The sequence below is a fragment of the Lissotriton helveticus genome, chromosome 1_2 (genome assembly GCF_964261635.1).
Source record: "Lissotriton helveticus chromosome 1_2, aLisHel1.1, whole genome shotgun sequence".
NCBI classification, from domain to species: Eukaryota; Metazoa; Chordata; class Amphibia; order Caudata; family Salamandridae; genus Lissotriton; species Lissotriton helveticus.
In genome coordinates this window covers 364,167,335-364,455,692 of record NC_136058.1, presented here as the reverse complement: position 1 = coordinate 364,455,692, position 288,358 = coordinate 364,167,335, and the positions used below count along the sequence as shown (strand labels likewise).

The 288,358-nt window shown below is 45.0% G+C and overlaps 1 protein-coding gene across 4 annotated transcripts; it reads left to right on the top strand.

Moving 5' to 3' along the window:
- The first annotated feature begins 72,333 nt into the window (after positions 1–72,333).
- On the top strand, positions 72,334–229,497 carry LOC144807928 (dromaiocalcin-2-like). 4 transcript variants are annotated; one of them, XM_078673528.1, is made up of 7 exons: positions 72,377–72,412; positions 82,829–82,978; positions 166,858–166,946; positions 172,386–172,579; positions 187,751–187,915; positions 228,294–228,369; positions 229,317–229,497. In XM_078673528.1, exons 3-7 carry the CDS (start codon positions 166,886–166,888, stop codon positions 229,397–229,399), a joined length of 579 nt encoding a protein of 192 aa, XP_078529654.1. In that variant the 5' UTR covers positions 72,377–72,412; positions 82,829–82,978; positions 166,858–166,885; the 3' UTR covers positions 229,400–229,497. The 4 variants fall into 4 exon arrangements, with proteins under 4 accessions (XP_078529652.1, XP_078529654.1, XP_078529653.1 ...); XM_078673527.1 differs by having other exon boundaries at positions 166,845–166,946; XM_078673526.1 differs by lacking the exon at positions 82,829–82,978 and having other exon boundaries at positions 72,334–72,412; positions 166,845–166,946.
- Positions 229,498–288,358: the final 58,861 nt, after the last annotated feature.

Genomic DNA, 288,358 nt, shown 5'->3' with positions numbered 1-288,358 from the left:
CAACAAAAAAATTTCATCTAAAAACTCAATGACCTGAATAGAACCAAATTTTTCCACAACTTTCAACTCCGGCCATTTTGAGAAATAATCAATTAGAACCAACGCATATACCTCTTTATTGGGACACAAATTGTGAGGACCAATAATATCAATACCTAGTTTCTTCCAGGGATTGGAAACATACTCAATAGGAGAAACTAAAGTAGAAAGAGCTTTGACAGATTTGTCACTATTAGAACAAGGAGAACACAAATGAACCCATTTGTCAACCATGGCATCAACACCTGGCCACCAATAAAACTCTCTGATGCGTCTTTTCGTACTGGACATACCCATATGTCCTTCGTGAGCCATTGAAATCATTTTTTTTCTCATGTCAAGTGGAGGAACAACTTTGTCACCTCTAGTAACAAAACCCTGTGAAAACATAAGTTCATCCTTTATCTTACAGAAGGACAACAAATCCCCAGTTAACTTCCTTTCCTCAGGCCATCCAATTTGAATACATTTAACAACATTAGACAAAGAAACATCCTTGCACATTGCCGCCTTCCACTTAGATTCAGAAATAGCATCAGAAGAAACATTAGAATCTCCATTGTTAACATCATCAATAGTGTACGCAACATCTAGATCAATACCCTCAAAAGAATTATGTGTATCGAGTAACGGCAAACGAGACATACAGTCTGCATGTACATCTAAACAACCTGGAACATACTCAACTACACATTGAAACTCTTGTAACTTAGCAGCTAGACGTGCTAACCGAGCAGTAAGCGCTCTTCCACCACCAGCAGCTAACATGTTGATTAAAGGCTTATGATCCATCCATAAGCGAAATGTTGTGCCCCACAAAAATTGCCAAAAATGCTGTGCAGCCCACGTACATGCTAACAATTCTTTTTCCATGGTAGAATAATTATATTCAGGTCCCGCAAAGTTCTGGACGCATATGAAACCACATACTCCTCACCTTTGTTACTTAGCATCAAAACTGAACCCAACCCAACATTGCTTGCATCTACAGCAACAATGCATTCTTTCCCAACTTCAAAAGGTCTTAGAAAAGGAGCATTTACTATTTCTTTTTTAAGTAATTCAAAAGCACCTTGATGTTCGTCTTTCCATGCAAATTTTACATTTTTCTTTAACATAGACCTTAACACATGAACTTTAGACGAATAATCCTGTACAAATTTGCTATAAAACTCCGTGAGACCAAGAAATGATACAAGTTGTTCTCTGGTTGACGGAGAAGGAGCATTGGAAATACTTTGGATATGGTTAAATTTTGGCTTTATACCATTGCTGGAGATTTCATGTCCCAAGTACTCTACTTTGTTTTGTCTAAATTTACATTTAGCACATTTTAAAGTTAAACCTTTGTCCTGTACACGTTTCAATACTAAGTCTAAATTTTTATCATGGTCTTTAACATATTTTCCAAAAATCAAGATATCATCTTGAAACGCCACCGCACCCTCACAGCCTTCCAACACTTCCTTCATGAGTCTTTGAAAGACTGACGCTGCACTAGCCAAACCGAATGGCATGCGGCAAAATTGAAACATACCTTCAGGTGTGATAAAAGTTGTTAAAAATTTCGAATCCTTATGCAGTAGTACTTGGTGGTAAGCGCTAGCAAAATCAATAGTAGAAAAAATGCAGGCACCAGACAAAGTTGAAATGAGCTCATGTATGTGAGGTAAAAGATGTCTATCTATCCAGATCTCCTTGTTTAAACTGCGGAGATCTACACATAGACGAAGTTCGCCATTGCTTTTAAGAGATAAAACCACCGGAGAAACCCATGGAGAAGATTCCACCGGCTCAATAATCTTTTTTGCTACTAAAGCAGACAGAATGATCTTTAATTTGTCTCAACACGCTAAAGGTACATTTCTTACCCTGTGCCTAATGGGAATAGCATCTTGTTTGAGAACAATTTTATGCAAAAAAAAAATGGAATTCCCCAAGGGTGTCTGAAAAGATCGCAGAAAATGTATCCTTTAGAATATTAGTGAATTCTTCAGTATCAGAAGGCACAATGTACACAGGCGAAGAAGCATTAGGATCTAATTTGATGCCCATTTCCTGTTGATGAGGCCAACCAAGAATCGACACACCTTTAGTGGCAATGTAGACTTTGCCTCTAGTTCTTCTGTTTTTAAACATTAAATCAACCCACATAAAACCCTCCAGATCAATTTTATGTCCAGTATAACCCCCTGGTTGAACATCAGACGGGAATAACTTTTTGTTTTTCCAAAATTTGTCAAATACGTCCCTTCCAATAATACTATACCAAGCACAAGAATCAATAAACAAAGAAATTTCCCTACCATCAATTGATATTATATCTTTAGGAAAACGTTTATACTCGCTATCATTAGCGCACAAAATACTGTTGATTTCTGGAATCTGGTTCTGATATTCATCCCCATCATAAGTAACAAAGTTTACTTTCTGGACAGACTTGCAAACTTTGCTAAAATGGCCAGGTCTTTTGCATTTAATGCACATTTTATTCCAGGCAGGACAACCTCTATAACTTCCTACATGGTCTAAACCACCACATCTGTAACAAACTACTTGAAATTCTTTTCCAAACGAGTTTTTGTCTCTAACCATAGTATCTTTCTTTGAAGGAAAATAAGAATTCTTTTTAGGATTGGTATGATCCTTCACTACAGATACTTCAGGGATTACCTCTTTAGGTTTAACCACTTGACCTCTGATTTCACTTACAAACTTCTCAGATTGTTCAATCCCTTTAGCAATATTTAGTTCAGCAGTAAGAGAAGACTCAGTACCCATCCATAAACGTTCTTGGATTTTCTTACTTTTGGTATTCATCATGATTTGGTCCCTTAAAACATGCTCAAAATTAATGGTCTCAAAAGCACAAGAGCTGCTACGTAATCCTCAATGGATTCCTCGTCCCTTTGAGCTCGTGAATAGAATTTAAACCTTTCCATGACGGTATTAAATTTTCTACCAAATCTAATTTTCATCTGTTGAACAGTAGATTCAAAAACATTAGTGTCGCCTGAACTTTCTATGGCAGGTATATTTGCTAATTCCTTTAAACCTGCCCCTCCCAAACAATTCCTTAAAAGAGCTAATTTTCTTTTAGTGGAACAACCATCTTCTTCTAATACATCAACATAGGCTAAGAACATAGGATAGAAAACAAAATGTGAAGGAGGGTCTAAGGGGAGAATCTTTAAAGACCAGCTTGCATCCTATCCCCCAATCTACCTAGCAAAAACACACAAGGGATGCTAAGGGTCTAGAAGGGACTACGAATATCTGTACCCTCAAAAGTAGTGTGAAGGGGTAGCCAAAGTGAGGAGAGATAAGGACAGCAAAAATTGTGTGAAAAAGTATGAGAAAGATGAGAAAAATACCCATCAGAAAAGGTGGGCTGATGGGTATTTTTCTCATCTTTCTCATACTTTTTCACACAATTTTTGCTGTCCTTATCTCTCCTCACTTTGGTTACCCCTTCACACTACTTTTGAGTGTACAGATATTCGTAGTCCCTTCTAGACCCTTAGCATCCCTTGTAAGAACATAGGATACCAAAGATCCCATTCCATTTTAGGTTCACCTGCAGCTGGTTGAAAATGTGGAGGTGCGACAATATTAGACATATTACTGCAAATAAAATAAGACGCAAAACACAATAGCACAATGTCCAATTCAGACCTGCAATGAAAGAAATGATTACAAAATAATGAACTAATATAAGAAAAGTAGTCACCGAGGTTCAAGATCAGATGTTTCTTTTTTTTTTAAATGTCTGTTTGATGTTTTCTTTCTTGAAATACTGAATCTGTAATCTATAATATTAATCCTTGCAAGTAAACGAGGCAACAAAAAAAAGTATTAAGTCAGCATAAGCAAAGCGTCTTACTTGTGATTCCACTCAGTTCACTGTAAAACGACAGCTGAAACGAAAGAAGCTTAGAACAAATCCCCAACTAATACTTCCTAGCGTTATAAAACGAGGACCGATCCTGTAGAAAGACTATGTTCCTGTGGTAATAGAGATGTAAACAAAAGAGCCTCTAAAATGGCCGCCGTATGTCTGACATCATCGCGTAAAACAACGTGGTTGAACGTCCTCCTCAGAAGATGGAATCCAGCGTCAAGCTCTGCGTGGATGCCTCCGTCATTAAAAGAATATCGGAACGATTAGGTAAGGTGACTTCGCGCTCCTGTTAAACCAGTGGTTGACTTTTAAATAATGCCAAAGCTTTCCACTGTAACTCTTCGCTTGCCAATAACACCATAAGGTGTTAAAATAAACCACGGCGGCGGTAACAAAACCGGTCGCTTGCTGGCTAGTGCCTTGAAGTCCAAGACCCAACGCTCCAAGATCACTGGCCTGGTAGACGATACTGGCGCGGTTCTCACGGAGGACGCCCAGATCGCCGAGTCGTTCCGAGCTTACTATGCCTCGTTATACGGGGCATGAGGAGACATCCCCCGAGGATATAGAAGCATACCTGGATACAGCAGCGGTAACCGAAGTCTCCCGGGCGAACAAAGATGCCTTGGAAGCCCCTATTCGCCAGGATGAGGTATTAGCGGCCATATCCCGGCTACGTCCGCTTAAATCCCCAGGGCCCGACGGCTTCTCAGCGGGTTTCTATAAGACCTATGGCTCACAGGTGGCTCCGGTGCTTACCCGCCTCTTTAACTCTTTTGAGGGCCCGGGCTCCATACCCCCGGATATGTTGGCTGCTGAGGTGATATTTCTGCCCAAACTGGGTAAGAAACCCACGCATTGCTCTGCCTTCCGCCCGATCTCATTACTGAACCTCGATCTGAAGCTTTTCACTGGTATTCTCGCCGCGCGTCTGGGCCCTTGCTTACCGGGGATTTTGGAACCGGACCAGTCAGGCTTTGTGTCTAATCGACAATGCAGTGACAACACCAAAAGGTTGCTGCACCTGATTGACAAGACTCACTTCCAATCCTCAGACTCCGCGTTACTTAGTATTGACGCTGAAAAAGCGTTTGACCTCGTGGAATGGCCTTATTTACAACGGGTCCTGCAGCGCTTCGGGATGGGGGATAGATTTCAAGCTTGGATCGCTAGTTGTTACTGCAATCCCCAAGCCAGGGTCCGGCTAGGCAGCTTCCGCTCTGACCCATTTGAAATCCAGCGAGGTACCAGACAGGGGTGCCCTCTTTCCCCCCTTCTGTTTGCCCTATACATAGAACCTCTGGCACAGAAGGTCCGGGATAATCCTGACATTCACGGCATCACCTTTGGCCACGAGCCCCACACGATCAGCCTCTACGCTGATGACGTCATAGTGGCCCTCGGCCATCCCGCCCGCTCTATACCAGCCTTTACGGAGGAACTCGACAAATTTGGTTCCGTTTCGGGTTTGCGCGTCAACAGAGGGAAATCCCTGATTTTGCCGCTGGGGAAAAATACGCAGTCCAGTGACTCCGCCGTCGCCGGGGGAAGCGGTCTCCAGCTTTCCACACTGGTTCCGTACCTGGGAATCACTCTCACCTCCTCAACGGATTCCACAATCCATACTAATTACAACTCCTTGACAACCCAGATTCGGGCGGATCTCGCACGCTGGTCGAAACAACCTCTCTCTCTTTTAGGGAGGGTCGCGGCGGTGAAGATTTCCGTCCTGCCTAGAATCCTCTATCTTTTTCAGACCCTCCCGGTCATGCCACCGGCGGGCGCCCTAAAGGACCTACAGGCCGATCTCCACAACTTCATCTGGAAAGGTCAGCGAGCACGTATCAGCAAACAGCTAGCATTTAGGAGTGTGGACGAGGGGGGCCTTGGTGTCCCGAACCTGCTTCGGTACTTTCAAGCCTCTCAGCTCCGCTACCTGGTGGAGTGGTACAGGCCGGAATCGGAGAAAAGATGGCTCTTCCAGGATAGGGCCATGGCTCAATCCCCGCTTTGGAGGATCCCTTTCCTTACCAAACAGCATCGGCCGCGTTACCTGTTACAATCCCCTATCACCCGCACGCCTTTGAAGGTCTGGGATAGTGTTGCCATCAAGAGGGGTCTGACAACCTTCCCGTGCCCATTCACTCCCTTATTAGACAACCCGGAATTTCCTCCGGGCAATGATCCACGAGCATTCTCACAATGGCGCGGTACTGAGTGTCGCCGCGCCGGAGATCTTTTTGACACACAGGGCTTTCTGCCCCTTTCTGATATTAAACAAGGATATGGAATAGAAGACCCACACTTTTTCCAATACTTTCAACTTCGACACTGGCTCAACACCCCTCCGACTGCTACACTGGTAGGGCGCCCAATGACAACCTTCGAGAAGTGGCTTCTTACTAAAGACACGGACAAACATCTCATCTCCGAAATTTACAAGATGCTCGCACTACCACCTAGTCCGGATAAAGCACCAGCTCAGATACGTTGGGAGGCTGAGCTGGGGAGGACGCTAACTCCTAAAGAATGGAGGGATGTGTATTATAGGGCCTCACACACCACTCGCAATACAACAGCCAGGGAAGCGGCGGTGAAGCTAGCAATGTATTGGCACCTCACCCCAGTCCGCTTACACAAAGATAATCCGGCGCGTAGCGCGCTGTGTTGGAGGGGTTGCGGAGCACAGGGCACACTGACCCATCTTCTCTGGGACTGCCCGGAACTTTGGAGTTATTGGGAGGCAATACTAGATGACATTGACTCCACCTTTGATACGGATATCCCACGGTTCCCGGCCTATACCATCCTTGGCCTACCCAATGCACTCACCTTCCCACTAAAATCAATGAGGGGTCGTCAAATGGGGATCGCAATGCAAGCAGCCACACAGCATGTCTTGTCCTTGTGGGGTTCCACCACTAGGCCCACACGTACGGGGTGGCTACATAAACTATGGTTCACCCTGGTAATGGAACGCATACAAAGCCACGGTCACGAATTCGGCCACCACTTTCCGTAAAACATGGCTTCCACTACTGTCTCTTCTGTCTGGAGAATTCAATGAAGTCACTTGCCCTAGGTATCTCCGAGTCCTACGCCTCACTGATGTTCCACGAGACCCTCATTGAACACTCGGTTCTTCCCTCAGATCAACATTGGTCCACTGGCGAAATATATGCCGGCACTTGGCACACTGGAGGGAGTGGGGGAGGGGGGACTGGTTTGCGGGGGGGGATGGGTTTGGTTGTTGATTTTCAAATGCATTGTCTCACGGCGGTCACTAGTCGCTTTTCTGACATCTATATTCCCTTTGGGCATTTAAACCTCAATCGTCATTACGTCCTGAGGGAAGACATGCTTGTCTGTCCCGCCAGCTGTGTATGCCTGATGCCTTTATATTGCTCTATGATGTCTATTGATGCTTTGGTTGGTGAAATTAATAAAACACATTTAAAATTAAAATAAACCACGGAAAAAGCAAGAAACAGAAGCTAATAAAAATGCAGAAAGTGCCACGCTATTTTACGCTATTAAAAACAACAGCGTGTCAATTAAAAGCACATTTTCTTTTCTTGAATACATAGAAAAAAAAAATCTGAATATGCAATGAAGCAGGCGCTGATGCAATCAAAGCCCATTATATATATCCGCCGCTGGTGCAATCACATCACATAGCAAAACAATACCTTAAATACAAGTGAACGCTGTCTGTTCTTTTTCCTTTAGAAGACTTCTTTTTCTTCTTAAAATTTCCTTAATTCTTCTTTTGAAATCCCAATCGTCGCCAATTTATGAAGTAATGAAGAGCAGGGTTCATGAAGAAGATGATGTTTATTGGTAACAAACAGCTTATACATCCACAATCCATGAAGAAGATATTCTTACTCCCAACTCCCCACTCTTCGAATGTTAACCCAAGAGAGAACAATAACATTCAAATGTGGATTATTATTATTATTATTATTATTATTATTATTATTATTATTATTATTATACCAGCATGTGCCAGACATTCTACAAGGAAGTGCAGTACTTACAGACTAATAGGAATACTACACGTGTGATGGCCTTTCTTCCCTCCTCCCATTGTTAGGTCTTGGCCTGCGTAGGCTGCGCTTGCGCAGTCTCGCTGGCGAGAAATTTGTTTACAGTATGGGGGCTTGAACCCACCCCTCTTCTCCATTGGCTGGCTTCCTAAACGGAGGCCAGCCATTGGACGAGAGGGGCGTCTGTCCGTTCAAGCCCCGTCTTTTTGGGATTCAGGGGTGTGTTTTTTCGCTTCTTTCTGTTTTCTATCTCTCCTGTTTCCATTGGTCGGAATTTTACATTTCAGCCGATGGGAAGAGGAGAGAAAGAAAACACGCCCCTCAATCCCAAAAAAGACGCTGGTTTCTCCGAGGCATTTCTGTCTCGCCTCGGAGAAACATGGTGGTGTTCGACTGCCCTCCTGTTTTTGGAGCTAACTGTATTTTTATCCCCCCACTTCTAGAACTACTTGCTGTGAGCTGTGGAACAGACCCTGGGGACTGGCGAGATTACCGGAAGACCGGGAGAGTGAGGCGACCCTGCGTCTCTCTCAAGCTGCCTGCAGCAGCCAGGTCGGCCAATGGATAGTGGCACCCATGCACAATGGTCGGTGACGAGCGGAGGTGAGAGCGCCAGCAATGAGAACGCCGGCCTGGTTCCCGCAGGACGATCGGCACAGAGGGTAGTGCGGAACGCCTGTGCTCAGAAGCGGCCTGCGGATAGTGAGGTAGGCCTACCCTGCTCAGTGAAGGCAGCGAGGCCACAAACTCCTGGGCAATGTGGTGGGAGATCAGAAGCGACTGAAGAGCGGGGCCCAGATGCAAATAAATTACCAGCGAAGGTATATACCGCGCTAAACAGCAGGGGGCAGCGAACTGCTACGGCGTGATCTGGACACTGACGGGCCTACACCAGGGCCAGACCCCAGAAGGCAGGAGAAAGCGCCATATTCAACTACCCTATTAGTGAGGCCTCGCACCCTACCCCCATCTCGGAAGCGAGCCCATAGCGGAAGAGGCCGACGGCCCAAGGCAAGCTCAGAGTGCGGGCGTAACCCAGCAAAGCATCAGCACGTCAGAACTAAAAGAGGAGAGCAAAGTCCAAGAACGGGGGGTGGGCTGGAGAGGGGACAACGTCTGAATGATGACCCCCTTGCAGAGTCCGAATAAGGGAGATAGCGGGGCCGCCTCTGGGGCTGAGCAGCCGCCGGAGGAACCGGGGCGGCCGCCGGAGAGGAGCCGCTGCCGCCGTCCTGCCACCCCTGGAATACCTGCAGCAGCCGAGCTCCTGCGATGCGGAGTTCGCCCTTGAGCAGATCTACAGGGTGCGTCCTCGGTGCACATGTGTGTGTGTGTGTGTAGTTGGGCCTGCTTGTGCTTGTGATCTGTTTTTCCGGCCCTCTGTTCCCCTGTTTTTCCGGCCCTTTGTTCCCCTGTTTTTCAGGCCCTCTGTTCCCCTGTTTTTCCGGCCCTCTGTTCCCCTGTTTTTGCGGCCCTCTGTTCTCTCGTTTTTCCTGCCCTCTGTTCTCTCGTTTTTCCTGCCCTCTGTTCTCTCGTTTTTCTGCCCTCTGTTCTCTCGTTTTTTTGCCCTCTGTTCCCCCGTTTTTTCTGCCCTCTGTTCCCTCATTGCGATCTGTTTTTCTTGCCCTCTGTTCCCTCGTTGTGATCTCTTTTTCCTGCCCTCTGTTCCCTAGTTTTTCTTGCCCTCTGTTCCCCTGTTTTTCCGGCCCTCTGTTCCCCTGTTTTTCCGGCCCTCTGTTCCCTCGTTGTGATAGTTTTTTCTGGCCTCTGTTCCCTGTGTGTGGGTCTCTGTGTGTGTGTGGGGGGGGGGCTCTGTGTGTGTGTTTGTGTGTGTGTGTGTGTTTAGAGGGCTCTGTGTGTGTGTGATCGTTTTTTCTGGCCTCTGTTCCCTGTGTGGGGGGCTCTATGTGTGTGGGGGGCTCTGTGTGTGGGGGGGCTCTGTGTGTGGGGGGCTCTGTGTGTATGGGGGGGCTCTGTGTGTGGGGGGCTCTGTGTGTGTGGGGGGGCTCTGTATGTGTGGGGGGCTCTGTGTGTGTGGGGGGCTCTGTGTGTGTGGGGGGCTCTGTGTCTATGTGTAGGGCTCTGTGTGTGTGGGGGGGCTCTGTGTATGTGTGGGGCTCTGTGTGTGTGGGGCTCTGTGTGTGTGGGGGGCTCTGTGTGTATGTGAGGCTCTGTGTGTATGTGGGGCTCTGTGTGTGTGTGAGAGGCTCTGTGTGTGTGGGGGGCTCTGTGTGTGTGTGGAGCACTCTATGTGTGTGTCTGGGGCTCTGTGTGTATATGGGGGGGCTCTGTGTGTGTGTGGGGGGCTCTTTGTGTGTGGGGGGGCTATGTGTGTGTGGCTTTCTGTGTGTGTGTGGCTCTGTGTGTGTGTGGCTCTGTGTGTGTGTGGCTCTGTGTGTGTGTGGCTCTGTGTGTGTGGCTGTGTGTGTGTGTGTGGCTCTGTGTGTGTGTGTGGCTCTCTGTGTGTGTGTGGCTCTCTGTGTGTGTGTGGCTCTTTCTGTGTGTGTGTGGCTCTCTGTGTGTGTGTGTGGGGCTCTGTGTGGGGGGGCTCTGTGTGTGTGGGGGGGCTCTGTGTGTGTGTGGGGGCTCTGTGTGTGTGGGGGGCTCTGTGTGTGTGGCTCTGTGTGTGTAACTCTGTGTGTGTGTGGCTCTGTGTGTGTGTGGCTCTGTGTGTGTGTGTGGCTCTGTGTGTGTGTGTGGCTCTCTGTGTGTGTGTGGGGCTCTCTCTGTGTGTGTGGGGCTCTCTTTGTGTGTGTAGTGCTTTGTGTGTGTGTGGGGGGGCTGTGTGTGTGTGTGGGGGGGGCTCTGTGTGTTTGTGTGTGTGGGGCTCTCTGTGTGTGTGTAGGACTATCTGTGTGTGTGGGGCTCTCTCTGTGTGTGGGGGGGCTCTCGGTGTGTGTGTGGCTCTTTCTCTGTGTGTGTGGCTCTGTGTGTTTGTGTGTGGCTCTCTCTGTGTGTGCGTGGCTCTCTCTCTGTGTGTGGGGCTCTGTGTGTGTGTGTGTGGGGCACTCTGTGTGTGTGTGTGGGGCTCTGTGTGTGAGGGGCTGTGTGTGTGTGTGTGTGGGGGGCTCTGTGTGTGTGTGTGGGGGGTATGTGTGTGTGGCTTTGTGTGTGTGTGGCTCTGTGTGTGTGTGTGGCTCTGTGTGTGTGTGTGGCTCTCTGTGTGTGTGTGTGGCTCTCTGTGTGTCTGTGTGTGTGTGTCTCTCTGTGTGTGTGTGTGTGTCTCTGTGTGTGTGTGTGTGTGTCTCTCTGTGTGTGTGTGGTGCTCTGTGTGTGTGTGGGGGGTGGGGGGCTCTGTGTGTGTGTGTGGGGGGGGGCTCTGTGTGTGGGGCTCTCTGTGTATGTGTGTGTGTGTGTGGGACTCTGTGTGTGTGTGTGTGTGGGGCACTCTGTGTGTGTGTGTGTGGGGCTCTCGGTGTGTGTGTGGCTCTGGGTGTGTGTGGGGGGCTCTATGTGGGGCTCTGTGGGTAGCTTTTTTTGTAGGTGGCTCTATGTGTGGGTGGCTCTGTGTGTGAGCCGACTGGACTACGGAAACACCCTTTACGCTGGAACCACAGCCAAAATACAGAAAAAATTCCAACGCATCCAAAACGCATCAGCCAGACTCATCCTAGACATCCCCCGCCAAGCTCACATTTCCGGCCACCTGAAAGATCTCCACTGGCTCCCCGTCAACAAGAGAATAACGTTCCGTCTCCTCACCCACGCACACAAAGCCCTCTACGACCTAGGACCCGAATACCTCAACACGCGACTGTCCTTTTACACCCCCACCCGCCAACTACGATCGTCCAATCAAGCCCTCGCCGCAATTCCTCGCATCCAAAGATCCAGCATGGGGGGAAGATCCTTCTCCTACTTAGCGGCCAAGACCTGGAATTCTCTCCCCATCCACCTCCGCCTTACACAGAACCACCTCTCCTTCAGAAAACAACTAAAAACTTGGATATTCGATAAGTAAAGTACCTCCCCTCCCTCAATCGCCTTGAGACCCTCTGGGTGAGTAGTGCGCTATACAAATTCTAAACTTGACTGGTGTGTGGGTGGCTCTATGTGAATGACTGTGTGTGTGGATCTGTATTTGTTCATGGGTGGCTTTGTGTGTGTGGCTCTGTGTGTGGGTGCAAATGCAATAGGTCTCGCATTTGCGAGAGATTAAGCTATTGGCATTGTAAATGACAATGCCATTTATTTATATGTTTTAAAAACAAAAACATAAATAAAAATAATATCATGAGCAATGCCAATAGCTCTAAATTTAACAATGCCGAGACCATTGCATTGTAAATGCTTGTTTTTTTTATAGACGCCCTGCCCTGCTAGTTATCAGGGGCCCATGCTTTGCCTACACAAGGGCCGGGTGAATACCGCTCTATGAACCCGCTGCCCGGTAAAAGACCTGTCAGTTGTTTGCATTTATTTATGCTTTTTTTATACAGTGTCAACTTGTTCTGTAGGTATTAGAGCGCTTTACCTAGAAGCCATATACGTTACAGACGGACACATACGTTTTTGGTAGGTGTACAGGGATTAATTTATTCATGACGAAAGAGTGGACGGAGTCAAGGCTGCTCTTTGGTTGCCGCTCCTGACCAGGCGCCCCCTGCAAATAGAAGCGGGCGCCTCTTAGTCGCTCCAGGGGCAGGCGCGAGCCAAGGCAGGGGTCCTTCATCGGTTTCACCATGAAGACGGGCGGCACTGGTGACGTCATATGAAGGCGCCTCAGTGCTGCATGGTGCTAATGGCCAGCGCGGCCTATAATGGAACCAGGAACCAGGTTCGATACCAACATGGGCGCAACATTATACCGGCAGGAGATGATACAATGTGACCATGGTAATGGAGGGGCGCGAGGAAGGGGACTACCAGGAACGTTGCCGTGAATGCTTTATGCAAACACTTACTGCGCAACTTTTTCTCTTCTTATTATGTCGGTGCATCGAGGCTTAGTGGAACAGAGAGAACTTGCCTGAAACACAGAAATGCTAGAATCTGTGTTTACTCACCCTCATGAAATATATTTCGGCACATCGGGAGGGTTGACCAGCCTGCGACAGCTGCATGATGCAGATGGTGGCAGAATCCCATCAAGAACTTCCAAATCATCTCCCTGCTCCACCAGACTGGTTAGTATGCAGTTTGGCTGTAGTTTAGCAGGAGGCTTATGCAGTCAGAATCTCATTAGCCGGTCTACATCCCCTTACTGAGACGTTGTTCTACACGTTGCCTTGATTTCCCCATCATCTCACGAGCATCCTTAAGGAAGCGTGCCCCTCTTTTGTCTGATGTGAGTGTGATGTCGTCTCTTTTTCAAACTTTCAAGACAATGAGTCAGCGAACTGTGAGTCTTCAGCCGAAGTCATTCATTAAGCACTCAAATCCAGTATTTTCTCGTTAACATCACTGGTTGCAAAGGGGTTGCCTTGCTCTAAAAAGTGAAATGGTTTCTTAAGCACTATATCTGACTTGCAGACCTTCAATTCACTCATTCCTCGCTCCAGGTGGTGATTCTTTGCCTCATTGTAGCACCCTCTGTTTTATTACCTTAAACAATAGGTGCAGATGTAAGTTTGGGATCCATGTGCCACATTATGCCTGTTGCATTTAAGGCATTGTTATGTTTTATACAGGTACTACGATATAGACTTAGATATTAACCAAACCTTTCACCTATATCTCCCCAGCCATTACACTACTTAACGGTTCTTGGTACTGACCTTTTACCTAGCTACGGTACTGCTTAACCCGTTGACCGCAGCTCGAATTCTGCCGCGGTGCGGGTGAATTAATGAGTGGGCGTGTTTCGGACGACCCCTGGCCGTCCTCCGCAGACGCCCACTGGGCCATCCGACACACCGAACGGGTTAAATTACGTGTTTTATTTTCTGAAAACTAGACACATTCATTATGCATGAAGATTCTTGGAATCTCAGCAGGACATCCATCTCCTGCATAATAACTATGTATAAGGGTCATTCCTTGCGTCATTCTAGTCCGACATGACACAGCAAGGTAGAACCCCCAAGGGTACCACTTTGGTATATAAACACCATATCTTTGCTGAGGCAGACAGAGGAGAAAAAGGACTTCCATTGCTGACATACTGACGCAAGACACGGAGGTTCCTGCACGCAGACACTCCAGCTCGCAGTGGTCTTACATCCCTTGCGGGATGTCCATCTCGAGACCAAGATGGAGTTCCACAGTCTCTCACTTCAGTTAATGGGGTTGGCTTTATCCTAAGGTGATTTTTGGCTCTACACTTACATACATGCTAGGTACACTTAGCTACTTCTGGTTAGGGACGCATCATAGGAGTACGCATTATCACTGTCATGTGTTTTTATACCTGCCTTTATTCATTGTTCTATAGAACAGGTTTCCCTAATCTCGCTTCAATGAAGCAAACCAGAGTTTTCTATGGCAGGGGGAGACGCACGTCTCCCACCCTGCCATAGCAAACAGCAGTGTCCCAGGGCTGGGCACCCTGGGACACTGCAGGAGCCAGCCCTGAGGGATGGCGGTCCCCAGGGCAATCAAGGGCTCCAGGAGGGGGGACACATGGCCCCCCTCCCAACATTTAAAGCCCCATGGAGGTGGTGGTCCCTGGAGCAGTGTGGGGTCTTGAGCCCCCCCTCCACTAATTAATTTTGACAGCCCCTGGTAGGTGGCAGCCCCCGGGGCTTGGGGGGCCGTGAGGCCGCCCACCCTTATTTAATGAAGCCCTGGGGAGGTGGCGGTAACCGGGGCAGCGTGAGGTGGTGGGACCCCCCACACATTATGTTAGAATTGGGGTCTCTGCTTGGCACAGGTATGCACTTGTGACAAACAGGGACCCTCTCCTCTAGTCAGGGCAAGAGAACTACCCCTTAAGAATAACCCCAGCTCACCCTTTACGTTGCGTGGCGCGAGCAGTCAAGGCTAATCCTCAGGGCGCTAAGTCAGTTAAGCATTTATGACCACATACAGCCAATACAATGACCCACCACAAATGGGCACCAGGCATAAGATTTTGTATCAAAAATACGTAGGCTTTATATAAAAATACTTAGTTTATGCAGGGTTATCACACGACCATATAACATTTATCAATGAGGCCACAGGATGTGAAAGCGGCAAGTGTTCTTTTAAAGTTCTTAAATAGTACTGATTTAGTCAATTTCAAGGTTAAAACACGATCCCCCCACCTTGCTCAAGCGGGCCCTGACCTTGTGGCACAGTTCGTGGATGACTGTGCGCCGCGCCACGTGCTAGCGTATTCTGTGCGGGACGAGGCAGGCAGGCCGATTGAAGCTCACGCGTCTTGTGGGGCGGAGCGTACGGTGCGATCGGCTTAAGGGTGGAGTACGCGTCGTAGGGCGACCGTACGACTCATTCGTGCCAAAACAATGATGCGGGGAAATCAGAATGTTGCGGACCCCAAGTCCGTGGCGAACTCCTGTCGAGTTCAGTGGTGCTGTTCTTGGGTGTTCGCGGCGTCACTGGTGCGGTGCAGACTCCATTGAGGGGAGTACAGGGTGAAGCAGCGCACGTCAGGGGTACGCGTCGTACTCCTTCAGTGCGTTTCGGCGAACCAGCGTACCTTCGGATCTTCAGTTAGCGGGTGGCTTCCGGCAGGCAGGTGCGGCCCAGGGCCTCCAGTACGGACCGTGGTGGCCGGGTACGTGCAATCTTACGGGTGGCCGTCCGGGGCGTAGATCGCGCTCCAGCAGGATTCCGGCGGGAGGGGTGAGGGAGCACACAACACGCTCCAAATAGCAGGCGAGGTGACAGGGGAGCAGGAGGCCCAGCCCGATGGGGAGAGAGTGACTCTGCACGAGCAGGTCTCTCAGCGGGCAAGGGCGGCCAGGCTCCTGGGTGTCACGGCCCTAGGAGGGATGAAGGTGCACAGGACTCGGCTCCGGCGGGGAAGGAAACACATGGCTCAATTGAAGACGAGCGAAGGCACAATGAACCCACTGGTCCTGGGGTTCAGTTCAGGGGGCAAGCTCAATCAAGCCCTTGGAGATAGTTTAAAGCACAATAAAACAAAGTCCTTTCTGGTCTTTTCCTCACCTTCCTCAGCAAGGCACCACTGCAGGCCAGTCCTTCAGCTTCTTCTTGGTCCTTCTAGTTGGGCATAGGTTCGTTGTGGTAAAACAGGATCTGATTTGGTAGGAGCAGAGCTCCTCTTTTTATACACCATTTCTTTTGTCTTTTCAGGCCAGGGGGGCCTTTGCATAGTCCAATTCAGCTCTGGAGCACTTTGTTTTGCAGACTCTGGCTTCTTCTTTCAGAGAGCAGGTCAGGGACATCAGACGCTCTCCAGGGGATGGAGCCAGCATTGTGGTGGCAGAGCACAGCCCTATTCAGAGTCAAGGGGCACTCCTCCCACCTATCCTGGAGGTAATCCCTCTATTCACCCCTGGCAGCCCAGACTGTCCCCTGGAATCCCCCAGCCCTGTCACTCACAGAAACCAGACAGCAGATACACATCCTAGCAGAGGCGGGCTGAAATGGTCAGGTAAGCAAATACTAACTTTCTAAAAGTAGTATTTGCAAACACAGGATATTAAAATAAACGTTACTAAAAGATGTATTTTATTATTCTGAGTTTAGGCGTACTAAACTTGACTTTATATCATGTTCCCTGAGCCTGCTGGGATTATAGAGTGTAATAATTCCAGCAGCCCATTCTGGCCTATGAGAACAGGTAGCCTTACAATAGTGAAAAACGAAAATGGCTGTAATTCACTATTAGGACAAGCCATACACATCAGGGCTTGTCCTACCTTATGCTTATAATGCACCCTGCTCTTGGGCCTACCATAGGGGTGACTAATATGAAGTTAAGGGAAGGTTTAGGGACTGGCAAGTAGGTGTACTTGCGCAGTCAGCATGACAGTACCAGACTGCGCGCAGGTTTTGAAATGGCAGACCTTAGACATATTTTAAAAGGCTGCTTCTGTGGGTGGCACAACCAGTGCTGCAAGCCCACCAGCAGCATTTGTATTTACAAGCCCTGGCACTCCTGGTGCACTTTCCTGGGGACTGACAGTAAACCAAATAAGCCAATCATGGAAACCAATCAATGTACACATTTTACAGTAGGGAGAGCATATGCACTTTAGCACTGGACAGCAGTGGTAAAGTGCCCAGAGGCATTAAACCAACAGAAACAGGTCAGAGAGAATATTGGAGGAAGGCAAAAAGTTCAGGGATGACCCTGCAGAGAGGGCCAAGTCCAACACATTACATTTTCAAATAAGCCCTGGGGAGGTGGCGGTCCCCGGGCCCACACATAATGAGCATAGCCACAGGGAGGTGGCGGTCCCTGGGGCTGCGGGGGTTCCCGCGGGTCCCCGTCATTTATTCACAATGCCCCAGGCACCTAGCCCACCCGGGGGCCTCATTAAAATGAAGCACGGGAGCATGTGCTTAATTTTTTTTATAATTTCAGCGGGATTCGCGACCTCAGCATGAAAATTATTAAAAGAAAATGCTTTTATTGGCTCTGGGGGTCCTTGTGGGACCACCTGAGCAGGCCCAGGGGGTCAGGGTATTCATACCCTGCTCCCTTTTCTTGTTTTTTATATTTGTCCAATTATTCACTAAATAATACATTTATTAGCAGTGGGTTTTATATGCCCTAATAAATATATTTTCTGATACATGGCTGGGTACAGGTGCTTTTAGTTTGTGAGATGTCTGTCGTATTTCATCAAGAATTTTTACATGAACAGACAAAAAAGCACACACCCTCCCTCTTCGTTTTGAAAGACCTAAAAAATTTTTGTTATTTTTTTCTCTTTAAGCACCCCTGTCACTCCGCATTCCTCCCCCTTCCCACTGCTCCTTAGGCCGCTCACATTATTATTATTACTATTACTATTATAGGGACTTGCAAAGCGCATGGCTACCCAGAGGCTTCCCAACGCTAGCGGTCGGATACTAAGTAAGGACAGGCCATGCCTTAAAGATATTGCTTGAACAGCCAGGTCTTAATCTCTTTACGGAACTGAAGTACCCTGTCTATCCGTCTGAATTCCACTGGGAGCAGGTTCCACAATTTTGGAGCTAAGTGGGAGAAAGATCGTCCTCCCCATTTCTCCCTCCTAACCTTTGACTGAATTAAGCGTTCTTCCGTGCTAGGCCGCAGCTGCCTCTTGGGGGTGTAGGGCGAGACTAGGTTCTTGATTTTTTTGGGCCTTCCTTCATTATGCTGTATTCTGTGAGTAATGACAAGTGTCTTGAATTTTATTCTGGCCTCTACCGGGAGCCAGTGGAGTGTAAGCAGATGAATTTTCACGGATTCACTTTTTCACTTTTTCACGTGCACCCCGCATGTCCAATAATGTATTTTAACATTATGCGCCAGCCTGACTGTCGGTAAATCTTAAACTCTCCCCTCCCCCCCACCATTCTTACTGACCAACCTATGCCCCTGTTCATTAGGGCGGTGTACAAGCCCCCTGAAGCTGTGCCCCTGCATTTGTGGTTATTCGCCCCAGATCCCAGACTGTGCCGCTGGGCGAGTGCAGCCGATGGCAAGCACTTGGAAGGCTGGCCTCGGGTAACAGGTTCTAACCCGCACAGTGAGACAGCTTTCCACGTCTGCCCTCCATCACAACCAGGGTTGTCTACCAGCTCTGCCCACGAGGTGCTGAGGTGGGTCCAACCACAGCTGCCAAGTCAGGAAGGTAGTGGTGGCACCTAAAGTAACGCACAGTACGTAAAACAAGCAATCACACACCCTCTTCCCTTCTGCGTTTGTTCACATACGTAATGTAGAGGCCCCCAGGAGCAGAACCAGTGCACACAGAGGTGCTGAAGGGAGAAGCGGAAATGGCCACACAGGACATCGGCCCAATCCGCAGAGGTGTGTAGATGGTGCACATGGACACACTTACAAGTGGCACCATGCCCCCCACCCCAAAAGGGCAGATGTACATTGTAGACCACCTCGAGACAGAGGTGTTCACAGACAGGCGTAGGAGTGGCACCATACCAGCCCGCCGAAGGGCAGATATACGCTCTAGGCTGGGGCAGAGACAGTGACTGAAGGTAAGAATGAGAAACAGCAGCCCTCTGTGCCCTCAAGCTACAACGTTGGTTTATGCGGGTCATAAAAAGAAGTTTCTTTATCGTATCTTTTTCCTGGAGGGGGGAGGCACTTCCGGAAACGCTGCTGCCTGTTGTAGGGGCACATGCTGGCGAAAGGATACGGTGGAAGCCCGGGCTCCGGGCACCTCTGGCTGTGAATGTGTCCAGCACAGTAGGTAGAAACATTCCGAAACAGAAACTGAGGTAGTGGGGTTGGAAACAAGCCCGCGAGTGGTGCATGCACATGCGCGCGCTACAACGAGCAATCTGTTTTCAATTATCGCGCACGCATATGTGCACACTAATTGAATACAGATGTGGCCTGTGCGGGTAACTGCAAGCAAGAGGCCGTGGGCAGAGCAAAGGCGGGACATGCACCCGCCTTTGTCCATTTGTGTGCTGTCTTTCTCAGAAAAACACACGCAAAGGCGAATAGCCTCTCAACGAAAACAAACTACACACACAAGCGTGTGGTGAGCTTTCAAAAGCCCTTTTACTGTTTACATATAGTCTCGCCAGAGCAGCGCATGCACGCTGCTACTGGCTCGACCTAAAAACGATCTCTTGTTAGAGGGCCTAACAAGGATCCTGACTTCGATACCCTTGGTTTGCCAGATGGGGAAACCAGAACCAAAATCCTTGCCATCTAGGGTAATCTGCGAGGTTCCGTTCAACAAAACACCTATGTGTAGGATTTACTACAGGTAATAGAAATCCACTCTGAAATGCCTGTTGACTTTAACATATGCTTTCACAAAGTCTCGCCTACTAGCTTTATTGTTTCTTTTGATTATAAACAATCAGGTCTATAGCTTTAATCACTGGTTTGTCACCATAACAAACTCAGACCAACTATGTTGGTTATGAGCCCTCCTACCAGGTAACTATCCGGTATACCGCAGGAAAATTACAAATATGTACAAACTTACAGTGGTTAAAACAATATAAAATCACAACTAATATGGCCAATGAAGTGTTAGCCTAGTAGATATCTTCTATCACCGTTGTTTGTTTGGGTGGTCCAGTGCTTTATTTGAGCCAGTGGTTCCAGCTGGGGCCCACCGTCACTAGTTTGTTGGGGACAGACAGTTATATTCGTTCTTTCAACAGACTTTGAGGCAGAGTAAGAGAGAAAAAAAACATAAAAGGAAGAAAAAAGGAGGAAGGGAAAGACACAAAACAGTAACAAAGGGAGAAAGCAGAGATAAAAAGGAACCTGCAAGTTTTGTAAAGGGGCAGGGATTGTTTGGTGGTGGATTAAGGAAGCATGAAGTCTGCCCAACCATGGCATGCATAGGCACCCAACCGACGACATCACCGGCCAATGGCTTCTGAGCAAAACCTTAGGCGCTAACAAATTAGGCACCGGATGAGCCACCAACACAAAGACACTTGGGCCCTCATTTATGAAAAGTGACGCATCGCTACGAGAAAACAGCAATGTGTCACTTTTCATTGCGTCCTCCTTGCGACACCAATGATGCATCATATTTACAGTATGATGCATCATGTCGCAGGGAGTTATAGATAAGTCAGTATTTCTGACGTATCTGTAGAGCAAAATGGACGCATTGCTGGAGTGTGTCACAAAAGTGACGCAACTCCAGCAATGTGCGATTCACAAATGGGCAAGTCCCATGGTGAATGTGCCTTCGTCAGTCTTACGCTTACCATGAGGCAGGCATAAGATATTGACGCATTTGCGTCCTAGAAGTGGCGCAGTGTCACTTCTACGACCCTTTCCTGCGTCGGAACCCCCCCCTGCATACATTATACCTGGCACAGGTATAATGTGGCGCAGGGGTTTACAAAGTGACACATCTACCTAGATGCGTCACTCTGTAAATATGGAGCAACATAGCTCATTTTTTACACCGCTGGTGCGTCACAAAAACTGACGCACCAGTGGTGCAAAAATGATTCAAGGGCACATAAATAAACCTCTTGATTACTACGGTAACATGTCCGATTCTCTGCCACAAAATACGTGCCTACAGGCTAAAGCACAGTGTAATAATCCACCCTTCAAAGCCTATTGTCTTTAACACATGCTTTTCACTGTATGTAAGTAAGGCCTACTTGCTTTGCTAAAACTTTCATTATACATTGATCACACCTAAGGAATCTGACGCAGCCCTGCCAAGTGTCACGTGTCACCCGTGACCCTGACGCCTTTCAATGCACTCTGCCAAATACCAGGGCAAAATAACACATATTTGACAAGTGTTAGGGCGTGAGCAATGAATGTCTTAAAGTTCTTTATTGCTCATATTTAAGACATGCTGTGCCTGTAGCCTGCATTGTCTGGCTCACAATCCTTCACAGCCTGTCTGTAGCCGGTGCTTGACCTCCCTGCGGTGCCTTCTATCTCCTCTCCTCATCCTGATCTGGTTGAGGCTGCTCAAGCTCTCCACTCCAGAGCCAGGCCGAGCAATGCATCTTTACTGCTGCTCATCCCAGAGCCGGCTCCAGGGCAGTACGACCCTGCTGACTGTGTGTGGGGGCGTCGTGTTTGAAGTATATTATGGTTCTTAAAGCCCCTGCTGCTGACTTCCTGGCCTCCAGCAATTTTCAGGCAACAATAAAAAGGCCAATGTGATTATTGTGCTCAGTGGGTTACTGCTTTTGTCTGAGAGATCCTTTTGTTACATGCAGTTTATAAATTATAATCCTAACATAGAACAGTGAGCTATTAACTGTCATCAAAGAGCTGCATGCAAACTACAAGTTATAGATTAGATGTTATGATTTATGCCCCAATCTTTCAATATCCTAATGCTGGAAGAAGAGTTTATTTGGATAGAAATAAATTCTGATTATTAAAGAGAACCTCTAACCATGGTGTTACATTTTAAATTCTTAGGGCCCGACTACGATCTCACTGTGAAAGCCCTACTTCCGACTTGGGCCCGTAGAGCTATCCGAATGACTCGGGCTGTGGGGCTCTGAGCGACCGAGTACGATGCAATTGGGCGCTGTTGGACCTGAGTCGCTCGGAGTCCCATTGAAGTCTATGGGAGCCTGTTGTACATCGCGTCCATAGAGAAAAAAAAGGTAGTTCACAGAAAAGGGTGCCCCCTGTCGTGGCAATGCCTCGGTGCCCCCCGCAACATGCATGCATGTGTAGAGGGACCCTTGGGTCTCCCCCAGGGACCGATTTGTAGGGCTATGGGTGAAGGGGGGCCCGCTACAAACCCCCAAAGTACGTCTCCGGCAAACGCGATGTCTTAACAGGAGCGAGTGTATCTAACTGACAGACGCGCTCATCGTACTTGCTCGCTCAGAAATCGGCCCCATTGCGCAGTGCGAGTCAGCCATGTCAGAGTCGTCCAGAAGGCATCAATGACAGGTACGAGTCGTTCGGAGCACAAGGCTATATACGCATCGTACTTGCTTGCTCGTACAGTGGTACGAGTCGTTCGGAAAACAGGGCAATGTGTCGGGCTCGCTGTTGACGGATGCGGTCCATAGTCCTTCTAAGCGAGATCGTAATCGGGCCCTTAGTGTGTGCTTCTCCAGACCAAGTGCTCTTTAACCATACTGCCTATCAGGATGGATTACATGTGACTCCTACCCCTTGTAGTCCTCTATCTTATGTAACATTTCCTATACACTGATGTGTAATGTTTGTGTGATGTAAAGTGCTCTGACACCCTTCACTTTTATGAGTGACGGTATAAAATGAATTAAATGCATCTGAGAGAGGGTGGTTATGGAGACTTGAGGGGCACTGTTAAAGGGTGATAGTGAGGGAGGTGGAGGTGGTCATTGGGGGGCACCAACTAACATCCTCACACTGTGCGCCACCAGCGCTAATGCCGACCCTGGCTCAGCCAGTCAGCAAGCATGTGACTCCTGAGCCTCAGATATGAAGAAAAGAGAGCACAGAGGATTGGAGGAAAAAAGCAAATGGTGGGGGATGCGGGGCAGTAGGGAATGGAGGAACAGCTCGCTTGAGAGATGAGGAAGAGGAGAGACTTCTAGGAGATTGACAAAGCCAAATATTTTGGAGGGAAGGATGCAAGAGACAATGAAGAGCTGAAGAGAGCAGGGTGACTGGAGAACTGTGGAGCCAGACATCAACTGAGAGACAGGAAAGAGTGGGGCAGAGTTTAGAGAGAGGTGGGATGGAGGGAGATTGCAAGGAAGACACCATATACAGCTTCAGCTTTATATAGTGCATCTTTTAGCAAGATTCTAGAGTAATCAACCAATCAATCAATCAAGAAATATGTATAGCGCGCTACTCACCCGGAGGGTCTCAAGGCGCTAGGGGGAGGGGGGTCTGCTACTGCTTAAACAGCCAGGTCGTGAGTTGCTTCCTGAAGGAGAGGTGGTCTTGGGTCAGACGGAGGTGGATGGGGAGGGAGTTCCAAGTCTTGGCTGCCAGGTAGGAGAAGGATCTTCCTCCCATTGTGGCTCTTCGAATGCGTGGAACGGCGGCGAGGGCATGGCTGGTCGATCGCAGCTGTCGGGTGGGAGTGTAGACGGTCAGGCGGTTGTTGAGGTACCTGGGGCCCAGGTTGTGGAGGGCCTTGTGTGCGTGGGTGAGGAGTCGGAACGTGATTCTCTTGTTGACGGGGAGCCAGTGCAGGTCTCTCAGGTGTCCGGAGATGTGGCTGTGTCGGGGGATGTCTAGGATGAGTCGTGCAGAGGCGTTCTGGATGCGTTGGAGTCTCTTCTGAAGTTTGGCTGTGGTTCCGGTGTAGAGGGTGTTCCCGTAGTCCAGTCGGCTGGTGACGAGTGCCTGTGTGACCGTCTTTCTGGTTTCTAAGGATGGAGGGGAGGATTAGAGAGGCGCTAGAGATGATTGGAGAGAAGACTGTAGAAGGGAAGGTAAGTAACAACAGAGAAGGGTACAAACCACAAAAGACACCAGAGAGAGGAAAATTGAGAAGATGGAGAAAAAGAAAGACTGCAGAAAGGAGCACAAATAGATTTGTGAACAGAGAGACACTGGAATAATAAGGAGAAATGTACCCTGGAGAAAGAAGAACGAAAGTGAAGTATTATGAAAGGAGAAGAATAAAGAGAAAAAAGCTGTATACCCTGGGGCATATTATCAAGAACGGAGTTGAGAGTATCGCTGCTTTAGCGGCATTTATATCGCTGCTTTAGCGGCAGGAAAATGCCGCTAAAGCAGCGATAATGGGCTTGATAATATGCTGTAGAGAATTCCAATAGAAGCCCATGTTCACACCAGAACATGGGCTTCTATGGAATTCACAAGGGCGTATTATCAAGCCCATTATCGCCGCTTTAGCAGCAGTTTCCCGCCACTAAAGCAGCGATAATTTTAACGCTGTTTCTTGGTAATATGCCCCCCTCTGTGGGAGAGGAGGAAAGAAGAGAGATTCTAGACACAGGGGAAGACAAAGGAGAGCAATGTATTTGCACAGGTAAGGAGGTTCTGAAATAACCTGAAATATTGAAACATTTTTGTATTGGTAGAATGCTTAGTCCATTATATTGCAATAACAGGGGTAACTTAAAAATAAGCAGTATTGCATGGTCATTGGCAATTGCATTATTTTGTTAGAAGTGTCAATCATAGAGTCACACATATTGCATGAAAATGTCCCACCTAGGCACACTGAAACTGTGGAAATGTCACACATAAGTGAAGAGACAAATTGGCAGCTCTGGCATGGTCTGTTGAGGTCTGTAGCATGCCCTGTCGAGCCAGACCTAAAAATTGCCCTAGCTGCAGCTATACTGCTACAGAGGAGCCAGGTTGCATACCACTGATGGGCACTCACCGCATGAGGGCACTGAAAAGGGTTCTCCTGTGTCACTAATCTGAACAAACAACCTGCTAAGTGTGGTTTATTTGCTTTTGCATCTCAAAGCCCTTCCCTCCTCATCACCTTAATGAGGTGGCTTTGACCTTAAGCACAGTGCAACAACTGATCAAATAAAATATCTGTGGTTAACCTTCGCCCAACACAAACACACCAAGGAGCAGCCTAGGTGTAGAAAGAACTTGCTGCTCTGTAGGCAGCAGGACAACAGGAAGTGACGCACATTACCCAGCAGCCAGTGAAAACATGCACCCTCCCTGAAGGAAAGTGGGGAGGTGGCAGTGCGGCGAAGCTACTACAAAGCCAGGCTTCTGCACTGACTGAATACTGAAACCCAGCCAGTTCTCTGGGAGTCAACAATTTATAAGGAGCCTTGTAGCCAAGGGGGGATGTTTTGTGGTCCTTGGCCCCAAGGAATAGGTGCAGCATAAAACAGGTCTGGATGCTGAGCATTATAACATTTTCTAGCTATTGCGTCAAAGAATTTTCAATTCTATTAAGGACACGGAGGCAAGGATTAAGCTTCTGTTTCTTTTACTACGTAAAACACAGCAACCAATCACATTTTAATAAAGTAAAAAACTACATTTCACATAAGCCCCACCAGTCCTGTATCCACCAATCATTGTAGCAAGGTACATATATATAAACTGATATAACCATCTCACTTCATCTTTCTTTAATATCAGTCCTCAACAGTCATTTTCAACAGTTCTTGTGACCAAATCAACATGAATCCTCTCGAAATCCAGATTCGTATCTCTAACTTGGAACTAGAACAACTGTGAATGTTCAATCCTTCCTTCGATAATATTTCGTACTGCACCAAAGATCTCTCTGGTCTTCAGGACACCTTAGTTTCTGTACCTGAAACAAAAGGTAAAGCAGTAATACTTCCTTCCTCAAACCACTACATAATAATGAGAGTGGGAGAATATATATGCATTTAAACAACATAGATTCAACATCATCAAAACATCTTCAGTCCTGATCAGTAAAGAAAACCTTTCTACTGAGCCACTATCGGGCAGGATAATTCTCACTTCTGTGTCCTTAAAAGAATTGAAAATTCTTTGACGCGATAGCTAGACAATGTGATATTCTATGTCAGGAGACGGAGGCTTCGGATTATGCTAGTTTAAAGCTGTGCCACAATATTAGACGCTTCATCCACCACTGGTTTGTGATAAAACATTTTAAATTTTGATTCAGAAGACCAATAGGCTGGGGCCATTCATACTCTGAAATACTTGAGGGTGCGATTTCCATGCGCTGAAATCCCGAAGGAGGCGGGAATTCCAGTCTGCTCTGACATTGGTCGAGCCCGGAATGTATTCTGACATCACCGAGATTTGATTCTGGAGGCAAAAGTGCCAAATATCTTTGGCTATTTCCACTAGTAAACGGATATGGTTACTCCTAAGTGGTTGATATAACGGACCGCTGACACATTGTCCATCCGTAAGAGGATGCAACAACTTGTCCTGTGTGGGGCTAAGGTCTGGATTGCAAAGGATCCTGCTAACAATTCCAGACAGTTGATGGGAATTTCTAGTTCCTCGGATTACCACCGACCTCACGTCTCCATTGAGCCACAACGAGCACGCCAGCCCAACCGGCTGGCATCCGATTCTATCACAACTTCCGGTACTGAAGGAAAAAATTGCTCTGCCGTTCCAGGTGTCCATGTGCTCCAGCCACCAATTCATTTCTGTCCTGACCTCCTCCATCAACAGAATCTTTTCCGAATAAGATAAGCCCTTGTGCAGGTGTAATATTTTTGAGCACTGTATGGCCCGATAATGTAACAAGCTTGGAAATATCACCTGAATGGAACTCGCTAATCGGCCCACAAGTCGAGCAAGGGTCCTCAAGGATATTGTCGAAGAGGCATGCGCTCTCCTCAATTCCTTCTTGATTGACACACTTGCGCAATGGGAGGAGAAGTTGGGCTCTGATAGAGTCCACTTAGAAGCCCAGAAAATCCTATATTTGAGATGGGGTCATGAGAGACTTTTCTCTGTTTAGAACAAAACCCAGGTCTTGTAGCAGATGACCTGTCCAGGCAAGGTGCGTCAGGAACGTGTCTTAGTCCTGAGCCATGATGAAAATATCGTTCAGATATAGAATCAAAGGAACCCCTCGTTGTCTTAAGTATTGAACTACGGGTCGAAGAAGCTTGGTGAAACACCAAGGGGCTGTTGAAAGGCCAAATGGCATGGCGATGAATTCGTACCTTCGATGACGCCATTGGAACTGCAGAAATCTGCGATGCGGGGCAAAGATGGAAACTGCTAGGTATGCATCCTTTTATATCTAACTGGACCAGCCAGTCACCTTCTAGGAGAAGGTCTAGAAAGTGTATGCCCCCAGTGAACATTGTCGTCTATGAAAGACATTTCTGCATGGGAAAAATGAATAGGAAACAGTTGGGTGTTCTGGGTTGGTGTTGAATAAAATTCCAGGCGGAGCCCTTGATCTGTTTGCAAAACCCAAGGATCTTGAGATATCGTTACCCAATTGTGCAAAAACAATTGAATTCACCCCCCTACCTTGTCCTCTGAATGAGGAAGGAGGCTCACCTGAGTAATCAGTATCTGTGTTGTTGTCTCCGCCTCTATAGCCTCCTCTACGGCTAAGACCTCTGCCACCACGGTTTTGTGTTGGGTAAAAGTTTGATTGCCGTTGTGGGCCGCCTCCTCCTCTAGGAGCATATCCACTTGCGGCCTGATGAAATCTACGGCCTGCTACTCGCCGACAATAGCATCCAGCTCTGACAAAACGCCCCAAGGGACCTTTTTTGAGTGATGTCTGTGCTTTATCTACGGCTGCGAAGGTCGATACGTATTTTCCAAGTTCTTTGACACACTTATCGCCAGATAATAGACAGTTCGCTAAAGTGTCTGCTTTGTTGGAAGCCTGGTCTGCCAATTGAGGATCGATGTGCATCAATACTGATTTGCAGTGCTCCGTGCATAAATCGCAATTAGCATTGCTTAGAAGGCACAGGGCTCTTTAGGCCCATTCTAGAATTTCCCCCGGGTCCAGTTGGGCATCATTGTCTTTGGTCTGAACCGACAAATCTATGATCTTCGTGATGGGGCCAGAGGTATCTAGTACTGGCAGTTTCTCCATGCTCTGTCGAGACCTTTCTTGGGGCCCTTAAGAAACTTTTTTTAAAAGTGGACATATTCGGATCGAGTTCTGGTGTGTCAGCCACTTTCCCCATGAAGGTTGTGGGCCTTCGCAACGTAACGTGTTGCGCAATTCTTTTTCAAACCCTTGGCACAAGTTAGCCTGGACATAGTGCGCCAGCTCCATACATGGGAACCACTCTGTAGATCTGAGATGAATGATCTGCTTCGGATCGAAAAAAAGGTTACTGCTAGGTGGAAAATCTGACTGAGTATGGCACACCTTGCGTTTATGTTTGGTGGCCTGTCCAGAGCATCCTGGAAGTTCCTTGTGATCCAAGGAAGACTCCGATAAGGAGGTGGAGGGTTCGAAGGTGAAGGTGGAACTTCTAGGGAACCTGAAGGATCCCGAATCTTCAGTACTTTCATATTTGAGCTCTTGTAGGACTGATTGTGCCAGTTGTGGAAGGACCTCAGCCGAGGACCCCTTGCAAGTACTGTGGGCAAAGCCCACCTCATGCAAAGTAAAGTCATGCTTAGACCATGCCCAGTATTTCACACCGGCTATATGTTTGAAGTGGTTGTGTAAAGGGGTGCAAGGCTTTGATTAATGCCTGATTCACCGAACATTGCACTTGGGAATCAAGTGCCTCAACAAGGCGCTCCTCCATATCTTGTTCGAAGGGGACTTCTGAATACTCCAGATAGCCGTTCCCAATATTTTTTGATAAGCCATGCTTTCTTTTTAATCAAGTTCCTGTTTTAACAGGTTCAGAGGAGGTTCAAAGGGGGAGAGTTAGCCCCAATAAGGTGCAAGCTCACTGTAATGCAGGACAAGTAGGGTCCAAAAGTCCTCCAGTCAAGTTGCCAGGATATTCTGTGGAGGGAGGCACCTGCTATCCTAGGGTGCGGCCCTCTTCAACGTTAATTTGCCCCACCGGGTGCTCAAAGGGACAGATGCTGTACGGTGGTGCTCTTGAGGGGCGCACTGTGAGCCGAATGGAAAAAAACAACAATTACGGCCTTACTAGGCATGTGCTGAGACCTGGCAATGCGAGAGGTCAGGGAGCGATAAGCGCATGTACCCCGCGTCCCTCTCCCGCTCCATGGTAACACTTGAGCGTGATGTAGAGCTCCCGCATAGCGTGTGCAACGCAGTCAGCGTTGCCAATCACCAACATTAAGCATTAACCATTAAATCACAATAATGAAATAAAATGACTTAACTGCGGCCACTGCAGCAGCAAAGAGAGAGTATGTGAGATGGTTATTGCACAGTAGTCTTGATGTTGCATTCTGGACCACTTGCAGTCCTTGGGTTACATATTTTGGTGCCCCCAGGAATAGTGCGTTTCCATAATCCAACCGTAAAGTGACCAGAGAGTGGACTTCCGTCTTCCTATGCTGCATAAGGATTCGATCTAGGATCTTTTGGCGACTTCTTAGAAGTCCAAAGTTGGTTGATGCGACTTTCTTGGCTTGTATTGCCATAGAGAGAATCTTGTCTAGCCAGAAACACAGATTTTTTAATAGTTTCTATAGGTACAGGAGGGCTACCTAGACATTCTGGCCAGCTTATGCAAGGCCTGGGGATTTGCTTCTTCCCAAGGACCATTAGCTTGGTGTTGTCCCTGTTTAGTTTTAATCAGCTTTTTGTCATCCATTCCTTGACTCTTTCCATACAGGGTGATAATCTCTTGGAGTCCCTACTGTTTTTTGGGTCCAGGGAAATCACCAGTTGAGTGTCGTCCGCATAAGATGTCATGAAGATGTTGAATTCTTGGACAATCTCTGCTAGTGGCTCCATATACACATTGAAAATTGTTGGGCATAGCGAGGAGCCCTGTGGTACCCCACAACACATTGACATCGTCTTAGAGTAGGTAGTATACTCTAAAACTTGAAATGTTCATCCCTCCAGGAACGATGCTGACCACTTGAGCGTAGTTCCCTCTATCCCGATGGCCGAGACTCTCCTTCGTAAAATGTGGTGGTCTACCGTATCGAAGGCAGCACTCAGGTCCAAGAGGAGTAAGGCAGCTGATTTCCCCTGATCTAATGATACCCTAATTTCCTCCACTAACACCACCAGGGCAGATTCCATGCTGTGTTGTGCTCGGAATACCATCTGGGTTGGGTGGGGGCATTGGTTAGTTTCTAGAAATTCTACCAATGATCTATTAACATGTTTTTCCACCAGCTTATTCACAAGGCAGCAATGGGGCGGTAATTAGCTAGTTGTGATGGGTCTGCGTTAGCTTTTTTTAACAGGGGTTTAATAATGGTATGTTTCCATGTAACTTGTAAATAAACCCCTCTGCTTAGTTGGGACCATACACTTGTTCTTATGTCCTTGATCACCAGGTCTGTCTCCCTTGCATAGACTTTGTGACATGCATTAGTGCCATTGTGTGCTCTTTTCCCAGTGTCAGGGACCTTGTGTAAGTTTCAGCGCCAGTGTAAGTGTCCCCTGGCTCTCTGTCCCCATGTCCCATTGTCAATTGAAGTTCAGTCTCCCACTGTTAGTCACAATGTCTGTCCCTTAGTGCCTACAGACCGGTGCCCAAAGGTCAATGTCCCAGTGTCAGTGTTCGCGCCCTTGTTTCCATGCGTGTACAGTTGCAGGTTTCAGTGTCGCAGTGTCAGCATCACAGGACAACTATCCCCACCTCAGTGTCTGTGTCTTTGTCACTGTTTTGATGTCAGTGTCCCCACACAAGAGTAACCACACCAGTGTCAGGGTCTGATTGTATTTGTGGCTGTGTCTCAGTGGCAGCAGTGGACTCCCCAATGTCTGTGCCTGCATGTCAATGCCAGTATTGATATCCCTGCGTTTCCCTGTCAATGTGTATTGTGTTACGTGTATTTGTAAAGCGTACTGTCAGTGGCGAGGGCATCCTGGCACGGAGCAAGTGTATCCTATCAGTACAATTGTGTTAGTGTCCTTGTGTCCCAGTATCTCCCCAACCACAATCTGCATCCTTTGCAAGTCTTGTTGCTGCATTGTCTGTGTCTCCCCTGGCAACTTCATTTTGTCAGTGTTGGTGATTTTGTGCCAGTGCCCCAGTGGCAATGAATCCACGCTTATGTCCTTGAACGTGCCACTTCCTGGTGTAAGTGTCACTATCCATGTGTCATAGCATCTTTGTGTCACTGACCCTGTGCCAACAATAGTGTTTTGGGCTTGTCAGTGTTCCCGATTCAGCGCCTCGGTGTCATATCAGTGTCGGTGCACATGTGTCATGTCCCTCTGTTTGTTTTTTCCTGTCAGTGTGACTGTATCAGTATCACTATGAGATTCACAATGTCAGTGAGCGCTCCCTGCATCTGTGTACTTGCTTTAGTGCCCCCACAGGATGTCATGGTTTGCTTGTAAACTACTTATACCATTGTTGGTTCGCTTTGAAATACTAAGGCTATGCATGAAACTGGAAAGAAAGGTGGGAAATTACCTTTTTGTTAGACATAGAGACTGAGTTCAAACAAGCATTGGCAAAGCCAATAGGTCTTGTCTATGAGAGCTATTGGCTTTGGCAATGTTTTGTACCCATGCTGTACATCAGCACAGATGATTTGCAGTGTGGCTAAAACGAACTAAAAATGCAATTAAAAAAAAGTACATTAGTGCTGGACGTATCATAATTCTTTTTTTATTATTATTATTTTTTGCCATAGTTTATTTATTTATTATTTATTTATTGTACTTATAGAGCGCGCTATCACCTCAACAGGCATCCTGGCGCTGGCAGTCACAAAAGCAAAGAGAAAAGGCAGTTGGAGGCGGCTGGAAATTAAGGCACGCGTGGAAAAAGCCAAGTTTTTAGCTGCCTTCTAAAAGCAGGCAGGTGATCAATCTGCCTGAGTTCCATAGGCAGAGAATTCCACAGCTTAGCCACAGCAGTCACGCTCATATAAAGCATGGGTATAAATCAATCAAAAGTCGACAATGCCCATGCTGTACAGCGTGAGCAGAAGGCAATAGCAAAAGTCTCAAAGACGAGACCTATTGGCTTTGCCAATGCTTGTTAGGTCTTGGCACAACACCCTTCCGATTCAGAGCACATCAGTTAACATCTCCAAGCATGTAAAAATAAAGTATTTATTTATCCATTTATAAAGCGCTTGGTTACACCACTGTGTGTACTGTGCTAGCTAGCAGACTCAGTGAGGTGGCGTGGAGACACAAATCTAGGGGCATGTGACAGTGGTTCTCATGGAACTGCTCTGGATTGATAGTGGGAACAGCCATGTTTTTAGATTTTTGAGAAAGGTGGTTTCGCGGGGTTCTGCTCTTACGTCTGCAGGCAGTGTATTCCAGGTTTTTGCTGCCAGATATCTGATGGACCAAGCATCCATTCTTGCTTTCTGTCTTCTTGGCACCATCCCCAATGCCCTGCTTTTGGATCGAAGGTTTCGGCTTGGTGTATAGGATGTAATCAGTTGTTGCACCTTTCTTTGACAGGATTCGGTGTCAGTAACACATTGCTTTAAACACAATTCTCTTCTCCACCTGTAGCCAGTGTAGGTTTGCCAGAGCTTTTGTTGTGGATGTTCTTTTTGGGAGGTTCAACACTAGGCGGGTTGCCGCATTTTTGTTTCGATTGGTGTTTAGTCAGCCCTTTTTTGGATGCAGTCAGATATAGAACATTGCCATAATCCATCTGGGAGGTGACCAAGGCATGAACTATCATTTTCCTTGCATTGATGGGTAACAGGCAATGACTTTTCTCAGGACTTTCAGCGTCCCAAAGCATTTCCCTGTCACTTTATGGATTTGGCTCTCAAATGTCAGTTTGGAGTCGAACCACACTCCGAGGTTTTTTATTTCTTCATTCCGAGTTGGTAGTTGGCCTAATGTCTCAGGCCACCAAGCAAATGTCCAAATGGATGGGGCCTTTCCCACGATCAACACTTCTGTTTTGTTTCCATTGAGCTTCAAACAATAGTTGGACATCCAAGCTGCTACCTCCTCCAGACATTTGGAGAATTGGTGTATGGAGAACTTCCTCTATTTTCTCGGCCAAAGATGACAGCTCATTCATGCTAAGTTGTGCATATTTATTTCTACGATAGTTTCTTTGGTCTCAGAGGGCACTTGCTGCTATGGCTGTTGATTCTTAACTCTTGCTATTCCTCATCTACATTTATTACTTTTTATATTATTCTCTTAATCAGTGTTATCTTTGGCCTAAGCCTCTATGCTTCCTCAATTTTTTAAGGGACCTGCAACCTGAGCACCACTGTATGAGATTGCACGTTTGGTCTAATGTGAAGGGTTGCTCTGTTGTCAAGAGGCTGAGATACTGGAAGATAACTAGCTTTTGAGTTTCCTATCCTGTCCATTCTTGGTAGAATCTTAATTGAACTGGGTGATTATAAATGGGGAAATTAATGAAAATTAGAGGGAGGATTCAAATCAGGATATTGTATACAAAATACTTTCTGATATAAACATTGTTTCCTAAAAACCCTGTACAAAAACCTTGTTCTGTTGGGTGTAGATTTTTAGGTCGAGCATGCAAGACCTCTTGTATATACATTAGTATATACTTAAATGTGTATGTACTTTATAGGCTCTGGAGATCAGCCCTAGGACTTGTCTGCGTCCACTTAGGGACTTTTTTTTCTGTTCAACTGCCTCTATTTAACTGTCTTGATAGGAAATGACCAGTAGAGGTCAGTAAAATACCAGAATTGATTTCTGCTTGTTCAACTGCCTCTATTTAACTGCCTTGATAGAAAACGACCAGCAGAGGCCAATAAAATACCAGAATCACTTTAGCATTCTCTAGATTCCAGTCCGTAGAAATTTTGTTCCACAAGCACCCGTAGACAACAATACTTTTTTCAAATTTTTTATTTTCGGGAATATGACCACCGAAGGCCCTGATTTTATATTAAAAACAGAGTTTTGATACCATTACCAGCCGAAAGGCAATATTTCTCTCCATGTGTTCCCATATCTGGTATGTCACACGGTTTGGTGCTTACTTTCCCTCCATGTTAAAGAACAATAGATGTTACAGCACCCAGTCTAATGTGCTGCATAGCTAAATACATATAAGGTCCCAAAGGCGAGACAGATTGCATTGCAACTGCTTGTTTATAATTAACTCCAATGGTGCAAAATGTCAATAGATTACGTTTTGTTCTCCTTTTTGATAGACAGAACCTGCTTATGACATAGTATTTGTGCCAGATGATATTCTGATTTAGATATTCTGGTTGAGTACTTAGGAAGAACACTGTGTGCATCTGACACACCTTACAAGTACTGGTTTATCCCTGAGAGCCCTTTCAAAACTGCCTGAAACATATATTCAGCCAAAGTCTTCACAACTGATGCCACAAAATGCTCTTTTAATTTTAATATTTCAAAATGTTCAGGTGGAAGAAAGAACCTTCCTTCTCTCAGAACCTGCCTGGGAACTGACATATTCTCTCACTAGCTCAGCTCAGTATGCACCAGGGAATTCACCGACCCTCCCCCACCCGCCACCTGCCCCCCACATTGAAAACTCAGTCACTAGCCACCTCTGTTTTAGTCCTCAAGCAATGGTTGCATGAGCTGACCCCAGAAGAAGGACAGGGCTCTCCTGCCTCACCACCATTAATATTTACATTTAAATATCTACATCCCTCCTTCCTGTCTGTCCAAATGTGATGACTTGAACCTTCAGCACACTGCAGTCAGCACTGCCATCAGAATAAAATAATCCTGCCTATCCTTCGCCTAGCACAAATAGACTGAGACGGCCCTGGGCCAAGATAGGACGCGCTGCCCTGTAAAGGTAGGGAAGGTGACACCAGCAGGTGACAAACTTTGACCAGCATCCAAGCGACACACGCCCTTTGTACCTTGGGTGACAGCACAGTGGAGTCGCTTAAGATACAACAGGACAGGGCTGCGCTTGTCGTCCCACCACCAGTGGGTCAGTGAAGTTTGCAGGCACTCTACTATGAAAATGTATGAGGTGAATCTGCATACAGTTCCCTTCAGTGAGGATTATGTAAATATTTGTTGGTCACACTAAACATTTGTCTGTACTTTACTCATAATCACATTTATAGGTGCATAGGGTTTCAATAAATTCCCATCACTACCAATATACAACTTAAAATTGATTAAGTCACAGGCGCAACTATTAAATTTAACAAAAAGAGGAAAAGCTTAATGAAAAAAAGAATGATTCAAGTTGAGCATAAGCGCTATGGAAATTCTTGATGACATATGGTCAAAGAGTCAATGGGACATCATGCATGGTCCAAGATATGACATGCAAGAATTCTTCCAAGGAATAGCCCAGAGCCCTCCACAGACACTGTGTGGCCAAGATTTGTTTACACCACTTCAAAATAAGCCATACCACAACATGGGCAACTTTACTTGTACTAGTTTCTTCTCTTTGTCTTACCACCGCTTTTGCCACAAGGGAGGAGCCCACAAGCACCATCATGGACTAACCAACAGGGATGTTTTGTTGGTTTCTGGAATAGTGGTAGTTTGTACTAGGTTAAAGGCGCCACTGGGAGATGTGCACTTTCCTTATATATACTTGAGCAATAATTGATAACGGTGCTAAAAGGAGAAGAGAACCACTTTCCCTCTTCCAGTCAGGCGATGCCACAAAAGCTTGTTACTCCCTAGCACACGTTTAGTATTGTAAATAGTTGTTAAATACAAGTGTTTTCACAGTTCAATTCATACAACATAAAATAAATTTCTAAATCCTTTTGTTCAGGGTTTTGTTGTTCTTTATTGATGGAGATGTCACAGCCGGCACGTGTTTCGTCGTTCTGGGGAATGTAACCCCCGACTTTTTCAAGGCTGTTTAAAGAAAATGGTAATGTTGTAGCACATTACTGTAGAATACGACAATTGTTCACGTTTCATAAACAACATTAAATACTTGTTAGGATAAGGCGGTGGTGCAAATCCAGTTACTTCTTCATAAGCATGCTACTATTCAATCTAGAGGATTGCCACATTTCGTGCCTGCTTAATGATATTGTTAAGGATTTGTGTACAATATGGTGTTTCTTAACATCATCTAAGAATATGAGCCCATTGAGAGGAATGGAGAGACCGGTGAGGGTGTAATTATCATTTATCCAGGGCGTGACATGCAAGCTCTTATCGGTGTGATTTATCGTGGGTTCATGCTTAATTAAGAACCATCCTATTTGATACCTATTCTCCGTTGTTGAAGTTCGTTCTGTCAGAAGAAATATTGAAGCAAAGTATAAGTCTGAAGTCGTCCTGGTTGGGACCACTTATTTACACAAAGGTAATATTTTTTAGAGTAACCCTACTTACGTAGATTGAGGTGATACTTCCAACCCTCAATGGGGTTCTGATATTGATGTCGTTTTTCTTATTATTCCAGTTTCATTGATGTGAACTTCAAATCATGGTTCACTCTCTGCAAGCTGTAATTAATATCAAACATTACTTGATAGCAATTATAGATTTTACTGTGTACACAGAATCTCTATTTCTGTCAAATAGAATACACTGTCTAGCCTTCCAAGCGTTTTTATTAGGTCTTTAGTATGTGAAAAACTCTGTTTGTATATCCCTATATGGTGCTCTTACTGGTGCTCTACCGTTATATGGCGGGGTGGGAGGTTTAACTCCCGTGTGAAATGTTCACACGTTTATTGCGCCAGCTGTGCTTCTTAACGTGTGATATTAATGCGTCTAATTAATACATTGTGCTCCCCTCCTGTCTGTCCCCATATTGGTCGCTAGTTAGGAAGGTGTTAATTCTGTTTGAATTCCTCCGCGTTTCTTACCCCATTGTGCTTATTATAGAGTGATCTCGAAACGCCCGATTATTTCGAAGTGCTCCTCTCATGTCCGTCCCCTCGTATCTAAACATGTACATTGCTGCCCCCTCCGTTACGCATAGGCGCGTGTGTATCTCTATTCCCTCGGTCGTTAACAGACCTAAGCATTCTCTCGTCTTACCTTTTAGTTGTTTTCTTAGCGGGATTGAAATTCGTCCCTTCTGCTTCGTGTAAGAGGCAGCGTTAATTTCAAAGTACTGGCGCCATATATTTTCAGAGGAAGTATGACCCGGTAGCTAACCGGCTTCACTTCCTGTTTGCCTCGCACACTAGCCTTATTTTTGATAGCAAATCCGGCCGCCATTTTAGAGTGTCTATTTGGCGGTGCAAAACGGTACCGGTTTGTGAATTGGTCCATTATTGCCACATTATTTATATATTTTCTTATTATTTTTTACCTCTGTATTAAGAACGGTTACGTTTTATAGTTATTGGATACACCTATTCAGGCAAATCCCGCCACATATATGTGTATCACAACTTCCTATTCGAGTTCTGTTAATTAGTTAGTATATTTTATTTTATTTTATTTTTCCTTGGGAAGCTAATTATCCCAACTTAATAGGGTGTAAAAGTCGATTTGATGTATTTCACTTCAGTTTATATTCGGCTCATTTTTGAAATACCCCGTGATACATGCGTGAGGGCTTCGAATTATTGGTGGTTGTGGACCCATCCTCCTGTGTTTCCCTTCGTGCTTGTGTGCTGTGTGATTATCACACTTATTTAATGAGTTTTATGTTGGGCCAGTCACTACTGCTATCGAATTCTCCATCTCGCATGGGCTCAGAACATTTGTTGTGCCATTAAGTGGCCTAATGTTATGTTCAGTGATACAGATATACCATCTACTTATGTTCTGTTACTTTAACACAGAATTTTCTTAACAGAAATGCATTATTTTTCATTAGTACTAATTCATCCACACTTCATACATTCCTTATTCCATGCAACTTCCTTCCTCAGTGATTCTTTAGTTTTCGCTGGTATTGTGTACGGTTGTGTTGTGTTCATGTACCCAAAAAATAATGTAGCTCCTGGTCAATGTTAAGACCCATCTCTACACTTTTCAGAGTCATTATCCAGATGGCCTCTCTTCTTCGCAGGGCTAATTCCCTATTACCCCCTCTTGGATGGATTGGTACATGTTCTATCCCAAAGTACTGGAACGAGTGACTCGATGTTTGTGCAGGACATATTGACATGTGGGCTGCCACTGGGTAGCGCATATCACCTTGTTTGACCGCCCTGATATGTTAGTTTATTCTGTCTCTTAGCATTCTTTTAGTGCTCCCTACATATCTTTTGCCGCATTTGCAGTCTAGGGCATAAACCACAAATTTGCTGCAACAATTGATAGTCGTCAATATTCGGTATTCTTCATTGTGTGGTCCTTTGAATCCCTTTATCTTTTTGTAGGCCCATTTACTTCTACGTAAGACATGAATTTGAAACACAAAAACAAGGAACAATCAAAAGATTCAGGAACAGAGGGTATAGTCAGAAGGTACTACAAAAAGCTGAAAGTAGAATAAACAAACTATCCAGAACAGACACACTAACAGAAAAGCCCAAACAGGTAAACAAACAAGGAACCGTGAGAATGGTGACATGTTATAATAACTGGGCTCATGTCTTACGTAGAAGTCTAAACAAACACTGGCACCTACTTAGCAAAGATACGATTTAAAAAAAACACATAACAGAAAGGCCAACACTAACATATAGAAAAGGCACAACACTGAGGAACATACTGAGCCCAAGTTACCCGGGGAAGAGAACCAAAAACTGCTGGCTGACAGACCCAGGGTTCTATGGCTGTGGAATGTGCGCAGCATGTAAATGGGCCTACAAAAAGATAAAGGGATTCAAAGGACCACACAATGAAGAATACCGAATATTGACGACTATCAATTGTTGCAGCAAATTTGTGGTTTATGCCCTAGACTGCAAATGCGGCAAAAGATATGTAGGGAGCACTAAAAGAATGCTAAGAGACAGAATAAACGAACATATCAGGGCGGTCAAACAAGGTGATATGCGCTACCCAGTGGCAGCCCACATGTCAATATGTCCTGCACAAACATCGAGTCACTCGTTCCAGTACTTTGGGATAGAACATGTACCAATCCATCCAAGAGGGGGTAATAGGGAATTAGCCCTGCGAAGAAGAGAGGCCATCTGGATAATGACTCTGAAAAGTGTAGAGATGGGTCTTAACATTGACCAGGAGCTACATTATTTTTTGGGTACATGAACACAACACAACCGTACACAATACCAGCGAAAACTAAAGAATCACTGAGGAAGGAAGTTGCATGGAATAAGGAATGTATGAAGTGTGGATGAATTAGTACTAATGAAAAATAATGCATTTCTGTTAAGAAAATTCTGTGTTAAAGTAACAGAACATAAGTAGATGGTATATCTGTATCACTGAACATAACATTAGGCCACTTAATGGCACAACAAATGTTCTGAGCCCATGCGAGATGGAGAATTCGATAGCAGTAGTGACTGGCCCAACATAAAACTCATTAAATAAGTGTGATAATCACACAGCACACAAGCACGAAGGGAAACACAGGAGGATGGGTCCACAACCACCAATAATTCGAAGCCCTCACACATGTATCACGGGGTATTTCAAAAATGAGCCGAATATAAACTGAAGTGAAATACATCAAATCGACTTTTACACCCTATTAAGTTGGGATAATTAGCTTCCCAAGGAAAAATAAAATAAAATAAAATAAAATATACTAACTAATTAACAGAACTCGAATAGGAAGTTGTGATACACATATATGTGGCGGGATTTGCCTGAATAGGTGTATCCAATAACTATAAAACGTAACCGTTCTTAATACAGAGGTAAAAAATAATAAGAAAATATATAAATAATGTGGCAATAATGGACCAATTCACAAACCGGTACCGTTTTGCACCGCCAAATAGACACTCTAAAATGGCGGCCGGATTTGCTATCAAAAATAAGGCTAGTGTGCGAGGCAAACAGGAAGTGAAGCCGGTTAACTACCGGGTCATACTTCCTCTGAAAATATATGGCGCCAGTACTTTGAAATTAACGCTGCCTCTTACACGAAGCAGAAGGGACGAATTTCAATCCCGCTAAGAAAACAACTAAAAGGTAAGACGAGAGAATGCTTAGGTCTGTTAACGACCGAGGGAATAGAGATACACACGCGCCTATGCGTAACGGAGGGGGCAGCAATGTACATGTTTAGATACGAGGGGACGGACATGAGAGGAGCACTTCGAAATAATCGGGCGTTTCGAGATCACTCTATAATAAGCACAATGGGGTAAGAAACGCGGAGGAATTCAAACAGAATTAACACCTTCCTAACTAGCGACCAATATGGGGACAGACAGGAGGGGAGCACAATGTATTAATTAGACGCATTAATATCACACGTTAAGAAGCACAGCTGGCGCAATAAACGTGTGAACATTTCACACGGGAGTTAAACCTCCCACCCCGCCATATAACGGTAGAGCACCAGTAAGAGCACCATATAGGGATATACAAACAGAGTTTTTCACATACTAAAGACCTAATAAAAACGCTTGGAAGGCTAGACAGTGTATTCTATTTGACAGAAATAGAGATTCTGTGTACACAGTAAAATCTATAATTGCTATCAAGTAATGTTTGATATTAATTACAGCTTGCAGAGAGTGAACCATGATTTGAAGTTCACATCAATGAAACTGGAATAATAAGAAAAACGACATCAATATCAGAACCCCATTGAGGGTTGGAAGTATCACCTCAATCTACGTAAGTAGGGTTACTCTAAAAAATATTACCTTTGTGTAAATAAGTGGTCCCAACCAGGACGACTTCAGACTTATACTTTGCTTCAATATTTCTTCTGACAGAACGAACTTCAACAACGGAGAATAGGTATCAAATAGCATGGTTCTTAATTAAGCATGAACCCACGATAAATCACACCGATAAGAGCTTGCATGTCACGCCCTGGATAAATGATAATTACACCCTCACCGGTCTCTCCATTCCTCTCAATGGGCTCATATTCTTAGATGATGTTAAGAAACACCATATTGTACACAAATCCTTAACAATATCATTAAGCAGGCACGAAATGTGGCAATCCTCTAGATTGAATAGTAGCATGCTTATGAAGAAGTAACTGGATTTGCACCACCGCCTTATCCTAACAAGTATTTAATGTTGTTTATGAAACGTGAACAATTGTCGTATTCTACAGTAATGTGCTACAACATTACCATTTTCTTTAAACAGCCTTGAAAAAGTCGGGGGTTACATTCCCCAGAACGACGAAACACGTGTCGGCTGTGACATCTCCATCAATAAAGAACAACAAAACCCTGAACAAAAGGATTTAGAAATTTATTTTATGTTGTATGAATTGAACTGTGAAAACACTTGTATTTAACAACTATTTACAATACTAAACGTGTGCTAGGGAGTAACAAACTAAAGGGATGTTTTGTTGCTCACCATGCCATACCAGGGAGGACCTGGCCTGGCAGGTCGGACTGGACTGTTCCCATTGGGCGCAGGCTCAAGACTGATTTGCATATGGCTTGGTTCAAACTGAAATAGCATGGTGAGCAGAAAAACGATGGATTTAGGCCCAGATCTCTGTACTGGGGTGATTGTATGACATTGTTCTGCATTCTGTCCATCAATTGTTGTTTTTGCAAAGTTCCCAACCTAAGAAGAATATAGAGCACATCCAGCCACCAAATTCCACTTCATATAATGCCACAGCCTCCAAGCAAAGCTGAAATCCCGTGATTGCCCCGGAGAAAGAGGTCAGGCTCTCAAGCCAGTATCCTCTACCTGAGTATATTCTACTGTTATAAATTGGATCTCTAATTGGCAAAGGTTTGCACCCTGTCTGTTAGAATTGGGGGTCTCTGGTTGGCGCAAGTATTCACTTGTGACAAGCAGGGACCCTCTGCTCTAAGTCAGGGCGAAGGATGACCCCTTAGAATTACCCTTGCTCACCCTCTAGGTGCGTGGGGTGAGCAGCCAAGGCTATTCTCCAGGCGTTTCTGAGTTAAGCAAATGGACACCAGGCTGTAGTTATATAAAAATAAGTTCTCTTCATGTAAAAATATATATGCAGGCAAGTATTTATCACAAGACCATTAATAACGTTTTTCAAAGCCACAAGGTTGGAAATAGGCCAGTGTTCTCTTTGCTTACAGTTCAAATATTGCTTCTTAGTCTCTTTTACTTCAAAAAAGGTTCTCTTAGTTTTTTTAGACTGTTCTTAGTCCCTGAGGCCTATTTAGGACTCCCTGGCCGCTTCTTAGCGCTTCTGTGCGCTTATCCCGGTGAAAATGAGCGAGACCCTACCGCGACTCACGCATCTCGCGGTGGAGGTTGAATGGAGACCAGAGAGGGGCCTTAAGAAACCCTGGGCCTTTTCCGGAGGTGGGGGCTCTCAGCTGCAGTGAGGAGCAGGGAGGCGATGAGAGGAGCCTCGAGGAGAAACCCAGGGCCTAACCCAGGGCCTTTTCCAGAGGTGGGGGCTCTCAGCCTCGAAGAAACCAAGGGCCTAACCCAGGGCCTTCTCAGAGGTAGGCAGGTACCTTTGTGATCAGCGTATGGGGAAATAAAACGTTGCAGGCCCCGAGCCCGGTGAAGATCCTTGCTTGGGAGGAGGCGTCTGGAATTCGGGGGATCTGTTCTCTGGGTCTTTGGGGTCCGGTGGGGGCTTCAGGCGGGAGCCTGGGGGGCTCACCAGCGAGCCTCCAAGGCGATGTGACACGGCGATTTCCCACAGCGGGGGAAGGGCGGCTCAGCGGAGCAGGGCTCTCCCTCGGTGGGGACGGGGAAACACAGTTGGTCCCGGCCTCGAGTAGGGGCTGGGGGCACCAGGGTCACCGCTCCGGCGGGGGCAGAAATCCTCACAGATACCGGCAGACGGGCAGAGAGCAGGTTGAGCCAGATGATCCTGTGGCTCAGGTCAGGGGGCAAGCTCAGTCAAGCCCTTGGAGAAAGTTTCAAGCACAAGTCAGCAAAGTCTTGTCAATAAGTCTTCTCCTCTCCTTCCTCAGCAAGGCAAGCAGCAGGCCACTCCTTCCAGCGTCTTCTTCTCCGTCTAGTCGGGCAGAGGGTCTTTGTGGGAAACAGGATTCTGATTTACAAGGAGTAGGGCTCCTACTTTTATACAGCATTTTCTTTGTTCTCACAGGCCAGGGGGGCCTTTGCATAACTCCTTTCAGTCTCTAAGTACTTTGTTGGGTGTACTCTGGCTTCTGCTTTCAGTGTGAGGGGCAGGCACATCAGACGCTCCACAGGAGGTGGAGCCAGCATTGTGTGGACAGGGGCAGCCAGGAGTACCTTGATGACAGTGCTATGCCCTTCCTGGGCCAGGTGCCGGCTGAGTCATCAGTCGCTCCCCAGGGGGCGGACCCAGCATTGTGGTAGCAGAGCACAGCCCTATTCAGAGTCCAGGGGCACTCCCACCTCCCACTAAGGTGTAATCCTTGCATTCACCACCTGTCATCCCCCAGCCCTGTCACTCACATATCCCAGACAGTCAGATGCACATCCAAGCAGAGGCGGGTTGAAATGGTTAGGCAAGCAAATGCTAACTTTCTAAAAGTAGCATTTGCAAACACAGGATATTAAAATAAACTTTACTAAAAGAAGTATTTTATTATTCCGAGTTCAGGCATACTAAACTTTATTTTCTACCATGTTCCCTGAGCCTGCTGGGATTATAGAGTGTAATAATTCCAGCAGCCCATCTGGCCTAAGAGAACATGTAGCCTTACGATAGTGAATAACGAATTTGGCTGTAATTCACTATTAGGACATGCCCCACACATCAGAGCATGTCCTACCTTACACTTACAATGCACCCTGCCCTTGGGCCTACCAGAGGGGTGACTAATATGAAGCAAAGGGAAGGTTTAGGGTCTGGCAAGTGTGTGCTCTTGCCCAGCCAGCATGACAGTACCAGACTGCACGCAGGTTCTGCAATGGCAGGCCCTAGACACATTTTAAAAGGCTGCTTCTGTGGGTGGCACAACCAGCGCTGCAGGCAGTATTGGCATTTACAAGCCCTGGCACTCCTGGTGCACTTTACTGGGGACGGACAGTAAATCCAATGTACCAATCAGGAACATCAATCACAGTTACACTTTACATTGGGAGCACTTGCACTGCGGCACGGATTGGCCGTGGCGCAGTGCCCTGAGCAGCGGACACCAGCAAAAACATCTGAGGCACATCAGCAAAAAGTGGAAGGGAAACTCACGCCAAGGTGCCAGGTCTAACACGTGTCCCCTCCAGCTGAAATGTGGGGGGAACTACCCTTCCCCAGGGAGTTCCTCATCACTAAGGCGGAAAATCCTGGACAGACCATCAGCATTGGCGTGATCTGTGCCAGGGCGATGTTCCACTGTGAAGTCCATACCCTGTAGGGAGATAGACCACCTCAACAGCTTTGGGTTTTCACCCCTCATTTGCATCAACCATCTGAGGGGCCTGTGGTCTGTCTGAACCCGGAAGTGAGAACCAAACAAGTAGGGTCTTAGCTTCTTCAGCGCCCAGACCACAGCAAATGCTTCTCGCTCTATTGCACTCCACCTACGTTCCCGGGGAAGTAACCTCCTACTGATAAAGGCTACAGGTTGGTCCAAGCCCTCCTCTGTCATCTGTGAGAGAACAGCCCCTACACCATGCTCTGAAGCGTCTGTTTGCACTAGAAATTCCTTGGATAAATCAGGAGCCAAGAGCACGGGCGCCGTGCACATGGCAGTTTTCAGGGTGTCAAAAGCCTTCTGACAGGTGTCAGTCCAGATCACATTCTTGGGCTGCTTCTTGGAAGTCAGCTCTGTCAAGGGGGTCACAATAGTGCCATAGACCTTGACAAACCTCCTGTAGTACCCAGTGAGCCCCAGGAAGGCTCTTACTGCAGTGTGGGTCTTGGGGGGTTTCCAAGCCAGGATGGTCTCAATTTTGGGTTGCAAGGGTGCTACCTCGCCACTCCCCACTTGGTGTACCAAGTACACCACTGAACCCTGCCCAATCTGGCACTTGCTTGCCTTGATTGTGAGGCCTGCTTTGCGCAGTGCCATCAACACTTCCCAGAGGTGTCGCAGGTGTTCTGGCCAGGTGACACTGAACACTGCGATGTCATCCAGGTAGGCGGCACTGAACTCATCCAGCCCAACCAACACCTGGTTGACCAACCTCTGAAAGGTGGCTGGGGCATTCTTCATTCCAAATGGCATAACCCGGAACTGGAAATGCCCATCTGGTGTAGAGAATGCTGACCTCTCTTTGGCCCCATCGGTCAAGGCGATCTGCCAGTACCCAGACGTTAAATCAAACGTGCTGAGGAACCGGGCAGCCCCTAGCCGATCAATGAGCTCATCAGCTCTGGGGATAGGGTGCGCGTCAGTCTTCGTGACTGAATTGAGCCCTCTGTAGTCCACACAGAGTTCAGGTGTGGCTCCCGGCGCAGCAGCCTTTGGGACCAAGACCACGGGGCTGGACCAAGGACTGCTGGAGGACTCAACCACCCTAAGAGCAAGCATTTTGGAGACCTCCTCCTTGATGCTGGCTCTGACCCTGTCAGTTACTCTGTAGGCCTTATGCCTCACAGGTAAGCTGTCTCCTGTGTCCACGTCATGGACGCACCAATCTGTGACACCAGGAACCAGGGAGAACAGATCTGGAAACTGCCCCAGCAATTGGCGGCAGTCTTCCTGTTGCTCAGGCGTCAGGGTGGGTGAGAGGTTAACTCCATCCACTGACCCATCTTTCTCAGAGGCTACCAAGAGGTCAGGAAGAGGCTCATACTCCTCCTCCATTCCATCATCAGTTGCCAACAACATGCCCACTTTGGACCTCTCCAAGTGGGGCTTAAGGCGGTTAAAATGTAGGACCCTCAAAGGGTTCCTGGGAGACTGCATGTCCACCAAGTAGGTTACAGGACTCTTGCGCTCCACAACCTCAAATGGACCTGTCCACTTATCCTGAAGTGCGCAAGGCTCCACTGGGGCCAAGACCCACACCTTTTGCCCAGATTGAAGCTCTACCAGAATGGCATTCTGGTCGTACCACCGCTTCATCTCTTCCTGGCTGGCTTCCAGATTTGTCTCAGCAAGTTGTCTGAATCACCTGGTCTGGTTTCTGAAGGCCAGCATGTAACTGTATACATTCAGGGGAGGCTTCCTGGGAGATTGCTCCCAGCCTTCCTTTACCAAACTCAGAGGTCCTCTCACTGGTTGACCATACAGCAGTTCAAAGGGGCTGAACCCTAGGTACTTCTGTGGCACCTCACGGTATGCAAAGAGAAGGCATGGCAAGCGGACGTCCCACTTACGCCTCATTGGACCTTCCAGGCCCATGATCATGCCCTTCAGGGTTCGGTTGAACCTCTCAACCAATCTATTTCCTTGGGGATGGTAAGAGATGGTGAACTTGTATGTTACACCACACTCTTGCCACAGGGATTTCATATACTTGGATATGAAATTGGTGCCCCTGTCGCTCACCACTTCTAGAGGGAATCCTACTCGTGAGAAAATTCCCATCAGTGCCCGTCCCACCACGGGGGCCGTCACTGTCCTCAGAGGGATGGCTTCAGGGTACCGGGTGGCATGGTCCACCAAGACCAGGATGAACCTGTTGCCCATGGCTGTCTTGGGGTCCAGAGGCCCAACAATGTCAATACCCACTCGCTGGAATGGAGTACTGACCACGGGGAAGGGTTGCAGAGGAGCCTTGTGCCTCCCTCCGCTCTTACCACTTGCCTGGTAAGTCTGACAAGATCTACAGTGAGCATCTGAGCTCTTGTGCATTTGGGGCCAATAAAAGTGGGTGACAAGCCTGGCTTAGGTCTTGTCCATCCCCAAATTTCCTGCTAACGGCACAACATGAGTCAGCCCCAGTAGGAAGGCTATGAACTGCTGGGGTATCACCAGCACACAGGCTGACCCAGGTTCAGCAGCCTTAGGCTCTGAATACAGGAGGTCATTCTCCCAGTACACATAATGTGTCTTGGCCTGAACACCATTGGCCTGGTCTGCAGCCTGCTGCCGCATACCCACGAGAGAAGGGCATTCTTTCTGCTCCCTGCAGAATTCCTCCCTGGAGGGACCTCCTTCTTGCTGCCAATGGGTCAGCTCAGGCAGGTCCCCCAGTTCAGCAATCTGTTCCCCTGTAGGCTCCAGGGCATCCCCCTCAAGGTCTGATTCCTCCTAGACCGTGGGAACTTCAGGGGCCGGTTTCCCGCGCCCCCTGCGCCTTCTCCCTAAGGCCGGTTCCTGGGCCTCTCCTTCAGGCCCCAGGATCTCTTGAGCACTCCTACTGGCGGCCATTGACCGGGTGGTCACGCACGCCCAGTCAGGCAGACCCACCATCCTCAGGTGAGTCATCTTCTCCACCTTTTCCCAAGGGGAGTCTTCCAAGTCATTCCCTAGCAAACAGTCTACAGGCATGGCTTTCCTCACACAGACCTGCAGAGTACCAGAGACCCCCCCACTCGAAGGGAACTTGAGCCATCGGACACTGACTCTCTGAATTATCAGCATTGATAACCCTACAGTAGGCATGGGGTACAACCTGCTCTTGAGACACCAGGTGCTGCCTCACTGCAGTCACACTGGCTCCTGTATCTCTAAGAGCCTCAGCTTTCTTACCATTGATGGTCACCACCTGCCCATATTTTTTAGTGTTAGAGGGCAGATAGTTCTTAGGGACCATCTCACTGTCTCCTAGAGAGACTAGGGTCATCTGGACAGGACCTCCACCCCCGGGGACTACTACTTCTTCCCCCAAATTAACACTAGCTACTTGCCGGGGTGGAGCACCAGTGGGTGCTTGTTTACCAAACAGGCGACACTTGGGGTCACTGGCAATGTGACCCGGGTCACCACACCTGAAACAATTGAAGAGCCCCTTTGGAACAGGCCTACCTGTCGGGGGCCCCGGTCTGCTTTGGGGGTGGGGGAGGCTGAGAACCTCTCTGCTGGTTCCCTTGGGGATTACTTTGGGGGCCTCATTGGAACCCTCTTTGTTTAGCCCTGTCCCCCCCACTCTTCTGCTGGGGACCCTGCCCACCCTTGGCGGAGTCTCCCGGGGGACCCTTGTGGACCCTGGTGCTGAGCCAGCGGTCCGCCTCCTCCTCAAGCTTCCTCAGGTTGGACAGCTTGCTACCAATCAGTTGCTGGCGTAGCTCAGAAAAACAATGTTGTGACAAGTGCTCCCATGCAATAAAATCAAGAAGGCCTTGAAAATGACTTACGTTGCTTCCCGTCACCCAACCATCCAGTGCTCTGCAAAAACCAGTCACATACTCCACATACGTACTCCCAGGACGCTTTACACTCTCCCTGAACTTCTGTCTGTGCATCTCAGGGGTAAGCCCATACCTGGTCATTAAAGCCTCTTTCATGCGGGGATAGGAACTTTGTTCTTCAGTGGGCAAATCTAGTAGGGTGTCCCGCCCTTCGCTACGGAACCTCCCCCACAACCCCGCTCCCCAATCCTTGTCAGGGACCCGGTGGGAGGACATGGCTACCTCATATGCCCTAAACCACTGTCCTATGTCATCCCCCTTAAAGAACTCCTTAACTACATCTTTGGGTATGTACACCCTGGACTCTACCTGCACCGGTGTTGTGCTGCCACCAGAAGGAGTTGTTCCCAAACCTCTCAGCTCCAACTCCTTCAATCTTAGGTCATGGTCCAGCTGGTGTTGCTGCGCCTCCATGGCCAATCTTTGCTTGTCCATTTCCAATTTTTGCTTCTCCATTTCTAGTTGCCTAGCTAATTTTGCCATCTCCATTGCATGTGCCCTGTCTGCTGCCCTGTCTGCCAGCTCCTCTGGTGACAGGCCTCTGCTGGGCTCCACAATGCCATCTGGTGGTATCACATCCACCGCATTCTGTGGTTCCCTCGACTCCTTCCAGGCTCTCTGCGCCTTAACAAGCAGGGTTTTGTTTTTGCATCCTGTTTGGGGAATTCTGAACTTTCCGCAGAGCTCTTTCAGATGATCATTTGTTAAGCTCCTCAGTGCTTCTTCTCTCCAATCTACTTCATCTTCTCCAGAGAAGACAGAGGGTGTTCTTCCAGCAGGGAGTGAGCCAGGCATGGCTTCAGTAATGGCAGATGTCTCACAAAATTAAAAAATGGAAATCTGTGGCTGCGTTATAGGTCTGCTCTCACTATGTGGTGATCAGCAATTCACTGTATGTCAACTACAAATTCAAATTCGCAAATCCTCACCGCTGCGTCTAATGTTAGAATTGGGGGTCTCTGGTTGGCGCAAGTATTCACTTGTGACAAGCAGGGACCCTCTCCTCTAAGTCAGGGCGAAGGATGACCCCTTAGAATTACCCTTGCTCACCCTCTAGGTGCGTGGCATGAGCAGCCAAGGCTATTCTCCAGGCGTTTCTGAGTTAAGCATTTGTAATAACACACACAGTAAATTTACCAATCCCCCCACAAATGGACACCAGGCTGTAGTTATATAAAAATACGTTCTCTTTATGTAAAAATATATATGCAGGCAAGTATTTATCACAAGACCATTAATAACGTTTTTCTAAGCCACAAGGTTGTAAATAGGCCAGTGTTCTCTTTGCTTACAGTTCAAATATTGCTTCTTAGTCTCTTTTACTTCAAAAACGGTTCTCTTAGTTCTTTTAGACTGTTCTTAGTCCCTGAGGCCTCTTTAGGACTCCCTGGCCGCTTCTTAGCACTTCTGTGCGCTTTCCCCGGTGAAAATGAGCGAGACCCTACCGCGACTCACGCATCTTGCGGTGCGGGTTGAATGGAGACCAGAGAGGGGCCTTGAGAAACCCTGGGCCTTTTCCGGAGGTGGGGGCTCTCAGCTGCAGTGAGGAGCAGGAAGGCGATGAGAGGGGACTCGAGGAGAAACCCAGGGCCTAACCCAGGGCCTTCTCAGAGGTAGGCAGGTACCTTTGTGATCAGCGTATGGGGAAATAAAACATTGCGGGCCCCGAGCCCGGTGAAGATCCATGGGAGGAGGCGTCCGGACTTCGGGGGATCTGTTCTCTGGGTCTTTGGGGTCCGGTGGGGGCTTCAGGCGGGAGCCTGGGGGGCACACCAGCGAGCCTCCAAGGTGAGGTGACATGGCAATTTCCCACAGCGGGGGAAGAGCGGCTCGGCGGAGCGGGGATCTCCCTCGGTGGGGACGGGGAAACATAGTTGGTCATGGCCTCGAGGAGGGGCTGGGGGCACCAGGGTCACGGCTCCGGCGGGGACAGAAATCCTCACAGATACCGGCAGACGGGCAGAGAGCAGATTGAGCCAGATGATCCTGTGGCTCAGGTCAGGGGGCAAGCTCAGTCAATCCCTTGGAGAAAGTTTCAAGCACAAGTCAGCAAAGTCTTTTCAATAAGTCTTCTCCTCTCCTTCCTCAGCAAGGCAAGCAGCAGGCCAGTCCTTCCAGCGTCTTCTTCTCCTTCTAGTCGGGCAGAGGTTCTTTGTGGGAAACAGGATTCTGATTTACAAGGAGCAGGGCTCCTACTTTTATACAGCATTTTCTTTGTTCTCACAGGCCAGGGGGGCCTTTGCATAACTCCTTTCAGTCTCTGAGTACTTTGTTGGGTGTACTCTGGCTTCTGCTTTCAGTGTGAGGGGCAGGCACATCAGACGCTCCACAGGAGGTGGAGCCAGCATTGTGTGGATAGGGGCAGCCAGGAGTACCTTGATGACAGTGCTTCGCCCTTCCCGGGCCAGGTGACGGCTGAGTCATCAGTCGCTCCCCAGGGGGCAGAGCCAGCATTGTGGTAGCAGAGCACAGCCCTATTCAGAGTCCAGGGACACTCCTACCTCCCACTAAGGTGTAATCCTTGCATTCACCACCTGTCATCCCCCAGCCCTGTCCCTCACATATCCCAGACAGTCAGATAAACATCCAAGCAGAGGCGGGCTGAAATGGTTAGGCAAGCAAATGCTAACTTTCTAAAAGTAGCATTTGCAAACACAGGATATTAAAATAAACTTTACTAAAAGAAGTATTTTATTATTCTGAGTTCAGGCATACCATGTTCCCTGAGCCTGCTGGGATTATAGAGTGTAATAATTCCAGCAGCCATCTGGCCTAAGAGAACAGGTAGCCTTACAATAGTGAAAAACGAATTTGGCTGTAATTCACTATTAGGACATGCCCCACACATCAGAGCATGTCCTACCTTACACTTACAATGCACCCTGCCCTTGGGCCTACCAAAGGGGTGACTAATATGAAACAAAGGGAAGGTTTAGGGGCTAGCAAGTGTGTGCACTTGCCCAGCCAGCTTGACAGTACCAGACTGCACGCAGGTTCTGCAATGGCAGACCCTAGACACATTTTAAAAGGCTGCTTCCGTGGGTGGCGCAACCAGCGCTGCAGGCCCACTCGCAGTATTGGCATTTACAAGCCCTGGCACTCCTGGTGCACTTTACTGGGGACTGACAGTAAATCCAATGTACCAATCAGGAACATCAATCACAGTTACACTTTACATTGGGAGCACTTGCACTGCGGCACGGATTGGCCGTGGCGCAGTGCCCTGAGCAGCGGACACCAGCAAAAACATCTGAGGCACATCAGCAAAAAGTGGAAGGGAAACTCACGCCAAGGTGCCAGGTCTAACACTGTCCAAGAAGGGACCAAAAACTTAGTCAGGGTAGGGCAGATACACAACCTAAATTAACCCTGTGTTCACCTTCTGGTAGCTTGGCACAGATTTGATCTGATTTGATTAAATTTGCATATTTGTAGAGCGCAGCGAATGCCTGAGGGCGTCTTGGCCTTAGAAACTGAAGATCCGAGCAGTGCTGGCGGTATATACAAGATGGATCAGTTGTTAAAGAGCCAGGTTTTTAGCACCTTTCTGAAGGATAAGAGTGAAGAGCTGCTCTTTATGGAAATGGGCAGCTGGTTCCAGATATAGGTAGATCTTAAACTTCTGGCCGACGTTTACAGAGCAGTCAGGCTTAACTTAAGAGGCAATGTGTAAAGTATTTGTGCTACACTTACATTACAATAATACTATAAAAACACCACAAAAGACTCCACACCAGCTTAGAAACATAAAGAATATTTTATGAGTAAAACAAGACCAAAATGACAATAATCCAATAAGTAGAACTTGAGCTATGACGTTTTAAAGAAAAAACTGCACTATAGTGCTTAAAAGCCAATAGTGCTTAGGGATGACTCGAGGTTGCACTAAACTGGGGTAAATCCAAAGTTCAGGCTGACCATGATGTAGGGCAGGCCAGCTACAGGACCCACACAAGGCCTGCTGAAAAAGTACCTTGAATGGACCAAGCATCTGTGTTGCAGACTCATTGCATCAGTTATGATCCATGCAGTTGGGTAGATGTGTCGTCGAGCCTCACAGTCGGGTCCCACGTCATTGTTGAACCCCTTACAATGCAAGCACTGTATTACTGTCAAGCCTCGCAGTCGGGTCCTGCAAAGTTGTTGAACCGTGCAGGGATGTCATTGAATCACTGTTACGTCAGCATTAAAGGGCATTGCGTCTGTTCTGATCAGCACAAAGTCGTCACTGCAATTTTGTTTTCCAGAAACACATCTGCAGAATTCCACTTTCAAGTCCCAGGACTGGATTGGTAGCTCTTGGCAGGGCAGGATTCACAGTTGGCAGATTCCAGCAGCTGAAGCTGAGTTGAAGAAAGTCTTTGATGGCCCGAAGACATCAAAACAGGAGGCAATCCAGCAAGCCTGTGGAATCACTTAAGTTCTCAGAGGATGTAGAGCTGCAGCTCCAGTCCTTCTCACTCCCAGGCAAGAGACAGAGGTGCAGGCCTACACAGCAAAGCAGTTCAGCAGTGTGGCAGACCCTCCTGCCAGCACAACAGTCCTTCTTCCTGTCAGAATGTTCTCAGATCCAGAAGTGTACTGAAGTGGTGGAGTCAGGGGTTCAGTATATATACCCTGTTGTGTCTTTGAAGTGGGGGAGACTTTAAAGAGGCCTTTTGAAGTACACAAGGTCCCTGTCTTCCCTGCCTCCAGACTTACTACAGGAGGGTATGCAGCTCTTTGCGTGGGGACAGGCACAGCTCTATTTAGGCGCACGTGTCAGCTCCACTCTCCCAATCCGCCTGGTGATTCGCCAACAGGAAGTGAATGGCACACATCAGATCCATTTTTTGTTTGACTGTCTAGAGGGTATGCACAATGCCCAGCAGTCTCCCACCCCAGATGTATATTCAGAGGCAGGCAGAGGCACATAATGTTTAAAGTAAGAAAATGCCGACTTAATAAATGTGGCCTTTTCAGACTTACAATATGAAATCTGACTTCACCATAAGTTGTGATTTTAAATTGTTAGTACAGAGACACCAAACTCAAAAATTCCATCTTGTCCCAATTGTAAATTACACTTATAAGATAGAATAAGGTAATCCCAATGTTAACCTAAGGGCAAGATAGGGCTTGCAGTCGTAAAAAACAAATGTTAGAGTTTTTCACTACCTGGACATGTAATAAGTACATATCCATCTTTTTAAATACACTACACCCTGCCAAGGGGGCTGTCTAAGGCATACCTTAGGGGTGGCTTCTATGTATTAAAAAGGAAGGTTATGGCCTGGCAAGAGTATTAGCTTGCCAGGTCGACATGGCCATTTAAAACTGCACATACAGGCTCTACAATGGCAGACCTGAGTCATGTTTAAATAGCTACTTAAGTGGGTTGCACATTCAGTGTTGCAGGCCCCTAGTAGCATTTAATTTACATGCCCTGGACACATGTGGCATACTTTACTAGGGACTTATGTAAATCAAATACGTCAATTGTGGACAAGCCAAGGTTACCATGTTTTCTGTACAGAGCATATGCGCTTTAGCACTGGTTAGCAACGGTAAAGTGGCCAGTGTAGTAAAGCCAACAGAAACTAATTCAGCAAAAAGGGGAGGAAGAAGGCAAAAAGTTTGGGGGTGACCCAGGATAAAGGGCCAGGTCCAACATCTACACACTGAATCAAAATGGGAAACAGTTTCCAAAGAAGGCCTACAAATTCCATATTCTTGAAATACCACTAACGTTTTCTTGCTGTAATAATTAGCAAATGACTTAACCCCTTCCATGCTCATGACGGAACGGTTCCGTCATCAGCGTCGGTGCTCCGGTGCTGATTACGGAACATTTCTGTAATGAGCCAATACGATTTTAAACCCTTCAGCACTGCAGCGAAATTTGCGCAGCACTGAAGAGGTTAAGCAGAGTGTGATCCACATTCTCAGTATGTGCAAGCAAAATTGCATCTTTTACTAAGAGATGTATGGGATATACTAACCCACCAGCCTGAGGATGGGGGAGGGGGTCAATTTTCACCTTTACCTGCTGTACATCATTAGCCACAGAAAAGGGGCTATATACTTCATTCCTTAGACTAAAGTGTATCTGAGCAAAGTTTTCAAAGTGCAGACTTTTTGCTTGTGCTGATTGTATGCAGCATTGCTACTCCATTTCAGACCAGAGATTCATGCAAATTCATTTTAGCATTTCCACTCCATTACAGACCACAAGTTCACGCAGATTAAATTTAGCATTGCCACTCCATTACATACCAGAGATTCGCACAGATTGATGTTAGTATTACCTCTCTATTAATGACCACAAATTTGCACTGGTTGGTTTTAGCATTGTCCCTTCATTACAGATTAGAGATTTCCGCAGATTGAAATTAGCATTGCCACTCCATTCCAACCCAGAGATTCATGCAAAATGATTTCAGCCTTGTAACTTCATTACAAACCAGAGAATCAAGCAGATTGGTTTTAACATTTCCACTCTATTACAAACCAGGGATTCACGCAGATTGAAATTAGCATTGCCACTCCATTCCAACCCAGAGATTCAAGCAATTTGATTTCAGCATTGCCACTTCATACAAAGAGAATGATGCAGATTGGTTTAACATTTCCACTCCATTAAAAACCAGGGATTTAAGCAGATTGATTTTAGCATTGCCTCTCGATTGCAAACCAGAGCATCACGCAGATTGATTTTGGCATTGCCTCTACTTCACAAACCAGAGATTCACGCACATTAGTTTTAACATTTCCGCTCCATTACAAACCAGAGCTTCACACAGATTGATTTTAGCATTGCCACTCCATTACAAATCAAAGATTCACGCAGATTGAGTTTAGCATTGCCACTCCATTACAAACCAGAGATTTATGCAGATTGATTTTAGCATTGCCACTCCATTACAAACTAGGGATTCAGGCAGATTGATTTTGGCATTGCCACTCCATTACAAACCAGAGATTGAGGCAGATTGATTTTTTGCATTGCTACTCAATTACAAACCAGAGATTCACGCAGATTGATTTTAGCATTGCCACTCCATTACAAACCTAGAGATTCTAAGCAGATTGATTTTAGCATTGCCACTCGATTACAAACCAGAGATTCACGAAGACTGATTTTGGCATTGCCACTCTATTACAAACCAGAGATTCACGCAGATTGATTTTAGCATTGCCACTCCATTACAAACCTGATATTGATGCAGATTGATTTTAGCATTGCCACTCCATTACAAACCAGAGATTCACGCAGATTGATTTTAGCATTGCCTCTCCATTACAAACCTAAAGATTCTAAGCAGATTGATTTTAGCATTGCCACTCCATTACAAACCAGAGATTCACGCAGATTGAGTTTAGCATTGCCACTCCAATACAAACCTGTGACTCATGCAGATTTATTTTAGAATTACCACTCCATTACAAACCTGAGATTCATACAGATTGATTTTAGCATTGCCACTCCATTACAAACCAGGGATTCACGCAGATTCATTTTAACATTGCCACCCATTACAAACCAGAGATTCATACAGATTGATTTTAGCATTGCCACTCCATTACAATCCAGAGATTCATGCAGATTGAGTTTAGCATTGCCACTCCATTACAAACCAGAGATTCATACAGATTGATTTTAGCATTGCCACTCTATTGCAAACCAGAGATACACACAGATTGATTTTAGCATTGCCACTCTATTACAAACCAGATATACACACAGATTGATTTCAGCATTGCCACTCCATTACAAACCAGAGATTCGTACAGATTGATTTTAGCATTGCCACTCTATTACAATCCAGAGATTCACGCAGATTGAGTTTAGCACTGCCACTCCATTACAAACCAGAGATTCATACGGATTGATTTTAGCATTGCCACTCCATTACAAACCAGAGTTACACACGGATTGATTTTAGCATTACCACTCTATTACAAACCAGAGATACACACAGATTGATTTTAGCATTGCCAATCCATTACAAACCAGAGATTCATACAGATTGATTTTAGCATTGCCACTCCATTACAAACCAGAGATACACACAGATTGATTTTAGCATTGCCATTCTATTACAAACCAGATATTCATACAAATTGATTTTAGCATTGCCACTCCATTACAAACCAGAGATACACACAGATTGAGTTTAGCATTGCCACTCCATTACAAACCAGAGATTCTTACATATTGATTTTAGCATTGCCACTCTAATAAAAACCAGAGATACCCACGGATTGAGTTTAGCATTGACACTCCATTAGAAACCAGAGATTCATACAGATTGATAGCATTGCCACTCTATTACAAACCAGAGATACTCACAGATTGCTTTTAGCATTGCCATTCTATTACAAACCAGAGAGACACACAGATTTATTTTAGCATTGCCACTCCATTACAAACCAGAGATTCATACAGATTGATTTTAGCATTGCCACTCCATTACAAACCAGAGATTCATACAGATTGATTTTAGCATTGCCACTCCATTACAAACCAGAGATTCCCGCTCTTTAATTTCAGCATTGCCACTCCATTACAAACCAGAGATTCATACAGATTGATTTTAGCATTGCCACTCCATTACAAACCAGAGATACACACAGATTGATTTTAGCATTGCCACTCCATTACAATCCAGAGATTCATACAGATTGATTTTAGCATTGCCACTCCATTACAATCCAGAGATTCATGCAGATTGATTTTAGCATTGCCACTCCATTACAGACCAGAATCACACAGATTGATTTTAGCATTGCCACTCTATTACAAACCAGAGATACACACAGATTGAATTTAGCATTGCCACTCCATTACAAACCAGAGATTCATACAGATTGATTTTAGCATAGCCACTCCATTACAAACCCGAGATACACACAGATTGGGTTTAGCATTGCCACTCCATTACAAACCAGAGATTCATTCAGATTGATGTTAGCATTGCCACTTTATTACAAACCAGAGATACACACAGATTGAGTTTAGCATTGCCACTCCATTACAAACCAGAGATTCATGCAGATTGATTTTAGCATTGCCACTCCATTACAATCCAGACATTTACGCAGATTGATTTTAGCATTGCCACTCTATTAGAAACCAGAGATACACACACATTGATTTTAGCTTTTCCCTACATTACAAACCAGAGATTCACACAGATTGATTTTAGCATTGCCACTCCATTACAAACCTGAGATTCACACAGATTGATTTTCGCAATGCCACTCCATTACAAACCTGAGATTCAGGCAGATTGATTTTAGCATTACCACTCCATTACAAACCAGAGATACACACAGATTTATTTTAGCATTGCCTCTCCATTACAAACCAGAGATTCACACAGATTGATTTTAGCATTGCCACTCTATTACAAACCTGAGATTCATACAGATTGATTTTAGCATTGCCACTCCATTACAATCCAGAGATTCATGCAGATTGATTTTAGCATTGCCACTCCATCACAAACCAGAATCACACAGATTGATTTTAGCATTGCCACTCTATTACAAACCAGAGATACACACAGATTGAGTTTAGCATTGCCAATCCATTACAAACCAGAGATTCATGCTCTTTGATTTCAGCATTGCCACTCCATTACAAACCAGAGATTCACGCTCTTTGATTTCAGCATTGCCACTCCATTACAAACCAGAGATTCATACAGATTGATTTTAGCATTGCCACTCCATTACAAACCAGAGATACACACAGATTGATTTTAGCATTGCCACTCTATTACAAACCAGAGATACACACAGATTGATTTTAGCATTGGCACTCTATTACAAACCAGAGATACACACAGATTGAATTTAGCATTGCCACTCCATTACAAACCAGAGATTCATACAGATTGATTTTAGCATAGCCACTCCATTACAAACCCGAGATACACACAGATTGGGTTTAGCATTGCCACTCCATTACAAACCAGAGATTCATTCAGATTGATGTTAGCATTGCCACTTTATTACAAACCAGAGATACACACAGATTGAGTTTAGCATTGCCACTCCATTACAAACCAGAGATTCATGCAGATTGATTTTAGCATTGCCACTCCATTACAATCCAGACATTTACGCAGATTGATTTTAGCATTGCCACTCTATTAGAAACCAGAGATACACACACATTGATTTTAGCTTTTCCCTACATTACAAACCAGAGATTCACACAGATTGATTTTAGCATTGCCACTCCATTACAAACCTGAGATTCACACAGATTGATTTTCGCAATGCCACTCCATTACAAACCTGAGATTCAGGCAGATTGATTTTAGCATTACCACTCCATTACAAACCAGAGATACACACAGATTTATTTTAGCATTGCCTCTCCATTACAAACCAGAGATTTACACAGATTGATTTTAGCATTGCCACTCTATTACAAACCTGAGATTCATACAGATTGATTTTAGCATTGCCACTCCATTACAATCCAGAGATTCATGCAGATTGATTTTAGCATTGCCACTCCATCACAAACCAGAATCACACAGATTGATTTTAGCATTGCCACTCTATTACAAACCAGAGATACACACAGATTGAGTTTAGCATTGCCAATCCATTACAAACCAGAGATTCATGCTCTTTGATTTCAGCATTGCCACTCCATTACAAACCAGAGATTCACGCTCTTTGATTTCAGCATTGCCACTCCATTACAAACCAGAGATTCATACAGATTGATTTTAGCATTGCCACTCCATTACAAACCAGAGATACACACAGATTGATTTTAGCATTGCCACTCTATTACAAACCAGAGATACACACAGATTGATTTTAGCATTGGCACTCTATTACAAACCAGAGATACACACAGATTGATTTTAGCATTGCCATTCTATTACAAACCAGAGAGACACACAGATTTATTTTAGCATTGGCACTCTATTACAAACCAGAGATACACACAGATTGATTTTAGCATTGGCACTCTATTACAAACCAGAGATACACACAGATTGATTTTAGCATTGGCACTCTATTACAAACCAGAGATACACACAGATTGATTTTAGCATTGCCACTCTATTACAAACCAGAGATACACACAGATTGATTTTAGCATTGGCACTCTATTACAAACCAGAGATACACACAGATTGATTTTAGCATTGCCACTCCATTACAAACCAGAGATTCACGCAGATTGACTGCAGCATTGCCACTCCATTACAAACCAGAGATTCATACAGATTGATTTTAGCATTGCCACTCCATTACAATCCAGAGATTCATGCAGATTGATTTTAGCATTGCCACTCCATTACAAACCAGAATCACACAGATTGATTTTAGCATTGCCACTCCATTACAAACCAGAGATTCATTCAGATTGATGTTAGCATTGCCACTCTATTACAAACCAGAGATACACACAGATTGAGTTTAGCATTGCCACTCGATTACAAACCAGAGATTCATGCAGATTGATTTTAGCATTGCCACTCCATTACAATCCAGACATTTACGCAGATTGATTTTAGCATTGCCACTCTATTACAAACCAGAGATACACACACATTGATTTTAGCTTTTCCCTACATTACAAACCAGAGATACACACAGATTGATTTTAGCATTGCCACTCTATTACAAACCTGAGATTCAGGCAGATTGATTTTAGCATTACCACTCCATTACAAACCAGAGATACACACAGATTTATTTTAGCATTGCCTCTCCATTACAAACCAGAGATTCACACAGATTGATTTTAGCATTGCCACTCCATTACAAACCTGAGATTCACGCAGATTGATTTTCGCAATGCCACTCCATTACAAACCTGAGATTCAGGCAGATTGATTTTAGCATTACCACTCCATTACAAACCAGAGATACACACAGATTTATTTTAGCATTGCCTCTCCATTACAAACCTGAGATTCACGCAGATTGATTTTAGCATTGCCACTCAATTATAAACCAGAGATTCATACAGATTGATTTTAGCATTGCCACTCTATTACAAGCCTGAGATTCATACAGATTGATTTTAGCATTGCCACTCCATTACAATCCAGAGATTCATGCAGATTGATTTTAGCATTGCCACTCCATTACAAACCAGAATCACACAGATTGATTTTAGCATTGCACTCTATTACAAACCAGAGATACACACAGATTGATTTTAGCATTGCCACTCCATTACAAACCAGAGATTCATACATATTGATTTTAGCATAGCCACTCCATTACAAACCAGAGATACACACAGATTGGGTTTAGCATTGCCACTCCATTACAAACCAGAGATTCATTCAGATTGATGTTAGCATTGCCACTCTATTACAAACCAGAGATACACGCAGATTGACTGCAGCATTGCCACTCCATTACAAACCAGGGATTCATGCAGATTGATTTTAGCATTGCCACTCCATTACAAACCAGAGATTCACGCAGATTGATTTTAGCATTGCCACTCCATTACAAACCAGAGATTCATACAGATTGATTTTAGCATTGCCACTCCATTACAAACCAGAGATTCATTCAGATTGATTTTAGCATTGCCACTCTATTACAAACCAGAGATACACACAGATTGATTTTAGCATTGCCACTCCATTACAATCCAGACATTTACGCAGATTGATTTTAGCATTGCCACTCTATTACAAACCAGAGATACACACACATTGATTTTAGCTTTTCCCTACATTACAAACCAGAGATACACACAGATTGATTTTAGCATTGCCACTCTATTACAAACCTGAGATTCAGGCAGATTGATTTTAGCATTACCACTCCATTACAAACCAGAGATACACACAGATTTATTTTAGCATTGCCTCTCCATTACAAACCAGAGATTCACACAGATTGATTTTAGCATTGCCTCTCCATTACAAACCAGAGATTCACACAGATTTATTTTAGCATTGCCTCTCCATTACAAACCAGAGATTCACACAGATTGATTTTAGCATTGCCACTCTATTACAAACCTGAGATTCATACAGATTGATTTTAGCATTGCCTCTCCATTACAAACCAGAGATTCACACAGATTGATTTTAGCATTGCCACTCTATTACAAACCTGAGATTCATACAGATTGATTTTAGCATTGCCACTCCATTACAAACCTGAGATTCACGCAGATTGATTTTAGCATTGCCACTCTATTACAAACCTGAGATTCATACAGATTGATTTTAGCATTGCCACTCGATTACAAACCAAAGATTCATGCAGATTGATTTTAGCATTGCCACTCCATTACAAACCAGAGATACACACAGATTGATTTTAGCATTGCCACTCCATTACAAACCTGAGATTCACGCAGATTGATTTTAGCATTGCCACTCCATTACAAACCAGAGATACACACAGATTGAGTTAAGCATTGCCACTCGATTACAAACCTGAGATTCATACAGATTGATTTTAGCATTGCCACTCTATTACAAACCTGAGATTCATACAGATTGATTTAGCATTGCCACTCCATTACAAACCTGAGATTCACGCAGATTGATTTTAGCATTGCCACTCTATTACAAACCAGAGATACACACAGATTGATTTTAGCATTGCCACTCTATTACAAACCTGAGATTCACGCAGATTGATTTTAGCATTGCCACTCTATTACAATCCAGAGATTCACGCAGATTGATTTTAGCATTGCCACTCCATTACAAACCAGAGATACACAAAATTGATTTTAGCATTGCCACTCCATTACAAACCTGAGATTCACGCAGATTGATTTTAGCATTGCCACTCCATTACAAACCAGAGATTCACGCTCTTTGATTTCAGCATTGCCACTCCATTACAAACCTGAGATTCACGCAGATTGATTTTAGCATTGCCACTCCATTACAAACCAGAGATTCACGCTCTTTGATTTCAGCATTGCCACTCCATTACAAACCAGAGATACACACCGATTGATTTTAGCATTGCCACTCCATTACAAACCAGAGATTCATACAGATTGATTTTAGCATTGCCACTCTATTACAAACCAGAGATACACACAGATTGATTTTAGCATTGCCACTCCATTACAAACCAGAGATTCATACAGATTGATTTTAGCATTGCCACTCCATTACAATCCAGAGATGCATGCAGATTGATTTTAGCATTGCCACTCCATTACAAACCAGAATCACACAGATTGATTTTAGCATTGCCACTCTATTACAAACCAGAGATACACACAGATTGAGTTCAGCATTGCCACTCTATTACAAACCAGAGATACACACAGATTGAGTTAAGCATTGCCACTCTATTACAAACCAGAGATACACACAGATTGAGTTAAGCATTGCCACTCTATTACAAACCAGAGATACACACAGATTGATTTTAGCATTGCCACTCCATTACAATCCAGAGATTCATGCAGATTGATTTTAGCATTGCCACTCCATTACAAACCAGAATCACACAGATTGATTTTAGCATTGCCACTCTATTACAAACCAGAGATACACACAGATTGAGTTAAGCATTGCCACTCTTTTACAAACCAGAGATACACACAGATTGAGTTAAGCATTGCCACTCTATTACAAACCAGAGATACACACAGATTGATTTTAGCATTGCCACTCCATTACAAACCAGAATCACACAGATTGATTTTAGCATTGCCACTCTATTACAAACCAGAGATACACACAGATTGAGTTAAGCATTGCCACTCTATTACAAACCTGAGATTCACGCAGATTGATTTGAGCATTGCCACTCCAATCCAAACCAGAGATTCATACAGATTGATTTTAGCATTGCCACTCTATTACAAACCTGAGATTCATACAGATTGATTTTTGCATTGCCACTCTATTACAAACCTGAGATTCATACAGATTGATTTTTGCATTGCCACTCTATTACAATCCAGAGATTCACGCAGATTGATTTTAGCATTGCCACTCCATTACAAACCAGAGATACACAAAATTGATTTTAGCATTGCCACTCCATTACAAACCTGAGCTTCACGCAGATTGATTTTAGCATTGCCACTCCATTACAAACCAGAGATTCACGCTCTTTGATTTCAGCATTGCCACTCCATTACAAACCAGAGATTCATACAGATTGATTTTAGCATTGCCACTCCATTACAATCCAGAGATTCATGCAGATTGATTTTTGCATTGCCACTCTATTACAAACCTGAGATTCACGCAGATTGATTTTAGCATTGCCACTCCATTACAAACCAGAGATTCACGCTCTTTGATTTCAGCATTGCCACTCCATTACAAACCAGAGATTCATGCAGATTGATTTTAGCATTGCCTCTCCATTACAAACCTAGAGATTCTAAGCAGATTGATTTTAGCATTGCCTCTCCAATACAAACCTGAGATTCATACAGATTGATTTTAGCATTGCCACTCTATTACAAACCAGAATCACACAGATTTATTTTAGCATTGCCACTCCATTACAAACCAGAGATTCATACAGATTGATTTTAGCATAGCCACTCCATTACAAACCAGAGATACACACAGATTGGGTTTAGCATTGCCACTCCATTACAAACCAGAGATTCATACAGATTGATTTTAGCATTGCCACTCTATTACAAACCTGAGATTAATACAGATTGATTTTAGCATTGCCACTCCATTACAAACCAGAGATACACAAAATTGATTTTAGCATTGCCACTCCATTACAAACCTGAGATTCACGCAGATTGATTTTAGCATTGCCACTCCATTACAAACCAGAGATTCACGCTCTTTGATTTCAGCATTGCCACTCCATTACAAACCAGAGATTCACGCTCTTTGATTTTAGCATTGCCACTCCATTACAAACCAGAGATTCATACAGATTGATTTTAGCATAGCCACTCTATTACAAACCAGAGATACACACAGATTGATTTTAGCATTGCCACTCCATTACAAACCAGAGATTCACGCAGATTGACTGCAGCATTGCCACTCCATTACAAACCAGAGATTCATACAGATTGATTTTAGCATTGCCACTCTATTACAAACCAGAATCACACAGATTTATTTTAACATTGCCACTCCATTACAAACCAGAGATTCATACAGATTGATTTTAGCATAGCCACTCCATTACAAACCAGAGATACACACAGAATGGGTTTAGCATTGCCACTCCATTACAAACCAGAGATTCATACAGATTGATTTTAGCATTGCCACTCTATTACAAACCTGAGATTAATACAGATTGATTTTAGCATTGCCACTCCATTACAAACCAGAGATACACAAAATTGATTTTAGCATTGCCACTCCATTACAAACCAGAATCACACAGATTAATTTTAGCATTGCCACTCTATTACAAACCAGAGATACACACAGATTGAGTTAAGCATTGCCACTCTATTACAAACCAGAGATACACACAGATTGAGTTAAGCATTGCCACTCCATTACAAACCAGAGATTCATACAGATTGATTTTAGCATAGCCACTCCATTACAAACCAGAGATACACACAGATTGGGTTTAGCATTGCCACTCCATTACAAACCAGAGATTCATTCAGATTGATGTTAGCATTGCCACTCTATTACAAACCAGAGATACACACAGATTGAGTTTAGCATTGCCACTCGATTCCAAACCAGAGATTCATACAGATTGATTTTAGCATTGCCACTCTATTACAAACATGAGATTAATACAGATTGATTTTAGCATTGCCACTCCATTACAAACCAGAGATACACAAAATTGATTTTAGCATTGCCACTCCATTACAAACCAGAGATTCACGCAGATTGATTTTAGCATTGCCACTCCATTACAAACCAGAGATTTACACAGATTGATTTTAGCATTGCCACTCTATTACAAACCTGAGATTCATACAGATTGATTTTAGCATTGCCACTCCATTACAATCCAGAGATTCATGCAGATTGATTTTAGCATTGCCACTCCATCACAAACCAGAATCACACAGATTGATTTTAGCATTGCCACTCTATTACAAACCAGAGATACACACAGATTGAGTTTAGCATTGCCAATCCATTACAAACCAGAGATTCATGCTCTTTGATTTCAGCATTGCCACTCCATTACAAACCAGAGATTCACGCTCTTTGATTTCAGCATTGCCACTCCATTACAAACCAGAGATTCATACAGATTGATTTTAGCATTGCCACTCCATTACAAACCAGAGATACACACAGATTGATTTTAGCATTGCCACTCTATTACAAACCAGAGATACACACAGATTGATTTTAGCATTGGCACTCTATTACAAACCAGAGATACACACAGATTGATTTTAGCATTGCCATTCTATTACAAACCAGAGAGACACACAGATTTATTTTAGCATTGGCACTCTATTACAAACCAGAGATACACACAGATTGATTTTAGCATTGGCACTCTATTACAAACCAGAGATACACACAGATTGATTTTAGCATTGGCACTCTATTACAAACCAGAGATACACACAGATTGATTTTAGCATTGCCACTCTATTACAAACCAGAGATACACACAGATTGATTTTAGCATTGGCACTCTATTACAAACCAGAGATACACACAGATTGATTTTAGCATTGCCACTCCATTACAAACCAGAGATTCACGCAGATTGACTGCAGCATTGCCACTCCATTACAAACCAGAGATTCATACAGATTGATTTTAGCATTGCCACTCCATTACAATCCAGAGATTCATGCAGATTGATTTTAGCATTGCCACTCCATTACAAACCAGAATCACACAGATTGATTTTAGCATTGCCACTCCATTACAAACCAGAGATTCATTCAGATTGATGTTAGCATTGCCACTCTATTACAAACCAGAGATACACACAGATTGAGTTTAGCATTGCCACTCGATTACAAACCAGAGATTCATGCAGATGGATTTTAGCATTGCCACTCCATTACAATCCAGACATTTACGCAGATTGATTTTAGCATTGCCACTCTATTACAAACCAGAGATACACACACATTGATTTTAGCTTTTCCCTACATTACAAACCAGAGATACACACAGATTGATTTTAGCATTGCCACTCTATTACAAACCTGAGATTCAGGCAGATTGATTTTAGCATTACCACTCCATTACAAACCAGAGATACACACAGATTTATTTTAGCATTGCCTCTCCATTACAAACCAGAGATTCACACAGATTGATTTTAGCATTGCCACTCCATTACAAACCTGAGATTCACGCAGATTGATTTTCGCAATGCCACTCCATTACAAACCTGAGATTCAGGCAGATTGATTTTAGCATTACCACTCCATTACAAACCAGAGATACACACAGATTTATTTTAGCATTGCCTCTCCATTACAAACCTGAGATTCACGCAGATTGATTTTAGCATTGCCACTCAATTATAAACCAGAGATTCATACAGATTGATTTTAGCATTGCCACTCTATTACAAGCCTGAGATTCATACAGATTGATTTTAGCATTGCCACTCCATTACAATCCAGAGATTCATGCAGATTGATTTTAGCATTGCCACTCCATTACAAACCAGAATCACACAGATTGATTTTAGCATTGCCACTCTATTACAAACCAGAGATACACACAGATTGATTTTAGCATTGCCACTCCATTACAAACCAGAGATTCATACATATTGATTTTAGCATAGCCACTCCATTACAAACCAGAGATACACACAGATTGGGTTTAGCATTGCCACTTCATTACAAACCAGAGATTCATTCAGATTGATGTTAGCATTGCCACTCTATTACAAACCAGAGATACACGCAGATTGACTGCAGCATTGCCACTCCATTACAAACCAGGGATTCATGCAGATTGATTTTAGCATTGCCACTCCATTACAAACCAGAGATTCACGCAGATTGATTTTAGCATTGCCACTCCATTACAAACCAGAGATTCATACAGATTGATTTTAGCATTGCCACTCCATTACAAACCAGAGATTCATTCAGATTGATTTTAGCATTGCCACTCTATTACAAACCAGAGATACACACAGATTGATTTTAGCATTGCCACTCCATTACAATCCAGACATTTACGCAGATTGATTTTAGCATTGCCACTCTATTACAAACCAGAGATACACACACATTGATTTTAGCTTTTCCCTACATTACAAACCAGAGATACACACAGATTGATTTTAGCATTGCCACTCTATTACAAACCTGAGATTCAGGCAGATTGATTTTAGCATTACCACTCCATTACAAACCAGAGATACACACAGATTTATTTTAGCATTGCCTCTCCATTACAAACCAGAGATTCACACAGATTGATTTTAGCATTGCCTCTCCATTACAAACCAGAGATTCACACAGATTTATTTTAGCATTGCCTCTCCATTACAAACCAGAGATTCACACAGATTGATTTTAGCATTGCCACTCTATTACAAACCTGAGATTCATACAGATTGATTTTAGCATTGCCTCTCCATTACAAACCAGAGATTCACACAGATTGATTTTAGCATTGCCACTCTATTACAAACCTGAGATTCATACAGATTGATTTTAGCATTGCCACTCCATTACAAACCTGAGATTCACGCAGATTGATTTTAGCATTGCCACTCTATTACAAACCTGAGATTCATACAGATTGATTTTAGCATTGCCACTCGATTACAAACCAAAGATTCATGCAGATTGATTTTAGCATTGCCACTCCATTACAAACCTGAGATTCACGCAGATTGATTTTAGCATTGCCACTCCATTACAAACCAGAGATACACACAGATTGAGTTAAGCATTGCCACTCGATTACAAACCTGAGATTCATACAGATTGATTTTAGCATTGCCACTCTATTACAAACCTGAGATTCATACAGATTGATTTAGCATTGCCACTCCATTACAAACCTGAGATTCACGCAGATTGATTTTAGCATTGCCACTCTATTACAAACCAGAGATACACACAGATTGATTTTAGCATTGCCACTCTATTACAAACCTGAGATTCACGCAGATTGATTTTAGCATTGCCACTCTATTACAATCCAGAGATTCACGCAGATTGATTTTAGCATTGCCACTCCATTACAAACCAGAGATACACAAAATTGATTTTAGCATTGCCACTCCATTACAAACCTGAGATTCACGCAGATTGATTTTAGCATTGCCACTCCATTACAAACCAGAGATTCACGCTCTTTGATTTCAGCATTGCCACTCCATTACAAACCTGAGATTCACGCAGATTGATTTTAGCATTGCCACTCCATTACAAACCAGAGATTCACGCTCTTTGATTTCAGCATTGCCACTCCATTACAAACCAGAGATACACACCGATTGATTTTAGCATTGCCACTCCATTACAAACCAGAGATTCATACAGATTGATTTTAGCATTGCCACTCTATTACAAACCAGAGATACACACAGATTGATTTTAGCATTGCCACTCCATTACAAACCAGAGATTCATACAGATTGATTTTAGCATTGCCACTCCATTACAATCCAGAGATTCATGCAGATTGATTTTAGCATTGCCACTCCATTACAAACCAGAATCACACAGATTGATTTTAGCATTGCCACTCTATTACAAACCAGAGATACACACAGATTGAGTTCAGCATTGCCACTCTATTACAAACCAGAGATACACACAGATTGAGTTAAGCATTGCCACTCTATTACAAACCAGAGATACACACAGATTGAGTTAAGCATTGCCACTCTATTACAAACCAGAGATACACACAGATTGATTTTAGCATTGCCACTCCATTACAATCCAGAGATTCATGCAGATTGATTTTAGCATTGCCACTCCATTACAAACCAGAATCACACAGATTGATTTTAGCATTGCCACTCTATTACAAACCAGAGATACACACAGATTGAGTTAAGCATTGCCACTCTTTTACAAACCAGAGATACACACAGATTGAGTTAAGCATTGCCACTCTATTACAAACCAGAGATACACACAGATTGATTTTAGCATTGCCACTCCATTACAAACCAGAATCACACAGATTGATTTTAGCATTGCCACTCTATTACAAACCAGAGATACACACAGATTGAGTTAAGCATTGCCACTCTATTACAAACCTGAGATTCACGCAGATTGATTTGAGCATTGCCACTCCAATCCAAACCAGAGATTCATACAGATTGATTTTAGCATTGCCACTCTATTACAAACCTGAGATTCATACAGATTGATTTTTGCATTGCCACTCTATTACAAACCTGAGATTCATACAGATTGATTTTTGCATTGCCACTCTATTACAATCCAGAGATTCACGCAGATTGATTTTAGCATTGCCACTCCATTACAAACCAGAGATACACAAAATTGATTTTAGCATTGCCACTCCATTACAAACCTGAGCTTCACGCAGATTGATTTTAGCATTGCCACTCCATTACAAACCAGAGATTCACGCTCTTTGATTTCAGCATTGCCACTCCATTACAAACCAGAGATTCATACAGATTGATTTTAGCATTGCCACTCCATTACAATCCAGAGATTCATGCAGATTGATTTTTGCATTGCCACTCTATTACAAACCTGAGATTCACGCAGATTGATTTTAGCATTGCCACTCCATTACAAACCAGAGATTCACGCTCTTTGATTTCAGCATTGCCACTCCATTACAAACCAGAGATTCATGCAGATTGATTTTAGCATTGCCTCTCCATTACAAACCTAGAGATTCTAAGCAGATTGATTTTACCATTGCCTCTCCAATACAAACCTGAGATTCATACAGATTGATTTTAGCATTGCCACTCTATTACAAACCAGAATCACACAGATTTATTTTAGCATTGCCACTCCATTACAAACCAGAGATTCATACAGATTGATTTTAGCATAGCCACTCCATTACAAACCAGAGATACACACAGATTGGGTTTAGCATTGCCACTCCATTACAAACCAGAGATTCATACAGATTGATTTTAGCATTGCCACTCTATTACAAACCTGAGATTAATACAGATTGATTTTAGCATTGCCACTCCATTACAAACCAGAGATACACAAAATTGATTTTAGCATTGCCACTCCATTACAAACCTGAGATTCACGCAGATTGATTTTAGCATTGCCACTCCATTACAAACCAGAGATTCACGCTCTTTGATTTCAGCATTGCCACTCCATTACAAACCAGAGATTCATACAGATTGATTTTAGCATAGCCACTCTATTACAAACCAGAGATACACACAGATTGATTTTAGCATTGCCACTCCATTACAAACCAGAGATTCACGCAGATTGACTGCAGCATTGCCACTCCATTACAAACCAGAGATTCATACAGATTGATTTTAGCATTGCCACTCTATTACAAACCAGAATCACACAGATTTATTTTAACATTGCCACTCCATTACAAACCAGAGATTCATACAGATTGATTTTAGCATAGCCACTCCATTACAAACCAGAGATACACACAGAATGGGTTTAGCATTGCCACTCCATTACAAACCAGAGATTCATACAGATTGATTTTAGCATTGCCACTCTATTACAAACCTGAGATTAATACAGATTGATTTTAGCATTGCCACTCCATTACAAACCAGAGATACACAAAATTGATTTTAGCATTGCCACTCCATTACAAACCAGAATCACACAGATTAATTTTAGCATTGCCACTCTATTACAAACCAGAGATACACACAGATTGAGTTAAGCATTGCCACTCTATTACAAACCAGAGATACACACAGATTGAGTTAAGCATTGCCACTCCATTACAAACCAGAGATTCATACAGATTGATTTTAGCATAGCCACTCCATTACAAACCAGAGATACACACAGATTGGGTTTAGCATTGCCACTCCATTACAAACCAGAGATTCATTCAGATTGATGTTAGCATTGCCACTCTATTACAAACCAGAGATACACACAGATTGAGTTTAGCATTGCCACTCGATTCCAAACCAGAGATTCATACAGATTGATTTTAGCATTGCCACTCTATTACAAACATGAGATTAATACAGATTGATTTTAGCATTGCCACTCCATTACAAACCAGAGATACACAAAATTGATTTTAGCATTGCCACTCCATTACAAACCAGAGATTCACGCAGATTGATTTTAGCATTGCCACTCCATTACAAACCAGAGATTCATACAGATTGATTTTAGCATTGCCACTCTATTACAAACCTGAGATTCATACAGATTGATTTTAGCATTGCCACTCCATTACAAACCTGAGATTCACGCAGATTGATTTTAGCATTGCCACTCCATTACAAACCAGAGATTCATACAGATTGATTTTAGCATTGCCACTCCATTACAAACCAGAGATTCATACAGATTGATTTTAGCATTGCCTCTCCATTACAAACCTGAGATTCACGCAGATTGATTTTAGCATTGCCACTCCATTACAAACCAGAGATTCATACAGATTGATTTTAGCATTGCCACTCTGTTACAAACCTGAGATTCATACAGATTGATTTTAGCATTGCCACTCCATTACAAACCTGAGATTCACGCAGATTGATTTTCGCAATGCCACTCCATTACAAACCTGAGATTCACGCAGATTGATTTTAGCATTGCCACTCCATTAGAGATCAGACGTTTGCACAATTATGACCACAACTAGTCCATATGTCTGTAGTAAAGTTATTTTTGGTATCAAGGCACAATCACCTCGCACATACAATATCAGGAGAAATCCTGGGGGAACTCCCATGGATTCATTGTTCTTTCTTTTCCTTTTGCTGCTCCAAAGGATGCCTACCTCTGGCGGTCCCGAGGCACCACAGCCCTGAGGCGGGAGGTCCATAAGTCTGTGAAGCCCCCACGACATTCATATTTACCTTCTGAGTCAGATATGACACCTAAGAAGTTAACACAAGTTGTACTCTGACCTCATTTGATCTTACAGGGAGAAGGTGAAATATTTGCTTTGAAGTGAAACCAACCACGAATTTTTAACCTGCTCCACCCTTGTGTGTTGAAAGTCTGCAAATAAACACAGAGTTAAAGAAGGGGCAGGAAGTGGCACCGTGTGCCAAGGGCAAGTTTATAAGATGCTGCGTGAAGTTCACGGGCAGCGACTGCGAAGGCAGGAGGGAGTGGAGGCAGCAGCCTGTGGTGCAGGTAAGAGTGCCCAGCATTTCTGTCTGTTCCCTTCTGTACCTACACCTCTTGTGTCAGCTGCCTTCGGCTAGGTTTGTTCCATAGCAATACCACATATATACATACAAACATCCATACAAAGGATAGCTGCTCTTTTGAAGGTGTGAACTTGTAAGATTGTAGAGCTCAAGTGTTTGTTTTGCTGACCAATGTTTAAGACTCTGATATGCCTTTTTTGTGTGAAGCAAATCCAGACTTTAAAACGTTAACCATTAAGATCTATGAATCCTGAAAAGTGCTTTGTGTCCAAACCCTGAACCTGTTTAAGCTGTGCAGCTTGTAGACTGCCCCTACCATCCAACACCTGAGTCTTTAAGACCTGCATATCCTGTGGAACTCTTTCTCTGTCGGGGGCCTGAGCTTATCGGGCTGCATAGCCTGATAAATGCTTCCACTGTCCCATCGTGAGCGTATAGGCCAATGTAGCCTGAGGAGCTCTTCCACTGCCCCAGACTGAGCATGTAGACCTGCGTAGCACGATGATTGCTTCCACTGTCCCACCCTGAGCTTTTAGGTCTGTGCAGCCTGAGGAACACTTCCACTGTCCCAGCCTGAGCTTTTAGGGCTGTGCAGCCTGAGGAATGCTTCCACTGTCCTACTCTGAACTTTTAGGTCTGTGTACCCTGAGGAATGCTTCCACTGTCCTACTCTGAGCATTTAGGTCTGTGCAGCCTAAGGAACACTTCCACTGTCCCAGCCTGAGCTTTTAGGGCTGTGCAGCCTGAGGAATGCTTCCACTGTCCTACTCTGAACTTTTAGGTCTGTGTACCCTGAGGAATGCTTCCACTGTCCTACTCTGAGCATTTAGGTCTGTGCAGCCTAAGGAACACTTCCACTGTCCCAGCCTGAGCGTTTAGGTCTGTGTAGCCTGAGGAGCTTTACCACTGTCCCAGCCTAAGCATTTAGACCTGCTTAGCTTGAGGATTGCTTCCACTGTCCCAGCCTGAGCTTTTAGGTCTCTGCAGTATGTGGAACACTTCCACTGTCCCAGCCTGAGCATTTAGACCTGCTTATTCATTTAGTTATTTATTTATTTTCTTGTATAGCGCAGGAATTCGACCCCCGAAGGGGTATCTCCGCGCTTGTGTTCTTACCAAAAGCCAGGAACCAGAGGTCAATAAACAAACAAAAAATGCAGGTAGTAGATAGTCAGGAACCGATGTGTCTTTAAATGTTTCCTGAAAGCTCCAAGATTGAAAGCTTAGCTCGAGGATTGCTTCCACTGTCCCAGCCTGAGCTTTTAGGTCTCTGCAGTCTGTGGAACACTTCCACTGTCCCAGCCTGAGCATTTAGGTCTCTGCAGTCTGTGGAACACTTCCACTGTCCCAGCCTGAGCATTTAGGTCTCTGCAGTCTGTGGAACACTTCCACTGTCCCAGCCTGAGCATTTAGACCTGCTTAGCTTGAGGATTGCTTCCACTGTCCCAGCCTGAGCTTTTAGGTCTCTGCAGTCTGTGGAACACTTCCACTGTCCCGGCCTGAGCATTTAGACCTGCTTAGCTCGAGGATTGCTTCCACTGTCCCAGCCTGAGCTTTTAGGTCTCTGCAGTCTGTGGAACACTTCCACTGTCCCGGCCTGAGCATTTAGACCTGCTTAGCTCGAGGATTGCTTCCACTGTCCCAGCCTGAGCTTTTAGGTCTCTGCAGTCTGTGGAACACTTCCACTGTCCCGGCCTGAGCATTTAGACCTGCTTAGCTCGAGGATTGCTTCCACTGTCCCAGCCTGAGCTTTTAGGTCTCTGCAGTCTGTGGAACACTTCCACTGTCCCGGCCTGAGCATTTAGACCTGCTTAGCTCGAGGATTGCTTCCACTGTCCCAGCCTGAGCTTTTAGGTCTCTGCAGTCTGTGGAACACTTCCACTGTCCCGGCCTGAGCATTTAGACCTGCTTAGCTCGAGGATTGCTTCCACTGTCCCAGCCTGAGCTTTTAGGTCTCTGCAGTCTGTGGAACACTTCCACTGTCCCGGCCTGAGCATTTAGACCTGCTTAGCTCGAGGATTGCTTCCACTGTCCCAGCCTGAGCTTTTAGGTCTCTGCAGTCTGTGGAACACTTCCACTGTCCCGGCCTGAGCATTTAGACCTGCTTAGCTCGAGGATTGCTTCCACTGTCCCAGCCTGAGCTTTTAGGTCTCTGCAGTCTGTGGAACACTTCCACTGTCCCGGCCTGAGCATTTAGACCTGCTTAGCTCGAGGATTGCTTCCACTGTCCCAGCCTGAGCTTTTAGGTCTCTGCAGTCTGTGGAACACTTCCACTGTCCCAGCCTGAGCATTTAGACCTGCTTAGCTCGAGGATTGCTTCCACTGTCCCAGCCTGAGCTTTTAGGTCTCTGCAGTCTGTGGAACACTTCCACTGTCCCAGCCTGAGCATTTAGACCTGCTTAGCTCGAGGATTGCTTCCACTGTCCCAGCCTGAGCTTTTAGGTCTCTGCAGTCTGTGGAACACTTCCACTGTCCCAGCCTGAGCATTTAGACCTGCTTAGCTCGAGGATTGCTTCCACTGTCCCAGCCTGAGCTTTTAGGTCTCTGCAGTCTGTGGAACACTTCCACTGTCCCAGCCTGAGCATTTAGACCTGCTTAGCTCGAGGATTGCTTCCACTGTCCCAGCCTGAGCTTTTAGGTCTCTGCAGTCTGTGGAACACTTCCACTGTCCCAGCCTGAGCATTTAGACCTGCTTAGCTCGAGGATTGCTTCCACTGTCCCAGCCTGAGCTTTTAGGTCTCTGCAGTCTGTGGAACACTTCCACTGTCCCAGCCTGAGCATTTAGACCTGCTTAGCTCGAGGATTGCTTCCACTGTCCCAGCCTGAGCTTTTAGGTCTCTGCAGTCTGTGGAACACTTCCACTGTCCCAGCCTGAGCATTTAGACCTGCTTAGCTCGAGGATTGCTTCCACTGTCCCAGCCTGAGCTTTTAGGTCTCTGCAGTCTGTGGAACACTTCCACTGTCCCAGCCTGAGCATTTAGACCTGCTTAGCTCGAGGATTGCTTCCACTGTCCCAGCCTGAGCTTTTAGGTCTCTGCAGTCTGTGGAACACTTCCACTGTCCCAGCCTGAGCATTTAGACCTGCTTAGCTCGAGGATTGCTTCCACTGTCCCAGCCTGAGCTTTTAGGTCTCTGCAGTCTGTGGAACACTTCCACTGTCCCAGCCTGAGCATTTAGACCTGCTTAGCTCGAGGATTGCTTCCACTGTCCCAGCCTGAGCTTTTAGGTATCTGCAGTCTGTGGAACACTTCCACTGTCCCAGCCTGAGCATTTAGACCTGCTTAGCTCGAGGATTGCTTCCACTGTCCCAGCCTGAGTTTTTAGGTCTCTGCAGTCTGTGGAACACTTCCACTGTCCCAGCCTGAGCATTTAGACCTGCTTAGCTCGAGGATTGCTTCCACTGTCCCAGCCTGAGCTTTTAGGTCTCTGCAGTCTGTGGAACACTGCCACTGTCCCAGCCTGAGCATTTAGACCTGCTTAGCTCGAGGATTGCTTCCACTGTCCCAGCCTGAGCTTTTAGGTCTCTGCAGTCTGTGGAACACTTCCACTGTCCCAGCCTGAGCATTTAGACCTGCTTAGCTCGAGGATTGCTTCCACTGTCCCAGCCTGAGCTTTTAGGTCTCTTCAGTCTGTGGAACACTTCCACTGACCCAGCCTGAGCATTTAGACCTGCTTAGCTCGAGGATTGCTTCCACTGTCCCAGCCTGAGCTTTTAGGTCTCTGCAGTCTGTGGAACACTTCCACTGTCCCAGCCTGAGCTTTTAGACCTGCTTAGCTCGAGGATTGCTTCCACTGTCCCAGCCTGAGCTTTTAGGTCTCTGCAGTATGTGGAACACTTCCACTGTCCCAGCCTGAGCATTTAGACCTGCTTAGCTCGAGGATTGCTTCCACTGTCCCAGCCTGAGCTTTTAGGTCTCTGCAGCCTGAGGAACACTTCCACTGTCCCAGCCTGAGCATTTAGACCTGCTTAGCTCGAGGATTGCTTCCACTGTCCCAGCCTGAGCTTTTAGGTCTCTGCAGCCTGAGGAACACTTCCACTGTCCCAGCCTGAGCATTTAGACCTGCTTAGCTCGAGGATTGCTTCCACTGTCCCAGCCTGAGCTTTTAGGTCTCTGCAGCCTGTGGAACACTTCCACTGTCCCAGCCTGAGCATTTAGACCTGCTTAGCTCGAGGATTGTTTCCACTGTCCCAGCCTGAGCTTTTAGGTCTCTGCAGTCTGTGGAACACTTCCACTGTCCCAGCCTGAGCATTTAGACCTGCTTAGCTCGAGGATTGCTTCCACTGTCCCAGCCTGAGCTTTTAGGTCTCTGCAGTCTGTGGAACACTTCCACTGTCCCAGCCTGAGCATTTAGACCTGCTTAGCTCGAGGATTGCTTCCACTGTCCCAGCCTGAGCTTTTAGGTCTCTGCAGCCTGAGGAATACTTCCATTGTCCCAGCCTGAGCATTTAGACCTGCTTAGCTCGAGGATTGCTTCCACTGTCCCAGCCTGAGCTTTTAGGTCTCTGCAGTCTGTGGAACACTTCCACTGTCCCAGCCTGAGCATTTAGACCTGCTTAGCTCGAGGATTGCTTCCACAGTCCCAGCCTGAGCTTTTAGGTCTCTGCAGTCTGTGGAACACTTCCACTGTCCCAGCCTGAGCATTTAGACCTGCTTAGCTCGAGGATTGCTTCCACTGTCCCAGCCTGAGCTTTTAGGTCTCTGCAGTCTGTGGAACACTTCCACTGTCCCAGCCTGAGCATTTAGACCTGCTTAGCTCGAGGATTGCTTCCACTGTCCCAGCCTGAGCTTTTAGGTCTCTGCAGTCTGTGGAACACTTCCACTGTCCCAGCCTGAGCATTTAGACCTGCTTAGCTCGAGGATTGCTTCCACTGTCCCAGCCTGAGCTTTTAGGTCTCTGCAGCCTGAGGAACACTTCCATTGTCCCACCCTGAGCTTTTAGGTCTCTGCAGCCTGAGGAACACTTCCATTGTCCCACCCTGAGCTTTTAGGTCTCTGCAGCCTGAGGAACACTTCCACTGTCCCAGCCTGAGCTTTTAGGTCTCTGCAGCCTGAGGAACACTTCCACTGTCCCAGCCTGAGCTTTTAGGTCTCTGCAGCCTGAGGAACACTTCCATTGTCCCACCCTGAGCTTTTAGGTCTCTGCAGCCTGAGGAACACTTCCACTGTGTTCTACACAATGAAAGAGGGAGGAGGGGAACTCTTACTTCGACCTCCTCTATAAATGACTAGTCACATACAAAGAAGTAGGAGTGAGAAAAATGTTTTTTTAAGAGGTTTTTTGGCAATGTTTGAAAAACTGCCCGCACCCACAATAAATTGTGACATGCCTCATCATTAGACTGCTGTACACATCCCTGAGCAGACCAATGCACGGGGTGGAGCAATAGGGTGGGCAAGACAACACAAACACATAGAAGAGTAGGGATCAAGCAAAGAATAAGTGCAGACAAACAAATATAGTGTAAAACTAACTCAGAGATATCCAAACACCAACTTTATTCACGGACTCCCCGGCCAGGGAGGGTTAAAAAGGTATCTCAGACCAGAGGATGGTGGTGAATAGGTTGAATTATGAACCGTTCACCCCTCCACCCTGCAAATTTGTCGACATGTTTCAGCCGGATTTTGCGTCTTTCCTAGCTTTCAACAAGGTGAGTCCGCCTCAGCGCCAATGTCTCTGGGCGCTGAGGCGGGCTCGGGCTCACCTTGATGAATGTGTGACTACCGGGAGCTGCTCTCGCTCCTACGCCATTTCGAGCACAAACTACCGTGAAACTCGATTTTATTCGAAGTGTGATTACATGACCTACGTACAAATTACAGGTTCAGTCCTCAATCTACTTATTAAGGTAGAAAAGGAGGGTATAACTATGGAGATTGAGTAGTCCGGATGTAATCCGGGGACGACGCAAAATCCTAACGTCTTATTCTACAAAGTTCACATTTTTATTCCAAGGTACTTCGAGTAAGTAAAACAATTGTTATGTTTCACCCGCTACTTCAGAGGTTTATGGCTGATGACATAAAATAAGCTACAGCCCCCTAATACCAAATAGTGGTCTGTCTTTCTATGTGTGTAAAAAATACCCAAGAGTGTGTACTAAACTAGTTGTCAGGAGGGTCAGTGAGTGATCAACACCTATGAGGTGGCATGCCGTCAGTGTTTCCAGGGAGGGCTCTGATTGCAAAGGGGGACTGAAATCTCAGACAACCCCTAAGCACCCTAGATGCTGGTGCAGTCACTCATTACACCCACCTGCCGAGGGATCCTCCTTGAAACTTAAGCTTGGTACCTGCCTTCGGTCAGTGGCAGAGCAGCAGATTCAAACACCTAGTTTGCCTTTCACTAGTGCGTTGTTGCCACTTGGAGCAGTGCATGCTTGTGATGAAGCGCACAGTGCTGGCTTGCTCGGTGACCAAGCACGTAAGGGTGCACTAAGGCACAGATCAGGAATAGTGTATTAGTGACAATCGAAGTAATCTAGCGGATAACCTGATGATGACTAGGTAAAGTCACTAGGGCCCAGATGTAGGTAAAAAATATTTACCGATTCTTAATTACCGAATTTTACCGATTCGGTAATTAAGAATCGGTAAATATGAAGGGTGGACATGTAGGTCCATCCAGATGTGCATTTTACCGATTCGGTAAAAATCGGTATTTACCGAATCGGTAAATACCGACCGGTAATGCTCCATTCATTCCTATGGGCTTTGAAGCCCATAGGAATGAATGGGGCATTACCGGTCGGTATTTACCGAATCGGTAAATACCGATTTTGACAAGGGTGCAGGGGGTGTCACTTTGACACCCTCTAGCACCCCCAAAAAAGGGTCGGGGGCCATATGGCAGGCAGACCTGCCCTAAGGGCAGGTCTGCCTGTCATATGGCACAGGTGTGCATGCACACATGTGCATGCACACCTGAATCGGTATTTCACCATCAAATTAAATTTGATGGTAAAATACCGATTTCTTAGGCCTTGTGGGACTCATAAGAGTCCCACCTACATATCAATTTTAACGAATCTGTAAAAATACCGGTCGGTAAATATACCGACCGGTATATTTACAGAATCGGTAAAATTACCGATCGGTAAATTTACCGAATGGTAAATTTACCGATTCTGCCCCCTACATCTCAAAATCCTTTTACCGGTCGGTAACGGCCGAATTCGGCCGTTACCGACCGGTAAAACCCTACCTACATCTGGCCCTAGGTGACTTCCTAAAGATGCAGAAGGAAAGCAATTTTCTAAGCTGGGCAGGAAGTAAGTTTCAAATCCTTAGGGACTGGTTAGATAAAAATCTAGGGCCAGATGTAGGTAAAACTTATTTACCGATTCTTAATTACCGAATTTTACCGATTCGGTAATTAAGAATCGGTAAATAAGAAGTGGGGGTATGTAGGAACATCCAGATGTTCCATTTACCGAATCGTTAAGAATCGGTATTTACCGATTCGGTAAATACCGACCGGTAATGCTCCATTCATTCCTATGGGCTTTGAAGCCCATAGGAATGAATGGGGCATTACTGGTCGGTATTTACCGATCGGTAAATACCGATTTTTGGCAAGGGTGCAGGGGGTGTCACTTTGACACCCTCTAGCACCCCCAAAAAAGGTTCGGGGGCCATATGGCAGGCATACCTGCCCTAAGGGCAGGTCTGCCTGTCATATGGCACAGGTGTGCATGCACACATGTGCATGCACACCTGAATCGGTATTTCACCATCAAATTGAATTTGATGGTAAAATACCGATTTCTTAGGCCTTGTGGGACTCAGAAGAGTCCCACCTACATATCAATTTTACCGATTCTGTAAAAATACCGGTCGGTAAATTTACCGACCGGTATATTTACAGATTCGGTAAAATTACCGATTTGCCCAGTTTACCTGCCCCTACATCTCGGTAGCCAAATACCGGTCGGTAACGGCCGAATTCGGCCGTTACCGACCGGTATTTGGCTACCTACATCTGGCCCCTAGAGTTTTTTTTTTATTATAGCGTGTCCGGACTCCTGGAATTTGTGAATATGGATATTTTGAGATCTTGACTTTTTTGTGCAAGATATTTTGGGCGTTTGATTTCAGAGCCCTGTGGTTCAGAATGATCAGCCTGCTCCCAAGGGGAAACTTTCAGACCAGAGAGTGCAGGAGTGATTTGGGTGGATCTTTTTGCATGACTCACAAAATAAGCAGCATGGACCACCACTGTAAGATCCTTTTTAGGGAGGTCAATGAGGATACATGATCCATACCCAGGAAGCGCTGGGATGCCCTCGGGTAGCCATGCCACTATACAAGTGTGTATTCATTCATTCACTCATACCCCAGGCCAAAGATCATAAAGACCTCAACCCTTGTTTGAGATCATGATTTGACAATGGGTGTTTCAGATCCTAATTTTAAGGTGAAAAATGTTATCTAGTAGAAAGCCCTGGGATTTGACGAAAGGTTTTTTTTTCTAGCGAAGTCATCATTTTTAAGCCCTAGATCCAATCTTGTGTATTGGACTTATTTGTTTTCGAGGATCAGAATGAGACATTCAGTTTTAAGGGGGTTGAATTTTATATGCTTTTGTTTCTCTGATCTAGACAAGATTTTAGAGTGGAAATAGCACCTGGTGAATCTATCTTTTGGTATAATTGGGTACGGTCCTCATACGGAATCAGCGCCTTTAAGAAGCCATAACACCAGGAAAAGATATGGTTACGGGAGCAGAGAAAAATGTCCAATTTTCTCAGCAATCACCTTGCAAGGAACGGGCCCAATTTAGAGTTTGACAAAAAGGGTACTAGTCTTAGACGTGATGGAATACCTTGTCAGTCAATCCGTCGGTCAGTCTGCTCAAATAGGAGTTGGATCGCCCATCAGTCTCCTGATTCTGGTACCCCTGCAGCTCTGTCGTGAGAGTTCACTTAGTTAGATAGTCCAACTAAGTAATATTCCTCGAAGTAAAGCCATCAAACAGCTCACCTTGTTTGCAGAGAATGGTCTGATGGCTTTTATTTCTGTCCATCACTGCCAGGAAAAAAATGGTAATCACAGACAGAAAAAAATGACTCCCATTTCCAGGGAAAAAACACTCTTTGGGTGGGTATTATTAGTTTTTGTTTTTCAAAAATAAATTATTTTGCTATATGTGGGTACGTTTATCACTGTGTTGGATCAGATCGCTGGCTAAAAAGGAAAGCGGAGAGCTGAAGTGAGACCGGCTTTGAAGTATTTCCACCTAATCTTGATATTCCTAATACATGGTGTCTTTAGAGTGTAAGAGATGAGAAGTGAAAAGTTCTGTGACCTCTTCCACAAATATAAACTTGTTTCCTTGAGTGACGTCTAGTCATGAATCTAGGTTCTGTTGAGGTAATAATGGATGTCTTTGCTTGCTGTTAAAAATATGTATAATTTTGATGCGGGATACAGGCGCAAGGGATGATGGATTTTGTGGATGGATGGGGAGCCACCCTCTCCTATTTTGCCTTGGTGATCCTTTCTAAGTGTAAAATAGTTGGGAGGTGAGTTTTGGCCGTATGGTTGCGACAGTTCTTCCGAATGAGTGTGTCGAAATCAAGGTCGAGAACAGCAGCTGAGCTGTTATTGATAGATAGTTATCTTCAATGTAGAAGTGTACACTTAAGTTCTGTTTTTGTTTTTTGCTTAGGATTTGGGGATCTGAATTGAATTCTCTGATATGAGGTCTGAGGAATGTGGCCACATAAGATAAATTGCATTCATTTAATTTTTTTTAAAGAGTTTAGTATAGCACGTACTTGACCCAAAGATATCAGGTATCATGCGCTTTATGTGAGCACCAGTTTCATTACAGATGGACACATTCATTAGGTCGAGACTGAGCCAGTGCACAAGCGCTGCTCTGGCAATCCGTTGTAGTGGAGTAAGAAAGAGAAGCTCCGCCCACTCCCTCGCCCATATTTGTCATTGGCTTGTGTCTTTGTCTTATTCGTAAATGCTGGCTTCTGATTTCTTAATAGGCTAGGCAGTCCCGCCTTTTCTTTATTTGTAACCTCCCATGGCTACTGGCCCCTTTACTTGGTTGTTACAGGGTATGTGTACTATTTTCTTTATTGAGTTTCTCCTACTTTAGGCACAACAATGTGCTTTGCTTACATTCAGTGGCCATGCCCGCTTTCACTTTGAAAGCAGCCGGGACAACGGTGGCCGTTTGTTTGCAATGCCATAGGTCTAGCATTTAAATGCGAGACCTATAGCATTGCACATGTATTTTTCTTTACACGGGGCACAAGTCCTTTCGAAATGCAAATTAAGTGGCCTGTGGTAGAAGTGTGAGGGTTGACAACTCCCCCCCCCAGGAATGTGTGCATTCGGACCACAGCCAACTATGCTTCTCTGATTGATGATTCTTCCAGGAGGAGTTGGAGCTAGTTCTGGTGCCTGCTGTCCCATTCCTGACTTCTGGGAGTGCGGAGGCCGGAGTTCAAGGAGTGTTCCCCGCGATGCTTAAAGGCACGCTCTGGCACTCATCTAGTTTAAGGTGGCCTGGACTTGGCTGCCAGATGGTAGGTGGCTGCTGAAATTAAGGCTTGGTGGCTTGATGCGAGAATACTCTCTTGTTTGGAACGAGTGGAAGGTTGCGTGGCACAGTCCCCCGATCTTTCCCTTTAGGATTTCAGAATTGGACTGCACGGGGAGAGAGAGAGAATGGCGGGTGCACGTGTTTAGGAGTCCTAACTTTACTACTCCTAAGCAGAGAAAAATCCTAACTTTAAGACTTTGGGTATTCACAGAAGGCATTAGGAGTCCTAAAGTTAGTAGTCCTAACTTCTGTGAATACCGAAATGAGTAAGTGCCTTCTGTGAATACCAAAATGAGTAAGTGCCTTCTGTGAATACCAAAATGGTAGTAAGTTTAGGATGTAGTTCTGTGAATCAGGCTCCCCAGTATTTCATCTTTCTACAGTCGACAGAATTAACACCGCTAAGATGGATTACTACTTATCTACAGCGAGAGTCTGTTTCAAAAAGCGCTGCAAAGGAAACAAGCATTTGCAATGCAATCGGTTGCGCCTTTAGGACCTTATAGGTTTTTAGCTATGTAGCTTATTATCATGGGTGCACAGAAACGTAAGGAAGATAAATTTCTTATTGCGCCCGTGATAAAAGGCCAAACTACAAGGCCCACAATGCAGTGACCACATGGTTGAAGAAAAAACAAAAATAGAAGAGTTTCCACGATTCAAGAAGGTGGAAACTCTAGATTGCCAGGAAACCGTATGTAGTTGGAAGAGAACGATTTTGCAACGAGTTTTAATTTCACTTATTTTCGGCTTCACTCTTATGGTTTATTAACACAAGGCTCTTTCTTTTTGTTTGAGTTACACAGAGTGACAGAAAAATCAACATAGTTCATTTTAGTTCCTCCCACATCTGTACATGTGCGCCATTATTGCTACATCATTTTCCTCCAGCTGCAGGGAGGGTGACAGAAATATCCACAAAGTGCCTTTCATTTCTACTGTATGTAATAAAACGTTGAGAACTTACATTTGAATTGCTGAAGAAGAGAGCAGCAGCTTGCAAGAACATGAGAAACTAGCGGTGGGTGCACAGCTGCAGTCGAATGAGCACCATAAAACAAAGATTGTCCGGTGATTCTGGGAAAGTCACTTAGGGGCAGATTTACAAGCCCCTTGCGCTACTTTTGCGTCACTTTTAACATGGGAAAGTGACGCAAAAGTGGCGCAAGGGGCTTGTAAATCTGCCCCTTAATCTTCCTGTAGCTACCAAATAATGAATGTGTCCTTGTGGAACGTAACTGGCGACCCTCGGGTCCGGTTTGCGCTACATTCGAAAGGCCAGTTCATTGTAGATGAATGCAAAAATTATATATTTTTGCAATATATGTATTTATGACAGACATATAAAAACATGTATTCTGACACGTATATTTCTGAAGAGCTAGTTGTACTGGAGCAAAATGTTCTCCAGTGTAAACATATAATATTACTATACAGGCATCCTCTTTCCAATTTTCCACAAATGACACAGTGAGAGAAAACCTCCAGGCTGACTCTCCTTGTGCAGGAACTTTACATCTTTGTTTGTCAGGGATACTTTAAGATTGTGGTGTTCACATATGAATGAGATAATACTGCAGAACCCCAATTTAGAGGCACCAGAAAAACATGACCATGGTATGAAAGGTCAGCGATGTATCCATGATACTTCACATTCTGTCTCAACAAATCTGAATATTTTTAGGTCGAGCGTGAGCCAGCGCGCAAGCGCTGCTCTGCGAAGAGCTGTGATAGTTCAGTACGGAGAGAAGCCATGCCCACTCCCCCGCCCTTATTTTTCATTGGCTTGTGTGTTTGTCCTTTGTAAATGCTGTCTTCTGATTCGTTACTATGCTTGTTAGCCAATCCTTATTATGGCCATGTCGTCATTTGTATCCTCCCATGGCTACTGGCCCCTTTACATTGAGTGTTACATAGTACGTGTAATTTAGACTGTGATCACTACTTTCTTTAATGAGGTTCTCATACTGCCTTCTCTACTCTCCCCTCCCTCCCGTTGTCCGTGCCTTCTCACCCCCACCCCCAACCCGCACTCCTGTTGTCCGTGCCCTCCCCCCACCCTCACTCCCGTTGTCCGTGATAACTAACGTTTGCAATGCAATAGGTGACGCGTAAATGCACAGCTTATTGCCTTGCAAATTCTTGTTGTGCTACTTTGGAATGAAACAAAAATAATTCGCTTGAATACGCAGGGTCTGGCTGTCTGGAGAAGGGGGACCTACACGCTGGCCTTGAGCCCTGCTTCTCTGCGCGCCAACCCTTGAGCATCGCGTCATATATGTAAGCAATGATTACCACTGAGAGCATTCTCTCAAATTTTGACTCCTTCCAATTTCCTAAGTGAAGGGGTTGACTCAACGCTAGTGTGTTTTCTTTGTTGTTTCACATGTACTTCTCAGCTTTCCCATGAGACTGCAGTTATGAGAGAGAAGCAAGGTCCTCTTTCATGGCATGAGATGGCGAGGATTCCGTCGCCACCAGCTCATGCAACAGGTGACCTGCCTCCATCGGGTGCTTTGTGCTCAGTGGCTGAACAGATTTTCTATGTCCTTCACCTTGTTCTGTGAAACTGTAAACTTCAAACTATGATATGTGAGACAAGCTAGGAAATAGAGCACACGACCAGAGCCAAGACTCAGAGTCTGCCGCCAGCCAGGGTTCTGTGGATCACTGAGGGGCCTCTGCCTGCAGGGTATGCTTCAGTCCTCCCAGTTTCCACTGGTGCCTTTGGGGCCTTGCTCCAGACTGATGTCACTCACTGTCTGAAAAAGTTGGAAATCTGAGTATGGCAACAGACAACAGCTGGCTGCAGGGACAAAGGGGAGTGGCACCTATAGCCCTAAACAAAGGCTGCTGCCCTTTAAAATATAGCAACAATCCTCTTCCAGGTAGTCACCAAACTTTCCGGTTCAAGAACCAATCCCCCACTTGCTTTCTCCCAAGAACTGTACAACTCTTTATCTAGGGCTTTTCAAACTAAGGCAAGCTCCATATACGATAACTTTGTATTCCTACCAAAGGTCCCCTTCGCTCTCTTCAGACATCAATGGGAGCATTACCCCCTCCTTCACTCAGTTCAATCAAGTTGACAACTCACAAGTTCACGACCTCATCCTCACCATCAAGTCAGGCTCACCCACCGACCCCATTTCCACCTCGGTATCCAAACTCATCCCAGACCTCCTAGCACCCAAACTCACGGAAATATGCAATACGATGTTCAACTCAGGTATCTACCCAGAAACCTGGAAAAAGGCAATCATTAAACCCCTCCTAAAAAAAAAACAACTCGACCCTTCAGATCCCAAAAATTACAGACCGATCACTGCCCTCCCTTTCCCAGCCAAAATTTTCGGAAAATTAATGAAAACACAGCTAGCCTATTTTATTGAGGACAATAACCTCCTTGACGAACCACAATTTGGGTTCAGGACAGGCCATGGCACCGAAACGGCGCTCATCAAAGCCGCAGATGAGATCAGAGCCACAAGAGACCTAGGCGGAACAGCACTCATAGTCCTGCTGGACCTGTCGGCAGCCTTCGACACAGTCGATCATGCCACATTGATCGGTCGTGTCGTGGAGATGGGCATCACGCACAAGGCAAAAGAACTACTGTCCTCCTTCCTGTCCAACCGATCCCAGCTTGTGAGCTTCGGAAAGTTCAACTCCTCCACCTTCACTCTCCCATGTAGGGAGCCTCAGGGATCCTCCCTCAGTTCGACAATATTTAATATCTATGTGTCGGACCTGGCCAAAACCATCAAAACTCACGGGATGAGGCTAACCACATACGCCGATGACACACAACTGGTTCTAGCCATTAATAACAACGGAGGAGAAATAGCAGCCAGCTTCCAAGCAGCCATGGTCGACATCAGCTCCTGAATGGCCAAAAACTGCTTAAAATTAAACTCAGACAAGACGGAGGTTATGATCTTCGGCAACCTATACCCCACATGGTCCCCTTCATGGTGACCCCCTGAACTAGCCCCCTCCCCCACCTCCAGTATAGAAAGTAAGAAACCTCGGTGTCCTCTTCGATAACAAACTCTCCTTCTTAGCTCACGCAAATGCCATCACCTCCTCAGCCTTCTATACACTAAGAGTAATCAAAAAACTACTTCCATTCCATCCCCCAAAAGAGGAAAACCCCTGATAAGCTCCCTGGTAATGACAAAAATAGTTTATTGCAATGGACTACTCCTGAACGCGCAGAAAAAGGTCATCAGAAAATTACAGCTGATACAAAACGCTGCCGCCAGGATCATCACAGGCACTCCCAAGCACCAACCCATCTCAGCAGAGGTGAAAAAGTTACATTGGCTCACAATCCACAACCGTATTAAATTCAAGGCATTTTGCATAGCCTATAAAGCAATCCATCAATCAGGTCCCTTCTGTATAAGGAGAGCCTTGTCCATGCACACACCTTGCAGAACTCTACGGTCCTCATCATCCAATCTCCTGACGGTCCCCCGCACCCACAAGGTTTCCTGGGGAGACAAAAGATTCACCGTAGCCACGGCCAAAATTCCTGCAAAAAAAGAATCTCTACAGGCATTTTCCTCTTTCAATGCGTGCTGCAGAATGCATCACGCATTGAAAGAGAAAAAAAACTAGGAGAAATGAAAACATTTCTCCTCTTAGCGCCTCGCTACACCAACCCTAGGGTGGCGTAGCATTTTGATGCATTTCCAGGTTTAAGATTCCTCATAAATTTGGAAACGTGTCAGGTTCCATTGGTGTTGCGTGGGAACACCCACAGCAACACCCATGACACACCACTTTCACGCAAAGTGTTGCGTGTAAAGGGGCCGTATTTACACGGACAGGAAAAGTCACACAGGGTGGCTTTCCCTGTCCTAGTAAATATGGAGCAGTGAAATGCGCCACCCATACGTCACGAAAAGTGATGCAGCGGTGGCGCAAGGGGCTTGTAAATCTGCCCCTGGGTATTTTCTATAACTGAAGTGTCTTATGTGATTTGAGGTACTACCTGTGTCTTATGGGACAAGGATGTTCGCCTGAGGCTATATACCTGCACATTTGGTATGCCTTTGATTACTATGATGTATTTTGAGGGGAAAAAGTGATGTATTGAAATACTGAGTGCACAGAGTGGACCTGGCTAGCTGTTAGGTCTCGAATGATCTTTTTTAGAAGGGATAAAGCTGGTTAGAACTCAGCTGATTAGAGTTGGGTTGGTTCCTGGCTTTAATGACGCTGTGAACACGAAACCACTTAACACTGCCCAGCCTGACTTACAATCAGGCTGGGACCGCTCAGCCCTCCACAGGGCTTGGTCGCCCCACTCACTGCTGCCGCTCCTGCCTGCCTTTGCCGCCTCCTGCCTGCAGATTCCTTCGCTCGCTGGCCGCTGCTCCTGGGAATTTCCCGCTGCTCCTGGGAATTTCCCGCTGCCTGCTGCTTCTTGGAATTTCCCGCCGCTGCCTCCCTGCGTCCCCGCCCCCCTGTGATTCCATTCGCCGCCCGCTCCCGCCACCCAGCTGCTCCTCCCTCCCGGCTCCTTACTTATGACGCCCCCAGAGCGACCGCGCAGCGGACGCGCGCAGCCGGAGCGCCGATTGAGGGCCGAAGGTGCGCCAAAGGTAAGCCCGTCTGCGCCCGTCCGTGCCTGGCCCGCGCCCAGCGCCATGACCCCTGGCCCTCCCCGCCGAGGCAAGATGACCCGACTGACCTACGACGCCGCCACTCTCAACGCACTCAATGCCGGCCGGACCCACGCCTGCTGCCAAACCACCCCGAGACGCACCCACGGACCCTTCACCTGCTGCACCTGCAAGTTCACCTGCCTCCGAACCTGCCCCGCACCCGCCAAGACAAACACCAGCAGCAACCACCTCAAGTGCATCCTGATCAACACCCGCTCCGTCCACAGACACGCCGTGGAACTCTGGAACCTCCTCGACGCTACATCACCGGACGTCGTCTTCCTCACCGAAACCTGGATGAACGCCTCCTCTGCACCCGACATCGCCATCGCCATCCCGGACGGGTACAAGATCATCAGGAGGGACCGCATCAACCAGACCGGAGGTGGCATCGCCATCGTCCACAGGAACACCATCCGCATCACGACCGACGCCAACGACTCCTTTGCCGCAGCCGAACATCTCCACTTCCAGATTCACACCGACCCTAAGACGACCCTCAGAGGCACCCTCGTCTACAGACCCCCGGGACCACGCACACCATTCAGCAAAGACATCACAGACTTCATCAGCCCGCACGCCCTCCCCTCCACTGACTACATCCTCCTCGGGGACCTCAGCTTCCACCTGGAGAACAACAAGGACCGCAACACCACCGCCCTGCTGGAAAACCTCGCCAACCTCGGACTCAAGCAACTGTTCAACACCCCCACCCACTACGCCGGCCATACGCTTGATCCCGTCTTCTCTTCCAGCAAGTACATCACCTTCAGCCACGCCACCGGACTCCACTGGACCGACCACAGCTGCGTCCACTTCAGCTTCAAAAGATCCACGACTCACCACCACCCGCAACAGGTACCTCACAGGAATTGGAGCAAGATCACCGCAGACCAGCTCACCACCTCCCTCAGCCAGAGCCCACCCGCCAACACAACGGACCCCAACGAAGCAGCCCGCAACTTCACACAGTGGCTGACCGCCTGCGCCGACGACCTCGCGCCACTAAAGAACCCTCCCAGCAGACCCAGAAGCAAGAAGGCATCCTGGTTCACAGACGACCTCAAGGACTCCAAGAAGACCTGCCGCACCCTCGAGAAAGCCTGGCTCCTCGACCGGAGCACCGACAACATGACCGCCCTCAAACACGCTACCCGCAAGCACCACCAGCTCATCCGCACCACCAAGAAGAAATCCCTGAAGGAACGACTGGACAACAACGCCCACGACAGCAAAGAGCTCTTCACTATCGTCAAGGAGTTCTCCAACCCCAGTACCGGCACCAACGACATCACTCCGTCACAAGACCTCTGCGACTCCCTCGCCTCGTTCTTCCACCGCAAGATCGCCGACATCCACAACAGCTTGGGCGCCCCACCCACGCACCCAACCGTCGAACCAACGCCCCCCACCGCCACCCTTCGCACCTGGACCACGGTGACCACCGAAGACACAGCCCGCACGATGAACACCATCCACTCCGGATCACCGACCGACCCCTGCCCACACCACGTCTTCAACAAGGCCGACTCCACCATCGCACCCCAACTCCGGAACATCATCAACGCCTCCTTCAACACCGCCACCTTCCCGGAGAGCTGGAAGCACGCCGAGATCAGCGCCCTCCTGAAGAAACCTACAGCGGACCCCACCGATCTCAAAAACTTCCGCCCCATCTCGCTCCTCCCTTTTCCTGCTAAAGTCATCGAGAAGATCGTCAACAGACAGCTGACCGCCTTCCTCGAGACGAACGGATCCCTCGACCCCTCGCAGTCCGGCTTCAGAGCCAACCACAGCACTGAGACCGCCCTCATCGCAGCCACCGACGACATCCGGACCCTGCTCGACAAGGGGGAAACAGTGGCCCTCATCCTCCTGGACCTCTCCGCTGTGTTCGACATGGTCTGCCACCGCACCCTAGTCCAGCGCCTCAGCAACATCGGTATCCAAGAGAAGGCACTGGAGTGGATCATCTCGTTCCTCGCCGGAAGAACACAAAGAGTCCGCCTCCCCCCGTTTCGCTCCGAGGCCACCGAAGTCATCTGCGGCGTCCCGCAAGGATCTTCACTCAGCCCCACCCTCTTCAACATCTACATGAAACCTCTCGCAGCCATCGCACACCAGCACAACCTCAACATCATCTCTTACGCCGACGACACCCAGCTGATCCTCTCCCTCACCAGAGACCCCGACACCGCCAGAACCTGCCTACACAAAGGGATGAAAGACGTCGCCGAGTGGATGAAGGACAGCCGCCTGAAACTGAACTCGGACAAGACGGAAGTCCTCATCCTGGGATCTCCGCCCTCCGCCTGGGACGACTCCTGGTGGCCCCCAGCCCTGGGCACCGCACCCAAGCCAACCGACCACGCACACAACCTGGGCTTCATCCTGGACCCCTCCCTCTCGATGACCAAACAAGTCAACGCCTTCTCCTCATCGTGCTTCAACACCCTGCGTATGCTTCGCAAGATCTTCCGCTGGATCCCGACCGAGACCAGGAAGACTGTCACCCAGGCACTCGTCACCAGCCGACTGGACTACGGAAATGCCCTCTACGCCGGAACCACAGCCAAGCTACAGAAAAGACTCCAGCGCATCCAGAACGCCTCCGCCCGACTCATCCTGGATGTCCCACAACGCAGCCACATCTCCAGCCACCTGAGGAATCTGCACTGGCTCCCCGTCGACAAGAGGATCACGTTCCGGCTCCTCACCCACGCGCACAAGTCTCTCCACGACCTGGGCCCCAAGTACCTCAACGACCGCCTGACCTTCTACACGCCCACCCGCCAGCTACGGTCCACCAGCCTTGCCCTCGCAGCCGTACCACGCATCCGAAGAGCCACCGCCGGAGGAAGATCCTTCTCTTACCTGGCTGCCAAGACTTGGAACTCCCTCCCCATCCACCTTCGGCTGACCCAGGACCATCTCGCCTTCAGGAAACAACTCAAGACCTGGCTGTTCGAGTAGTAGCATACCCCTCCCCCCAAGCGCCTTGAGACCCTCCCGGGTGAGTAGTGCGCTATACAAATGGCATGATTGATTGATTGATTGACAATCTGGCTGATATATGGCGGTGGCTGTGCGTGGACATTTGTGGCTGTGCGCATTTGAGTATATGGGGTTTTCTTCATTTGAGAATGTGCCTGAGCATTTAAATCTATGACTTGGCATTTGGGTTGTGCTTGAACATACAATGGCTGTGTCTGGGATTTTGATGCAGTTGTTTGCATTTTCTGGCTGCAGTTGTGCATTTGAAGCTGTAATTGGTCCTGTGATGTCTGCACCCTTCGCATTTTATGGCCATGCTTTAGGACTATTACTGCAGCATCTTAGTTAATCGATGAGTCTTAACTAATATATACTCTTATCTAGTTTAATTTGTTTATTTTATCAATCTTGCACATATGTTGTTTTTCTTTTAATTCAGGGACAACTATTCCTCTGATATCATTGGGTTCAAAGAATGTATGACTTTTTTTCTTGTGTTGCCCTGGAATTTTGGTGAATAAGCATCCCTGTTTACCAGTTCATCTCACGTCACCCATAATGGATCTGCTGGTAAACTATATAAAAACAAAGGATTGTGACAAAACGTAGAGGATATGTATCATCAACCTATGTAGCATGGAATTTCCAGCATGAGTGTTTGCTGACATCTGACCTATTCCTCCAGAGTTGTTTCCCTATATTTTGTAGGACTTAAGACAGCTGTTGCTATATCACCAGACTACTGTTTTTTGTAACAAAAAAAATCGTACATAATGTAAGGCTTTTGGTTAGGGAGCTTCATCCATTAGTATATTCAATTCTCGTTCATATTGTGCTCCCCCCGCCTAAGCATGCAGCATGGGGCAGCCCACTTTACCCTTTATTTACTTTCACTTTTGAGTCACCACACACAGCCTGTGCACATTGTTTACAATCTCTTCCCAGACAAAGTTGGTTCAAAGTGTGCTTTTTTATATTCTTTATTTTTTATATAAACTTTAAATATCGGTTATTTGTTTTGCCTGCCTTCCCGGTCCCCAGTCAGATTGTGATTTAATTTCCATTCCTTTTTATAGTTGATGTTAAAAAAAGGTTTAAGTCACATGGAAACACTTTAGCTGCCTGCTATCTGAGTGCTTGGTTAGGTGGTGATGTAATCTCATCTCCTTCACAAGCAATAACAACAATAATAATAAAATGCATGGAACAACCGAAAGGTTTTTTAGTAAAAAAAAAAAAAAAAGTAAAACAGCCACATCTTTAAACGCCTTTTTAAATGTAAAATGTTAATTGGAAACAAATGGCTGCCATATTTTGGTGGGGGTATGTTTTCTTTTTTGTGGTACCGGTTTGCAATTTTTTTTTAAAACTGCTTCGCAAGGCAAGAGTTACTGACTTTGCCAGTGCTTCATTTAGTTTGCACAAGCATGGCTTGCATAGATGTGGAGACAGAAAAAATAAAAAAATAAAAACGTAAACTACCCAGAGGTTTCTTGGCGCTGTACTCATACCGCTGTAGGAACCCTTCCTGGTTTTTCCCTGTGAAGTGTCCACTCCTGGGCACCCCCATGGTGAAGCCATGGCATCCCAGCGCTGTTGGGGAGACTAAGCAAGCTATTGCCCAGAGTTGCAGCGTGGGACCCATGATTACAATAGGCACCGAGGAGAGAATATCAGGTTCGAGGAATTTTGACCCCGAGACCCGCCGAGGCAGGATTCGAACCCTGGTCCCAGGCCAGAGTTTTGCATCAAGGTCTGCCGCTCTAACCATTGAGCCACACTTCTTCTCCTGGATTTGTCCTAGGCAGCTGCCTCTCAGTTCTAAGGAGTTTTCAACTTACCTCTTAACATTGTGGTAGCATCTCATTCTGTACAGTACATCAGATGTGGAAAGTCATTGAAACTGTGGAAGGTGCAATGAGGCCATACTAATAGGATATTGTGCGTTGTACAAATGCAGACGACATAACTTCTTTTAACATTTCTATATGGGTGGAGAATGCCGACTCCAAGAAGGGGCCCACTCCAGTGTAGGATTACTCTGTTGTAGAGCACAGTCCTTTCCCTGGGTCTGCACGTGGCTTTTTAATATTGAAGGACCACTGTCATCCTACCTATACAGACTCGTTCCAATGATGGAATTACCTCCAGCACAGTCTATAGAGATATGAGGATGGAGGACATATTACCTGTTCATTTCCCCATGGATGAATGAATGAATATTGATCTTATAAAGCGCAAACTTAGGGCCCGATTCACAGATTGAACTTAAGACTCAATCCTAAACTTACTATTATTTTGGTACTCACAGAATGCACTTACTACTTTTGGCATTCACAGAATTAACTTACTACTTTTGGTATTAATAGAAGTTAGGATTTTGTCTTAGGTTTGTCTTAAGACAAACTTAAGACAGACTTAAGACAAACTTAAGACAGACTTAAGACAGACTTAAGTTAGGATTTTGTCTTAAGTCTGTCTTAAGTCTGTCTTAAGTTTGTCTTAAGACAAACTTAAGACAAAATCCTAACTTCTGTGAATACCAAAAGTAGTAAGTTCATTCTGTGAATACCAAAAGTAGTAAGTTAATTCTGTGAATGCCAAAAGTAGTAAGTGCATTCTGTGAATACCAAAATAGTAGTAAGTTTAGGATTGAGTCTTAAGTTCATTCTGTGAATCGGGCCCTTAGTCCGGAGGTGTCAAGGCGCAGCTCTCCTTCAGTTATAAGCCTCCAAACACTTTTGTATATGTTTAAACTTGGCTTTAAAAATTCTGGCCAAGTATATGCTTCCTTGTTTCCATTGCTGAACGAAAAGCTAGGTGGCTGTGATGGGAATGGAAGGCAGGGGATACTTACTGACTGTGGTGAACAAAAAGCACTGGAAACGTGTAAAGACTGATTGAGGCTTGAAGGTCTGGCCAGGGTCGTTGATTGGTCGGTAAGATGGGGGACTTTAGATTTTCCAACAATCACGCTGACATGTACTGTTATAATACATTATGCAACAAGCAAGGTGCATGACGGCGGCTAGGAGGCAGGAACAAGGGAGAGGAATTTGGATTGCTAGGAATGCTAAGTGAATAAGTGAATAAGTGAAAAAAACATAATATTTTGTAAAATTACAGATATTTGTTAGCCTTTCAAAACAGAGAGAACAGAGAGGAAGAGTGTGTTTGCATCTTTGTGAGTAAATTCCTGGTGAAATCCGAACTATACCTCACCATACCCGACTGAAAGCCCCTGCAACAAACTCTTTATCAGAAAATAAATTTATTAGGTGTAATTTATTTATTTATTTATAAAGTTTTATATAGCGCAAACATGATCTCTACACATCCTCCCTACCCCCCGATGCCTCCCCACCCTCCCCTCCGAAGCTACGCCCCTGCGTCTCACTTGCCTATAACATGCATCCGCAGATATGTTCAGGCACATTAATACCCTGCCCTTAACGGCCTCCTCTCACGACAGAACAATTACTCTGTATTCCTCAAGTGAGCCGAAGTGGAGGAAGAGTGAGGTGGGAAAAGAGTAATGAAGTTCTAAAATTGAGGCTTATGACAGTAAGAGTACATTTAGATTTCTAACAAAAGCAGACATGTCGAGCAGCTCGGTAGATATACCAGAGTGTGAGAATGCCATTCCTCTTTCAGAGTGAATTACAGCCAATGATTGAGTCGGATACAGTAAGGAAACAGTGAAGAGGTCACTGGTTGGTAGGGACGCAGGACGTGAAGTGCACAGAAGGTTCTGTCCAGTATATATCTTGTGATATGAGAGTGCACGCACTCTAAGGGGCTTATTTACAAGCCCCTTGCACCACCTGTATGTCACTTTTCCCATGTTAAAAATTACGCAAAAGTGGCGTAAGGGGCTTGTAAATAAACCCTAAATGTCCTAATGCAGACGTGTCTCCTGGTTTGTGAAACATTCTCCACAGGCATGTACACACAGCAGTGAGCCTCATAGGAGCTGAAAAGTAGCTCTGAGTGTCTTTACTACACAGTTATTTTTAGGTCTCGCCTAGCGTTGCGGCACATGCGCTGTTCGCTTTACGAGGCATGCAGTATACACCATAGTGGTGGAAAGCCCCGCCCACTTTCCAGCCATATTTTTTGATTCGCTTCATCATAAATGATGCATTTTGATTAATTTTTGGCTTGTTAGTCCCTCCTTCTGACAGCCATGTTGTCATTTATTTCATAATGCTTTATTCGGAGCAAGAAACAAGTCCATAAAAGCACAACATACAAGTTACGATAAAAGATACAGGTCCATAAAAACACAACATACAAAATACAATAAAAATAGCGGTGGCCATACTAACGGAAACTATACAAATGCCAGCCATGTTGTCATTTATATCTTTCCCTGGCTATTGGCCCCTTTACTCCAAAACTATTTTTGCCCTGTGTCCCCCCCCACCCCCTCCCTCCGTGACATTTTGGCCCCCCTAACTGCCCCAACTCCCATTGGTGCCTTCCCAGACCCCCACCCTCCCGTTTGAAAAAAGCAATAAGTCTCGCATACATAAGAGTCCTATTGCATTAAGAAATGCTTGTTTGTTGTGGGATTGGCTGGGTGATTGCACTCTTTTTTGGTGTCGCGCAACATTTTGCCTAACCAACACATGGCAATATGCACAACACATACACAATACAGACGTTTATGTTTTGATGTCTGATGCTGTAGTCTCTTTTCACTGTCCACGGCACACTTTCACTGACAGCAGATCCTCTTTGAAGTCATCGCTCGTGGCCTATGGCTTCAGCTAGACATGGCGGCCACTGTACCAAGTTGGAGAGGGAAGCGCACAAGTAACCGGTGCCAGGGGCCGGCTGAAGCTCAGCAGGAAGAGGAGCCTCCCTAGCAAGCCATGCTGGTGGCGAATAGCTTCAGTCCTGTGAGCAAGGACTGGGCTCGGGTGAGTGGGCTATACTGCGAATTGGTGTTGTGTTCACTTGTTTTTTAAGCCAGTCAGCAGATGCGGAGTGAGCTCCTGGAGTCTGCAAAATAAGGGCTACACGCTTCGGCCTACAGTCAGGCTCCCTCGCTTCACCGCTTTGTGGTACGGACCCTGCCTGTGAGAGACTGCAGCGCCAGCTGCCTCTTTCCTCTTCTGCCTGCTGGAAAGTGTCACGTTAAAAAATACATTTAAAAAACACGCCAGCAAAATACAGCATTTCCTGCAAACAAGCAGGCGGCGACGTGTATAATGATCAGCTGTGAAACATGCCCATAATTAAAGAGGAATCAAAAGCAGGGAGGTATTTATTTGCATAAAAAGGTGTGGCACCTCCAACTCTTCTCAATATAGAGAATATACTGTCTAACTCTTGACATCGAAGCAACTTGGGTAGCTGTGCCTCGCATGTTGATTCATAGCTAAACACTTATAAGGCCCCAAAAGCGAGACCGATTGGCATTGCAAATGCTTGTTTCTGTGTGATGATGCAAAAGCTGAGCATGCACAGCGTTTAAATTGAGGCTCAGATCCTCTTGATATGAGATGTCAATGTTTGCAAGTTGAAAGGAGGTTTGAAGTTTATTTTGAAGTTTATTTTCTTTGCATAAGTTAATTAAAACCATTGCATTACAATAAATACCAATTAAAGGAAAGGTGGAGCCATTGTTCGTAGAATTTAAAAGTTCTTGATAGAAAAAGAGATATTATGTTCCATATAGTGGCTGGGGGCTTGTCACATTTACATTGATTCATTCTATTTCGACCACCCCAGTAGGTGTCACCCCGCTGACTCATCTCTGTCCCAGTTCTCCCTTCCACTCCATTGTCATTTGCCAACTCATGATCAACGTTAATCCCAGTATTCTTGTAAAGTGCTAGTGCTTTGCCACTTTGGCCGGAAGTATCCGATCAACCCTAATGGTGGGACCCGATTGACTCACGGTTGCCCTTATTCTCCTTCCTTTCAGTGCTCCTCAAGCACCTCTGGTTCTTTTCTTGGCGCCTGATTCTCTTATAAGGTGTTTGTGCTTTGCGACTATATATCAGATTGGGTTAAAATATTATATGAAAAAGCCCATTGAGTTTCTCCATGCCTAAATCTTAGCTGCAAAGCAGAATCAGCGTGCTTTCTGGGTGCTGTGTTTGAAGTAGTCCAAAATCAGCTTTTGGACTGAGCGTGGGCGAGGTCGGAGACTGGTACGTGTCCCTGATTGATTGTATATATATATATATTTTTAAACTCCTTATTTCAGACTGCACAGTATGCCACTTAGCACATCACATTTACATATCATATATTACAGTCCCCAACTTAACTCCATCAGCCTGAGGCTATTACGGCTTTATTTTTATCATTGCTTAACCAGAGTATAAAAGCATAAAGTCCCATATTCTTGTTTACACATACATGTCGTCCAACCATGTCCTTTGTCCAGGGGGAGGTCTGCATGATTTTAAAGCCGGGAGGGGACAAATGCGACCCGGTAGCATTCCGGCCTATCACTCTAATCAAAACGGACGTGAAGATCCATACCCGGCTGTTGGCCACTCGCCTGGCCCCGCACATGGCACATTTGGTCCATCGGGATCAGTGTGGGTTTATCCCCGGTCGTAACACCGCGATTAACCTGCGGCGTCTAAATCATGTCCTCCACGAGGTGCGAGGTAGCGAGGATCCTCAGGTCTTGGTGTCCATAGACCTCGCTAAGGCCTTTGACACTGTCAGCTGGGGGTACCTCTTGGAGGTGCTCCGGAGAGCAGGGCTGGGGGTGATTTTCTGTAATTGGATCCGGGTGCTCTATGGGACTCCCTGGGCTAAGGTTCGGCTCGGATCGGCCCATTCCGAGGAGTGGCCCCTGGAGCGGGGCACACGACAGGGGTGCCCCCTGTCGCCGCTCCTTTTCGCCTTCGCGAATGAGCCCTTGGCGGTCTCTGTTCGGACTGACCTGGAGCAGTGGGGTATTAAGGTCGGAGAAACCGTGAACGTGGTCTCTCTTTATGCGGACAACGCTCTGTTCTACCTGTCATCCCCAGAGGACTCGGTTCCCGCTTTATTGCGGTTGCCAGACCGCTTTGGTGCGGCCTCCGGGCTGCGTATTAATCCTGCAAAGTCTTTAATTTTTCCTCTGGCGGGATGCGCTGTTGCTCCGGACGTAGACCTCCCGTACCAAGGGCTGCGCTGGGAACTAGAAGCCTTTCGGTATTTGGGTATTCAGGTGGCTCCGTCTCACGACCAGTTGTTAACCCGCAACGCTGAAAGAGTGATCCGCTCTCTGCACCAATCCATGTCCTTTTGGAATACGCTCCCTCTTTCGCTCATGGGACGGTTGGCGGTCGCCAAAATGGTGATGCTGCCTCGCGTATTGTATGTACTACAGAATACACTATGCCCGCTCCCCCGCGAGTATTTCGCACGCTCAATTCCCTGCTTACATCTCTACTCTGGGCAGGCGGACGTAGCAGAGTGGCTCTACATACCATGGTCCGAAGCTGGGAAGAGGGAGGGCTAGAGGCCCCGAGATTTGACCTCTACTACTACGCAGTGCAGCTTCTGCCGGCTGCGAGATGGTTCGCCGCTGCTGACAACTGGGAACTACTGCTCCTGGTGGGCAGTGCAGACGAGAAGGCTCTACAAGTGGCTTTGATGCAAGGACGGGGCGCGGATGAAGCCCTACCCTATGTGGAACGCCACACGGCAGGAGTCTGGCAGCGGTTTATCGAAAAGATCTTGAAGCGGGCCCCCTTTTCATAGGGAGCTGCTGGTGTGGATCCTGGCCCCAGTGTTGTTGATGGGGGAGAGTGTGTCCTTCCGGGAATGGCAGGACGGAGGCCGTGAGACTTTGACCGACCTTTATCCGGATGACTCCTTCGTGTCTTTTGAGAGAGCCACGGAGGCCTTTGGCCTGAGCAGGGGACAATATTTACACTATAGGGGACTCCAGGAGGTAGCAAGGACAACCTGGCCTCAGTTCCCGGAGGCGCCACCGCTGACGCACATCCTTAACATCCTCCTTTCCTGCGGTGGGGGAAAGCAGTTGATATCCCTACTGTATTCAGCCATGTGGCGGGATTCGGCCCCGCCGACAGCGCCGTCCTGGGCGGCTTGGGAGGCGGATCTGGGGATGGCTTTGGAGCCGGGACTGCGCAAACGTATCGGGCTTCTGACCCGGAAAGTCTCGGGTAATGCACGGTTCAAGTTGATCCACTTTAATTTTATGCATCGCACCTACATGACCCCGGTATCCTTGAAGCGTATCTCCGCAGACAGGCGAGATGACTGCCCTAGATGCGGGACGCTGAGTCCTGGGTTCTTTCATCTGGCCTGGGAATGCCCGCAGGTCGGTTACCTCTGGAAGGAGGTGGTGGAACACGCCGGCCGTGTCACGGGCCTCCGGATTAATCTGGAGCCGATTCATTGTCTCCTGGCATTGGTGCCCAAGCCCAAAAAGAGGAACTTGTCCTATAAGTTCCTGCAGTTGCTGTTAGTGTTGGCTCGGCGGCGCGTGGCTATCACTTGGATGGGGCAGAGGGCCCCTGCACTGTCCCTATGGCTTAAAGATGTTCGGGAGTGGTCCCTGGCTGAAGAAACACACATGCAGCACACGCGACGCGATGAGAGACTGCAGGAGGACCTCCTGGCTTGGAGCGTGATGTGTGCTGAGGGGACGCCGGATAATGACTCGGATGCCACTAGTGCTGAATTGTTCACCCCTGAGGGTTCTGATTCCGAAGAGGATGTGGTGAGAGGTACGACAGAGGGACCTGTGTTGGGGTAGTGCCCTGATGGGCGCGCACTGATGTTCCCTATCTTGTAACCCTATAAGTTGTCTTGTCTCCCAGAGAAATGACTGTAAGTGTGAGGTCTGCACCCTATCGTGCCATGAGAAAGTAACCTGACTCTTGCATGTACTCTAATGATGATGCAGCGTTTTGGGGGGGAGTGTTTAGTTGTTGGGTGTGACGGGGTTCGTATTGCAAAACCACCTGTGCGGATGGGTGGTAGGTGGGCTACATGGAAGACATGGAAAAGGGAATGGATGACACGAATAAAGGGGGGAAAATAAAAAAAATTAAAAAACGGAAACTGCTGATGTTAGAAATCCTGGTGTGTTTATATAATTGGTTATGTTTTTCTCTGTGGCATTCCTCAATGTTACGCCGCCCGGCCTCTGGGATGTGGGCCAGAAGGCTGTGTCTTATCCTGAATGTGGACTTTGGTCAAATTTGAATCAAAATGCCTGTGTTTTGGATGGGCCTGGAATATGTCTTTTATTGTCATTCATCTGTTCGCTTCTGGACCTAATTACAACCCAAGCCCACTCCTTCTCTAACTACATGATAGTCGGAGACTTGAATATCCACCTTGAAGACCCGGCCAACGCAGTAGCCCTTGATTTGATTCAAGATCTAGCGGCTCTTGACATCCGGTTACTAAACTCCGGAGCCACCCACAACAAGGGCCACCTCTTAGACCCCGTACTTACAAACTCACCTACTATGTCAGCCAAAGAGGCCTTACCCCTCCCCTGGACAGACCACTTTATGGTCTCATTCCAATTACCTGTAACCTCCAAGAAAAACCGCACACCCCCCACCTTTAGCAAGGATAGGACCTGGCCCAGACTCTCCACGGACGAATGGACTCGGACCCTGGAAAAAAACATCCCTACCCAGGCAGAAGACCCAAATACAGCAGACAAAAGATTCAGCGATTGGATTACCGCCTCCCTAGACCTCATACTTCCACTCAGAAACAGGGAAAATAAAAACGGCAAACATGGCTCAGCTCCATGGTATTCCACAGAGCTAAGAGCACTCCGTAAAAACTGCAAAAAGGCTGAACGTCTTTGGAGAAAGACCTGGCAACATGCCAACAAAGAAGACTACCAGGCTGCGGTCAAAATTTACAAAGAGACTATCAAATCAGCCAAAGCTTCCTACTATACCACTTGTATACAAGAAGCATCCAATTCAGCCCAAGAATCTTTTTTAATCGTCAAAGAGCTGACCAAGGTCCCCACCACCTCCTCCTCTAACACGCCCAAAGTTGACAGAAGTAACGAGTTAGCCATTTTTTTTCAACGAGAAAATTACCCGTATCCTGGCCTCCCTCCCTCCCTCCAGCCTTCCCAGCCTTACGGAAAGCAATCCTGTCCCCAAAATGTTTGAAAGCATCTGTCGTCCTTCGCTTAAGACCTTTCGACCTGTCACCCCTGCAGAGGTTGAGCGAACCCTTGTAAAAATGAAAAGTGGATCGCCCCTGGACCCAGCCCCTATCAGGTTCCTTAAGACAGTAGCCCCAGTAATAGTTCCTACCATTACGGACCTCATCAACTGTTCGTTTTCCCATGGCATCGTCCCCGACAGCTGGAAGAGTGCGGTGGTCAAAGCACTCATAAAAAAACCCCAGCTGGATCCAGCAGACCTGACCAACTATAGGCCAATATCCCTACTCCCTGGCATTAGTAAAGTCACCGAGAAATTGGTAAATATCCAATTATCTCAGTTCCTGGAAACAAACAAACTACTCAGACAATCCCAGACCGGATTTCGCCCAGGCCACGGAACGGACACCGCACTGCTTGCGGTGATTGAAGAGGCAAGGGGCTTACTAGATTCAGGAGGATCAGTGGCAGTGATCCTCCTGGATCTAAGTGCAGCCTTCGATACGGTTAACCACCGTGTCCTTCTGAACAGACTGGCGAAGGCAGGACTTACCGGGACAGCTATCGGATGGATCGAATCCTATCTTACAGGACGCACCTTTCAAGTCTGGGATGACAGTCACCACTCATCCACCCTCCCACTCACTTGCGGCGTCCCCCAGGGCTCTTCCCTAAGCCCCACGCTCTTTAATGTCTATATGGCCCCCCTCGAGGACGTGGTAACACCATTTAACATCAAAATGGTGAGTTACGCCGATGACACCCAACTAGTCGTCTCCCTGTCCCAGCTGATTGACCATCCTGAAAACCTGACTAACTGCCTCATAAACATCCACAATTGGATGAACGAATCCTCTTTGAAATTGAATGGGACAAAGACAGAGGTAATGTTACTCGGTAAGCAATGGACAACTATCCCTCCCACGATATGGCCCGATGTGTTTGGTGAAATCCCCTCCCCCAAATCTGAAATCAAAACACTTGGGGTGTGGCTAGAGCCACAACTCACGATGAAGACCCAGGCTACCAAAACCTCGGGCACATGTTTTGGGCTCATGCGTAAGACTCGTAAAATCCTGCCCCTACTCCCTCCTATGTCCAGAAAGCTCCTTATCCAGGGCCTAGTGCTGTCCCGCTTAGACTACAGCAATCTAGTCTATCTGGGAGCCCCCGAGGCTACCATCTCGAAACTCCAGCGGACACAGAATGCGGCAGCACGCATGATTACCAACACCCCCTCCAGAACATCTGCCAAGCCAGCCCTTAAAACCCTACACTGGCTCCCTGTTCGCCAAAGGGTGCACTTTAAAGCAATGTGTATTACACACAAGCTCTACAACGGTTCCGGCCCAGCGATCCTTAGCAACATGATTACACCCTATACAGCAACCAGAGTGCTACGATCGCAAAATGAGAATCGAGTCCACATTCCCAGATTCAAAAAAGTCCGCACAGGAGGCCGTCAATTCTCCGTTCAGGCGGCCAAAGGCTGGAACGCACTCCCCCTGGCCCTCAGATTGGAATCCAACTTCCTGGCGTTCCGCAAAAAACTTAAGACCCATTTGTTTCCCAAGTAACACCCCTCAACTACCTCCCGTCTCAATAGGTTCAAGTTACATAGCGCGGGGATACCCTTGGGTCACCAGGCGCTGTAGAAATCGCTAAAATAAATAAATAAATAAATGTTCTTGTTTTCCGCAATAAACATATTTAAAAAAAAAATAAAATGTCCTTTGTGCAAGCATTACTATGTAGGACCTCTTGACCGATAAGCCTGACAGCAGTGAAATTATGGTAAGCCGATCTCTTAATCTGTACCTCTCCCCGTGTCCCTGATTGATTGTATGAATCTTCCAAAGCGCGTCAAGATGTGGGGTTCTTTTTGTGTAAAGCATATGGCTCAGGACTCAAGACATGTGCTTGCTTTTTTGCTCAGGTATAGTTCCCTAAGAAGGATTCTTCTTTCATTTGCTAAAGTCGGGCGGGGGCACAGGGAATGTAGCCATAATTTGTGTTTGTAGTTACACAGTCGACAAGCTCCTCCTGCGTGTTCCTTTGCCCAAGCCCGACAAAATTCGGCTACTGGTAATGCTAACCGTTGCATGTTGTTAGATTTGGGGGTCTCTAGTTGGTCCGAGTAGGTACCTGTGACAAATAGGGACCCTTGCCTCTAGTCAGGATAAAGGGATTACACTCACACAATAACCCCTGCTCACCCCCTTGGTAGCTTGGCACGAGCAGACAGGGTTATCTCAGAGGCACTGTGACCACATACAGTAACCCAGTGACATCACTACAGATGGACACCACATAAGGTTTTATATAAAAAAATAAAGTATAAGTATATAAAAAATAAGTATACTTTATATAGATTTACCACAAGACCATAAACGACAAAAAAACACAATACTGGGGGCCCGATTCACAGAATGAATTTAAGACTCAATCCTAAACGTACTACTATTTTGGTATTCACAGAAGTTAGGATTTTGTCTTAAGTCTGTCTTACGTTTTTCTTAAGTCTGTCTTAAGTCTGTCTTAAGTTTGTCTTAAGACAAACTTAAGACAAAATCATAAGTTCTGTGAATACCAAAAGTAGTAAGTTCATTCTGTGAATGCCAAAAGTAGTAAGTGTATTCTGTGAATACCAAAATAGTAGTAAATTTAGGATTAAGTCTTAAGTTCATTCTGTGAATCTGTGGTATATAAATAAATAATACCGGATCTATTTTTAAATGAATGAATGAATAACAGATAGCTCAATAAAATAAGAGTCAAGATTCGAGGTAGTAGGAGTTTCTGCAGGTTTATTACAGCATAAGGACAGGATCAGGACAACCTGCATAGGATGACCCAGCAGCTGCTGGGGCCGGGTCTGGGATGAGCGCGCTAACTTTTAATAACAATACATCGACTTATATACATAGCGCAAACATATAGCATTACATTGCAGTAGGCGTAGCAGTGGGTGGAGCAGAAGGCGTGACGCGTAGCAGTCGCGAAAGATAACAGTAAAAAGAGGTGTAACTGGGAGTATACATAGACATGTGAGGCAAACGTAACAGAATATGTCATGAAATGGGGCGGAAACATTGGAGGGGGCTACCTAAGGAGCCGGGACCTCTAACCTAATGATGCGCGAAAACTGGCAATGACGTGTTACTAGGAGAAGCTGGGGGCTACGAACTCTGTGCTAGGAGCAGAGACTAGAGTCTGGAGGGTCGGAGCGACATGTACCTAAACCCTATCTGGTATCTAATGTTTAGGGAACATGTTGATATAAACTAGAAGTCATGAGGGGAGAAGCTAACTTGACTCTAAGACTGGACCATGCATTATTCTACATGTAGTGCGTGATGAAGAATATTAAATGACCATTAAATACAGTATTTCTCTAACGTGGAGCCGAAAAGGCTAGACAATGACGGAAACTATTGATGCAGTTCAGTAGCTTAGGAATGCAGAAGAGGAGGACTGAACTGATAGCTGGAACTATAACATACTTTTGGCAGACTCAGAGGCAGAGCCAGGCTGCACCGGGCACTGCGAGGCAGGAAGTAAGTGAAGGGTCGAGGATACAGGTGGGGGCTGTATCGCTCCTCAGCGAGGCTTTCAGGAGACAGGAGCTGAATCTGATGTCCGGGCCCTGTTGAGGCCTGGAAACGGGGACTTTATAATGAAATAACGTGCACACTGGGAAACGTGGCAACATAACTTTACATAGGCCTGATATTCGTAGTATTCACGAGGACTGGAAACTGGCATACTAGAGGTGGACACAACTGGAATTGCGTCATTAATCGGACATGGGGAATAACATATGCATATTGGTCATGCACACATAACATATGATGGATGAGGCGTAGGGACACAGAACATGGCAAAATTTACTTTTCCACATTCCCTCCTTGTCACTACGTTTCCATCAGGAAACATCAATTTTCATGATACCATCTATCATTTCATACAGTACCATTTGCTCGTCTCGAATTGTCTTGGAACGGGATTTAGAACGGGGCTTGGGACTAGGAATACAAGAGGTAGCACAAATGCCGCAAATCGCAGGGCCACACTGTATACAGAGGCAGCAGCTAAATATGATCGTTACTGCAATACCTAGAAAGGACAGGACTTTCCATCCCCATGCGGAAATTATATTCCAGAACCAACCGGACCATGTCCAGGTGCCTGGATCTTGGTGTAACAGATGGGCAATTTTATGGAGTCTGGTTATAGCTGAATAAACAGACGGCGCGTTATTTGGAATGAAAATGCAGCAACTAGATCCGATGACTCTACAGGCCCCGCCCCTATCGGCCAGTATGACGTCAAGGACGAGACGATTTTGCAAAACGACAAATCTCATAGCAGATTGTTCTTCGGTTAGGTTACCTAGAGCAGAGGCAGTCTCATTTACTACAGCTTCAAGGGTTCTTGTTAACCTACGGATCAGTTTACTATTCTGGACAGGTCCTACAAAGAAGAAGAAACCTTTATTGAAATCTGTATACTGTTCTAGAGTAGTTTCAGTATAATCGACAATTGGGGACTCCCTTCTATGTCTAATGTGTACTAGATGTGTGTTTCTGTGATAATCAGATGGGGCTAGAAAAACAGGTGGCAGTAGGAAGGCAATGTAACAGGTTCCCTCCCAATCGAGGGGCAGACGAACATATGCGGTCTGACCACAAATAAAATAAGAATGACGTGAAGCTTTGAAAACAGATTTCCCACTGTCACTATACTGGATAACAGTAGTACATTCACTATGACCTACATGTACGGAACCATAACTACGGACACATAATTCGCCTTTGACAGGTAGTACTGAAATAGCAGGTAAGTCTGGAGTAGTATCAGACTGAACATTCAGGACCATGAAATTCGACGAATAATTACCTAAATTATATACTTCATTTTCTAGATCTAAACCTGTTCTGTGGGGGAAACCTTGCTTGTCTGAGAAACATGTACTGTTAAGAAAAGACATATCTGTTGAGGATGACGTTAACGTGGACCATGCTCCACACGAACCATTGTGTGAGAATGGATAAGGAAAGAGTGGCAGAACTCCTTTCGGTGTCTGGAAAGGGGGGAGTCGACCACACACCCAACAATTAGTGGCATTGCTGGTCTGGTGTGAGTAATGTAACATACGGATAAATGAGTTGTTGCGCATAGCGAGGCGGTAAGAGAGTTCATGAGGAGGCAGATCACTAAACGTGTGCTCTACTGTAGCATTAGCAGACATATTTACATGAGGAACTGGAAAATACAGATAGAACGCATAGCTGGTGCAGGAAATCATTATGCTGATGAATAATATGAAACTCAGAAAAACGATACATCTGATTGAACTTTGACTGACTCTCTCACTATGGGGGTCTATTTTATACATGTCAGAAACAGTCTAACCGTTTCACCTAGGGGAGGACTTATACAATCAAACTGACTGACTTATTTTACTAGACCTGAGCTTTAACTTATACTCCTGCTGCGGAGTTTTCTCTAACAAGGGAGGGGTTGTAATAATGTCTTGTGCGGGACAGTCCTTAAGAACAATATTCGGGCAATGTTTCAAATCCTGGGAAATGTTTTTAGAAACGGATTTCAGTCCTTTAAAAAGTTTTACATGAGAAAGGTGGATCCATCCTTTTCTGCCTTCCAACTTGACGGCTGTACGGGTGGTGAGGAGGACCTGACGTGGCTCTTTCCAACGTGGTTCCAGCGGACTTGATCTGTCGAAATTTCTGATCATCACCAAGGAGCCTGGAACGATCTCGTGCGGTGCCACCTCGGTATTGTCTGGAAAAGCGGCAGCAACCTGTGAACGACATGAGTTGAGGGCAGACATCAAGGAAGCTAGGTAATCTGTCAGCATATTACATGAAACATCGGTAATACTTCGGGGTCTAGGAGTACCCCACATGTTAGGGGGGCGGCCGAATACGACCTCATACGGGGACAGACCTGATCTGGAATGTGCGACCATGCGCATATAAAACAAAGCGACTGGCAGAGCTACTAGCCAGTCCACACCTTTTTCTTTACAGACTTTGGCAATACGGATTTTCAGGGTCTGATTATGTCTCTCTACGAGACCGGCTGCTTCAGGATGGCGTACACAATGGAACTTCCACTGGTACCCTAACAAAAGGGAAACGTGCTTCATCAGTTCAGATGAGAATGGCTGGCCGTTATCAGAATATACGACTCTAGGGAGTCCATATCTAGGGAAGAATTCACGAACCAACTGCTTGGCAGTGGTCGCGGCTGTGTAATCTGGGACTGGATATGCTTCTGTCCACCTGGACAAAGCGCATACAACTACAAGGACATACTTGAAACCTCGACATCGCTCCATCTGAATATAATCCATCTGGAGGACCTCAAAAGGGTGGTCAGGGGGCTGGAAACCACCTTGTTCCACCGGGACACTTTTACCTGGATTAAACTGACAACATATCATACAGGTGCGGACTTTCTGCTTGGCTGCAGCTCGTAAATGCTTGTTGAACCAAATGTTCTGGATACTGTCTAACATAGCTTTTTCTCCTAAATGGGCTGGACTATGTGCGGTATTGATAATGACTTGAACCATCGAATCGGGAAGAAACCATGTGGCTCTACCCTTCGTTAACCATCCTTGATCTGTCTGGACCCCTCCTTGTTCAGACCATTTCTTGATTTCATTGGGAGTAGCATGTAACTGGATATCTATGACATCTTGTGTAGGGTCCTTAACTGTCATGCATGTAATCGGATCTGGAGTATGTGTCAGGTTAACTGGAATGTCTGGAGTCTGTGCTGTAAGCTTGGCTGTGCGATCTGCTAGATCATTACCTTGGGAAATAATGTCTGTAACTTTCGTATGTGCTTTGCACTTCATGATAGCAATGGATGTCGGTAAATGTATGGCATCTAACAGGGCTTGAATAAGGAGACCATGCTGAATCTTGGTTCCATGAGAAGTCATGAAACCTCTCTCCTGCCAGAGCACTCCGAAGTCGTGTACAACTCCGAATGCGTAACGTGAATCTGTGTAAACATTAACTTTCAGGTTCTTAGCATGTATACAGGCTTGTGTCAGAGCAACCAGCTCTGCTGCTTGAGCGGACAGGGTATCAATACGGTGTGTTTCAATAACTTCAGTGTCAGTAGTCACTGCATACGCGGCGACTAGTTCTCCTGTACTAGTTCTCATACATGAACCATCCACATAAAGTGTCAGGTCGGGATCTGGTAACGGAATGTCTGTCAGGTCTTGTCTTGGCTTTGTCGTAATGTTAACTACTTCCACACAATCATGTGGGTCTGGATTTGAATTAACTGATGGTAACAGTGTAGCAGGATTCAGAACGTTGCAGCGTCTAATTTCTATATGTGGCTGGAACAGTGTCAATTCATAACCTGTTAAACGTGCAATTGTCAAGTGCTGTGTTTGTGTTCGGTTTAAAAGAACTTCCACGGAATGTGGAACTTGTACTGTCAGGGAATGTCCTAAAACTATGGAATCACTTTGTCTGATAGCTAGTGCTGTGGCTGCAACTGACTTGAGGCACGCAGGCAACGCCTGGGCGACTGGATCTAATGTGCTCGAAAAATAAGCACAGGGCTTGTATTGTCCTGCTTGATCTTGTGTGAGAACAGATAATGCTGTACCTTCGCGTTCAGTGACGAAAAGTGTAAAAGGCTTACTGTAGTTCGGTGTAGCTAGAACTGGAGCTTGACATAGGGCTTTCTTTAACTCGTTGAAACTAAGTGTATGGTCAGATGTCCAAGGGAGGACAGTCGATACGGCTGCCTCCTGTGTCGTTAACTGTATCAGTGGCTTGGCTAGAAATGCATACTGGGGAATCCATTGTCTACAATAAGAAGTAAGGCCGATAAAGGCACGTACCTCCTTCTGGGTTCTGGGCTGGGGAAGACTCGCTATTAACTGGATACGGTCGGGTGTCAACTGCCTACCCCTCTTGGACAGCAAGTGTCCTAAGTATACCACTTGCTGGACACAGAATTGAAGCTTCGAAGGTGACACCTTGTGCCCCATCTCGGCTAGAAAATACAGGACTGTAAGGGATGCTCGCTCGCAGTCACGTTCAGAACGGGCTGTGATCAGGAGATCATCGACATACTGGAGCAGGGCAGTGTCAGTTGGCATGTGAATATTGTCTAGTTGTCTCTTGAGTGCTTGACTGTAAATACTAGGACTTTCTGTGAAACCTTGAGGAGCGCGTGTAAACATATAGCTCCTTCCATTTAAACAAAATCCGAAAAGAAACTGGCTGTCTGGATGAATTGGAACACTAAAAAATGCATTCTTGAGGTCTATGACAGTGAAAAACATGGCTTCGGAATCAATGGCTGTTAACAGGGAAGAAATGTCTGGGACAACTGGGTACTGAGGAATAATACATTTATTAAGCTCTCGTAAATCAATCACTAATCGATATACTGGGGGTGCATTCGGATCAGTACGTTTCATGACTGGAATGATCGGAGAATTACATACATTGGAGTCAGTTTCTACAACTACTCCTTGAGCCATGAGCTCGTCAATAATTTTGGATAAGGCTGCTACAGCCTCAGGTGGCAATCTGTACTGTCTGATTCGGGGTAACACTACACCTGGTTTGAGAGTCACACGATGGGGTGTGATTTGCATGTAACCTACATCAGTTGGACCTTGCGCCCATAAGTGCTGCGGAACATTAGACAGTCTTGAATCAAAATCTCGTAATACATAGTGACCCTTAAAGTCACGTAGGAACAGACGTATTCCCTCTGGGGAACAGCAAATAACTGCACCTAATTCTTTCAGTGTCTTAATGCCTAATAGGTTTTCTGGACATGACTTAGTAAGTAACAGATCAGTAGTACGGGACAATGGACCTACTTCTAGAGTGACTGGCTTTGATATCTCATTAACTATTGGCTTTCCTGAAAATCCAAGGGAAACATTTCTTGAGCCTGAGAGCGGAGCCCCTGGAACTTCGGCATGACTAATTGTGGTCCTACTTGCCCCTGTATCGATCAAAAACTTTCTGTCTTTCCCTAATACTTGACTGTGAACATAGGGACCTTCTTGATCTACAGGTATCTCGATGAGAGGCAAGCCTACCTCCCTCTCTAGGCTGTTTCATGAATATGACTGGTACTCTGGATACTCAGACTGCGCATACTGGTACATCTGTGATGTAACGTGCTGTGTTGCAGCAATAGGCTGCGGTACTGTAACTGTCTGTTGTGCATTTTGTGACTGAGGAGTCTGTGAAACTTGTTCTTGTCTAGGCGGACGTGGTCTTTCTTTAGTCTTGCCAGTAGCTATGTTATGTTTCAGAACTGCACACTCGTTTATAAAATGACCTGGCTGTTTACAATAATTGCAGTTCCCTTTAACGGGAGCTGCAGGATGACTGGCTTGATTGGGACCCCTCTTCTGACTGTCTTGAGGAACAGATTGTGCAACTAGCACTTTCATTTTCGTGTCTTTCATACGTTTTCTCTCGTGTTCTTGCTCTTCTCTGATTCTATTCTGGTGATACTGGAGCATCTGGAGCATCTGGGACGGAGTATTAGCTTGCCAGGTGCTTTCGACTTTCAAAACTCGATTTTTAATTTGTGGGCTTGAATTCTCGACTAATTTAGTAACGAAAAGGTGAGGGTATGACTCACTACTTGTCTTGAGACCACTATTAATACTGAAACATTTTTCAAATCTAGAATAAAAATCACTAATATCTTCATCTTGTTTCTGTTTACAGGCTGAGATTGCATCCCAGTCTTCTTTTCTCGTTGTCAATAATCTGGGTAAAACTTGAACCAATAATTCTGGTAATTCTTTACATTTATCTCCAAGACCGGTACCTGGTACTCGTGCCTTGTCTTCAGCTTCTAGAGCTGTCCAATCGATCTTTTTCTCTCCCACCTCCCATTCTTTTTCCTTTAATTTTTCATATACCCCTGCGGGTAACAGGACCTTTAACATTTTAATGATGTCTGGGTAAGTGTATTCTCCCATACGGAGCATGTCTTTTAATTCTCTATGGAACCCTGCTGGATCTTTGTCATGACAGGGAATTAATTTCTTCATTTCAAGAAGTTCCATCTTTGAAATCGGAGTGTATACAAACACTCGTTGCATTACGCCACCCGCCCCTTGGACTGGGTGGACTTCTCGTAACGGATTTTGTCTGTCTATGTAGAATGATTTACTTTCTGGGGGTGAGACATGAACAAAATGCGGGTTCAGAAACGTTCTGTATTTGTGGCGCTGTTCTAGAATGACACTAATTAAATCGGTACCTAGACCTCTCCATCTATACTGGAGTAACTCGTTCAGGACATCGTGCAACGGACCTGGATCAGAATGTTGACCCTCATACAAAGTAATGAGGTGCTGAATCATATACATACCCACCAGTCGCTGCTCGGCTGGGGGCAATTTCAGAAACATTTGTGCCACTATTTCGTCTGGAAAAGTGGTAGAATCAGTAATCCATCGGACTGCTGATCGGGCTAGTTCTTGTTCATGCATGGTACTTAATTCACTGTAACCGACTCGTGATTTCAGAATGTGATCGGTAGCTTGAAATACTTGTTCTAGAGAACCTTGTTCTGGTGCTTGATGATGAAAAATAGACTTGTGTTCTAGGCGTAAATGGCGATCTGGAAATCTAGATTTTCCTACATACGCTATTCTGACGGGATTCTCGTCTTCCTCTTCAGGATCAGAGATACTTTCTTTCTCGCTTACTTGTGCTGCTTTACGCTGTTCGTGTAACCTTATTATTTCTTTACGAATTTTCTTGTACATACTCTCCATGGCACCGACGGTCTTGTGCTTACCCTCGGCTATATTATCACTCCACCTTGTCAGGATTCTCATTTCGGCAGAATCTTTAGACGGGTAATCTTGTTCTCTTATTAGACAATTGATCAGGAACTTTAATATCATGAGCTGGATCTCGGCTTTCCTTTGAGACATAATCTCGCCAATACTTTCTGGATCATCCCCTGTACGGATGAAACGATATATTCTGTCTAGATCTTCTTTCATATTCGGTAAGGTGACTAGATACTCGGTCACTCTCCTTACACGTACGGAATATAAAACCATATTGTATTCGCCTGGAACTGGATCATAGACACATTCGCCAAGGGCTTGTCTGATTTCTGTGACAGACTTATTACTTTTAGGAGTACGCTGTGATGCTTGAGCATGTAATTCGAGTGCTGATAAACGCTTGTGTGGCGGCGGGGTTTGAGGAAGACCTCCTCCCGCGGCCCCTAAACTGGAATCGTCGACTGACATTCTTCGTCCTGGCAGAGTCGGTAATTGTAACGTGGGCTGGACTTGTATGGCGGACTGGGCCGGGGGAGCTGTTAAGGGCACCCCGGTGTCTGGAGGAGCAGGAAGTGCCTGATTTACAGGGACTGGCGGAGCGCGAACAGGATTTGCATATTCTGGGACTGTGTCGTCCAAATAGGACGAAATAAAAATATCAGCTGCGGTCTGTTTGTGACGTAGCTTGGTCGGAACTAATGGCGGCGGGAAATTACTGGATGCCTCTGGGGTCGCTTTTGGCAAACCTTCGGCAAGGAGAGGATACATACCCTTAATGAGGGCATGCCTCTGTCTGTCCGACTGTTCGGCTTTGACTTGTTCACCTATCTCGATTAATTCTCTTTCTTGGGCTCGTTCCTGGGATTCTCTACTTAACTCTGACTTTCTGACTTCCTTTTCGGTTCTTCTATGCGCTTCTTTACGCCATAACTCGATGGCATCTTTCTGTGACTGTCTGGCTTTCTTTTTCCATAATGCTTCTTCTACTCGCATGATACATTCGGCATCCCATGTACCCGATACGGGCCATCTATACTTTTCTTCTAACTGTTTGGTATACTCTACCCATAAATCTAGATACATTATGGCGCTTATGCCATGTTTCTGATACATAAAATGACCTGGACTGTCCCTAGGCGGGACAGGAACTGCTTCCTCTAACAGACCCTTTCTAGTTTTTAACTGACGTAATCTTGAAAAGAGCGGCATTGTAAACTTAAATCGGAACACAATACAATACACGAAGAACAATAACAAGTGGGAAAACAATTCAGGCATACCACGACATTGGAAATACATTAAACAATATCATAACATAACAGTTCGAACAGAATATTACCTGAAAATACTGAAAACAGAAACAGAACAGATTTTCTCGAGAACGGAACAGACTAGAGTTACTGGATGCACTGCTGTAACAGTACGGAACATACCGGTCCCATAAAGGGACGCATCAAGACCCGTATCCACCTAGGTGAACACTTCGTTTGTGAGTCTGGGCACCACCAACCCACGGACCAGGAGTCAATTTAGATTGGTCCTGTCTAGATACTACCCCAGCAATGGTACTCACCGGGCAGCACGGAACGGAAGGCCTCGGACGGGACTGGACAACGGACGACGAACTTCGGACTTCGGACTTCAGTTACGGGTGGGCCTCCGGATACCTCGGACCTTGGACTCTCGGCTTGGGCTCTGGTCGGGACTCGCCGCGTTCCTCCACCGTCTCGTTCGGATGCTGGACCGCCTCCTCCGTCTCCTCCGTGGGCCTGAGGGATACTTGAAGCAGAAATATCTGCACGTGGCCGGTATGGTTCCGTCACGGCTGCAGAGGGTCAGGGGGTCGGCGTGGCTTCACCGACGCGTGGGGAAAGGGCAAGTCCCTGTTCGGGCGCCATTATGTGGTATATAAATAAATAATACCGGATCTATTTTTAAATGAATGAATGAATAACAGATAGCTCAATAAAATAAGAGTCAAGATTCGAGGTAGTAGGAGTTTCTGCAGGTTTATTACAGCATAAGGACAGGATCAGGACAACCTGCATAGGATGACCCAGCAGCTGCTGGGGCCGGGTCTGGGATGAGCGCGCTAACTTTTAATAACAATACATCGACTTATATACATAGCGCAAACATATAGCATTACATTGCAGTAGGCGTAGCAGTGGGTGGAGCAGAAGGCGTGACGCGTAGCAGTCGCGAAAGATAACAGTAAAAAGAGGTGTAACTGGGAGTATACATAGACATGTGAGGCAAACGTAACAGAATATGTCATGAAATGGGGCGGAAACATTGGAGGGGGCTACCTAAGGAGCCGGGACCTCTAACCTAATGGTGCGCGAAAACTGGCAATGACGTGTTACTAGGAGAAGCTGGGGGCTACGAACTCTGTGCTAGGAGCAGAGACTAGAGTCTGGAGGGTCGGAGCGACATGTACCTAAACCCTATCTGGTATCTAATGTTTAGGGAACATGTTGATATAAACTAGAAGTCATGAGGGGAGAAGCTAACTTGACTCTAAGACTGGACCATGCATTATTCTACATGTAGTGCGTGATGAAGAATATTAAATGACCATTAAATACAGTATTTCTCTAACGTGGAGCCGAAAAGGCTAGACAATGACGGAAACTATTGATGCAGTTCAGTAGCTTAGGAATGCAGAAGAGGAGGACTGAACTGATAGCTGGAACTATAACATACTTTTGGCAGACTCAGAGGCAGAGCCAGGCTGCACCGGGCACTGCGAGGCAGGAAGTAAGTGAAGGGTCGAGGATACAGGTGGGGGCTGTATCGCTCCTCAGCGAGGCTTTCAGGAGACAGGAGCTGAATCTGATGTCCGGGCCCTGTTGAGGCCTGGAAACGGGGACTTTATAATGAAATAACGTGCACACTGGGAAACGTGGCAACATAACTTTACATAGGCCTGATATTCGTAGTATTCACGAGGACTGGAAACTGGCATACTAGAGGTGGACACAACTGGAATTGCGTCATTAATCGGACATGGGGAATAACATATGCATATTGGTCATGCACACATAACATATGATGGATGAGGCGTAGGGACACAGAACATGGCAAAATTTACTTTTCCACAAATCGGGCCCTGTTACTTTAAGATGGCAGTTATAGCTTAGTTCAGTTCAATTCTTAAGATGCAACACTTTGCGTCAATGTACCTTACGATGCGTTGCACTTCCACGACAAGCAATGTCACAGCGAGGGAAATGCGGCAAAGTTCCGGTGCAAAGAAATAAAGACGTGAAGATCTTCCAGATGCGGCACGCTTCTCCGGGGATGCGAGAAGTTCTCGGTTCGATGCGTGGACTGCATCGGCGACACCCTTGTTCAGAATTGCGACGGCAACAGCTTCAGCTGTGACACTCTTCTCCCACGTTGGCATGAAGCTTCCGCACGATGCGACAACTACAGCGGTGCCTATTTGTTCAGAAATGCGATGGCAGCAGCTCCAACGGTGGCACGCTTCTCGGGGATGCGAGGCGCTTTCCTCGATGCGGTGCAATACAACAGTTCCAGGGGCGACACCCTTGTAAAGAAGTGCGACGGCAGCAACAGTGATGGCGACACTCTTCTTCCGCGTTGCGAGACTCTTCTCTTGATGCGATGCAGTGCGACAACTCCAGCGGCGACACTCTTGTTCAGAAGTGCGACGGCAGCAGCAGTGACGTCGACACGCTTCATTTTTGTTGAGTCGCACTTCCAGCTCCTTGCGAAATGCAGGCCCTCAGAAGGCCCAAAACAGCAGCAGGCACTTCCAAAGAACGCTGGGGGGGTGAAGTCTGTTGTCCCTGAGACTTCAGCAGGAGGCAAGCTCTTTTCCAAGCCCTTGGAGATCCATCACAAGTTGAAAGCAAAGTACACAAAGTTCCTTTCTCCTCTCTTTGGCAGTAAGGCAACCACTGCAGGCCAATCCCCTAAGCAGCACTTCAGCTTAGGAATAGTCTCTCCTCAGTTTCTTCAAGTTCCTCTCCTCAGCAGAGGCTTCTTCTTGTATTCCAAAAGTGATCTAATTTCATGGGATCAGGGTCCCAATACTTATACCCCAAAATCATTTGTTCTCTGAGGGAAGAGGGGCCTTTGCCTTGTCCAAACCAGTTCCTGAGCACTCTGTTTACAGGACTCCTTCTTTCCTTTCACAGTGCAGGGCAGGAACATCAGACACCCCACAGGAGGTGGCGCCAGCATTGTGGAGAGAAAGAACAGCCCTGGAGCACTTTGTTGGCATGATTCCTTCGCTCCTTTCACAGTGTAGGGCAGAGACATCAGGCGCACCCCAGGAGGTGGAGCCAGCATTGTGGAAGGCAGGCACAGCCCTATTCAAGGTTCAGGTGCAACTCCTCCCTCCCATCTAGATGCAGATCTCTCTATTCACCACTGGGCTGACTCATCCTGTCTCTTGGAATCCCCCAGCCCTGTCACTCACAAACTCCAGACAAGGAATACACAACCTAGCAGAGGCAGGCTTGAAAGGTTAGTCAAGAAAATACTTACTTTCTAAAAGTGGTATTTTCAAACACAGAATGTTAAAACCAACTTCACTAAAATATGTATTATATCATTCTGAGTCCAGGCATACTAATCATGAATTTCTACCATGTCCTCTGAGTCAGTTAGGATTATAAGAATGTAATAATCTAACTGCCCATTCTAGCCTATGGAGAACAGGGAGGCTTGCAATAGTGAAAAACGAAAATGGCTGTAATTCACTATTAGGACATGCCACACACATCAGGGCTTGTCCTACCTTATACTTACAATGCACCCTGCCCTTGGGCCTACCATAGGGGTGTCTGATATGAAGAAAAGGGAAGTTTTAGGGACTGGCAAGTGGGTGCACTTGCCCAGTCAGCATGACAGTACCTGATTGCACGCAGGCTCCCTCAAAGGCAGACCTTAAACGCATTTTACAAGGCTGCTTCTGTGGGCGGCACAACCAGTGCTGCAAGCCCACCACCAGCATTTGGATTTACACGCCCTGGGTACACTCAGTGCACCAGACTAGGGTCCGACAAGTAAACCAAATATCCAAACATGGAATCACCAATTAATACATTCATTTAGAGTAGGGAGCACTTGCACTGTGAAACTGTACAGCAGTGGCACAGTGCCCAAAGCATCTAACACAAGCAAAAATACACGAGGCAACAGCAAAAAATGGAAGGGAGACCCATGCCAATGGTGCCAGGTCTAACACATGTACATGATGTTTTTTCCGGTTTTTAGTTTCAACGAGGCTGAGAGATATGGTTTGATAACCTGATATGAAGCGTTTAGTAGGATCAGTAAAGGAAATGTTTTCAGTGTTTACTGGTCTTGCAGGAACGAGGCTAATAGGACTTGTTTGTTAATTCGCTTTTTCCAAACTGCAGGCTAGGGCACTCGACCTCGGACCTGGGGATCTGGGTTCGAGTCTCGGTAACAACGCTAAAATATCCTGTGATTCTGGGCAAATCACTTAATCTCCTCATGCCTAACAAAAATGAATATGTGTCCTCATGTAACATAACTGGTGCTATATAAAGCACTCTGATACCCGATTCGGGTCAAGTTCGCGCTATATAAAACTCTTCAAAAAAAAAAAAGACAGATCGAGTGCTGTTAGGTTTATTTCTGTAATGGCCATTGATCTCTCGAGTTGCGTATTCCGCGGAGAGCCAGGTTTCTCAAATATAACTCTGAGACAGCTCTTCAGAGATTGCTCCGGAGATTTTAGGATTCAAATGTAAAACTTTAAAAGGTCAGCATCGAGGGTTAGTGATGGTTTGACCAGACCAAACTCCAGCCTAAGTCTCTCTCTAGAAGGATGTTTTGGGAGTTGGAATTTTTTTTTGTAGCCCACAAACTGTGCCCGCTCCAGGATTTCCGAGCAGGCATCCGGGTATGCTTCATGCCCGTATGTGAGCGCTGGGAGGAGTGAAGCTTGGATACCTTTCTTCAAACCCTCTGCTGATGGACTTTCCAACTTGTTATTGAGTTTTGATAAACCATAAGTAATGGCCATCGATGTGTTGATCAGGTCTTTTTTGTGGGCGGAGGGTTGAGCGGAATCTGTGACCTGGACACCCAGGTACTTGTATTTCTCCGCTGAGTTCATTGTCGTAGAGCCTATTGCTAATTTGATTTGTTTTTTGTTCTTTTGCCTTCCATGTACAAGAATCTTACTTTTTTCTGGGTTAATGGTGTAATGATTCATTGTACTGTACTTGTGTATGCAGGTCAGAGAATGTTGCAACCCGAATCTGTTATGATCCATAATGACAATGTCATACGCTGTTTAGAGAATGTGTGGAAGGGCGATGGCCTAGACAAGTGGTCACCATTAATGAATGTGCCCTTGTGTAACGTAACTAGTGACCTTTGGTCCGCTAACCACGATATAAAATTACAACAACTAAAAAACGCTTAACCTGCAATAGCTAAATGGGAGGAGGGAAGAGAGGCTATCACATGCTGTACTGTGTGATGGCTGACCAAAAAGCTCTCTGAGTGAAATTGTGGGAAAGAAAGCTAAACACACAAAGGAAGGACTTTTACAGAAATGCACCAATAAGAAGTCAGCATTTCTGAATGCCACACATAGGAACCAATGGCAATCGATGGGTTTGCCAAACCCCACAGAAGAGATATAACATGGAAGCTTAACTTAAAAACTAGTGAAGGAAGAGGGGTATTCCCTATAATGTAGCTCTACATCACCGATTCTGTTTATTTTTTTAATTCATTAGAGACCCCCCCAAATGCGTCTCCTTCTAGAAGTGTCAATTGGCAGGCACTTTACTAGGACAATAACGTTTTTGCTTTTGGTTGGGGGAGTGCTGGCAGTATGCAAAAGAAGATATTGCGTTTCGTATGTGGTCATTGCATGTGTACATGCGTACTTGGTGGAAGGTTAAGTTGTTTCTGGTTTCCAAAACCAAGTGCACTTGACGCCTCAGTGGTATTTCAACACAAGGCTCTAGTGGGCGTCCGTGTACATAGTTCTGTGAATGTATTGCTACCCAGAGAGTCTGGCTTGGGCCTTTCTTTTAGGTCCTTTGCTGGACTGACTGTTGTGATTATGTTTCCTGATAGCAGATAAGAGTAAAATAGAAGGGTTCAGCATAGAGAGTGCGCCTATGGGGCCTCTTAAACTAAGGTGCATTGAAGAACCGCACGCTTTGTGGAATTAAATATTGTCAAAGTAGTGTTTCCATGACTGACGTCCCTGCCCAAAAAGAAAGCAAATGCCAACGTGGCTCTGTGGCTCTGTGGGTCCATGCGCCTTCTGCACAAATGTATGCTCAGAGGACGCTGTTGGTTAGTACCCGCAGGGCTCGTTTCATGTCATTTAAAACTTTTGAGGGCAGTTGGTTTGTGCAGTAGTAACACAGGTGATCAACTCATCACAGCTGAATGGTTAAGTGGTAGGTAAAATTCTGGTGGTTTCAACGTAAACTTAATCAAAGTCTGTTTCCATGGTGAGGTGCAGAGGTCGGTGCAAGTTGGGTGAATCACCTGGCACGTTGTTTTGAACCCTCATTGGGCCCAGCAGCGTCCTTCTATAGCCTCTCTATACATGCATTGCAAGCTCTGCTTTCACCTCTTCGCATCTGCTGTGAGCTTGCCCGTTCTACCCTGCTCTTGCCCCTTAGGCAGCAGCAGCATCGGATTCGTAACGCGGGCACTCGGGCAATGCTTGAGGGGCCGGTGCCGAGTTCCAATTGTGGGCTGCTTTTGGAGCAGTCTGGGGCAGATTTGGGAGGTGTCGCTGTTGTTCGGATACAGCCAGCGACCCAGTGGGTGTCTGAGTGGCCTTTCTGGAGGCAGATGTGTGCTCATTACCTCAGGTTTAGCAACAAGCAGAGGTGTCACTTTCTTTCTCTCGCAGGGCAGGCCCATTAATGTATGCATACCTAGCGGGGCAGGGGGCCTGAGCAGAAGTGATCTCACTTGTTTTCCGTCACCAGTGTAAACGAATCTGTGCATTTTTCTGTACCCACCATTTTTTTAAATACAATTTTACATTTTTTTAGCGTGCCCGGGACGATTTTGAATCCCAATCCAACCCTGGGCAGCAGCAGCATAGGTGACCATTACCGTGCTGGAGTAGGAAGTCCATGTTTAGGTAAGGGCTTCACCAATGGCTGGCAGCACAATGCCTGCAGGGGCTCAGAGGCGTTTGTTTCATGTACAAGAAGAACCTGCCGCCTTAGCAGCGAGGTGGCTGCAGGGAGCTTGGTTTCTTCCATTAAGAGTGGTTGCTCGACGGCGTACTCCAGACTACTTACTACACGCATTCTCTGTTGGCATATTCCCTTCTCACATGTGCAGAAGCATAGGGGTGCCCCGACAGGCAAGGAGAGAGAGGCTCGCGCCATGACGTAAGGAAGGTTGGCTAGGAGGAGGACTTTGGAGGACTTACAGCCAGTAGGAGGGCAGGCACAGACAGAACCTCCGAGAAGGGTCTGTCCATAGATCTAAATCTAAGGCCACCCCATTTAGCCAATATCAAGAGCCGGTGCTGCTCAAATCTTCTGTAAAAGGTAACTTTTTTTTTTAACAAGATGTCTGCCAAAGCTGAGCCAGCCACTATAGGCTCTAGCCAGATGCCTGGCGAGGCTCAAGGCTATTTTGGATCCTCAGCCCAAAACGTGTTCAGTTATCATGTGGTTTCTGCTTGTGTAGCATGCTATAACCTCATACACCAGGACAAAGCGTTAAAGTTTGATGTAAAACAGGAGCGAGGAAGGGATACCCATCTAGTGGCAGTATTGCACAATGTGAAACCAGAAAACCGGAAACCAATCCAGGCCTCCCCACTTAACTAAATCATTTTAGGCGAATATTTTATTTCACAGTACCCCTTTTTAGGTCAAGCATGGGAGCAGCACATGCGCTGCTGCGAGTCATGCAGTTGTGGAGTATGGCTTTGAAGCCCCGCCCCCTCTCCGTCCATATTTTTAATTGACTTGTGTGATTGAACTTCATGAATGCTGGCTTCCAAGTCGTTATTAGGCTTTTTAATCTCTCATTTGGTACCGCCTTGTCTGCATTTGTAACCTTCCATAACGACTGGACCTTTTATCTGTCTTGTTACACTGTCTGCTTTATCTAGCCTCTCAGCACCATTTTATTTAATGTTTTGCCCCAATTCCACCCACTCCGTCGCAGCACACTGCCCGCTTATATTTTATTTATTAATGGCGGTCTGCTATAACTATAGCGGCGGTGTTTCTTTATTTTTTTTACCAGCGCGTCTGTTTTGAGTATAGCGACCACGCATACTTATTTTTTTGTTTTTTGTTTGTTGTTTACTAGCGCCCATGCAGCGCTTTCACTTTCATGGAGGTCGCGCCCCTTTCTTTAGACAAGCCGTGTCTAAAGAACGGTGTGCAGCCGCTTTTAAAGTGAAATAGCGGCATGGGTGCTTTTACCCCCCCAAAAACCATCTGTTTGTCAACTTGACAAACAGATTCTTTTTTTGTCAAAGCGCCCCATGCTGCGGTTTCACTTTAATGTCGGCCATGCCCCTTTCTTTAGACGTGCTTGTCTAAAAAAGGGGGCGTGGCCTCCATGAATGTGAAAGCGCCGCATGGGTGCTAGTAAACAAACATCAAATGCAATAGGTCTTGTATTTGCAAGAGTTTAAGCTATTGCATTGCCACTAGCTAAAACTCTCATAAATGCGAGACCTATTGCATTGCAAATGCTTGTTTTTTGTTAGGCACCGGGAGATTGAGTGATTTGGCCAGAAACACAGGATGTTGAGTGTTGTTGCCGAGACTCGCCCCGGTTCCCTAGCTTAGAGGTTGACCGTTCTAGCCGTAAGGCCACATGCTCTCCCCGCCTCTCTCACATTGTCTTGTTCCTAACCAAAACAGACAGGGTCTGCAGCTGGTCATTTCCCGTTTCTGCTTGGTTCGTGTTCTACCAGGGCATTGCCTTTTGGGATTACCACATTTGATTGTTACTAGGTATTCCGAAAGTCCTTGCATTGTGCAGCACTTCTTCTGTGTGCAGTGCTTAATTTGTAAAATGTTAAGTGCCAGGGCTCTGACCAGGAGGCCACTGCAGTTTGCACCACCCCTTCCCCTTGTCATCACTGCCAAAACAACTACTAACCATCTCTCTCTCTCGCATGTAAATGCGACAGTTCAGATTATTCCAGGTCCCCAAAGATAAAGGAATGGCTGGGGAGGCAGGTATTAGCAATTTTAATACATATTGTATTCCTAAGCAACCGTTTTTCTTCTCATCTCTAAATTAGATGAGCAGCACCACCATGTGGTAGACTGTTCCATGTATGGTGTTGACAATTAGGTGCTGGTGCCAAGCACCCGAATGGACCAGCTCAAATTAAGCACTGTCTGTGTGCCTTCCATGAGGCTGGTGTCCATTACTGTTGAGCCAGACCTCAGAGGTAGCCCCACTTAGCTAGTGTCTGCCTTTTCCTTCTCTTTATTAAGACACCTGAGGGTGTTTGTCCACTGTCTTGTGCTCTCTGCTTGTCCTGCAGGATGAAAGGTTTGCTTTGCTGTGCTTTTCAATGTGCAGGTGTGGCCTTTCCTCCACACACTTTATTCCAGGACCACTGCTGCGTCACTTGTACGTCAGAATATTGTGTGAGAAATATCGATGCAGCAAAATAATATAGCTTACATGTCAAGGACCGAAACATGGAGAAAGCAATAATACTAAATACATGCACTCATACAGACACTCACACACCTAGACATATCTGTCCTCACATACACTCGCACACAAACATACAGAAACACATAGACACAAATACACTCACTCATATATGATTGTATGAGGACATATACATACATTAACAAAGATACTCACATGCATGCACACACACTCATATATATATGCATTTGTATATATATATATGTGTATGTATATTTATATATATATATATATATATATATATTCACTGAAAAAACCCATAGGTTTCAGGGGCGTTATAGTTTGTTGAACATTTGACTCATATAAAACCAGAGAAATTCACCAGCTATAGTTAGTTGAGCTAACTATAACTCGTGCGCCCGCAATGCACTGCTGATGACGTCACATCTCAAATTACATCACTGATGACATCATCCAGTAAATATGTATTTCTGTAAAGTTTAAATATTTTGCATATATATCTATGCCAAGGTGTTTTGAAGAATGAGTGGATTTACAAGTGCCTGACGGGATTATTTAGTAGGTGCGTGACTGACTGTATAAGTGAGTGATTGAACGTGTCTTACTGAATGCATGGGTTAGTGACTAAACTGTGTGAAAGTCTGTATTAGTCTCTCAGTTGGTGTGTAAGCGGCTGCGTGGGTTGGTGAGTAGCTACATGAGTGTCTATATGGGTTATTGATTTGTTGTCTGAGTATATGTATGGGTGACCTGAGTTTCTGTGTGGGAAGGTGTGGGGTGTGACTTTGTGCATAGATGTATGAGTGATTCACTGGGTGTATGGGTTCAAGAGTGCATCTGTGAAGGGTTGTAAAGGTGTGTGAGTGTGTCTATGGGTGTGTTGGTGAGTGAATGAATGTGTCAGTGGTATATGTTTGTAAGTAACTGAGGCTATTCCGCTGCAGGGAGCTTTGTGCGCTGATTAAAGCGAGATTTTATCTTCTCTCTGCTGTTTGTGTAATGCGATGCTGTGTCGTGAGAGGACACTTTTATAATTGTTGATTGAACTGTGTTTTTACGGTGTTTTTATTTTAAGCTTTCTGTGAGGCTCTTTTACTGTTTATTTCCGACAGAATCTTTTCCTCAGTTCCTGATTGTTTTCATTTCACTCGGCATACAGAGGGGTGGAGCATTAACTCGGGAGAGATCGGTGGAGTCTTTTGCCTCTTCCCGGTCTGATTCCTAACGCTGCTCCGATTGGCTGGGACCGTCCGTGCGATTGGTCCCGCCCTTCCGGTAGCTAGCGTCCCAGTTGGAGGGGGCACAGGATATAGCTGCACGGAATTGCGAGCGCGCCACACTTTGTAAATAACTGAGGCTATTCCGCTGCAGGGAGCTTTGTGCGCTGATTAAAGCGAGATTTTAACTTCTCTCTGCTGTTTGTGTAATGCGATACTGTGTCGTGAGAGGACACTTTTATAATTATTGATTGAACTGTGTTTTTACGGTGTTTTTATTGTAAGCTTTCTGTGAGGCTCTTTTACTGTTTATTTCCCACGGCATCTCTTCCTCAGTTCCTGACTGTTTTCATTTCACTCGGCATACAGAGGTTGAGAGTATTAACTCGGGAGAGGTCGGTGGAGTCTTTTGCCTCTTCCCGGTCTGATTCCTAACGCTGCTCCGATTGGCTGGGACCGTCCGTGCGATTGGTCCCGCCCTTCCGGTAGCTAGCGTCCCAGTTGGAGGGGGCACAGGAGATAGCTGCATGGAATTGCGAGCACGCAGCGGGCGAGCTCAGCGGGCACGCTGACGGCGCGCCGAAGGCTCGCCAAAGGCGAGCCCGTCTGCGCCCATCCGCGCTAAGGACGCGCTCGGCGCCGGACAGGCTGCCCCTCCCCTGCCGCTTGGGACCCAAGGCCAGGGAAACAGCATAAGGTGTACGTCTGCCGCGTTGCATAAACTTAACAGAGGGGCTAGTAGCAGAGGTGATCTGGGTCTGGTAGGAACTGCAGGTCCTTAGTCCGACTTTTTGACCAAGGACATCATCCCTTGTGGGCTGCTGAATGTGCGGTCCCTACCTAAACATAGGACTGAAATTCAGCTATTAATAGAAGCTCACGAACTGGAGGTGTTATGTATGACCGAGACCTGGACGTGGCTGGACTGTGAGGTTGATTTTGGACTAGCCTGCCCACCGGGCTTCAAAATATTGCATAAGCCCAGGCTGGAGGGGAAAGGGGGAGGGTTGGGGTTAATTTATAGAGACACCCTGAACTTAAAGATCCTTGACATTGACCTTGTCGCCGGGGTTGAACTCCTTGGTTTTACCTTTGTGAATGAGCTTGGTCAGTCTCTGACAGGGATCATTTGCTATCACCCTCCGGGCTTTTTTAGTCTGCTGCAGCAGCAACTCTTGCTGGAAACTTTTACTAATATGGCGGCTACTCACCGGAGAGTGTTAATCCTGGGTGATTTTAACCTCTGGCCAAATGGCTCCCTTGACATAGGTCTGTCCAATATTATCCATTCATGTGAGGGGCTGGGACTGCGTCAACAGGTCTCTGTAGCCACCCACTCGGGGGGACATATGCTAGATCTCATCTTTGCAGTAGATGAGCAGCTATATACGGGGGATGTTCTCCCGATGGACTGGACTGACCACTTCTTGGTCAAATTCTTTTTGAATATGGCCAGTTGGGACATAAGGGAAGGCAAGCAGAGGACGAACCCTGTGGGCAGAGACTGGAGGGCCTTGACACAGAGGAAAGGTCTGGGGGAAGTGTTCTCGGTGGATAACTGCCTCCTGTCTGAGGCCCAGGTGGAGGAGACTACAACGCTCTCTGTAAAGAGATTAAGTTGACCCTGGACGCCCTTGTGCCCCTCAAGGCCTTTCAGAGCAGGGGGAGGCCTTCTGCCCCCTGGTTTGGGGAGGAGCTGAAAAAACTAAAGCTTGAGTGCAACCGGGCCGAGAGAACTTGGAGGCGGAAATATCTAGTGGAGGACAAACTGGCCTGGAGAGCAAAGATTGTGGATTATAGAAAGGTCATCAAGAGAGCGAAGGCTGATATCTTCGCTTCTAAGATTCTTAGGGCCTCGAACAGCTCTCGTTGTATCTTTAAAATCCTTAACAGCCTGACTAAACCTGAATGCTGTAAAAATGAATTCCTGCCATCCCAGAGGCTTTGTGATAGTCTTGCCGACTTTTTCCGCTATAAAGTCGCTAATATCATTGAGGAGTTGGAGAAGACATCCTCTCCGTTGAAAGTAGTGAACAAGCAGCTACCCCTCACTAAAGACATGGGTGAGATGGCAGAGAATGACAGTACGGTAGAGGTTGCCCTGGGGGCACTCTCGGAATTTCCCCTTTTACAGATTGAGGATTTTTATAAGATAGCAGACAGTATTGTGTCTGGCTCTCCCCTGGACCCACTGCCTTGTAAAATGTGGAAGGAGTTCGGGGTAGAACTCTTTCCACCACTGTGTAAGATCTGCAATCAGTCTCTTGCAGATGGGGTAGTGCCACGCCAATGGAAGCAGGCGGTGGTAACGCCATTGCTAAAAAAAAACTCCCTTGATTCAGAATGCCTAAAAAACTTTAGACCGATATCTCTTCTCCCTTTCCCGGCCAAAATAGTTGAGCGGGTAGTAAGTGGCACACTGTCCACACATTTAGAGCTGGCTAAACATCTGGAGGAGGAGCAGTTTGGGTTCTGACCGGTTCATGGTACTGAGACGGCATTGGTGACCGTAATGGATGAGCTTCGGGGGCAGGCAGATAGTGGTCAGGCAGCAGTGTTGATTCTGCTGGACCTGTCTGCCGCCTTTGATACGGTAAACCATAACATCCTTCTGAACCGGCTGAGAGAGGTGGGAGTGACTGGAGTGGCCCTTAGGTGGTTTCACTCTTTCCTCTCAGGGAGACAGCAGGTGGTCTCTCTTCCCCCTTACCAATCTGCCTCCACTCAGGTCCGACATGGGGTACCTCAGGGCTCAGCCATCAGCCCTATTCTTTTTAATTTCTACTTGAGACCCTTGCTGGCGATCATCAAGCGATTTAACATCAAGGTCATCAATTACGCTGATGATACGCAACTTATTTTCTCCCTGGAGGGAGACCAGTCCATCTCAGTAGAAGGGTTTCAAGAATGTTTAGAAGACATGTCACAGTGGCTGAGGGAGAATTCATCACAGTTTAATATAGCCAAAACAGAGATGATGCATTTTGAGGTGCACAGACACACAGCAGGGCCGCTCAGGAACCTGTGGCCCCCAGAGTTCCCCAATCCTGGCCAGCCGGTCAAGACAGTGCGCAACCTGGGGGTAACATTTGATTGCAACCTCTCTTTGGAGGCACATGTGGCGAAGGTGGTGAGCTGCTGCCTGGCTATTGTTCATTCACTGAGGAAGATTTTCCCTCTTTTACCCCATCAAGCCCGCGTCCTGATAGCACGCAGTACGATCCTTAGTCGGGTGGACTATTGTAATGCTTTGCTCCTTGAATCCTCCGCATTCCTCTTTGACAGGTTACAGCGGATGCAATCTGCCGCGGCCAAATTGGTACTAGGTTGGCCGAGGAGATCGTCTGCCTCTGGAGCACTGGCGGAGCTGCACTGGCTCCCCGTGAGACAAAGAATTAAATTTAAATCCCTATGCCTAGTGTTTAAGGCTCTACATGGGAAGGGTCCTGTCTCCTTTCAGAAAAAATTCAAATGGTACGTTCCCAACAGAATGCTTCGCTCCGCTGGGGGCAAGCTTATAAAAGTACCCCGCTTTAAAAAAGCTAGAGCGGGGGTAGATCATTTGGGGTCGCTGCGGCCAGGTTGTGGAATACTCTACCTATTGCACTCAGACAACATGATGATCTTCTTGCTTTCAGAAAGAAATTAAAAACGTGGTTATTTCCTAAGAACTAGATCTGTTTTTTTCTTTCTATGCCTCCTCCCCGTCGTTATGGTTGCCGTGTTACTAGCGCCAAGATGCCTGTTAGGTGATGGTGCGCTTTAGAAATCCCTCAAATAAATATTAAATAAACTACATATGTTTTAAGGCAGTATATGTGAGTGTTGGAGTATATAAATGACTATACATGAGAGTAAGTAAGTAAGTAAGTAAATTGTATTTGCATAGTTAATAAAAACCATTGCAATTTCTCCATTTAAAAAAAACCAACATATATATACTGTACATTTTCTCCATAATCTTAATATTACATATGAAACGATATAGTTCCTTTTTAAAATCATGATGATTAAATACAGATTGACAAATGAAGTTCAACTTGATTTCAATTTTCATTGTGAGCTTAAAAAAGAAGGTCGAGTTCCAGCATCCTCTTTCCGCCACCTTCGTAGATTTAATAATATTAAACAAACATTTTAAATATAGTTCAGCTTGATCGAGTAACTACGTAACTAAGTTGAGGGTCAAGTTTCTGCATCATTTTCTCCACCTCCTTCATAAACTTCACCAAGCTGCAGTTCAACTGCGGGTTGTCGGGTGCGAAGCAGGCAAGAACTGCAAGCCTTCGAGTGCGTATTCCTCGTTGGTTGAACTGGAATTTCAACATGCGTTTTCTTTCCTCTAGCAATTTGTCGTAGGAACACAGCAAATGTGGCATGTCCTCAATTGCCTTGCCACATAAATGACAGAGGAAACCCCATTTGTCCCTCAGCCAATGTGGGAGGTGGGTTATGCAAGGTAACAGGCCCAATCTGAATTTCAAAAACTTCAATTTTGTAGTTCTTGAGCACCCCAGGACAAGGTAACTCTTTTGGCCCTGTTTAGAGTAGGAATTTATAATAAACCATCCGTGTGACCTCTTGGCAACAGTCACCTTATCTTCAATCCATGAAAGATATTTTGTTGTTTTCTTCACTAATCTTTTCACCGTGGTATGATTAGTAGAGGTGTTCCACAGCTCCTGTATGCCTAGGTTCGCCAGGCTTTTTTCCAAGTATTTGGCAGCTGGCGAGGCCGTGTTTCGCTGTAGCTCCAACCATAAGAAGCTATTTAAGGTTCCCTTTTTGGCCTTCCTGACTGTGTCCCACGTGGGTATGTTCGCCCCCTGTCTTGCAAGAGACTGCTTCTGGCCACCAAACTCTAGCCTGAGTTGAGCCGGGAGGTATATTTTGGCAGGCCGAAGATGATTCTGTATGCAGCTGTCACAGTTTAATCCAGAATTGCTGCATCTCTTCCTCTTTGTACTTCGCTACCATAAGTAATTGTAGGCAAGAGTTTGGCTCGTATAACTTGCGCCAGGGGAAGAAGAGATGGGCTGGTGAGTCTGCCATTTAGTTTTTTTAGCGAGATTGCTATAGCAATGCCCTTTCCTCTGATGCTTTCTTTTTGGATGATAAGCTGGCCACTGCTATCAATTTTGACCCCTAAGTACTTGTACACTGTTGTATCTTCTATACGGGTGTTATTCCAAAACCAGCTGTATGGTGTTTTTCCTGTCTGGTTGATTGACATTGTTTTGGTCTTCTCCAAGTTTATTGTCAGGTGATTCTCATCAAAGTTTCTTTTTGTTGCATCCACAAGATTTTGCATCCCTATTTTTGTATGACTGATTAAAACCAAGTCATCTGCATATAGTAACGTGGGCAGTATTTGACCTCCTAGTTTTGGTGCATGAGAGTTGCAATTGTTAAGCACTGGAATGAGATCTCCCAAGAACAGGTTAAAAAGCGTTGGGGCCAGGACACATCTTTGTTTAAGACCCTTGTATGTTGGGATGCGTCTTGACAAATGGGAGCCGTCGCCCAGCTTCACCTGTACCCATGTTTCGCTGTGCAAGTTAATCAGCAGGTCTAACAAAGGCTTTGGTATTCCCCATCTCTTCAGTTTTGACCATAGAAGATTCCGATTGATATGGTTGTAATCTATAAAGCACAATTGGATTGGCATTTTAGTTATTTTTGCTTTGTCAATTAGCAGACCCATAGCCAAAATATTTGTTGTTGTCCCTACAGATTTAGCAAAACCAGTCTGGTTTACAGGAATTAGAGAGTTTTCTGTGGCCCAGGCCTGCAATTCCTCCAAAAGTATCCCAGCAAAATACTTTGCCTCGTTATCCTTAAGGGCAACCAGTCTGTAGTTGCGTGGTAGAGATTTGTCCCCTGCCTTGAAGATTGGGGAAATAGTAGAGCCCTTCCAGGAGACAGGTAGTACATTAAGATGTTTAATTTCCAAAAACAATGGCTCGAGGGCTTCAGCCCATTCCTTTTCGTTCAGTTTATAGAGAATGGGAGGGATTCAATTCGGGCCTGGCGCCCCCTCTCTCCTGCCTTTTTTGATTTGGCGCCCGATTATCTTTTGTAGTTTTGTCACACCTGTGCTCGTAATTCAGCCTATTTGTTTGTATTGAGTGTCGCACCGTGGTATTGATTTGTTGCCATAATTTTCTGTCGCCAAATCGTAGATTGTGTGTTGTGCGAAATGATCTTTAAGATGGTTCACCCATGTATGTTCGGAGATATTTGAGGAGGCTCCATCATGCCTAGGGTTTATAAAGGAATTGATTGTTTTCCAAAATGTTGCCCCATTATTCTGCTTGGTGTCTGCATATAATTTTGCCCACAGATTGTCCTCCATTGCTCTATTCGCTTCCCATTTTGTTTTTTTCAGGGATGCCTTTAATTCTCGTAGATGGTTGTGTCTCACCGTATCTCTTGGGAGATGCCTAAGTTGGCGCATTTTTTGAAAGATACATTTTTTTATACGTTTTATCTTTACTTTGTGATCTTTTGTGAAAGAGGTCAAATTGCTGTCCTTCTGTACATATTGGAGCTTTGGAGTTGTAGTGTAACCTGCCATGGTGGTTGTAAAACTCTCCCATTTCTCAACCTCACTTGCTCCAATTCTCCCATCAAAGTGTAGCTTTGCCATTTCTTGTAGGTCTCCATCCTTGACTACCAAATACTTAATCCTTTTGTAATTGATGGTATAAATTAGATCATTCTGTACCAGTGATTGCTCAAATTTAGGTTTGCTGATGTTAAGTATGATTTCCTGAGGACAATGGTCGCTGTCAGATTTTTCCCTCTATTTGGAATGAGGCAATATGACGGAATAAGGATAGTGACATAAGAGTGTAATCCAATATTTTGCTAAATCTTGTTGTATGAAATGTACACGCTGATGGAGCGTCTCCGATGAATCTCCCATTTAATGCTGGGAGGTTATAGCACTCAAGATTCTCTAACACCTCCTCTCCTAACTTTGTATATTTGGATGTTTGTGGAGGCTCTTAATACGGTATGTTCCAGGCTATGTTTTGATAGTGATTCTCATCATTTGTTGAGGTTCCCATCAGATTAAGGTTGAAGTCCCCAGTGATCATAACGTCCGTTGTCGGAGTATCGTTTATAATTTCCTCCAGGCTTTTTCATAGTTCTTTTACAACCTTTCATTTTTGGGTGTATGTAGACGTTGATCAGTATAAAATTTGTGCCCTTCTTGCCTAGTTTGGAGGTGGATAAATGTATTATCTTTAGATCTGGAGTGATTGATCCTAGTTCCTTGATCTCATAGACACTTGCAGTTGAAGCGTAAGTTACTAGGCCCCCTTGTAGATGGCCATATTTTGCTGCTATCACCGCACTGGTGAAGAAGCGTAGAAATCCATGCAGGTGCGGAGGCTCTAGTTGCCATGTTTCTTGCAGGGACACAATATCAAAGGATTGTAGATAGCTAACAAATTCTGGATCAGATATTTTAGAGGCGAGACCGTTGATGTTCCATGAGCATATTCTAAATTGGTTTTACCTGCTTGTTTTCGGGAGGTTTTTCGTTAGTCAATTTGACTGATTATTTATTGTTCTCGATATCCATCTTAGGTCGAATGAACCTAATGGTGCGCCATCTGAAATGCGGCCCCTAACTTTGAGATCTTCCACGCTTCTTACTCCGTCTATCCCTTTGGCTCCTCTAAGTACTGTTGATCCAAACCTATTGGAGAAGTTCTGTTCCCCATCTATTGCTGCTGGAATTAGTAGATCAGGATATTTTGGTTTTACGTAGGGGGCAATTGTTATTCCCAATTTTTAAAGGTTGTAGTTTCTGCCAGTATGTTTTGTACAACTAAAGGTGTTATCCATGTTGCTTTTGTTTTCTCAGCCTTCGTTCCAACTTCTGTTATAAATTCAATAGAAGCCAAGTCCTGAGTTGTCACACCTGCTTTGGATGGAATGTGAGCTAGCAGCCGTAAGATGTTGCCTCTATTCAATATGTTGTGCTTTCCTTTTGAAGTGTAGTCCGGGTTAAACCATATAATATTTGTTGCACCTATTATTGTTTCCATGCTGCTATTGTTTTTGTTGTCATCATTTTGTCCTTGTACAAATTCATGTCCTTGCGGTGTGCTCACTAATGCTTGATCAGAAAGAGGTGTTACATCATCACACCCTTCCTGGCGGAGAGTTTGTTGCCCTCCTAAGGTTGACTTTGGTTTCACATCTCCCTAGTCGTGGAATGCTGCTTCAATTCCTGCACCCCTTTCATGTGTCTTAGTGTAATTTCTCTGGTTTGCTCTTGAGTCAATAGATTTTGATGTTCGTCTGCTAAGTACCAGTCGATTTTCGTCTGATTCTTTAGGTTCCCATTTCGTTGTTTTCGGTTGTATTTTCTGTGCGCTTTTTCACCTATGCTTTGTTCCATTTGTTTCAGTAGAGTTCATTGCAGTGACAGTGATCGATCGATTCGTGGAGTTCTGCTTTACTGGCTGGTTCTGGGCTGACTCTTTGATTTTATTTTCATTCACTGTTGGCGGAGACGATCTATTAGTCTCTCTTTGAAGCAGAACATCTACTTTTACAATTTTATTTGTTTCCTTTTTGGGCTCCCCTTCTTCATTTTTACTAGTGTCGTCTAAGAAATTGGATTCACATTCATCCGATTGAGACGTTGACCCGAAGAGACGCCTGAATCCCTCTCGAGCTAGGTTTATTTTTTGATTTCTACCTTTGCGTTTTTTCGCCCGCCTTTGTTTTGTGTTAAGTTGCTTCTCCACCTTGTCTACCATTGAAGCTGCAGGCCGTCGATCTTCTGCTGTTATTACATCTTTAGCTTCTTCATTTTGGTTTTTGAAAATCTGTATGTCCTTTGCCCCCGGACACTCGTTTTTCATAATGATTAACGTTCCTGTGCTTTTTGTTTTATCAGTTAAATTCACAATACAGCTATCAAGGGGATGCTTGTCCACTTCGACATCTGCTTGTCTGTTACACAAATAGCTGTCTTTTCTTTGCAAGGGCTTTTTTATTTGTGTACATAGGTCGCTCAACATTGATGGTAGTATGGCCAGTTTGTCAATAATGGGGCCGCATCCATATTCCACATTCTTATTTTGGGCTTGGTCCTGCCTATTTTGTAGCAGTGTATTTAGTGTACCCAGCTTCCCATCGATAGCGACCACAAAAACAGCCAGGGTATCTAAAAGAGTCAGCTGGACGTCCATCTTATCTGACTGATAGTGGAGTGCTTCTACCAATAGTGAGGGTGCCAGTGAGGGTGCTTCTAAGGGGAGGATCGTATGGTCGCGTGAAGATCTGTGGGCACTCAACACCGCGGCTGATTGCTGCGCTCACAGGACAGACCTAGGGGCTGCCGCCCTCCCTCAGGCATGTGGGGCGTGCGGGAAATCATTAGGAGCGATGGGCGAGGTAAGGGCAGAGGGGTATTCTAAACCCAAACCGCCCATTTGCAGAGGCTTTAGAGCTGGCCTTCTGAATTGTAGATCTTTACCCAAGCATGCAGATGACATTTGATTGTTACTGGAAGGGCACGAGTGGGATGCTCTGTTCTTAACAGAGACCTGGCTCAATGAGGATAATGTGACCGCCATTGCGCTGGCAGTACCCCCAGGATATAAAATGTGTTTTTCTAACCGGACAGGCACTAGAAGAGGAGGAGGTGTGGCTGTTATATTTAAGGAGCAGCTTACACTAACATCCTCCGCTCCTACCCGGATTCCGGGACTGGAGGGGCTACATTTCTGCTTTCAGGTGGGACCTCAGCTATCCCTAGCAGGATTAGTTATATACCGCTCCCCCGGGTGGGGATGATCCCAACCTGACAACTCCGATGGATACTATCGTTCAGAGTTCCCTCCTGCATCCTCAATTCCTCATTGTCGGGGATTTTAACATCCATATGGATAAGGAGGGCTGCGCCCCTGCAGAGACACTGAGGGCCACATTAAATGCAGCCAACTTGAGACTTATCAACGATGGCCCTACACATAGAGCGGGTCATACGCTTGATTTAATTTTCTCCAACATTAAAAATGTGGCGGTAGAGACGCCATTGCCGTTAGTCTGGTCAGACCACTCGCTTATTCCATTCAAACTAAATATAGCGGCTGATAGACCTATGCCAAGCAAGTGCTCCTTTGTGAAGAGACAATGGAAGAAGTTAGTCCCTGCCACTATGGGCCCAGTTCTGGCTCAGAATATACCAACCGTAACCTCGAATGTCAATATAGATGCACAGCTGTTTAATGACTGGATCGGGAATATGGTGTTATCCATTGCACCGGCAAAACGCGTAATATCCAAGTGGGATTCCCCTTCCGCTCCCTGGTTCTCACAGGACCTTAGAGTAGAGAAGGCAGCATGTAAGAGGCTGGAGAGGCTTTGGAGGGTAAACTACGGGACCCTAGAAAAAGCCAGATATAAGGAAGCCTCCAAAAAACTGCAGAAGGCTGTTAGAAAGGCAAAAAAACAGTTCTTTGCAGATACAATTCAGCAGGCAGAACATTCGAGTAAGGAAATCTTTAAGGTGGTTCAGTCTTTTTTTAAACCAAGGTGTATTGAGAGGGAGGTCCCCCCGTCGGCCACACTGTGTGATAGCATCTCAGATTTCTTTGACTGTAAAATTAAGCCAATTTATGAGTCATTCGGCCCGGAGAGGAGAACGGTGAAGACAGATTGGGCTGTCAAAGAGGCGGCTGGTGAAATTCTTGCACAATTCCAGCCGATAGCTCTGAACTCGGTTATGCAGGAACTAAGTCGTTGTAAGTCTGGGTCACCTGACGACCCCTGTCCACCTAAGCTATGGAGCATCATGGTTGACTTTGTGGCTCCCACATTACAGCACATCTGGAATATGTCCATCTCCTCTGGGGTGTTCCCAAAGATATGGAAACATGCCACCCTCCTCCCGTTAAAGAAAAAAACAAATGGGGATCCCACGGACCTTAGTAATCTTCGTCCGATTTCGCTGTTGGCAGCACCGGGCAAAATGTTCGAGAAAATCATCCAGCGGCAGTTAAGTAAATTCATTGAAGAAAATTGTATATTGCATGAAACGCAAACAGGCTTTAGACCCGGCTTCAGCACTGAGACAGCACTGATTGAGGTGGCAGAGTCAGTGAGGTGGTCGATGGATTCAGGAAACTCAGCGATGCTGGTGCTCCTGGATCTGTCGGCCGCTTTTGATACGGTCGACCACGCAAGGCTGTTGAGGCGACTGGCCGAGGTGGGCATCCAGGATCAGGCGCTGGGGTGGATACAGTCGTATCTGACTCAGAGAACACAGAAGGTGGCGCTGGGGACCGTTTCTTCAACACCCAAGGTCCTCAGCTGTGGTGTCCCTCAGGGGTCGGCACTTAGCCCACTATTATTTAATATTTACCTGGTTCCACTTTTTTCGTTGATTGCCAATTGGGGGGGTCAAGGCAATCTCATATGCCGATGACACCCAACTGGTGTTTCCGTATTCGGAGGTGTCGGAGGCATCCTTTTCGAGTTTTAAGGGCTGTCTCCAAGACGTAGCTGGCTGGATGAACACAAACAAATTGAAACTTAATGCAAACAAGACGGAAGTGATCTTCTTTGGCAAAGGCTCCCTCCACCCTTGGAACTTTGGGGGCTGGCGGAGATGGGACAGGCCCCTTCGCCTAGCCAAACGGCTAAAAATCTGGGGGTGCGGTGGGACGATAGTCTGTCCTTTGCCTCGCACGTCCAGCAAGTATTTGGTTGCTGTCTGTGTAAGTTGAGGAATCTTCGGAAGATTCTACGACTTCTACCAGAGGGCTGCAGAAAAACAGTAATCCATGCCACAGTGACATCAAGGCTGGATTACGCAAACGCCCTCTATCTGGGCCTACCAAAGTACCTAACTCAGCGGTTACAACTGGTCCAGAATGCAGCTGCGAGACTGCTAATGCGGATTCCTTTTAAGCATTCGGTCTCCCCGCACCTTCTTTCACTTCATTGGTTACCAGTAGCCAGCAGAATCAAATTTAAGGCGCACACGTTGGCCTTTAGATCTCTGTATGGCACCTGCCCTAAGTACCTGAAAGCTCGGTTACCGAGATACATCCAGGCCCGATCTCTCCGCTCTAACGGCCGCGTTCAGCTTGCAGTTCCGCAAGCAAAAAGGGCTCGACTGGGAGGATGATCTTTCTCGGCCAATGTGGCGGCACTATGGAACACTCTGCCCCCAGCGCTTCAGCAGGCCCCCTCCGAGTCCTGCATTAAGCAGATGTTGAAGACCTGGCTCTTCACCCAACCGCGCTAGGCGCTTGATTCTGCTCCGCGTGGTCATGCCTGTTCTTCTAGCGCCGGGACACCACCGCGTGAGGTAGCTGTTCGCGCTCTATAAAATGCTGTTTTATTATTATTAATAGTTGCATTGTTTTTAGCAAGCTGGGCCACGCCGTTCCCTGGCTTGCATTTTTGGTGAGCCCTCTACACAGGCTGGAATTGTCGTGTCATTCTGATCTTCATTTATTTTTCCTCCCTCAAGTAAATCCTGTGTATATTCTGTGTATATTCAGTTATATTGCCCTGAGTTTTGGTATTAAGCCCATTCCTGCTTATATCATGGCTGTAAGCGGCCATAAGGCCTTTCCATTCTTCTGTTTCAAGGTATGAGGAGATCTCTGTGTCTTCTGTATCCTCGACTGAGTTTTTTACTGTGATCGGCTCATTGATTAACTCCCCCCCCCTTGTTTAGCTCTGATTGATGTTTTGGTGTTTCTTTATTTGATGATGGGGTAGGCCGTGTCAGTTTAAAACCCATGTTTTCCTGTACCTCACCCTTTCTTATTTGGCTAGGGTCAGTTCTCATGAGCAACGGTTTTCCCCCGGACTTAATTGGCTGTCGATCATTGGTGTATTTATCATGACACAGTTGCCAATTCTGTTTTTGCTTTATTTTGGTCGTCGCCATTCAAATCGTGGCTAGTTTCTTGTATGTCACGGTTTTTTCCTTGGGCGTCATTGGGCATCATTTTGCCTGTGCTCTTGGACTGACTCTGTATTGCCGGTTAATTTACTACCTGTGGTTTCGCAGCTTATCCGTATTTTGCTATATTGAGGTGTTGATGTTATTTGTAAAGGGCTGGCAGCTACTATGCTAGCATTTCTTTTTGTGTCTGGACTTTTCCTTTCGTAAATTGGTTTCAGGTCTTCGATAGCTTGTGATGATTGATTTAATTGTAAAGGCTGAGGAGGCGATTGAAGACCTGGGACATCTCTTGTGTTTGAGAGTAGAGTGTCCCACGTGTTTTTTAAAAAGCAAACTTTTGTAAAAATGTTTGGCTGGTAAGAAAACTGCCTTTTTGTTATTTTGTTGCTTGTCTCCAAATTTGGTGATTGTCCAATCTTTCCTGTCCCAGAGACGTTTCCAACTGCTGATATTTGTATGAAGGAACAGTTTTTCTGGGTTGCCAGACCTATTTCTGATGGTGGATCAGTCCTTTCCTCTTCCAGCATCATGGTTTTTAGCTTCCGTTTTTTTGTCTCTCTATTAAGTATTGTATTGCCCCGGACTCGACCTGACCTCATAATGCCCTCTGCTTGTTTTTAGCTGTATTGGCTTTTGTTTTTATTTTTTATTTTTTTGTCACACGCAACTTGCCGTGATAATTTTGCTTAGGATTAAAGCAAGAGCAATGTCCAGTATCCTCTCAAGTATGCCAATCGCGCCTCCCCCGCGACCCCCAATCCACTGTTTTCGCCCTCCTGTAGTCTGTTTTAGATGTTTTCGTTTGTTTTTTTTTAATTGCTCCTCTCACTGGGCCCACCACTCCCTTGTGTGTAAATGACGTAATAAAGCTCCCAGGGCCAGTCGCCAGTCGTGGGTGATAAATCTGACAAGTCTGAGAAGTATTTTCCGCACCTCACCTCACTTTATCCCGCCCAGCCAGCTGCTGTAGCTCCTGTCGCTGGTGTTCCTTTACTCCTTTACCCTTTTGCTTCTTTTCCTCTTAGCCCCTTTGCCCCTTTCCAGAGAACGTGCTCCCCCTTCTCCTCACCTCCACCTCCTCTGCGCCATCACCACTCGCTACCCCACAATGACGTCCTGCCTCCCAGCCTGTCTGCTCAGCTCAGCCCAGCTCTGCTCGACCCCCAAGAGCATGGGGAGAGCCGTAAACCTGCCAAAAACTGCCGGCCGCCAACCGCAACACAGGTGAAACAACGATGCGGTGATGCGGTGGGGGGGCGGTCAGCCGAGCCATGCAGCAGCCGTCAGGAAAGGCACCTGTCAGGAAAGGCAGCCGGCAGCCGGCAGCGAGTCAGGTAGTGGCAGCGGTAACAGCAACGGGGGGGGGGGTCCAAGGGGTCCGAGGAGGGACCGATAGCCTTAATATCCGCTAACCGGTGAGCTCAGCACGGCTCGGCTCAGCTTCCAGCGCGCCCTTCCAGCGCGTCCTCACAGCTTCTTCACAGCTCGCAGCTCATCTCATAGCTCCTCCCACAAAATCACCACATGAGAGTAAGTTATTTGAAGAGTGGGTGTATACATGAGTGTCTGCTTGTATCAGTGATTGTATAAGACAGTAAGTATGTGTTAGTATCTGCATAAAAAAGTGATGTGGTGTGTGTATACATAACTCAACTGGTGTGTATAACTGTATACATGAGTAAACTAATATGTAATTCATTCTTTGCATGACTGACTATGTGTGAGTAACTCTATGGATGAATGGTAGAGTGTGGCTGTATGTATAGGTGTATGAGTACATATTATAGTACTGTGTTGATGAGTAACTGTATGTATAAGTCACTGGATGTGTGTATCGACCTAGGAAATAGTCCTAGGAAATAGTCGGTGATATGTAGTATCTGGCATTGTTGTGTGTATGGTTTAAAAAATAGCAGTCTGTATTTTAGAGTGGGTGTATCAAAGTTTATATTAGAGCATCAGTATATGCATCAGATTATCACGTGGATGATGTCATCAGTGATGTCATTTGAGATGTCATCAGTGATGTCACTGACCATGTCATGAGTGATGTAATATGTGACGTCATCAGCAGTGCATTGCAGGCGCGTGATTGCAGATCAACTAACTGTAACTGGCAAATTTTTCTGGTTTTATATGAATCAAATGTTCAACTAACTATAACATCCCTGAAACCTATGTTTTTTCAGTGAATTTCTAAGTTTTTAAAAATGCTAATTCCTAACTATAACGTCTGTAAAACCTATGGTTCTTTCAGTGAATTTCAAAGGTTTTTTAAATGTTAATTTCATATTTTAATATTTATAAAACCTATATTTTTTCTAATTATTTCTAATATTTTGCAACTCTATTATCCTTTTTTTAACTTTAAGAAATATGTAACGTTTTATATCTTCCATCGTACCGGTAGTCTACCAGCTCGATCAGTACGCGAATCCTATCCAACACATTTAAATGATGTGCATTTCATATCCGCTGGGTTTGTGGCACCGTGTACCACGTAACAACATATACATATGAGGTTGTGCCAGCTGCTACTTTGGTATGCGACGGGTACGCACTACCAAGCCGTGCGTTACATCATATACGTATGGGGTCACGCCCGCTGCTCGTTGGGTATGCGAATGCGACAAGTGCACGCTGCCACACCCTGTGTTACGTCATAAACGTACAGTGTCGCGCTGCGTACGCCATTCCCTCATTTCTTTTTGTTTCAATACTACATCTAAATAACTTTAAAGTGTATATGAGAGCAAGTGATAATGAAGAATATTTTAAACATTTATATATTTCTAAATGTAACTACCTTATATTATAGTAAATATATTTTTTCAAAATCACGTCGGGTGCGGTCTCCTTGCGCTCTGGATGCGCGATTGCCATGTGACCATAAAAAAAGCATTTATTTAGTTCATAGCATTTCCCATTGTAACAGTTGGAAAACACCACCCATTTTAATCAATCTCTGTACTGCATTTGATGAGACACACCTCTTCTGGTTAGAGAGCTTTTTTCTAAACCTTTTGCTATGTACACATATCTTACACTTCACACAACATGCAACCATCATCTTCATCAATATTCATACTTTGTAAAGTAGCCTTCCACCTGTGATAGCCATACACCTAAAAGTTCCATAACCGAAGTTTTCTCCACTACCAGAGGTAACATGGTTGCATACGCTGTCCACAGCACAATGTTATGTAGTACGGCCCAGAGGCAGTATCATGCATAGATAATGAACACACGGACACAGATAGATAGTGGAAGTGGGTACGGGCATGTGCGCTCGACTCCTTTTTATTACCATCGTCACATATCCAGTGACGTCTGTGCTGGATGTGTGTGTGGTGAGTTTAAAGCAGCCCTGCTGCTAGCATCAACTACAACAGTAATCACTGGATCACACACAGAGATTCAATATTAAAATAATCAATAATTTGTGCTGCAGCAAGATTGGGTCAGTAGATGTGAAATAATACAGAAATAAATCTATCGTAAAAGGACCACAACTTAATGTGGAGGGTCCTGCTTAACCTGGTTCCGAATTCTGCTTATGTATTTTTATGGGGAACGTGATTGGGGTACAGTGCTTGTGTGAATGAACTTATACTTGTGATTTCCGTGTATTGGCTGATTTGTTCCTGTGTTTTTAAAATCAATAAAAATGTCTTTATCAAAAAAAAGAACCACAACTTGTGGTATACTGAGACACAATCAATAGATCTGAAATAATACACAAACAGATTATATCATAAACGCTCCATCAGTTCTAGTGCACTCACATAGCCACATCAAATGCATTCAGCATGTGCACAGCCAGCGATGATGCGTGCTGCGGGCGGGCCGTACTAGGAGCAATATCTATTGCCATCAACACTGCATCATCTGCAATAGCGACTCAATCTGAATTGTGATCACTGCTGTCTGCAGTGTTAGCCAGACAGAGCGGTCAGCAAAGGCCCACATCCATGTGGCATTGACTTGAGCTCCACAGTTTGCAGTACGCAAAGCAACATAAAAGCATGTGCGGAGCCAGCCATAATGCTTATGAGTGGTGCAGACAGAACCCACTTCACCAATGTATTTTCTTAGAGGACTGCTGCATCTACAATACCGACTCAATCTCAAATGTGAACACTGCTGTCTGCAGTGTAAATTGAAGGCAGTACTCACACAGGCAACCATGAATAATTTTTCTCACTTCCTCTTCCCAAAATATAACATCATAAATTACAGAAAACTCTACAATAAATAAATCAAAACAATTCGTATCGCGATTTCTGTTGTCCACAGTGTAGACTAGTCAGTGTTCTTTTGGACTTGCAAGATGAATTTGGTCGTTGTAGTAAACCTATAAGTCATAAGAGCCTCCTTGTGCTACGTCCGAGGGTTGTTGCTGTTCCGGCCCTTGTGTTTGCTTGCCTTGCTCTGCCTCATCAGGCCACTTCGCCACTTCTCGCGGCCCCCGCTTCGCGGGAGCCGCTCGCTGGTCCCCGAACTTGTGCTGCTGATACTTGCTGGGACCCCGAGGACTTGCCTGGATTCATCTGCCCCACACACGGACAGAGGCGGGACTGCGAGGACCAGCCTGCTCAGCGGCGCTGATCGGCCGCAGCTGGTCCTCTTCCAGCCCCCTCCTGTGTCTCCTCCCTTATTAGGAGCAATCACAACGCGCACGCGGGACGCGCGCGGGGTTAAGCCCGGGCAAAGGGCGGTTCCTTTGTAGCCCGTTAGAGTCCGTGTAAGGCCGGGCCGGGCCACCCCTCTAACTTTTGACTTTGGAACTGGACCCACATGTAGGTGCACGTTTAATATTGCTATCATATTTTTTTTGATTACCAATTAGGCATATCTTGTATAGACTATTCTTAGTTATTTATACTTTTTAATTATGTGCACGAGAGGGTCTAGAAGTAAAACGGCAGCGGGGGTTTACCACAAACAGGCACACTCGATAATTTTCTTATAAGGGCTAACTCTTTCATAGACCAAGAAATGATATTGATGGAACGCAGGGTATCCCAAGACCTTTCCCTCGCAAAAAGATCTTCTATGGGTCACTTTGCTACAGCCAAAACCCCCGAACAATTAAAGGCTTTGGTCCCCCTAGAAACTCTTGTAACAACTAACGCGGACATACATGTCCACAGACAGAGTCTACCTGGTACGGTAGACTTATCCGTATCCCACCTCTCATCAGATCTACAATCAAGTGTAGACTTAGAAAAAAACCCGGACCTAGCTGTTAATATCTCACCCTCACCCACTGGCCTGAGCACCACCCAGTTGAAGGGTAGGAGGGAGGGAGCCATCCCCAAAAAACCCAAGTCACAAAACGAAAGGGAGAGGGGTAAACAACAATTGAGAAAGGTTCCTGGGGCTCCTGTTCCATACTTGTCTACAGCTCCTGATCCCCCTAGTAATGCCCCTATAAATGAGGTATCCTCCAGTGTGAATGCAGAGGTACTTTAGACAGGATCAGTGTTAGGGATGATGAGGTAAACATTTCACTCCTACCCTGGATTGCTGAACTTTTTAAACTTTACCTCACCCCTAGTGAGACAAGATTAGCCCGTATCGAGAAACAGATAGCTGACTTGTGTGCTGCCCCAAAAAAACCAAACCCACGGGGTATTCATAAAGTAGGGGGAACTAATTCAAATACAAATTTAGATAAACCCGCTGTTCCTGTCATTAAAAAACCATCAGCAATAGTGCCTAACCCAAAACCTAAGACTGACCTGTCCTCTGTGAAGCTAACGGCATCTAAAACTAAAACCTATGCTACCCCTCCTAGAGAGGGGCCTAGTCCATCTAGGGACCATATGATGCAGTTAAATAAGAACAATAATGACGGGGGACCACATAGGAGACGACCGGTGAATCTGCCCCCTGAGGCAAGTCCCTATGTGGTGGTCATGACGGGGTCCCTGAACTGGGTGAGGCTGATGAGGAAGCCAATTGGTCCCTAAAAAATAAAGTCCAACATTGGCTCAATATAACTCGGCCTCTACCACCTAACCTAATTAGTAAGATCTTGACAGTACGCAGGGTAACATGGGTGGGTCACAAAAAGAAAACAGTCCATGAAGACTGTATATTAGTTAACTTTGCGGACCCTCATACAGCTGACTACATATGTACCTGGAATACACAGGACAGATATGAGGGGATCGCAACTCGACGTCTCTCCTTTTTTTACCCCTCTAGGAGTGGACTGATACGTGACTGGAACAATGACAGTGACTGGCACACTGTAGGGCGTCGCATAAGGAATGGAAATTGGGGGACCTGGGGGTACAGGACTTTAGAGAACAAGCATATAGGGGCAATTGGGGTGGCTTCTCGACTGCTAATAGATTTAGTGGCCTAGAGATGGTTGACTGACAGCCAAATTCTACTAGCCTAATGGAGGGTGTGAGGACGGACCCTGAAGCCCTAAGGGAGGGAGTAAATGGGTACTGTGAACTTATAGCACCCAGGGCAAGTAAGAAATCCTCCCCCCATTACGACAAGAGGAGTCCTATCCTGTGTAACCGGAATCACCTGCAGCCTATGCGGGATTTGATGGACCCAGCAGTAAACAGGCTAATCAATTGTTCCAATTGTTCCAATGTAGATCTGCACGATAGGGGCTCCATCTCCATTGTTTTCTGGAACTTGGCGGGTCTGGCTAACAAACTTGATTCCCCTGACTGGGGGGCATTTATAGATTTACAGGACGTTTGCCTCTTTCAGGAGACATGGGCTAGAGAGGACCATCGGCGTGCAGGGTTTGATACATTTTCAATTTGGGCGAATTAGAAGGGGAAGGGAAGCCCGTCTGGCGGACTACTCATTTGGGTGGCCTCCCATTTAGGTTGTAAGGCGAGGGCTATAGCAACCAATTCCCCAGATATTCAATGCGTACTCCTGGAAGGTCCTAATGCAGTAAATTGGGCACTGATCAATGTCTACTCAAGACCGGTGGGCATAGCAAAAGTTTCTAGTACTATTGAGGAACTAGTGCTGTTTTTGAGCACTTTTTCCCAAGGTACTCCGTACGTGGTTGGGGGAGACTTCAATTGTCAATTTGAGCCTCTCCCACTATTCCTAGAAGGTGCAACCAATGAGGAAGATGAACAATGGGGAATTCCGAAACTGGCTGGCCCACTAGTGAAGTCTTGGTCACCATTAGCGACACAAATCACTTGCCTGACTTTAGCAAATTCTTTAAGGGCCTGTAATGGCCGGATAAGCGGTGACATCCCCCCAAACCGACTTTTAATAAACTGGGGCATAATTCTCGACTGGATTACATACTCTGAATGGGCCAGAATTGTAGATTTTAATGTAATTCCTCGAGTTGACAGCGATCATAATGCGCTGATTTTAAAAATGTAGGTTCCGGGCGTCACCTTCCATATGCAGGGCGGTGATGATCCTACGGACTCGAGAATGATTTTATCCACTAACCGGCGGAGAGTTCGTTGGCTTAAAATTGTAGGAAATCCCAAGGATATTCAGAGGCTGTATGCAAAGACTGCCTTAGTCCTGCAAAAAGTTGATAACCTCATCCACCAAATCCCGTCGGAGGAGACCCACAGAGAACTTTGTGACCTTCATTTGGAGTTGTGAAGTACCTTAGCTGATGTGCTGAAACCTGAGCAGAGGCCAAGGAAAGGCAAAGGCAGGGGAACGCGTGCCCTATGGTACAATGCCGCCTGTAGAAAGGCTAAAGCCGACCTACTAGCGGCTATGAAGCAACAGGACAACACCTCTCTGGTTAGAACCAAGAGGAAGGAGTATAAACATCTTATTTCTAACGCCAAGACTGAATGGGATAATGCGAACTGGACAGATATGACGGCTGCTCTTAAGTTTCGAGATGCCAGGAAATACTGGCAGATCGTCAAAAATGGCTCGGCCGATCCCATTCCTGCAGTTGAGGCCAATATCGCACCCAGTGTATGGGAGGATCATTTTAGATCTTTGTATACTCAGCCCAATGTGGATCTCTCTGTGGACCAAGAAGACTTGATGGCAGACTTGACTCGCATGCCATTCTTGGAATCGGATAATTTTACCTTGGCAGAAGTAGGGGCAGCTATTGTTAGACCTGCCTCAGAAAAAGCCCCAGGGTTGGACAAACTCCCTGGTGACTTATTTAAAAACAAACCCACGATTTGGGCTCCATACCTACAGGTCCTATTCAATGCAATTTTAGAGGGGATGCCGGTGCCTACTACATGGCTGGGGGCAGAGATTGTTCCCATATTCAAGAAGGGGTCACCCCTGCTCCCAGCCAACTATAGGCCTGTCAGCTTAATAGACGTCCCCCAAAAGATCTTTGCCAGGCTGATCTTGGACCGCCTATCAGAATGGATGCTAGACCACTCAGTCCATATCAAGCGGGCTTCAGGAACAAGGTGTCCACCATAGACCAAGTCTTTCGTCTTGCCATCATATTTTGGAAAACGGTACAGTTGGAGGGTGGCAGCCTCTATACTGTATTCGTTGACCTTCGAGCAGCTTTTGATTTGGTACCTCGTAGGAAACTTTGGTCCGTGCTCTCTGGCTTGGGGGTGCCGCAACATCTCTTAAATATGATTGTCAGATTACATACTGATAATTATGCCCAGGTCAGATGTGGCAGGGAGGGAACACTGTCTAATAAATTCCCCGTTGGCAGGGGGGTTAGGCAGGGTTGTGTGCTCGCACCGACCCTGTTTTGCCTCTACGTCAACGGGGTAATTGCCCACCTGAACGGGGTCGAGAATAGTGATGCCCCCAAACTTGGAGGTAGCAGGGTGCCGGCGATTATGGTCGCATATGACACCCTGCTGCTCTCCAAGTCTCCAATGGATATTCAGCGAATCCTCAATGGTTTCGAGGCATTTTGTAAAGATCATGGCCTCGAGATCAATGCATTGAAGACAAAATACATGGTCTTCAACCCTCCATCCAGAACTCGCCCTAATCCGTACATTGGAGCCAACAGGCTAGAGAGGGTTCGAACCTTTGAGTACTTAGGAATTACCCTAAATGAAAAGATGTCGTGGACGCACCAACGGGAGAAATCACAATTAAAGTTGGCCCAAATAGCAGGTGGAATTATCAAACTGGTCTCTAAAAACAATTCTTCTTCTAAGCCGGTTGGTCCCCCACTAGAGATCTACAGAGCACAGGCTAGGGGAGCGGTTATGTACGGAAGCGAACTCTGGGGCTACATGTCCAATCGCGATCTAGTAGCAACTGAGAATAAATTCATCAGACAGCTTCTATCAGTTCCCCCTAGCACTCCCCTTTTGCCTTTGAGACTCGACTTAGGTTTGAGACCCCTTGATGAAGATATGGGCCTACGACCCTTAATATTCTGGCGCAGGATCTGGTCTGTACCAGAGCTAGCTAATTACAGGCTAGAACTCCAGGAAATTCTCACCCTCCCAAATGTTGGGAAAATTCCCTGGCTAAATTATATAAAGAAAGAACTAGGGACTTTAGGGCTACTCACCCTATTGTCTGACCCACTCTCATCATGTTCCCGGGTAACACGGAGGCAGCTCAATACCCAGTATCAAGAAAGCAAACTTGCTGCTCATTTACAAGGAAGAGGCCTAGGTGCCTTAACATCATCATTTTTAACAATCAAGGACAGTTATAGGCTCGAAACCGTTTTAGATGATATATCCCCAACATCCATCAGGAAACTGTATCTCCAATGGAGGTATGGCAGCTTACCACTACGGGCTTATACTAGTAAATGGGCCGAATCTTCCCCGTCCCATTGCCCAGGGTGTAAATTTGAACAGGAAACTGATTTGCACATACTGTTTTTTTGTAATGCTTATGCGCAGGAGCAGAGGAAATGGATTGTCCCAGTATGTAAAAACATGGGCTTCTCTCACTGTATGCATGCTTACAGGGTCCTCAAGACCGATTTATCTGGGCATATAGTTTTTGCTCTAGCTAAATATTTGGGGATAGTTTGGCATAAGAGGAGACATCTTCGAGTTGGGGATTTATGACGAACTGCTAAAATTATAAACCATGACATTGATATTTTTAGTATGTTTAATGGTTGGCCCTTATATCTGTACACTGATTCCATATGTTTTAACCTTTTTATATCTTAATATTTATGTCTTAGATCCAATGTTATTTGTACTTTTTATGGCAGATGTTGCCGAAATAAAGATTATGATGATGATGATAAGCCATCTAAAAAAAAATCTTCAAGCAAGTATACTAAAAGGATATTGTGTATATTTCAATAGACGTGCTATTTACTTGACTACTGGATTCTGTAATTAAACAATCACCACTCAATCTAAATTGTGAGCCCTGCAGACCGCAGTTTAGGCCAGAGGCACTATTCATTAACGCCTCACAGCCACATACCGTGGAATTCAAAAGAACGGAGTTGGTTGCACTAGAACAGAGGGGGTACAAAGAAATAATCACAGACTTGAACTTCTAACAACCTCAATCATAGAATCAAGACTCAGTTTCACTGTTCGGACCTGCTGTACCGCGGTGTACTACACCGACTGGTGTCAACCAAGCACAATAATCATGTGCAACAGTTAGCTATGCAAGCACACAGTCTGATGCACATCAACGGAGGGAGTTCTATGAAAACAAAGCAACAAGTAATATCGGACATCTTCCATTGTGGGATCAAGACACTGTCCTACTGTTGGGACCTAGATTAGGTTGCACCTGGTTGAAGGGAGTACCTTCATCTCCACTCACAGATGCAGTTCTAACATCATCCAATGTGGGATCAAGACACAGTTCCACTGTTGGGACCTACAGTTGGTTGCACCTCGTCAGAGGGGGTACACAGAAATCATCACAGACTTTAACTTCTGACATAATCATAGAATCAAGACCCCGTTTCACTGTTCGGACCAGCTGTACCGCGGTGTAGTCCAGCGACTGCCGTCAGCCAAGCCCAATAATCATGTGCAGCAGTTAACTACGGAAGCACGTCAATGGAGGGTGTTCTGTGAAAAGCAAGCAGCAGGTAATATCAGACATTGTCCATTGTGGGATCAAGACACCGTTCCACTGTTGGGACCTAGAGTTGGTTGCACCTGGTCAAAGGGAGTACCTCCATCTCCACTCCAGATGCAGTTCTAACATCGTTCATTATGCAATCAAGACACCGTTCCACTGGTGGTACCTGTTGGACTACTGTGTTAGTAGTATACAGAGCGCTCCACGGTGCTTGGCCTCAGGCTGGGCGATGTGTGCCTGTGTCGTGGTAGCCAGCGTTGATCTCCGGCAAGTGGTGGGCCCTCTTTCACATAATGAGGTAGCAAAAGGTGAACTGTGTGGCATATGTGCGTCGCAGCAGCCATGACTGTTTCTGGATACCAGCAGACTGAGAGCATCATTCACACAGTCACCTTCGCTCATGGGGCAAACCTCATGGCGGTGTAAGCTGCACAGACCTGGCATACACATTTGCCATTCCTGAGCAAAACCACACCCACAGAAACGTGCCTTTTATTCATACCCCTACACTAGCCTTGCGTTCGCTGAGCCAGCTCACTACGCTAAGGATTTAGGGATGAGGGGGCACGTACGGGCTATCTTTTCGTAATCTTCCCTAATGACTGTACTATCGTGGTTGCGTCCACTGTCTACATCACTCAGTAGACCATAGATGTATGTTCACAAGTACATGTCTGTGCTCTGCATACTCAAGTCTGTCCGGCATATCCCCTCAACACTTTGCATTGTATACTTTTATAATCGAGAATCACCTCCCACCTTTGCACATACTTTGCTCCCATCTCTCCCCGCATTCTGCATTGTGTGGCAGAGGTGCCATGCCATGTTTGGTTTGTATACATGACTAGCCACGGTTCCCACAGTACGTAGTGTTGTTGTGCCTGTTAGGTGTACATGTTGTTTGTCGTGTTGCATTTGATTATATAAGTTAGCGCGTTTATTCACGAGCAGTCCTTTCTCCCATTTACATGTCTCTGTCTTAAAGAGGATACATAACTTTTTCTCACAGGTGAAAAGTGCGACCACAATGGCACTCATTCATTACTATCCAAGAATGTCCAACTGCACAACGCTCATGAGCTTACAGCCCCCAATCTTGCGTGCTTTCTTAAAACCATGCCAACTCCCACAATCAACCCAACATTCACACAGCTTTCTAACAGCACTTATCTGCTTCTCAATTACATGCACTCCACGGATTATGAGCTGGCATACCGTCTGTCCTTTCTGTTTCAAACTGAGTAACTTCCTGTGGCAATGTCTATTCCCACCCACACAAAACAACTCCCAAACTTAAACTTGACCTTCAAAACCTACTTTGAAAACAGATTTCATTAAAGTAACCAAAGTGAAACAGCTTTTGTTCAGAAGGGTCCCTCACTTATGCAAAAGAAATGTATCGACTGCAGATAACACAAACTTCAAGTAAAATACAGTCCCTTTTAAATACGAACCTCCCATTACACTTTGTGAATTGTTACACAATTTTCAACACATCTCACACTCAAGGTCTGGCACACTTTTTTAACACGGTCTCCTCTGGCCTTCTCACACTCTTTCAAACTGTTTGTGGTATAATACCAGACTTCATTTATTCGATCATCTATAGAATAACAGGAACAGTGCCCGTAATTCTCGCTCTCTTTGCGGCCATCCTACTACTATTTTTGCTTGTAAAAAATGGCTGTGCTCCCTGTGCTAACAACCATGTCCGACAGAATACGCCACGATGCGAAGCTCCATCAATACTGTCAAAAAAAGGAACAACTTTTCGGCTGCCTGCCTCTATCTATTATCGAAGCCAGCTACAACATGACATTTATTTACACATATGCAGTCTGTTTACAACCATCTTTTTATTGCAAAAGTTGCCCATTCGACTGGCGAATGGATCCATGCCATGTCAACATCCCAACAATCACTCCCGATATCCAGCAGGTAATGGAGTATCTTGAAAACCACAAACTTGATTGTTCAGGCAGTGGAGCAATGGTGTATGCAAGGCAAAAAGGTATCGTGGCAGAATGGGATTTCTGCACAGCCGCGAAAGATCTCCTGCAATGTGCGTCCTTGACAACATCGCAGATTGCCTGCCAATTCAAATTGCTGCTCCAACATTCGAGGAAAATTACTCTCACTTCGAGGATATGAATTGGATCGCTTCGCTTTTCTCACACGATGGCAACAATGACCTCTTGGAACATTATGCATTTCAAGCCGCTGAAGAACTTCCGGACTGCAATCTCCAAGACTTGTAAGAAATTCACATTATTCTTGGATTGATTTTTTCCAACTTTTTTCTGAAATTTTTTTTAATACACTTAAATTGAAATATTTTCATATAATAACTTTCTAAGTATACTCACACATTTGAACTCTGTTTTCCATTATTGCCCCTTACTTCTACACTCTTACCATGGATTGATGATGTATGGCCTATGCAAACACGCAATATACTTGCTAAATTAGCCTAAACCCGACATCCATTTTAAAACCATGTCTATTCTTTGTGCATACATCTCTCTGCCTGCCTGTTATCCACAAAGCCCTTTCACACAAATTTACTCTTCCTCAACCTGTGCTCACAAGCTGGCGATCAAGATAAAAAAACACGACATCGTTTAGGAACTGGTTGGCACAGTGTGGTAATCGTATCCTACATTTATTCTCATTATACAATTTAGTCATTCATGCCTAATAGCTATTGTTTATATCACATGGAACTGTAACATGTAATGCGGCATTCACTGATGCAGGAGCTTCGGTTTGTATACAGCAGAAGCGGTTGGAGTTTGCCTCAGCTCGATGCCTTAGCTCTCTGCACAAGAATCTTTTTTTGAAAGAGCTGAAGACAATAATGTATGGTTTGACCAGAAGGGTACTGAATGTGCTTTTCTGAAGCGCACTGTTTGTATGCCTCCTCAAAGTTCCAATGTGGGTAGAACTATTACGAATTCTGACACGCACCAGATAGAATCTACTGTACAACAGATTCCTGACTGTTCTACTGTTGATAATTTTGTGTTACAAAAAAGCAGTACCAGGGTACCTAAAAAGTGTGATGATTAAATTTTGCAAAATCTTTTTTTTCTTTGTTTTCTTAAAGGATACATGTGGTAATCGTATCCTACCTTTATTTTCCTTATAGAATTTAGAGTCATTCAACTCTAATAGGTATTGTTGATGTAACATGGAACTGTCACATGTAAAGCGGAATTCACTGATACAGGAGCTTACATTTGAATCCAGCAGAACAGCTTAGAGTTTACCTCAGCTGGATTCCTTAGCTATTGCACCAGTAGGTGCATTTATGGCTCTTAAATAAAGACACTTTTTATATAACTTTCAAACTCCATCGCTTTATTACACACAGCCACTTTCTTACACACCTGATTTCACCATTTGTCTTCTGTGGCATTGCAACATTCTGCAATATATTCTTCATGGTTATTTCTTTATTCCTGCTTGCTAAAACACTGCATTCGAGTCTTCAGACCGGTAGTGGTGAGTATTTCGCTTCCCACTCCCTGTGTCATATAAACGCATACTAACACTACTTACACAGGTATGGTACTGCGTCCAGTATCCTACTGCGTACACAGTACATCATTTTACAGCAATCAGCTTATGACTTTGACTCACAGTTTCATCCCGAGTCTTCAGAGCAGTACCAGTGAGTAGCTTGCTTCCCACTCCCGCTATAGTCTAAACTCATACTAACACCACCTGCACAGCGATGCTACAGCGGCCAGCATGCTACAGCGCCCGGAGGACATCAGTTTACAGCACTCAGCTCACAGTTTAGGCGCACGCTTTCATCCTTGAGTGTACCAGCACCTAACCTCACCACCATCTCACTCTGGCCAAAATACCACTTTCACACAGGTAAGGGTAAATACTTCACTTCACACTCCCTCTATAGCACACCGTAACCACCCTACAGAGCTCACAGAGCTCCTACCCTCCTCTTTCCTACTTTTTTCACCATTTTTTACTCACTTCAACGGAATCACAAAATGGCGGCCAACACTTCCTAGTTGCAACCGCCTGCACCGCTTGCAGCCAATAAGCAGCAAGATAGTGCTCCTAATGCCTCAGCCAATCAGATGGCCGAATTCTCAAATATCGATATCTGTAAATTTCGATATTTCTCCAAAATGGCTGAACGAATTTACACCAAATAAACAAAAGCATGCTTTCTAGACCAAGACCCTTCTCCCTGCCAAATTTAGGGTCATTGCGTTCACCCGTTCGACCTGTAGCCTGTCTAAAGTGTCCTATGAAATGAACACGGAGAAAACATGTTTTGGGACCCTCCTTTTTTCTCAGCCCCCCCCCCTTGACGAATCACCCTCAAACTTTTAACATAGGAGCTGATATGAACAAAGAATTAGTTTTGAGAATTTCATGAAGATTCATCAAACAACACCAAAGTTATAAGCAAAACACTACTTGGTCCTAACTATAACTACTTCCTGGCGACCGCCAGTAGGTAATATATTGTATATGGATATATAGATATATACCTATAAATACACAAGCACACACACATTCATAAAGATACTCACATGCATGCATTCACACACTCAAATATACATATGTGTATGAATATATATGTGTGTATGTATGCGGGGACAATGTGTGGTGCACACTGCTGTGGCCTCCTGACGAGAGCCCTGGCACGTACTTTTTTTTACCAATAAAGCACTGGCTAGAAATTGTCACAGAGGATTCTGAAACACTGATAGTTCTGCACTGCTATGCAACATCCTTGCCAGTTCACCCCTGGTACCATGGGATGTGCTTGTAACAGCTTAGAACCTGTTCTAATGTAACTATGTTATGCCAAGTTTGGTGCCAATCTACTCAGCAATTTCTACTACTGCTGTGAACAAAATTTCCTATGAGAGCTAAAATGAGAAAACCCATCCTTCTTGGACCTCTCACTTTTTCTTCTCCTCCTTCTCAAAACTGTATGAAAGTTGGCATGCTAGACCTTAGCTGAGCATGCTAAGCAATCGCCAAATATGGCGCAGGTTCGTCCACCAGGAAGGAATAGGGGCGGCCACGATGACATTTACACTTAAAGTCGAACCATTGCAACCGGGGCCAGCTTTATGGCGGTGCGACTGGTGCAGCCTCACCTAGTGCTGAACTCGGAGGGTGGTGTGTATAGCAAAAACATGCGTTTAATAGCACATGTTGCAGAGCTCCTTGTGTGTCCAGCTGATTTCAGACAACAATAAAAAGGCTGGGGTAAATATGGTGATTAATATTCCTGCTGGAGAGAGATCAGCGCTGTGTCTAGTGGCCTATTGACTCATCACAAAGTAGCACAGAGGGTTCATGTGCCTGCTGCAAAGGACGTGTACCATGAAGATCACAGAACTGAGTGTGATTAAACTATGAGGAGTGCTAAAATAAGAAATGTATGTCAGAGAGGGGCTACGGAGAGATGGGGCAATGTTGGAGGGTGGGAGTGAGGGAGTGAGGGAATCTGTAGAGAAGGAGGTCACGGGGGTTGCAAAATAAATTGTTACACCAGGCGCCCCTGGTTGCAACAAATCTTTACCCCTTGAAGTTATGTGATGTTTTCCTCCTGGAAGTTATATGATGTCTTTACTCTTGAAAGTTATAGGATGTCGTTACTCCTGGAAGTTATTAGATGTCTTTACCATTTAAAATTATATGATGTCTTTACCCCTTGAAGTTATATGATGTATTTACTCCTAGAAGTTATATGATGTCTTTACTCGTGGAAGTTCTTAGATGTCTTTACCCCTTGAAGCTATATGATGTCTTTAGTACAGGAAGTTATTAGATGTCTTTACCCCTTGAAGTTTTATGATGTCTTTAGTACAGGAAGTTATTAGATGTCTTTACCCCTTGAAGCTAATAATAATAATAATACGGAATTTTATAAAGCGCGAACAGCTACCTCACAAGGAGGTGTCCCGGCGCTGAGAAGAACACAGTTAACCCAGAGGACTAGGGAAGGGGCGCTTAGCGTGGTTGGGTAAAGAGCCAAGTCTTTAACAGTCGCTTAAAGCAGTTTTCAGAGGGGGCTTGCTGAATTTCTGGAGGCAAGGTGTTCCACAATGTCGCGACATTTGCCGAAAAGGTTCGACCTACCAGCCGGGCCCTTTTTACCCGTGGAACGGCAAGTCGAATGTGGCAATTGGAACGAAGCGCCCGGGCCTGGGAGTATCTTGGGAGCCGGGTTTTCAGATATTTGGGGCAGGTGCCGAACAGAGATCTAAAGGCCAAGGTAAGTGCCTTAAATTTGATTCTGCTGGCAATTGGCAGCCAGTGCAGTGATCGAAGATATGGAGAGACCGAATGCTTAAAAGGAATTCGCATTAACAGTCTCGCAGCCGTATTTTGGACCAACTGTAGTTTTTTGAATTAGATATTGAGGTAATCCCAGATAGAGGCCGTTCGTGTAATCCAGTCGAGATGTCACTGTGGCATGGATTACAGTTTTCCGGCAACCGTCAGGGAGAAGTCTCAAAATCTTGCGCAGATTCCTCAGTTTACTCAAGCAGCAGCCAACTACTTGGTGAATATGCGAGGTAAAGGCCATACTGTCATCCCATCGCACTCCCAAGTTTTTTGCCGTTAGACTGGGTAAGGGGGCTTGTCCCATCTCCGCTGGCCACCAGAGCTCTGATGGTGGGGGGGGCCTTTACCAAAGAAGATCACTTCTGTTTTATTGGCATTCAGTTTTAATTTATTCGTATTCATCCAACAGGCCACATCTTGGAGACAGCCATTAAAGTTCGAGAAAGATTCCTGAGACACCTGTGAATATGGAAATACCAATTGGGTGTCATCGGCGTATGAAATTGCCTTGATACCCCAGTTGGCAATCAGCGTGAAGAGTGGGGCAAGGTAGATGTTGAACAAGAGGGGGCTGAGTGCCGACCCTTGCGGTACGCCACAGATGAGGACTTTCGGGGTAGAAGATACAGTCCCCAGTGCCACCTTTTGTGTCCTCTGGGACAGATAGGAGTGTAGCCACCCCAGAGCCTGGTCACAGATGCCTATCTCAGCCAGTCGCGTCAGGAGTCTAGCATGATCGACCGTGTCGAAGGCGGCCGACAGATCCAGGAGCACCAGCATAGCTGAGCTTCCTGAATCCATCGACCACCTTACAGACTCTGCCACCTCAGTAAGAGCTGTCTCTGTGCTAAAGCCAGGACGAAAGCCGGACTGTGTCTCATGTAGTATTTTGTTATCCTCAATGAATTTACTCAACTGGCGTTGTATTATTTTCTCGAACATTTTTCCCGGTGCTGCTAGCAGGGAGATCGGGCGTAGATTGCTAAGGTCTTTTGGATCCCATTAGGCTTTTTTTTATCGGGAGAAGGGTGGCATGCTTCCAGATATTCGGGAATACCCCCGAAACAATGGACGAATTCCAGATCTGTTGTAATGTGGGAGCTACAAAAACAGCTATGGCAGACCAAAGTTTGGAGGGACACGGATCGTCCGGTGAGCTCGACTTGCAGCGGATTAGTTCATGCTTAACCGTACTCAACGGTATCACCTGGAATTGTGTTAGTGTTTCACCCAACCCATCTTTAATGGCTCGGTCTGATTTCACCGTGTTTTTCTCTGGCCCAAAGGCCTCATAGACTTGTTTAATTTTTTGATCAAAGAACTCAGAAATATTTTCGCAGAGAGTGGTTGAAGGGGGAACCTCCCTTTCAATGCAATGCGGTTTAAAAAAGGACTGTACCACCTTAAAGATCTGTTTACTCGACTGCTCTGCTTGTTCAATGGAATCCGCATAGTACTGTTTTTTTGCTTTTCTAATAGCCTTCTGAAATTTTTTAGAGGCTTCCTTATATTTGTTTTTTTCTCGGGGGCCGTAATTTGCCCTCCACAGTCTCTCCAGTCTCTTACAGGCCGTTTTCTCTGCCCTGAGGTCCTGAGAGAACCAGGGAGCGGAAGGTGTGCACCGTTTAGATGTTGCTCGTGAGGCTGGAGCAATGGAGGAAACCATATTACCAATCCAATCATTGAGTAGCTGAGCGTCTCTGTTCGCATTTGAGGTAAGAGAGGGGGTATTTTGAGCCAAAGCAGGGCCCATGATATCAGGGACTAATTTTTCCCATTGTCTCTTTAAAAAAGAGCATTTGCTTGAGGAGGGGCTATACGTGGCAATCTTTAATTGAAAAGGGATCAGTGAGTGATATGATGTCTTTAGTACAGGAAGTTCTTAGATGTCTTTACCCCTTGAAGCTATATGATGTCTTTAGTACAGGACATTATTAGATGTCTTTACCCCTTGAAGTTTTATGATGTATTTACTCCTGGAATTTATATGATGTCTTTACTCCTGGAAGTTCTTAGATGTCTTTACCCCTTGAAGTTATGTGATGTCTTTACTACTGGAAATTATTAGATGTCTTTACCTCTTGATGATATATATTGTCTTTACCCCTTGAAGTTGTATGATGTCTTTACTACTGGAAGTTATTAGATGTCTTTACCCCTTGAAGTTATATGATGTCTTTACTCCTAGAAGGTATATGATGTCTTTACTCCTGGAAGTTCTTAGACGTCTTTACCCCTTAAGTTACATGATGTCTTTACCCCTTAAAGTTATATGATGTATTTACTCCTAGAAGTTATATGATGTCTTTACTCCTGGAAGTTTGCTTTAGACGGAGTTGGCATCATGTACATTCACAACATATCCAAATATCGGTATCGTGTATACAATGCATAAAACAACGGTATACTTTCTGCATTTCTACAAATTGTTATTGATGATGACATTGAGTTGACTAAAGACATGACTTGCATCCCTGCTAGATATATACAGACTGGAATTTCAGTGTGCCATCACTCACATTGATTCTGCTACATGATTTGGAATGTATGATCATCCCTAACCATAACTAACACTCTACTCATTGGACTAAATACATACTAAAGTATTCCTATGCATCTATGACACAAACATACAGTTGCTACCTCTCAGAATCGAACATCACATTACTAGATAAAAGTAATAACATTTCCGTCCAGTGGCATTTAATGAAACGAAAGCACTGAAAATGTCCAATGAAGCTTAATATCTAAAACTATAAAAATCAAACTAACACTTATATCAACAAATGACTAAATAACAAAAAAGAGAGGAACGTAAAGGTGGGGGGGGGGGGAGGGGGAGTTTGCCATCAGCGAAATACTAATGAAACCAGTGTCTCTGGGCTGGGCGCCAAAAAGATAGTGTTGGACCTATTTCTCACAGGACAATGGGGCAGAGCGAGTAGCCAGGCATAGTTACCAATCAGGAGAGGGGACCCCAGCATCTCGCAAGGCGGCTAGGGAGTTCACATCTTCCCATGTTCTGAACCAGGGGTATGGGAACTGAGTTTATGGTGCATTCACTGAAAAGTGACCAAGGTGCCATCTGCGGCGACAGCAATACTGGCACGCAGTGTGGTGAGGAGCGCGTCCCAATCTTGCACAATAGGGAACTTACGAGCCCAGCTGTCTCTTCCCTATGCAGCACCATACTTTCCGCTTGTGCCCGCGTCAGAAAGGAGCGCTGCCAGTTGGGTGTTACTGGAGGATTTGGGTTTTTCCAATTCTTGGTTATGAGGCACTTTGCAGCAATTAAGCCTAAATCATGAAATCTCGAGGCAACTTTGTTTGTTTTAGATCTGGCATAGAGCCCTAGGAGGCAGGTTTCCCAAGACATTGGCAGCTACATGTCTGTACAGGAGTTCAGAGTCGTGACTAATTCCCGCCAGTAATGCTGAAAGATGTGCGAGTCCACAGCATGTGGAGCAGATCCGCACCTAGTTGTTGAGAGCGTGGGCATGCAGAAGTGGCAGTGTTAAAATACCTGTTTATCATGTCCGGTGAGAGGTATGCCCTTTGTATGATATATGTTTGTATGAGCCTAAATCTAGAATTTCTCTGTATATTCCTGGCTCCTGACAATATAGCATCCCACTCCTTCTCCGTCCAAGGCCGGCCCCTGTCAGCCTCCCATCGTACTCTGAGGCGCTGCATCAGTTTCATTGTGTGTGTGAGCATCGCCTCCACTAGCCAGTGTACTATGTGCGACCTCACCCCCATAACATGTGATATTGCAACACTAGATGTGTCTGAGGTTCAGTCGTCAGATCTTCCTACACCGTTGACAGAGCCTTTAAATGAGAGGTATGTAAAAGGAATTGGCCTGTTGTAGACGAATCTAGGACTCTAGTTAAGTATTCCCGATTTATGCCGTAACGTGGTTATATCAAATCATATCCTTCTATAGGCATAAGAATCATACCCATATTAAGACATAGCCAATGCAGTCCAAATACGGCAAGGTTACTCACACAGACTCCTAGAATGTACAACGTGTTCTTAGATAAACCAAGCCTCCAGCAGCCCAGGAATTCCCCCTTCTTCTGTATTGATTTGTCCTAGAACTCCCGGAGTCCTGAAAGAACTGCGAGTTCATAGTGACGTCTGATGTCCAACCTTACGTCAAACTCGGCACCTTCCAGGTATAAATATACCAGCATCTGCCCTAGCAAAACACACGGTGGTTTGGAGCAGATCGACTATCTACTTGCCCGACGCCCTGCTGTAGCAAGTGCCGAAGGAAGCCGACCCTCCCGCTGACGCACTGAGAGAGACGCTGTCTTTTCTCCTGCCGAGAAATCCAGCTCCAGTGTTTCCCTGTCACTGTTGCTGGGAGATCGAGTCCTGAGAGCAACCCAGCCTCTTTTATCAACTCCTCAAATGTTAACAGTGCATTGTCCCCATCCAAAGTGTGTAAGTCCGCCACATGCCAGGTTGTCAATACTGCCTCTCATGTGCCTAACCTTCCTCTTGGGGTCCCCAGTAATGGCGTAGAGTATCGTAGTGCGGGTAAGATATAAACACCGTTTGTAGCATTTATGAGCCAGACCTAGATAGGATTGTGTGGGCCACAGGGGTTTAGTGATGGGGTGAAACAAATGGTATAAGGACACCAAAACATTATGTTTAATATTAAATGTGTAATAATGATATTATACTATTTGAAAATATCTTCCCCCGAAAACATCATCTCTCTCAACTCGACCCTAATGTCTACTCAAAAATGGTTAACTGTGAACCATCTTCTGCTCAACACCTCCAAAATGGAAATCCTGGTCATCTCCCCTCCGAACCACACCCCCAAGTTTGACCTCTGGTTGAATCACCTCACTGCCTCCAACTGCACTCCTCGAATCATAGACTCAGCCAAATTGAATGGAGTCACCTTGGCTAAGCACCTGAACATGAAAAATCACATCAGTAAGGTATGCAAGGAAGCAAACCAATTGATGTGGACACTCAGAAATATCAAATCTGTCCTTCCACAAAATGATTTCAAGCAGGTGGTGCAAGCGCTTGTCCTGCCTAGGTTGGACTACGGCAGCGCGACCCTCTGTGACCTTCCCAAATACTCCCATGCTCCACTAAGAGCATCACTGAATGCAGTGGCTAGACTGGTTACAGGCACTAAGCGAAACAAGCACATATCCTCAGACCTAAAATTTCTCAAATGGCTGCCTTATGAAGCATGTATTCAGTTAAAGATCGTTGTTCTGGCACACAATGCCCTTCACTTCAATACTCCCAGGTACCTTGCACAAAACCTGAAGCTTTCTTGTGGTGTAAGAGCCTTAAGAAGTGCCTAGATTTTCCTCCTGAAACCACTTATCTGTAGGAAGAAGAGAACTTGTCACAGAGACTTTTACCGGTGCTGCACCAAAGCTTTGGAACTCTCTTCCACCGGAAGTACGCCGAATCTCTTCAACGACGGCGTTCAAATTGGAAGCCCAAAAATTATTTATGAATAAATTCTTACCCTAATTGGGCTAGGCGCACCTGCTCGAAGACATTGTTCTTACTTCCATTGGACTATCATTTGTTATGGTTCTTTGTTTTGTGCAACTGTTCCTGAATATGCGATCATTCCTGTTTTCTCCTCCTACTTGATTTTGATTTTGCATCTATGTCCTTCCTCCCATCCTATTGTAAAGCGCTCTGATATCCCTTGGGCACTTGTTCACGTTATATAAAACTTTATAAACTTTATAAATAAATAAACTTCAAAAAGATTTTTTTTTGACAATGAACAAATCAAATTTTTTTTCCGACTCCTCTTCTCAAGTTGAACTTTTCCCTTCTTCATTCCCACTTCCATATCCCCCACTGCCTTTGAATCTCTGTCCCATCCTCTTATTTACAAATTTCTATTTTATTTACATTTAAAATGTGTAAACACTAGTTTTTACTTACTCTGCTTTTTCTACATTTTATCATGTAGACCTGCAACTACACTGTTACTGGTGCTTTTTAAATTAAAACATTTTCTTTGGTTTTATTTTAAGTGAGCTACTAAATATTTCTAATCATGGTTTTAGCCTTTATGGTTTTTTTGTAGCAGCATTGTTTTAATTGGCCCTTTAATAATTATCACAAAGTTATACCTGAAGTTCCTATTTTTCAAACATTTTGCCACTTTGAAAATACTGCTTTTATGGTACTACTTTGTTTTATTCTCTTGTTAAAAAATGAAATCGTCAAATAACATCCTATTTCTTAAACACAGGTATAGCCTCAGGACTAAGATCTGAATTTCTTTCTTTTTCATCCTAATTCTAACCAACTTTCTATCTCCCTTACCTTCTACTCCTTAGTCCAGGTTTTTCTCCTTTTATCTTAGCCTTCCTTTCTTGACCTCTAGTTCTCTTTCCTGATTAATCCAAATTCACTCTACCATGTCTAGAAGTTGTGTGCACACTCGCACCTACTGGTGCTATCCCTCAACTTGACCTGAATCTCTTCTTTGGTTCATGGATAACCATAGTTGACAAAGGTGTAATCATGTTTATGACAGTGTACTTGGCCTTTATACTTGCAAAACGAGAACTGACCAGCAAATCGAAGGCCCCAGAGGGGGCCCTAGTGTCCCAAACTGGACGTGCGAACTAGCAAAATGGGCAGGTTGCAAAAATAGAATATTGCTCAGGAATGCAAAACAAGGAATAGGCAGACTGGAGAGGGTCCAGGCCTGGGGAATGCTGATTGATGACATGAAAAATGAAGACCAGGAATCAGCGCCTAGCACCCCCAGGGAACCACCCAGACCTGAGAGCTGTAGCAGCCCGGACCTGGGTAGGGGTCAGCAGGGGTAGTAAAGGGAGCAAAGGCATGCAGAGCCTAAAGGTATGGGGAACTGACCGAAGCTTGACGCACCTGGCAAACACAGAGGGCGACCCAGACCACACACACAGCGAGAAACAATGGGTTTCCTTGTTTACAGAAGCACGGAGCGGGAGGGGGGAATGTTGGGGAGAGGGGAACATGAGTAATTTATTCATTTTTATTTATTTATTTAATGTGCTTTTCTATAGCGCGAACATTACCCAAAGGTGTCAGAACGCTTTGCAAAAGAACCAGTTGCGATACAAAAGGATTTAGGAATACATGAGTTACATAAAAGATATAAACAGGAAAAAAATTGCAAATGTACAAGTTGTAAAGTCACACATGGAAGAGATACAAATAGAAAAAATTGCAAATGTACAAGTTGTAAAGTCACTCAAGGAAGAGATACAAATGGATACACTCTAAGAATCACATATGAATGGTAGTGGGTACAAAGGTCTACTACATATACTAGCGGATAGAGTTATCTCTATATACATAAATATACAAATAGTAGATTTTCTCCGGATTCCATTTTGCCAGCGATTCGGCTTGGATATGTATATATCACATATTTACCAAGTGAAAACAAAAATTTAAAAAATAAAAATAAATTACAAATTAAAATAGAAAGGGGTAGAGAGCAGTATGTGGGAGAGATGCTAAGAACTCAGTGAAGAAACAGCACCCAAGCTGTATACGTTTGTAAGGGACAAGGAAGTTAAACTTGTATATAAGTAATATTGTGAATAATTTGAACTGGGTGCTGTTCAATCTTAGGTGTAGCCGGTATCTTATTAATCTTAGAAAGTAAAATGTATAATTAAAATATCTCATTAAATGACTTAATGACATTTTATGTAATAACTGCGATCTTGATAATCTTTTTGAAAATTTTAAAAGAATAACAAAAGACATAAAGAAAGAAAACTGTTACTTATCCTGTAAATATCAGTTTGTAGCTTGTAATGCTGTAGAGTCCAGATTCACACGATCTGTGCGCTCCAGGCATCTACTGTTGGGTGTGGGCTTTTGCAAATTGTTTTTCTTCTAAGATGATTTTTGGTCCCCAAATATCTCATGACTCCTTCCGGGTGCCCACAATGCACTAGGACAAAGAGATGAACCTCAAATTGTGTTGGTGGACCAACAGTTCCAAAAGCACAGAGTATGAGGGCTTCCTTGCCCACACTGGTGCGGCCAGAAAGAGTATCAGACAAATCTACAATGACAATACAATCATAAGGCTGAAGCTCTCAGGTATCACTGAAGAATAACAATGTAAACAACAAATATGGAATGGATGTAATCTAGAAAGTTGATTGCAGGTTAAAGTATTATGTACAGTGCAGGGATGATACGACGTATACCTATGAATGGAAAAAAAAGAAAATGGCAATAAAATCCGTTTACATTTTTTTTATGACAGTGTTTTTGACAATGTTATGTTATTTATACTTGTAGAGCGCACGGTTACCCTAGGGTGTCCTGGCGCTAAGTACTGATTACCTGGAGAAGCTGAGAGCATACTACTGAGAAAAGAGCCATGTCTTCAGACCCCTACGGATGGAAAGGAGATCTGGGGCATTTCTAATGCGAAACAGGAGTTAATTTCAAGCTCTAGATGCGCAGGGCCCGATTCACAGAACTAACTTAAGACAAAATCCTAAACTTACTACCATTTTGGTATTTACAGAAGTTAGGAGTCCTAACTTTAGGACTCCTAAATACCTTCTTTGAATACCGAAAGTCTTAAAGTTAGGATTTTTCTCAATTTAGTAGTAGTAAAATTAGGACTCCTAACTGCCTTCTGTGAATACCGAAAGTCTTAAAATTAGGATTTGTCTCAGTTTAGTAGTAGTAAAGTTAGGACTCCTAACTACCTTCTGTGAATACCGAAAGTCTTAAAATTAGGATTTTTCTCAGTTTAGTAGTAGTAAAGTTAGGACTCCTAACTTTAGGACCCCTAAATGCCTTCTGTGAATACCAAAAGTCTTAAAATTAGGATTTTTCTCAACTTTACTACTACTAAATTGAGAAAATTCCTAATTTTTAGACTTTCAGTATTCACAGAAGGCATTTAGGAGTCCTAAAGTTAGGAGTCCTAACTTTACTACTACTAAACTGAGAAAATTCCTAATTTTAAGACTTTCGGTAGTCACAGAAGGCATTTAGGAGTCCTAAAGTTAGGAGTCCTAACTTTACTACTACTAAATTGAGAAAAATCCTGATTTTAAGACTTTCGGTATTCACAGAAGGCATTTAGGAGTCCTAAAGTTAGGACTCCTAACTTCTGTGAATACCGAAATGAGTAAGTGTCTTCTGTGTATACCAAAATGAGTAAGTGCCTTCTGTGAATACGAAAATGGTAGTAAGTTTAGGATTTCGTCTTACGTTAGTTCTGTGAATTGGGCCCCATGAGAATAAAATAGCTACCTCCCCAATTGTTTTTTTTAAAAATGAAGCGACTTGTACTGGTTTGGCACCAGTTGACCGTAATAGTCTAGCAGGAACATACCATTGAAGTTTACGTTTCAGAAACTCAGGTCCTATTTCATTAACAACCTTTAAGACAATACACAATGCCTTAAAGTGTGTTCTTAACTTTACTGGGAGCCAGTGCAGTTTCTTGAGTTCTCCCTTGACAGGGATAAACTTGGGTGTTCCGGACAGCATTCCAGCCGCTGCGTTCTGGACCAATTGCAACCTGTTCATATGTTGTTTTTGAACATTAAGCTATAAGCTATTGCAATAGTCCAGACGCAACATTATAAGTGCTGTCACCACTGTCCTAAGGTTGCTCTCAGTAAGCAAGAACTTAATTTTCCTGATTATTCTGAGAACCATAACGCATGCTGAAGTCACCATACTTACTTGGTCCCCCCATAGTGAGTTTGTTATCCACTAGAATTACTAGATTTTTGGCTTTTCTTGTGGGTACTGGACATAAGCCCATGTCGTCCGGCCACCACTCTGGTGTCCACACCCGAGGATTGTTGCCAAATTTTAGGACCTCGGTTTTGGAGGAGTTGCGTTTTAAACATTTGGAGGACATCCAGACTGAAATAGCACTCATACAGTCATGGAAGCGAACCCCAGCCTCCTTTTCAGATCCCTCTGTCAGCGACAGCACAATTTGTGTGACGTCAATGTAAGAGGTGAGCTGAAAATCAAAGGACCTGATGACTCCAGCCAGAGGCCCCACATAAATATTAAAAAGGGTAGGGCTGAGAGCCGAACCCTGTGGCACCCCGCAAGGAAGTAAGAAAGGTTCCGAGGTGTTACCATCTAGGTCTGCAGTTTGCGATCTGTCTGACAGAAAAGATTGTAACAATTTCCAAGCGGAGCCCTTTACACCAATTTCAGACATCCTGTTCATCAATACCTTGTGATGGACCGTGTCGAAGGCCGCGGATAGGTCCAATAGGATTAATACAACATTTCCTACCCTATCCACGGCCTCTCTAATTTCCTCCGTGGATTTTAACAGAGCCAGCTCAGTGCTATGAAAAGTTCTGAAACCATATTGCAATGGGTCCAGGGAATTATTAAGAGAAAGAAAAGCACTGAGTTGGATGTTCATTTCCTATTCCAATATTTTGGCCGGAAAAGGAAGACTGGGGATCGGTCTGTAACTGTTGGGATATTTAGGATCCAGAGTATGTTTTTTCAGCAAGGGGAGGACAGAAGCTTTTTTCCACATTTTGGGAAATATGCCGGATGACAAAACGGCATTGGGCAAAGGGGTGGGGGCTGTTCCAATTACTTCGGGGATTTGTTTAATAATCCATACTGGGCCAGGGTCACTAGAGGCTCCTGATTTAATCGAATTCAGCACTTTGAGTGTATCTGACCTCTACAGTGATGAGAAGTGGTCAAGTGGCAGTAAGGGACCAATTTCGTCCACTATCTTTGAATTAGAGCTGATCTGATCCTAATTGATCATACTGGTAAGAGACGAAAATATGATTTCTATTTTATGTCGGAAAAAAAGTCTGCAATTTTATTGCAGATTTCTGGATGACCTTGTCTCTTAGGAGTGTTTGGAATTGACAGTTTGGTTATAGTTTTAAAAAGTTCTTTTGAATTGGATTTAGCCAGGGCGATTTGCATTGAAAAATACTCCTTTTTTGCTTTTAGGAGTGATTGTTTATAGCTGACGATATACATTTTGTATCTTTCCTTGTCTACTTCTGCATATTGTTTGCGCCATGTCCTTTCAGATTGCTCACAGGCCAAATGTTTAGCTCTAAGCTCTACAGAGTACCAAGGAGCAGTGGGTAAGGCTCGTTTAGAAATCAAATTTTTCCTGGGAGCTAACTGATCACAGGCATTAGTTAGCCATTTGTGTGGAGAGCCGCAGCCTCTTCCACATCCAACGGAAGATGATACATCGAGCTTATGAGGGAGTTTTCAAGCTTCTTAGCATCGATTTTGCCCCATGCTCTGGTTACGATCCCCCGGGTCAGTTTCAAGCTGGTTAAGTGAGCCGAATAGCTATTCTGTTCAAACTTGATAGCACAGTGATCAGACCACGAGATCAGGAAGACTGAGATGCCGGCTAAGTCTTTATTATTAGAGTATATACCATCCAAGGTATGACCTTTTTCATGCGTAGGGGTCATCACCAATTGTTTGAGGCCTCCAGCACCCATGATGATTTGTTCCAGTCGAATAGTGTCGGGATAACTAAGATTTTCAAGATGAAAATTAAAGTCTCCCAGCACAAAGTAGGACTCTAAGCATAGCCCTTTTTCAAGCAATGTACCCAGAGTATCTAGGAACCCGCTTTTAGATCCTGGTGGATGGTATAATAGTATGCCTTTGAAAGTTTTGTGATTTAGAGAGTACATATTAAAAACTAGAGCCTCACATGTCAGGTTAGAGACAGGGACAAAGTTGGATACAAGTGACTCATGGTAAATGATAGCAAGCCTTTTTTAAATGGCCGGTCAAGCGTGTAGCAATGAAACCCAGGAGGTGTTGCCTTGAACAGATCAGGACCGGAGGTACTATCAGTCCATGCCTCTGTAATAAATGCCAGTTTTACATTGCTTTCCTCCAGTGGCAGAGCACATTCCAGGCTATGCCTGACCAACGATCTGAAGTTTGCATCTCTTCTAACTGTGCAAGCCCTGTATTCCCACTTCTCATTCTCGCCAAGTTTGTTTCTGCAGGTGAAACCAGTTACTATTCCTGGCGGCCATGGAACCAATGAGATGGATCTGCTTTCTCCTTTTAACAGTACTTACCCAGAACACTCAAGGTAAGTTCTTGTCTTCTCTTTCTTTTTGAAAAATTAATAATTGGAGTCTGAGATCTGCAATAAGTGTGCATACAGTTTGATTTGTGAATTTGAGGGAATGGAGTAGCAAGTGTATCAAATTCATCAAAAATTGAAATACGTGACTCATTTGGCAAAATGTTTCAAATTCAAGGTCGTGTGAGACACTGAAAGATCTAGTGTTCCCAGGCGTGAACTCATATTCGTAGGCCCATCTGTTTGGACGGAAAAGTAATCTTCATGGTAAGAGACGTGTACACATGCTGATTTGTTTGTCATAGGCCAATGAGAATCTTGCATAGTGCTACGTGGCAGATAGGGACATTGTTGACTCCGCTAAGTTAGCATGAGCCCTGCTGCCATGATGCAGCTTTTGCGCATGTTACTACATGGCTTCATTTTTGCAAGACTCTGTTTCTGCCTTTCACATAATACCCGTCTCCTGTGTTCGTTCTCTGCTTGTTCTTGAAGTTTAGTCTGAACATTGCGTACAAGGTCGATAAACAATGCCCCTTGTTATTAGTTTCTGGTCAGACCCTAGCACCTAGACACAACATACTAATGCCGCTGCAGCTGGTGACTCGTACTTTGATATTAGGAGGATGCATGTATAGGAGAGACACACTTGGAGAGGGACCTTTCCGGGGAGAAGAGCGAGACAGCACCTGTGATGTAGATTTACCATCTGTAGGCTGACGTACGGGGTTTGCTGACAAAGCCCAGAGAACTTCTATTATATAATAATAATGCGTCTTAGAAAAGGGAGGGTGGATAGGCTGCACAGCCTTGTATAATGACCTCTCCCTTTATGATTTATGGAACAGCGATGACTGTATTATTATTATTATTATTATGCATTTTCCTGCTTGTTGTGGCACATATCCTGCATGTTAGGGCACGTTAGTTAAAATAAACATTTTAAACTAAATTGTGATTATGTCAGATGTTGTTGTGGATGAGTACAAGAGTGAGTGAAAAGGTGTGTCTTGTTACCACAATTCCTGAGAGATATGGGTCTGTTGTGTTTTGGGGTGTCTAATCATTTGCATCTTCGTGATTATGTTGTAGAGTGAGTGAGACACTATAGCTAGACGGTCCTGGGATTGTGGGCACGAAGGAGGAGGGAAGGCCTAGCCCCTATACACCGAGGTCCTGTATTACTGCGCATAGTTCTGTGTATGTGCAGAATCACTGCAACAGTAGTAGTGATGTCAGGACCTTTTTTTTGTGTGTGTCACTGGAGTGAGGGCTTCAGGCTCACTCACCTTTTTAAGGGGTCCGCTGCTGTGTGAGTAACTCATCCTTGGCCTACATCAGGTAAGTTGTGGAGTGCTGCACAGGAATAGGGACTCTGCTTTGATTGTGTGTGTGCCTGGGAAGCGTTCAGTTCAAGGAACCCCAACATAAAAAAATCAAAGACCCAGACTCTAAATCACATTTGTTATCTGGAAAAGGATTATAAGAAGGGTAGATTGAGTCCAGGAAGATTTGTCATCTGCCAGGCAGCCAGACAGGATCTGTGAGAAGGGGAAGCTCTGCAAGACTTCTGCCAGTGATCAGGACTGGGGCCAAGGCCTGCTAGTCTCCCTGATGGGTGAGTGGACATCATCGAGGGATCCCAAGACCACCTGCTCTAGAGCCTGGTGCACCAGCGCCTCCCTGCTTGGCAAGATCAGGGTGCCCTATGTGGAAGAGGAAAGCATTGGAGGGAGCAGGGTCCAGTGGGAAGCCCTACCAGGCACCCATGATGATTTGTTCCAGCCGAATAGTGTCGGGATCACTAAGAACCCGCTTTTAGATCCCAATGGACGGTATAATAGTATGGCTTTGAAAGTTTTGTGATTTAGAGAGTACATATTAAAAACTAGAGCCTCACATGTCAGGTTAGAGACAGGGACAAAGTTGGATACGAGTGACTCATGATAAATGATAGCAAGCCCTTCTACTTTTTTAAATGGCCGGTCAAGCGTGTGGCAATGAAACCCAGGAGGTGTTGCCCTGACCAGATCAGGACCACAGCACTCCCTGTGTGAGGGGTGAGGATTTGGATGTGCACCTATTGGGCTGTCGCCCGGGTGCAAGGTTGTTTTCAGCTACCCCCTGTATGCCAGGAGAGAGCTGCCATAGACTGAGCCATGTGTTGAGCATCATGCAGATTTTGTTTCTCTCGTGCCACCATGCTTTGGCAAACCCGTATGCCAGGGGGGTTTCCGGTACCAATATCGTCAAAGGATTCAGCCCTCCGCCCGAAGGGGAGGCTGACTGTGAGCTAGACCCGCACTGTGAGGCAACTGCCTCCAACTCACCATTAAGGACTGCCTGAGACATGGTGGACAGTGCCACACTCTCGCCGGTTCCAGTTTGGAGATGGAGAAAGGATTCCTTTCGAATCATTGAGCAAAATCAACTTAGAGCATCTTTATGCGCAGGGAGCTGATCTGACAGACTTCTGACCGCACCACTCTTGAGAGATAGCTGGCGCCACTGGGTGGTTCCATGTGGGCCGCAAGTAGCCTGACCTCTCTGAACTGAACAGGACTTGCAGGTGCATGTTCGAAGGTGCCCACTGCATCACTGAACTCTTCTGTGGCGTGAGAGCACATAAGACGATAACGGAGACAGTTGGGTCCTGGGGAACTCGCTGCTGACAGTACTGTGACACCCTAGACACTTTTGACTAAGGTCCGACAGGGTCAAAATGGAGAAGTCTTGAGTGCAGCCCAATAGTTTGCATTTACTGATGCGGCCTCCAATGAATGGAGAATAACCCTGAATATGTTACACGAAGGAGGGTTGGACAGGGATTCGCCTGCCAACTACAAGAGCTCAGACCTCCAAGAGGATTACGTTATTGCATTTGATTGTTGCTTCTATTTGCATGAGTGGAGCTACAAATAAAACCCGACTTTTTTATATAAAAGAAAGTGTTTACCTGGACATTGATTTATCCTTCGTACTGTTTGCACTTTGAGTTACGAGTCATGTTCACTGACCTGTATCTACATCCCCCCTCCACGCCGAGAGAACCTTGACTGCTCGACCACAGCTACCACTGAGAGTCAAGTACAAAAGGGGTACTTGGCCCAGTTGAGCGCGATCCTTAATAGGGCAGGCCACTGGACAAAAGGAGTAAAAGGCCTCGCCCCCACAGTTGGCCCTCTGAAAGGGTTTCTGACAAATGTGGCATCGTTAGGATACTTAACGTTTAGGAACCAAAGATGCAGAAGTTGCATTTCCAATCTGCATCTGAACTGCAATAAGTCCATTTTTTTTCTACGCACAAAGGCGACCCACACTGGCAATGGAAAACACAGCTTTGGAAATTGACCTCCGCACCATGTGCATAGATCAGATTAAAGTTTCATGAAGGGACTGAGGATGGAGGGTTCCCAGGAGCTGGGACAGAGAGGTACTCGCTAATTTAATTAGGGACAGTTTGCGATACTGGGTAAAAGGAAGAGGCTGTGGCTGACTCTCTCTCTCTCTCTCTCTCTCTCTCTCTCTCTCTCTCTCTCTCTCACCATGATATATCCCAGACTTGCATTTTCCATAGTTTCACCAAGACACCCCTTGCCCTTAGTTTCTAGAATATCACAGGTATGTACACCACCTCTAATTTGTAGGGGACCAATGCCCCCAGTTCCAGGGGTACACCACTTGGGAGGGTTGAGTGTAGCAGAAACCCTAACCTTGCAGTTGGCCTTTCAGAAAGCTATGTCTGAGGAAGATGAGAAAGCTAGAGACTTCGAGGGGGCGATGCTAACCGAGAACAAGAGGAGAGGAGGAAGATGGTGAAACAGGCGTAATATGCCTGGGAAGAGAAACTCCGGGAGGCAGAGGAGAAACATAATGAAAGCAAGGATAAACAGAGAGAGTTGGAGTAAAAACAGTAGAAACAGTAGGAAAAGGAAAGAGAAACATAGGATAGCAGCAATGACAACTCCATCTCAGATAAGTGACTCTACTTCTAGTCGATCTGGTTGTGGCCAAGGTTCCAAAAGAAGAGTGAATTTAATCTATATTGGTAACTGCGCTCTGTCTGTGGTCAGTACTTCTGCTCATGGCTCTCCTGAACTATCAAAAACTGACAACTTACATCAGGCAGTGTCAGGCTGTCTGTCTGCTGCAAAACCGATGTTCTGAGGCCTACGTCCAACGATTTTGTCAGGAGGTGAGCTCTTCACCCGCCACAGGTGCAGAGAAGCTGCTGGGATCTTAAGCCATAATCTACTGTCTTCTTTCACGATACCTTGGCGTCCGTGACTAAGCCGCTCTGTAAGTTGATGCCGCTCCCTTCTTTCTGCCTCTTTTGTTCATGGTGTCAGATGCTGCTGATTCAAAAGTCCTCATTGGTATGAGATGGCTTCAAACATTCCAACCTCAACCTCCTACATCCTCCACCAGGCACCTGTCTGTAAAAGGGACACCTCAGTAGTTGAGGAGCCACCAATGCAACTCTGCTCAGCATACTGTCCCTGCAGGAGGCCAGAGTGGCATCCTTAGACTGCCAGCCTACTGGATCACCCACCTTGTGCTCCTCTTCTCACAGTGAGGTACCCGGCTCCTCAGCACGAAGGAAGTGCACTGAAGCGAAAGGACAAACCCTAGAGGTGAAGATGGAAGGAGAGGGTAAGCCAGGCAAGAAGACCCTCTCCAGCTGCCACGTGAAAGGCCCGTCCCTTTTCAGTGCGCCATAAGATTGAGACCTAAGAGGAGTAGGTGTCTCATGGAATATCCAGCTGGCACAGCCAGCCTACCAGTCTCCCCCACCAGAAAGCAGCCACCGGCCACAGGAAGGTTAGCTAAGCCCTCATCAATGAACTCTGTTTGTCAGATACTCCAGTAGGCCAGCCAAGTCTCATCCATGAAGAATGTGTGTTTGTTACTCCAGTAGGCCAGCCAAGTCTCATCCATGAAGAATGTGTGTTTGTTACTCCAGTAGTCCAGCCAAGTCTCATTCATGAAGAATGTGTGTTTGTTACTCCAGTAGGCCAGCTAAATCCCATCCATGAAGAATGTGTGTTTGTTACTCCAGTAGGCCAGCCAAGTCTCATCCATGAAGAATGTGTGTTTGTTACTCCAGTAGTCCAGCCAAGTCTCATCCATGAAGAATGTGTGTGTTGTTACTCCAGTAGGCCAGCCAAGTCTCATCCATGAAGAATGTTTGTTTGTTACTCCAGTAGGCCAGCTAAATCCCATCCATGAAGAATGTGTGTTTGTTACTCCAGTAGCCAGCCAAGTCTCATCCATGAAGAATGTGTGTTTGTTACTCCAGTAGGCCAGCCAAGTCTCATCCATGAAGAATGTTTGTTTGTTACTCCAGTAGGCCAGCCAAATCCCATTAATGAAGAATGTTTTCTGTTACTCCATTAGGTCTACCAAGTCCAATCAATCAACCATGTTTGTCTCTTCCTCCGGTAGGTCATCTCTTTGTCTATCGCCAGAAACACCAAGAATCTCTAGAGTACGATGAGAAATTCATTCCCGATGACCCATACCGATCCCCTCTGAAGCCAGAATACTTCTGCGCGGGTCCCTGCAAGGATGGCTGGACCCACTACATGCGCAAGTGCCATATGTATATACTGGAGGCGGATACCTGGAAAGGAGCTGCGGTACAGTACTGCTAAACTATATATCTTACCACCAATCAGTGCACTTACATGCTCTGGTGCTACCATCCTTCCAGTTCTCCCTACTTCCTTCTTTTCCTCTCCTATTACTGTCTTACTCAGTCTGGTATTCTGCTGCTTCCGTCATTTTCCCTTAGTCATTTAAGTTATATTTCCCTTTCATCTGATCTCTTCCCTAGTATTTAGCAACTTCTCTTTTTATCCTTCTCATTCTGCATCTGTTTTTCTTCTCTAATCTCACTCGGTCACTCACCCCCTCTCACATTATCAGTCTTTTCTTCTTTCTTTCTGTCTGATCTTTTCTCTGACTATGCCCAACTCGTTATCCTTCCTAGGATTTTATTCCCTCATCTTTAGACTCACTTACTCTCTTACTGCTCCACCTTCCTGTTATACCTTCCTTTTCTTGCCTCTGGCGATGCAAAGAGAAATTTACTTAGACTTACTGATTCAACGTACCAATTTCTTACTCACAAGACTCATCTTTCTTTTCCCCTTCCTCACCAGATTATTTCTCTTAATTTAAAATTTTCCATTTGTTTTTTTCTGAATCTGTTTGTCTTCACATCTCTTTCCTCATCTGATTACAAGTGCTATATAGGCTACCAATATTAAAAAAGAATTTGATTACCCAAGCTACATGCCTGTCTTTAATCCTCTCACCCTCCATCTCCCCCCAATCGATCAATTAATCAAGTATTGATCAAGCATAACAAATCACCTGTGAGGGTCTTAAAATGCTGGAGTTTCTATCTGCTGTGTGGTGATTTGTTCATTCGAACAGCCAGGTATTGAGTCCTTTCCTGAATTGCTGGAGCAATGGGGCGGTCCTGAGGTGCTGGGGAAGATTGTTCCAAGTTTTGACCGCCAGGTGCGAGAAGCAGCATCCTCCGCTGTTGCCTCAGCAGATCTGGGGGTTGTCTGCAAGGAAGAGGGAGGCTGATTGTAAGTGTTTGGTCAGTTGGTGGAAGGTCATGCCTTTGTTGATGCACACTGGTCTTTCGTTGCAACGTGCTTTTTACGCCTAGATCAGCATCTTGATGACATCTCTTCTGGATTGGGAGCCAGTGTAGCTTCTTGAGGTGGGTGTGATGAGGGTTCTTCTGGGGAGGTCGAGGATGAGGCTTGCAGTTGAGTTTTGTATTGTCTGTAGTCTCTTCAGGAGGCGTGCAGTGATGGAATGTGTTCCCATAGTCCAGCATGTTGGAACAAAGAACTGTGTGACATCTCTTAAACACATTCTTAGGACCCTACTCTCCATTGCTTTCAAAAACTCTAGCCCACAAATCATTTGTTGACTGTATCTTTGCCTTTGACCTTGTATTGCACTTCACTGCCTTCCAGCTAGATCTGCTCTGCACATTTATCACATACATACCTACATTATGTTTCATATCTGGCTCAAAGACAAGTATCCCACGCACCGATAAACCACGGTCCAGCTCAAAAGTAATAAGACATTGCTTTTGGAGGGAGAATCAGTGCTGGCCCTATTTGTGCAAGCTTCTGCTTGCATGGCAAGGTCCTGGCAAGTCCATTAGTGAGGCACACTGTGTCCATCCAGTACTTTGGTCCAGTCTGCATGTGAGTTTAGAACCCACTGGTTTACACAAGTCTGTTCCTCTCCAGTTGTGCAAACATGAAACCTAGTCAGAATGAAGGACACAGCCTACAAGAAACTGTGATATTGTGGGCAAACCTCACAGGTGCATACTCGCAGAATGCAGGTGGCCTGTGCAGGGTAAGTGCTGGTTGTGGGCCTGCAGTAAGCACAACCTAACCCACAGACACCCCTTGTTCTATAGGGTACCATGTACAGACTTGCACACCACTTCTTTTGCACTAGAAAGTGGCCCCTGAAGTAACACAGAAAGCACGTTGCACTGATTTGTACTACTTTGTGCCAAGAGAGTGTACTGTGGGTGGTGCATTGGCGTTTCCATGCTTCAGGCCCTGGAAGTTAAAGCAAAGCAAAGGGTATCCTTCTTGTACAAAACCTATGCTAGACATCACATATACACCTTTCCACTACAGTGAAAAGATGTGGCGTGTGTGTGAAAGTTCGCCTGCGCTTGGGAAGAGAACACCAGTGCCATATGTTAATAGAAATGGTGCTGCCTTCTCAAGCGATGCAAAGCTGCGCTGCATTGCCCTATTTTTTTTTATAAATCTGTCCCTGGGTGAGGTATTTCACCAAATGCTTTCCATAGTGGAACACGTCGATCAATTTGTACAAGTATATGTGTATTACATTAGCATCTTTAGAAAATGATGCCTTTATCTGGAAAAGGGAAAGAGTGACTATAGCTAGAACAATAATCAGACCACCTCTTGGCTACTAGAGTAGGTATTAGCTAGGGGCCACAAAGAAAATCAGGGGCCACATTAAGAAAACTCAGATTCATGTAGCAAGAGCATTAGCAGGTGTGTCTAAATCACACAAAGAGATTGTGTTGGTTACTATTAGCTAGAGGAACTCATTTGAAATACCTTGTACCAATCTTCAAATCACTTCATCAAAATTCTCTGAAATTCAGTACTTGCCCCACAGGACCCTAAAGGCTGTAACACATTCACTGCTGCGGCAATGTGACACGAATGGCTTGATCTATTTGCGTGGATATACTTACTCCTTTCTTCCTTCTCGTGGGTATGTTCTAACTGGAATGTTTATGTTTAAGGAGAGGCTTTGAGAACAGTTTCTGAGCTGACTCTAGGGTGCTGGGCAGTAGCTGGAGTTTCTCCCTTTCAGCCAGGAAGTGTTGAGGTTTCTCTAGGTTGTTAGATTAGGCCCAGTTGATGCTCATGCAATGCCATGTTTTAGTCAGCATTCACTACACCTTTTTCTTTACAGGCGCCATTTTAGGCAGTTCGAAACGAATCCAGTCCATTTCTGAGAAATGCCCTTTGCTAAGTTTGGTTCCTGTGATGATAATTTGTTTCAGTAATGAGTAACTGTCCAAGCCAGCGCATAGCCCTCTCACTAGATAGAGGGCCTCTCCCACTTGTCTGGTAGTGAAGTTCAATCTCGGCCAGGGTAAAACAGCCTTGGACTGTGCTGGGTTCTGCAAGATACGAGAACAGAAAACTTTTTATTGTATTTCATTGTCCAGTTACATCTGCCTGGAAAATTCCACTGTGGGCATGTTTTTGCCCAACTATGAAATGTACATAATGTATCGTTATGCTTGCTGTTCTTTAGTTCCCCTCTGTAGCACTCCCAGAGGTTGTGCAGACGGGGCTCCGCTCTGATTGTATACAAATAAATAGTTATTGTTTATATTCTCCACTGTCTGCCCGACTCTCCATTTGGTACGGAAGGCAGAGAGGTGGTCATCAGTGACCCGGGTGGCCCTTAGCGGGTCACCTCCTTCAAGGCGCATACAGGTTCTAGAGCCAATGATTGCCCATGTGAAGTTCATGAAAAGAAGACTTGTCTGAGAAGTTGGACTGAAAAGCAACTTCTTAATTGAAAAGGAGAACCTCTAACCACTGCCCAGCATCCAAGAGCCAGTACAGCAACTGTTCTCACAGCCTCTCTTTAAACATAAACATTCGACGTGGATCATACCAACAAGAAGGAAGAAATAAGTAAATACATCAACACAAACAGAGCAAACCAAGCTGCTTTATTAGAACATTGGAATGTTGAGAGCTGCATTGAAGATAATGGATTAGCCCTGGGCTTATAATGGGTGGTATAAGCCCGGAGCTCCATAACTTTCCAATGCTTGTCTTCATGTTTTTCCAGTTTTAATTTAGAACATTTTACCCTCAGTGGGTGGCATGTTCTAATAGTCTGATAGCCCTTGTGCCTTGGGCTATACCGTTTGTTAAAGGCCCTCACCCTCATTATAGGCCTGAGCCACAGGTGAGGGACTATAACGAGAGGGAGGGCCTTAAACAACCAGTATAGCCATTGGCAGTTGGCTATATGAGAACAAAACTATAGCCTTTTAGCCTGCTGACGAGGCCTATACTGATTGTTAAAGGCCCTGAGCCAAAGTTGTTGGCCTGAGCCGCAGGCAAGGGCCATAATGAGTGGAGGTCCTTTAATAACCAATATAGCCCGAGACAGAAGGGCTATAATGCTATTTGGATATTCCACCCACTAAGGGTAGAATGTTGCAAATTAAAACTGGAGAAACATGAAGACAATCATTGGAAAGTTATGGAGCTCCGGGCTTATACCAGCCACTATAATCCATTCTCTTCAATGGAGCTCCCAACATTCGAATGTTCTGATATAGCCTTATAGCCCGTCATAGCGGACTATTTCGGCCATTAAAGGCCCACTCCAGAGTTAAAGGCCTGAGCCAAAGGATTACGGATGGCTTCATCTGGAGCTAAAATGCTCACTGTCTGGCGCAGTTAAACAACTTCAATTGTAAAGACAGAGTTGATTCAATTTATGTATTCTCTCCTCTCACTGAGCCTGTCATGTAAAAACGTAACAAAATGCTGCTGTGTTGCATTTCTTGTTTCTCCCACATCCTTGCAGAACAGGACATAGATATTCACTGGGTTAGCTGCAGTAAACCGAAAATTGAAGAGAGAAGAGGATGCTTCTAGAGGAGGATAGCAAATGTGTGCGTGGGTACTGCTAGCCATTGGCATAGCCAGTGGGAGGGTGTGTAGACCTTTTACACTCCTGGCTGTTCTTGTTATAGAATAGTTCAGGCCTTTGGAGTTAGTCCGCACTTTGGTAGTTTTATTTATTTATTTATTTTAATTTGTCTTTATTGGTTTTCCAACATAGTACAGAACAAAAAAAGGCACAAGGACTAGTTTCATATATCAATATTACTGTACACCAGATATATATACATATTACAACGCCAGTACAATATACAGTGTCAGGAGACATAAGAAATCAATTTAGACAGTGCACCGCATTGATCCAGGCGGTCCGTATGTTACATATAGATAATGACAACTGAACCATCATTTGGGTGTTACAATTTCCCTACATCATCTTCCCTCAGTAACATATATATCATTATTACATTTCCACCAGTCCCACATTCTAATCTACAGCATCCTCATCTTGCACAGCCTGGGCCGTAGTCAACCGTGTCCATTCCAGGAAAGGTTTCCATATGTCAGTTGGTCGGGACGCGGAAGGCATCTGATCCCAGAATAACTCTAATTGAGTGTGCCCATAAGTCACATCCGTCAACCAATTTTTAATGTCTGTAACCCTGCCCCAGCAAAGAGCAATCTGTCTGCGGGCGTAGAGCAGAAGAGGTGCATGTAACTTTCGCCGTTTAGGTATCGTGTCACCCACATACCCTAGAAATCCTAACAGTGGAGAAGGTGGATCCTCCCTCCCAACTATTTGATTTACTGTATGAAATACCTATCCCAAAATATTTGCAATTTCGGGCATTCCCAAGCCACATGCAAAAATGTAGCCTGCTCATACCCACATTTCCAACATCTAGCTTCATCTCTTAAGCGCATGCGGTGCAGGCTAACCGGTGTTCGGAAATATCTGTGCAGGAACTTGAAGTGAATCAATCTCAGGCGATAGTTTGGGGATAGCTCAGTCAATTGACCACAACAATACCCCCACTGTTCCTCCGTAATCTGTGGGTTTAATTCACTATTCCAAAGCTCCATGGACTTGGGCTGCAGAATCGGATAAGCAGTCTGCATTACTGTATAAAGTCTTGTGACCAGCTTCCTAGACAACTGTGTTTTAAGAACATTTACCAGTGCTAGCATCGTCGGGGGGGCCTCAGGAAAGCCTGTGTACAGCGCACAACACGCAGTGCGTATCTGGTGGTATAAAAAAAGTTCAGTAAACGGTACTACATGCTCGTCCGTATCAAGTGGGGAAGGTCTGAAGTTGCCATCTGGGTAAAGATCAGCAAAAGTTTTCAACTTCATGGCGTCAAGTAGCGTCTTACCAACACCTCTCTCCATGCATGGTAGCAGAGGGTTATGTTCCAATAACATTGATGGCGCATATAGTGTCGAAATACCTGCCCTCTTCTGCAGCTCACGCCAAACCCATCGTAAAGTTCAAGCAGTGTCAACATTCTCCCTAGGGCGACATGCATTTTGATACACAGCTACAGCCAGTGGCACCGGAGCCACCGCATCCCTCTAAACCACCACATGAGGTTGAAATGGCGTCTCGTGCACCCAGAAATGGAGAAACTGAGCTTGCGCACATAGGGCATATAGTTGCATATCAGGTGCCCCCAATCCGTCCTGTTTTAGGGGAAGGGTCAGAAGGCTCCAGGACACCCTAGCTTGTTCATTCGCCCATACCAAGGACAGTAGTTGCGAGTGCAAGAGCCTGGGCACTTTGGTAGTTTGAAGGTGGATGTGGTGCATGTGGTGTGCATCTGCCCCATAGATCTTATTAGATCATCACCTTATCGCTGCTGCCTGTAGGACTTGTCGTATGTGAGCCACATGTTTTCTTTAGGTTTGCATTTACGATTGTTATTGTGGATATGCTGTGCCCTAGTCTGAAGCTCTCTTGTCTCTGAATAAGGGTTTGAACCAACAAAAAGACTGGTTGATGCTTTGACTATTATGTGGAATTGGCATATGAGTATGTTGTGGTCTGTGGGAACAACTTCTGCCGAGAAGTCAAGTAGTGTCAACATGATCAGGGAGCCCTGGTGCACTGCAATAGTAAGGTGTCCAGACAGATATGAGAGCGGTATCCATAGTGGAACGGGCAGTTTCTAGATTAAGCATTGGGAAATGATCAATATGTATTCAATGAGGTGTTGCATTTGGGCTCTGATGTCTTGCTTGATGATTTTGGAGCATCATAGAAGTATTGCAACAAGACTGTGGGCCTCTAGCTCAAAGGTTCAAGAAAGAGATTCTCTATAGGGCTTTGACTAGGAAACCCTCTGTGCCTTGGGAGCCATCCCATGAGAGATCTGTTGCAGAATTTGATAAGAGTGAGCTATGGTGTATGTGGGTGCAGCAGCCTTGGAGCCCTGACAGAGACCTCATGAGCGCTTCAATAGTCTGAGATCTTTTATTCATTACAATGCTGTGAACTCATTCACAAAGATCGAAGAACATTGCTATTGAGTATCAGCGTTGAATATATGATGTTACAACGCAAACAATTACAAAGCATGCCTTTACAACATGGTTTTTACATCGCAATTACCATTACAACACATGATTTTACAACGCATACCATTACAACGCATTTTTAGAAACTACCATTCCAACATATACCATTACAACTCAAACATTTACAACTCATACCATTACAACGCATAATACTTTTAGGTCAACAGTGGGGTAAGTGTTGGAGAGTGTAGGGGTAAAAATTACTATTCCCACTCCAGTGAGTGCAACAGTAGGGTAAGTGTTGGATAGTGTAGGGGTAAAAATTACTATTGCCACTCTAGTGAGTGCAACAGTAGGGTAAGTGTTGGATAGTGTAGGGGTAAAAATAACTACTCCCACTCCAGTGAGTGCAACAGTAGGGTAAGTGTTGGATAGTGTAGGGGTAAAAATACTATCCCCATGTACCCCAAAATCCATACCCAGCCTTAAACTAAAAAATCCCCATTACTTAACTTATAATGTGTTGTAATGGCATGCGTTCTAATGGTATGCATTGTAATAGTATACCTTGTAGTGACATGAGAATCTCATCAGAAGCGGTCGCTCCCCACGCTGCTCCCTGCTCTGCCTGCCGCTGAATATCGTAGCGCTATACTGCAAGTGTGCTCTCTGAACCATTATTGCCTGATTGCTCTGTTGAATTATATTGTAGCGCTATACTGCAAGTGTACTCTCTCATCTACTGTTGCCTGTTTGCTCACTCTGTTTGTATCGTAGCGCTGTATTGCCAAGGTGCGCTTTCGCGATCGTTTCAGTTGTGCTGTGCTGCCTGTGTGACTCATTTGCGCCTGATTGTGCCGGAGCCTCTGCCATTTTCTTCGCATTTATTTACTTGGTGCCCCAATCCTGTTTCGCTTTTGGCTTACAGCCATTTTGTTGTTGTTGCTGTGCCTCCCTGCCCGGCTCTCCACCCCGCTCCCGCCTCCCAGCTGCTCCTCCCTCGCCCCCGCCCCTCCCACCATCCACATATGACAGATGCTTTTGCGCGCAGCGTTAGCGCGCAGCGGGCGCGCCCCATGCGCGCCGAAGGTGCACCAAAGGTAAGCCCGTCTACGCCCGTCCGCGCCTGGACCGCGCCCAGCACCAGACCCCCTGGTCGTCGCAAATCCCACTCCACCCGCATAACGTACGATGCCGCATCCCTCTCAGCACTCAACCCCGGCCGTCTCCCAGACTGCTACCAAGCCGCACCAGGACACACCCATGGACCCTTCACCTGCCACTCCTGCAAGTTCGACTGCATCAGGACCCACACCAAATCTACAAACTCCAAACAGAGCTCTGACACTAACCACCTGAAGTGCATCCTACTCAACACCCGCTCGGTCCACAGACACGCCATTGAACTTTGGAACCTACTCGACACCACTTCGCCGGACGTCTCCTTCCTTACAGAAACCTGGATGAACGCCTCATCAGCTCCGGACATCGCCATAGCCATACCGGACGGCTACAAGATCATCCGAAAAGACCGCACCATCCAAACAGGAGGAGGCATCGCCATCGTACACAAGAACTCCATCCGCATCACGACCAGCTCAGACGATAACCTCGCAGCCGCCGAACACCTTCACTTCCAGATCCACACCGACCCCAAAACCACACTCTGAGGCACCCTCATCTACAGACCACCAGGACCCCGCACTCGATTCAACGAAGACATCACTGACTTCATCAGCCCACACGCCCTCCCCTCTGAGGACTACATCCTACTGGGAGACATCAACTTCCACCTGGAAAAGAAAAACGACAGCAACACCACCACCCTCCTGGACAACTTGGCCAACCTCGGACTAAAACAACTTGTTGATACCACACCACAGCTCTGCACTGGACGGACCACAGCTGCATCCAATTCAGCTACAAAAAGACCACGACCCACAACCTCCCTCAACCAATCCCTCGAAGAAACTGGAACAAAATTACCACCGACCAGCTCTTTACCTCGCTTCACAATAACCCTCCTGCCAAAACATCGGACCCAAACCAAGCTGCCACCAACCTCACACAATGGATCACCCACAGCGCCGACGAACTAGCACCCCTGAAAAACCATCTAAACAAGCAAAGCAGCAAAATAGCCCCCTGGTTCAACGATGACCTTAAGACATCCAAGAAGCTCTGTCGTACCCTCGAGAAAGCCTGGAGAAAAAACCCAACCACTGACAACCTAACCACCTTCAAGAACGCCACCCGCAAACACCACCAACTAATCCGATCCACCAAGAAATCTGCATTCAAGGATCGACTTGACAACAACGCCCACAACAGCAAGGAACTATTCAACATTGTCAAAGAATTTACCCACCCCACCGCCGGCACCAACGACATCACCCCATCCCAAGACCTCTGCGACTCCCTAGCCTCTTTCTTCCACAACAAAATTGCCGACATACATAACAGCTTTGAAAACAAGTCCGGTGACCAGTCCACCCCACCCACCCCCGAACCAAATCCCCCCTCTAACAACCTTTACGCCTGGAACCCAATCACCAATGAAGACACCATCCACCTGATGAACTCCATCCACTCAGGATCACCAACCGACCCATGTCCCCACCACATCTTCAACAAAGCAGACTCCATCATCGCACCCCATCTATGAGACGTCATCAACTGCTCCCTCAACTCCGCCACCTTCCCGGAAAGCTGGAAACATGCCAAACTCAGCGCCCTTCTGAAGAAACCCACAGCAGACCCCACTGAACTTAAGAACTACCGCCCCATCTCGCTCCTCCCATTCCCTGCCAAAGTCATTGAGAAGGCCGTCAACAGTCAGCTCGCCACCTTCCTCGAATCCAACAAATCCCTCGACGCTTCACAGTCTGGCTTCCGAGCCAAACACAGCACCGAGACTGCCCTCATCGCAGCAACTGACGACATTCGAACACTACTGGACAACGGAGAAACAGTCGCCCTCATCCTACTTGACCTCTCCGCAGCCTTTGACACGGTCTGTCACAGCACTCTCATACAACGCCTCAACAACGTCGGAATACAAGGAAAAGCATTGGACTGGATCATCTCGTTCCTCGCCGGAAGAACCCAGAGAGTCCGCCTTCCCCCTTTCAGATCGGAGCCCACCGAAGTCATCTGCGGCGTACCACAAGGATCATCACTCAGTCCCACCCTCTTCAACGTATACATGAGTCCCCTCGCATCCATCGCGCGCCAACACAACCTCAACATCATCTCCTACGCAGACGACACCCAGCTGATCCTCTCCCTCACCAAAGACCCAAACTCCGCCAAAACCAACCTACATGACGGGATGAAAGAAGTGGCCGAGTGGATGAAGAACAGCCGTTTAAAACTGAACTCGGACAAAACGGAAGTCCTCATCTTAGGATCATCCCCCTCTGCATGGGACGACTCATGGTGGCCACCTGCCCTGGGAAACGCACCCAAACCAACGGACCACGCCCGCAACCTGGGCTTCATCCTGGACTCCTCCCTCTCGATGACCAGACAAGTCAACGCCGTTTCCTCATCATGCTTCAACATCCTACGCATGCTCAAAAAAATATTCCGTTGGATCCCCACCGAAACAAGAAAAACGGTCACCCACGCACTGGTCACAAGCCGACTGGATTACGGAAACACCCTTTACGCAGGAACCACAGCCAAACTACAGAAAAAACTCCAACGCATCCAAAACGCCTCAGCCAGACTCATACTTGACATCCCCTGCCAAGCTCACATCTCCGGTCACCTGAAAGACCTTCACTGGCTCCCCGTCAACAAGAGGATAACGTTCCGACTCCTCACCCATGCACACAAAGCCCTTTACGACCTAGGACCCGAATGCCTTAACCCGCGCCTGTCCTTTTACACCCCCACCCGCCAACTCCGTTCATCCAATCAGGCCCTAGCCGCTATACCGCGCATCAACAAATCCACCATGGGGGGAAGATCCTTCTCCTACTTAGCGGCCAAAACCTGGAATTCTCTCCCCACCCACCTATGCCTTACACAGAACCACCTCTCCTTCAGAAAGCAACTTAAGACTTGGATATTCGATAAGTAAAGTACACCCCGCTCCTCCCTCAAGCGCCTTGAGACCCTCCGGGTGAGTAGTGCGCTATACAAATTCTGAACTTGAACTTGAACTTGAACATGCGTTGTAATGGCATGCATTGTAATGCCATGCGATGTAAAGGTAGTGGGTTGTAATGACTGTGTTATAATGGTTGTTTCCAGTCAGGGTTGGTTTGCGGTGTAAATAGAGTGGGTGAAATGTTGGTGGAAGATTTACGTTCATTTCTGGTGATGACAGATCCAAGAGGAGGGCCTGTATCAATTCTCTTCCTCTGTATAGCTTCATAGTAACTATATTCAAAGAAAGTCCATAGGCAGTCTTCATATAGATCCATTTAGTATGTTTTATTTCACAACTTTCCTTTTATAAATCCAGATCACATCACAAAAGTCAATTCAATTCAATTCAATTTGTTTATTTTGGTTTGGAACTCCTACGGAGGTCCACAAAAACATATCAATAAATTTAAAAAAGAAACAAACTTTACATATAGTACAAAATTCTTTCTTATACATTGCTACATCCCAAGGGTAATTCTTATGTCGGGCGTACTGTATAATGTGCAAATAGTAAAATAAATACATAAGACAATCAAGAATCCGACCAGCTCACATAACATAACATTGGAATAAACTACTATAAAAAAATCTTTTTCCTAATAAATAGACAAAAATATTGAAAAAAAATTGATATATCTTATGGCAAACCATTTCATTTGGGGGAGACAGAACCAGAGATCGCGCTTCCTGGGCAGAGTGAATGTTAAATTTGATCAAAAATGGCTTTAAGAACACTCTCCTAGCTCTTTGCAATTTTGTACATACAAATAAAACATGATTTAGATCTTGAATTTGTGAATGGCACATTTCACAGATTCTTTTCTCTCTTGGCATAAGTCAATCCAGCCTGTCCACACTGGACATCGTCAGGGCTGTAAATCCGTGCGTTCATGTCTAACACTTCTGTTCATCCTGCCGGTGTTCGTCCGGCCGGTGTGATAATTCCCGCTGGTGTGATAATTCCCGCCAATGGCAGGAATTATCACACCGACCGGACGAACAGAAGCATTGTACATCAACGCTTCTGTTCATCCGGCCGTGTTCATCCATTATAGACTTCCGATCATGCAGTATGCGGATGACCTTGTCCTATTGAATCAAACTAGAATAGGCATGAAAAGAGCATTGGAAACATTACATCTTTACAATATGGTAAATAAACTCCAAGCCAATGTAAATAAAACTAAGGTGCTGGTCTTTGGCCATGAACCAATAACTATGCTTATTTGGGAGTACAATTCTCAGACACTGGCAGACCACGTCCAACCCTTCTGTTCATCCGGCCGGTGTGATAATTCCCGCCAATGGCGGGAATTATCACACCGGCCGGACGAACAGAAACGTTGGACGTGAACGCATGGATTTACAGCCCTGACGATGTCCAGTATGGACAGCTGGATTTAACTTTTGTGATGTGATCTGGATTCATAAAATGAAAGTTGTGAAATAAAACATACTAATTGGATCTTTATGATGACTACCTATGGACTTTCTTTGAATGTGGTTACTAGGAAGCAATAAACAGGAAGATTATTGATATAGGCGCTCCTCATGGATTGAGGTTATAATTTGGAAAACAAATGGTCCAGTGGCGGTGGAACTACTGAGAGTAGAGTGCGCTTTAACTAATAGTAATTGATAACCAGGATGACACACCAGTGTGCACACTTCTAAGCCCGCACCGCTTGTTGATTTGTCTGACAGTTGTTAGGAACTTGTCAATGAAGAAAGAGGAGCAGCTGTGTGCAACTGTTCAGACTGGGTGTGGCGGCAGACGGTGTACTGCGGTGTGATGCATTGTTGCACCTCTTTGAACTGTGCTCCCAGGCTGATGAAGTCTTGACAGGTTTAGCCAGTTTAGTAATCTTGCCTGGCTTCCAGGCTAAGCAAACAAAAGGAGATGATGGACTGGGCGCCAAAACTTTTCAGACGCTCACCCCAGTCACAGATCTGGGTTGAATCCATCATCGTTCTTTGTCTCACTTCGCCACCTCAGTTCAGACACAGCTATATGCAAATCAGTCTTGACCCTGTGCCTTATGGGAACAGTCCAGACCGAACTGCCAAGCCCTGTCTTCCCTGGACCGGAAACAAGCATCCTGGGACCGGTTTCTGGGTAACACGCTTCATCATCCAGGCTAGGCTTATGGAAGGTGGTGAGGGTAATGTTGAGTTCTTATTTTGCTGAAGATTCTAATCAGCAACATTTCTGTTTCCAAGGACTAGGAGACTTATTGTGCAACAGTTTTGTTTTGCATCCTGGAAAGAGGACAGCTACTCACTGCTTCGGAGAGGGGTAGTTAGTGTGTGTTAAATGGAGTTTCATGGTAGGCATCATTGAGGTGGTGGATAACACCTTTGATTATGTCTTTGTGTGGCCAGTTGAGTTGGATTTGGGTCAGTGAGTGGAGGAGAAAGCCATGTTTGGGGATGGCAACCAGTAAGTAGCTTTGATGTGACCAGGGTTGTGGTTTGTAGTCCGAAGCTGCTAAAAAGCTTAAGAAGCATTGTGGTTGTGGAATATAGGTATCTTTGAGCCAGAACTTCTCTGTCTAGGATGTGAGAGATGCTTGGAATTGAGTCAGACGGTTGAAGGAGTATTTTGTGAACTTTGGAAGAGTTTGGGGGTGGCATCAAAGGGTGACATATTAACATATGGAGGATTTTATCAGAAAATTGATGCCTGTGAGCTCGCAGTTAGTCAGTGTATGATCGCCACTTCCATAGCAGGGACATAAAGTAAAGGGTTAAATATGTGTATTTGAGGAGACTGGGTGCGTTAAGTAGGTAGTAGATTAAACGTTACACCAAACTTTGGTCTGTGTGTATATTGGGACATTGTAAAGCTCACATGCGTGGACAGCAGCTGAGTGACTATTGATTAGACAACTTTGGAGGACTCGAGAGGAGTAATTCATGCCAAATGATCCTATATCATATGTCTTTAGACAGTATATGGCTTTATTGTGTTGCTGCAAGGCAGACATAAAAAAATACTATGTGCTGTGCTCTCTATAGGGATAGGAAGACAGCAGACAGTTATTATCTTTGGGTGAATTCAGCTTCTCTATCTCTAGCACTAGGTTTTTCTGATGTGATTTCAGTTCCCCCCACCATCTTATCTAGATGAGGTGTGCCTTTGTGGGTAAACCTTCCATACCTCTCATGTGGAAATCTGCACAAAGCTCTCTGAGTGGACATCCCTTTCCTAATTCATTCATCAGCAGTGCTTTGTTAAATTCCCTCTTATGACGCCTCCCTCTCCACCTACAAAGTTGTGCTAGTGTTTGTGATGTGGGCTCCTAAAAGGTATTTCAGAGTTCCCTGGAAGGAGCTTCTCTGCCCTTTTATTCGTTGCTCTTGACCTGGCATTTCCTATAGCAAGCTTAAGACCACTGCAAACACTGAAGAGTGGCTTCAGAATACCTTTCCTCAAGACCGCCTTGGGTGGAGCATCTCTAAGTTGTGCACTGGCTAGCCAGAGTCCCTTTTAAAGAGATCAGGCCGGATAAAAAAAATTGCACGTTGTAGTACATTTTGCAGTACTACAGTAGTTCTACTACAAAAGTTATTACCAAGTCCTATTCCCAAACTTCACTTTTGTAGTACCTAACACTTATGCAGAAAGTTCCTGCCTCCGTTATTTTCTATGGGAGGGTGTTGCAGTACCATTGAGTGGCCATGTGTAGTGCTGGACGTATTACAAAAGTGTAATTTACTACCAGAGTGCAGTTTGTGACCACCGAAAAGTAGTAAACTTACTCAAAAGTGTAAGTTACCTTTGTGAATCAGGCCCAATATCTCTTATGTTATCCCACTTCCACATAGGTTTGTTACTGTGTTTTTGAGTAAGGCCCCCTCTCCTCAAATGTTCCTTCTTGAGATATTTGCCGAAGCGTCAAGAAGGTTGGTGACTCGTCCCGCTTTTTTTTTCTCTTAAAGACATACTGTAAGAACTTGTATGAGAAGGCCCACGTCACCAGCATCATGAATGAAGAGCACGGCGTCTTTTTGAAGACCTTGGCAAAGGTTGTTGACAAGAGCGACAGCACACGCAGCGGCAGCGACAGCGACAGAACTTTTTGGACTGGAGCTTCAGACACGCAGGCAAGTACAAGCTCCTTTCAAAGTGTCTTAAAGTGCCATGTGTTGGTGTTAGATGAGAGTAGCTGCTGTAAGTTGGCCAAGTGCTATGAGGAGAACAGTAAAGTAGGAAACCTGGGAGAAAACCTGAAGGCACAGAGCTCAAGGGCTGAGAAACTGGAGCTCTTGGGGTAAATGTTTATGGCCTGAAGCACTTGGGACAGAAACTGGGGACGAGGGCAGGGGGGGGCATTCAATCCCTAAGAAATGGAGGCCCAGAGACATTTCATAAGACAAAGAACTCAAAAGACAACGCCTCAGGGTCAAGGGCTATAGGCTTGAGTGCATTAGCATAATTTGGGGGCACAGGGTCCCGGCATGGATATCATTAGGCAATACTTAAATGAGAGCTTTCCAGTAAGCACTTTCACAAATGGGAGTCAACTTCAAGGCACTCAATAAAGTGATTCTTTGGACATTAGTCAAGTCATGGATTGCAATTAAGTGTATGTTTAAGGGTGTGGGTACGCATATGGTTAAGGCCAGGGTTCAGGCTTGGTTAGGATCATGGTGAGGGCGAGTTTAGGTGTCATCATCAGCAGGGATACTGAAAAAAAGCCAGTGATCAAGGTCATGAAATATTTCACCTGTGAGTCAAGACAATGAGTCCTTAACCAGGTGGACTAAAACTAATCACCAGTTTCTACAGTGCACTGGGTAGTAACTAAGGCTGCTCTAGGTCAGTAACCTGTGGGTGGACCATGTGCCAGTAAAATGGGGTTTTTGTGATTAATCAACTCTGGCACCCGACCAATAGGTCTAAAATGAATCCTGAGTGACACATCATCCAGTAGCCCTTGGAGCAAAAATGAGTTGGGACCAGCTAAGATGCCTAAGAGTTATCATCAGCTCATGAAGATAAAGGTGAACTGGCACTGATAACAAACAAGTAAGGACAACAGGACAAATGTCTTGGAATCAATATCTTCTGGTAAAGATAATGTAAGCCTTCTGCCCCCTCCTCAAAGTAACAAGTAGTACATTGAGGAAACCCACAACGATTATGGGTCAGTAATGAAGTGGACCACATTAGGGAACATTGGAGAGTATTAAATCAAACATTTCAGCCCTTGTACATCTATACGCTACCAAGAAGTCTTACAATTCCTGTCTGCTTGGAACTCTCTGGTTTGGTTAAAAGGGCCCAGGTAGATGGTTGAGGTCGTTGGCATAGCTACCACAGTGGTTGGAATCAATCTTTGCAACCTGTATGACAACAGGTGGGTGCCTGGGGCCACAGTTGAGAAGGGCTGATGAGTAACTAGCCTTACACTAACAGCCCAATCCTCAACTTGTTCAGTCCCTGCAACAGTATGAAGGGGGTTCAAAATAATATGGCATTAAGGGCCCGATGTAGGTCACCAAATACCGGTCGGTAACGGCCGAATTCGGCCGTTACCGACCGGTATTTGGTGATTGAGATGTAGGAGGCAATATTTTGCACAATCAATAAATTCACCGAATTGGTAAATTTACCGATTCTGTAAAATACCGGATCGGTAATTTTACCGATTCGGTAAATTCCAGATGTAGGTAGCACTGTTTACAGTGCTACAGGCCTTCAGAATTCGGTATTTTACCACCCAATCCTATTGGGTGATATAATACCGAATACAGGTGTACATGCACATCTGTGCCTGTACACCTGTGCCATGTGACACACAGACATGCCCTTAGGGCATGTCTGTGTGTCACATGGCACAGGTGTACATGACTTCGGTAAATTCCAGATGTAGGTAGCACTGTTTACAGTGCTATAGGCCTTCAGAATTCGGTATTTTACCACCCAATCCTTTTGGGTGATAAAATACCGAATACAGGTGTACATGCACATCTGTGCCTGTACACCTGTGCCATGTGGCACACAGACATGCCCTAAGGGCATGTCTGTGTGTCACATGGCACACATGCCTGTATTTGGGGTGCTAGAGGGTGTCAAAGTGACACCCTCTGCACCCTTGCTGCAATCGGTATTTACCGAATCGGTAAATACCAATTCGGTAATGCCCATCGATTCCTACGGGCTTCAATGCCCATAGGAATCAATGGGCATTACCGAATCGGTATTTACAGAATCGGTAAATACCGAATCTCAACGATTCGGTATTTACCGATTCTGAAATACCTACATCCCCCCCCTCTCCATTTGACCATTTCTTAAATACCGAATCGGTATGATTCGGTATTTAAGAAGTGGTAAAATTAAATTACCTACATCGGGCCCTAAGTCGGCTTCAGTGGATAGCCTGCACAAATTACCAGGAGATGTGAGTAATACCAGGGCCCAAATTATGCAACGGGGGCCTCAGTTACAACCTTTTGAAGTAGGGCAGTGCAGCAAGCCTTCCTGCTGCGCTGCCCTATGCCAAAAGAAAAGGGCAGAAATGCTCTGTATTTATCAGATACGGTACATTCCTGTCCTCCCCCCTGCACTGGCGCACAAATTGGCTGCTATGCACTGCGTTGCCTCAGTTTATATCTACAAGGCAATGAAAAGCCATGTTGGGTGGCTTTACATGGCCTTGTAGACATGGCCCTGCAGTGTGCACTGCTGGACCCTCACTAAAGTGATGTTCCGAGGGCGTATGGGCTTTGTAAATGAGGCCAGAGTGCATTGTCCCTGTTTGTACCAAGGGGCATGTTAGACTCGGCCCTTTTGCAGGGTTACCCCCAAATGGTTTGCTTCTTCCTCCTATTTTATCCTGACCTGTTGTTGGTTTTAATCCTCTGGGCACTTTACCACTGCTGATAAGTGCTTAAGTGCATATGTTCTCTGTGTAAATTGTTATCATGAGTGATTGAAAGACCCGTGTCAGCAACTAGGCATCACTTAGACGCCCGACTACCGTCGCTTACTCTATTGCCAGCGACTTCCCTACGAGCTCCACCTTGCTCCCCCACAGAGCCCCTCCTCCCCTTCCCCCCTCCCCCCCTCTCCCTGCTGTCCTCCTCCATTGCCCTTGTTTCTTGATCTGCTCCCCCCTCGCCGCCTCCTCCCCCCCTTCTGCTCCGTGCTGACCTTCCGCCCCCTCCCCCCCCCCCCCGACACTTTTCCCTATAGGTAATTCCGGCCAGCCCCCGCGCTGGTATCACACCGGACACACTTGCTTCCAACCCCTCAGACCGCCTTTCCATAGAGTGGCGCATGTACACGTATGCTCTGCTCATCTGTAGGTATTTGGTCTCCTGTTTCTAAATCTCCATGTTTTGTTGATTATTGTCACTCATTGTTTTCTTGAGTTTAAAATAAGATTTGGATATGTATAATGCCAAGAGTATATATGTGAAAAGTTGCGATTATCTGTATGGTGTATCGAGTGCCCTCACTATGCCATCCCGGAGGAGAGATATGTAGAAGCAGTCGACAGTCCCTGTGGATTAGCAATAGCTGTTGCTCCTATTAACTGTTGATATATGGACAGTATTTGTAACTATTGCCCAGTGGACTACTTTGATCTATTATTCAGTCAGGTTTGACTGTTGTTTCTTTTACAATATGCATGTCCAAAGGAACAGACATGACACATGTTCGATTGCGTTCCCTAGTCACTGTATATGTACTGTCTACTGACTTGATAACTGCTTTTTGAACTAATAAAAACATATTCAAACAAAAAAAATGAGTGATTGAAAGGCCCCTACTTGGACAAGGGTGCAAACCATTGCCAACTAGAGACCCCCATTTCTAACAATTTACTAGTAAGTCCCTAGTAAAGTGCACTGAGTGCGCCATGGCCTGTAAATCAAATGCTACTAGTGGGTTGCATCACTGATTGTGCCACCCACATGAGTAGCCCATAAAAGGTATCTCAGACCTGCCAGTGCAGTGTCTGTGCTCAGTTGGTTAACGGCCATGTTACCTGGTAAGTGCCTCCACTTGCCAGGTTAGAATGTAATAACACATCTTTTAGTAAAGATTGCTTTTAAAATGGGTGTTTGAAAATGCCGCTTTTAGAAAGTAGGCATTTTCTTGTTTAAGCATTCTGGTGCCTCTGCCTGGTTGTGTATTAACTGTCTGGTTTTGGAGTGACAGGGGCTGGGGATGTGCATTCACTGTGGACAGACAGTGGGGGGTGAGGTGTTCCTGGCCCTTCCTGGATGACTCAGAGCTGATCTGAATAGACCTGAGCTGAATTTTCAATAGTGGGAGGAGATTTCCTTGCACCTGAATAGGACCTGTCTCCCTTGCACAATGCTGTCTCCACCCCCTGTGGTCATACTGCACCAGTGAGGACAGAACTGGTTTGGACTGGGCTCAGAGACCATTACACAAAGAGAACAAAGACTTTTCGGAGTACAAGTATTACACCTGAAACCTCAGATTTTTAGATTACATCTGGACAAAAGAGGAACCTTTGCCAAGGAGAAAAGTTAAAGAGCTGTGAGGAGAAGTACTGCCCCTTTACTGTGTGGTATGTGGGGTGGCCTGCAGTTGCTGTTTCTGCCAAGGAGAGGACAAAGACTGGACCTTTGCTTTGAACCTGCTTGAAGAAAATCTCCAAGGGCCCGACCTGTGCTTGCCTCCAGTTCTGAAGTCTCAGGGACACAAAGACTTTCCCCCTAGCTCCCCTCAACCCTCTTGCTGAGAGTTGTGACCTGCCAGAATGTGCCTATTCAAAATTTGAGCTTCTAGAGTTTGTTCCTGCTGTTGGGAGCTGGAAAAAACCTGCATGTAGCAAGAAAACCTGTTTCCGACATCATCAGTGATTCTGCTATGACGCCGCTGTCCTGCACCGAGGCCCGGGGCACCGCTCGTGAAGTGACCGCTGTACAGCAGCTGTGAGGCCCTTCAACCCCCGCGACACCTGCAGTTTTCAGAAGTGTCCAACGCCAGGGCTCGCACGGACTCCATCATCGCCAGCGCCTGCATCCTGTGATTGCAGAGCTGTTAACCGCCGAGGGTGACTCCACAAACTTGCCAACTTTTCATCATCACCAGAACCGACGCCTCACAGCCGACGTAACTGTCTTCCTCTGCCCTGGACTCGACACGTCGCCTCCACGCAGATATGCCATCTCACCTCCTCTGTGGCAGCCAGGAAGGCAGCCTTAACCTCAGCACTGACACCTTACCTCCATGACGCCGTGCATCATCATAGACTTAATTTCCAAAGAACTGTGTGTTGGGGGACCATGTGACTTTGTGCCCGATGCTGCACTCCTTGAGGTCGGCGCCGTACTTTGGATTTATTGCTGTCATAACGTCACAATAGTCCCAGGTGGAGCTATTTATTTTCTACAAGCTTTATTTTTGTAATAACTGTTTTAAAGTTGTATTCAATCAATCATTTGTAAAGCGCGCTACTTACCCGTGAGGGTCTCGAGGTGCTGGGGGGTGGGGGAATGCTGCTACTGCTCAAAAAGCCAGGACCTGAGGAGTCTTTTGAAGGTCAGCAGGTCTTTGGTCTGTGGGGAGGGTGTTCCAGGTCTCGGAGGCGAGGTTGAAGAACGCTTTGCTGCCGGCAGTCGCACTTCGGATACGGGGGACTGTGGCGAGGACGAGGTCGGCAGAGCGGAGCTGGCGGGTGGGGGTGTAGAGGCTGAGACGTCTGTTGAGATACGCTGGTCCGGTGTTGTGGAGTGCTTTGTGTGTGTGGGTGAGGAGCTCGAAGGTTATCCTCTTGTTGATGGGGAGCCAGTGCAGGTCTCTCAGGTAGGTTGTGATGTGGCTGCGGGGAGGAATGTTGAGGATCAGGCATGCAGAGGCATTCTGGATGCGTTGAAGTTGTTTCAGGAGTTTGGCCGAGGCTCCTGCATAGAGGGCGTTTCCGTAGTCCATCCTGCTGCTGGCTAGGGCCTGGGTGACTGTTCTTCTTGTTTCGTTGGAGATCCACTTGTAGATCTTGCAGAGCATGTGGAGGGTGTTGAAGCAGGAGGAAGAGATGGCGTTGACCTGCTTAGTCATGGAGAGGGTGGAGTCGAGGATGACCCCTAGGTTGCCTGCGTGGTTGGTCGGTGTTGGACCTGTTCCCAGTGTGGTCGGCCAACAGGAGTTGTCCCAGGCCAAAGGGGTGGATCCGAGCATGAGGACCTCCGTCATGTCCAAGTTCAGCTTCAGTAGGCTGTTCCTCATCCATTCGGCGACGGCCTTCATTCCTTCGTGGAGGTTGGTTTTGGCAGTGTGGGGGTCCTTGGTGAGGGGGAGGATCAGCTGGGTGTCATCGGCGTAAAGGATGATGCTAAGGTTAAGCAATCAGGTGACGTGGGCAAGCGGTGCCCTGTAGATGTTAAACATGTTCTCCTGAGGTAGCGGGTCAGTTATTTGTTGACGGTCTTCTCGATGACCTTTGCTGGGAATGGGAGCAGGGAGATGGGCCTGAAGTTGTTGAGGTCCTTGGGGTCTGCCTTGGGTTTCTTGAGTAAGGCGTTGATCTTGGTATGCTTCCAGCTCTACGGGAAGGTTGCTGTCTCAAAGGAGATATTGATGGCTTTCCGGAGATGGGGTCCGATGGTGTTGCTGGCTTTGTTGAAGATGTGGTGTGGGCATGGGTCTGATGGGGATCCGGAGTGGATGGTGTTCATGATCTTGACGAGACAGATGATGCATAATGCAGTTTACATCCCTGTATTTGCCTGATGAGAGAGCAGGCTCTAGGGCTGGCAGCAATCATTCTTCCAGTAATTTGTCTCCTGAGGAAATGGAGGAGAACCAAAGGGTCACAAATCATGAATTGGGGCTGCTGAAGCTCCAGACAAGGAAATTGGAAATGGAAATTCAGAAAAAGGCAAGTGCCTTAGAAGAAAAGAAATTGATGTCGGTTCATGAGCTGAGAACAAGAGAGCTGGACGTGGCGCTCAAGAGGCTTGAGTCCATGAGTTTCTCAATAAAAACCAACAGTGAATAGAGTGTCTAAGGGAACATTTAAAGCCAGTGCGTGGCTATATTCCATATATAGACAAAGGAAATGCATGTTGCTCAGGAAGCAAGCTTGTCTGCGCTGGAGGTGGAGTCCAGTTCAGACGGTGGCAGCAAAAATGTAGTGTCTAATGCTGAGGGAGCAGTACACACACCCAGAGAAGTGGTGCCTGGCGTGAAGGAGGGGATTGACATACTCCAAGGGGTTCAGGGTTTTGAGGTAGGTACAGTCGTGTGCAGTGTCCCTGAGGTGGATTGGGCAACTGGCACAGGGGTACATCTTCCTAATAGTGGGAGGGACACTCTATAGACTCTAGATGAGAGGTGCAGGGAGAGGGGTTCCTCGATGGTAGAAGACTTGGTATTTGAGTATGGAGACCGCCCAGAAGAGTGTGAGCTGAGTGACATAAACAGTCAGACACTGTCTTGCCTGTCTCAGGAGGGTGATGTGAGGTACTTGTGTGAGGCACTGGAGGGTAAGGCAAAAAGTAGCTTGGTCAACATCTGTGTGATTCAATTGTTGGAGAGCATATTTTAAGTTCCTGTTTTCCAGAGCTGCGCCAACAGCCGGCAGAGTGTGAGTTCTCTGACCCAAGGGAGCTTGCACTGGAGGCATACCTTTTGTTGGACTCCAGAGGGTCTGAATAAGCTTTTGGGAGTGATCCTGAGGCTGGTGGCTCAGGATTTCTCCAACCAAGTGATGTAGGAGAGGTTCGAGGTAGCCCAGATAGGTCCCAGTGTAGAGGGAGGGGTATAGGGTCTCCCGTCCTGTCTCAGAGGAGAAGGAGTGGGTGTGGGTGGTGTCCCAAGATGCCTGAAACACTGTCCCAGGGCCTGTTTGGTTACATGAGTGAACACTAGGAAGGGAGTCTAGTCTGTACTGGGAGGCCATTCCCTGTGGGAGATTCCAAGGTGACAGGTGGGCTGGAGGAGACAGCTTTCACAAGCGTTCCACCAGTTCTGGTGTCTGGCAGCACTGCTCCATTTGTGAGGATGCATGAGTCCAGAGAAAAGTGTGAGGGGGACGCAGTCCCCATTGGAAGGACCAGTGGGTCAAGCATTGCCAGCTCTGAGGTCAGAGCACCCCAGGACAAACCCAGTTGAGGCCACTTTTAGCCTAGGGGGGGACATCATGCTCTGTCAGGCAGACAGGAGGCTGGAGACCTGTGCCAGCAAGACTCTCACACAACTCATGAGGAGTGTATTTTCCTTGTGGGGGCGTTGGTGTACTGCCCCAATAGTCCTGGGTTGCCAGCCTAAGGTGCAGAACCTGGGTTCGAGGACCAGATTCAGGGTGTCCCCCCTGACCTGGAGGACAGGGCAACTGTTAAATGTGCCCCTACCAGTTTGTCTTATGAGGGTGCCGCTCTAGATTGGAGGGTTCAGAGCCCCAGAGAGGAGGACCGGGTGTGGGAAAACCCACCCCAATCTTGTGTCCAGCCTCAGGGTTCAGATCCTGGGCTGGTGTGCCAGTTGCAGGATAGCACCCCTGAACTGGTGGGAGAATTGTGCAGAACACCTGCCGCATGTGCCCTAACAATTTTGGAATCAGGAGATACTGCACCCGGTGGGAGGGTGCAGAGCCCACAGGGAGGGGAACTGGGCTTGGGAGAGCCCACCCCAGTCCCCTGTCCAGTCTCAGGGTACAGACCCTGGGCTGGTGGGTCAGTGTCAGGATGCCATCCTTGACTTGACAGGAGGGAGAGTGGACAAAGGGTGCCAGGTACCTAGGGATACCGCCCCCACTCTCTGTTATCTCAGAGGTTCGACAGCCCTGAGAGGGCATTAGGCCTGGCTCTCATCACTGACAGCTGTCAGTGGCTACTGTGGCTTGCTATCCTGGTGGACAGAGTTACCCTTGGGAGGAGGTAAGGAATCACATCCCAGGGGTAGACGGGCCACACCACTATGTTGGCCATGTGGGATCTGTCTGCCTGTTGGGACACATCTGTGAGCAAAGTAAGTTTAGACGCTGCACAGATGGGGTTCACAGGTAAGGAGAAGGATTCCATATGGGTCAGCTTAGTGGGCCCTGAGAGTATTGATAGAGGGATCCAACTAAGTTCAGAAAGGCATAGACCAGGAATAGAACCCTACTGTTGTGGGAGGGGTTCCATGTTCTATCACCCCGAGCAGGGAAGCCCATGGAGGTATGGATTGGTCTGCCCTGGCTTTAGGCTGAAAGGGGGTTGTGTTGGACTTGGCCCTTTTTGCAGGGTTTTCCCCAAACCTTTTGCTTCTTCCTCCTATTTTTTCCTGATCTATTGTTGTTGGTTTTAGAACTTTGGGCACTTAACCACTGCTGATCAATGCTAAAGTGCATATGCTCTCTGTGTAAATTGTTATTATGAGTGGTTCTCCCTGATTGGCATATTTGATTTATGTTAGACCTGGCATCCTAAGTGTGGTTTTCCCCTGTATTTTTGCTTTAGACCGGTTTTATTTTTCAGTGTGTTGGAGTTTTTTCTGGTCTAGAAGCTTTGGGCACTTTGCCACTGCTGTTCAGTGCCAAAATGCAAGTGCTCCCTCTTTAATTGTTGTTATGGATAAGTGTGTCACAACTGGCATATTTGATTTACTGCTAAGTCCCTAGTACAGTGCACCATGTGTGCACCGGGCCTGTAAAGCAAATGCTGCTGGTGGCTTTGCAGCACTGATTTTGCCACCCACCTGAGCAGCCTTGAAAATGGTTCTCAGGTCTGCTATTGCAGTGTCTGTGTGCAGTCTGGTACTGCCATGTTGACCTGGCAAGTACACCCACTTGCCAGGCACTAACCTTCCCTTTTTTACAAGTGAGTCACCCCATAGGTAGGAGAAGTGTGGCTCAATGATTAGAGCGACAGACCCTGATGCAGAGGTCTAGCCCGGGACCAGGGTTCAATTCCCCGCCTCGGCGGGTCTTGGGCTCAAAATTCCACGGACCTGATAATTCTCGTCTCGGTGCCTATTCCAATCATGGAGTCTCACTCTGCAACTCTGGGCAATAGCTTGCTTAATCTCCACAACGGCCCCCACAATGCTAAGGATGCCTGGCCTCCACCTTGGGGGTGCCCAGGAGTTGGCACTTCACAGGGAAAGCCAGGATGGGTTCCACAGCGGTATTCGTACAAGCGCCTTGAGACCCTTGCGGGTGAGAAGTGCGCTATAAAAGTATCAATTTACATTTTTTTTACATTTACAAGGTACCCCTGTGGGAAGGTGCAGTGTATACGAAAGGTAGGGGATGCCCTGATGTGTGTGGCATGTCCTGATAGTGAAGTACTGGCAATTTTATTTTCACTATTGAAAGGTTATCTGTCCCATAGGATAGAATGGGGTGTTTACTTATAACATCTTATAAGTACACTACTCATAGGAACAAGATGGGAACATGGAGTTTAGTATGCCTGAACACAGGATCTAAAGATGCATCCTTTAGTAAGGATAATTTTTACATTCTGGGCTTGAAAATACCACTTTTAGAAAGTAGGTATTTTCTTCCTTAGCCATCCAGTGGGCCTCTGCTGGGTTTATGTATTGACTGTCTGGCTTTGGAGTGACAGGGGCTGGGGATGTGCATTCTGTTCAGACAGCCACTTGGAGGGGGGAGGGGTTGATGTGTGCCCTAAGTCAGTGCTGGGATGAATAGACCTGGGCTGCATTCAGAGTGGGGGGGTGATTTCTTTCACATCTGAATGGGCATGGTCTGCCTTGCACAATGCTGTCTCCACCTCCATCTGGGCAGTTACATCAGAGAGGACAGAACTGGTTATGGCTGGGCAAAGGGGTTCTCTGCCACCTGAGAACAACGGAATACGCACTATAAAAAGTAGAGCCCAGACCCCAGACTTTTAGACCATTTTTGGACTTCAAGAGGAACCTCTGCCAAGGAGAAGAGCTTAAAGAAACTGGGGGAGAAGTACTGCCCCTTTACTATGTGCTGTCTTGGGTTGGCCTGCAGTAGCTGTTTCTGCCAAAGAGAGGAACTGTGTGTGTATCCTGCTTGAGAAAGTATCTCCAAGGGCTTGAGGTAGAGCTTGCCCCTGTTCAAGAAGTCTCAGGAACAGCAAAGACTTCACCATCCTTCTGGGAACTTCAGCACCGCATCCCTGGTCACACTGACACTGCTAAACAACCGTCACTGTGCTGTTGCTTGCACCGCGTCTTGTGGGCACCACGCTCTGCATGGCTGTGCTTCACCCTGCCCAGCTGTCACCGGCACAGTCGCTGCCTGACCCGAACACCGACGGGCTCTGTGACCTGCCAGCACCCCATCTAGAACCGCCTTACTCTGCATCGTAAGCATTGAAATGAAATGAAATATAGGTTTTTATAGAGCACATGTTTGCCATGGCGTCTTAGCGCTTGCTGCTGTAGAGTACAATCGGAAAATCAGCCAGCCAGTTAGGTACGAGTGAATAGCCAAGTTTTTAGTTCTTTCCTGAACTGTAGTAAGTTGCTTTGAATTCTAAAGTGCAGGGGCAGGGAATTCCAAAGGCTTGGGGCCAGGTGTTGAAAACTTCTACCGGCACATTTTCAAGGTGTAAAAACACGAAGAAATAATGCTGTTGACCTGGTCTGATAGGGAAAGGTGGTCATCAATCAGAACTCCAAGGTTTTTTACCTTCTTTACAGGCTGGGGGCAAGGCCCTGCTGTCCCAGGCCACCAGGCAGAGTTCCAGAGTGAAATGTCCCTTCCAAATAAACACTTCCGTCTTCCCAGTGTTCATGCAAAGGTTGAAACGTGCTGCCAGAATCTCTGGTTTAACAGCTAGGGAGACAACAATTTGCATGTTGTTTGCATAGCATATGGCTGTGAAGCCAAATGAGTTTAGCAAGTGGGGTAACATATACGTTAAACTGGGTCGGCGAAAGTGCTGATCCCTGGGGTACCCCACATGGCATGGTAAAGGGGGCTGATTTATGCTCATATAGTATCATAGAATGTTGTCTGATAGTTAGATATGACCAAAGGATTTCTGCGGCCTTATCAACAATCCCCATTTCGGCCAGCCGCTGAAGAAGTATCCACTGTATCAAACGCGGCGGATAAATCAAGCAAAATTAATATGGCCGTACCTCCCTGATCTAATTGGGCACATAGATTTTCGGTAGCTGCAATCAGTGCATATTTGGTGCTGTGCCGAGGCCTAAATCCATGTTGTGCTGGATCAAGTTTGTCGTTTGATTCTATAAAAGCCAGCAGCTCCTCATTTTGTGCTTTGTCTAGAACTTTTGAGGGAAATTGCAAGCAGGTAATGGGGCGGTAATTAGCAACTTCCTAGGGGTCTAGGGTCTGCTTTTTTAGGATAGGTTTTACCAAGGAATTTTTCTAGTCAACCGGGAAGTGTCCTAGTTAACCTAGGACACTTCCCGGTTGACTAGAAAAATTCCTTGGTAAAACTTATCCTAAAAATATAAGATATTATTCAAGAGAGGTGCCAGGCAGTTAGCAACAGTCTTGAGGATCATATGGAGAGCCATGGTTGGGCAGGGATCCAATGGAGAGCCTGACTTGATTGCCTAGATAATTTTTTCAACTCTATCTTGTGTAAGGGGACTGAACACTTGTAGGAGAGCTTGCGTGTTTGATTTGTCCATATCATGCTCGTCTGATCTAATATTAGTAGTAACATTCGAGAATTCATCGTATACTTTGACCACCTTATTGTGAAAAAATTTTGCATTGTGGTTTTTATATTTGAACTCTCTAGTATTTTGCCATTAAGCTCCCTTCAGATTAGGGCGTGTGTTACTCATTTTTCTTGACCCCCACAAGAGGTGCGTGGCGTGGCCTATATAAGACTTGTGACTCTAATTCCCTTAGCCATGGTTAAAAGGAAAATGGCTGTCGACCAACGGGGGGCCCAGTGGGTAATACGGTTAGCAACCATTGATTCCATTTTGACTAGAGCTGCAAATGTCATAACGAAGGTGATAGCACTGACCGAGAGAAGGCTTTCTATGGATAAAGGGAAACTTGTTCAGGGTTCTGCTGTGGCAAAGAATGGAGAGGTGTCGAGGACGATAGGGGACACAGTGGGGATTTCTAGCCCACCTGCACCTGTGCTCGCATTAAAGGAGGTCCCCCTTGCTGAGCCGGCTACATCCACATATATGTCTACAGCCAAATTGACAGCAGGAGACTACTTAAATTTGGATTTTCCCCCTACCAAGAGGAAGAGAATTGGCTGTAATAGAGTCCAGAGGAAGTCACCCCAGGGAAAGTCTCCACTACCAATCTGGCCCAACCCTAAGAACTGTTGTTGGCCACTCTTTTCACAAGAATGGAGTCAATGACTAAAGATCTCATAGCACCCATAACACAAAAGTTGGTGGGGATTGAGGCGAGACTTAATTATTTCTTTCTCCACTTTCAATAATTGTTTCGTAGTGCCAGAGTCATTGGCTGGGGGTGGGGGCATCACGTATCGTGCCTGGCAACACGAACCAAGTACCTACAGTGACATGTAACCTAGATCTAATGGGTGAGGAACTGTCCTGTAGACCCAAAAGTAATTGTACCCTTGGAGACCCACTCTTGCAGCCCAGGCGGTCCAAACAGATGGGTTGCGAACAAACAAGGAGGGCCTATCAGCTTTATGCACTTTGCCTCAACCTATTATGTCCAAGGAAGGAAGTCAGTGCATTCTCAACTTACCCCCAGAATCAGCTCCCCTAGCCGTCGTTTTACTGGGAGTACCCCACTATCACAAGGCTCAATGGAAACTTCTCTGGACCTTATCCACAAGGTTACTTGTTGGTATAACAACAATGTGGGAAACTGCCCAAACATATCTCCTGATAATATTATGGCCAGTAGAGTGGGATAAATTGGCCTCAGGACTAGAAAAAATGTAGCGGGGGACTGTGTTATTGTCAACTTTAAGCACCCATTGCAGACTAAAACGCTTGTGGGATGTCATTATAGGAGTAGCATTAAAACAATTAGGATTGCTTCTTTATAGTCTTTCTATCCCTTTAAAAAGCCTTCTGTTCATTTTCAATGGCAGTTGCCCCTTAAACCTGCTAAGATCGCCCTGATCAGACATGTGGACTCGGCTCTACTACCTATTACCAATCATTTTCAGTCTTTGGCACGCCTAAAGGGAATTGATGAAAATTATTGACAGTGGAAGCAGAGATGCAGGGCAATAAGCTGACACCCAAGGTCACTAACAACCCAGCCATAGCAGTATCTTTGCTTGAACCAACGCTCGCCCACCCACCTAACCTTCCTTGTATATCTGATACCAATGGTGTGTCTTGTACTTTCATGCAACATAGCTGGTCTCAGGTCAAAAAAGGGCCAACATATCTTGGGAAAACTTTCTTTCAACGCATCACATCATTGCCCTAAAAGAAACTTGGGAGACCAACAACAGTTTTTTCTGGATGGTTTTATTGTATTTAGTAAACATGCAACCCCTTCAAATATGGGAAGAGAAAGGGGGGTCTTCTTTTAATGTTTTCACTCAAACTCTCCTGTAGAATTAAACTGATAGAATGCCAATCACCCCATGTGCTAGCAGTGGAATTGTTATTCAAGAATCTAGTCATTAATTTTTACAATTCCTGCACTAGAAGTTATGCGACAAAACAACTCCTAGCTTTAGAGGACTTTCTGGAACAGTACAGGGAGGGCAAACATGCTTACCATGACATGATACCTTTAGGGGATTTTAATACTCCTCAATGCTGTCTTAATTGTATTCTCACAATGGATCATTAATTAATCATTTTGGGCATTCACCTTCAGGTATTCTCAGAGAAGGGTTCCTCTCAGCCTACAAATTACACTGCTTACAGCAAACAGAGGCGACTGCATTGGTCCCTACTTATGTAGGAAGAGGTAGCTCCAGCACTATCAGGCTCTCCGCACCCTTACTTTCGGTTGTGGAGAAACTGAGCGTCTCTTGGAATTGCCATAGCGACCATAATCCTCTTATACTCGAGCTGTCTTACTCAGCCGCTCTAAAAGGGGCAGTGGCTAGTTGTATTTCAAACACAAACATCAGCACTAAAGACCAAACACGTAGGCTGAAGTGGGAAAGGATTACCCCAGAAAGTTTCCAGGATAACCTGTACGTTGTCTGTGCCACAGAGATTCAAGAATGCAGAGTACGCATGATAGAGCTATCTTAGAGGCTTTTGACAAAATAACTAAGCAGATAGCATCTAACTTAACCATTAAGAGTAGGGTAAGATGCCCTAAATCCAAGAGATGGTCCGATGGCACCTGTTCTGTCTGCGGCCCTTAGGAAGCTATTGCAGGCTCTCAAACAAAACCCGAGGGATGAAGCAGTAGTCTGGAGCCGTAGGAAGGCTTATAAGTCTGCAGTTTTTGGGAAGAAGAAGTTGATTAGAGGACAGGCCTGGATGGCCCTCAGTCAAGCAAGTGTCTTTGCTGACAGCTGCAAGTTCTGGACCGTGGTTAATTGCTCTTTTTTTTCCAATACGCCCAACTCTAACGCAGATTGTACAATATTCGCTGAGCACCGGGTACAGCATTTTGAAAATATGTATAGCGGAGCCAATTTAGAAGAGCCTGTGGCGAATGGTTGTTGGCTTAGCCAGCACTCCCCTTTACTTCAGTGCAGACAAGGTCTACAAAGCCATCAACTCGACATCTGGAAGGAAAGCATCGAAGCCTGACGGGTACCTGCAGACATGTATAAGACCTACCCTGTTCTTTGGGCAAAGATATTGGGCCATGTTTTTAACTCAGCCTACTCTTGTGGCTTTCCCCCTTTGTGGGCAATGGCTGTTATTGTCCCCATTTTCAAAAAGGGCGCAAGGGATGACCCCACCTGTTATAGACCTATCTTGCTTTGAGATTTGCAGGCTAAAATCATGGGTAAAGTGATATTGGATCGTTTAACAGTGTGGCTTGATGACTTTAATGTCATCTCAGACCTACAATATGGTTTTAGGCAGGGTAAAGGAAGCTGGCTCAATGCCTTAACCTCACCTAGTGATTGGGAAGTACACTATTGCTAAGAATGGAATTTTACATATGGCTTTTATGGATTTAACATCAGCATTTGACTGTGTAAACAGGTCCAAATTATGGTCGATCCTACGTGACATTGGATCGGACATAGAACTGGTGGCTTTTTTACATACTGCCAATGAAAACACTACGGCCGCGGTCAGATATAACAAAGATGGCGGCCTGACAGATTCCTGGACAGTTAAGTGAGGGGTTAAAAAGGGGTGCATTTTGGCCCCTTTGTTGTTTACGCTGTATATCAATAAGTTAGGGGACATTTTATTATCCAGTTGTAAAGACATCTCTACAGCTGGGACTAAGATTATATCCACACTCCTGGACTGCGCCCAGCGCCAGACCCCCTGGTCCCCGCATCACCCACCCCTCCCGCACTACCTACGACGCCTCCACCCTCCTATCACTAAACCCCGGCCGACTCCCTAACTGCGCCCAAGCAGCACCAGGACACATCCATGGACCCTTCAGCTGCCACTCCTGCAAATTCACCTGCATCAAGACCCACACCAAACCCTCAAACACCAACCAGAGATCCAACACCAACCACCTCAAGTGCATCCTTCTTAACACCCGCTCGGTCCACAAACACGCCATCGATCTCTGGAACATACTCAACACCACCTCCCCGGACATCGCCTTCCTAACAGAAACTTGGATGAATGCCTCTTCAGCTCCAGACATCACCATAGCCATCCCGGATGGATACAAGATCATCCGTAAGGACCGCACCATCCAAACAGGAGGAGGCATCGCCATCGTCCACAAGAACACCATCCGTGTCTCAACCAACTCTGATGACAACCTCGACATCGCCGAACACCTTCACTTCCAGATCCACACCAACCCCAAGTCCACACTTAGAGGCACCCTCCTCTACAGGCCACCAGGACCCCGTACAAAATTCAGCGAAGACATCACTGACTTCATCACCCCACACGCCCTCCCCTCGGAAGAATACATTCTACTGGGAGACCTCAATGTCCATCTGGAAAAGAGCAACGACAATTACACTACCACCCTTCTGGATAATCTCGCCAATCTCGGACTCAAACAGCTTGTCAACACCCCCACACATTACGCAGGACACACACTCGACCCTATCTTCACTTCTAGCAAGCATATCGCCTTCACTCACACCACACCCCTCCACTGGACTGACCACAGCTGCGTCCACTTCATTTACAACAAGACCACGACCCACTACCACCCTCAACCAACTTTGCGAAGAAACTGGAACAAAATCACCATCGACCAGATCTCCTCATCGCTTCTTCAAAAACCCCCTGCCTACTCAACGAACCCTAACCAAGCCGCTATCAACTTCACACAATGGCTAACGCAAACCGCTGACAAACTAGCACCCTTGAAAAAACATCAAATCAAACAAGGAAGCAAGAACGCCCCCTGGTTCAACGATGACCTTAAGAAATCCAAGAAGCTCTGTCGTTCCCTTGAGAAGACTTGGAAAAAAGACTCAAACACTATCACCCAAGCCGCCTTCAAAAATGCCACCCGCAAACACCACCAACTAATCCGGACAGCCAAGAAAGCAGCACTCAAAGACCGACTAGACAACAACGCCCACAACAGCAAGGAACTTTTCAACATCATCAAAGAATTCACCAACCCCACCGCCAGCTCTAACGACATCACCCCCTCTCAAGTCCTCTGCAACTCCCTCGCCTCATTCTTCCATGACAAAATCGCCGACATTCATAACAGCTTTGACAACCAACCCGTAAACCAGTCCACCCCACTCACCTCCGAACCTGTACCTCCTCCGAATAACCTTTTCGACTGGAACGCAATCACCACAGAAGACACCATTCGCCTGATGAACTCCATCCACTCAGGATCCCCTACTGACCCATGCCCCCATCACATCTTCAACAAAGCAGACTCCATTATCGCACACCGTCTCCGAGACGTCATCAACTGCTCCCTCAACTCCGCCACATTCCCAGAAAGCTGGAAACACGCCGAACTCAGCGCCCTTCTGAAGAAACCCACAGCTGACCCCACCGAACTCAAAAACTACCGCCCCATCTCGCTCCTCCCATTCCCTGCCAAAGTCATTGAGAAAGCCATCAACAATCAGCTCGCCGCCTTCCTCGAAACCAACAAAGCACTCGACCCCTCACAGTCGGGCTTCCGAGCCAAACACAGCACCGAAACCGCCCTCATCGCAGCAACAGACGACATCCAAACTCTACTGGACAACGGAGACACAGTCGCACTCATCCTCCTTGACCTCTCTGCTGCCTTCGACACAGTCTGCCACAGCACCCTGATACAACGCCTCAGAAACATCGGAATTCAAGGAAAAGCACTGGACTGGATCCTCTCGTTCCTCGCTGGAAGAACTCAGAGAGTCCGCCTCCCCCCTTTTAAGTCAGAGGCCTCCGAAGTCATCTGCGGCGTCCCTCAAGGATCATCTCTTAGCCCCACCCTCTTCAACGTGTACATGAGCCCCCTCGCGACCATCGCACGTCAACACAACCTCAACATCATCTCCTACGCTGATGACACTCAGCTGATCCTCTCACTCACCAAAGACCCAAACACCGCCAAAACCAACCTACATGAAGGGATGAAAGAAGTAGCCGAATGGATGAAGCACAGCCGTCTGAAACTGAACTCGGACAAAACGGAAGTCCTCATCTTAGGTGCATCCCCTTCCGCCTGGGACGATTCTTGGTGGCCAACGGCCCTAGGAAAAGCCCCCAAACCGACTGACCACGCACGGAACCTGGGCATCATCCTGGACTCCTCACTCTCGAAGACCAGACAAGTCAATGCTGTCTCATCATCTTGCTTCAACATCCTACGCATGCTCAAAAAAACATTTCGCTGGATCCCCCCGGAAACAAGAAAAACGGTCACCCACGCACTGATTACTAGCCGTCTAGACTACGGAAACACCCTTTACGCCGGTACCACCGCAAAACTGCAGAAAAAACTCCAACGCATACAAAATGCTTCAGCCAGACTCATACTAGACATCCCTCGCAAAGACCACATCTCCGGTCACCTGATAGACCTGCACTGGCTCCCCATCAACAAAAGAATAACGTTCCGTCTCCTCACCCACGCACACAAAGCCCTCTACGAACTTGGACCAGATTGCCTCAACACGCGCCTTTCCTTTTACACCCCCACCCGCCAACTGCGGTCGTCCAACCAAGCCCTCGCCGCCGTCCCGCACATCCACAAAGCCACCATGGGGGGAAGATCCTTCTCCTTCTTAGCGGCCAAAACCTGGAATTCCCTTCCCATCCACCTACGCCTCACTCAAAACCACCTAGCCTTCAGAAAACAGCTTAAAACCTGGATTTTCGATAAATAACCCCCCCCCCCCCTTCCCCAAGCGCCTTGAGACCCTCTGGGTAGGTAGTGCGCTATATAAATTCTGACTTGACTTGACTCCGTATGCAGACAGTGCGGTCTAACTTGCCAGAACTGCTGTGGGTCTCCAACAACTATTAAATGGTTTTATAGTTTTTGTGGATTCACTCGATTTGATCACTAATTTTACTAAATCACACACCATGTCAATATGCCCCCGAAAGGCTGGCAAGGCTAAGTTTTTTTGCAAGGGTACTGAATTAACTAAAGTGCCCACTTTCCCATATTTAGGGTGCTATTTGATGAACAAGGGTCTTGGTGTGACAAAGAATACACAAAAAGAATGTCTTAGCCAGAGCAACTGGGGCCATACTGGATTTTGCAAAAACACTGGGGTCAAAACCTATCCCCGCCCTGTTGAAGATCTGTAAAGAAACATGTATCCCTATGGCCACATATGGGTGTGATGTCTGGGCCTACAAGGACGTGAAGGACATCCAGCGGGCTGAGAATACATTTATGGGCAAGTTCCTGGCTGTCCCGTCCGCCACCTGGTGTTCATTTTATACAGGTAACTGGGGATGGCGTATATGTCAAACTTGATAGCGGTAGCCCCATTGTTGCCCTGCCTAAGAATCTGGGCCTGTCCTACCCCTACTCTAAATCAATTTATAATTATGCATTGCACCACGCTCGAGGGGCCTTACACATCAATTGGCTAAAATTTTTAATGGAACAGACAAAATGGCTTGGCTGCCCTGACCTGTACCTGAACGCCGGGTCCTTGGGACAGGAAGCCATCAGAGAAATCAAACAGCAGTTCCTGAACAAACGGTCCAGAAGTAGTTAGGCAAGGCTTCCGACAGAAAGTTTTCCACACTGAGTCTGATTTAACAGGCATAACCGTACCTACTACTCCTCATTAGCAATGCGTATCATCCATTTGTGTTAACTAGATACCATTTGAACTTGGTCTCCCGCAATTAGCATTCACCAAAGGATATGCGAAACCTGGCACATTAAACCTTGTCCAAGTGACAATTTCTCAGGCCAGGATACCCTACATTCTATCTTTTTCTATGACTATTATGACCCCCTGCGTAGAAGGTTTATACTTCCGCTGCTCAGAAACTGTCAATTTGCCCAAGACAGGCCTGCACTCTTATAGCTTCAAATGTCATCTTCTCCCATGGTCTGTTTTGGGGTTGCGAGCTTTTAAAAAGGGCCATTAGCCACAGGAAGAAGTTCTCTTTGCAGTAGCTATCCTGTTTTTGCTCCTTGAACCCAGGGATCACTATGTGTCATCATGTGCACTTAATGTTGTATCGATCACAGTAAGTGGTTTTATGTTTAGAACTGTAGCACCTTATATATTGTATCCCTTGCTCTTTAAAACTTGGCCCTGGAAACAAAAACTTTGGTCGATGTTATTGATTGTACAGTTGTTTTTATGGTATTTATTTGTATGATCTTTGTTTTATTAATCAATTGTATCTTTGATAAAATGTATTTTTTTAAATGTCTGCTTTTATGGCTTTTAGTGGCCGAATAAAGTACCTTTTGACCTTTGAGTCTGTCAGCGCTTTAGCTGGCCCGTATCGACGTGGTTGGCTGGAACTGTTAGACTCGTCGTTTTCAGCATCGCTGTTGCCATGGACGAAGCTACCAACTCGGTAGAACTGTGTTTTTCAGCTATTTCTGCAATTTAAAGGTTATCGTGCAAAGTAACTATTTTTACAATATTGTATGTTGGATTTTTGTCATATTTGGTCTTGTTGGTTTAGATAAAGTTTAGCTTATTTTCCTAAACTGGTGTGGTATCCATATGAAGTGTTTTCACTGTGTTACTGTATGTGTACACACTGCCTCTGCGATAAGCCTGTCTGCGTGTGCCAAGCTACCAAGGAGGTGAGCAGGGGTTATTTTAGAAGTGTATACCCCTTACCCTGAAAAGGAAGAAAGGTCCCTAGTTGGAGAATGGTGCAAACCCTTGTGAGCTCGAAACCCCCATTTCTAACATTTGTGGTCAGCAATGAGGATCTGGACTTGCATTTGTGCCCTGCATACAGTAATTAATGTACACAACTGGTATTATCCAGACCATTACTCAACCACATACTATTGGTGAATTATTATTTTTAGATTTTCTGCAACTTGAGAACTTCCAAAGTTTTTATCATGACCAAGCTAGCATTTACTACATATTGACATTACATTTGAAGAGGATCAGGTGGAAGCCTACATTGTGTCTCAACTGAAAGCCATCTGCAAGAAATTTAAAACCTCTGAAAGAGGCCCCACCAGAAAAGAGGAATACCAAAAGGCGCTGCAATCCAGAAATACCAGTGGGCAGGATGAGGGTCCTCGGGTGGAGGCAGAGAATTTGGATGGGCAGCAGGAGGGCGTGTTGAATCTGCCAGGGGGAGGGTACCTTCCAGAGATAGCAGCAGTGTGCCTTTAAAAGGTCTGTCTCCAGAGGAGTTGGAGGACAGAGAGAGAAATAGGTTGCATGAGAGGGAGCTCGTTAAGCACAGGTTAGGAAAAGAGGATAAGGAATTTGAGTTGGTAAGGCAAAAACTGGCTCCAGAAGAAAAGAGGATGTTATTAGAGCATGAAAGAGGTTTGAAGGAGCTGGACATAAAAGCCAAGAGTGCTGAGTCCAGTTCCAATGGTGGCAGCTCATTGCCAATGCCTGGAGAAGGGAGGGTATACATCCCCAAGTCAGTGATTAAGGATTTTGTGAAGAGTGAGGACATTGGTCAGTGGTTTAAGGCATATTAGGTAGCAATGAGGTGCTACAGAATCCCTGAGAGAGACTGGGTAACGGGGTTGTGGATCCACTTCATATAAAACGGGAGAGGAAATTTGCTAGCCTTAACCAGCGAAGAGCAGATGTCTTATGCCCTTTTGAAGTAAGCCTTGATCAGAAGGTATGGTTTGACCCAGAACTATATAGGTAGAAATTTTGAGCCAGGAAGAAGCTTGAGTCAAGCCCTTGGGTGGAGTATGTTTCCAAATTTTGCAGAGCACTGGATGGTGGGTGAAGGGTAGTCAGGTAAATGATTTTCACAGGCTCTATGATTTGGTTGCATGGGAGCACTTGTCTGGTATTTGTTTTCCAGAGCTATGCCAGCATTTTATTGACAGTAGGCTAACTGACCCCAGGAAGCTTGCTGTGGAGGCGGACTTCTGGGCCAGTACCAGGGTCCACAAAGGTCATGTGGGAGACACTCCACAAAGGGTGGGCAGGGTCCCCAGCAGAAGCGTCGGGGGACAAGGGTAAACAAAAGGAGTTCCAAAAAGGGCCCCAAAGTAATTTCCTTAGGGAACCACTCCACTCTGCCAGACTTTGAAATTCCGTTAGTTGACTCTTTAGTAGTCAAATTAAACCTGCACAATAGCACTCTGATGTGTGTGGTAGGATACAGACCTCCTAAAATGATGCCCGATTTTCCCAAAGTCATAGCCAACTATATTGCATCCTTAACTACTGACTATGACAAACTGATGGTCATAGGAGACCTGAACTACTGGGCTAATGAGAGTGATGGGGGAAAGCCTTCCAAGGAACTCATGGAGTCCCTCACCTGCCTTAACCTTACCCAACATATCCACACCCCCACACACATTAAAGGCCATACTCTCGACCAAGTGTGGTCCATCAATGTCACTCTGCACAGCTTGGTAGTTCAACCATGTGCATGGTCAGATCATTATACCATCAGTTTTAATCTGCATGCTCTACCATTGCTCATCAATCCCTCTCATTCTAAAAGCACCTTCAGAAATTGGAACCTAGTTGACTTGAAAAAACTAGTGGATACGCTTTCCTGTGAGCAGCCTGCCCTTGAAGGAGATCCATACAACTGGGAAATAGAGATCACTGACTGGCAAAGGAAGGCCTTTAGCCTCCATGCTCCTTTACAGACTAAAATTATCCGCTCTAGGCAGCACAAAGCATTGAAATGGTTTATTATGGACTTAAAAACACTTAAACTTCCAGTACGCCAAGCGGAGCGGAAATGGTGAAAAACTTATATAGCGGAAGATAAACAAAATTTTACTACACATTTGCACACGTAGAAAGCAGCCATTCTGGAGCCTAAGAGAGCCTTCTTCACTAATAAGGCACTCGATTCTGACAATGGTTCTAAAGACATTTTTAGGATAGTGAAAGAACTATCTAATCTGAGTCGCTTGACCCCGTCCTTCATGTCTGACCAGGAACTCTGTAATGACCTAAACTCCTTCTTTGTAGAAAAAATAAAAAAAAATCTAAATTCCATCGACCCCAACAACTGTAGAACCATAGACAATAGGGTCTACTCCAATTCGTTTTCCCTTAACATCTTCCCTATGCTAGATAAGAAACGCCTTTGGATTTTGTAGCAAAGGTCAAATCAGGCTCCCCCAAGGAGGATTGCCCCATTAACATTCTGAAAGTAATCTATCGGTCCTTCGCTGATACTTTTCTTAAGTTTCTGAATCTCTCACTGTCCCAAGGCACTGCACCACCAGCTTTCAAAGAAGCAGTGGTCATCCCACTTAAAAAAAAGCGTGGCATGGATCCCAAAAAATTAGAGAACTATAGACCTATTTCACTTTCCCCGTTCCCAGCTAAATTGCTAGAGACTCATGTAGCCACCTGTCACAGTTCCTTCTTGGAAGCCACCAAGTTCTTGGACACTCATCAGGCAGGCTTTCGTCCACCGTACTCCAATGAAATTGTGATCCTATCGGTTTTGGATAACCTTAAAGAACAGGCTGACACTGATTGCACTCAGGCTTTGATCCTCTTTGCCCTGAATGCAGCGGGTCTCGGGGGTTCGGCACTTGACTGGTTCAGATCCTTTTTAGAGGACCTCAAAAAGTCAGTGTGGCTCTCGCCTTTTAAATCCAAAACGGTAGCTTTGAGCTGTGGTGTCCCACAGGTTTCCAAGCAACATGTACGATGGGACCCCCTCAAATGAGCAAATTATGGCCAAGGAACGGAGGGGAAGAGAAATAAGCAAGGAATGAGAGAAGTTCCTTCAATGCGCGTATACTTCAATTATGTATATGCATCAATGAATAGCAAAAAACAGTGACAGAAAAAAGTTTATTCTAAACAGGAATCATTCAAAAAATTGTATTTATTTTTTCTTTTTTATAAATATAAATTCATATAAATACTGTTATAAATCAGACAATGCTATAGAAAATACATCTGTTAATTACACAAATTCACAAAGAACACAATAGAATCATAAAAATAAGCAACAAGAAAAAATACCCCATGGTGACAATCATACAAAGCAACTTGCTCACGTGCTACCAATCATACTACAATCAAACCTCATACATTGATGGAAAAAGGAACTGGGTTACAATTAGCTAGATCACAAAAGCTATTATTGTTCAAGGGCTCCAGAATGTAATTATCGGCCCTTGTAGCAGGTCTACGCGCGTTTTGGTGGTTCAAGCCACCTTCATCAGGACCTTGTTCATCATTTTGTGCAAAACCAGGGGATCAAACAAAGAAGAATAGCCTAAAAAGGAAGATAAATCTGTCACTAAAGCATCCTCAAGTGAAAAATTATGAAAGACACATAAAACATTCACTGTTGAGTTAAGCTATGGGGGCTCATCACCGTGACTATAGTAGAAGAATCCTGTGTTTTATTGGCGAGGATAGGGACATGGTTTAGCAAAATCCATCACAGAGAGAGAAAAAGGTTTCCTCCTTCTCGCCAATTCTTTTCAATATATATATACGACCCTTGATTTCTAGTCTTCCGCAGAGGGGGGTAAAGATTTTCAATTATGCTGATGACATGCAGCTAATCTTTGCCCTGGAGAACTCCACAGAATCTAAAGACTTTGTCTGGAGGACTATGATGCATGTTAAAACCTGGATGAACAACAACCAATTAAAGTTTAACTCTGAAAAGACCGAGATAATTGTCCCCAGTAGTAAATTAGCTCACTGGACTCCCTCCTACTGGCCCCTGAACTGGGCGTGTCCCCACTTCTAAACCAGTGATAAAGAGTCTGGGCCTTCATATTGATGCATATCTCTCTACGAGTGCCCAAATCGTCTCAGTCTCTGCTTGCTTTGTCCAACTTTGCAAATTGCGCAAGATTAGCTGCTTTTTTAGGAAAGAGGCTATTACCCAAATTGCAATAGCTCTTATTCTATCCAGAATTGACTACGGTAATGCCCTTTATGTAGGCCTCCCACAATTCCAGAGACATCGTCTTCAGATGGTCCAGAATCAAGCAGCAAGAATCATCCACCTTAAGGAGAGACGCTGCCATATCACCCCCTTACTTAAAGATCTCCACTGGCTTCCAGTGGAGCAGTGAGCTATGTTTAAAACTGGCTGTATTATTTCTAAAGCTATACAAGATACCAGCTCTAGATTTATTGTCTCGCTAATCAGTAAGCACTCACCCAAGCGTACTCTGAGATCTAAGCATCAGAACCTTCTGACTGCCCAGAATCAGACATAAACGCATTGGTGGGACCCGGTTCTCTTTTTTGGGGTCCTATTTATTTTATTTATTTATTTATGCAATTTATCGAGCGCACAAATACCCTTGGGTGTCTTGGCGCTATGGAGTGTCTAGAGGACGAGACCAGTGATGGACGATTATTGGTCAAAAAGCCATGTCTTTAAAAGTTTCCTGAAGAAAAACAGATTTTGACATGTTTTGATGTGCGTGGGAAGGGTGTTCCATAATTTGGCAGTGGCAACGATGAATCTTCTGTCCCCCAAGAAACCTCTTTTGTCCGGGGGACCTTCAAGAGGTTGGCTGTTAAAGAGCGCAAGACTCTGCTGGGGGTGTAGATACAGAATGCCTTCTTTAGGAAGTGAGGTCCTGTTTTGTGAATGGCCTTGAAGGCGAGGCAAAGTGCTTTGAATTTAATATGGCTTGTTATTGGTAACCAATGGAGTTTCTCGATTTGCAATCCGATTGACTTGTACTTGGGGGTGTCTGTTATCAATCTGGCAGTGGCATTCTGCACCATCTGAAGATTGTTGGTGACCTTTTTCTGTGCGTGAAGGAACAGGCCATTGAAATAATACATTTTTGACATTACTAATGTACTGATTAGGGTTTTTCTGGCACTGGGAGTTAAGAATGGGAGGAGTTTTTTTATCATTCTGAGCGTGGGAAAGGCTGAGGAAACAATTGTGTTGGCTGTGATAGAAAGGTGAGTTTGTCATCGAACATGAGACCTAGATTTCTCACTTTGGTTAACGGGAGCGTTGGTGGGCCCAGCATGGTTGGCCACCATGCAGAAGATCAAACCGGATGTAGCTTTCTGAAGATCAAAACTTCCGTTTTGTCAGACTTTAACTTTAGGCAATTATTGGCCATCCAGGTGCTGATCGCACGTATTCCATCTTGGAAGCTGGCCGCACTATGAATAGTGAGCACCAGTTGTGTGTCATCAGCGTAGGAAGTGAGTCCCATCCCGTGGGCTTTGATGACCCTGGCAAGGTCTGACACATAGATGTTAAAGAGTGTCGGACTAAGGGATGAACCTTGTGGTAGACCACACGGGATGGAGAAAGGTGCTGATTTGTAAGAGCCGAGGGCAACGGCTTGTTTGCGATTGGAGAGAAACGAGGCCATGTGTGTGATGCCTATGCTTGATACACGATTGATCAGTGTGGCGTGATTGACCATGTCAAAGGCTGCTGATAGGTCCAGCAGCACCAGTACTGCCATGCCCCCCTGGTCTAGGATGGTCCTTACTTCGTCAGCAGCTTTAATAAGGGCGGTATCTGTGCCATGGCCCTTCCTGAAGCCAAATTGAGTCTCATCTAGGAGACTGTTGTCTTCAATATATTTGGCGAGTTGCTGGTTCATTCGTTTCTCAAATATTTTAGACGGAAATGGTAGACTTGTGATAGGTCTATAGTTTTTGGGATCTAATGGGTCAAGGTTTTGTTTCTTCAGCAACGGGTTAATGATGGCTTTTTCCATGTGTCAGGGTAAATGCCGGTCATGAACATGGCATTGCAGTTGTTGGTTAAATTTGATGCTAATAAACCAGGAAATAGCTTTAAGATGGAGGCCGGACAGGGGTCCAGCGGGGAGCCTGATTTAGTGAATAGAATAAGGTCTGTAATCTGTTTCGTGGAAACTTGGCGGAAATTTGCGAGGGAGGGCTGAGTAACGCTTTTGTCTGAAGTTGTATCAGACTGACCTAATTTGGGGTGAGCAGTGAAATTGTAGATGTTACTGACTTTATCTAGGAAGAAGCGGGCCAAAGCGGAACACAGGTCTTGAGTGGGGGCTAGGGGAGGGTTATTCTCTGACCCTGATAATTTGGTGACGACTTGAAAAAGTTGTTTAGGAGAGTCTTGAGCCGATTCTATCTGATTGATGTAGTATTTATTCTTGTCTAGGATAATGAGATGCTTGTATTTGGATATAACTTCCTTATAAAGGGTCTTCTCTCTACAGTTGTAGTTTCTGCGCCAACGTCTCTCTATGTTCCTACCACGTTGCTTTTCCATTCTAAGGGACTCTGAGAACCATCGGGCTGAAGGGGTAATTCTATTTTTAGGTGTATTTTTCCGAGGTACTAAGGTGTTGAAGGTATTGTTAAGCCATTTAGAGTAATTAGCTGAGGCCAATGTGGGGTTTGGAGACAGGTCATAGTTAGTGGAGGAAAGATGTCTTTGGAGGAGGTCCTGGTCCAGGCTGCTCCAAGCTTTAAATTGTGAGGGATGGCGTGGTCAGTGACGGGGTGGTTTTCATCTGGATGTCAAAGAATACGGCCCAATGATCTGTCCATACCAGAGGTAATTTTTTTATTAATGATAAATGTCTGTCAGGTACCTTGAAAGTAGTTGTGAGGCCAGTCATGCCTGTTGACACTATCTGTTAGGCAACAATCTGGAGAGTTCCCCTTGGAAGAAGGTGGAATGTAAGTCTCATTTGGAGATGTCGGGTATGCCTGAGTGGGCGTGTGTGACCACTCGATCAACGGCAGCCGGTGAGGGCAATCAAGAGGACCTGGAGCCTGAAAGAGTGGCCCAGGTACCAGCCAGAAAGAGAAGAGGCAAGGGGTGTGGGAAACAAGCCCCCGAAGTTCCCACCATCCAGGAGGAAGCGAACCCTGAGGGGGATGCACTGGAAGCTATAGTGGAATAAGTGGCCTAACTGGGGGACCTGCCTGAGCTGACCCATTGACAGCAAGAAGGGGGCCCCTCCAAGGAGGAATTCTGCAAGGAGCAGCAGGAATGCCCCTCTCTTGTTGATTTGCAGCAGCAGGATGCAAACCAGGCAGCAGGTGATCAGTCTGGATCACATTGGATTTACTGGGAGAATGGTCCCCTGTATAGTGAGCCTGGTGGTGGTACCCCAGCACTTCAGAGCCTTCCTACTGGGTATGGCCATAGATGTGCCTCTAGCAGGGCATTTGGGGAAAGACAAGACCGTTGAAAGGCTTTTCAGCTACTTTCACTCGCCCCGAATGCGCAAGGATTTTGACACTCACTGCAGAGGCGGAGGAAGTGCATGGCTCCTCCCCAACCTTTCCCTGTTGCCAGCACACCCTTTGAGAGGGTGGGCATCGACATTGTGGGGCCTCTGGACCCCAAAGGGCATGATTATGGGTCTTGGTGAACCCATGAGGCGTAAGTGGACATCCTCTTGCTGTGCCTGTTGTTTGCTTTCAGGGATGTACCACATAAGTCCTTAGGGTTCAGTCCCTTTGAGCAGTCCTCCTGTAAAACACAAAATTTACAGGTTGATTGACAAGGTGAAATCTAGCATCAAGTAGGAAGTCTCCACGATGTTAGCTCTAGGAGTGATTGAGCCCTCTTACAGCCCTTGGTACAGCCCAGTGGTCTTGGCCCCAAATGTTGCCGCATCAGGTGTCTCGCGAGAACTCCGGTTCTGTGTGGACTACCAAGGGCTCAATGCCGTCACCAGGACTGACTCGCACCCCATATCCAGAGCTGATGAGTTCATGGATCGGTTGGGAACTGCCAAGAACCTCAGTACGTTTCAATCAAGCGATCAATCAATCAAGGGTTTATAAAGCGCGCTACTCACCCGTAAGGGTCTCAAGGAGCTGGTGGGGGAGGGGGTTGCAGCTCTGGATCAGTCAAAGAGCCAGGTGTTGAAGTCCTTCCTAAAAGTCTGCAGGGTAGGGGAGTGTCTGATGTTTACGGGGAGCTCGTTCTATGTCTTGGCTGCGATATAGGAGTAGGCTCTCCTTCCTGTTCTGTTTCTGCGGATGTGGGGGACCTCTGCCAGGGCGAGGTCGGCAGAGCGGAGGTTCCTCTTGGGTGCGTGGAAGAATACTCTCTTGTTGAGGTATTTGGGTCCGATCTTGTGGCGGGATTTGTAGGTGTGGGTGAGGAGTTTGAAGGTGACCCTCTTCTTGACGGGCAGCCAATGGAGGTCTCGTAGTTGTTGGGTCATGTGTTCCTGGAGTGGTGCCCTAGAATGAGTCTGGCTGTGGCGTTCTGGATGATTTGGAGTTTATGTAGAGGAGTTCTGTTGATTCCTGAGTTTGACTTACCGTCTGAGTTCTGGCAGATTGTCTTAAGTGAAGGGGCAAAGGAAAAGTCTGCATTTTCAACACCAGAGGGGCACTACCAGTTCTGGGTGATGCCCTTTGGGTTGAAGAATGCCCCTGCCACCTTTCAGAAGTTGGTCAATCAGGTATTGGCCGGGCTGGGGGATTTCAGTGCTGCCTACTTAGATGACATAGCAGTGTTCAGTGCCACTTGGAGGAACATCTGCACCACCTCTGGGAAGTGTTGAAGGCTCCGCAGAGGGCAGACCTCATGATCAAGGCAAGCAAGTGCCAGATCGGGCAGGGCTCAGTGGTGTACTAAGGACACCAGGTAGGAAGCGGCCAGGTGGCGGACCTACAGTCTAAGATTGGCACCATTCTGGCTTCGGACCACCCCAAGACTCAGACAGAGGTGAGAGCCTTTTTGGGCATCACCAGGGATTACAGGAGGTTTGTCAAGGGATTTGACACCATTGTTGCCCCCTTGACAGAGCGGACTTCAAGGAAGCAGCCCAGGAAGGTGAACTGGACTGATGCCTGTCGGAAAGCTTTTGATGCTCTGAAATCTGCCATGTGCACAGCACCCGTGCTCATGGAGCCCAACATCTCACATGAATTTGTGTTGCAGACAGATGCTTCAGAGCATGTTGTGGGGGCTGTGCTCTCACAACTAAATGAGGAGGGCCTAGATCAACCTGTAGCCTTCATTAGTATTTGGTTACTTCCACAGGAACAGAGGTGGAGTGGGATTTAGAATGAGCCTTCTGCTGTGGTCTTGGCACTGAAGAAGCTGAGCCCTACTTTTTTGTGACTCACTTCCGGTTTCAAACCGACCATGGGCCCCTCAGATGGTTGATGCAGATGAGGGGTCAGAACCCAAAGTTGTTGAAGTGGTCCATTTCACTACGGGGGATGGGTTATGGTGGAACAACGCCCTGGTACAGAACACGCCAATGCTGATGGTCTGTCTTTCTGCCTTAGTGAAGAGAATTCCCAAGAGGGTGGGTAGTTCTTCCCACATTTCAGCTGGAGGGGACACGTGTTAGACCTGGCATCCTTGGCATGGGTTTCCCCTGTATTTTTGCTTTTGCCTCCTGTGTTTTTTTTCTGTGTTGGACTTTGTTTTTGCTGGTCTAGATGCTTTGGCACTTTTCCCCTGCTGTTCATTGCCAAAGTGCAAGTGCTCCCTCTGAAAATTATTGCTATGGATTAGTGTGTCCACAATTGGCTTATTTGATTTACTGCTAAGTCCCTAGAACAGTGCACCATGGCACCATGTGTGCCCAGGGCTTGTAAACCAAATACTCTACTCACTTTTCAAACAAGTGTTTTCTAGCTGATTAAATACCAAGATGGCTCACAAAATTAAACAAATTGAAGTCAAATAGAGAGTTGAGCCTGATTGGAACACTGTTTGAGCTGTGCTCATGCTACAAGAAGTGATTCAGCTAAGCACTGTAGTGTCAAAACCAAAAAGGCGGTGCTGTTAGTGCAATCAATATTCTTTTGTGTATTTTTGTGCTAATGTCTCATAAAAATCACAGAACCAGAGCTAGAAAATAATTATTGTAAATATATCTGTTATTATATGTGAGATTATCAAAAAACATGTTTTGTTGTGCTGAAGAAAAGTTTGTCATGTTAAGTCTAATGTTACTGTATTTCTATGGGGTACAAGGCTGATAATGATAAGGTCAATTCACCTTCTGATGATTATAATTTTGTGGAATTAAAAGAAATAAAATGTGAAGAAAACACATGATCAAATATTCAGAATGAGAAATAAAGAATAAATAGGTCATATCAAAGGTGTGGTGTGATCTTGAAAAAAGTGTGACAGAGATGTCAGTGTTGGCATGCGTGTTGTTCTTAACTTTTAGAAAGTAAGCATTGACTGTCTGGTTTTGGAGTGACAGGGGCTGGGGATGTGCATTCACTGTAGACAGCCATTTGAGGGGAGCGAGGTTTGAGGTATGCCTTGCCCTTCCTGGATGACTCAGAGGTGAGCAGAATATGGCAGAATTTAGAGTAGTGGGAGGAGATTTCCTTGCACATGAATAGGGCTTGTCTCCCATGCACAATGCTGTCTCAACACCCTGTGGTCGTACTGCACCAGTAAGGACAGAACTGGTTTGGACTGGGCTCAGAGACCCTTGCACAAAGAGAACATAGACTTTTTGTGGTATAAGTATTGCACCTGAAACCCAAGATTTTTAGATTACTTCTGGACTCAAGAAAAACCTTTGCCAAGGAGACAAGCTGAAAAGCTGTGAGGAGTACTGCCCCTTTGCTGTGTGCTGTGTGGGGTGACCTGCAGTTACTGTTTCTGTCAAGGAGAGGGGAGGGAAAAGACTGAAACTTTGCTTTGAACCTGCTTGAAGAAGATCTTCAAGGGCCTGAGGTTTTCTGGCTTCCTGGTCTGAAGTCTTAGGGACACAAAGTCTTCACCCCCAGCTCCCTTGAACCCTCTTGCTGAGAGTTCTGACCTGCCAAGAGGTACCTATTACAGTTTTGGGCCTGCTGTTGGGAGCTGGGAGAAACATAAAAATAGCAAGAAAACCTGTTTCTGATGCCATCAGAGATGCAGCTTTGGCACCGCGACCTGCACCGTGGCCCGGAGCACCGCTTGTGAAGTGAACGACCCACCACCCGACCTGCACCACAGCTTTAGTATCCTTTGACGCCTGCCTATGACTGCAATTATTGGACATGCCCAAAGCCAGTGCTCGCCCTGTTCCGTTATTGCGGCGCTGATAACTGTCGAGGGAGACTCCACAAACTTGCTGACATTGCATCATCACTGGAACCGATGCCTCACCACCAACGCAACTGTCTTCCCCTGCCCTGGACTAGATATACCTCCTCCTCGCAGACACAATGCCTCGCCTCCCCTGTGGCAGCCAGGAAGCCGGCCTCAACCTTGGTACCGACGCCTAACCTCCATGACACTGTGCTTTGTCATAGACTTTGTTTCCAAGGTACTGTTTGTTTGGGGGTATGTGTGACTCTGTGCCTGACGCCGCGCTCCTCACGGTCAGTGCCGTACTTTGGATTTGTTGCTGCCGCGACAGCGCAATAGTCTCAGGTGGAGCTATTTGTTTTCTACAAGCTTTACTTTTGCAATAACTGTTTTAAAGTCGTATTTCATTACCTGTTTGTTGGATTTTTTCTAAACTGGTGTTGTGTCCATTTGTGGTATTATCACTGTATTAATGTGTGTTTTGAGTAAAAATACTCTACACATTGCCTTTGGGATAAGTCGGTCTGCTCATGCCAAACTACCCTGGACCCTGGGGGTGATCAGGGGTTATCTAAAGTGTGTATCCCACTTCCCCTGAATAGAAGCAAGGGTCCCTATTTGGACAAAGGTACCTACCTCTGCCAACTACAGACCTCCACTTCTATAAGTGCACCTTTAAACAGATGTGCAGGTACAAAGAGCTACAGTGCTCCCTCTTACAAATCGTCAGGGCAGCCACAAATTCACGATGCCCCAGGGCAGTGCATTAGGCCCAGATTTATCAAGAAGTCACGCAATTTAGGGCACCAAGTAAAGTTGCTGTCAGTGGCAGCTGGTAGGAAACAGTAGTGGTGGCAGAGGGAGGTGGGGGGGTTTCAAAAAATAAAAAATAAATAAAAAGAAAGAAAGTGTACTTGCTGGTCACTGGTAGCCGGTCTCCAGCCGTTGCCTCTCCTCGGACGCAGGAAGTATCCAGACACCCAGACTCCCCCAGGCAACCACAATGCTGCCTTACAGCAGTGCTGTGATTGGTCTGAGTGCCGTGGTTCGGTGTTCAGAGAGGGACTGGGAGGGTGGGCATGTTCTCCACCCAGGCAGTACCATACAGCCAGTGGAGAACATGTAAAGTGCGCATGACTGCTTGGCCGACCCAAGACAGCCGGCCGAATCGTCATGTGCTCTTAGAGTGTGCCCACCACTCCTCCCCTGGCCCCTGCTTTGGCAAGGCCAGCCCTGCCTGCACCTAAGCAGGAACGGAAAAATACAACACTAATAACGTTCTGTTATTATCGTTATTATTCCCCTGCACTGCTCTTAAATCAGTGGGGCGGCGCTCCGCTAGTTGAGAGGAGGCGCCGCCTATGGTTGCTGACCTGCATTGCATAAATGGGAGAGAGCATAATACTGCCAAATCTACTAAGCTGTAGACCTGTTCTGCTGTCTCTCTCTTTGCACTAGCACACTTAAGACAGCTTGTGCTTACACTATTAGTGCACGGGTGTCTGTGTTGTCTGAAGCATATATGTTGTACCATACATAACCTATGCTTTAAGGCTTTTCCCACTTTGCATGTGTGCTGTACAATGCAGCACATATGAAAAATGGGAAAGATGAGGAGAAATGAAAACATTTCTCCTCATTGCACCTGCTTTAAGGAGGCATAGAGTTTAGGCACAAATTCCTATCTACAATTCTTTATAGATTGGGATTTGCCTCAAAATCCAAGGGGGGTTTGCATAAGAACACCCATTCACAGCACATAGAATACTCCCATTGTGTTACTTTAGATTACTATCTGAAGTAAATCACATTTAAACACTTTGCATCAGGTTTGCATTAGAAAAGTAAAGCCACCCGAAACAACGCTTTTGGAAATCTGGGTTTTAGCAAAAGACAGAGCCGCTAATTGAATCGGTTGCTTCATCTTTCTCTGTTCAGTCAGCACCTGCCTGCACTTTAAAGAGAGGACAAAGATCCCCCTGCCGGCATGTGCGGTGATTACCTTCACCAACCTGCAGGGGAATGTCGGTGGAGTCCATGACACACCCTTGCCCCTTTGCAGGGGTCGCACGCTGTTACTGCCCTGACTGTGTCTCACCTTTTTGGCGCGCAGCCAGTGCACGTTCTGATGGCCTCTTTTTCGCTGCATATATGTAAACAACAATTCCCAGGCAAGCACAAACGTGACTAGCAAGTACACATGTAGATAAGGTTATCTACAACAACATTCGACAACTGCTTTCTCCAATAAAATTGGTTTTAATTTCTTTCAAATATTCATAGAAAAATAATATGATAAAACTGCATTACAATATTCAAAATCAGTGCAGACTTCATTGTAAATATACATGATATGTCAAGAATAAAATTTCAATAAACATTTTTAAAAAATGATGGTTTCCTGTCGACGCGTTTCGACACGTGAGTTGTGTCTTCTTCAGGACTGTACCATCGATGTTCTGTAAAAATAATAATTATGAACATTTTTTTACTATGTGACTCTTTTTCCGGTTGAAGCAGTTTCTAATTGTTTATAACATGTTCATTGTACCGCTAGTCATTCTTTCTTCTATATATGATAATAAACCGCATTATTGCTCTAAGCATCTATGTTGAACCCATTAGAATGTGTCCATTATCTATATACATAAGCATCTTCAAGATAAAACAAACACATTTTAGAGACCAATGACAATGTCTGCATTTGTTGTGTAACATCAAGGAATAGAGCAAAAACATGCCTTATAGTTCTTTCACATTGTTGACATTTGGCATATACAGTTCGAATTGTCTGGTTGCCCTGGTCAATCGTAGATAGCTTCAGGACAAACTTAGGTCAGGACAGGCTGACATAGGTATATACTGTGCTGTATATATATTTCCCATTCACAGTTCAGTTAATTAAGTTACCCTAGGGTTACGTTTATAATTTAAAGGCAAGGTTGATATTAGGTCAAGATGGTATCAATATATACTGTGCTGTATGTATATTTTCTCAAACACTACAAAGAGTGCCCACTACTCTATGACTGAATTTATGATTTAAGAAATATTAAACAAATTACTCATGCATTTGTACCTGCATGTGTCTATGCATGTATCAATAGATACACGCATATTGCACCTAGCCTATTCCTATTTAGGGGACGGATGTTTCAGATACTACAAGCATATATCACGGCAGGCTGTCACATCCCTATTTCCTAAAGCAATATTTCTACTCACACATGCAATTGTCTCACCTTTTAATATGTCACAAAAAGTAGCGTAGATATATATTGGGTTGGATTTCCCAACAAAGTACTCCGATTGCAGAAATATCCAGGCACTTAATATCTGAAATGGTGTGAACACAAAACGTATCATATGAGGTGTTTTAGTTGGAATAAGATAGCACAGTTCGTTTTAAAAGCAGTGCATGTTACCTTAAGTATGGTGACTCGTGACTGGTAGCTTATGTTGATCTGATAATGTTTAAAATATCTTCTTTCTACTCTATGGTGTATCAGAACGCTGGGGACGCTGCGGGACGCTCGTATTACCAACCCTAAAGTTTAAAACATTTTCTGTTATACACTATCTTTACTTTTCCTAATTGTTTAAGTAAGAAAGCCACCGTTTCTTGCCGACTAAAATTCCAAAACGCCCCACCTGCTCAGAGGGTTCAGTATCCCGTGTGGATAAGCAGGAGGCCAGTCAGGTTTTGACGGAAATGTATTGCAGCCGTTTGGTGTCGGGTCAGATAAGGGACCACTCTCTGTAAACACCGGCAGCTGTAAAAATAATAATAATAAAGTCCGGATTCAGGAGGAATTAGTACCTATAGCCTACCCCCCTTAACATTAGAGGGCATGTACACCGTATAGCTTATTCTTACCGGTGCACTCGTAAACATCTAGCTGATAGGCTGGAGCGGTACAGCGTGTAGGTTGTTCACGTTGCCGTATATCTATATTTGTTAGGCAAAGGAAAAAGGGTGTCAACCGAACGTCGTTCTTAAATGATTTGCACACGGAGCAAATCTTTACTAGCACCTATCTATTCTTACCGTTCTCCCAGGTCTGTTAGTCCCGTATGTCGTCTTCCTTCGTTCGGACAAGGGTTGAATCTGTGACTCCCCGCGTCTTTTATATAAACGGACTGGTCATTGGTGAGAACAGTCTGTTTTATTTAAAGAGATATAGCGTAGAATTGTGTTTAAAGGGATATGGCGTATTTTCCCAAGCGACGCTCATTTTCAACCCTCAACTTAAAAACAAGCAACGGTGGCGCATGCATTTATTTATCATTTATTTACTCCTGCAGGAAAATTATATAGCGATGTTTATCTAGCCTTTATGGGGTTCGTTTCCCCCCAAGGAAATTACGTGTGTTTATTTTATTTGACCCTGACTTAAGTATTATTCTATTCCCACACTACGAGTACATTGTGGTGAAGTTGAGTGGACCCAGGGGGTGGGGGGGGGGAAAAGGGGGAAAAAGGGGGGGGGGGGGAAAGAAAGGGGAGGGGGGGGGGGGGGGGGAAAAGAGGGCAAAAAGGGGGGGGAGGGAGAGGGAAACAGAAAAAGAAGGGAAGGGGACACACTTCATCTTTGAGTCCACCACAGATTAAGACGCCAACTCTTCCTAGATACCATTGGGTGTGTATCGGAGACAGTATTTTAGGCTCCTAGAGAGCTCATTTTACAGTGGCTGCGCTGCTATTCCTATTAGAGGATGGCATTTGACCAGGGCAAGTCATTATTTAGACCTTGCGAGAATGTCTTAAGTGAAAAGATCCAGAAGACTTCTTTCTTCTTTCTTATTTTATCGCCGCCAGCATTATCGGGTGTGTGTATTTTTTCAAGAATACGCCATCTGATGTCAGTTGGGGCATGGCGATACTCTATGTAATGATTCACTAGGGGAGATGTTAGTTTCCTTGTCTTGATCGCAGATTTATGTTCCGTCAGACGTGTTCTGATCATACGGGCAGTTTCGCCAACATACCCTTTGTTGCACGGACATAAGATCAAATAGACAACATTACTTGTCTTGCAGGTCCAGAGTTCCTTTGCTGTTATTTTAAAATCATTATGTGTTAGAGTATCTCCTGGGATGATTCCATCACACGATAGACATGTACCACAACGAGAAGTGCCTTTAGGGGCATCAGTACCCGTTATCGACTTCTGTATGAAGGGAGTTTTTGCCATTGGACTATCAAAACGTGATCTGACTATCAGATCTTTGAGGTTCTTATTGCGCCGATGTGCGTACATCGGTTTAGCAAGTTTAGGTCCAGATGGATCTGTATTCAACAGATGCCAGTTGGCATTGATGGTTTGTCTGATGGTGGCATTCAATGTGGAATGTTTAGTAATGCACACCAGCTTAGGTTCTTGAGTGGGTTTATTCTGTTTGAGAAGACTCTCTCGGTTATAGAACCGGGCTCTCTTATATGCTTCTCGCACCAGACGACGTGGATAGCCCCTGTCTATAAATTTCTGTTTCATTTTTATAGATTGCTGGTCGTAATCTCTAATGTTGGTGCAGTTTCTCCTTACACGCAAGAATTGGGAGAAGGGAATTCCATCTTTCTGGCATCTGGGATGGTAGCTGGAGAAATGGAGGAGGGTATTCCTCGCGGTAGGTTTCGTGAACAAATCCACCTCCAATTCGTTAGACTGATTTCTGATATATATGTCCAGAAATTCAACCTGGGATTCATGTACGTGTGCAGTGAACCGAAGGTTACTGTCAGCCATGTTAATCCATTGAAGGAATTCTCGTAGAGTCTGTTCCCCATTGGTCCAGATGAAAAAGATGTCATCTATAAACCGGTACCAATGGGAAACAGACTCATAAAAGGGGGCCATTTCATTGAATATATGGTGGGCCTCAAAAAGGGCCATATATATATTCGCTATGGACGGAGCCATGGCTGCCCCCATGCTCACGCCCTTAGTCTGCTGGTACATATGGTCTCCAAACTGGAAAACATTTTCCTTCAGTACCAGGTTGAGGCACCCGCATCCATAATAGGGCGTGGGTGTAGGAGAGTAGGATCTGCTTCTTATAGTTACCCACACTTTTTGCTGATGTTTGACTGTTTTTCGACTTTAGTCTCGCTGAGGCCCTGCTATCCAGGACCCCAGCCTAGCTGCTTCCTCTCTAAAATGATTCCAAGTACTTTAGGTACACTCCAGTTTGGTTACTGAGGTACCCTTATAAGTCCCTAGTATATGGTATCCTATATACCCGGGGCATAGGTACCCCAGAGGCCTACCAGGGGCTGCAGCATGTAGTAGGCCATCCCTGGGTAGCCTTCCAAAATGATACCACAGGTCTGCGACTGCAGCCTGTGTAAGGTGGTGTATGCACCCCTTACTTAGATATAGATTCCCTATATCTACCTTATATCGCTTCACATATAAACCTATCAGTCACCCCTATGGCAGGCCTTATCAATCCTGAAGGCAGAGTTCTGGGTTTTGTGTAAGAGGGTGCCCAATGATTGAGCAGGGCCCCACTGCAGCCTTGGGAATCTATTCTCCGGGGTTGTTCAATGATGCAGCCAGACCATATACTCTTAGGTGCATTATAACCTCGCGGTAAATGCTAACTTTGGAATGGCTGCAAGGAAACATGTTGTGTTTTGGTATCAAACACTTTGGAATCATACCCCTCCACCAGTCCTGGCGGCGGGGGTATGATTCCACCCTTCTAGAGGGAGAGACCTGTACACAGCGGTACACCCGGTACCAGTTTAAAAGAACCCTGGCATCACAAAATGGATGCCACAGACACAGGTCTGGCCTCCTGCTTCTGAACGAAACTCCAGCAGTGGAGGCCTGTCACCACCTCCCAGACAGGCTTGAGTTTATTGGGGCTGGGTGGGTGCACTCCAAGAGTGCTTTGAAGTCAGCACTGGGGGCACATTTAGTGCCCCTGTGCATAGCCCAGTTCAAACCGGTTGCAGGGGCTACCAGCCCCTGCTCTGGCATGAAACTGGACAAAGTAAATGGTGTAGCCATATATATATCTATCTATATATATATATATATATATATATATATATATATATATATGCACACACGAATATGCCTTCTGTGTTTCTCCTTTCATTTAGACATTCAAGAGGTTATAATCTGGTAAACCAAGCTGCTTTACACTCCTTCAAGCATTAGCGTGGAGGCTGCTTTCCATAGCTACCTCTAGGATAGCTTTCAATAAAGGTTGTCTTAAACCTATCATCATTAAGGGTTGTTTGGACTGGTGCAAGGTGCCCACTATAACTAGTGGACAGCATATTCCAGGCCAACTTCTCACAGTGGGAACATTGGGATTGTGTGTACCCATGCCAGTGAAGGGACAGCCCAGGAAGGTAACATCAATACTCTATGTGCACTGGTGCTATGTGTATTACAGACGAACGGGCACAAGCCCTGGTAGTTCCTGGGGGAGGGGTTGTTTGTAGTAGGGCCCCAGACTTTGGATCTTGCATTATTATCTATATATCACACAAGAGAAAAGCATCCAGGGGATCTTAATCAATGCCTAGATTTGAAAATGTGATGTTGTTGATTTCTGATTGATACTATGATGGTAGAACTCATGGGTTAGTGTCCCAAAGGTTGATTATTACCTAACAGACCTATGTGCCCAAAGCTGGTAACTAGCAGGTGATGCACAGACAATGATCCATAGAGTGGGAATAAAAATGTCCAGAGCTGCTTAAGCCTGGTGGGTAGCAGCAATGTTTCTGGCTTGAATTTCCAGTATTTGTTTAAGTCAAGTCCATAAGATAGGACCAAGCCTCCAGCAATCAAACTCATTCCGATGAAAGCTCTCAACATAGCAGACTCCTAGCTGTTAAAGTGTGTGTCTTTTATTTTATTTTAGGGCAGCATGAAGAACACCTTGGAAAACATGAAAGGGTTCCTGTGGGCCAAGACTTGCCATACCCTTAAAGTCATTGGTAAGGATCTCTATGTATACAGGTCAACCCTGCCCTGAGAGAACTCCATTCCCTTCGTCCACTTCCGGGCCGCTCCTCCATGAACCTCTGGGCTCACTGGGTGCATCCCAGACCTGCCCCCTTTATCTTCTGGTGACCTCTCTAATGCCCATTGGACTCATTCAGCATCCAGTTTCATAGGACACTTAGCTTCCCTTACTTTCACAAATAGTTGCTTTGACAGCACAACCCAATCAGACCTTTCCTGATGGAAATGCTATCACATCTGGGATGAAGTTCAGCCTCATTGTTAATTTACCACTGGATTCTTAAGTCCCTCTATTACTAATTCCTTTCTTTCTTCATTTTTTTCTTCTGCAGCAGAAGGGAGTGGGGTGTTGGGCAATTGAGTTTAAAATACACAACTTTCCTTACCATCTGGAAGCCATGTGAAGGGGCAAGGCCCCTCTGATAACAACAAAGGACCTGATTTCGAGTCTGGCGATGAGTTACTCTTTCATGAACATGATGGACATTCGGTCTACCTTATTATAAGGGTGATAGAATATACTGTATTTGTAATAAAGTGAGCAGGATAGCCATCATGTTTGTGACTGAGTAACCCATCTGCCGAACTCTACATAATACCCTTAGTAATTTGGGTGGAATGATCTTGTGGTTCTGAAGACCCTCGGTGTGTTGCATTGATAATATACCATCCTGTTTTGGGGGAAGCAGTGGGGGTAGGGATGAGGATGGTTATACATTGTCCTTGGCAATCCTTTCTTGGAGTTTTCTTCATCTCAAGAAGAATGTATAACTAATGAAGCCCTTGCTATCCCATGTGTCTGTTTCCCCACAGTCCCAAATTCATGCCCTGGGCTCCCCATATTAAAGAAAACATGGCTAACTGCATTGATGTACCAGTGTTCTGATTAGATGTGTTTATTTTTTCCATTTATTTCCAGGACTGGTCAATTTGGATATCACTAACTGCAACACCCGTCTGCCTTTTATCTGCATGTACAAGCCCCAACTATTTCCCGTGTGAAGGAGGAGGTGCTGAGAGGGAAGCATGGGCACCTCACAGCGCTACAACTTTTTTTTCATCTGTATATTTCTGAAACATTTATAAAACTATTTACTTTGCATCTGTGTGAGGTTCATTTTTGAAAGAATCCATGAGACTCCACTGAACTGTATGAAGTGAGGAAGGTGGAAATGAGAAAGACTCCCCTAGAGCCCATGAGGCCGGCAGCGTTTTTTACATCAAAAGGGCCAATTGATGGATCGGGCCGTGTGTGAGTCTCTGTAGACGAGAGCCCTGAATACAAAATAATGTAGACCCAGAAAAATCACATAGGAAAATCCACACAAGACAAGGTTAAAAAAACACACCATTAAGGTTTATTTAAAAATTAAGAAGACAATATGGCAGACAAATGGCAATGGTTAGTCAATCAATTCATATGCTCAAAATGCAAATAAATGTAACATTTTCATTGACAGTGGAAGTTGAGAGCCTTACTCCAGCCAATAGCCAGAACGGAACATGATTGAGCACAAAGCAAATGAGTTGTCAGAGGAGAAGATAAAAAGAGGTGAGAAAAAAGATAGAAGAACAAGAAAGAAGAGGAAAGAAAGAGATATAGAGGAGAAGAAGAAAAGAAAGAAAGAGAGAAAAAAGAGGAATAAAGGGAGTTAGAAATTAGGAAAGAGTAAGAAATTAAGATGTAGATGCATGTGTAGAAAGATAAGAAGTACAGGGTAGCCAAAGTAGGTCAGATTTAATTTTCTGAGAAAGAGTAAGAGAAGAAACAGTAGCATTTCTGTGTTCGTCACAAATATAGTTCCACCAATTTAATAATGATAATTTAGAGTTATCTTTCCAACAGGACAAAATCACTTTAAATGCTACAGCAATAAATAAATCAAACAACAAAGTAATATGATTAGAAACATCAAAATCAGGTGAGGAGGAACCTGAAAAAACATTTTGGGCCTCATTTATGAGAAATGACGCATCGCTGCGTGAAAGCAGCGATGCGTCACTTCTCAGTGCGCCCTTCTTGCGACATGATGGATGTGTCATATTTACAGTATGACGCATCATGTTGCAAGAAGTTACAGATACGTCTGTATTTCTGATGTATCTGTAGGCGCAAAAGTGATGCATTGCTGGAGTGTGCCACAAAAGTGACGCAACTCCAGCAATGTGTCCTTTCACATGGGGCAACCCCATGTGAAAGGGCCTGCGTCAGTCTTACGCCTGCTGTGAGGCAGGTGTAAGATATTGACGCATTTGCACCCTAGAAGTGGCGCAGTGAAATCTCGTAGATTTCACTGCGTCACTTCTACGAGGCTTACTTACGTGGGAACTCCCACCCTGCATACAATATACCTGACGCAGGTATAATGTAGCGCAGGGGTTTACAAAGTGAAGCATGTGCTTACATGCGTTACTTTGTAAATAGGGCGCAACAGGAGGCATGTTTTACGCTGCCGATGTGTCTCAAAAAGTGACGCAACAGAAGCGCAAAACTGTCACAAGGCCTCATAAATAAGGCCCTTTGTATTGTTAATGGAATATTACATTGAAATATTGTCATACATTTAGACCATATAGATTTCCATAACTTTAATACGTTCAAACAATCATAAAGTTGATGAACTAAAGTCCCAGTAGATTCAGAACAAGACCAACAGAGGGATGAGGAAGTAGGGGAAAACGTGGGTATATAAACAGGGGTATTAACAGCTCTACTATAAATAAAGTAAAGGGATTGAGGAATACATGCGGCAATAGAAGCTTTAATTTGCTTGAGCCATATTTTATCCCAAGAAGAAATAGGGAGTAACAAAGATAAGCCTGTTTCCCAGAGTAATTCGACAAGGGATGTAGGTCGTCCAGTAACATGAGATACCAACATCTTATAAATAAAGGCAGCCTTAGGCCTCTGCTCCTGAGAAACACTATATAATGGTGAGGGTGATGTGAGTAAGGGAGAAGCTAGGGCAAAATTATTGGAAGATAAAATAAGACTGCAAAGCTGTTGATATTAAAAGATACTCATTATAAAATAAATCAGGTAAATTATATTGTATCTGTAATTCATGGAAGGGAATAACAGAATTATGTTGGATTAATTGATGAATAAAAATAATTCCCTTCTCCTTCCAATGTTTGTAATAAAATGATTTACGTTTATATTTGATAAATTTGTTATACCAAATAGTGGAAGACAAAAACCATTAATATCAATCTAGACCATCGGAAAAAATATTATATAATAATTGTCGGGAGTATTTTAAAATAGGATTATCTGTTATGAAGGAGCAATTAGACATATATATTATATCTCGAAAAGAAACATCTTTTAATAGGGAACACTCTCAAAAACAATCCAATGAGGATAGGGATATCAGCAAAATCATAAGATAAAGAAAGAAATTGTTGTATTAAAAATGCAGAATGATAAGTTTAAAATATGGAAAACACACACCCCCTTCTGTTTTGGGATGTTTGAATTTCATAAGAGCAATGTCGAGGTGTTTATTATTCCATAAAAACTGTGTAGAAATAGAATTAGTCTGTGAAAAAGAAGAAGCAGGAATTCGAAAAGGTAACATGGATAATGTGTAAAGCACATGGGGCACAACCATCATTTTAATAGTATCTAACCTACCCCACCATGACAAATGAAGGGGGACCAAGAAATAAGGAGTGATTGTATTTTGGTAATTAGAACATTAGGGGCCAGATGTAGGACACCAAATACCGGTCGGTAACGGCCGATTTCGGGTGTTACCGACCGGTATTTGGTGTTTGACATGTAGGGGACCTTATATTTACAGAATCGGTATATTGACCGATTCGGTAAATTTACTGATTCTGTAAAATACCGAATCGGTAAATTTACCGAATCGGTAAATCCAGATGTAGGTGGCACTTCAAACAGTGCCACAGGCCATTACCGATTCGTTATTTACCATGTAATACTATTGCACTGTAAATAACGAATTCCTGTGTACATGCACATCTGTGCATGTACACCTGTGCCATGTGGCACACATACATGCCACATGCCCTTAGGGCATGTATGTGTGCCACATGGCACACAAGCCAAAATCAGGGGTGCAACAGGGTGTCAAAGTGACACCCTGTTCCCCTTGACAATTCGGTATTTTTACCGAATCGGTATTTACCGATTCGGTAATTGACATTAATTCCTATGGGCCTCAAGGCCCATAGGAATCAATGGCAATTACCGAATCGGTAAATACCGATTAGGTAATTACCGAATCCTACAGATTCGGTAAAAAATACCTAATTTTTAGCTACATCTCATTTACGGAATCTAGAATACCGAATCGGTAAAATTCGGTATTTTAGAGTCGGTAAATGAGGATTACCTACATCGGGCCCTAAAAGTATAACTAATGGTGGTAGATAAGGTAGAGAAAAACCAAATACCAAGGTATTTAATTTTTGTGGGATACCAGGTAAAATTAGTATTATTAAACATATATTGATAGCAAAGAGAGTTCAAGGGTAAGACTTCTGTCTTAGAAAAGTTCAACTTATATCCAGAGGTTCTAGAATATAACCGAACTTCATCCAAAAAGGGAGGGAGGGAGGGAGGAATTAGGATCAGACATATATACCAGAGTATCATCAGCGAAGGGCGAAAGGGGAGAACCTTGGCGTGTGCCTCTATATAACGGAAAAGATTTAGAAAAATGGTTATTAACAAAAATACTAGCACGAGGAAAAGAATATAGCAATTTAACATAAGAAATAACATTTTGACCAAAACCAAACCATTTAAGTGTATTGAACATGAATTACCAGTTTATGCGTTCGAAAGCCTTTTCAGCATCTAAAGTCAATGCTGCAAGTGGAGATTTTTATTTATTCCCGAAGGAGATAACATTAGCAAACATGCGAGCATTGTCTGAAGCCAATCCACCCTTAACAAAACCAGCTTGATCTGTCTTAACCAATAGTGGGATGATACTCTCAAGGCAAGTGGCGAGGATTTTGGCAAATATCTGACAGTCATAATTGATTAATGAAATGGGGTGATAGTTTTTTACAGAGGGAATTATCCTTATCAGGTTTGGGAATAAGGACAATTAAAGCCTCCATAAAAGAGCCAGATGCTTTGGAGTCAACAATGAATGAGTTAAAAAGGGCCAGAAGTTTGGGAGCAAAAATAGAGGAAAAAGTGGAAACAGAAAGACCATCAGGACTTGGTGCTTTCGATTTTTTTAAGGATATAGGGACATATGTAGGTAATCACTATTTACCGATTCTTAAATACCGAATTTTACCGATTCGGTATTTGAAAATCGGTAAATAGTATTTAGGCAAAAATTCGGTCAATTTTACCGAATCGGTAATATTCGGTATTAGCGATTCAGTATTTACCGTTTCGGTAATTCCCATTCATTCCTATGGGCCTGGAGGCCCATAGGAATGAATGGGAAGCCATTCACTATTAACGATTCAGTAAATACCGAATCGGTAATAGGGGGAACATATTCAAGGGTGGCAGGGTGTCACATTGACACCCTGTTGCACCCCTGAATCGTGCATGTACATAAGTCTATCAGGGTTACAGGTCTTCCAAACATCGGATAATGAACGAGAGGCAATGGCAGATTGAAATGATTTATGAATGTTATCAGGATTAAATTTACATTTGGATTATCTATCTGAAAATGGATCTAACCATTGACTAAAGTCCCCAGCAACAATAATATTTGGCCCATCAATAGACGACAGTAAGATCTTATTACTATTCCAAAAGTCTGGGTCTGGTTTAACATGGCTGTAAATATTCAATAAAACAAATTCTTTATTTTGTATAACAACCTTAGCCATTACCCAGCATCCATCACTATCACATTGCTTAGATACAATTTGTACATGGATTGATTTATGAAATAGTATAGCTACACCATCTTTCCGATTAGAGGCTGGAGAATAAAAAACTTGACCCACCCATTGTCTTTTCAATTTAAGTGATTCTACATCATTACAATACGTTTCTTGAATAAATGAAACATGAGAATTCAATTTAGACAAATTAGAGAGTACCCTTTGTCTTTTGACGGAGTTTCCGAGACCACAAACATTCCATGAGACAACATTAGACATAATGGAGGGAAGGGAGGGTAAGACATGAATAGAGATGATACACTTCAGGAGAACAACTGGAAGCAAAAAAAACCCACTTATTAGGTGAATACAAAAAACAAAATGTACACCAGCAAATGACACTAATAGGCACACGCATCAAGAAACATAATAAAGAAAGATAACCACTTAAAAAATATAATGAAAGATATTTATATAGACAAAAGATTGATAATGAAAATGCACCGTAAAAAAAAGTAGAAAGACAATAAGATGATAGAGGAAGAGAAAAAGAGAGTAAAGATGAGAAAAACAGAAAAATGAAGAAAGTAAGCAGATCTGAAGATAAACAAGCAACAAGACGAAAGGGACATGGTGACGACAAAAGCAAAGACAGCGGTATGAGTAAATAAATAATGATAAGCGTCAGAAATAAGTAAATGAGCACTAGCAATAGGAAATAAAGAGTGGAGGGGAAAAAAGATTATTGAGGAAATAAAAAAGAGATAAAAAATAGTTAAAAGGAAGAACAAGCAATAGGAAGAAGGTAAATGTTTAATTATAGAAGCAACAAAAAACAATTAACTAGTAAAACTAAGAGAATATTAAAACATTTGTCTTCCATATTTCAAGGAGAGATATTATTTGCAAAGATTTCAGTTTAGCAGGATCATCAAAAGAACGTGACCTTCCTTCATGAGTAACTTTGCAGAGACATGGGTGAAGAATACCATATTGAATGTTCAAGTGTCTCATATGGGGATAGAGAGCCAAAAATTCCTTACGGCGTGCATTCGTTGCATTTGAAACATCTTGTGAGATAAAAAATATTTTGACCTGACCATGTGAGGCGTCGTTTAGATTCAACTGTTTTCAAGACATGCATCAATTTAGTAAACTCTAAGAAAAGCATGATGATACCACCTGGTTTGTTAGAGATAGGTTGAAGATGACCCAAACGATGCGCCCGTTGTATGTTAAGAGATGATGAAGATTGAAGATCTAAGAGGTATGACAGGAACTTTTTCAGAAAGGATAACATATCTGGACCTTCAATGTTTTCCGGCAGATCATAAAGGCGAAGATTGTTCCTTCGATTACGATTTTCCAAGTCTTTGGTGTGAAGTTTAAGTTTATGAATTTCTTGCTCTACCAAAGGAATTTTAGTAGAGATATCTTTTAGATCCCCAACACGTTGTTCAAGCTCCATAACCTTGCCCTCCATGATTATCCACCGGTCTTCAATTTGTTTAAACTTTTCGTTAGTGGTAACCATAAAGGGCTGAAGACAACGTACCTCCTCTAAAATAGAGTCCAGAACAGGATTTTGTGAGGTGGATTATTCGTATGTCTCTTTGGTTTAGCGCCTGAGGAGGATGATCTAGAGGAGGTGTGAAGGTCATTCGCCATCTTGAATTGTGGAAGAGATCGATGGGTAGTTATAAAGAGTAATGCGACCCATACACCACAGGAGAGGAAGGCAGGAATAGTGATCATCCAAAGATAAATACAAGTGTTGGATTGAAAAGGAGCACTGTAGTATAATACTGTAGTCAATGAAGAAAAATAGAGTAAGTTCCAATATTACCTCAGTAAGAAGAAATGCTGTCACAATAAACATACGATAAATACTGAATGAGAACATGAAAAATGCACCGTTTAGAGATCAAAAATGGAAGGTTCACATTCATTGCATGACAGTAACAGCAAGTAGTGCGTCCTCAAGCATGTTGCACATAACTACCTCAAATTGGTTAAAGTAAGCTGATATTGAAAGGCTGCCTCCATGGTATGTAACAACATGAAAGAATGGAAAAGCCTTCTCAGTTATCTTTATTTGTATCCCCTCTTAGTGGCATTCTCAGAGAGAAAGAAAAGGAGCAGCATTTATTTAAAAATGAAAAAAAAACTTTCTCTGCTTACTTATTTTATCCCCTCTTTGAGTAATTGGTAAAGAGAAAGAGAAGAGACAGGAGCAGCATTAATTTAAGAGGTAATGGCTCCTCTTGAACGACATACCGGCAGCTTGAAAAATAAAGCGGCATTGTTGATTGAAGCAAACTGAACTCGAATGCCGCGACTTAAAATGGTGGACACCCGCGTTTCTGTGAGGGAAATAACATCGCCGCAGCCTCTAGGCTTTGCGCTGCAATAAAGGACAGGAGAAAGCATTTACTGAATGCGCTGTAGGTTCGTGAGATCAGGGCCACCATCCATGCCCGTAAACTCTGAGGACTTGAGGTGAAAATTATTGAAAAGGCTCAGCTTCCTAGCGGAGCTCTCATGCCATCTGCCATCTCGCTGTGGTGTCAAAACCATGCCCGTGTTTATACACTTTTAGACAAAGAAACTGTGAAGTTGCTGTAGTTCAACATAGAAGTTACTTTGAACTATCCAATAGTAAAAAAGAAAACTCATCACATGGCATAAATATGTTTACTCTGCTCAGTGGTGGATGGTCACTTTTCAAAGTGGTGGAGTGTAAGAAATGCATACATGGATCATACATGTATAATGCACTGTACAGCAGGAGCGTGACCACACAGCTATCACTGCGTGTCATTGTGTGCACCCGCTAAGTCATTATTGTGCATTTGTGTCTCTTTAGTACTATTTGAAAGTGCAGAATTTTTAATGGTGGAATCTGTTTACACAATGCCAGTGATGTGACAATGTGTGAGACACAACTGAAGTACAAGAGGCCTGTGAAGGGGAATGAATGAAGCCCCAGTGAAGCCTGTGCAGTAACTGCATGGCTCGTACATGCGAGGGACTCTACTGACACCTATGAAGCCAATGTAAGGTGAATGAGTGAGCCCCCAGTGTGGGGCAGCTGGCAGATAACAATACTCTGAGTATTATGAGTTCAGTGATGTAAATAGTGTCAGAGACCCCAATGAAGTTTACAGGGCCTGTGACGTGAGACCGCTCTCATTATCTACTGGTATTTACCAATACTAGTTGTAACTGAGGTAGTAACTGAGTAATGCAGCTGGCAGAGTTTTAAGTGAACATAAAATCATGAAGTCCATATTGAGGGGTAAGAGCTGGTACGACATGTGCTCTCTGGTGGTATGGTACTAAAATATTGAGTTTTAAATATTGTGTTGCCAAAATATTGCAGCAAAAATGTTGATAAGTCAAGTATTTAAATCTAAGTATAGATTTCCAATACTTAGGTCGGGTAATCTTTAATATACTTAACTCCACATGTATGTAAATTGTTGAACCCGTCAATCGTTTCTTGCAGGGTTGATGCGGTCTCAATACTGACTCAACATATGGCTTTTGCCAGGGAGGGTCGGAGAGACCCTGTCTGTTTTCCCATCTCTGCTGGCTCACAAGCAACCCACAGGAGTCTGAGGGTCATAGGGTACCAAACCAAGGCAATGGGGGAGGGATGACGTGCTAGTGTATCTTTGGACATCTAGTAGTGCATTGTGTGTGTTTTGGTTTGCATCTCTTCTAGGTTCTTCAATGGTGTTACCCTAGGTTCTGAATAGAGAGTAGAACTGAACTGTCTGTGTGTACTCTGCAGTGTTAGTTCTGCCTTCATTATCAGCACTATGCCAGTCCTGTTATATAAGCAGCTTTCTTTTAGGAATAATTCATCTAGTGGTCAGTGAGGTGTCTTGTGAGGTAGAGATGACGGGACCATTTTGGTTCCTGATGGACTCCGTAGACCAGTGATGTATGTGCTTGAGAGTGGTTGATAAAATTCATGATGTAAAATGTCCCGTTAACAGTTACACGCTGAGGAAGAAAGATGTGTAATACCAATCTCCATGTGTGGCGTAATCATTTACATACTCTGAGGCTGGGAAGGACTCTTCAGTCGGCTCCTCTTATTACTACTCTTTTGCTTTTCAGGCGCTTCTTTGATGTTTGGTCATCAGAATGGTCATGATAGAGCGTAGGTGGGTCATACGTTGTTAACTGACCCATATCCTGTGCTCTACAGGGGCCCTGTGTGCTCACATATAGCTGAAGGGAGTATTAATGAAAGAAGTTATCAGGTCTAGTCATTGCCTTGTTATTTTAGATTTAGGTGAGAAGACGAAAGGAGGGACACGTCACTAGTAACAATCAGGTGGAGGTTGGAAGCCTGGGTGTTCTTCTGCCAAGATGTACTCTGTATGATAGCTAGCGCATGGCTGCACACACTCCTGAAGCAGTGTCTGAGTGCTTGGGAGTTTTTGTGAGTGCCCCCAGGGCTTATGGAAAGGTAAGAGTTGGACATGACATGACATGACAAGGGTGGAGCAGAGGTTTCTGGATGGTTGGTGTGAATAGGACTCCTTGGCTCATGTTTACTTCCTGTTACTATCTCTGCCTTTAGGACCCTTGAGATCTTGGGTAACCAGGACAGTGACTGGGGTGCCAAAGGCAAGTGATGGATGACAGCCGCTACCTCTTGTTACTGATAGGTGACATCTGTGCAGTCGGTGAGAGGGATGATTCACTCCCACTGGTCCACCATGTTGGAATTCCTGTCTCTGCCATTGAAGACACATCTCTTTGTTCTTGACCCAGTTGAATTCTTCTGATGTTGACCAGGTTACCTACCAGTAATCTTCATTACTCCGAGTTCAAGTCTTCCTTGTCACAGTTTTAACCTGTTAGACTTGGCGTGGTTTCCCCGGACTTTTTGCCTCTACTAAGTGTATTTTTTATGCTGTGCTGGATTTCGTTTTTGCTGGTTTGGATGCTTTGGGCACTTTGCCACTGCTGATCAGTGTCAAAGTGCACGTGCTCCCTGTGTACATTCTTATTACAATTGGTTCTCACTGATTTGCATATTTGATTTACTAACGAGCCCCTAGTAAATTGCACTGAGTGTGCCAGGGCCTGTAAATCAAATGCTACTAGTGGGCCGGCAGCACTGGTTATGTCACCCACATGAGTAGCCCTGAAAAGGTATCTCAGACCTGCCACTTCAGTGTCTGTGCTCAGTTTGTTAACTGCCATGTCAACCTGGCAAGTGCACCCACTTTTTCCAAGGTAGGGAATGCACACCCTCTTTTAACAACATTCTTCCTTATCTTTGATTCACAACTTTTTCGTGGTCGCGTGCTCGTTGGAATGGTGCCCTGCCCTTTCGGAACCATGAGTACTACATCACTGCATATTGGGACGACACTCCGCCCCAAATTCCAAGGCACAGCGTAATACTGGCTGACATACTATATTCCTTTTTACTCAGTTTTTAATCATAATTTGTCTTAACTCTTTTTATGTTATTCCACTTTTCCTCTTCTCTTTAATTCCACACGCAAGGAAATATGCAAATGTTCAATTATTTCACATTTTGAAGTTTGTCCATCCGGACCTTAATCCAAGAACAAGTACAAAAGCACAGCGTTCATCAAAAGGCAGTATTTTATTGACCCAATGCATTTCGGGCGTTTCCCGCCCTTCTTCGGGGGTAACTACAAACAACAATAAAATAGGCATCATTAATTTATCTGTCATAATTTGAATTTCGACATTAGCACAACTCACGACTAAACAATTGCACACCGAGTTACTTTTATAAAGCGAGTTTCACCTTCTTATTCAACTACCCTTTACTAAAAAAAATTGAAGTGTCATCCCACGTGTGCTTACTAAAACCTTGACCCTGCCTGGTTCCAATGCGCCTCCCTCTCTGCTATCTCCATGTTTTTGTAAGGCCCCCCTATGGCAGGCCCAGGTACCCCCCTGGGCAGGGCTCAGTGTATGTGAAATGTGGGACATGTGTGGGCGTGTGCAGCATGTTCTGATAGTAAAATACTGCAAATTTCGTTTTTGACTATTGAAAGGCCATCTGTCCCATAGGATGGAATGGGAAATACTTTCAAACATCTTACAAGTATAATTTCCAGTTGGGACAAGATAGAAAAATAAAGTTTGGGCTCTTTTAACTCAGAATTTAATAACACATCTTTTAGTAAAGATGGTTATTAAATTATGTGTTTGAAAATGCCACTTTTCGACTATCTAGCCGCAAAATTTTGACATTGGAAATTAGGAATTAGGTCTATCGTTTGTTCCGGGAGTCGCTATGGATTTCACAAAGGTGAAAATGGAAATCTTTGAACTGTTCCGGAAGATCCGTCTCAAGGAATTTTTCATGAATAAAGAAGAGAAGACATCTCTAGATGTCTCTGGGTTACGAAATAAATCCACATTTTGCCCACCAACATACAGCACACCTATGAATATCATCGCTTTTGAACATGTTGTGCGGTCCTTACTAGATGGGTTGGAAAAGAAGTGAATTCATGTAACAAGAAACATCACGCAAGAACATAGAAAAGCCATAACTGCTTTGAAGGAATAACAAATGGCAGTGATCAAGCCAGCGGACAAGGGTGGGGCCGTTGTCCTCTGGCCCCAACAAGCCTATCTATCTGAAGGAAGAAATCACGTGCGGAATCCCTCATGGTACCGGTGTATTCCACGGGATCCGACATTGGAAAATTCACAACAAATCGCAAAGGTGGTGACTGAAGGTGTTGAGCTGGGCATATTAGGACCAAAAGAATCTGAATACGTAATCAAAAAACATCCTATGGTGCCCCTACTTTACTTCCTCCCGAAGGTTCACAAAGACACAACCAATCCGCCGGGTCGCCCAATTGTTTCTGGGTGTGATTCCATCCTGGATCCACTGTCCAAGTACGTGGATATCTTTCTCAAACCATTCCTGAAAGAAATTCCATTGTACCTACGGACTTCATTAATAAATTAGAGGGTGTCCCCTTTGATACTGAAACGAATCTACTAGTCACAATATAAGTGTCATCACTATACACTCAGATTACCCAACAAGATGGCCTTGATGCCATGGAAGTATTTTTGGAATCTAGACCTAGACCTCATCGGGTTCCGATTGAATTCATTGTGAAATTAGCATCAATCTCACTGAAGAAGAATTTCTTCAAATTTGACAATTAATTTTTTATCCAAGTCAAAGGCGTAGCCATGGGCTGTCCATTTGCGCCTGAGATGGCAGTCCTATACATCTAAGTACGCGGAGCAATTCCTGTATCAGAACAATCCATACAGTCCACACTTGAAACACAGGTATATCAATGACGTTTGATGCCTGTGGGAGGGGCCCGCCAACATCCTACAAGAATTCCACACATGGTTGAATGATCGCAGCCCAGACATCAAATTTAGCCTTGAATACAGCAATCAGAGTCTTGCATTCCTGGACGGAAGTGTGAAAACGTCACCCAGTGGGTTAATTACCACACTGCACACAAAACCCACGGATAAAAATAATGCCCTCCACTACAGAAGTTACCATCCCAGAAACCTCAAAGACAATTAGAAGTTTGGCCAAATTTTGCACATAAGGCGCAATTGCTCAATAAGGGAAGACTATGAGTTCCATACAGAAGCACTTGTTAACACACTTCGGGAAAGGGGGTATCCTAAGAAATTGTTAAAACACTCTCTCAAAAGAGCATGGTTCATACCTTGGGAACATTTGCTAACCAAAAAAATCAAGTCACCTACTGATCGCATTGTGTGTGTTTCTACGTTCGGGCCCTACACACAACCCGTGAAGAAAATCATAGGCAGCAGCTGGCACTTGATTGAAGGTACAATTCCTAACATCGGACCACCTCTCCAACAAATTGCCAACACAGCAGGCCAAAGTAAAAAAACATCTAAATTTTGCACCATGCTAAATCTTCCACCTGTGCAAGGGCATCACAAATGTGGAACATGTTTGGTATGCAGTTTCACCACTGAGCGCTGCACTTTCACTGACTGACATAGACACTGACATCCCAATGAACTTACTAATTGCAAATCCAAAAACGTGGTTCACGCAGTTACATGCCCGTGCAAAAAGATTTATATTGGAAAAACTTCGCAAGAAGTACGGAATCGGATTGTGCAACACCGCTCACGTTTGAAGAATAAAATTCTTACTGCCCCCATGGTCGAACATTTTATAACTTTGAACCACAGATTTGATGACTTTACATGGACTGTATTGTCTCTGATAACAAAGAAAACCTGAGAGGTCTTGACCCTGAGACAGTATTGGCACGAAGAGAGGCATTTCTCATTATGAAATTTCACACGACCTTGCACAGCCTGAATGAGTTATCTGAAATTACTAAACTCTGAAATGTCTTGAATATGGACTACATGGTCCACAATCCCCGGGGCCTTTGACCTCACAGTTCCGCTTCCAGGTTGTTTAAGAAAGCATTAGTGGTGTTACCAAGTGCTGCCGGTTTGAATGAGAGGAGTGAGATGATTTTCTAACTGCTTTCGCATGGCTGGAATGAAAGGCAAGTCATAATATGCTGCTGGAATAGTTGGGGTTTCACATAATCAAGGAGCATCCTTTCATGTAGTTTTCCATTCACACAGGAACAGTCAGGATTATTGCAGAAGAAATTCACGGTGACGCGCCCGCGAGCTCTAACTACATTTCACAAGTATCAAGGTAACATTATAGCACGAGCCAGCTTTTCACTGTTTAACTCTAATGCACGCTCAGAATGCAGGCAGAGTCAGTACTGATAACAATTTTACTTACTATTCCTAGATCCTGGACCATTTTAAAATCATTATCAAGAGCTTCCACACACCCATAAAATTTAAGGTAGGAACTCTGTTCCATGATCCTTTTAAATACCATGTGTTTCTCATGTAGTGCACCATACATTTAATGCCCTGAAGTCTATCTTCTTGTAGCCTCGATTAATACTATGAATTAAAGAACAGATAATGGACATCTGTCTGCAGCACAATTGAGGTACCTATCATACATGTACTGGCCATTAAGTTCTGGTCATACAAGGGTCGTCAGATTTATAGCAACATATTTTTTATTTGTATTTTTTTAGAGCCCAAACAAAACCAAGTCCGAGTCCTGAAGAGAATCACAGAATTGTTGGGGATTCGAAACGCGTTGGCTGTTGAGTGTGGGGGAAGGTAGAACAGGATATGCCACGAGGGAACTGAATAAAAAGTTATTCCTCCCTTTTTCTAGGTTGTCAACACCCTTAAGTAGGATATGCATCCCCACCCTCCCACAGGCAGGACAGTAGACAAGTGTCTTTGAATGATAAATTGTCCGCCTTGTGTTTTCAGTGCAAATGCAGGACTGGTTTAATTTCAGGCTGACACACATAATTTATCGATGTTTGTCTTGTGGTCATTGGTTTGCTGTATCTATTTTTGTCACAAATACTGTTTTCGTATTATGCATGTGTTGTATATTTTGTCTCACAAAAGAAATGGTTCTAAATCACGCATACAAATGTGTTGCAATCGTGTGATTTACTAATGTGGTGTTTCCTTTTAAAAGATGAGTCCACAGTGACGGACAAGCTGTGAACCCTAGGCGTTTCTTATCAATGGGGACATCCTTTTGCTCTAATTTTTGAGTCGGAATCCAAGCTCAGGGTGCTGCGGTCCTACAGAGAAGCGGCTCAACTACTTCGGCTCCCGACTACATGCCTGCCAGCCCCACCCCTCCCCCGCCTCTGACATGGGTGCCAGCCAGATCATCATGGTCCACTGTGCGTCGCCGTCGCCGCTACCCTCCTCTAGATGACCGCACCGCCTCGCAGACCAAACAGGACATTATAGAGCATATTAGGTCCCTGGAAGGAGACGCAGGAGGAGCCACTCAACGTTCATCACCCCCTTGACAGCGACACCATGCTCCCCTAGCAGATCGTGCTGTGCGTTTCGGGGCTCACCCCTCTCTCTACTGGGGTGGGGGACTGGGTTAATGTTCATGCATTGCTCTGGTCACCTTAATGCAGCGTAGGTAGTTCCAGAGCTCCTTGCCTGGATAAATCAGAATGCAGCTGCAGACTTACCCCAACTGTTCTTGTGAGAGTAACATCTCTGGGACTATCCATACCTTGGCGTGTAGGATGTCCCGTCCCTGTAACAGGACACTGTGGCCCGGTTGGCCAATGTTGGTTTATTCTCTGTTTTCTTTTGCTCTTCTTTTCCTTTCCACTTTTCTACTCTATCTTCTCTTGATTACTAGGTGTGGCGGGCGGGTGGTATTGCGGATGCCGCATGACTCCCGAACGGTGAGAAATAGGCCCCTCTGCGTGATTACCCCTACCCTGAGCTTGCTTCTACAATGGCAGGAAGGACTAACTTGGGTTCGGACGTGACTGGGACCCTCCCGAGACCCTTAAAAGTAATATCGCTTAACAATAAGGGCCTCAACTCTCCTAATAAGCGGCGGCAAACATGGCGATATCTTCTCCAATTCAATCTGCATATTAACTTCCTCCAAGAAACTCACCTCCTTAAAGCTGATGTAACGCGCATGGCGCACCCTACATACCCCCTTCAATTCTGGGCTGCAGCGGATATCAAAACGGCGGGAGTAGCTATTTTGTTCAGAAGTGGCATCAGGTGGGGGGAGGCTAAGCCCTGCAGGAGCACAGATGGACGCTTCATACGGACGAGTGTTGGGATTGGGAGGCGCCTTTTCACACTGTGTAATGTGTATGTGCCCAACCAGATGCAGGACGCTTTCCTCCGGATGCTCTTACGGGAGCACGTGCCGCAGGATGACCCCTAGGTGATTCTGGGGGCGGGACTTTAACTTGGTGTGGGACCCTGGGGTAGATTTCAGTGAAGCTTCCTTGAATGGGGCGGGGGCCATGTCCTCCAGTCTTCGGAAACAGATTACAGATCTTGGTCTCCTAGACACGTGGCGATACCACTCGCCGGGGATGCGGGATTATTCGTATTACTCTCATGTTCACCGTTCATACTCGCACATCGACTATTTGTTTGTATCTCACGCCCTGGTGCGGGACATGCTGGCGGGGTCGATGCCCACCAACATACAGCACACCTATGAATATCATCGCTTTTGAACATGTTGTGCTGTCCCCACCAGATGGGTTGGAAAAGAAGTGAATTCATGTGACAAGAAACATCACGCAAGAACACAGAAAAGCCATAACTACATTGAAGGAATAACAAATGGCAGTGATCAAGCCAGCGGACAAGGGTGGGGCCGTTGTTCTCTGGCCCCAACAAGCCAATCTATTTGAAGGAAGAAATAACGTGCAGAATCCCCCATGGTACCGGTGTATTCCACGGGATCCGACATTGGAAATTTCACAAGAAATTGCAAAGATGGTGACTGAAGGTGCTAAGCTGGGCATATTAGGACCAAAAGAATCTGAATACTTAATAAAAAAACATCCTATGGTGCCCATACTTTACTTCCTCCCGAAGGTTCACAAAGATGCAACCAATCCACCGGGTCGCCCAATTGTTTCTGGGTGTGATTCCATCCTGGATCCACTGTCCAAGTACGTGGATGTCTTTCTCAAACCATTCCTACAAGAAATTCCATTGTACCTACAGACTTCATTAATAAATTAGAGGGTGTCCCCTTTGATCTAGAAACCAATCTACTAGTCACAATATAAGTGTCATCACTATACACTCAGGTTCACCAACAAGATGGCCTTGATGCCATGGAAGTATTTTTGGAATCTAGACCTAGACCTCATCGCGTTCCGATGGACTTCATTCTGTAATTAGAATCAATCTCACTGAAGAAGAATTTCTTCAAATTTGACAATTAATTTTTTATCCAAGTCAAAGGCGGAGCCATGGGCTGTCCATTTGCGCCTGAGATGGCAGTCCTATACATGGCTTAGTACGCAGAGCAATTCCTGTATCAGAAAAATCCATACAGTCCACACTTCAAACAGTGGTACAGCTATATCAATGACGTTTGGTGCCTGTGGGAGGGGCCCACCAGCATCCTACAAGAATTCCACACATGGTTGAATGATCGCAGCCCAGACATCAAATTTAGCCTTGAATACAGCAATCAGAGTCTTGCATTCCTGGACGTAAGTGTGAAAACGTCACCCAGAGGGTTAATTACCACACTGCACACAAAACTCACGGATAAAAATAATGCCCTCCACAGAAGTTACCATCCCATAAACCTCAAAGGCAATTAGTCGTTTGGCCAATTTTTGCACATAAGGCGCAATTGCTCAAGAAGGGAAGACTATGAGTTCCATACTGAAGGACTTGTTAATACACTTCGGGAAAGGGGGTATCCTAAGAAATGGTTAAAACACTCTCTCAAAAGGGCATGGTTCATACCTAGGGAACATTTGCTAACCAAAAATATCATGTCACCTACTGATCGCATTGTGTGTGTTTCTACGTTCGGGCCCTACACACAACCCGTGAAGAAAATCATAGGCAGCAACTGGCACTTGGTTGAAGGTACAATTCCTAACATCGGACCACCTCTGCTCGCTCTGAAAAAAACCCAGAAGTATTGGGCAACAAATTGCCAACACAGCAGGCCAAAGTAAAAAACCATCTAAACTTTGCACCAAGCTCAATCTTCCACCTGTGCAAGGGCATCACAAATCAAATTCAAATTTCAAATGCTTTATTCGGCATATAAAATATAACCATATAGCATACAAAAGAAATACAAATAATACATCATAAACCTTGGTTTTTTTTTTGTTTATTTTCTTCCCTTTCCTTTAAAAAAAAAAAAAAAAAAAAAAAAAAAGATGACCGATTACCATACTAAGACAAGGGTATGGACTAAATCTCCGCAAAGTTAGATAAATAGAATCATTTTTAGGGAACAGAGTTACGGTGTTTCGCTCAAGACACTTTACAAAAAGTTAATTGTATTTATTACATTATTTCCTTTAAATAAAGTGACGAAGTGTGTAATCCCAAAGTTTGTCAGGTAGGATTAGAATGGCCCATATTTCATTTAAGGATATAGTTTCTGGTTAAATTTGTGTTAAAATTATTAATAATATATGATAATTTTATCTAAATAAAATAATCAATTAATTTAAAATACAAGATAAAACCAGTACAAACAGCAAAATACAAACTATTAAAATTACAGAGAACATGTTAATCTAGATCATAGAATGATCGATTTTCTGCTGGAAACACATTTTAAAATATAAATAGCTACATGGAAACATACATCCGTGCTATTCAAATCGAACATTAACTGCAAGGCTTCTTTAGCAGTTCTTTTGTTGTGTTTTAAAAACAAGGACTTTAGGTACATTTTCCTGTGAGAAATATAAAATTTACAGAAAAGCATAAAATGGCAACAGCTCTGTTTTGATATCCCGTCGCATGGGCAGGGCAAGGTGCTACTCCTTCCAATATGGGGGAAGGACACTAAATGGTGCACGATGCCTAGTCTCATCCGGGTCAGTACAAAACGGTGTGAACTTCTGGTGACAGTTATCAAATATTGTTGGAGGCCTTCTGTGATATTATGTTCATTATAAAAAACGTATGTGGGTTGACTTGCATATCTGGTGGCCCTAACCTTCTTTGCATTTTCCAGGAACAGATCTTTAAGCTCTTTTTTTGAAACCAGGATGCCCAGTTCTGGATTCAAAAATGGGTCGTGGTCAAAGACTGACTTGAACCAAAACCGAATATGCCTAAACCAGGGGATTCGCATATGGTGTTCTAACTTTAAACAATCCTTGATTACGGTTTGTGTAAATTCTGTTTCTGCTTTAGACCATATGGATCTCCATAGGTAAAGGGGACGTAATGCGGCCAAATCTCCGATGTAAGCTAGACCTACTTCCCTATGTTTGATCTCTATGGAAGCGGATGCCGGGGTACATAATAAGCGATTAAGGAAATGATTTTCCTGATGTTGAAGCAGCTTACAACTATTGGTGTTATGTCCCCACACGCCGGCCCCGTACAATGCAGATGACAGACACCTCGTGATGTAGATGTGGATAATTTCTTTTATTCTGTGGTTCACCAGTTTAGTTGCAAATCTAAAGATACTGTTGGTGTTCCTCGACAATTTTAGTTGTACAGACTCCTGTTCGCTAGTCCAACCCCCGTCCCCAGAAAAAGTTATCCCTAGGTAACAGAATTTCTTGATGGGTTCTAGCCTTACATTATCTAAAAAGAAGGTCCTATTTTGCTTGAGCTTTTTCCCACATGCCATTGTAAACGTTTTGCCCTTATTAATTACCAATTTTCGTTTGACTATAAAAGCAGAAAAGTTGTCAATGAGATGTTGCAGACCGTTTTGGGTACGCAATAAAAGTACCGCGTCGTCTGCATAAAGCAGAATTGGGATGGGCTTACCATCAATACATGGTGCGTCCACCGCAGTAGTTCTAAGTATCATATCTATCTCATTGATGAACAATGAAAACAGAAGTGGTGCTAAGACGCATCCTTGCCTTATGCCTCTGTTAACTTTAAAATACGGGGGTGCATTCGCCGGCCGTCCCATAACGTACCTTGCATGTTAGTATTTCATATAATCTAGCTAGAAAGTATATGATTTCTTTAGGTGCTCCCATATCTAATAAAACGGGCCATAAGAGTGCGTGTTCGACCAAATCAAAAGCAGAACTGAGATCGGCAAAACATAAAAAAAGGCTTCCTTCCTTAACTGTTGTGTATTTATTAATAATGAGGTCATGGTTGACGCATTGCTCCATCGTACCAATCCCCCTCCTGAATCCATACTGTACTGGTGATAAAATGGATTCCTCTTCTGCCCAGGTTTCCAGTCTGGCCAGGAGGACCCTGCTTAGTACTTTAATAGAAGAATCGAGGAGGGAGATAGGTCTGTAGTTGCATGCCTCAGCCCTAGAACCCTTCTTAAAGAGTGGTACGATGATTGATTGGCCCCATGTCTGAGGAAGTTCAAAATCAATGGCAGCATTGAAAAAACGTGTAAGGATGGGTGCCCATAGATATTTTTCATGTTTATATAAATCTATGGGTACACCATCCGGTCCAGGGGCCTTGCCACCACTGCTCTTCTCAAGTCCTGCCTCGACCTCGTTCAGGGAAATAGCTAACGCGATGGTCGGCCATTGGCCAGAAGTATCTGGTAACAAATCATCTGAATTAAAAACCTTAGAGTAATGTTCTATCCAATCTGTACAACTAACATTAGAAGTTACTGCAGGTATAGTGTCGTTCTTTACAAAAAGGGCAATTAATTGTCTCCCATAATAATTTACTGTTTTTTAAAGTTGCCGCCATATCTAAATTTTCCCATGCCTCATCTTGTAGTTGTTTTTTCCTTATTGCTAGCCTGGTTTTATAAACATGCCGCTTTTCCCTGATTTGTTCCGGGTCTCTTGGTTTGATTGACATCACGTGTTTTAATGAGGATAAAGCCTCTATACAGTCTTTATCAAACCAACCCGATTGATTGGTTCTATGTTTACGATTCTTGCCAGTAGCCACTTTTCTACTCTATCTTCTCTTGATTACTAGGTGTGGCAGGCGGGTGGTATTGCGGATGCCGCATGACTCCCGAGCGGTGCAACATAGGCCCCTCTGCGCGTTTATCCCTACCCTGAGCTTGCTTCTACAGTGGTAGGAAGGACTAACTTGGGTTCGGACGTGACTGGGACCCTCCCGAGACCCTTAAAAGTAATATTTCTCAACGTTAAGGGCCTCAACTCTCCTAATAAGCGGCGGCAAACATGGCGATATCTTCTCCAATCCAATCCGGATATTATCTTCCTCCAAGAAACTCACCTCCTTAAAGCTGATGTAAGGCGCATGGTGCACCCTAAATACCCCCTTCAATTCTGGGCTGCAGCGGACACCAAAACGGCAGGATTAGCGATTTTGTGCAGAAGTGGCATCAGGCGGGGGAGGCTAAGCCCTTCAGGAGCGCAGATGGTCGCTTCATACGGACGAGTGTTGGGATTGGGAGGCGCCTTTTCACACTGTGTAATGTGTATGCGCCCAACGAGATGCAGGACGCTTACCTCCGGACGCTCTTACGGGAGCACGTGCCGCAGGATGACCCCTCGGTGATTCGGGGGGAGGGGACTTTAACTTGGTCTGGGACCCTGGGGTAGATTGCAGCGAAGCTTCCTTGAATGGGGCGGGGGCCATGTCCTCCAGTCTTTGGAAACAGATTACAGATCTTGGTCTCCTAGACACGTGGCGATACCACTCGCCAGGGATGCGGGATTATTCGTATTACTATCATGTCCACCCTTCATACTCGCGCATAGACTACTTGTTTGTATCTCACGCCCTGGTGCGGGACATGCTGGTGGCGTCGATGTCGGCCATATCGGTCTCTGACCATGCACATATTGAGCTTTTCCTGCAGGACCTGGCCGCCTGCTCCACCCATGCCCTGCGGTGGTACTTGCCACCGAGTATCCTCCAGGATCCAGCCGACGTGGATAGCATACGTGCCGCCATTGACTCTTACTTTGCCAGTAATCATATCCAGGAAATGCCTTTTCCCTTGGTGTGGGATGCCTTCAAGGCCATGATACGCTGGCACATCACCTCTCTCTCGATTGCGCGGGCGTGGGAGGCTCGACGTCTTGAAGACTCTCTCTCAAAGGGCATAAAATTGGCTGAAAAACAGGATGAGGAGCAACCCTCGCATACATTCCGGCGGCTGCTGGCAAACCTCCAGGGACAGCTCCGCCTCTTGCGCACTAATAAAGCGGAAACCTCCCTACTAGCATTGAAACAGAGGTACTTCAAAGGGGAGATAGGGTGGGCAGTCTACTGGCGAGATGTTTAAGAGCGCCGGCGGCCAAGACTCATATAGCTAATATACAGTTACCGAATGGAGCGAGGACTACCACGGAGCGGGCCTCATGAGAAGCTTTCCGGGCATACTATGCTGCCCTCTACACGCCAGATCTCCTAACAGAAGTGCTGGACAGATGCACCTGCACCCCGATACACCCCTATCATACTAGAACGCTGGAAGGCCCTCTCTCTGCTGAGGAATTAACAGCAGCTCTAAAAGATCTCCCACTTGGTAAGATGCCAGGCCCGGACGGCCTGCCCCTATCCTTTTATCGCATGTTTCAAGCGCAACTTCAGCCTCATCTCCTGAGGCTGTATAACTCCTTTTCCGACACGGAAGGGCCAACGCCCTATATGGGTATGGCAGCAATAGCTCTGATCCCTAGGACGGGGAAGGACCCCACGCTCTCTGCCTCCTACCGTCCCATAGCGCTGTTAAATTCAGAATTGAAAATGTACACTAAAATACTTGCAAAACGTTTAGATCCCCACATGCCTGGTCTGGTGGATCCGGACCAAGTTGGCTTCATCCGCAATCGCCAGGGGGCAGATAATGTACAAAGAATCGCGCACTTGGTGGGGAAGGCATACCACTGGAATATCCCGGCCTCACTCCTATCGCTTCACGTGGAGAAGGCATTCGATGGGGTGGACTGGGCCTTCCTCCGGGCGGTGCTGCAGAGAGTTGGGCTAGAGCGGAACATGGTGTCCATGATCATGGCGCCCTATCTTACTCCACAGGCGAGGATTAGAGTGAATAGGCAACTTACTGAACCTTTCACTATACATCGGGGTACCCAACAGGGTTGCCCCCTGTCCCCGCTGCTATTCGCCCTAGTGGAGGAGCCCCTGGCGGAGCTAATCAGGCATGTACCAGACATACATGGCATCTCTTTTGGGGGCCGGCAGAACAAGGTGGTCACATTCGGTATCTGTGTCTGCAGTTGACTCCCTCCCTGGACACGTGGTCCTGATAGAGATCGTGGGTCACCCGACCAACAATTTCACCATATAGTTCTCGGGCCCATAAATTTCAATTCACCATATACATTAATCAGGCGACCTCACAAATCTACCATCAGCAACCCTGATTCCTTTCTATTTATTTCTAGTGTACCCGACTTACCATCCACCGTTATGGGTACCTATGACCATAATAGATCAGGGAGCTAGCTGTGAAGAAATGTAGACAAAAATACAAAACCCAACTTTAAATACCTTTGATATTCATAAAATGACCACGGACAACTGAGAAGTTTTAAAGGTTTATCTAGAAATCAGTTTCTGCGAGCATTAGGCTTACAGTTAAAAGGCAATCAATAATCAAGATAACAAAAAGCACATAACCATACAAGAAAAGTGTAAGGGCAATCATTTAAGTTTGTAAATAGTGCGACAGGGAATACGCTAAGTAGACTTAAAACTGGAACTCAAGAATAGACATCTATAAATGAGCAAGGTTATGCAAGTATAAATTTATACTATGGGAAACGTATTTCATGAATATGAACGAGAAATTAAGAATCCTAAACAACTATAGTAAGGGTGGAAAAGTGGAACATGCTATAATTCTAATATTATTATTTCAAGAATAGAATTCAGGAGAAACTATAAACCACATCTAAATTCATAAACAATATGAAGAGAATTGTGCTCTAAAAGGTAGGGTAACATAGGAACATGCTATAAAAAATGCAATGGTCATTCATATAGTAGATTGCGAAAAACATGGAAATTATAACATGTGCAAAGGTATGTCTTTATTGAAGCAAAGACAGAAAATAGAAAGGTGCAGTATAGAGTTCTCAGCCCTATCTATATATTTACCTAGAATGGTGTGAAAACCAACCCTGGCCACGGATCAGTCAAGGACAGGAAATACCCCAAGGAATAGCAGTCATCAATGGGACAGCAGGTGCAGAATGGACACCCCAGGACAGGACAGGAAACCCAGATTAGGATCAGGACAGGACCACCAAGGCACGACCAGCACCCGCAGTTCGGAAGCAACGCCTGTGCTCCACCCTCTCTGCAGCTATCAGTCAGAACCCCGATTGGGTTAGCGACCTCCCTAGCAAAGTGCTCCGCCAGCACTTAAGGTTTAGTAAAACCTTTAAAAGTCTATGGTCAATTTCGGACAGAGTGCTCCGCAGCGCTCTGTAAATTCAGTCACCTATTGAGTGCGTTGGGTCAGTGACAGGTCCGCTATTCAGACAAGTCGGACAATTTCTATAGCTAAACCTAGGCTAGTTATACTGTTTTCGGGTCAGTGTACCACCCCCAAATGTTGCAAAGTGTCAGAATCCCCAATTTCGATTGGTCCCAAAGTGGGCTAGGTTAACACACCAATCAGAACAGACTACTGTAAGCCTAAATTTACATTCTTGGGTACCGCCTAGCAAGATTGGGGTTCCCATGAGAAGTCGCACTGAATACAATAGGAAGAAATACATTGTTAATAATGTAACACATTTCAGCTTCTCTGGCTGGGTGAAGGTGCATCTTCCCAGGCACGTCTTGGCAGCGACTTTCTCTTGGCACTGGGTCAATGCCACTTTGCCACTTCTGGTCCTGCACTGAACTGCACTCCAAAATGGACTCACAAGCACCCCATCACCCCTCCATGCCGAGGATACATGAAAAGTATGCGAAAACAAATTAAAACATAGAAATGAAGATATGTACTACATATCATGATCTTGTACTTATGGTTTACCACTATAAAAATATACTATGCGGTTATGTATTAGTGCAATACACAATAACAAGAGTGCATCTGCACGAGCTTCACCACGTTAATACGGAAGCAGCCATCTTATGGCTTATTACGCATGCGCACCCTTTCCCTCCAGAATTACAATTACGTCACGTCACGTGAGTGTGACTAACGCATGCGCAGAAGCAAAATTTCTAAACAGCGGCCATTTTAAGGACACAGATTAATCGTATTAGTAAAACACATAGGCAAGCATCACTAAGATACACGCACATTCAAAAATAAAGGAAAATTAGTACAACATACAAATTTTGTTACCAGGTTATAACAGATTTGAGGTTCATGACTCGAGCAAGTTGCGTAATATGCAAATTCTTGCTCTATCAATCCCCTCTTTGATGATATTTACTATCATCACAAACAAAAATGGAACCAGATGCCAACTTTTCTCACACCTTATGCATCTCCATTTCTTCCTACAAGCGATTCAATTTCTCTTTCACATCTTTGCTAGGGTGAGAATTTTTCACCTTTTTGTAAATCTGATTATTCATTTCTTCCAACTCAAGCTCATCCACACTCCGTTTCACACCCCTTCTATCCACCGTGTATTTCTTTGTGTTTTTGCGACATTTGCAACAGATGAATATGAGGAGAATGATGAGACTTATCACTCCAATTGGCATCAGCACCTTAAACAATAAACTTCTACCTAAATTAGCAAACCAATGACCTACGTTGGAGAGACCATCGACAAGTCTCTTCCAGGCACTGTCAACCTCCAGTGGTTTGAGTTCCTTTTCCAAATTAGTAATGTTTTTCACATATCTTTTGATCTGTACACTTTTGTCCGGTATGTAAGTGCAACAATGTTGCGCCTTCAGCATCCGGCAGACTCCGCCCTCTTTTGCTAATAGGGTGTCAAGCGCAAGTCTGTTCTGCAAAACCATTGATCTGATTGCAACCATTTCGGTATTGACCAGCAGGAATCCATGAGCTGTGTCAGTAGACAACACATCCACTATGGTGGATAATTTACAAATTCTGTGTGTGTTCAGAACCACTCCCACTCCAGGTATCAGTGCACTAAAAATACTACCAGGATGCAATCCACAAAATAATTCCGGGTAAGGCTCCTGGCCCTGATGGAATCCCGGGGGACTTACTGTCGTATGACCCCATAGTTTGGGCTGACTTTATTGCTAAAATTATGAATCTCATCCAGTCCGGCCACCAAGTACCCGATTCCTGGAAGGGCGCTGAGGTTATTACTATTTTCAAAAAGGGCGAAAGAGAGGACCCTGCCAACTACAGACCAATTAGCTTAATTGATACTATTCAAAAAGTAGTTGGCAGGGTCATTATAAATCGGACAGAGTGTTGGCTAATGGAAAACAACATTTTGTCCCACTTCCAGGCAGGTTTTAGAAGCAACGTAGGAGCCATGGACCAGGTTTTTAGATTCTGTGCGTTTTTCTGGAAATCGGTGCAAATAGCCAGAGGGAGTCTTTACCTGGCCTTCATAGATTTAAAAACTGCATTTGATGTAATCCCCGCGCTAAACTTTGGGAGGTTTTAATGGACATGGGATTCCCGTCCTATTTGTTGCAATTCATAATTAAATTACATGAGGGCAATTTTGCTAGGATTCGGTGGGGGACCCAGGGGCAACTCACTAAGAGTATTCCTGTTAACAGAGGGGTGCGGCAGGGGTGTGTGATGGCCCCGACCTTGTTTTCTCTGTTCATAAATGGAGTGGTGGACCATCTGAGAGAAATACCGGCAGACGCTCCTATTATTGCCGGGGAGAAAACACCATCACTCCTCTTTGCCGATGACACCCTTCTGTTATCTAAAACCCCCAAAGGCCTGCAAATCCTCCTTGATCGTTTTAGTGTTTTTTGTCAGGTTCGGGGACTAACGATAAATACCACAAAAATGAAATTAATGGTTATGTCTGTTAAAAGAAATCATAGGAAGATCTATCTTTCCTTGAATGGGTCACCTCTAGAGGTAGTGGAAGAGTTCGACTACCTCGGGGTTAGAATCAGTAATAAAATGAACTGGGAATCCCATTTGAGCAAAATGACTCTAAACCTTAAAAGAGTTTCCGGCGCCATTCTAAAGAACCAGCGCCTTTCAGTGAGTAGACCAATAGCTCCCGCCCTGTCGGTCTACGAGGGAAAGGCGTTAGCATCAGCAGTCTACGGTTCAGAAATATGGGGTACTGAGAATACTAAAGCTCTTGTGATAGCCGAGAATAAGTTTATGAGAGACTTGGTTTCGCTTCCAGTCTCAACTCCATTAAAACCTTTATTTGCCGATCTGGGTAGGAGGTCCATTTGTGACATTGTCCAGTTACGTCCTCTATTATTTTGGGTGCGCCTCAGGAGGACCCCGGAATTAGCTAATTATGCTTTAGTGCTTGACGAATTATTAAAACTAAATATCTCGGGTAAGATCAAGTGGCTAAACGACTTAAAGAAGCTTACTGTTAGCGTGGGTTTAAGCAACGCTTGGGCTTCCCAATCTCCCCCACCAAAACAAACGGTAAAAAAACTCTATTGGGACTGGATAGAGGCTAAGGCTTTGCACAACCCAAACTGGGGCCAATTAACTGAGAATTTTTTATCCCAGAAGCCTACCACAAAGTTAGAACCGCTTTTGGATTTTATTCAGATCCCCGGGATAGGACTCTTTATCTGAAATTTAGACATGGCACTCTCCCTCTTAAAAATTTTACGTCAGGGTGGGGTAGGAGGAGGGAAGAGGATAGGAAGTGTCCGGGTTGTTCCTGCCCAGAAGAATCTTTAGGTCATTTTATTTTTGCCTGTAAAGCTTATATTCAGGCTAGGAATAAATGGTTAAAGCCAGTTTTTAAGAATCTTGGAGTAAGGGACCACAAAACAGCCCTACGAATCATTGTCTCCAATACCACATGTATGGTTACTGTCTGTGGGGTTGCAAAGTTTTTAGCATGTGCGTGGATTATCAGGTTAAGGTTGTTGCAACACACGTCTACAGTCAATATCCCCATATGACTTTTAAATGCATTATTCTTACTCTGTTTTAATAATTTTTCCTGTAATGATGAAGTGGTTTTTAAAAAAAAATAAGGTGTAATATCTGTAACATATATGTATGTATGTTATGTTTGTACTTTTTATGATACATGTATCGAATAAAAGTATAATGACTGACTGAAAATAGGCTTGCTAAAATACTACAGGAAATTCCATAGGTCAAAGGTAGGTGATGATACGTTACGCCTTCAGCTACAGAAGTAGGTAGCTTCATGCAGACATAGCAGTCTTCTATTTCCATAGTTTCTACATAATGCACTAAAAGATTAGCGAAAACATTTAACTGTGTCTGGTTTCTAACTCCATGATAATGTAGTCCTTCCTCATCTGATGCCTCTAAGTCTCGTTTTGTTTTTCTGAGTGCCTTTTCACGTCTTTCTACACTTCGTGTTGTCAGTTCTTCAGTGTCAGTGGTCACAGTCTGAGTAGGGTCAATATTAGTATTTTTGCTTACCATATAAGGAATGAAAACTGTTAGTCCTATCCAAATTATTATCACTATAGCTATACTACATATACATACTTTGCAGCATGTTTTGCAACAACTGCAACTAGGCCTTCCATTCACGTTTGAATCAGACATTTTCGTTCAGAAGAAGATTTCTCAACCCCTCTCTGTAACTTTGCACAGTTAGCTTACACTGAACAACTTCAGGTCAATTCGTCTTCTTCTTCTGTAGACTGATCAGCAATCGGTTCTCCGTCACTTTCGTCAGTTATATCAACATCCTCAAAATCCTCCAAAATTAAAAATGTCCATTCAGGATCTTGGTATTTTTCGTTCAGTCTTTTTATTCGATCACTCTGTAAAACCTGAGTCGGGTCGGGGACAATCGATATTTGCCCGGCGGTATTGCCTCTGTGACCCTCGAATTATTTAATCAATGAAGAGGCAGGCGCTGGAGACTGGAAAGCAGGAAACAAGGTTTTATTCTCTCCGGAGGAGAACACAGCAAAACGGACAGCAGGTATCGTTCTGAGGTGCTCTAACTTATGTCTGAGGCCTGGCCCCTTATATACAGGGTTTTGCGGTTTTTATTACAGTTTACATACTCATGACAAAGCTTTGATGTACGGAAAGACATTCCCGGAATCCCCCCTCCGGGCCCGTTCCCACACGCATTTACAGTAGAGGTCCCCACCCTGGTCACAACAGGTGATGAGTATCGCGCAGCTGGATATTCCGCTGATTCATGGAATGCGGGGTTCGATCGGATCTCATGGGGTGGGGGCTTTGATCAACCCGGGGATCCTTTGATGGGGGAAGCTTTCTATTGTACGGGGAGGGGCAGGGAATAGTATCGGCAGAGCTGGGTGTCGGCCTGGGAACGAGGAAGACAAACGGGCACACGGGGAAAAAGGGGGTTTGTCATCAAAGGGCCGGGGATCATGAAAGGGAAGAAGGGAGGTGTTGCGCTGGGAACAGGATGAGGGCCTGAGGCAGAGCAGCGCTGAAGAGGGGTTTATGATTCAAGACAGGTGCAAGCAGGGGGTTGGTCAGCGTGCAGGCTTGGTGAGGGCGAAGGGCTATGTCAGGGGCCAGCGGCATGCAAAAGGGTTTGTTCTGATCAGGGCATCTTAAAATGGCGGGTGCGCACGACAAAAGTGTGGCATCAGGGGTAGAGGCAAGATGGCACAGATAATGTTCACCAAACCGTACTAATTTTCAACAGTCCTCCCTTTAACATATTCAAGACATCTTGCTGGTTCATTTTCTACTCGGTTCTATTGTGGTGGGCGTGAGAAAGAAAGCAGTAGGAACCCTAGATGAAAGAGCTGTAAACATTACATTTTAAGATCTCTAGTTTTTAGGAGGCGGACCTATTGATAAACTTTGATAAACCTGTTTAGCAGGAAAGTCATAGTAATGCAATGCAAAAGTGATTCGAAGTGAGAGCAGTGAGTACATTTCATAAGGTGAACTGATGGATTGTTACATAATCAATACAATGTTGGCTGGGAGAGAAACGAGACGTGGCAGAAATGATCAGGAATGTTCGAGGTTTAGTAAGCTTTCAGCAATTCTTCGTCTTCCGTTGGCACTGTGGAGCACCGGCGGTGGAGCTACGAGTCCAGCTCTATTCTAAGTTCCGTGTTGCAGGGCACGACCTTTTCCTCGCGTTTCTGGTCAAAAAGGTCTTTCTCGCCCGGCGTCCTTTGGGATCAATAGTCAAAAGTTCAGGTGGAAGAAGAGTGTACAAAATAGTCCATAGGGTAGGTCGGAGAAAAAGGGGGGATGGAGCAAGGCCGAATCAGGAACAAACTAGGGGAACGAGAGATTTCAGATAGGCGGGCTCATGACCGAGTCTAGAGAGCGGGGACCTTTCGGCACACATTCGAACATGGAGCGGGGGCATCAGGTTAGCCCTTTCTTCTCATTTTGTTGGAGATAGTGCCTCGTCCTGTAGCTCTTGTTCTGTCGCGGTCTCGCCTTGGCCCATGTCGCAGACGTTCCAAAGTCCGTAGTCAGGCCACGTGCTCCCACATCCGGTCCTTCTTTCCTCCGACAGCCGTACCCTTGAAGGAGTTTGAAAAGACAGTTTTTAGAGAATTGGCAGAGGAAAGTAACCACATAAGTCTATTTCTCTCCCAGCTCCAGGCAAATGAAGATGGAAACGTTCGCTATATTAGGGCTCACGACTGACATATAAATGATCGATGGTGGACCTGCTGGGTTTACTATGACTTTCCCTCACAACTGTTTAATATAGTCACGACAGTTCATCTGATGGGGACCCACCTCTGTAATGTAAGCCTGGTAATGCTAACAAAAAGTGGTGTGAGCCATCCGCATGGTACTAATAGGCTTCTCGCTGAGGGACGAACATAGGCTAAACATTTTTCATATCACCAATGCATCCTGCCCTTTAACTAAACATTTCACTTTCAACAAGGTTCAGTGTAATGGTTTTCTTTGCTCCGGTCTAATCTTTAACTTTGTAAAACATCATTCTGGTCCCTATGCAGCCTCTCGCGGCCGGATTACTAAATTAGAGAAGGCAGGGGTCTCATCGGAAGACAACTAGGTACATAGAAAACTGTGATGGGGGGCATCATCTCATTTTGGGTTATAGGGGTACTGTCGGCAGAAGGCCACAGTTCAGTTGGTGAGCATTCAGTGGCATTTCTCGAATTTTCAAACTCTGAAATTTGCCTATATATAAAAAATCATTTCTAGGTGCCACAGCTGGCCTGTGTGAGTCGCGAGTCGACCCACCCCTTACAATCGGGGGATGAAGGATAGTTATCGGGGGGGGCAACAGAACGCAAGACTGGGTGCGTCCTGAGAAGATGGGGGGGTTTCGGTTACCTTTATGGGTTTGGGTATCGCGACAATTTGGGACGGGGAGGGGCGCGTTATCTGAGGCACTTTTATCTCATAGTAGTAGCCGCTGACATGTAGTTCCCTCATTTCGGGTCAGATTTAGGGAACCTCAGTTAGCTTACCTGTCCTTTCCTTTATGACCAATTCTCGGTTTCATCAAAATATTTCCGGAAAGGAGAGGTGGTGACACAGCATTAGGGTGATTTTATTAAAGACAAGTTTTGAGCAAATACTGGCGGTATTTGAAGCCAATTGGGTGGTGTGCTAGGGGTGGCGGTCTGCCAATTTCGGGGCTAATCGCTCGGAAGAGTGGGAGTGTGAAGGAGAGAGAGAGAGAGAGAGAGAGAGAGAGAGAGAGAGAGAGAGAGAGAGAGAGAGAGAGAGAGAGAGAGAGAGAGAGAGAGAGAGAGTGCAACGGCAGGCTAAATAGTACACGTGCGACAGGGAGGGTGGCAGTGTATTTAAGAAAGGCTATTTAGTGCATTACACAGTAAAGGACATTCACGGGTCTGCGTTAGAATCTTGAAATCATGCAGTTTGAGCATTAGACAGGGTAGAGGGGACATGCTTTGAGAAAAAGGAAAAGAAAGGAGGTACCATTTTGTCGCACTTTCGTGCATTCTCGATCCTTTGACCAGTTGGGTCAACGCCTCAGTCACACACACACATTCTCTCATAGTTTCGCATCATACGTGACATGGGTTCATTCGTGCGGTCTGGTTTAAGGGTGATCACTTTTTATCGGGTCATACTAATTTTACGGGTTTGTTCGCTGCGTGAGTAGTTTGTAGGCATGCTTAGGCGCCACCTTGCAGCGCTAGTCTGCTTCGTGTATTAGACATGGCAAGGCTTCAGATCTTCGCCATACCTCGGCTGTAATCTCTGATGTAACCTGCAGAGGGAGGAAAAAAGGGGGGGGGAAGGGAGGGGAACAGCATTCGCGCATATTCAAATACATGGATTCGAGAGTCCTTTACTTACCTCTTACTCGTCTTTCCTCCTCGGGGCAGAGTCCCCGAGGATATGGTTTCTGGAGTCGGGGGGGGGGGGGGCAGTGTGTCCATATAGGTCGTGCGCGGGGAAGCGCAAAGAGGAAACCAGAGGTGCCTAGTGCGAGGTATCTAGTTAGCAGATGTATCTCACTATCGGGGTCCTTAAATCTCCTTCAACGCTGTGACGTTCTAGGGTTCTTCGGTTCTCGGGTCAGCTCTGCTCACCAATACCTTTGAACATCGTACTTTATAACATTTACATCGTGTTATTCTACCCTTCCTTTACATTCCCTCATTTATACCGTTCGTTTTACCCATCCTTGGAAGCCGAGGTCTTCCTCCACGCGAGAGTTTCATGAGTCAGTCGCGTACCTTGAAGGCAGAGTGTCGTGTCGTAGATCCGATCCGTCCTCCAGGGCTGGGCAGCCATCTTCTTAATAACCTTAAAGAGAGAGCATAGTAGGGTGCACAGAAAAGAACGTTCCCGCCCGTCCCATATTTTCAAAATAAGCATGCCACACCCGTTCATTATTTCGAAGACCTTTATTTATGCAAAGTCATGGCACGTGGATTTATGGGGGTACAGTCGTATTTGGCCGGACACGGCAATGGCTAAAGTGCGTACAGTGGGGGTGCCGTTTTGCAGCAATAAAAACGTTAGGAAGTTTTAGCAACTCATTTGTAGCAAACCAGAACGTCTATCAGTTGGTCGGGGGCTCGGGGGCGTTTATTTCATAATTTAGAAGCATAGTCATACTAGTTGCCATCAGATGTCTTATATGCATACCGTGTGCGTGCGTCATTAAGCGAGGATATACATCGGCTATAAAAATATAATACATTGTACATTTATAATCATCATTTTTAACGCGACCCTTTTACATGTTCCTCGAGTGAGCTCTCCGTTCTTCTTGTCAAGTGTACAAAGGGTCATATATGTCTCAGAACATTAAGTTTGTATAGTAAAAAAGGGGGACACCACGAGGTGCCCGTAAGTTCCTATTGATACCGGCGCCATTTTGGGCGGGGCCGGGTTAGTCCGGAAGTAGCATCAGGGAAAAATGTTTCCTATAACCGGCAGTTGGACCAGAGTCCTTTTCGGCAGTTCTAGAATTCATGCTAACAGAAGGAGTGACAATGTCATGTTTATTTCGTTGGCGAACAAGGCAGTTGTCCCTTACCGGAGGCCTGCAGTGGCCGAGGGCTCCTCCGGGGATCTTTGTAGAATCTTCAAGGCTGCGGAGATGTTGTCGGGGGTGGGGGCTCACGCTCCGGTGGGCGAGCGACCGAGTTACATTGCTGTTTAAAGTTACTCTAGCGACCGAGACCCGCCTTCCAGCAGACTCAGACGCCATTTTTGAGGTCCTGAAGCAGTCCCCTCTCATCAAGTCTGCAAGAGTGGAAGAGACCTTTTGAGGACAAAAATAGAGAGTGGAACTCTGTGTTGCGGAAGTGGGACATTCGGCTGGGGTGCGGTTGCGATGCCCCCACCTGGGGGGCGAGGGAGACTCGTTCGCGCCGTCTCCTTCTCCCGGTGCACTCCATGCTGCTCTTTTTCATCGGTCCGCACGAAGGTCTCTCCACATCCGGTGTTCCCCAAGTCTTGTGCTCAGTGCTGTGGGAGTATGGCCATCTGTGGCGCACACTCGGTGCCGCACAAGTATCGGTGCAGTCATTGCATATTCGGTGCTCCGAAAATATGGGCACCATTGCACGTTCGGTGCTGCGCAAGTATTGGGGCACCATCGCCTGGCTGGGGGGTGTTCGGCGTTGGGCCGGGGGCTGGGAGACCTCCTATCCGTGGAGGTGGGAGAGGCTCGTCCGCGTCGCCTCTCCCTCCCAGCCCAACTTGGACAAATTGTTGCGGAGGTACGTGCAGGACATCCCGCCGTCCAGAGCTGCTGCGGCTGTTACGGAAGGGAAAAGAAAGAGGTGTCTCATTCTTCTCTGGACATGTGGCGGGACTACCTAAGACTATCCAGGCCCGTGGCGGCTGGCCGAGGAGACATGTGGCGGGACTACCTGTAACTGCCCAGGCCGCTGGCCCCTGCCTCTCCTCCGGCTCCCCAATACGTTAAGGTTTCCAGACCAAGAGTTGGCAGCAGGGCCCGCCTTATATGGGTTGCCGCCGGTTGGGCGTAGCCGTAACCCTACCCTACTTTGGAAGGTTCCAGAAGGTGGGGAGGGGTCGAATGTTCTATTGACTTTCATGTTCTACAGTTTACCGTTCTTGTTTTTCTAGCGTTATTGTGTTTTTCTTTGATTGTTATGTTAAAATAAAAGTTCGTTTTTATCAGTGGCTTACTGATTTCGTTTCCCATTTCTTTCTTTCCAGGTTGTTTCATGCTAAAATTTCTATTAACATAGTTTATGTAACATGGAAGCACGTGCAGGGGGATGACGCAGATTTACGAACACATAAACTCAGACGGGGGGGGGGTAGTAGAAAAGTATGACACACAAGATCCAAAGACAAACATAAAACAGTGATTATTTGGCCATAATTATCTTTTTCCGTCTGTTAATTTAGAGCTAGGCTGGGTTCCCGTTTTTATATTGTCCGACCTAGGAAAACTCGAACATGTCGCTGAAATCGTTCTGGCGGAACCTGTGCCATCGGGCATAATCAAACGTGGTGGTTCTATCTGGTCTGTCCGTGCGAGTCGGATTTTTCTTTGTCTCGCGCTTTTTCTCATTCTGCCGGCCTGTCATTCCTGTCGGCCCTTTGCCCTTACTCACGCTCAGTAGAGTCGGGCATTGGGCTTTCCAGTGTCCGACATATCTACAAAAAGCGCATTGGTCTTGCCCTAAGTCTGGCCGTCTTTTGCGTAGTGTTGGGGGATAACATTTGGGTCGTGGTGCCCCGGGGTTGTCCTGTCGGTATATTTCTCTACCTGGTTTGTCCTCGTCTTTTCTCTGTCGTTGCATAGCCTCTCTGCGCCACATACCGAGACTGTCGAGCATAATAGGCGTTGTCTTATTATTGCGAAGGGCTATTTCCAACGTTTCTATTTTATCAAGGTCAAAGGATCCTGCCAGTGGCCACTGTTTGTCTTGACTTTCTTTGGTATACCTGTGCCACAATTTATTATAGGCTATGGTAACTAATCCATAGTTTATGAACATGTCCTTATTAGGGGTGCCTTCTAGTGGAGCTATATGGTCCACCTCTAATACACGGTCCGGGCTGAACCAATTATCAATCAGTGGGGAGAAGACAGACATGACGGCTCGTAACGAGGGACAAAAGTCAGCACTGCCTATCTTATCACTGGGCGCAAAGACTAGACAGAATATTCCTATTCTACGTTGTTTGCAGGCAGTGAATACCTCATGAACAAAAAATAAAAAGTAACCAATAACGAGGGACAATCAAACAATCAATAAATAAATAAGATAGAGTAGGATCAATGGGGAGAGTAAGTAGGGCGCAAAAGTCTGCGTCCTCTACCCTTTCACTATCCGCAAAGAGGAATCTGTTGTTTCCGGTTTGCAGACAGAGAATCTCCAGAAGACAATCTGCGAACAGTAGTTCGGGGTCAAAGAACCCAGTTAATCAGTGAGGGAGAGGGAGTCTCCCAAAAACCGTTAAGAAATAATAGAGTCAGTGGGGGAGAAAAATAGGCGCGACGGTTGCGTTACCTATCCTTCACTGTTTGCAGAAGGGAAAGAGCCTACTGTTTCTCCGCGTGCAGACAGTGAATCTCCAAATAAGTTAACAAAGAGTAATACTAGTATATATATATTTTTTTTTAAACAATCAAGCAATCAATTATTTTCGCAATCCGTCGTGTTTACACGACCTTACCCGGACCGTATGGACAGTTTCTTGTCTTCCGAATCCAGCGCCCATTCGTCCTCTTTTTCTCGTATTTCTCACGGCACTCCTAATGGTCCCCAGTCAGGACCGTAGATCACTCGAGAGAGGTCTGTTCGGAACTAGTGAAGTTCGGATGATCGGCTGCCAGACGAGGGTCTATTGGGCAAGAGCTCTCCCGATCGTTGCAGTCGTTCACTCTGTCGTCGGGACCTCTCCCACTGGATCCACGAATCGCTGATGGGCCCCACGCTTGGGACGCCAATTGTAAAACCTGAGTCGGGTCGGGGACAATCGATATTTGCCCGGCGGTATTGCCTCTGTGACCCTCGAATTATTTAATCAATGAAGAGGCAGGCGCTGGAGACTGGAAAGCAGGAAACAAGGTTTTATTCTCTCCGGAGGAGAACACAGCAAAACGGACAGCAGGTATCGTTCTGAGGTGCTCTAACTTATGTCTGAGGCCTGGCCCCTTATATACAGGGTTTTGCGGTTTTTATTACAGTTTACATACTCATGACAAAGCTTTGATGTACGGAAAGACATTCCCGGAATCCCCCCTCCGGGCCCGTTCCCACACGCATTTACAGTAGAGGTCCCCACCCTGGTCACAACAGGTGATGAGTATCGCGCAGCTGGATATTCCGCTGATTCATGGAATGCGGGGTTCGATCGGATCTCATGGGGTGGGGGCTTTGATCAACCCGGGGATCCTTTGATGGGGGAAGCTTTCTATTGTACGGGGAGGGGCAGGGAATAGTATCGGCAGAGCTGGGTGTCGGCCTGGGAACGAGGAAGACAAACGGGCACACGGGGAAAAAGGAGGTTTGTCATCAAAGGGCCGGGGATCATGAAAGGGAAGAAGGGAGGTGTTGCGCTGGGAACAGGATGAGGGCCTGAGGCAGAGCTGCGCTGAAGAGGGGTTTATGATTCAAGACAGGTGCAAGCAGGGGGTTGGTCAGCGTGCAGGCTTGGTGAGGGCGTAGGGCTATGTCAGGGGCCAGCGGCATGCAAAAGGGTTTGTTCTGATCAGGGCATCTTAAAATGGCGGGTGCGCACGACAAAAGTGTGGCATCAGGGGTAGAGGCAAGATGGCGCAGATAATGTTCACCAAACCGTACTAATTTTCAACAACTCCTTCTTTTGGAGCCTTCTCCAGTTTGTTCTGCAATTCGAGGACTTTTCCTTCTTTCTGCAAGTTTTTCTTCTACTGTTTTTATTCTCAGTCTCAGTCTTTTAATGTATCTTGGCTCAATATGCTTCTTTTTCTTGAGTCTTTTAGCTGGCACTGTGATTTGGCTTTCTTCTAACGCTCTTTTTATTTTCGTTTGTTTGTGGCACTTCTGCTTCTGTCTCTTCCCTTCCTATCTAACTAGTCCCAGGTCTTGTATCTATTTCTTCTGCCTGGTTACTAAGCTGGCCTTGTTCAGGTGAATTTTGATTTTGGCTTTCGAGTGTCTCTGTTTCTGTGTCCTGAACACGTTCCTTTAATTCTATCTGATCCTGTTCAAGCACTTTGATCTCTTGATTTTCTTCTGCTCGAACTTTTGTACTAGCTCTAGTCTTTCCCTTTTCAATTTCAGGAGTCAGTGGAGGAGTATCGATCACCTGTTCTGTCCCTGTCTGACCTTCCTCTTCGTCCTCAGATTTGATGTGAATCTCAATGATCTGAGGGTCTTCGCCTGTGCCTATCTCTTCCTCTCTATTCCACTCTCTATCTTCTTGGCTCCGCTCTCTTGTTCTGATTGGGTCTTCTGTTAAGTCGATTATGGGTATCCAATCATCTTGGCTGGTGCTCGGTTGTTCGTCATCAGCTACTTCAGGACCGGCGTCTGCAGACCCCTCAGCTGGACAACCTTCAGCTCCAGGTTCCTTGTCTGGAACTACTTTCTGTGTATGGCTGGCATGGATCCACTTGGGAATGCCTACACACTTCACTGCTGTCGTGGTCACCAGTATTATCTGGCGCTTTTCTCCCCACCTTGGTGCAAGGCAGCTTGAACGAGTATGCTTCTTGATTCTAACCCAGTCACCAGGAACCAACTTGTGAACTGGAGTTGTCGGGTTGGCGACGGCGTCTTCCCCAATCTGGCGAGAGATAGAACGCACTTGGTCACCCAGTTGCTTGCAGTACTCAAGTACCAAATCATCAGTAATGCTTAACAGTTTGTATCCTGGTACCCATGCTTGTCTCATCACTCTTCCCATTAGGATTTCATAGGGGCTCAGGCCTGTTTTCCGGTCTGGAATACTTCTGAGTCCCATCAGAACAAGAGGCAAGGCAGTAATCCAATTCATGCCAGTAGAGTCACACATTTTTGCCAACCTCGATTTTATAGTGCCATTTATTTGCTCTACTACTCCAGAAGCCTCTGGACGATGTGCACAGTGCAGCTTTTGTGTAATTCCAAATGCTTTACAGAGCTGAGCTATTATCTCATTCTGAAAATGTCCGCCTCTATCTGATTCAATAGTGACTTGAACCCCGAACCTAGGTATCAATTCTTTCAGTAGCTTTTCTTCAAAGAAAACTTCGGGTATTAGAGTGATTTTTGCCCCAGAGTCAAATAACATTTTGACTTCACAATTATCAATGCGTACAACGTCAACAGCACCTTTACACTTCTTTTTATCAGATAAGGAAATTTCACAACAAAGCACGTCATCTGAATCTGAATTACAGTCTTCATCAAACAAGGAAATTTCACCACAATGTAACTCATCTGAATCAGAATCTGAGTCATCATCAATCATCACTTCCTTCACTTGTTTTCTTTTTTCATTAATTTGAGACCTGCACGCCTTCGAATAATGTCCAACCTTACCGCAATTATTACATTTAGAAGATAAAGCCTGGCAGGACCTATCATTGGCAAGATGATCAGAGGCATTACAACGAAACCATTTTAGCTTGGAATTTGTAGAGGATCTGTCGAATTTAGAAGATGAAGGAGTGGAGTTGGACATCTCCTTAATATTTCTAGTTGTAGTTTTCAGGTCTGTCTTTTTTAGGGACTTATTCTTACTAATAACAAGGACCTTTTCCTCAGACGTTTCTTTTTCCTTCTTAAAAACTTTTACACATGCAAGAGAGTGTTCTAATCTCTTGGCTATAGTAATGACCTCATCCAAATCAGGATCATCCTTTTGCCAAAGTTCATCCTTAATCTTTTCTAAACAACAGCCTAACATGAACTGATCACGTATTCTTTCCTCTAAAGTACCTTCAAACTTACAAGTGGCAGCTAATTTGCGTAAAGCTGTAACATAAGTTTCAACAGACTCCTCATCTTTCTGCATACGCCTGCCAAAGTGGTATCTTTCTAAAATCGTACTGACTTTTGGCAAGTAATGTTTATCTAGCTTTTTAATGTTGACCTCAAATTTGTTCAAGTTATTTGCCTCTTCAGTAGTCAATTCAGGCAAATGCTCGAATACTTCTTGTCCTTCGGAACCTAAGCAGTGCATTAGAAGTGCAGACTTCCTTTCCGCTGAAAGGGAAGTGTCACATACCCTTGCATAATTCATAAATACTTTTTTCCATTTTGACCAGCGAATGGGAGGATCCCCTGGTTTTGATAAGAAAAAGGGGGCAGCAGTAACGTTTTGCATGACTCACTGGTAAAATAGAAGAAAGCTGGGATAAAACAGAAACAAATCAAAGAATTAAATAGTTATGAGGAAAGTATGCCAACGACCCTGTAAGGAAGTGAAGTAAGTGACATAAACTATCAGCGTATAAGTAAACTTGTCACAAGATTATAATAAAAGAGAGTGGCATAAAACATTAGTATAAGAAGAAACGTATCGTTAAAACTAGATCATCAGAAAACCTGTAAAAAATTTGATTAAGAAGGTACAATATAAGTACAGTAAATCTATTGTAATAAAGCTGAGTGTGTCAGCGTAGATGAGGCATCTGAACCCATACACACTGCAGAAGCTGAGTGTGTCAGCGTAGAAATCACAGGAAGCAGAGTTCAGTAGAGAAGCATTCCATTGTTAAGCAGTTCAGTCAGTGTTTAGGTTTCCTTTCCGCTTCAAAACAACAATAAAGTCCTTGAATAAAAGTACAGCCTGTGTTTAAATTTCCTTTTTGCTGTTACACGTTACACTAAGTGCAGTAAGAGAAATACCGCCGTGAACCCGTGAACTAGAGTCCCGGCATGGCGTTGCCAAGGAAGCTGGAGGTTGCCAGGAGACAAAGAAGGTTTGTATTCGTCAAAGTATGACGCACGTGAGGTGCTGCGTAGGGAGGCTTGAAACGCAGCGTCAGGAACACGCGCAGAGTCAACAACGAGCTTGAAGCGCGGTCAACAACGAGCTTGGAGCGCGGCTTGGAGCGCGGCTTGGAGCGGAGGTAAATATTTATATCCAAACTATTCCCGTTGTAGCCACGCGGTCATCAAAGCCCAGATTTAACCAATTAGCACCGGAAACAATTAAATCAGGACTAGTAGCAAACACAGCAGACAGTCATTAAAATTCAAAAAAATTAATGGATGTTTCCTTTGAGGTGAGACTTCAGCTTTCCAAGGTTCCAGGGATGTAAATGTTTCCAAAGTTAGTAAATGAAAGTCATAATAAGGAAAGCCAGAAATGTAATAAATCTGCCACTTTTAAATGTATGACAAACGAGCAGAATTCTTCAAGCCTCAAAAGGGAATATAAAGGCAGGGAAATTAAATGAAAGTTAAATTGGAGTAGAATTTCCCTTTCAATAAATTACAGAAGCCCAACAGGAGAAGGAATTTAGAGTAAAAGTACCTTAAGTTGAGGCTTAGTGTTGAAGTTGAGGCTTGGTGTTGAGATCCTTTTGGGGTTTCTTCTTCTTTTAAAAAAAATTAAATCTTCTTTTCCAAGTGAATGTTAAAAGTTGGAAGAAGTCTTCAAGAAATCTTTATCCCGTCCTCGTCGCCAATGTGAAGAAGTGCATCTCAAATATAGGAAGATAAAAGAGTTTCTTTATTCATATCACAAGAAGAAAAGGATCTCATCCACAGGAGACACAGGCTGGCAGCAACTGACTGTCCTAGCCTCAATTGGAATTCTCACATAACTACATCATACATTCTAAGAATAACATTCTTAATTACTCATAACACATTGAAGAAGGATACCACAAGTTTGGCTATGGTTATGGCATCATTCTGTGTGGCAGGGTAAGCTTCCACCCATTTTGAAAACAGGCAGACAATGACAAGGACATACCTTTTTCCCTCACAACGAGGCATGGTGATGAAGTCAATCTGAATTCTCACAAAGGGACCCCCTGATTTTCCAATTTTTCCCAGTTCAACTACTGTTCTTTTACCAGCGTTGAACTGTTGACATGTTAAGCACCTCTGGCAGAGTGATTCTGCTACCTTCCTGAACTTCGGGTTAAACCAGGTCTGTTGAAACACCAGAACCATGGCATCCCTACCAGGGTGTGAATTTCCATGTATCAGTCTGGCCATAGAGGCAAGCAGGTGCCTAGGTAACACAGGCATACCATTTGGGCCCACAATGACACCATCCTCACGTCTTGGTCGACAACCAAGTTTCCTCCACTTCTCTTTCTCTTCCGATGGCACAGCATGCTGCCACTCTCTCACTTCATCCCAGGTAGGCACTTCTTCAAACACCATAAGTTGGCAACTGTTTCCAGTCCCTCCCAATTTGACATTTATTGACATGCGATCCTTAGCACACTGTCTTGCCACCTGATCAGCAAAATCATTTCCCAAAGGTACAGCGTCATGGCCCTTTTTATGAGCAACACATTTGACCACTGCCAATTCTTTTGGTAATTGGATTGCCTCTAAAAGGTCTTGTACAACCTTCCCATTTCGAATGGGGGTACCTGATGAAGTCAGGAATTCTCTTTGTAGCCATAATTGGCCAAAGTCATGCACAACCCCATAACAGTACTGACTGTCAGTATACACTGTTATTTTTTTGTCTTTTCCCAATTTGCAAGCTCTTATCAATGCTATCAATTCAGCTACTTGTGCAGACTTTACTCCAAATAAACATGATGCTTCTTTAATGCTGTTTAAAGTGACTACAGCATAAGCAGCGCTTAGGCCCACCAGTTCGTGTCTCATACATGAGCCATCTACAAATCATTCCTCATCATGTACAGGCAAAGGTGCTTCTTTAATGTCTGGGCGAGGTTTAGTACTGAATTCTGTCAGGTTAATGCAGTCATGCTCGTTTTCTCCCCCATCTTCTATCATCATTGAGTCAGGGAGTAGGGTGGCTGGGTTCAAGATATTACACCGAGTGATGACTACATTTGCAGCACCCATGAGAATCCTCTCGTATTTAGTCAGCCGACTAGGGGTGAGATACTGAGTCTTGGTTCGGGTCAGCAAAATTACAACTGCATGAGGAACATACACAGTGACAGGATGTCCCATTACAATGGATTCACTCTGTTCTAAACTCGTGCAAGTTGCAGCTACTGCTTTCAGACACCCAGGTAATCCAGCAGCCACTGGATCCAAAGTGGCAGAGAAATATGCCACGGGTCGTCTGGTCAAGCCATGCTCCTGAGTTAGGACTGACAATGCACAATTGTCTCGTGTGTCACAGAACAGGGCAAACTCCTTAGAATAGTCAGGCATCCCTAAAGCAGGGGCTGTACACAGACAATCTCGTAATTTAGCAAATGCTGTTAAGCTTTCATCATCCCATTCAACCGGGTCCTTCGCTCCTTTCTTGGTCATATTTATCAAAGGCTTTGCCAGGACTGCGAATCCCACAATCCATTGACTGCAGTAACCTACAACCCCAAGGAACATTCTGATCTCTTTATGAGTACGGGGTAACTGCATCTTTTGAATTATTCTGACTCTCTCTGAGGTGACTTTTCTGATTCCCTTTTCTATCTGGTGCCCCAGATATTTCACTGACTTTGAACAGAACTGCAATTTTTCAGGGGCCACTTTATGTCCCTTTTCACCTAGGTGATTCAGTAAGGCAATGGTGTCAATTACGCAATCCCTATGACTTTTAGACGCCACCAAGAGGTCGTCAATATACTGTACCAGCACAGACTTTCCGGGTAAGACTAAAGATTCAAGGCATTTTTTCAATATCTGATTAAAGATAAAGGGGCTTTCTGTGTACCCCTGGGGGACACAATTCCAAACGTACACGTGACTGTTGAAAGCAAATGAGAAAAGAAATTTGCTGTCTGGATGCAATGGGATCGAAAAGAATGCGTGACATAGGTCTATCACAGTGAACCACTCAGCATCCCAGGGAATCTGATACAGGATCACTGCGGTGTTTGGGACAATAGGACAGCAAGGAACAACGATCTTGTTTACCTTTCTCAGGTCCTGTACTACTCTGTACTTGCCACTAGGTTTCTTGATTCCAATTATGGGGGAATTACACGGGCTGCTCATCACTTCTTGTATGATGTTTGCTTCTAGCAATTTCCGTATTTCAATGGCAACTCCTGCTCTCACTTCGGCACTAATTCTGTAAGGCTTGGTATTGGGGTAAACTGCATTTTCTTTCATGGCTATTTGTATGGGATCTACATTTGCCATTAATCCTACATCCTTTCCAGTAAAGTCCCATACTTCTGATTTCACTGTCTTTTGAAGTTCTTCGGGTAAGTCTTGTATAGTCATTCGTTTAATTTCTGAGTCAGGTCTGATTAACATTAACTTGTAGATGCCATCTTCGTCTGTGGTCTGAATTTCGACGCCTTTTGGTGTGCAAAAGATAGTACAGTTCATTTTGCACAATAAATCACGTCCCAGTAAGTTTACTGGACTGGTGTCACAAACGACAAATCTATGCATTTCTTTAAAGTTCCCTATTGTAATCTCCATGGGCTCAGTAACTGGGGTACTAATCAATTGATTAGATACACCTACTACCTGGTTTTCTTCTCCAGAGAGGGGTAGGTTTGGAACGTCTGCTGTTCTCACAGTAGAACGGGTAGCACCAGTGTCCAACAGAAAGGTGACATCATTCCCATCAACCTTTCCTTCAATGTATGGTCCTGACTGGTCCACCGGCAAGGAGGCGCCAAGTACACACTCCTTGTCCTCCCCTCTCAGGCCCCGTCAGTACTGGTCGTCACAGAGAAAAGTGTCATTTAACAAATACTGCGAAGTTGCTGCATTTCTGTTCTCATTACCTCCCCAGATTTCTATGTCGTCACCCTGCGGTGATTTTCCCTTAAAATTAGGTTTTGGCGCTCGGGGCACTTGGATTGTTTTACCTGGTGCTGGGTCTTTCTTGGTCTTTCATTCTGCGTCTGTGAAATTAAATCAGGGGTTTGGGTATTATCATGCTGTAAATACGGACACTCGTCTCGCCAATGTCCAATTTCCCCGCACTGGTGGCAGGGAAATTTCTTTTTAGCTTCTTCTCTGTTCATTTTTACTTTGGGCTTTCCCCCACCCCCAGGGCCTTGATTTTGGGTATCTTTACTCAATTTACTTAATTGCTTTTCCTGTTGTTCTGCGAGCTTTACCTGTGCCCACAACACCATTTCCTTGAGTGCCTTTTTCTTATCTGCCATCTCGTCCTCACAGTATTTTGCATACCGTAGGACCTCGTCTATTTTCTTAGACTGCCAACGAATTTTATTATCTTTGATCCATTGACAAATTTCGGGTCTTAAACCGTTTACAAACCTGTAAATGAAGTGAGTCATATCCTTCATCTCGATGTTATCTATGCCGCTGTATGTTTTAAACACCTGTAACAGTCTTTCATAAAAGGAGTGCACAGTCTCGTCCCTTTCCTGCGTGGTTCTATCTATTTTGGTCCAATCAGTTTCCTTTGCAGGCACTTTTCCCTTCAGGTGTAATATTACTTGGTCATATTTTTTCATCACTTCATTAGAGGGTGCTCCTGTGTTAAGGTCCCTCGGATATTCCTCACTAGGCCAACCTATGGCAATCTTACACTCGGTCCATAAATCCACAGGGACCACAATGTCGAAGAACCCATCCAGGTCCTTCCACAGGCATTTCTGAACCTTTACAAACCTTTCCACCTGCCTGTACCAGTCCACAGGCTTCTCTCGTCATTTTGGGAAATCATTTGTAAAGGACACGATATCCTGTCTGGACCATGGAACATGTACGTATTTTCCACCTGGCACTTCACGCATAGGACAGAACTGTTCTGGTTTATCAGCTTCTTTTAGAACGAACTGAGGAGTCACTTGTTTAGATCTAGCCTCCTCTTTCTTTTTGGCCCACCTGGCTTTCCACCTGTCCACATCTCCCCACTTCTGTAATACTGACAATAGCTCTTTGACCTGTGCCTTCTTCCCTGACATGTTCAGGTTTTCCAGATCCTTGTCTGAGAAATCTGCTCTGTACGGTTTTTGCAAAGGTTTTGATTTCGAGATATCTATTCCCATACTAGCTGCAGTGTCAGTTAGTTTTTCATGGAGTACCCTGGCATTTCGAGTAAGGCTCTTGCAGATAAACAACAGCTCTTCTTCTGAGTAGGTATTTAGTCTGTCTAATCCTACATTTCCTGCCATAAGTTCTTCTATTTCTACTCTCAGTTTGTAGAGATCTAGAGGTTTCGACTGAAGAGTTTGTTTTTCTAATTCTCGACTCCATCTCTCAATTTCTTCAGGAGTTACTACCGTGACACTCTTAGTACCCGAAGTTGATTCCATTTGAATCTCCCTCGCATTAAAAGGATTATGTCCTTTCTGCATCCTTTTTCCCGGTTCCCCAATGGGCAGATCCATTAGCGAAACTTCAGACTCACATTCACTTGTTAAGTCATCTACAATTAAAGGCTCTGATCTCGGTTGGGCTACAACTGGGGTAATAACTGGAGTTCTTTGACTTCCCTGTCGATCCCCATACAATGGAACCACTGGTCCAATAGTAACCGGAATTGTTAAAGACTCAGGACTTGCATTCAATTGAGAAATCCTCTGAATTATCTCAGCTCTCTACTTAACTAGTGCCTCTCGTTCCCTGTCCTCCAATATTCTTTCGACGGAATTGTCATGTAATACTTGTGGGGTTAAAGTTGGAGCACAACTCGGGGCAGTGGGAGGTGTCTCTATGGGTCTTTCACCATAACTAGGTCTTGGGGGCAAAGTACCTGTGCCTAGGGATCTTGGTTCTTCCTCATATGGAGGGTTTAAGAACGGCATTCCTGAACCGGATGGTCTTGCCTCACCTTCATAGGGAGATCTAGAGCAAAAGTCTCTTTCACGGGAGTATCTTGTGTCCCCACTAGCTGGCATTCTTGGATAAATATCCCTTGCATCTACGGGACCTAAACTCTCGGTATAGGGAGGTATGAAGCAATTCCCTCCTACACTTGCAGATCTGGCCTCATCCTGGGGCGCAGGTCTTCGAGAATTATCCCCTTCACTAGAAGGTCGGTGTCCGTCATTATAAGGAGGCGGGCTTCTTAAAAACAGGTCATCTAACAACTCATCATCCAATTCTCCAATGGGCACCCAATGTTTAAATTTTTCTGTCTTCTTTCCCCCCCCAGGAACCACCCACTGGCATCATTGGAAACAGTCCTTCTACTATCATATTCTGTCTCCACTGTTTCATCTTTTTGTCTCGATTCTCTTGTCTCAGTTTCGGATAAAATTTAGTTAACCCTTTATCCATCCTGGGTTTATCTCTCTCAAAAGCCTCAATCTCCCAAAATTCTAATGCTTCATACTGCGTTAATCTAGGTCTAGGATGTAAGTCATTCATTCGGGTTCTCAAATTAAATAAAATCCTGCCATTGAATGTACCCTCTAATGGAAAAGCTAAAACTCCGTCATCCTTGGTGTATTCCACCCAATTTTCCAACCATACGCAGGTATGGTACCCTTTGTCAAACAGCATGAAAGATGCGGGAGTATTTGGCGGTGGAATAACAACACCTTCTCTGGTTCTAATTGGTTTATCTTTTTTGAAATAATTATTTACTTTATTTACAAGGGATAGTTTCCTCTTGTTTCCGTACATAATGCTGGTGTTATGCCCTTTCCACTGATCGTTCTCAAATCCTAAGTGTCGTGGATCAGGTCTAGTATGCGGTCTATACGTGTGCCACATACGACTTCTGTGAGCGGCTTTGTTACAAGTCGCTCCCAATCCTAGTGTGTCTTTTATTTTTGTGCGACCAATGAAGTGCACAAATTCAAATAATTTCGACCAATGGGTGCACGGCCCTTTCGCGAGACAATTCTCACGCTTCGGCACTCAACCCTCCTTTACAATTCCAGCTCCGCTACACACACCGCTGCCTCTACCAATCCCAGCGCGGCACAGTGTGACATCAGAGCGGCTTCGCGACTGACTCCCTCCTTCACAAGCTAACGGAAACTTTCTTTCTTTCTAAAGTGCTAGTGCTCAGTTATTTTACAACGAATACACATTCGCCACTGTACTCAAGTGTCTAGACAGGAAAGAATTTTGTATCACTGCAAGTAAACTACTTCCATTTACTTTTCACACACTACGGATAGATCTCTTCTGCCTATCCTTCACACAAGCATTGGAGAACCTGCTACTTCCCTAGACTCATCCACCTTTCCGGGATATATTCTAAGTCTAAAGTTTCACCAGCGAGCCCCTTTGCTTTCACCCACGCTCTGATGAACCTGCTACTTTTCCGGTGTGACCCTCACTAGGTTATGCCACAATAGGAATTTTGCCAATGAACCTCGTTGCTAACATTTATTCAATCATATATTCAGAAAACCCTAGTTAGTGCTTCCAGTTCTACCTAACCTGCACTAACCTTCCTGGAGTAAGTGACCTCAAAGCAAGTGGATTCTCTTCACCACTCGCTATTTAATTCCCCGGGGATTCCCAACAACATAGAAGACGTTTCACGAACATATAACAGTATAATAACAAGAATAACAATTTTAAAACATTTCATAATATTTCAAAGCAAACATTTCAAGTGAGTGATCAAATCACCTGAACTGCCTACCCTCTTAGCAGCAACAAGGTTTGTTACTTAGCAGCATCCAACTTATCTAACTTATCTAGTCTTACCTAACTTTAACTATTCCTTAACCATCCTCTGTGCTACCAGTAAATTACTGATAGAGATCGTGGGTCACCCGACCAACAATTTCACCATATAGTTCTCGGGCCCATAAATTTCAATTCACCATATACATTAATCAGGCGACCTCACAAATCTACCATCAGCAACCCTGATTCCTTTCTATTTATTTCTAGTGTACCCGACTTACCATCCACCGTTACGGTACCTATGACCATAATAGATCAGGGAGCTAGCTGTGAAGAAAGGTAGACAAAAATACAAAACCCAACTTTAAATACCTTTGATATTCATAAAATGACCACGGACAACTGAGAAGTTTTAAAGGTTTATCTAGAAATCAGTTTCTGCGAACATTAGGCTTACAGTTAAAAGGCAATCAATAATCAAGATAACAAAAAGCACAAAACCATACAAGAAAAGTGTAAGGGCAATCATTTAAGTTTGTAAATAGTGCGACAGGGAATACGCTAAGTAGACTTAAAACTGGAACTCAAGAATAGACATCTATAAATGAGCAAGGTTAAGCAAGTATAAATTTATACTATGGGAAACGTATTTCATGAATATGAACGAGAAATTAAGAATCCTAAACAACTATAGTAAGGGTGGAAAAGTGGAACATGCTATAATTCTAATATTATTATTTCAAGAATAGAATTCAGGAGAAACTATAAACCACATCTAAATTCATAAACAATATGAAGAGAATTGAGCTCTAAAAGGTAGGGTAACATACGAACATGCTATAAAAATGCAATGGTCATTCATATAGTAGATTGCGAAAAACATGGAAATTATAACATGTGCAAAGGTATGTCTTTATTGAAGCAAAGACAGAAAATAGAAAGGTGCAATATAGAGTTCTCAGCCCTATCTATATATTTACCTAGAATGGTGTGAAAACCAACCCTGGCCACGGATCAGTCAAGGACAGGAAATACCCCAAGGAATAGCAGTCATCAATTGGACAGCAGGTGCAGAATGGACACCCCAGGACAGGACAGGAAACCCAGATTAGGATCAGGACAGGACCACCAAGGCACGACCAGCACCCGCAGTTCGGAAGCAACGCCTGCGCTCCACCCTCTCTGCAGCTATCAGTCAGAACCCCGATTGGGTTAGCGAACTCCCCAGCAAAGTGCTCCGCCAGCACTTAAGGTTTAGTAAAACCTTTAAAAGTCTATAGTCAAGTTCGGACAGAGTGCTCCGCAGCGCTCTGTAAATTCAGTCACCTATTGAGTGCGTTGGGTCAGTGACAGGTCAGCTATTCAGACAAGTCGGACAATTTCTATAGCTAAACCTAGGCTAGTTATACTGTTTTTGGGTCAGTGTACCACCCCCAAATGTTGCAAAGTGTCAGAATCCCCAATTTCGATTGGTCCCAAAGTGGGCTAGGTTAACACACCAATCAGAACAGACTACTGTAAGCCTAAATTTACATTCTTGGGTACCGCCTAGCAAGATTGGGGTTCCCATGAGAAGTCGCACTGAATACAATAGGAAGAAATACATTGTTAATAATGTAACACATTTCAGCTTCTCTGGCTGGGTGAAGGTGCATCTTCCCAGGCACGTCTTGGCAGCGACTTTCTCTTGGCACTGGGTCAATGCCACTTTGCCACTTCTGGTCCTGCGCAGAACTGCACTCCAAAATGGACTCACAAGCACCCCATCACCCCTCCATGCCGAGGATACATGAAAAGTAAGCGAAAACAAATTAAAACATAGAAATGAAGATATGTACTACATATCATGATCTTGTACTTATGGTTTACCACTATAAAAATATACTATGCGGTTATGTATTAGTGCAATACACAATAACACAAGAGCATCTGCACGAGCTTCACCACGTTAATACGGAAGCAGCCATCTTATGGCTTATTACGCATGCGCACCCTTTCCCTCCAGAATTACAATTACGTCACGTCACGTGAGTGTGACTAACGCATGCGCAGAAGCAAAATTTCTAAACAGCGGCCATTTTAAGGACACAGATTAATCGTATTAGTAAAGCACATAGGCAAGCATCACTAAGATACACGTACATTCAAAAATAAAGGAAAATTAGTACAACGTACAAATTTTGTTACCAGGTTAATAACAGATTCGAGGTTCATGACTCGAGCAAGTTGCGTAATATGCAAATTCTTGCTCTATCAGTCCCAGGTGAACTGGAGAGAATGTAAGAGGGCTAGTCTCGAGGAGCTGAGGGGAAGGAAACCCTTGGTGATGTTGTGGCTGGGCAGACTTAATGCCATTAAAATGTCGGTACTCCCCAAAATCTTATATTTATTCCAATGCCTTCCCACTCCCATTCCTATGCATCAGATACAGGGCCTTCAATGCAAACTTACTGCATTCATATGGGGGGCATAGACCGCAGTTCTCTCACTAAATTCTCATGCTGCCGCGGGACAGAGTGGGACTGGCTTGTCCCAACCTCATGGATTACTACTGGGCTTCCCATCTCCGCATTGCGGCGGAATGGACAACAACTAAGAGTGAAAAGGCGTGGCTACACATGGATAGAATGGTAACTGGTGTACCATTTGGGACCTCACATGGCTACACTGAGAGGCATGTTCCCGAAGTGCCCATATGGCGGTGTCCACTAAAACTGTCCTGGAGATCTGGGACATGGTGGCGGTGCGCAGAGGCCTCACAACATTCCCCTCCCCGCATACACCCATCAAAGGGAATCCTTTATTCCCTCCGGCCTATCGCATGCAAGCTTTCACCAAGTGGGCGCAAGGGGGATGCAGAGTGATTGGTGACCTATTTGAGGGAGGCACTCTCAAAACATTCATTCAGTGTAGAGAAGAGTTTCGTCTCCCAGTTGAAGCAGGATTGCAGTATGCACAGCTGCAGCATTGGGTCTCCTCGGCAGAGATGCATCAGGCACTCCATTTGAGCGGCTGGTCTGCTCCTTTGATGAATCAAAGAGCCTGGTCTCTCGGATCTATCAGATCTTTCAGCATCCCCTGGAAACGCCTTCCCACCCATACCAACGTCATTGGCAGTTGACGTCCGCTACGGAAATCACGCCTCCACAATGGAGTCGCCTATGGCAAGATATCCCCAAGGTCTATTGCAGTGTCCCACAGCAGGAGAATGCTTATAAAGTCATGACGCAATGGTACTATAAGCCCACACGATTACACAAGATGTTCCCTGCGACTTCCCCACTGTGTTGGAGGTGTTCGACTGTGTCTGGAGATTTCATACACATTTGGTGGGCCTGCCCACTATTGACCCTGTTCTGGAAGGAGGTCCTCAGCCATATTAAGGGGGTGTTGGGATTCCCCCTGCCTGAAACCACAAGCAAAATCCTTTTGGGCATTAAACCTGCCATCCTGAAGGCACTGACCCGCAGCGATTGGACTTTAGCGCTTCAGATGCTCGGAGCTGCTAAGCAGCCAATAGCGCTATACTGGAAGAAAGCAGAGCCCCCTCCAATTGCTGCTTGGTACGTGCGCTTATGGCATGTTCTTGCTATGGAACTCTTTACAGCGCGGCTGCAAGCACGAGACACTCGTTTTAAAGCTGTCTGGCAACCTCTGATTAAATACCTTTGCGCGATAGAGCGTGCACGTTACTTGCCCACTAAGCTTAGAGCGCTGCGACTTTTTGAAGATGCTATACTCCCGCCTGCTCCAGACAGATTGCTCCCGCAAGCAGAACCCCTAGTAGCGTAACCCCCCTGCATGGACAACGGGGCCTGCAAGGGGCTATAACGTGTATTCCCTCCTCCTGCCCGCACATGCCACTCCTTTTCTTCTGTCTCCCACCTCTTTCTTCTCTCATCTATCTGCTCTTCCTCTGTCGCCTCTTGATCTTTGTTTGTTTCTTTGGGGCATCCTGCCCGTGAATTCAAGTTCTGGTTCCCTAGAGGTTGTGTCCATTCCTGCTCCACCTCGAGATAACACAATATAATGCACTACGCAGCCGGCCCCACAGGGGTTGTAGGGGACATGCTGTGTTAATACTTGTCCCTTGCGTTGCATTTTTTTTGTAACAACTGAACCTCTTGCATACGCGGCCGGCCCTGTATAGGTTTGTAGGCTTAACGCCGTGTACATTCAGACCTGTGCTTTGTTCCCCACTTTTTTTTAATCTTTCTTTTCCCCCTAAAGTTGTAAATAAAATAGACTTTGAAACAAAAAAAAGACAAGTCCAATTGATTTAAGAATGTCTTTTTGAAGTATCAAAACTAAGCAGAATAAATGCTCAAAAACCTCATAACACACAGTAATTCAGTGATAACACCACAAATTTGAGATAAGTCTTTCTGCTCGTACCAAGTTATCCAGGGGCTGAGCGGGGTTATCTAAAGTGTGTATTCCCCTTTCCCTGACTAGAAGCAAGGGTCCCTAATTGGACAAAGGTACCAACCTCTGCCAACTAGTTACCCCATTTCTAACATTACTCCATTGAGTTTGTGCTCTACATCGGATTGGCCCAATCTATTTGTCCAGCAGAATCCATTTCTACTGCCCTACTACGAACCTTCGGTCCTCAAATAGGTCCTTAACAAAGGTCCTTAGAATTTCTCAGGCTAGAGCCAGTGGGTGTTCCTTATTCTTCCTTGGTTCTTCTGAGCGGAATATACTTCCTTGGATCTTCGGCAGGGGAGCTTGGATCACGCTTTCAAAAATAAGTTAAAAACGTGACTTTCCAAACAATATTAACTGAATGACTTATGAACTAACTCCCTTAGAAGTATCTTTGCACATTCTAAATTCTATTCATCATCATGTTCACCCAGATTGTGTTTACCTAGCCCAGCTGGAAAAATACACCCAATATGGGGTCCTGTCTACTAGAATGCCACAAAAGAGGAAGTAACCCTAGACAGTTAATGTAAATAACCAAGAAAAACAATCTGCATTGGATCAAAACCAAAAGATAAAGGGAATCAGGGAGGGAGGGGGTTCAAGACTGTGAGGAGGAAATCCTGAACTCTGGATAAAGAAGTCTGCTGGTAAGTAACTGGGTCGTTACCTCCTTGTCTGTCTTCCTCGTACAGCCATTACTCAATGAGTAAATACTCAAGCAGAACTCCTTAGATTTTGAGGGCCGAGCGAGCGCTTGATTCAAGATGGCCGCCGCGTGAGAGTCTCTTCGCGAAATTGGCCCGATTTTCTTCATTAACGCCGATTTTTCTGTCAGGAAAGTCATTTTAAGGAGGTCGCTATTAATACTGAACACCTACCTACGCTGTGGAACGTTTTTGATCGTTTGGAAGCAGTAGAAGTGGTTTCTTTTGCCACCTGGTTCCAGCTCCTCACTCTGCATTAAGGTACAGCCAGGTTTCAGTCAAAGGGGGAGGAGTGTTCATTCAGGAAAGGGCCTGGCCTTGGCTTAGCCACTCCCCCAGTCCATTTTAGCTGTTGCACCAGTCTTTTTTCATATATTTCCACAGCAGTTTTATTACTTCTGCTTTATTTTGCTCCTATATTGACTATTGCATATTTTCCTTACATAATGGAAACTAAAAGTACTGTTAATAATAAAAGGAGGCAACAACAAATCCATCCTCCTCCTGCTAAGTCTAAAGTGGTAGAGTCTTCTGAACCTTCTTTGTCCTTAATATTGGAGGAAATTCAGGCACTTCGTGTCAACACAGACACTATTGTGTCTGAGGTAAAAAATGTACGTAGAGAAATGGCCAGCTTGTTAATGAAAATTTCGGACAACTCCATCAAAATACAAGATAATAAAGCCAACATTGACTCATTTTCTCCTCTTGTGACCAAAATATCGCCTTTGTGTTCAACATTATCGGACTTGGAAAATAGCAATAGGCAATATAATCTTCGCATTTTTAATCTGCCAGAAGATGTTGAGGGGAATAACTGTAGACTCTATCTAGAGAAATTATTGCCAAGTCTTTTGCAAATAAAATTCTCTGAAAGATTTGAAATTGATAAGGCTCAAAGAATTCCCTTACATAGGAATCCTCGCAATACCAAACCGCGACAAATGATTTTTAAGGTCCTTCGACATCATCATTTGGTCCTTATCAGGAAGGTTGCTAGAGAAATACCTTCATTGATGGTAAATGGGCACAAAATATTTATTCACCCGGATTTCGCCAAAGAAACAGTCTTGATTCGCAAAGACTTTTCTGCTCTTCGCCCTCAATTGCGCAGCCTTGGCTACAAATACGGCCTCTTTGACCCTTCGACGATGAGTATATGGAAGGATAATTTTTCAAAGTCTTTTCAGCGCCCAGATGATTTGCAAAATTTTTTGGCTCAACAGTCTCAACCTTCAATGGATACGGATGACTCTACTACTTGATTTAGGTTTTTTTCTTTTGTCTCAGGACTTTCTTCTGACGCATTAATGAAATTTCTTTATAGTGGGCTCCAGCGGTTCCGTCATGCTTGTAAGGCATGTGTGTGTTTCACACTTCACATTTATGTCTTTTGTTTGTCGTTTCTTTTTTGTTTCGTCTCCTGCTATTGGCAGGAAAAATGGTGTCGCTATATTTTTAGCCAAAAAATTACATTGTCAAGTTTTGAGTAAAACTTTTGATAAGGAAGGTAGATATATATTAGTTAAAATTAAAGTTCATGACTCAATTCTCTTTTTATTAAATGTTTATGGGCCTACGGCTGATGACCCAATGTTTTGGAATAATTTCTCTTCAGAAGTTCTGAAAGTCGGAAATGCTCCTCTGATTGTTGGAGGTGATTTTAATGTCATTTCTGACCCTTTACTAGATAGAATCTCTCTTACTAAGTTTCAAACATCTAAGGTTTATTTTGCTTTCAAATCCTTTCTTCAAATTTCCAAGTTAGTTGATATTTGGAGACTACATTTCCCTACAGAAAAATATTTTATGTTCTTTTCAAATCCTCATAATTCCCATTCTAGAATTGATTGTTTTTTGGTTTCTAGGCAATTAATTAATTCAATAACTTCACCTACCATTGGTACCATTGACATTTCAGATCATGCTATGATCTCTTTAGTTTTGAATGTGAACTACACTTATACTAAGCAATCTAGGTGGCGAATGAACACTGGCATAATTTTACAAGACAATACCAAGCTTAAACTTTTAACTGCTATTAAGGAATATTTTGTTCTCAATCCGGAAGGTTCCACTTCTATGATTAATAGGTGGGATGCTTTCAAATCATATATTAGAGGGGTCACGATTTCTATTATGGCTCCTGAGAATAAAACTTTTCATGCTCATAGTAAGTCCTTACAGAACCAAATTGCGAAATTTGAACGACTCTATATTACTTCCAACAACCCTCAATATAAATTAAAATGACAAAAACTACGTTATGAATATAATTCAATCCTTAGTAAAAGAGCTGGTGTTCAAATCTCTAATGCCAGTGCCAAATTTAGTTTTCATGCTAATAGATCCGGAAGAATGTTAGCTAACTATTTACGCATTAAAAAAGATAAATCCCAAATTATTTCTATTCATGGTTCTCAAGGTAAAGTTGCTCTCTCGCATAATGACATTGTTGAATTTTTGAATTTCTACGCTACATTATATAATAAACCAGAATCCCAAGATGCTTCTGCAATGATTCCTTTTTAAAGTCTTGTGACTTACCCAAACGTTCGCAAATTGATAATAATTGACTTGATTCTCCTATCACTAAAGAGGAAATCCTTTCAGCTATAATATCCCTTAAAAAGAATAAATCTCCTGGCCCGGATGGCATCCTGGCGCAATTTTATAAAGAATTTCAATCCCAACTTTTACCTTTTTTGCACCAACTTTTTACATTTTTTGGTTCATCAGGTTCTGCTTCTGGATCTTTTACAGAAGCCTTAAATATAGTACTTCCTAAACCTGATAAATACCCTACTCTTGTCTCTAATTATTGCCCCATATCCTTAATTAATCAGGATTGTAAATTATATGCTAAAATACTTGGTTCTCGGTTGGGCCCTATGTTAGATTCCATTTTACACCCTGATCAATCGGGATTCATGAAGAATAGATACTCTGCTAATAACACAAGATCTTTGTTACATGTTATTGAACAGAGCTCTACTTTATTGATGCCGTCAGGTATTTTGTCCCTGGATGCTGAAAAAGCATTTGATAAAATTCACTGGCAATTTTTATTTCATACCCTATCCTCATTTAATTTTGGTGACACTTTTATTCGCATGATTTCAGCTTTATATTTTGCACCCACTGCTCGTTTATTTATTAACGGACTAATTTCTTCCCAATTTTCACTTTTTAGAGGTACTAGCCAAGGTTGTCCTTTGTCTCCTCCCTTATTTTTAATTGGCATTGAACCTTTTCTTATTGCAATAAGGAAATGTGTTAATATTAAAGGAATTACTATTAATAATGTTGCTATTAAAACCCTTGCTTATGCGGATGATGTGCTTTTATTTATCAGTGACCCTGTATTTTCATTTCCTTTTTAATGGACATTATTACGAAATATTCTAAAATTTCTGGTTATACTTTAAACACTAACACAACTGAATTTTTTCCCTTAAATGTTTACTGTACTCCTGATATGCTTCCCATTCCAGAAATTATTTGGCAAAAGAACAAGTTAAAATATCTTGGAATTTTATTTGCTTTCTCTATAAAATCTACTTTAAATTTAAATTGTGATTTTATCCTTAATTATATTAGAGAGAAAACATTTAAATGGAAGTCATTGCATCTTTCCTGGTGGGGTAGAATGGATTCGATCAAAATGACTATTGATCCCAATTTTTTTATACCCTAGCCATGATTCCAACACAATTCCCATTAAAGTTTTATAAAGTTATCGATAAATGTTGATCTAAATTTTTATGGAACAACAAACCTCCTCGTATTAGTTATAAAACAATAAAAGTGCCTAAATGGAATGCTGGATTTGGTATTCCAGACTTTTTTCTTTATCATAAAGCATTTATTTTAAAACAAAGTTCATTATGGTTTAATCATTCCTTTGTAGCTAACCCTCCTGCATGGCTTAATTTTGAGAAATCTATTGTAAGTCCATTTCCTTTACCTGCTCTGATATCCATGCATAACACTGCTAAATTGTTTAAAAAATCTGTTATTATTAAATCTACTAAAATGATATTTAATGATCTTGATTTAATTTTTCTCTCTCCAATGAATAATACAACTGAACTATCGTTATGGTATAGTTATTGAATTAGACAAAAATGATAGTTATTGGCACTCTTGGATGAAAGCCGGTATTTTTTATCTCAAAGATGTATATTTTAACAATACTTTTATTCCTTTTGAATTGTTACAAGAACGTTTTGGATTACTTAAATCTGAATATGTTAAATACCAATATTTATGCAATTCTATTTTAGATTCATTTCCTAATGATATTCCTTCTACTACGCCTGCTGATTTATCAATTTACATTCAAACTATTTCGTCCTCATCACATGGTGTTTCTATTCTATATAAAAAATTATCTGATCATGTAGGTAGTAATATAGAGTTGATTGCTAATTTTTGGAACAATGAACTCTCACTTGATTTATCTATTGATTCATGGAATGATATTTGGCTTAGTAGCATTTCTGGTTGGTTACCTGTTTCAATTTATCAAACTAATGCCTACATGTTATTTAATCGTTTTTGGACTCCTTCACGCTTATTCCGTGCTAAACTCATTCTTTCTGAAGACTGTTGGCATTGTAAGCTTCATCCAGGCACGTTACAACATATGCTTTTTGATTGTCCACTAATTTTCAAATTTTGGTCTGATGTTTGGAATATCATACAAAAGATTGTTAATATCCAAACTGATGCTTCTTACTCATTAATAATTTATAAATCTGCTCTTGTCCCTCACCAATTACCTGATTTACAAGGCAACTTTTTAAATTTTTAGTTTCTGCAGCCTTAAAATCTATCACTTTTTGTTGGAAAGATGCTTCTCTTTTATCTGTGCATGCCTGGTGGTCGTGGGTTATCTTTTCAAGAAGAGGTTCTCACCTGTTGATACTTATTTATCTTCTTAATTGTTGTGTTAGGTCTGCTAATCTTGATATTTATTTTACTTTATACTATTAATATATACTTTTGTAGCTCTTTAGATTGGTTATGCATTACAGATTTATTTGTATGTCCTTTCCCCCTTCCTTCTTATGTTTATTTGCATTTTATAATATGTTATTACCTATTGAATTTTATATCCATTGCTGAGATTACTTATTGTATGAATACAGTTTTTAGGTATTTTTGACTTCTAATACTGTTTTTTTGTAGTGTCTTTGTTTGTGTATCTATGCAAAACCTAATAAAATATTTTGAACACAAAAAGAACTCCTTAGATTTTGATTCCTTCAAAGAAAAAAGGAAGCAAACCTAATATAATGTTACACCCCTAGTTTATTCTGACAAAAACAAAGAAAGGTGTTTGCATTATAATTCATGAACCATGGACAAAAAATGAACCAAATCATACAGGTTAGGATTTACCCATGGTGTCCAGGGTGGACTGCAGAGACATATGGCAGACTTTGAGGCTGCGCCTAAAGGGGCCTTTCTCAATGATCCCGCTGTGCACAGTGGACAAAGCATGTGAACCAAAGCTTGGTAGAAGTTGTGCCTCCAACCTGTAAACAATAATGTAATAAAAAAGAGTGTGAGGTGGACTGAGGCAAGGTGTTAGATACCCTGTTGAATTGATCTCTTGTGCCCAAGCATCAGTCAACGATTGCTGCCAAATGTCCTTGAACAAGAGCAGTCTTTCTCTAACTAAAGCAACTGCAGCATAGTTGAGCCCTTGGGGAGATGTTGAAGAAGATTTGTCAATTACAGGGCTCCCGGGCCATGACCCCCACATGGGCTTGCCACTCCCTTGGATGTTCCTGGTCCAAAAGCCCTTCTGCAACCAATCCCCTGAACTCAAGAAAAACATCAAACCGGATCCATTAATTTCTTGTTCTCTTCCCACTTTTTTTGACTAAGTCCTACATCTCTTGACCGAAGACCTTTGAACCAGTAAGGGGAGTTTCAAATGTACATGTCTCTGAGATGTATGTGGCTTCCACTAGTGCATCAATATGTGCCAATAAGCAGCAATCGGTGCACCAGAAGCAGCTGTAAAGGCACACAAATCACCAAAATAAATTTCCGAAAGGAAGTGCACCTGCCATTCCATCAGTGCCCGGATCTTGGAATAGACAACCCTCTTCTCCATCTGTATTGCCATTGTCTGGGAGTCTATTACTGGATACGGAATCATTTACGTTACGTAAGCATTAGTTCAGATCCAGAAGTTTAAGGCCCTTTATACATCACCCTCAATTTTCTTGCCCACTATGTTCGAGGGAAGAGTGCACTTGCATTG

Coding starts and splice junctions, on each gene's coding strand:
- LOC144807928 (XM_078673526.1), top strand. CDS start 166,886: ATGGAACCAATGAGATGGATCTGCTTTCTCCTTTTAACAGTACTTACC. Junction 172,580..187,750: donor ATACCTGGAAAGGAGCTGCG/GTACAGTACTGC, acceptor TTTCTCTTAAAG/ACATACTGTAAGAACTTGTA. Junction 187,916..228,293: donor CTGGAGCTTCAGACACGCAG/GCAAGTACAAGC, acceptor ATTTTATTTTAG/GGCAGCATGAAGAACACCTT.